This window comes from Myripristis murdjan, chromosome 3 (genome assembly GCF_902150065.1).
Source record: "Myripristis murdjan chromosome 3, fMyrMur1.1, whole genome shotgun sequence".
Taxonomy (NCBI): domain Eukaryota; kingdom Metazoa; phylum Chordata; class Actinopteri; order Holocentriformes; family Holocentridae; genus Myripristis; species Myripristis murdjan.
Genome location: NC_043982.1, coordinates 10,426,308 through 10,690,736, shown reverse-complemented (window position 1 = coordinate 10,690,736; position 264,429 = coordinate 10,426,308). Strand labels below are relative to the sequence as shown.

The 264,429-nt window shown below is 41.5% G+C and overlaps 13 protein-coding genes across 22 annotated transcripts; 6 read left to right on the top strand and 7 right to left on the bottom strand.

Annotated features, from left to right (window-relative positions):
- Window positions 1-5,048: 5,048 nt before the first annotated feature.
- LOC115380747 (uncharacterized) lies at window positions 5,049-8,804 on the bottom strand. The gene is made up of 10 exons (XM_030081954.1): window positions 8,618-8,804; window positions 8,288-8,472; window positions 7,979-8,194; window positions 7,123-7,224; window positions 6,840-7,053; window positions 6,253-6,386; window positions 5,912-6,151; window positions 5,638-5,799; window positions 5,349-5,438; window positions 5,049-5,204 (listed from the first exon to the last, which is right to left on the bottom strand). Exons 1-10 carry the CDS (start codon window positions 8,802-8,804, stop codon window positions 5,049-5,051), a joined length of 1,686 nt encoding a protein of 561 aa, XP_029937814.1.
- A 2,330-nt stretch (window positions 8,805-11,134) lies between these two features.
- Window positions 11,135-16,444, top strand: LOC115355684 (uncharacterized). Its single transcript, XM_030046535.1, has 7 exons — window positions 11,135-11,338; window positions 11,458-11,576; window positions 12,409-12,505; window positions 12,851-13,235; window positions 13,907-14,041; window positions 14,605-14,744; window positions 15,721-16,444. Exons 1-7 carry the CDS (start codon window positions 11,327-11,329, stop codon window positions 15,937-15,939), a joined length of 1,107 nt encoding a protein of 368 aa, XP_029902395.1. The 5' UTR covers window positions 11,135-11,326; the 3' UTR covers window positions 15,940-16,444.
- An 872-nt stretch (window positions 16,445-17,316) lies between these two features.
- On the bottom strand, window positions 17,317-27,431 carry ace2 (angiotensin I converting enzyme 2). Its single transcript, XM_030048292.1, has 18 exons — window positions 27,243-27,431; window positions 26,937-27,095; window positions 26,367-26,460; window positions 25,715-25,858; window positions 25,155-25,270; window positions 24,925-25,030; window positions 24,146-24,243; window positions 23,717-23,889; window positions 22,681-22,907; window positions 21,327-21,471; window positions 20,904-21,002; window positions 20,003-20,125; window positions 19,671-19,849; window positions 19,127-19,185; window positions 18,811-18,908; window positions 18,603-18,719; window positions 17,637-17,831; window positions 17,317-17,416 (listed from the first exon to the last, which is right to left on the bottom strand). Exons 1-18 carry the CDS (start codon window positions 27,429-27,431, stop codon window positions 17,317-17,319), a joined length of 2,421 nt encoding a protein of 806 aa, XP_029904152.1.
- A 46,180-nt stretch (window positions 27,432-73,611) lies between these two features.
- On the top strand, window positions 73,612-91,218 carry nhsb (Nance-Horan syndrome b (congenital cataracts and dental anomalies)). Its single transcript, XM_030048607.1, has 12 exons — window positions 73,612-73,675; window positions 78,495-78,647; window positions 78,749-78,885; window positions 80,012-80,059; window positions 80,847-80,891; window positions 81,040-81,084; window positions 81,945-82,137; window positions 82,258-82,389; window positions 82,582-82,734; window positions 83,117-86,308; window positions 86,593-86,734; window positions 86,831-91,218. The coding sequence occupies exons 1-12, from the start codon at window positions 73,627-73,629 to the stop codon at window positions 87,462-87,464; spliced, it is 4,923 nt and encodes a 1,640-aa protein (XP_029904467.1). The 5' UTR covers window positions 73,612-73,626; the 3' UTR covers window positions 87,465-91,218.
- A 2,349-nt stretch (window positions 91,219-93,567) lies between these two features.
- scml2 (Scm polycomb group protein like 2) lies at window positions 93,568-119,861 on the bottom strand. Of its 3 annotated transcripts, none has more exons than XM_030048611.1 (14): window positions 119,796-119,861; window positions 116,233-116,332; window positions 115,813-115,881; window positions 114,938-115,008; window positions 113,795-114,029; window positions 113,126-113,214; window positions 112,532-112,775; window positions 98,625-98,944; window positions 98,231-98,360; window positions 97,850-98,056; window positions 96,436-96,606; window positions 95,372-95,587; window positions 94,702-94,856; window positions 93,568-94,376 (listed from the first exon to the last, which is right to left on the bottom strand). In XM_030048611.1, the coding sequence occupies exons 2-14, from the start codon at window positions 116,252-116,254 to the stop codon at window positions 94,251-94,253; spliced, it is 2,055 nt and encodes a 684-aa protein (XP_029904471.1). In that variant the 5' UTR covers window positions 116,255-116,332; window positions 119,796-119,861; the 3' UTR covers window positions 93,568-94,250. The 3 variants fall into 3 exon arrangements, with proteins under 3 accessions (XP_029904471.1, XP_029904472.1, XP_029904473.1); XM_030048612.1 differs by having other exon boundaries at window positions 94,702-94,853; XM_030048613.1 differs by lacking the exons at window positions 115,813-115,881; window positions 116,233-116,332; window positions 119,796-119,861 and having other exon boundaries at window positions 113,795-114,024; window positions 114,938-114,958.
- Window positions 119,862-121,714: 1,853 nt separating this feature from the next.
- On the top strand, window positions 121,715-172,177 carry cdkl5 (cyclin dependent kinase like 5). Of its 3 annotated transcripts, XM_030048608.1 has the most exons (21): window positions 121,715-121,807; window positions 123,977-124,392; window positions 129,390-129,424; window positions 148,087-148,132; window positions 148,216-148,352; window positions 148,845-148,965; window positions 150,436-150,495; window positions 151,564-151,654; window positions 152,838-152,940; window positions 154,095-154,181; window positions 154,700-154,780; window positions 155,517-155,692; window positions 156,758-157,584; window positions 158,058-158,398; window positions 159,209-159,310; window positions 159,666-159,771; window positions 161,619-161,754; window positions 165,561-165,666; window positions 166,070-166,231; window positions 166,983-167,249; window positions 169,242-172,177. In XM_030048608.1, the coding sequence occupies exons 2-21, from the start codon at window positions 124,356-124,358 to the stop codon at window positions 169,644-169,646; spliced, it is 3,426 nt and encodes a 1,141-aa protein (XP_029904468.1). In that variant the 5' UTR covers window positions 121,715-121,807; window positions 123,977-124,355; the 3' UTR covers window positions 169,647-172,177. The 3 variants fall into 3 exon arrangements, with proteins under 3 accessions (XP_029904468.1, XP_029904469.1, XP_029904470.1); XM_030048609.1 differs by lacking the exon at window positions 166,070-166,231; XM_030048610.1 differs by lacking the exons at window positions 165,561-165,666; window positions 166,070-166,231 and having other exon boundaries at window positions 169,242-169,348.
- Window positions 172,178-172,263: 86 nt separating this feature from the next.
- rs1a (retinoschisin 1a) lies at window positions 172,264-179,390 on the bottom strand. 2 transcript variants are annotated; one of them, XM_030048615.1, is made up of 6 exons: window positions 179,257-179,390; window positions 178,696-178,721; window positions 178,100-178,238; window positions 175,575-175,716; window positions 174,357-174,552; window positions 172,264-173,397 (listed from the first exon to the last, which is right to left on the bottom strand). In XM_030048615.1, the coding sequence occupies exons 1-6, from the start codon at window positions 179,309-179,311 to the stop codon at window positions 173,245-173,247; spliced, it is 711 nt and encodes a 236-aa protein (XP_029904475.1). In that variant the 5' UTR covers window positions 179,312-179,390; the 3' UTR covers window positions 172,264-173,244. The 2 variants fall into 2 exon arrangements, with proteins under 2 accessions (XP_029904475.1, XP_029904476.1); XM_030048616.1 differs by having other exon boundaries at window positions 178,100-178,229.
- A 2,945-nt stretch (window positions 179,391-182,335) lies between these two features.
- ppef1 (protein phosphatase, EF-hand calcium binding domain 1) lies at window positions 182,336-195,867 on the top strand. Of its 3 annotated transcripts, none has more exons than XM_030076190.1 (19): window positions 182,336-182,520; window positions 183,214-183,354; window positions 184,842-184,874; window positions 185,281-185,408; window positions 185,550-185,610; window positions 186,999-187,162; window positions 187,297-187,411; window positions 187,937-187,983; window positions 188,275-188,441; window positions 188,588-188,624; window positions 188,830-188,979; window positions 191,254-191,405; window positions 191,526-191,757; window positions 191,852-192,037; window positions 192,149-192,291; window positions 192,435-192,541; window positions 193,950-194,113; window positions 194,464-194,548; window positions 194,650-195,867. In XM_030076190.1, exons 2-19 carry the CDS (start codon window positions 183,300-183,302, stop codon window positions 194,847-194,849), a joined length of 2,226 nt encoding a protein of 741 aa, XP_029932050.1. In that variant the 5' UTR covers window positions 182,336-182,520; window positions 183,214-183,299; the 3' UTR covers window positions 194,850-195,867. The 3 variants fall into 3 exon arrangements, with proteins under 3 accessions (XP_029932050.1, XP_029932041.1, XP_029932056.1); XM_030076181.1 differs by having other exon boundaries at window positions 185,550-185,622; XM_030076196.1 differs by lacking the exon at window positions 184,842-184,874.
- Window positions 195,868-207,834: 11,967 nt separating this feature from the next.
- On the bottom strand, window positions 207,835-226,820 carry phka2 (phosphorylase kinase, alpha 2 (liver)). Of its 2 annotated transcripts, XM_030048477.1 has the most exons (32): window positions 226,708-226,820; window positions 226,486-226,575; window positions 225,873-226,031; window positions 224,975-225,022; window positions 224,462-224,630; window positions 223,407-223,489; window positions 223,026-223,106; window positions 222,817-222,915; window positions 222,489-222,635; window positions 222,298-222,351; window positions 221,879-222,001; window positions 221,670-221,765; window positions 219,990-220,097; window positions 219,762-219,840; window positions 219,508-219,642; window positions 219,275-219,384; window positions 218,947-219,091; window positions 218,537-218,615; window positions 218,237-218,388; window positions 217,934-218,101; window positions 217,276-217,385; window positions 217,016-217,152; window positions 215,842-216,004; window positions 215,613-215,692; window positions 215,154-215,232; window positions 214,926-215,055; window positions 214,719-214,820; window positions 214,221-214,339; window positions 213,330-213,383; window positions 212,722-212,955; window positions 211,106-211,306; window positions 207,835-210,812 (listed from the first exon to the last, which is right to left on the bottom strand). In XM_030048477.1, the coding sequence occupies exons 2-32, from the start codon at window positions 226,561-226,563 to the stop codon at window positions 210,639-210,641; spliced, it is 3,696 nt and encodes a 1,231-aa protein (XP_029904337.1). In that variant the 5' UTR covers window positions 226,564-226,575; window positions 226,708-226,820; the 3' UTR covers window positions 207,835-210,638. The 2 variants fall into 2 exon arrangements, with proteins under 2 accessions (XP_029904337.1, XP_029904338.1); XM_030048478.1 differs by lacking the exons at window positions 207,835-210,812; window positions 211,106-211,306; window positions 212,722-212,955; window positions 213,330-213,383; window positions 226,708-226,820 and adding an exon at window positions 213,889-214,068 and having other exon boundaries at window positions 226,486-226,563.
- Window positions 226,821-227,905: 1,085 nt separating this feature from the next.
- Window positions 227,906-232,476, top strand: LOC115380110 (AP-1 complex subunit sigma-2-like). Its single transcript, XM_030081170.1, has 5 exons — window positions 227,906-228,067; window positions 228,654-228,832; window positions 229,719-229,827; window positions 230,008-230,145; window positions 231,168-232,476. The coding sequence occupies exons 2-5, from the start codon at window positions 228,654-228,656 to the stop codon at window positions 231,213-231,215; spliced, it is 474 nt and encodes a 157-aa protein (XP_029937030.1). The 5' UTR covers window positions 227,906-228,067; the 3' UTR covers window positions 231,216-232,476.
- Window positions 232,477-232,655: 179 nt separating this feature from the next.
- zrsr2 (zinc finger (CCCH type), RNA-binding motif and serine/arginine rich 2) lies at window positions 232,656-237,767 on the bottom strand. Of its 2 annotated transcripts, XM_030081158.1 has the most exons (12): window positions 237,470-237,767; window positions 237,193-237,272; window positions 237,035-237,098; window positions 236,777-236,885; window positions 236,583-236,669; window positions 236,030-236,068; window positions 235,184-235,314; window positions 234,832-235,045; window positions 234,369-234,424; window positions 234,152-234,261; window positions 233,572-233,956; window positions 232,656-233,535 (listed from the first exon to the last, which is right to left on the bottom strand). In XM_030081158.1, the coding sequence occupies exons 1-12, from the start codon at window positions 237,514-237,516 to the stop codon at window positions 233,016-233,018; spliced, it is 1,842 nt and encodes a 613-aa protein (XP_029937018.1). In that variant the 5' UTR covers window positions 237,517-237,767; the 3' UTR covers window positions 232,656-233,015. The 2 variants fall into 2 exon arrangements, with proteins under 2 accessions (XP_029937018.1, XP_029937010.1); XM_030081150.1 differs by having other exon boundaries at window positions 232,656-233,956.
- Window positions 237,768-239,248: 1,481 nt separating this feature from the next.
- On the bottom strand, window positions 239,249-244,401 carry LOC115356884 (transmembrane 6 superfamily member 1). The gene is made up of 10 exons (XM_030048170.1): window positions 244,310-244,401; window positions 244,107-244,210; window positions 243,906-244,007; window positions 243,717-243,816; window positions 243,327-243,409; window positions 242,970-243,088; window positions 242,318-242,422; window positions 242,123-242,215; window positions 241,890-242,009; window positions 239,249-239,437 (listed from the first exon to the last, which is right to left on the bottom strand). Exons 1-10 carry the CDS (start codon window positions 244,399-244,401, stop codon window positions 239,249-239,251), a joined length of 1,107 nt encoding a protein of 368 aa, XP_029904030.1.
- An 813-nt stretch (window positions 244,402-245,214) lies between these two features.
- LOC115357003 (BTB/POZ domain-containing protein 1) lies at window positions 245,215-251,234 on the top strand. The gene is given in 9 exon segments (XM_030048321.1): window positions 245,215-245,534; window positions 245,536-245,807; window positions 246,605-246,761; window positions 247,908-248,013; window positions 248,121-248,318; window positions 248,494-248,686; window positions 248,805-248,892; window positions 250,048-250,194; window positions 250,289-251,234. Coding segments are annotated over 9 exon segments (1,470 nt in total). The 5' UTR covers window positions 245,215-245,384; the 3' UTR covers window positions 250,448-251,234.
- The last annotated feature ends 13,195 nt before the right edge of the window (window positions 251,235-264,429 follow it).

Here is a 264,429-nt window from a genome sequence, read left to right as displayed (position 1 = left end):
AGGTCTGTTTTTTTTTCCAGCAGATGGCAGTGTCAGGCTGTCATATTCATTGGAGGCGGCCTAATAACTTTTGTTTTGCCTGACTGTATGTGATAAGAATTCATGACAAAACTCAAAAGACAACTCCCTTTGCTCCAAAGCACCCACGCACACACATGTGGTCATATTAGAAAGAGGAAGAGTCTGCTTGAGCCACAGATGACCAAGAGTTCATACTCGGCTTTTGTCTTTTCACAGGAATCCTCAGAATAATCTGTTGATCTCTCTGAACCCTTTCTGAGGAAATTTAAGTGGGGCTGCAGGAAAAGGGGAGGCTAATCTCTTTGTTGAAGAAAATTATTTCCAAAAGCCTATATGTATGTTTTAACATATAGGTCTACCTCAAATTCATGTCATTTCTCTAAAATATGGAAATTTCAACCTGTAACAAGTCAATTTGTGTACCAATCCTGTATCATAATTTCTTACAGTATAGTGGCATCTATTATTTTGTAATAGCAGGTGTCACTGTCTCTGCTCTGGGATTTCCTCATCTCAGGCCTCTGTACTCCAACCACAAAAACGAGCTGCAGTTCTTCCTGATTCATCTATCTACTTTTTTCCCCTAACATTTCTCTTAGTTTCTACAGTCTGAAACTCTCTCTGAATGACTCCTTGTTATTCACATATCTGCAGAATCACAGGGTCACAGGTTCAGGCTCCATTTCACTTGTAATGTTACAATATTAACATGACTAGACTGGCAGTCTGACTACCAGTCCAGTCTAAGCAGCATGGACTGATGAGGCCACCTGGATAAGGGGTGAAACGCCTTCTAGACATATTAGTCCAGTAATTTTAGGCCAAAATAGGCCAAAACCTATGACAAGTTGCAAGAGAAGCAAACTCAACTGATTTTGTATCCTCAGTTTGACCTGAGTGAGGGGAAAAAGTCCCAAGGAATCCCATTGGTGGAAAGTTTTGAAAATCACCTATATATGACCATATAATACCAAAAAACACTGTTTTTAACACACAGGGGAAAGGGGTTCAAATTTTACTTTCAGATATCACTATAAAAATTCACAAGTCGTTTACACACACAAACACAGGGAAAAAAGTCAATTACAAGTTCTTTGAATTATTCTGTTTACACATGCATATCACACATTATCTGATTTGATATGCGCTAATAAGGAATATAAGGAATAAATGCCAGAACAGATATTTAAACAGTGAATTAACCTTTTAATTATTTTAATTATTAAAAGGTTACTATATACAACTACAACTTGTAAATGACTTTTTTCTTGTCTTTGTGTGTGTAATCAACTTGTGAATTTTTATAGTGATATATGAAAGTAAAATTTTGAACCCCTTTCCCCTGTGTGTTAAAAACAGTGTTTTTTGGTATTATATGCTCATATATAGGTGATTTTCAAAACTTTCCACCAATGGGATTCCTTGGGACTTTTTTTCCCTCACTCAGGACAAACTGAGGATCCAAAATCAGTTGAGTTTGCTTCTCTTGCAATTTGTCCTAGGTTTTTTCATAAAATGACTGGACTATATAACAAAGTGCAGTTGACCTGATTCAGTTTCTTTTAGATGCCAATGACCTGGACGAATGAGAATATGCACAGACATTCTGGTACAAGTTAATCTTGGTTTCATCTGACCAAAGAACCTTGTTGCAGAATTGGGCAGGCCTTTTTAATTTTAATTTTAATTTTAATTTTAATTTTTTTTTTGTAGAGTCTGATCTAGCCTTCCTGTTCTTGCACCTTGTTGTATTCTCTCTGTATTTGTTTTCTCGCAAATGTCTCTTGACTGTAGATTTAGACAGTGATACACCTACCTCCTCCAGAGTGTTTTTGACTTCCCTAGACGTTGTGAATGGGTTTTTCTTTCACCAGGGAAATAATTATTTTGTCATCCACTTTAGATGTGGTCTGTGGTCTTTCAGGCTTTTTGGTGTTGCTGAGCTTACCAGTGCATTCCTTCTTATTCAGGATAGACCAAACCGTTGATTTGGCTACTCCTAAAGTTGTTGTCCTCTGTCTGATAGATTTTTTATGTTTTTTGAGCCTAATGATGGCCTCCTTCACCTGCATAGACACCTCTTTGGATCACATGTTGAGGTTTCTGATAAACAACTACCGAATGGAAAAAGCATACACTTGGAAATAATTCCAGACCTTTTATTTTCTTAACTTGTCAACGAGGGAAAAGGCCAAACCAGGCCATGAAACTGTTTTTTAGTCAAGTGTCCAATGACTTTTGAGTCTCTGAAAATGGGGTGGCAGTGTATAAAAGTGGCTGTGATTCCTACACGGTTAATGTCATGTTTTTGTTCAAGCCCTTAAATTAAAGCTGAAAGTCTGCACTTCAGTCGCCTCTTGATTACTTAATTTCAAATCCACTGTGGTGGTGTACAAGGGCAAAATTATGAATATTGTGTCACAAATATTCAAATTATTAATATTGTGTCACAAATACTTATGGACCTAACTGTAAATCATCCCGATGGCTGGGCAGTGGTGATGTTCCATAATCAATTACTCAGCAGGTGGGATGTTTCTGTTCATTTCGTTCATTCTGCTTGTCCATTGCTAAAATCTAATGAGCTCACTAGAAACTGAGCTCAGCAGGCCTCTGGATCATGTCTGAATGCAAATACTGTGCATGTTTACAATATTGATACACCACACATGTGGATGTAAATCACTTAACGTTGCCAATGGAAGCTTCCCTGAAGCCCCGGGTGATTTACAAGATGCATTTCCTGTCTTTGTTTGCTAGAATAAACTTGCCATTGAGTACTATAATGTCGGTGCTTACAATCTGAACCAGTGGGAGGAAGACTACTGTAAAATACCTGTCAGGTTTAAGTGTAGCTGCTCCCAAGGCAGCGGGGGTGATGATTCAGTTGAATGGATATGGATGTACACTGAAAACATGCTGAGGTTTACAGTCTGAGATCATGTCTGAGCTCTAAGAACAGCACAGCAAAGTGTCATGCAAATAGGTTGGGATGAATTATTAATGAGGAATAGGTGATGTTTTTGTATCCAAGGAGTAAAGTGGAAGAGAAACTAAAGAAGGGAGGGGAACAAAGTTGCGTTGATAACTAAGGAGATACTCAAGCTCATTTTCAACTAACAACCAGAATCTGGAGAGTGGTGCCAAGCTGAAACCAAAAAAAAAAAAGAAAGAAAGAAAGAAAAAAAAAGAAAGTAAGAAATTGTAAATTGTAAATTACAGAGAAACTGGCAGGTCCTGCCCTGCCAGCGCTGTAGTATTTAAAAGGAAAAGACATTTTTCCATATTGTATGAAAATGCCACATTCATATTCTGTAGCTGCTGGTTGCTGGTTGCTTTACTGAAACTACATTACACTCACGGATGAAATATTCAAAGCCAAGACAAATTGTTTTACGGCCGCAGCATTACATCAAATAGAAAATATCTAGATGTCTTGTGCATCATTTTATACACATTTCCCTTTAGCACAGCAGGGCATGTATGGTATGTTTGGAAACCTTGGGATCTCCAATAGAATTTAAAATAATGTTCTGTGGGTTTGAAGCACACATTGCAGCACACATTCATAACAACAAACCCACTGATGGGACCTCTAACAGTTTTCTTGGGGCCAGTCAACTCAAAAATGCTCTCAGTTGGAGATCTGATATTAAGACGGAGTTATGTTATGCCGTGTGACTTCCACACAATGGCAGTTGAGGTCAGATGTCCTGTGCATGAAAGTTGATTTAAAGAGATAGCCTTGCTTGTGACCGACTGATTTTGTACCCAGAAAACAGGCTAAAATCACTGATAACTTTAAGAAGATGTGGATGATCTGGACTGGACAAACCGATATCATCTGCATAAAGGTTAGCTTTAAAATCATGAAAAGTGTGATACCATTCTGATTAGGCCTAATAGCAGGCAAGGGACTCAAATGCTAAAGTAAAGATAACTGGTGAGGCTGGGCAGCCCTGTGTAATAATGATAAGCACAACAAACAGTAGGCTAGTAGCCTAAATGTGAAACCAAACATGATCAGTCAGCTTACAATACTAATGCAGTTGCATGGACATAATACAGTGTGATGCAATGTATTAAAGATGCGCTCAGTGGGCTATTTGTTAACATGATTAAAAACAATACATTGCACAATATAATATAGTAAGTAAATGTTATTTATTGTTAAGGAAGCATGATAAACAGACGTGATTTTCCACCATGGGTCCTGGTGATGGAGATGGGTCCCAGCACTGGTGGACGTGAGTCCAGAGCTCTGCAGCAGGACGCTATTGGAGGTAGATATCTTATTTAGATGACAGCGAATACTGTCAACGTGTAACTCAAGACCAGCTGAAGTGGAGGAGGGTGGGAATAACGATGCATTGAAAAGTTGCATGTTGTATTTAAAAATGTATGTAAATGTAGAGATTCCAGTAATAGTCAGGTGATGAAGCAGCTCTTGACATTAACAGCTGGTAAGAACTGATTGCACTTCTAGCATTATTGTCAAAGGTGTTTATTATTATTTGACTCTTACTGTCTTAAAGTAGCGTCTGGCAACATTTTAATGTAAAAATAGTCTAACTGTGCTGCAACACAGAGGAGCATCTCAGGTTTAGTCACTGTCTTAACAGCAGCAGGTGATTATCCCACCAAGAGAAAGCTGGGGTCTTCCTCAGTATGTGTGTGCATTCTTTTATCCACTTTAATGTGTTTGATTTTATAACAAGTGACAAAAGTTTGATTCCAAAGCAAACGGATGGAGGACAGAGGAATATCCAGAGGTGTGCTTGCCAGCTGAAGATATCAGACTGTAACTTGGCTGACAAAAATGAGGGAAAATGCCTCAGGCCTCACCAAAAGAAGAACACATCACATCCAAGCAGCCATTGACTGCATTTGCAGTAAATTTAAGTTTGGGTCTGATCAGCTGATGTATGTTATGTTACATTATTTCTGAATAATAAAGCCCTTCATACAAAAATGTAATCTCGAATGCCTAAGCCTTGTACAGTGAGTGGACAGGCTAAATGTCAGAGTCACAACCACATAAGGCCTTGCATCTGTTGAATGTATTCCTCGGTCTTAGATCTTTCTGGGGCTCCATTGGTCTGTTCTACCAGGTGCATGATGTCCTTGGCAATACGCATACTGGCTGCCTGTCCTCCAGCTAGGTTCACTGCATGAGGTCCAACCTGTACTTATGTTAATTGGAAAAAAAAAAAAACAAAAACAAATTTGTGAGGAGATTGTTGCAAATGATGAGTCCATAATTTGTGTTTGCCGGAGGACAGATTGTTAATAAAACATCCCATAAGACCAGTCCTGAATTGACCTACCTGAAGTGCAGTGTATTGCCCCATTAGATAGAGGGGGCAACCTGGTGCCCACTGCAAGCTTTCAGTGATGCAGGGCCAACCATCTATCACCTGTAAAGAGGGACAAGCAGGATTCATGTTGTGTATGTGGTGATATGTTCTTTCTCATGTTACTAAATGAAAATTTAAAAAAAAAAAAAAAAAAAAAAAAAAAGGTTGATTATGGCTTAATTTGAAAGCAATTTTATCATATTTCTGTTCACCCATTTCCATCCATCCATCCATCCAACCATTTTTGTCTTTAACTCACCTGAATAGGGAATTCCTTCATCACTCCAGTAAGCAAAGGGTCTTGGTTGACGTCCAGTTTGCAGCCGGTAGCCAGCCAGATCATATCCCCAGTCCAGTGCTCCCCATTGCTGAGGGACAAGCTCCAGGCCTGGCTCCTATAGCACCATCTGGCTTCACTTACCTGGATAGCCACAGGACAACCGGATCAGGACATCTCATCTCATCCCATCTCATCTCATTTCCTTCACTCTGCAATCTTCCACAATCCCTCTGAAATACACATTTACTATTACCTGACAGTAGGTCTTAATATCCACCTGACCATTCTGTATGAATGGCTGGAGATGGCTGTAGGCCTCTGGGGTGACGGCTCCTCCTTTCCTTGCCTGGCGAATCATTGCCAGACGTTTGTGGAGACTCCTTTCATTATAAAACTGTCGCAGGTAGGCTCGGCCATCCATCTTGATGCCGTGCTCCACATGGGAGTAGCGGCCCACCAGACTCTCCACATCGCCCACATCAAACTGTTTTAACTGCAGAGTAGAGTGATAGTATATGTGCTGGACACAGACAGGTAGAATTTAAATCCATTTCATTAGGGCTGGTACAGTCTATAAGCAGTATCACACTGAACCTGGAGGTGTTTCCTCATGACCCATGTCACATGGCTGGCACCTTGCTGCAGGGCAATGGAGATGACATGAGCGCTGGTCAGACCTCCACCAATGACCATGACTCTCTGTCCTGCCTCGCACACCGCACACAACCCTAGACACACATAAGCACTCTGTACATTAAAGTGGAGAAGGCATAGTAGAGGTCTTCTCTTTTTTTCGGGAATGAATGACTTATGAATGAATGGCTTATGACTAATGAATGAAATTATTCTGCATATTTGTGGACAGCAAAACAGCTTCTGAGATACAGCAATGCAATGAGACCTCAAACACAGGATGCATGCAGAGGCTGACCTATCTGCAGTTCAACAGCAGTGAAGTACATTTATGTTAAGGCTAGGGGTTTCAGAATGGGGGACAGCCCTGCTTGTGATGTATTAGTTCCATTTTTCTTTTACACAGCAAAGCATGCCAACTTAATTTCCCGGTCATGTCAAAAAATGGAGCCCTTCCCTACAAAGAATTTTTATAATGTTTTGATTCCCTAACCCCCCGAAGGTAGTGGACTTACTTTGTGTGGGAAAAGTCTCTCTCTGTTCTGGGCTGGATGTTTCCTGACATGTTTGCTGAGCGACGGGCAGGTAATGCATGAGGTGCACGGTGTGCTGCAAGCGATCCTCTGGGTAACTCTCTCCGATGCAGCTCACCCAGGAAGGGATGTTTGCCATCTGGGCACGGGTGGGACCTGTTGCCATAACAACCCGGTGGGCCTTTAGTGTGATGCCTTCCTGAAGTTGAACTTGGAAATATTTCACTCTCTTCCTCACCCCAACTTCATTTTTTTCAGTCTCTCTCATTGTCATATCCTCTTTTTCACCCTCGTTCACCGAAGCACTGACTTCTTCTCTGTCCTCCTCGTCATCAATCACAGGGGTGATGCGCTCAACTGTTCCCTTTACTAGCACTTTGTCCAGGCCATATCTCTCCACCTGTATGTCCAGATTCATTTTTTTTTATTATTATGATTCAAGTAACTGAATAAATGGCACAAAAATTCTGCTTGCAAGAATCCATACTTCAGCTGTCATATATTTACATATTTCTTGGCCAAGCACCATGCAGATTGTGTCCCAAGCCATGGTTAATATGTTAGACCCAGGGAAACAGTGGAGCATAAACTCACTTAATCTCAGTTTAAGTATGATTTTCTTTTTATTTGAAGAACAGGGTTTACTGATCATTTTCTAAGAAAAAAAAAAAGATTTAAAAAATATTAAGTTGTAAATGTATGAGAAAAAGACAACAGAATCACTATTCTAGGCTCTAAAAAATTATTCTGAAGAAAAAAATTTAGTTTTTGCCTTGTAAATTTGTGACTTTGTAATCACAGAATTTTCAAGTTTGTCATAGATTGGTGACTTTTTTCTTGATAATTTACATCTTTAATCTTGATTCTGAGTTTTTTTTTTCTCGTTTTGTTTTGTTTTGTTTTGTTCTGTTTTATTTTTGGCTTTGGACATTTCCTTTATTGAGTAACACTTCTTGAAGACATGGTTAGTCAGTGGCACCAGTGACAGCAAGACCACGGCACAAACAAAGTTAATACAAGTTAAAGCGCATACAGTGTTGTCAGTCAGCTTCATCAAATTGCTCAGTCAGTACAATCAGCGTCCACAGACATTATCCTGCCTCCGTATCATGTAGTATTCTCGTGCAGTCCACACACATAAACGGGTGTCCAACCTGCTCTTTAAAGAAATCCACACTTAATTTGGTTCCTGGCAGACTGAAGGATAAATTCTTCTTGAGCGCTGTGGCCACGTTCAGACGTCTCCTCTCTTTCTTGCCGAGCCGCATGTCATTGAAGAATGCGTTGTCATCCAAAATGTAGACCTGGTCTGGAAGACTGTGGAGCTCTGCCGTACGATCAGACTTGAGAACAAAGTCCTGTAATGCCTTCTGTCAGTGAAGACACACACATAGTTCCAGCTCGTAAAAACCGTTACTGTATAAAACTCCATTGTTATTATGATAGGGAAGCTGTGTGTTTACCTTGTTGAAAGGGTCTGTGTGTACGAGTGTGTGGGAGCGCAGATGAGGGATGTTGAGAGCGGTGAACTGGCTCTCCCACAGAGCGGTCCACTCTCCATAAGAATCCACAACTCTGAGGCTCAGAGGAGAGCGAAGGATCCCGTCAGAGACCATCAGAGGTGCCAGCTGCTCTTCCTGTGTTTGGCCTGCAAACATAATTCACAGGCCACACCCCATATTGCTGAACTATTGGAATGTCATTTATATCACATGCACACACAGGTGTATGACAGGTGATAGCGCTCACAGAGGAGCATCCATCTACTCTGCTGTCTTATTTTGCAAGTTTACCAGCTGCCCCCCTCCTTGTCTTCCTCTGGCTCCTGGAGCGCTTGGCCCTATTTGTGTCCAGGTTTGGCAGGAGCGGGTGGGTAAGGGAAAGGGTTGAGTCTGGGTTTGGATCAGGGTATGGGATGGATAGCAAACTGGCCAGGGTCAAGGCATGGGGGCCGCCTCCGATTATCAGCAGGTCAAACATCACCATCTGGAACACAATCATGCCGGCACGCACAAAAAATACACCACCGTTACACCAGAATCATTGAAAAGAAGCATGAAGAGGTATGCAGCATTTTCAAAGCCTGTTTTGACACAGTGAGTTTTATATGATGTCACTCTGATGTATATAGCCAATAGGGTACAAGGATCAGTGGATAGGAACAAAAAAGCTGGAGTTCTACAGTTTTGAAGTACAATATTTGATTCTTATTAATCTAATGAAACTAATAACAGCAGTGTCGGGTGAAATGAACTTTAAAAATGTACAAATGTGCACAAACATGCAAATAATCACTGCTGAAATGAAAATAAAACTCACCAGGAATATTTTGTATTTTCCTGAAGTAATGGCCTATGCTAATAAAATATTTTAGGTTGCATGATGATATGACAAGGTGCAATGTTTATTTTTGGGATAATTGTGACAAAAAAGCACTGGATAACCATGTTTGCAGTGAAGAATATGTTATAGCCTGTCACACATTGCGGCTGTATTTTACTGTTGTGAGGTTGTGTGGGGACTGTTAGTGATCAGCACTCACAGCAGAACCGATACACGGCAAATCAAATACACAGCAGAGCTCAGCAACATAACGTTTTAGCCATTAACAACTATCATTCAACAACCTCAGATTCTACAGTGACCCAAAAGTGTTTTAGGAGAGACACAAACAGATATCTGCAATACACTTCATTAAAGGTTGGCGCACCACAGTACCTGGTTGGAGGAGTTGGCACTGCCAACTTATGCCAGCTCTGTCTTGGAGGAAACGTGCGCCGTGTCTCAGGACTGAAGTGTGGGGCAGACCTGTAATTTTGCAACAAACAGTGGCGCGCCTGTCCTGAAACTCAATCCACCTCGACGTCTATAGATACAGCAGGACTCCATTGGCTCGCAAGGGAAAGCTGGAAATAACTTTAGTGTGTGTGTGTGTGTGTGTGTGTGTGTGTGTGTGTGTGTGTGTGTGTGTGTGTATTTGTGTGTGTGCTTAAATTTAGTAACACAACTCATCCCAGTATCAACACAGCAAAGGCTTTGGACTACCTAGCACATAGTATGTGTGCAGACATGCAGACAGTCATTATACATTATAATTACATCTCAGTACTAATAAGATGCCCAGAGTGCATTCACACCACTACACACCACTACTTACAGGAATATCCCAGCAGTTTGGACAAAATAACCTTTTCCCAGTGCACCCAAACCGCCAGATGTACCAAAGTGAAAATGGTATCGAACATCTTGTCTCGGTCTGAGTAAGACAGACAAAGGGAGTTTTGGCCAAAACATTGGAGTATTCCTTTAAGTCAGAGGTTTTCAAAGCGGGAGGTGGGCCTCCCCAGACCAGTTTCATGTTCAGAGACAAGGCTAAAATAAATGAATAAATAAATAAATAAATAAATAAATACATAAATACTATAAATCAAAAATCATGAAGAATTTCTAATGAACTGTTTAGTTATCAAAGGACACTGTGCTGTATGATAGCCTAAATATGTGCCATTTAGTTAAAGAGATAGTTCACAGAACATTTTACAAACCCAAAGTCCACCTGTTTTACATGTCTGTGTTCAGGTACGTCAGACAGCAACGTCCTGGTTTGTGAGCAAAGGTTCAGTGACACGATCATGTTTATGTCCTCTTTATTTAGTATGAGAGTTAATGTACAGGGATGTAGCCATACATACAGTACAAGTATCATTTATCATCACAGGATGACTGACTTACTGTCACTGAGGAAGTAATATTCTAATATTCATGCTGTAGTTCCTACGTCTGCATGAATAAACTATACAGTACCTCAGCTGCCACTTCCTCTTCCTTCTTTGCTCTGGCGTTATCATTCATGTATTTCAGGCTACTTAACTGGATGTTGTAGATACAGTGTCTTGGGCATTGTAATGGTGCTGGACACTTGAGTGAAAAAAAAAAATCAAACAAACGCTTAATCAATCAATCAATGATCAGAAGTCAGGTAGTGATATATTTTATGAGAGCAGGCATTTTACATGAGTTGTTTGTTATACAATATGTGGAAAGAGTGAGAGAGAGAGAATTACTTCATTTGCTTCTTCAAATTATAATACAGAAGTACATTACATCAACCTCCACAGTAATTCACAAATTAAAATGTTTTTCAGCCAGAGAATTCATACATTGTCCTCTCCCTTGTTTGTCCTTCTGTTACTTGGTCACAAGTTCTGTTTTTTTTTTTTTCCACACAAAACTAATTGTTGTGTCCTTTTTTTGTTTGTTTGTTTTTTTAAAATATATGATTTACAACTCTGATCCACTTCCTCTTTCTGACATCAGTTCCCAAACTGTCAGCCCCCCTCTGCCTCGCTGGCTCACAGTCACACTTCCCCTTCTGCCAATATAAAGTCCAGCTCTACGTAATGGTAAGCCTGACATGAGTCATGAGCTCAGTGGATGCTCTAACAGACTGACAGTGACCCTGTTCAATACCGTTATCAGCGAGAGGCACCGCCAGCATCACCATGGACATCACGGTGGGTGATCAAATCTCACTGTTTCCTAATTTTGAAAAAAATTGAAAGATTAAAATTTGTGGATAGAGCTGATGTGCTTTGTTAAGAGAAAGCCTGCTGATTTATTTTATCTTTCTCAGGATTCTCTGGTAAAAGGAGGAGTGTCGATCATACACCAGATCCACGAGGGAAAGCATCAGTATGAAGTGGACAGTGTCATCAAATTAAAAAAAGCAAATGCTGGGAAACCATTTGTCAGGTAGTGCCCAAACCAGTATATCAGTATGCACTGCCATACTGTCAGGCAGACTTTGTGTTTTTGCTAAAAATGGATGTTTTCTCCTCTGCAGTGATTGATTTGACACACTTCTCACACATTTGTCCAACTTAAAGTTCATGCTCTCAAAAACATCATTTTATTTTCAAAACAGGCCACAGATAAATGAAGAATTGTTCTCCTTTCAAACCACGTTTGATTTTCATGACAATCAAATACTCGCATCAAACTCGCATTTTTTATAAACTCTGTTTATAAGAAATGTTCAGATATATTCAAATTAGAATAATGATGATAAAACACGCTAATCTGAGAGCTCTACAGTCCTTTCCCATAACCTGATTTTATGGAATTTTATTCAAAAAATTTTAATGAAATAGTATGTTTTCCTTAAAGTAAGCAGCATGAATAACAGTCATAACATGCAATGTGTGTGATATCGAATAATACATGATATTTTATAATTTCACAGGATTTGCTGTGGTGATGTTTTAACTGGCATTTTATAAAATATGTTTGACCTTTTTGTCTGATATCTTTATATGTGTGGTACAGTCAGATGGGAGAAACACTGATGAGTCACAATTTCCCCCAAAGAAATGAGTTTACTGCTGTAACCAATCAGAGGGAGAGGGAGAGCGAGAACAGTACGACATATCGAAACATATCGCAGGTCTTCACTGATATCATGTGACCCTGGCACGACCCTGTCCTTATGGAAAGTTTGATTGGTTCACTGATTTATTCATTCGCCCCCCACAGTGGTTTTCTATCCCATCAGGAGGATGAGTGCAATGTTTTCTGTTTTTCATAGGAAAGGAGACAGACTGATGCAGATTAATGGCGTCACTCTTCAGGATATCATACCTGAGGAGCTTGCAGAAATGCTGGCCCAGGGTAATCCGATGTTGGTGAGTTCATCCACTTCCACTCGCCCCAGCGAAAAGGCAAAATACACCATTGGCTGGTTTTGGTGGCTACACATTATTAAAAATTGTGTATCTTGTACCATGCATACATTTGGCCAGTCACCCACATGAGTTAGAAAATAAAAGCTTACATGTTGGACACAAAAAATGCAAGGTACAATGCCAGTTACTATTTTTGCAGTGTTTTCCTCAGTGTTCTTCAGTGTTGTTGAGTAGATTTTTTCCAATAACAGAAACAAAAAAAACAGGAGCTGTCAGACAGAGACAGAGAGACAGTACCTGTAAAACTAACCACGTGTCTGTGTCCACATTTCCCCCCGTCTCCAGACAGTGCACCAGGCCACCAAGATTAAAGAGCAACATGCTGACCAGACCTGCCCTGATGAGGATGCTCTCTATCCCGTCTCCAAGGAGACCACCCTGCTCCGCTTTAGCCTGGAGATGAGGAGAGAGGAAGACTTGGGGGACGATGAGAGGAAGCCTACGGAGCAAGGATGGGAGGGCGGGGACAGAGACGACAAGGTTTGCCAAAGTGAAAACGGGGATGTGGGCCAGAAGGGGGATCTGCTCATCATTGCCATGATGAACACCAGCGTCACTGTGGTGAAGGGGAGAGCCTGCGATAATGGAAGCTCATGTCTTTGCTGTTCTGGGAAAGGATGCACCATTAACGAAGTCGTTATGGTGGCAGAATCCAGCGTGGTGACCCTCGGTAAATAAAAAAACATGGCTTTTTATTTCGCCTGTCATGTCCTGTTTCTCTTCTCTTCTCTTCTCTTCTCTTCTCTTCTCTTGTCTTCTCTTCTCTTCTCTTCTCTTCTGTCGGTATCAGTTTATTTCAGTAGTCAACACTCAACAGTGTATTACCAAAAATTATGTCAGCCTCTGTTCCTATAGGTCAGCTGACACGTAGGCAATTGAGCCATGAAGCATTTTCATCTGTAAAGACATGTTTGTGTCTGGCTGACGGTCAACGGTTGCTTTGTTGACTTGTTTATTATCACTAGAGATGCCTGTTATAGTGTACTCCTGGTTGCTTGAATTCACGTTACTCGTCAACGAGACAAATCTTTTTAACAGTCAACGACCAGTAACACATCAAAATCATGTGTTACCCTTCTTTTATATTCTGTCTGACCCCTAGCACACTGAAAGAAAAATAAATATGTAAAGATAGATAGATAGATAGATAGATAGATAGATAGACAGATATAGATATATAGATATAGATAGATAGATATATCTCACTGGCCAAAGTGCATGAATGGACAGAGATTTAAAGGATGTTACTGACTCTGCCTCTAAATATGAATCATATTTTATTCTTAGTTAAGCTCAATCATTTTGAACATTCTCTTTTTTCTCTTTTCGTTTCACTTTCAGTGCCAAGAGGAGGTGGCTGTAGCAGTTTCAAACAGGAAAAAAAGATGGCCAACATTTCACTGGAACATGCTGCCTCTAATAAATATATCAGAAGTTTCTGTACGCAGAACAGGCCCTACGTGTCCCCAAACCCAGGTCTGTCACATCACGCTACGCACAGCGGCAGCTGCCTGGCTCGACTTCTCCTCTTCAGCAATGTTTGTCATTTTCAGTCAACAACAAGCCAGTTTTTGATTTCAAATGTTATGTTTTTCTCAGCCAGGTCTTTCATTATAGCATTTTTAGTAATTGCTCGATCACACTTTATTTGGATTGTTAATAGTCAGCTTAGTATCAGCTTTGTGTCGGTTGAGTTTCACTGTTAAGTCGGTGTTACAGTTTAACTTTGTATCAACCTGTCCAATGTAAATCGCACCAATAGGAAATCAATTGACTTTTAACTTAGTATCAACTTTGTATCAGGGTTAGATTGATACTAAGTTGTTGCAAAGTTCATATTTAATCGTTACAAAGTTGAAAATTAACATTGGATCATCCAAATAATAGTGATACCCATTGTACAGTATTAAAACTCTACGTTTTTTTTTTTGTTTGTTTGTTTTGTTTTACAGGCTTTGTAGAAAACTCTGATTTACTGTAATGCGACAGTGGATTTTTGAGGACTCTTGTTCATGGCTTTTTATTTTCTGTGTTCTCAGAGAAGATCACCATCTACTCCTACAAGGCAGAAGTGACAGCAAGACAGGCCCAAGGAACTCCAGTGGCCCTGAACTTTTCTGACTCCAACTGCTTCCTGAAGTGCTGCAAGGACGGGGACAAGGTGCTTCTGAAAGTGGAGGTACGCACTTTTATTGTGGGAGTGATTGACCATACAGAAAAAGTTAGATTTAATGAAAATCTTGTTTCAGTGGTCCCACTTATGTTGTGTTTTGATGTTGTCTTACTTCTGTTATTCAACGGTTTCAACACTTTCAGTTCCAGTGTGGGCGCAGAGCCCACATGAAACAAGACTCACTGCTTTGTGATTAATCTTGAGCAGTCACAGTTCTTCAAAATCAATCAAGTCCAACCATCGTAACACTACTGATGACGTCTCAGAAAAAGGAAATGGGTTTTTTAAAAAAAATCCCCAGCTGCCGCTTGTGTCACATTGAAAAATGTGAAGTCACAGGCTTTACATGATGGGATTGCTGATAAACAAAACAAACAAACAAACAAACAAAATATCGAACAAGTGGGCTAATGGTTTTAGCAGCTGGACTTCTTATGCATGCATACTGTTACATCATTTGGTAAGTGAAAATAATGTACTTCCCAGGAGGTAAAAGTGAATAGATACTGATAAATACATTTTGTGAAAATAAAAAAAAGTTGCCAATTCTAGGGGGGAGGTTATTTTAAAGATGCGTTATGAAAAACTGCCCATGGTCGATTGAGGTGAAGATCCTTTTGACTCAACTGAAAAACAAAACAAACAAACAAACAACAACAAAAAAAAACATGAAAAACACACAATCACTCGGTGAGTCAGATGAGAATCATGTTGATCCAACCATCAACATTTTTTTTGTTGTTGTTTGTTTGTTTGTTTTGTTTTTGGCCGACTTGAGGCAGTTTTGCACCATAAGCCATTAAATAGGACCGCTTTATGATTTGGAGAATTAGCACACAATATAGATGAGTTATACTGGATTTCACTGTTAATTTGACAGTTTGGGGATTCAGGACCTCCCACCATAAATCGTTCCTCCATGATGTTTTCACCACCACCTTTAACGAATATCCATGTGTTTGTTGCTGAACGCTCGTTTTAGGCATGTGAAAAGCAGAAACTGAAGAAGATTTGTCAAAACGATGCGACGGGCCTTTCATTCATCTTCTACATGACGTCTACCAAGACCAAAGAGCGGAAGTTCGAGTCCGCCCTGTGCCTCGGCTGGTTCATCCACATTGTCAACTCTGACAAGCTGGAGATGGTAACCCCGAGCGGGCAGGCAGATGATCCATCCTTCTTCTTCATCATTCAGAAGTAATGGAGAATCACTCTGTCCAGGGAGGTTCCCATCCCCGGGCCAGTCGAGCCAAAGGGTCCAGTTTCCTAACTTTTGTCTGAATCTATCCTGTTTCCTCTTTGACACACATACAGTCTTTCCTTCAACTCAAAATGACAGTGCACTTATTTTACATTATGCTTTAATAATCCACTCTTAATGTTTTGAATATATATCAACATTTCAGTTTCTGTAAGGATTCGGATTAGGGATTAGGGCATTCTGCGATAGTGGAAAAAAAAAATACATTATGGGAAGCTCACCTGTTTGAGCACCATGCCATCTAGAGACACATGGAAAAGTTCTGTGTCAGTGCATTGTAGCTATATCTGCTATTGCAGAAGAGCGTAGATATGTATCATACAGCTATATCTAATTTAAATGGGTTTTTTTGTGCTTATGTTTTAGAATTAGAGATGTGATATCAGGATTGGCCTTACATTTTGTTACTTACACAATTCCTTTTTTAGCTTGCTTTTTCATTTTTGTGTGGGGATGTGACATTCATTTTTTTTTAAAATCTATAATAAAATAAAATTAAAATAAAAAACTTGCTTGAAATTATATGTATATATATATATATATATGTATATATATGTAGGGAGAACTGACAATCATGATATTTATTTAACATTTGGAGCGTACATGATTATAGGATGTTGTAAGTGCAAATAATTATAACTATAAAAAAAAACAAAAAACAATGGCACAAGCTACAAGTGAACTCACCGTGGTTATATAACATTTTATAAATAACACACAGACCTGTTGGAAAAGCCTCCTTATGACACAGCTAATACTTATCGACTCTTCATGAGTGCTGAGATATGTTTCTGTCTATGGTGCATGCGTGCACACGCACACGTGCACATGCCCGCACACACACACACACACACACACACACACAGACATTCACACACACATCTTTTATTATAAGTAGCAGTGATAAAAATAAAAAAAAAAGTGTTTCTGATCAGCTATTTCAATTTTAAGCACATTTTCCGGTCATACTGAAAATCCCTTCATATCTCTATTATACCAGCAGAAAAAAAGACACTGAATTCATTTGCATGCACTCTAAATCACATAACAGATACTGGTAGCAACATTGGAAAACTGCACTTTCCACAAGGACCCACTCATTATACAACATAACTTTCAATGAGGGTCACAACACTCAACAACATCCTCAAACGTTCACACTAACACACTGTGCACACATACATACATGTTTATTAAGAGGCTGCAGCACTGAAAGAAGAAAAGGCCTCATGGAAGGAAGAAAGTCCATTGAAGTATCAGCGCACTGGTAGATATCTGAGGACATCTTGCCTTTGTCCTTAAGGTGCAGTGATGGACTTAAAATCCAGTTTGTTCTTCCTCGTTAACAAAGGCATCATTGGTCACGCCCTCTGGCTGTGCATTATAGGGATTCTCCATGCTTGTCATCTGAGACTCCCTACAGACATAAGAAGTACAGAATATGACTCACATTCATGCAAAACAAACAAACAGACCTGTAAGAATCACTGGAGCTCTTTTTCAGTGAACGTGAGATTAACGAGGTCTGGAGCCAGGCTAAACAAGTGAGGCGACAGCTCACAGTCTGTGTATCAGTGTTAAGGTGCCCTCTTGTATGTGTCGCTATTTTTCAAAAATCTCTGAGGAAGCTAACTCACTTCTTGCGCATTCTGATGCCAGAGACGATGAGGTACACGCCCATGAGCACTACGACTCCCATGATCACGCCAAATAACACCAGCCACACGGGAACCGGCTGCTCCACAGGCGGGGCCAGTGTTGCAGGCATCCCTATGAACTCCAGCGTCTGGTCATCCAGCTGGAAGGCGTCGTTGATTCGACCACGAGATGACCTACGATTGATATCAAAATGTAGAGTTACAGAGCGTGAGCACACCAGTTTGCTGTGTCTGGGATTAATTGACAGAATGCACCTTTGTCCGCTGAAACCTTTCCTATGGCCAAATGAGATATACCCTCTGCTGGCTAATGCATTTCTGTGAGACTTGAATTGGAAAAGCAAAATTTGAGGGTTGTTTTTTTTTTTCAAAGGATGTTTTTTCCCTCTGCAATGGTTCATCTTTTCTCAGGCCAACCTAATTTTTTACTCATTTGGATTAAATTTGTGCTTTAAAATTGTAAAGCAGTCTTGATTTGTTAAGATAATCTCTTTTAACAAGAAGAAAGTCATTAGCCGGTGTTAACCACTTCATTTTTATCACCAATCTAAAACCACATTCCAAAATGCACTGAGGTCAGGCCACAGCCAACTGACTGTGGCTGAGTGAGGCTGGTTTAAAAAAAAAAAAAGTCCTCACTGGATGATGCTATATGGTCAGCTGCGTAAATAAAATGCCAGATACGATACTGTAGCGTGCTTTGAATAAAGGCCATCTCCAAACAGCATATAATATGTCATATTAGGGGCAATGTAAAGAGAAAAACAAATTGTTAATCATTAAAAAAAAGCTGTTGGGAAGGAGTATGGAGAAAAAAAAAGAAATTCTGCACAATAGCAATAGTAATATTGTGCTGTTGTTTATAACTACTATACTATACTATACCTGTTTTGGGATATATGCCACTGAAACACATTTGCGTGGTGAATGCAGCTCTGAGCTCACCGTATAGCGGCTTCCAGCTCTTCCTTCGGGATAAATAAAGACGGACTTGCCGGGTCTGTGACCATGATGTAGAAGGAGATCCTGGGAGTCTCATGGTAAGTGAGAACGTTCTCCGATCTGGAAAAGCAAACACAAATGAGCTCTCAAACTAATGTGAGGAGGGAAGAACGGAGCATTTTGGTTGTATTGGTGGTGAACTGATACTAACGTGAAGTGAACAGTCATGTTCTTTTGGCTGTAGTACTGCCGCATGGCATACGCAATGTTGGTCTTGAATAGGTACAGCTCGTTGGCACTCCAGGGATACTGAAACACATTTGATTTATTTAATATTTCCATATCACACAGAATGTGGTTTACTCAAAAGCTGTAAAATATGCAGTTGGGTAGAGTTAAGTCTTGGCATACTGCTTCACTGAAAACAATTACGGCATGGCACGGTTGATTGTGTTATATACATTTTTGTAAGACAAACTGAACCCATTAAAATAGTTATAATAGACCAGCAGCTCAATAATACTCACAGCTTCATCGCCCATGGCAGCCTTCAAACTAAGCCTCACTTTGATGGCATGATGTGAATCTGTAAAATAAATAAAACTGATAATTTAGTTATTTTTTTTCTTCTGTGATTTTTCAGATTTTCTATTGTGCTGATTACAAAAGTTTACATCACCGAAAAAAGAAAAAATACTGACTCAGTCGGTGCTTTTTGTAGTTCCTAAAAAACCATCAAGGAAACTTGTGACCTTCAGTGCCCTTCTGTATTGTGAAGTGACACTGCAAACTTTCCATTGTTAATACATGCTGATTTTCCAGGGACAGTTGTCTTTGACTTGACAAGGTGACCTTTGGAATATTGCTGATTCTACATTTTCACAGTGAAATTAGCCCTGAAATTTTTGGTGAGAAGGGGGAATTGAAACAAAGCTAAAGGAAGTGGATCACTGTGAGGCTATTACATCAGCATCTTACAAAACAGCAGGTGTGCGTAACAAAATAAAAAAAGGACAAAACAAAGCAGAATTGTAATCTGGGGTGTATCTGTGGTTGTACTTTTGAACTCACATGGGTCTACTGTTGTCTTCCAACCCACCGCCCTGTTGTTTTCCTTGTTGTTTGCCACCAGCCAATCATAAAGGTCTCTAAAATAGTCCAGCAGTGGGCCAGCATCCATTTTAACGTCATTGGACACCATTTCCAAAGCCCTGGTCCAGGATTTGGACCGTCCCAGCTCGAGCATTTTCCTAGAGGAAAATCAAACACCAGTGATGACAAGGTATCTTTTCTTTTGATTAAGCAGAAAGGATGGATTGTACACATACAAAATGCAAATCACCCAGATGCACAAAAAGCAGTAAAGTAGTCGTACTAAGCCATCAAAGGTGAGACAAACTCACCTCAGTTTGGTTCCTGCTTCCTTAGAGTTAGTGATGTCGCACTTGAACAAAGCGTCTGTATGGTTGGCTGCCTCGCAAAGGGCTTTTTGGAACTGGAACTGGTAGATGGTTCTTGTGAAATACCTGTTTCAGACACACACACACACTCACTCACTACAGGCTTCTTGCATCTTGCCTGACATGTCTCCTCAACTCACTGATTTCAGGATTTACAGGTCATGCAATTTCTGGAAGGTCACGGAATTGTGGATTTGGAAGTGCATTTTAGACAAGGAATGTCAGGTAGGTTAATACATTCTTGGGACAATAATACAAGTTATGGAATAAAAAAATAAAAATAAAAAGCATGTTTTTTTGTTTTTTTTTTAAATTTTATTTTCCACCAAAAGTTATATTTCTTTTCTGTAGCGGTCACATTATGTACGTGTCCCTCACAGAATAAAAAAAACACAATAACAAAATATGATGCTCAATGAAAAAAACATGACTACTACATTAATATAAGTCAAGGAAATTGAAAAAAAAAAAAAAAAACAGTAGATGGAGACCAGGAGAGTAAAACAGCGGTGTAAAGATGTGCAAAATAAATACTGAAAATTGTCATAATAAACAAAACATATACCCATGCGTATACTACATAAGTGTGTTGAAAAACACTCTAGGTGTTTTTAAGCTTGTTTTTTTTTTTTTTTTTTTTTTTTTTTTTAGTGTCCACTGGTCCTGTAGAACTCACACCTAGGCAATCAAGATCTAAGTGCTGCTGTTCTAGCGTAGAGCAACTGGCAAGATTTTCTGCCATGATCAACTGATGTGATAGAAAGTGATGGGAGAACGTCCAGTGGCATTTTGCTCCAATGGCATTATGAGTTATGCTTTATGAGGTGTACAGAGGGAGGGTTACCTGATGAAAGAGTAGTCTCCAGACACATGGAAGAGAGCTGGAGGGTCGCAGTAGGTCTCATCTCTTGGCACTGGCTCCACAACCCCGACCAGCTCCCTCCTGATGGAGTAAAAGAGAAATACTGGTCAACACTGACATCTAGAGGCGGATGCTGCAATCACAGGCCTGCAGCGAGGCAGCTGCTGAGGTCACTGCAGAAAAAAAAAATCCTGAATCACCTGATCACCTGCAGTATTTCTACTGTTGATGTCATGACCATGTTGGTTTAGATACTGGTTTTAGTAATAGCATTTGACTTCCAGCATATTTTTACACTGTGTTATCTGTGCCTGTGTTGTGTCCCGCATAGGAAAAAAGTCAGACACATCCAATTCACAATTCACAAATTTACAAATTCTTCATACTGGCTTGAGCTCAACTCACTTCATCTCCCACCAGCGCTCCATCCACTCGTCCTTGGTGATGTTTCCACTGAAGACTTGCCACCTCCACTCCTCCAGCATGTAGGTAAACGGCAGTGTAGCTACAATGGTGAGGGCCTGCTTCAGCAAGAAGTTGATTTCCGTTTCTACATTCAGGCAAGGAAAAAAAAACAAACACGCAGTGATCTTTAGATGTACATGACAGTGTGTAAAGAACAAATTAATGAAGCCTGTCTGAAAAAGGATATTAACAGAATTTAATGTGTTTTTGGAATTTTCATATCTCAAGATTTGTTTCTAAATGCCAGGTAAAAAGAAAGGATGAATGTTCAATAAGGCATGTTGCAGAGCAGCTTTATAAATGCAAGGCACTTTGTGGAAGATCAAAACAATGTTTTGAACTAGACATATGATAAGCAAATCAGGACACCTGTCTCAGATAACGTCTTCAAAATACAGAGTGCAGACAGGTGTATAATAGGTGCCAGAGGGGCAAAGGTTAGGCTGTCCTCTGTTATTATCTGAATATCTTGAAGTGTACAGGTGAATGCAGGTGTGCCAAGGTGCCATGGCATAGACTCTGCAAGTCTCTGAAACTCTACTGGAGGAATAGAGCACTGAGCATACAGAGGGAGATTATGCACATTTGAGAGTTCAGTGGTGCAAAAACCAAAGGGCACACATCTGTAATGATGTGGAAAAAAGTAATGTGGTCAGATGAGTCATCTGTCACCTTCACCATGGATAAGTGGGTGAGAGCAGGTGTGGCGTCCACCAAGAGGATGCTGCAGGCCTGAATGCTGGACCCCCACAGTGAGGGGCTCCACTAGCTCTATTATTCTGTTTCCACTTGTCCCCTCAGAGGGAAGGCTCACTACCAATCAATATAAAGTTATTCTGAGTGATCACCATCACCTTCATCATTCATCTTGATGAATGATGAAACATTCCTTTCCTGATGTGAGAGGTCTCTTCTAGGGTGACAGTGCCACCATCCACAGGGGACTGAATGGTTTGATGAGGATGAAAATGATAAATCTTCAATCTTCAGTCACCACATCTCAACCCAGCTGAACACCTACAGGAGATTTTGGACCAACGGCGCTCTCCAAAACCATCATCAAAACACCAAATGAGGGAATATCTGGTGGTGCTCCATCCATCCAGTAGAGTCCCAGAGACTTGGAGAATCTCTGACAAGGAGCATTGAAGCTGCTCTGGTGGCTCATGGTGAACCAACACCTTACTACTTTGTCACCTTAAATCTGTCTTCTGCGTATAAAAAAGCATCGCATGCCTATATAATGTGTTTTCCTGGATTTGATCATTTTCAAGTTTATCCACATCATCATTACCCTTATCATAAACAAAGCTGGGAGGTAGGAGTCCCAGGCCCTGCAGGTGTTTGGGTGTGGCCGCAGAGAGGGACATGATTTCTCCAACAGCCTCATGGAAACCCTCATTAGCTCCGTCCCTCAGGAGGTACGACAGGTTGCGGTAAGCCATCTGGTACTGGTTGTGACCCATCTCGTGGTGCACTGTCAGGAAGTCATCCATGTTGACCTTGGTGCACATTTTTATCCTGAGTACAGAGGAATTGCAAATGTTAGCAGTTATATTGAGTGATGCAGATATGGCATGATACCGTATCAGATTTACTGTGATAATAAAATTGACAACTAATAAACTGCTTTGATGACTTAGATAAAATGTACACTAAGGCCCAAGGTCAAAAGAAAAACAGTGCTGAGGTAAGTCAGGTAAAGGGCTTCACTATGAATCAAGTAGGGGCAATAAAGTGTCAGCAAACCTTTTCTAAGAAGCTGTAAAAATACAGATTACTGAAGCTTAATGAGAAACACAATGCTGCATGAGGGAATTTAGGGTGTGGGGGATCAAATCATTGGAGGATGCCATTAAAACTGTTGTGAGTGGTTTTAGGTTACGGTAAAATGCACATGTGTAAACTTTGTCAAATGAACATGGTGTAATAATTAATAACACACACACATATTTGTTATCTTTACATTTGTTATCTTTATGACTAAGAAAGAGTGACTCAGACTCTACTCAGCATCATTTTTGCAACAGGTTTTTTACAGCTTTCATGTACTAGAGTGAGAGTTCTGTTTTCCAGTCATAAAACAAAAAAAAACCCTCAGGGTATAAGGAAATATATAGCAATTTACTTTCGACATATCACTCTGTAGTCTTCCTGCTCTTATTTTATCAGTCAAAAAGTGTTCAGTCTGTAATTCCACATATGAGAGTTTTATTGATACCACTGCAAACCAATCAGATGCTGTTGGTGAGTAGAATCTGTCTATCACACAGATTCAGAGTTAATTTCTCAGGGAACTGAACGTGTATGTGTCTGTATGTTCACACAACCTGAAGTCCTCTCTGTTTCCCATGTCCCAGGCTGTAGGGTGACACACCACCTTGCGACCGTCCGTGGGCTTCACGAGCATGGAATTATTCCAGAAGTTATCAAACATCTTGTACAGGTCCACAGACATGAAGAATTTCTCGGCTTCTTTGAACAGTCGAATCTCATCCCAGCCCTGAGATCCAAGCAGAAGTTTGGCACTTCATTAATTTCCAAACAACGAGTGCCAATGTTTTGTGATTTAATTTGTTCTCAATCTAACTGCTTACAAATGAAAACGCACTTATCGTATGCTAACTGTACCTTACAGGTTTTTTTTTTTTTGTTTAATTAATTTATTTGATATTTGTATGTATGTTTGTTTCATTCGTTATGCCTTGTTTCAATGTGTATTCTGTATTAATAATGTGGTCGGCTCAACCAAAAAGTACCTGTTCAACCATAGTTTTGCTGACATCAATATCTGGCTTCAGAGGATAGGGGATTGACAGGGAGTACAGGTTGGTCCAGAATCTTCCCCACATGTCACCTGAGGAATAAACACAAATACTGAGATTCTTACTAACACTGTGCTTAAACAATATCAAGTATAAATGGTCAAGTAAAAGTAAGTGCAATCCTATTGAAAACGAGAAGAAAGGGTTGAAGTAAGTTTTCCTGATGGCTGGAACAATCACCACACCAAAACATAAAAAAAAAAATACTGGTCCATTTTGCATCAGCATCAGCAAACAAAGCTTGCCTTAAATTCACCTTAAGCTCATTTAAACAGGCGTTTTTTAGCCCCTTTTAAACAAAGTGGCAGTGAATTGACCCTGACAAAAGAGGGAGCCACACTCCACTTCTGAATCGGGCATTAAAACAGAGCGTTAACCTTCAGATCTCACCATTTCAAAGACACATTCTTCATACTTTGACAATAAAAATCAACAGTTGTTAGTGCTGTATTTTGATGTCTCAAGCGTTGCTTTGACTTGTGCTTCTCTGAAAATGCATCTGTAGTTTGTCTTTATATAGACTGCTGTTACGGACAAATCTGTGACTCTGATGAGATTAAGCCCTAATGTCGGGCAAGACACCCAAACAACAATCAAAAATCAAATAAGTAGAACAGTCATGGCAGTACAGCTGATATTTAGATACCGACGCCTCAGACAGGACAGTTCATCACAGTGTATTGTCCCAAACTAGTTCCCCCACATACACATACCCAGCAAGTGAGCTGGCAGAGGTCCTTGTGGATCAATGTGCCCCGGGTAAACCTCCATAAGCCTGGCCCTCACATAGGCGTGCAGCTCCTTGTACAGGGGTAGTATCTGCGAAGAGCAATGTGCTGCTATAACTAATCACTCTCTACAGTCAACAGCACTCTGATTATTTTCATATTAGACTGGGAAAATGGAAACAAATCCATTAAAATGAATGGTATGTTAGACATACTTGCTTGTATATGGAACGAACATCTTCCATCAGCTGATCTCTGGAGTACTTGTACAGAGGGTCCTCCTCGATGGTCTCGTAGTTATATCTCCAGTATGCTCCATAGTCACTGAAACCTGTGGGAGTGTGTGTGCACATGTGCAAGAGAGAGAGAGAGTTGAAGAGGTTAGAGGAAGAAATGTCTCTACCATTTTTTTGGTGGTTTGTTTTTGTTTAAGGGCTGTTTGTTGCAGAGAGTCATTTTGTTGTGGGTATATATACGCTGGTGTGACACTACTATCACATGGGTTATCAGTGTTGTGACAGAAGTGAATGCTGGGTTACAGTGGCAGCTAAACGCCTGCTGCAGCTCCCCGACAATCAGCTGTTTATCAGCTTGTGTCGTGAGGATCGGTCATGTATAATTACTACCTATCAGCTTTAAGCACTTCCTGTCAGACCGATGGAAAACTTTGCTTATCTCCATATATTGCCTCAATAGCTTTAGGGCTATGAGAGCAGAGGGCGATGTATGTCTTTGGAGACTCACACTGCATGTGGATGTGTCTGAGATTGATTACCGTTGAGCTTGGCCGCCTCATTCTTCAGATCGACGTAGTCTTCATACATCGGCCTCATCCTCTTCCCCACCTCTCTCCTCCAGCCCTCCCACACATGCAGGCGCTCCGCGTAGTTTCGGCTGTTGGCCATGATATGTTCAAGACCTGCACAGCACAACAGCACACACATATATCCCTAAGTGACCAAGGGCAAAGGTCTCGAGTAATGGTTTCTTCTAACCTTCAAAACTGAATGAATACGTTTTTAGGGATGTATACAATTTCTTATTAAGTTTCAAGGAAAACGTTTGTGTTCAAACAATTAAAATGGAAATGGTGCCTTAGAGATGAGGAGCAATCCATGGAAACTATTAGTCTTTATGTATGTCTTTTATAATATTTAATGTCTGCTGAACTAAAGAAGAGTTCAGGGCACTTTAGTTTAAAAAAAAAAAAAAAAACATGTTTTGAATAGAGAGTGTGCACCTAATCATTTCCATGGATTACAAAAACCTTGAGTACCCTAAAGTCCCCCCTCTATTCAAAGACTTTAATAGAAGCCATTTTCTTTATCATGATGATTGTGTTAATTACAAATGACTGTGTCTGACTTTGGCCCCGTGGTGGAAAGGCAGTCACGTTACCACAAGCATGACTGATTAACGGAGTGTACCTGGTTCCAAAGTCTGGCAGTTAAAGGGGTCGTCCATCAGACACACTGTCGCTGTGCTGTAGATTGTACTCATCTCACTCATAACCTTGCTCAACTAGAAGCAGATTAAAAAAAAATAAAAACACTAAGATGAGATGCTAACAAAGAGGATTACTGCACATATACATAATGCACATGCTTTTTTCTTTACAAATTTCTAATGCACATATTTTTCTTTTTTATTTCTTTTTTCTATTTCTTATTTCATTTATGCTTATAATATGTTCTTCTCTTGAGAATTTGCGCAACTGCAACTGACCCAATTTCCTCTCTGGGATCAATAAAGTACTTCTGATTCTGATTCTGATAACACTGTAATGTAATGCTTAATGACCACAGTGATAGACACTCATAAATTTGTAATTAAACTATAAATAAGCAACGGAAAATTTAACATGTAGAAGCAACAGACACCATCAAAAAGCACATCCTGAAGACATACCGTTATATAAGCATGTATTACCAGCTAACTGACAGTGAATGGATTATAGATTCTGGCAAATGAAATTCAGAGAGGAGCAACTGTCTTACATGTGCGGCTTTATCCTGGGACAGAGCTCCAGAGCCTTTGTCCTGGAGGGAGATGAGCTGCAGTTTGATTTCTGGATCGGTGATCTCCTCAATGGGGTAATTCCTGGACTCCTCTGACATCTTGTTGTAGAAGTCGCCCCAGATTCTCCCTTGTTCTGACTGTGGGAAAATGGGGAGCATAATGAAAACGGACTGATCACATTCTCCAAATCAGTAAGTTACACTGCGGTTCACCTCACAGGGATGCACATCGGCCTGCCTAAGTGCATGAAGGTGCGCCGCAGGAGGGTGATCTCCAACACTCACCACTTCGTCTGAGTTCTCCTTGGTGATGTTAGTGTTGTAGGCCCATGATGCCAGTGAGTACTGGTACATGAGTACAGTGGCCTCTTCGTCGAAGCGCTGCAGGAACACTTTGGCTCTGTTGTCCGTGTCTGTCTGAGCAGACACCCCACAGGCCACAGCCAACACCGCTACAAGTATCCAAGCGGACATCTTAGTGCTTCAGCTCCATTCACACACACAATGAGAGGAGAGGAAGGGCACTGTATGCTATTATACAGCGTTAACTCTGCACTGCCTTGGCCTTTGGACAGTGCCATAACGGAGGGCGTATCTGAGTTTTCATTCATAGATAGGATGTTTGAGGACAACAGTGTACATCACTGGACTATCTCTTCACACAGAAAAAAGTTCATATCATCATTTGATGCATTGTCAGCTGTGAAAGAGCTGCTTCTGTGTGCGTGTGTGTCAGTGTTATTATAGTTTTGCGTTTTTCATTAGTTTTTATTTTTATTTCATTTTGACTTCTATTTGATTTAAGTTCAGTTTAGTTTTAATTCATTTTTAAACCATGTTTGCTAGTTTATTTATTTATTTTTTTAAATGCTTAGTTTTAGTTTAGTTTTTATTAGTTTCGGTGTTAGTCTTTTTAATCTTTTTTTTTTTTGAAGATCGGGTATTTTTCACGGATGAGATTCAGAAAATGTATGTAATAAACTCAACAAGCATGTCTGCAGTGCAGACATGCTTGTTAATTAGTTGTTAATTAACAGCAAGATGCCTCCATTTTCCACGGATGACTATCACAAACTCCTTCAGAAAATTGCCGTGCTGGAAACTAAAATCCACCGATTAGAAGTGAACATTGAAGTGAATGGACTATGTGAGAACGACACCACCATACCATGGCAAAACGGCAGACAAGAGGATGCTAATATGCAGCTAATTAGCACCAACCAAGCTACCAAGAAACAGGAGGCCATTGTACCGGGTAAAAAATCTACAAGTGGGAGTCCTAACTACAACACTGTTGTTGCCAAGCCGAAAGATAAATCATTCCCCTGGAAGATTAGAGGACGCCGACGCCCTGAGATGTGTGGTGAAACCGTAAGGCCTCCCTTATCACCGGGACAAAACAATGCATCTGCCCCTGTTAGCAAGATACAGGACACAGAACACCAAAATATTTTGCTTTGCTGATGATATGGTAGCTGACCTTGCAGAGCGAATTCCAAACATGGTTGCTACTCATCCAACTGCAAAATCCATTATTTTGCATATGGGGGCTAACGACATCGTGAAACAGAAGTCTGAGGTACTGAAAAGAGACTTTATTGATCTCTTGAACAAAGTCAGTTCTCTGGATATCGAGGTATTTATCAGTGGCCCTATACCACCCGTCAGGGGAGGAGATGTGAGGTTCAGCAGACTGTGGTCACTGAGCCAATTCCTGTCAAGGACAAGTACCGTCCATTCAGTGAATTTCATTGACAATTTCAAACTCTTCTGGGAGCGCAGACTCCTTTTTAAGGCAGATGGACTCTGCCTTAACAAAACAGGAGTAAAAATGTTCACCTCAAACTTATTTTACTTTCTGCATCACCCATGTGTTTCCTCTATGAAGAACAAAATGCGAGAGGAGCCAGAACAACACCACCGCTAGGGAGAAATAACAGAGCAGCCAAGAATCACCAAAGGAGAGCTGTCTGGAGGAAAGGACGGACAGCCAAGCTCTGAGGAGGAGGCTTCATCTCCGGTCCTGCCCCCCCAAGAGGAGGGGCCCCCACCTCCCCCTCTAAGAGACCCCGCTCCTACACCACCCCAAACCCCACCCTGATCACCTCCCGCTCCAGCTATCTTTTCTTCCTCCTCCCCCCTCCTGGGGTTCTTGGACTAGATGAAACAGCTGCTCACTGCGGGAATCAAACTTACACTACGTCCAACTCACATCGTTTCAGCCCTGAATCCACCCAGGGGCACCAGAATCAGGGCGCCTGTCCGCGCCGTACCCAGCGCAGAGCGCGGCCCAATTCGTGTGCTATGTGAAAGCCCCTTAAATGGGAATGCGTTATTTTGCACTACTTACGGTAATTCTTCTTACTTGAATTTTATTTTGGAATTTGGAGTTTTTAAGTATTGTATTAAAAAAAGTTAAATAAATATTGAAATGTTAAGAAATTAATGTTTTTTCATTGATATACATAATATTGCATGTGTAAATTGCTATGTTAACCAAGTAATGGGAAAATAATCGTTAATCGAAAAAATAATTGTTTAGGTAATCGAAAAAGTAATCATTAGATTAATCCATTAATCGAAAAAATAATTGCTAGATTAATCATTTAAATAATAATCTGTGTGTTAATCGTTGGTGATCTAAACATTCATGTTGACAATGATACATCTCTCCACCAGGGCCTGCAATGAATTTGCTTCGTTCTTCACCGCCAAAATTCAGAAAATTAGACAGGCAATCAATGCCTCCATATCAGGTGCAGGACATGTGTTGTCCCTGTGTCCACCTAAAACCAGTTCAGACATCATGACACAATTTCATCCTATCAACCATAAAAATCTGGAGGACATTATACAACATTTAAAATCCTCCTTCTGCTGCCTTGATATTTTACCAACAGGCTTTTTCAAACTTGTATTTAACTGCATGGCCTCAGATTTTCTACAGATTGTCAACATGTCTCTTCTCTCAGGTGACTTCCCACAGACCCTGAAAACTGCAGTAATCAAACCACTCTTAAAAAAGAACAATCTAGACATATCACTTATGCAGTGCCGGCTTGACCTGTGTTGGCGCTCTAGACAAAATTACTCCCTTGCGCTCTTCCATGCCTAACCCTCAGTGCTGCGTTTGACATGGTCAACCAAATCATATTACTAGACCGACTGGAAAACTGTGTGGGACTTTCTGGCACAGCACATAACTGGTTTGAATCCTACCTAAAAGACAGGGACTATTTTGTGTCCATAGGCAATTATACATCTGAATGGACAAAAATGACATGTGGAGTTCCCCATGGCTCCATTCTGGGGCCCCTTCTGTTCAACATCTATATGCTCCCACTAGCTCAGATTATAGAAAACAACAAAATATGTTACCACAGTTATGCAGACAACACACAAATCTACATAACCATATCACCACGGGACTATAATCCCATATAAGTCCATTTCGCCGGACTTTCATCGCTACCAGGACATTCCGGAGGATGTAATTATACAAAGACAAAACAGAAGTAACTGTTTTTGGAGCCAAAGAAGAACGATTAAAAGTCAACGCTCAGCTTCAATCAGTAATGTTAAAAACCACAAACCAAGCCAGGAAGCTGGGCGTAATCGTGGACTCAGACCTCATTAAGACAATCACAAAGTCTGCTTATCATCACCTGAAAAATATATCAAGAATTAAAGGACTTATGTCAGGATCTGGAAAAACTAGTCCATGCATTTGTCTTCAGTAGACTGGACTACTGTAACAGTGTCTTTACAGGTATCCCTAAAAAATCCATCAGATAGCTGTAGCTGATTCAGAACGCTATTTCTTGAGTCCTCACCAAGACCAAAAAACCATATCATATTACTCCAGTTCTGAGGTCCTTACACTGGCTTCCTGTCTGTCAAAGAATTGATTTCAAAATACTGCTGTTGGTTTATAAAGCACTGGATGGTTTAGGGCCAAAATGCATTTCTGATCTGCTGCTATGTTATGAACCATCCAGACCTCTCAGGTCATCTGGGAGTCAAAACTAAACATGGAGAAGCAGCTTTTAGTTTTTATGCTCCTCATATCTAGAACAAACTCCCAGAAAACTGAAGTCTTTATGCTTTGGCTTCCTGTACCTGTAGTAAACAGGACAACACATAAAAACTTAGAATTAGTTATCTCCTCTATAAAAGTGCTATTGAGTGATTTCTTGTGATTGAGTAAAAGTTTCGTCATGTGACTTTAGGACTTTAGGGTGAGTAATGTCAAGGAAACAATAAACAGTAGAGTGAGACGAGCCCCCCACCTCCTTATCTGCAGACAATAGACTTCCAAGCACCAAGGAAACTGCAAGTCATGCTCTGTTAGGCCCCACAGGCTGATAAGACAAAGCCAAGATTATAATTGACATATAGCCCCAAAACCAAAAGATTATACAATGTTCTGTGTTTGCAGCAAATCATTAAATCAATCAGTTAATCAGTTCAGTCATCGATCAACTCATGGCTTAACCAGATCAGTTAGTAAATGAATCTGCTGCAACACCTTTAAAACATAACTTTTTCCAATTTTTTTTCCAACTTTTTAACTTTTTCCTCAGCACCCAAATGTCATTCAAAAAAAAAAAAAAAAAAAAAAAAAAAACAGATGGAGCAGGGAAAAAAGAAGAAAATAACACATTTTTCTGTTTTTTTTTTTTTCTTTGTCAGTTTCTTGATAATCAGGCGTAAGATGCCAAAGTTAAAGGAATGGACCACCAACCTACCAAATTTACCACTTTGTAGAATAATGCACATATTATGTCGTGAGTATGCAGGTGAAAATTATTACTTTTGAACTACTGAACTAAAAGTTATTATAATTTGCCTCATATAATGTGTCTGAGCTTGTGTACATTTTGTTTTAAATATTCGAGTCAATTTATAATTAGATACAAAAGAAACAGCCTGTGCCAAATATAATCCAACTTATTCTGTCTGTTGCGTTTTTACTGTGTGACTGTATCAGGATATGTTGTGTTGCATGATAACTACTTAACAGGCCAGCTCTTCAAGGTACAAAGGTGCAATATGTAAGATTTTTACTGTCTCATAAAATAACCATAACATATCTGTAGGAGGCTGTCATGACCTGGCTCGAGAACCATGACAGAGATACACAGATTCAAAACTTACAACATCAGCAGATTTATTAATGCAATACGCAAAACCAGAAACACACCAAAACTGTGGCATGTGTCAGTGAGTGCTGTCACTGATGTCAGTGGGTGAATAATGAAGTGAGTGAAAGGTGCTGTAAAGTGTGAAAGTAACACGCCGGCCAAAGCCAAGCAAACAGAAAAATGATGTGCGGGATATGGAGAGCTTGACGGGACAGGGGACAGCCAGCTCTTATTAACCACTCCTGGGAGACGGGCCAGGTGCTCCACACTGCACTAATTGATTCTCCGCCTACCAAGGAGCTGAAGGGAAACAGACACGTAGATTCATCCCATTCACTTACTTTATGCCTCCTCGTCTCCTCGCTCCTCCGGCTCATGACCTGGAAATCGATCTGTCTCCTCTATCATCAAGGATGTCTTAATTCACTAAACGTGCAGCGGGGCCGCGAGGAGCCAGGGGAGTGGAGGCTCCTGGAGGAGGCTTGAGCGAGGAAGCACAGGTGTATCCTCGCTGCCTCCTGTGCAGATGTCTGCCTATTTTTATCTCAGCCGGACAGCAGCCTGGAGGAGATCACTGAGCTGGTGTGCATCTGTCTATGTGTCTGTCTGTACCTAATCTCACCAACTACTGGGCCTATCAGCTATAATTTTCTCTGTGCAAATTTATGTCTGTATGATATGTCTGTATGAAAAATGTTTGTTTTCACCATGTCCACTCCCTGACTTCATTCACTCACAAATTTTTGAAATGTGGTTTCTGTCAATAGCCATATGACTTGCACTCCAGAACAGACTTGTGGCCCATAGGTTCCAGATAATGTTTTTAATAAACTGAAGCAGATACTGAGAGAGCAAGAAATAGCTACACTCGAGAGGCTTGGAGAGTTTTATGGTGTTTTCTATACTGTTCTATATTATACTTGAAATATATAATAATTTAATTTGTGTTTAAATAAAATTAGCTGCCAATCTCTCCCAACTTTTGCTCATATTGTCAGAAAAAGGGGAGATCCACCTGGCAGAGATCTGCTCTTTACTGAGTGCACTCCTCTAGTTATATACAGTATTTTTTTTTTGAATGAATGAATGAATGAATGAATGAATGAATGAATGAATGAATGAATGACATAGGCTGTAAAATCCCCACCTACTTTATATCTGGCATTTGGAATGGGATCACTTCATAAATGTGAATGAAGTCCATTTTCTTATGTCCTGATTGGTTGGCAGGTGGAGCATAACATTTCATACATGTCTTAATAACTGGTGTCAGATTTGATTGAATGTGCTTATTAAATTGGAATTGAATGAAAGAGAAAATACCAATGCCAAATACAAATGTGGTCACAAAATAGATTAGGTTCCAGTGTTAGAGCTGAAAACATTAAGGGCAAAGTCCCCTTTAAGGGTTTCTATGCACTGCCTCTGCTCAGAATGTGTATTTTCAACACATAAGTGGATCTAATTTATGTACTTCTCAGCACAATATATAATTATAAACAAGCTTAACATCATGACATGCTGCTGTCAACACATAATGTTGTGAAAATCAACACTGTTGTGTGTTGCCTCAAATTAAACACATGGATTTGTTAAAAATGATACATCAGTGGCACATAATTGTCCCACTAGGGAATATTTTAACCACGGTGCAGCAGTGTCCTCTTATGGAGATTGGTACTATAACATCATAAATTAATGAATAAATGAAAGAATGAATGAATGAAAGCATGAATGAAATTTAAAAAAAAAAATCTTTTTACTAATTTCTGGCTTCAATGATATTTTTTTTCAGCTCTTACATTTATTAAAGGCCTTAAGTGGCAACAGCAGCCATTGAACTGTCAATAACCTTTTTTTTTCTTGACTTGATTCTTGAATGTGCTCCCATACAGCACATTAAATGTCTCCACCACGTGGCCCTGAAACGTCTAATTCATGGTAAGAAAGTCTCACATTCATACTAGTGTGGATGGAGGGTGGAGATTATCAAGCTGCAGAAAAATGTTGAACAGGCATAAAGAATTTCACACCATGCTTTACAAGCAGCCAACAACAACCCACATTATTCTCTGTCCGTTGCAATTAACGCCCTTCATTTCCTTTGCAAATGATAACTGCAGGGTGCAGTTATCATGTTGGGTGGGCTGTCCAAATGGCATATTTTACAACTTGTGTGCTTCAGCGTGGCACTGAGTGGGGCCCATGATAGAAGCTACTGTCAGTCTGTGGTCCCTCAAATTTGCTGGCACAGCAAGTGTACCGCAGACATGTCTATAGCCTACAGACCAAGCCTGGAGGCCATAGCCTAATCACTGTGAATGAAACAGACAACAGCCAGGCTTAGCATCCTGGAACCTCACATTCAGCAAAAATGAACAAATGTCCAGAAAAATCAGTACAGTGGACTCGGGTTAGATAGAGGTTCTAGCAATAGTTTGCCTTTTCTGAATTGGCAAAATCTCCAAACTTATACTATATCAAACTTTGGCTGCAATGCATTCTGTTCTATTCTGTTCTAGTCTAGTTGATTCAGTCCATGTTCTTTAAACAAATAATAAACAACAGACTTGTGTGGTAACAGAATGAAAAGGATGCTACAATTGGAGATTTCAATCCACTGTATCTGTCATTCATGGTTCAAATTTTGCTGCACAAATGGCATTGGTTCAAATCAACACATTATTGGCAAAAATGCATAAAGCTCAGCATGGCTTACGATCCTATTATAACAGTATTATCCTATTAAAGGTGTTTGCATGCAATAACTTTGTTAGAACAGATGTTTGTTTGGTGAACAGGTAGATATCATGCACACACCGTGTCTGATTCTGAGATGGACTGAAACTTTGCAGCTGAAGTTCATGAGTTTGGCTGCACTGCTCATGCACCCAGCTGGAAGAGCAGCTAATAACCGAGTGGCTCCCAGGGTGAGGCTCCAGGGGGGCCTGAAGGTTTTCCAGGGTATCCCCTGCGAAATGGGGAACACTTCAGTTTTTGTGATTTCATGCAATTTTCCTCACCAGGAATGAGCACAATGAGAGAATGAATGAATAACAACAACAGCGATAAAAGAAATAATAGCAATATATAGTCCAGTTGCCACTTCTAGACAAATCATAATTCAATTAAATGCACGTCAGGTAGGATCGGCTCAGCCGGCTCCTTCCTGTCTATTCCCGATCCGGAAACATGCCTCCACATCTCCGCGTTTTGTCTCTGTCTTTCCTCTCAAACCTCTCAACCTGTACTCTGTTCCGAGGCCACAGAGCCAAGCTGCGTCAATACTGCTGAAAAAACCACATGTATTCCGGAACCGTAATTTTTTATTTTCAAAATAAACTGTTGGGAATGACGCCGGGTACTGGAGGTATGCGCTACCTTGTAGGAACAATCAGCATAAAAACTTAAAGCTGGGCATGTAGTGTAGTGTTTATGTTTCGTGACTGATTCCTCATTTTGCAGGCGTTTAAAAAAAAAACACCTTATCCTCCACATGGACATTTTTTCCCGGGTCATTTCATAAAAACGTTGCAGCGACCATGGAATTGTAATTTGAAATTTTTGAGCGGAAGTCCCTTTTCATTCTGTCTGCTTTGACACTGGAACGGAGGCAACCCATGATCCCAGACTCAACACGCATCCTCACGCCACTGACCTGGGCTTTGCTGTCTCCTGCATATGTGTGTGTGTGTGCGCGTGTCTGTGTGTGTGTGAGGGAGTGTGAGTGAGCCCAGAAACCAGCAGCAGGATGGAGGATCTCAAGGAGAAACTGGGAACTTTGGATTGACGCCCGGGGATAACGCGCCGTCGGCCTGAACCATCGGTTTCTCGTGGATATATATTTGGATGCTGTCTCTTTTCCCCCTTTTCCTTTTTCTAGGGAGTGGGAATTTACACTTGGCTTATTATTATTATTTGTGGCGTGCAAAATGCCATTCGCCAAAAGGATTGTGGAGCCGCAGCTTCTGTGCAGGCATCAGATCCCCAATGATGAAGGTCTGCTTTTCGAGGACCTGTGTGCCATCAGTAACGTGGTTCTGTCCCGGACCTTGCGACAGCTGTCCGACCTGGCCCGGCACGCCTGCTCCTTATTTCAGGAGCTGGAGAACGACATCATTAGCACCAACCAGCGGGTCTGGGTCCTCCAGAACAAAATAGGCCAGATACAGCAGACCGCCAGTGCCCTAGACCCTAAAAAGGAAGCAGTGCGTAAGTAGCCCACCACAAGAGAAGCCGCAAAAAAAAAAAAAGAAAAAAGAAAAAAAAAAGAAAGAAATCCTGGTGCTTTAACACCTGAGCAAATGTGCGATGTGATTTTTATTCATTCATTTGGGCCGTTCAAGTTTAGAAAGGCGCCCACCTCAGATTTATTTTTACCCCGCACGCACGCCCGCCGTGGACGCGGACGCGCTCGCATCGCTCCAGTCGGAACGTGTCACACGGATGCATTTGCACATTCCACCATTTAGTAGTCCAGAGTATATGGTGATTTATCAGCAACAGCGCGGGGATCTGGTAACCATTCACTCGTTTGGGTTAGGCTCGGATGTGTCCGTCGACGAGGGGAGGCAGGGAGCCACAGCGCGGAGGGGCGTGTGTTGCCGCTGCATTGGCTCAGCATCGCAGTCTCGTTACTGCGGGTAGCGCACACCTGAAGCGTCGGCGGTGTTTTGGGGGGGTACATAACCGCCTTAATTAGCCTCCATTCAGGCTTTCTGTATGAAATCGATGTGTGTCGAGTGTGTGACATAGGGCTGACATGCGTGTGCTGAGGCTTCCACAGCGAGGCGACTCCCCGTGCGCCAAACCCACCCTTCCACATCGGCACCAGCACAGCATCTATAATGAATCCAGATGTCCATATTGCAGGGTAAATATGAATTGATCATGACTAGATGTGCTGGTGTCGCGGAATTACACAGCATCCGTCCACTGTCATCGACTGGTGTTAATAGTGTGTGGATGGATCATGAGGAAAAACTGACTGGCATCAATAAACGAACATGCAATCCGGTGTAACAGTGTGTTCCGCACAACAGCAGCTACATGTTATTTATGTCCTACATTCACCTCAGTTCTTTAAATAAGTGTTCTGGTGTTCTGATGGTCTGCTCGGTAGTTTTAGCTCAAGCCTGTGCAATGGGAATTATGATATTCCTGTAGATTACTCATAATCTGGGACAATCTTAGAACATTGTATAGGGCCTCAAGGTACTGTAAGATTATCTAACTGTGAACTCCCTCTTTAGAATTGGTGCACACACGTACGCGTGCACACACACACACACACACACACACACACACACACACACACACACACAGACACACACAGACACACACACATGCACACACACAGCCCCCCCAAGCATATGTGTCAGAGTGATGCAGGCCTTGTCTGCATTACGTAAAACAGTCCTATTGCCTCATATTGCTCTGTTTACTCTTTTGGCTGTGAATCAGGATGAACAAGGCTGTGTTGTCCAAGACTACAGGGTCTTGGTGAAATAAATGGTGTGATTTTTGCATGGTCAGTCTAATTACCAGCAGAGAGTGAGAGACGTTTGAATAATTTCTACACTGGAGAGCCGTTTTCCGGAGCTGTGTTGGAGGGAACCAGCTTCTCATGAACGTGAGCACAGAGACTCATCCTTACAGGTTCAAATGGCTCATGGGTTTAATGTGGCGTGCATGATCAATTAAGGCTCAGCTGTTCATTTTCCCAGCTCCCTCAACCGTTCCTGTAGCATGGAATCGACCGTGTTCGGATTCGGTTTGGAGTTTGTGCGGTAAATCACGGTATTTCAAGTTAACATCTGGGATTTTTCATTCAGCTTCAATCATTTTTGCTCTTTTAATTTGGAATTACATTTTGGCCATCAGGTATTAAAATTAATGCATCATGGAGAACAAAAAAATGCATTTACGAAAGGTGCTTTGATTCATTTTTTAGGATTTGAGCTTGGGTGCATGGAGAGTTTGAGTCCCTAAACCAGTGCTCTTATTTTGATTCCCAGCTAGGTTTTACTATTTTTATTCAGCTTTGAAAGAGCCATTATCTTTCCGCCTGCACTCAAATGCCAGTAATAGCCCAAGGGAACTAAATATTGGGAGAGAGGAAGAGAGACAGAGACAGACAGACAGATACTGTATATTAGGGGTTAATCACAAGTGTCCTGACTAAGCATTGTAGAGTGTATCAACATTTGAGTGAGTCAGTATGGTACTAACCTGGGTTGATGTAGAATAACATGCACAGTCAATGCCTATTACACCAAAAAATGCATTGAACTGCAGCAAGTGAAGAAGCAAATCCCTGAATATTCTTTATTTGGAACAGTCAGCCGCACTAGTCCACGACATGAATGCACAGTGAAAATGATTATTTAGCTTACACACACACATACAAAATAAAAAATAAAATCTGTTGTGTAAATATTGCTATTTTTAGTCACCAATGACACCTTAAGTCATTATAGAGTTAGATAGGAAGCGTTAATTGTAGCCATGCAACCCCATAATTTGCTAAAGTGGTTTCAACAACTTGATTCAAGAATCTTCCTGCCAGCAGAGACTCAGAAATTATGTCTCCCGTGTCTCCAGTCAGTTTGCACGCCTTCACACTGACTACAACCTTCATTCTGAGTTGAGCACCACAGCTGTGCACAATTTGCTGCAGTTCAGTTCAAAGCTAGATCGTCCTGCAAGATCGTTTTTGATTCCAGGCTGGGTCCAGTGCACACATTACCATGTTGTCGGCCACAAAAACAGTCATCAAGTCCCAGTTAATAATATCAGAGACTCAATAGTTGAATAAAGTGTCAAAAATTGTTCATTTGTGCAGTGGAAACTTATAATCCAAGCTCCAGAGGCTACAAATCAAGCAGTCTAACTGCGGCGGGGATACCATTCATGAATAGTGCTGCTGCTCGAGTTGAGCTTTAACTGTCGGCCAAGGGGCTGACCAGCATCATCAATAATGTCGCTGGCCCTCCTCACCAAATGCCTCACAAAAATATCAGTGGGTTGTGCCAGTAACCTTAGTGGATATTTTATCTGCCTGCACGCTTCCTAGTCTGTTCTCACTGCCAAATCTGTCTACAAAGTAAAATGTGTGAGCAGACTCAGTAGAGCTGTGAGAAAACAAAACAAAACAAAGCTGTATGTCTAGATATGCAAGTTTTTGATTTTCTGTAGGAAAAACCACTGATGTTGCACCCCTATACAGATTATATCCATATTCACCTTAAAGCTTAGTGGAGAATTCATCACACAACAATACAAAGTCACCAAGTGCCTGGCCGTGGTCATTCTCCTTCACCCGCAAAAAACTATGATGGATAATGAAGGATAAGACTATGAAGGTGTTTTTTAAATAGATTTGGATAAAGGCAGTCAATGGCTGTGACAGTCACTGATTCCTTTGTTGGGACAGACACTTTTTTTTGCATAGGTATCATCAATAAATGCTAAATTAATAGTTAACTAAACGTAAGTTAACCATTATTTGACTATTAACAACAACACTTTGCTCTGCTCATATGCTCACCCTATAACACACACACCACTGACAAGCACATTATAACACAAATGTAGCATGTGTGAGATTGCACACACAGGTACAAAGTTACTAAGTACATTTACTCAAGCACACTACTTGAGTCCAGTTTTGAGCTGGCTCTTGACTTAAGTATTTCCATTTGTGGCACTTTTGTACTAAATTTCAGAGCAAAATACTACAGTTTTCACTACACCACATTTATCAGATGATAAAGTAATATCAATTATAGCATTACTAATAAGTATAAATTTGGGACTACAAATACTGCTGCTATCTTTGTTTTTAATCCAATAATGTCTGGTAATATTCAGTATCATAGTATTGAAGTACAGATTAATCTCGACTAAGGCAAACTGATTCACAAAAACTAGCCACAAGCTTGCAGATGTTAAAAAAGTTAGGCCTAAAAAGTTGTTCACTTTGTAAAATGACATACACTAATCGTTATAGAAGAGCAAACGTTACTATTTTTTTCTGTCCTAGTTAAGATCTTACCATGGAATATTGCCATTTTGAGACAGATTGAAGACAAGAGAGATAGAAAATAACAAACTACAAATAATATATAACACTCCCTAGCCTAGACAAATAGACAAATCAAAACTTAAAGTATAGTCATTAATTCATGAATGAATAATTTTTCACAGTTCGATTTTACACCCCTGATATTCATACATTAGTTTTCTGCATGGGCAGTCTAACCATCACACCAACCTCTAACCTTACAGAGGACCTTATCAAAGTGAATACTGCCAAAAGTCCTCGTTTTCCAATGTCCATATGAGGATAGTTAGCCAAGACAGAGGAACGAGAGCTCTCACACTCACACATACATTCACTAAACATGCACAGGATGTAGAGACACCTTGTGCCATCTGATTCTGACATGACAGCATTTATGGACTCCTTTTGCGTGGAAATGTTATCCTCCACATTTTGAATGGCCTCCCTCTATCTCAGAAACAAAGGCAGAGAGAGAGAGAGAGATAGAGAGAGAGAGAGAGAGAGAGAGGGAGAGAGAGACAAAAAGAGGGAGTATGGCCCGTGGCAGCAGGGGACTGCTTCGTCTCTCTAGTCTGCATAGTAACAGTAGAGAGAGGGATGCCTGCTTTAACCTTTCAGCTGAGTCGATCTGTCTGTCTCTCTCTCTCTCTCTCTCTCTCTCTCTCTCTCTCTCTTCCTACATACTACATTCTCTGGTACATCTCACACAAACTCTGGAGCTCAGATTGTTGAAACTGTGTTGTAGACAACACATTTGGGGAGAGAGAGAGAGAGAGAGAGAGAGAGAGAGAGAGAGAGAGAGACTATAACACCATATGAGCCCCAGTGGGCTGGAAATAGATCTCTCCATCTCTCTTGCAAGACAAACTCACAAAATACTGTGAAACGAGAAATGGAGACACATATTTAACAACTTCCTATTGACCAAGGGGCAGATTCTGGACTCTCTCTCTCTCTCTCTCTCTCTCTCTCTCTCTCTCTCTCTCTCTCTCTCTCTCTGTGTGTGTGTGTGTGTGTGTGTGTATGCTGGTGTGTGGTTCAGGAATCTGATTTCAGCCACATGAGGCAGATCAGGACACATCTTCTCTGTCTCGTCCGATGCACTGCTAACCACAGGCACAGACCGCACACACACCTCGCATCGCCACCATCAACTGCTTTCAAAACCTTTTTCAGTTGAATTTGTGGGATCATTCAGGTCGCTATGTGTCGTCACTCCACCTTCCTCTCAGTGTCTCCCCCTCCATCTTTGTGGGTCTGTGTCCATTCCTCCTCCACCCCCCATTTTTTTTTTTTTTTATCTCTCCCTCTTTCTCTCTGTCTCTATCTCCAGCCCTTTCCTCACTGCCCTACTTTCCCCATCATCATCAGCATGGAGAGACTTCTGCCTCTTGACAGCATATTTAATGTTTAATGCACTTTGATTTCCACCCAGACACTCACAGGCCTGAGAGGAGAGGAGAGGAGAGGAGAAGAGAGAGGAGAAAGGAATGAAGCTCAGGCAACAGAGACAGAGGAAGGCCCATGGCAGTGGGGCACTGCTGCTGCTGTGAGGAGAGGAAAGAATAAGAGGAGGGGGAAAATGAAAAAATGGTGAAAGACATAAGATAAGTACAGAGGAGAGCAAAAAAAGGGCACAAGAATATCAAAAAAGGGTGGGGGTGGCATAGAGGAGAGTGTAAGGGAGGACAACCTTAATTAAATTTGAATAATTTAAAAATTTTATCAACATTAAATTTGGTCAAGAGGACTCTGCCTTGTTAGTACCAGGTTGATGGTATCAATAGCCTTTCTCTCACACTGTTGGTTTTGCATGTGTGTGTGTGTGTGTGTGTGTGTGTGTGTGAGACAGAGATAGAGACAGGGAGATCTTGACCACAGTGACTAATTATTTTCACCCTATGTTTTAATCTCACTACTTTGAGATTACTACATTTGTCTGTGTTTAAATATGACATCCAAACAATTTAATAATTCACACCAAACAAAACATCTTTTAAAATCAGGGTCCCTGTGGAACCAGACCACTCCAAATGGGGGTCCGCAGCTCAGTCAAAGTCAACCTGGGGGTTCAAAACGTGGAAAAGCATATCCAGTGAGGTTGTCCACATCAGCCTATGGGCAGGTCATGAAAGGGGGATGTGACATCATAGCACAAGCAAGGGTGTGACCCCGCACCGCCACAGGTCAAGTTATACTGTACGCACACCAGGCGATGAATTAAGAGTGTCACCAGAGCTTCAGTCAAAGCTGCTCGACTCGCACAGGAAGTTATTCGGTTCCTGAATTCTGGAGAGATAAAAAAATAATAATAAAAAATACCATGTCACTGCACATTCTTTGCTGTCTTGCCCTGATTACATTCATTTTGGCTGAAGCGATTCAACTGCCCCCAGAAATGTCAGATACACAGTTAACAAGCCTTCAGATAAGCCTTCCCTTACCAGCAGGTGAACAGTAATTTGTATTCACACATACACACATTTGCACAAAAAGGCACATGCACATAAAAATACACACACATAGACAGCGGTGCACGCACACACACACACACACACACACACACACACACACACACACACACACACATCCGCTGAACTCTGCGAATCTCTCTCTCTCATGTTTTCATTTGATATTCCGCTTTAAGTGCCCCTTTCTCTGTTGCTGTTGCAGCGAGCAATGAAACATGCATGCAGAAGCACTTGGCCTGTACATCACAGCACTTGGCTGGCTGGCTGGCTGGAGATGATGCCTGGTCTGTGCAAGCCGGCCTCTGGCTTCTTCATGTTGTTGTCGCTCTACTGAGGCCGAAGAGTATTATCATCATTATTGTGCTCAATATTCTAATTAGAATGAATTATCACGATGATTTTGTCTAATTTCCAGGAGACAAAATTATTTTATTGTGCTTTTTTTCCCCCAGTGTAGTGTTTCACAAAGAAGCAGGTCTCATGCTGTTGTTGTAGTCCTTACTTACAAAGTTAAAACTAAAGTATCTCAAAATGGCACACAGTGATCCACTTTTAGGAACTGAAAGGACATTTTGATGTTCAGATTCAGACTGATCTTCCTCTCTAACACCGGACCGATCCATTTCCAGTTTCCACTTTGTGCTTTGAAAGGCTGCGATTGCTCACTTGTAATAGAAGTGCAAAAAAAGAAAAAAAGAAAAGAAAAATACAGTGGGAATTTCAGGGGAATCAAGGATACAACAAATACTTTGATGACATGATGATTGATCGTGTTGGAGTGGTGACCAATAGAAGACTGAATTACAGAATCAGGACAGATTACAAACCTCTGTTGTTCCCAATCAACATGGAGAGAGGCAACAATGGCCGCCATACTGCGTTGTTGTTTTGTTTCCTTGTAATGTAGCTCAGCGTGATGCTTCTCTCTGTGTGTGTGTGTGTGTTTGAGAGGGTGTAGGGGTATGCTTGTATTTGTGTGTCAGCCTCCTGTGGCATGCTAGAGTGAACTGTCCTGAACTGCTGTCATCTCTGTCTGGAGACGCCATCATCGTCGCCTCCCCCCCCAAATCTTTGGCAGACAGCTAGGGACCAAACAAATGCACACTCTCAGCACTCTCTCTGGGTCAGTGCTGCTGCTCTGTGTGTGCGTGTGTGTGTGTCCTCATGACCTTCAGAGTGGACATCCCTGTAATCTAGTGACTCAATCATGTGACATCATGTACAGTACTATAATCCCACGTGCACCAATAATTACTTTTTCTTCCCCTGTGCAGCTTTAACTAAGGCCCCTCTTCTTTCAAAGTGTAACTGTAAAAATACACAGTAACTCGCCACCAAATCATTGCAAAGCTGATAGTACTGAAAGACTGCAAATGACATTACAGTGAAAGCCTTTTCAAGACATGGAGTTAAGGTGTTGTGAATTTGTTTGTACTCCAAGAAATTAATTTGTCAGATCCCCCCTCCTCTGCCTCCCTCTATCTCTCTCTCTCTGTCCCTCACTCTCTCGCTCTCCCAGGGATTCAGGGATTTCCTCCCAGCATCAAAAGGAAAGTTCCATGCAGAGGCTCTCACAGACGGGTGTGTTTGTACTTCATGGGGGTGCTATTGGCAATGAGTAGTTATGTTACAGCAGACAGAGGAGGAAAAAAAGTGTGACATGTGGTGTCTTAGACATTGCTGCTTGAAGCACAGGGACTTGGGTTCTTGATATCAATGTAAAACACATCATTCCCCAGAGGGTCATGGCCGAGCAGCGTCCGAGATATCGAGCGTGAAGCGTATAGCCTTGTTAGCCTGTTAGTGGTGCAGACAGATCTCAGTATAAAGTTTCATAATGTCCCCCAAGGTGCATCAAAGTGGCCCCGCGGTATCTGAGATGTTGGTCTCAGATACTGCGGACGCTTTTTGTATTGTTAGTGGTGCCGTGGTGGGCCACACAGTTTTATTTTGTGGATGCTGGATTTTAGAGATTGCAGAAAAAGCACGCACATCCAGAAATGACCATATGATAAATGATGATAAATCCACTTGTTGGGAACATCTCACATAGTATAGCCTTTTTAAAAAATTCATAGATGCTGGATGTTAATCATTCATGATTAATCTGTTTTATCCAGCAGTGTCTGCAATATTGAGCAAGACGGTTATGGCTCTGTTGGCCTGGAGGTGGTGCTGTGCTGGGACTTGGCCAATCAGGTTTATATTGAAAATGCCAGTTCTCAGTTTCAAAATCAACCATTAACTCAAGTTTTGTCCAAAACAGTTAAGCAGATGCTGAGAAATTGGGCATAATAGCGGACAGAGGGATGGACAAACAAACGGACAGACTGCAGTCAGTAGTCCCTTCTCTAATCTTTCATGATGTGGTGAGAGAAAGGAGAAAAGAAACTACAGAGAAATGGAAGGATGTTAATTTGCTTCATTTAATCATAAAGCACAGTCTCCATTTCTATATGCTGGTTCTGCAGTATGATGCATGCTTAATCTTTTACCTGGCAGGCTTTGGAGATGTTGTTCTTCTTTGGTTCAGCGAGGCTGTTACTACTAGCTAGTATGACCAGACCTGACAGTAGTTTAGCCTGGCATTAGTCGATGACAAAAGTAGGATAAGAGGGCAGTTGTGTCAATAATGTTGTGACTGGGAGGTAGATGTTGGTTAAGAATATGGACAGCTGAGATTATGGGTATCGACTAAGGATTTAGGCTCACAGTATGGACAGCTGAGATGATTTTCAAGTTTGCTGAATGGACTTACAAACATGAGATGGGGACAGATGGGGTGAGCAAAGCTTTGGAAAGGTTTTCTACAGCTTGTTTTAAGGGCTGAGCGACTCTTAAGGAGTTTCTTGGAAGCAGATTTTCTCTGTAAGAACCTTAGCGTGCCATAAAGCAGGACCGACCTAATTGGACTAAGACTTTGTTCAGACTGCAGGCAAATCAGATTTGCTTCTCAAATCAGATCTTTAAAAAGAGAGACTGTTTTGCACTGTTATTTGCTAGTGATCAGATTGTATTGATGTTTCTGGTCATTCCAACCTATCTACATGGGTTGTTGTTGTAATGACGTGGCTGTCAGTAATTATACATGCTGGTGATGCAGCAGTCCAATGCAGAAGCATGAGAAATGGAGATCCATCACCTCGCTCTCCAAACAATGGTGCTGAAAAGTCAACTTTTGTTCTCTGTGTTGTCCTCCATGCCGCTGCTAGCAAAAGCATGGATTCTTCTCAGATGCTCTGATGCACCTGATCACTCTGGATTTTACATCATCGTTGTGTGTCGTGTTGAGAGGGACACAAAAGACAGCTTGGAATTATATTTGAGTGTCCAGAGTGTCCAGACTGTGACGAGTCTGGCTTCTTTGTGAAGCAAACCACCTCCAAATGTGGTTTGGATCTGATTTGCAAAAACAGCATTTCATGTGGGTTTTGGCTCTCCGGACTTTCCAAAATCAACCAGGATTCAATGTGGATATGCCAAAAACCAGATTTTGCCTGGAAGTGTGAACAAGGTCTAGCAATTCCTGCCTTGAAGACCATAAACGCACACACACACACACACACACACACACACACTCAAACACATTTACTTAGGTCAGTTTGGGGGACATCACATAGGCTTACATTCATTTCCTGGAAGCTTGCCTTAACCCAAATCATGACAATAACATACTGAACGCTAACCCTAACCATAACCTTATCCTAACCTTAACCACTAACTCAGCAGCCTTGTCCAAATGGGGACATGGGGGGACAAAAAATATTATCAATCCAAGATTGAGGAAATTAAAGGTAACAGCAACAAGTTATGGAGAACCCTTGGTGAAGTAATGGGTAAAGTTAAAGTCAACTCCATCAAAGATATTGCCAATTATTGTAAGGGTTTTCACAGGTAAAGTGGATACAATAAGAAATCAAATGTTGCCAGTGAATGGTAAGCTGTCTGAATCACTAATCAAAGAACATATGTATGCAAAAATGTGGATTTCGTTAATTGTAAATATAGAGGAAATGGAAAAGCTCTCCTATGTTACTTATTTACAAATGATCTCCCATGTCTATTAAAAAATGCACATATTGCCATATACGCTGATGATACCACACTGTATATATCTGCAGAAGACACTAAGGAGTTTAACGATATGCTTCAAGAAGAGTTGATTACTCACTACTAACTAAGATCATGATATTTGCTGATTAAAGAGGCCACACTATAGGGCGTCACACTTGAGGTAACACTTAAGTGTCAACTCACATTAATAATATGGTTGCCAAAATTTCCATTATCAGAAGGTGCTCTAATTTTTAACAGAAAAAAAATTAGCAAGTAATACAGTTTTTAGTTTTATCCTGCCCTTATTACTGTCCAGCAATCTGGTCTAGTGCTTCAAAACAAGCACTTAATAAGATGCAGCTAATTCAAAACAGAGCTGGATGCCTTGCTCTTCACTGCTCAATGAGGGACAAAGACAGACAGTGTGGAGGGGATGCCTGCCAGGCTGTAATGGATGAAGCTGGAAGAGAGACTGCCAGGCAGCCTGGTCCAGTATTTAAGAAACATTTGTGCCTTGAGAAAACCCACACTAAAAAACAGCAATCTTAGACATTACCATGACTTCAGACATGCCTTCATGGGACACTTCACATTGCCTTTACCTAAAACCAATGCATTAAACAAAAAAGTAAGTTATCGAGTTGTGTCAAACTGGAACAAACTACCTTTACATTTAACCGAGATTACTAGGAAGAGCAGTTTTAATAGTAGATTAAGAACAGCAATTCTTCAGAAAGTTTTAATTTAGGCTACATATGATATTCTGAATGTGTAGGTCAACTATATTTGTGGTCCTAACTTATGCAGCGTTTTGTTGTAGATAGGTAATATTGTGCAGATTTATATACTTACTATCTGTGAGGTTTAATTTTACTGTTGAAGTGATGTGAATGTGAAATAACTATTTGTTTTCTCTTAGTTTTATTTCATTTTATTTTTGTTGATACTGTAGATTGTCCATAATGTAATGTTTGAATGTCTTGTTTTTTGCATGGACCCCAGGAAGAATTGTTTTTACTGCAGGCATAACTAATGGGGATCCTAACATAAATAGACAAATACTTTTTTTTTTTTTTTTTTTTTTTTTTTTTTTTGGAGATATAAGATGCCAAATTGAGGGGTCTGCCCAACATGGAGTTTGAGCATTGCAAACAGGTATGAACCATGATTAAAACCTCTGTGTGCTTCAAGAATTTGTGCAAAAATCATAAGGGTCAACAAAGTAAATAACCTAGTCATTAATTGTCTATGCATCAGTGCCAGATTTAAAGCCCTATGGCATCACAAATCAAAGGGAGACCCTGGAGTTTCAGAGTTTAGCCTTAGGAAAGTGTGTGGGCATTCACATGTATTGAGTGAATTGTCCTGTGGCCCAGAGTGAATAACACAAGCCAATACCATGAGATTTGAACATCACTTGAGAAAAGTAAGCCATCATAGTGAAAATTCTGCAACAGGTTTATTTTTGTCACAGTTATCTAAAAATATATCATTGTATTTGAGAGGTCTACATAATTTCTGGTGTATTCACATGCTGCTCAGAAGCTCGGATGCTTCCAGATAATGTTGCATGATGAGTGTGATATAGATTTAATTTATTGCTCCATAAAATTTGTGATGGGCTAGTTAGCCTGCCTAACTTCTTTTTTACTTAGGGGAGTCAAGTAAATATTTGGTAAATATTCAGAAATCTACGATCATATGCCTACTCAGTGATAATACAAAGTATAGGTGCAGTAGAGTAAATGACTGAAACATGCAAGGACACTGTACATGCATACACACATATAGTCCTTTTAAAAAATCTTCTTTCCAAAATAAAACTGTAACAGCAAAAATTATGTTCATTAAAACAACAACAACTTGCTAATGGTTGAATTCCACGGGTGGCGTATAAAGGCGAGGTAAATTAATCCAATTTCACAGTGGACAAGTGAGAGGTGAGGACAGCCTAGCCAGTGCTGCACTAATTAGCTGTATATCTGTCACTATTGATTGTATCAGAGAATGTTATAGCCTACCAAAGCCTACCGCTTTTTCTGCACGTCACACACAAATACATATGTGTGTATATACACACAGCGACGTGATAGCTAACCGCTGCAGGCAACCACAGCTGTTATACAGGGGAGGAGAGGAGGAGAATATACCAGAGAAAAGGGCAGAAAGAGAAACCACTTAACTGCTCAGTAAAACAGGACAGAGGTGAGGAGAGATGGGGAGAGGAGTTGTATATTTAATGTTAAACATCACAACACTCCACCCATGTTACATGTAGATACAACACGTGCGGAAAATCTCGTAAAATAATTACAGTATCATGACAGCTTCCACTTCCATTCTATTATCTAGTAATTATCACCACACAGTTGAATAATTACAGTAGCAAGAAATTACAATTAACCGATTGTGTGACTTACCAGGGACTTCTCAGCACAATTATATATATGTGCGTGTGTGTGTGTGTGTGTGTGTGTGTGTGTGTGTGTGTGTGTGTGAGATTGAGCCATACCCAGCAGATTACTCCATTGAGGCCAAGTCCCTACAGATGACATGTGATAGCAGATTAATAGCCTACCATATTAAAGTCACAATCCCTATTATTTCCTCTTGTATCAGTGCCTAATACAATCTACCAGCTGACTTATGGCTAATCAGTGCTCCTCTGTGTCACATTCAGCATAATCTAAATAATTTAACCCGGATGAATTCATAAATATTTTCCCATTAAAGGAATGTTTAAATTTGGTATAATGTAATGTAAATGCACCTGCACCTGTATAGGTACTGGCTGCACTCACACCCCCAGATGTCTGTTGGCAGCTTTACTGTCCCACCTGGGAACCTGATTCCCAACAGAGTCTGATGGCTTCCCCTGCATGTCATTGGCTTTTCAAATTTCAAATTTGTCCAGTAAATGGGACATTATTCTTGGGCACTGGATTGTGTTGTCAACAAAGATTACATCCTTGATCGTACTCTCATCAGAGGTAAATATTCTTGGAAATTTAACATTTGCTTTCACCCCTGTTTTCCACCACCAAGAACTCAGTACTATGTCGGTGCTGGTACTAGTGTCCGTTTGAAGTTGGGTCAACTTGCAAACCCTCTAAGAAGTGTTTTGCTTTTGCACGGGCTAGAGTTAGCCAGAGAGCCACATCAGTATGTTGCTGTATGTGTTTCCGCTCTCCTGACAACACATAGTGGACACGTGTATTCACTGCTGCTGTGCTGGTGGAGTGAAGGATGTGATGGGCAAACAATCTTCATGTTTCTTCATGTCTTAATGTCTTCAAGTTAAATGAGAAATGCTGGTTACCAATTGTTAAAAAAAGAAAGAGTAAAAAATAGCAAAGTGGTTGAATACAAGGGAAATCTTCCTGACATGGTTGCAGCCCCTTTTGTAGAATCCACATCTCAAATGACTCAAAGTTAAAACCAGCAAAGAGTTGGTGCTGCTGTGGAACCAGTTTCCATGACCATGAGCCAGTTCTTTGGCTGTCCTGAAACTGGTTTGGTGGAAAACCCGTATGATTGAGCAAGTTAGAGATGCGAGTTAATACCCTACCCAGTCTACTGCAGGATTTCTCTCCTGAATGAAATAGATATTTCTGAATTAAAATTATTTCTTGATTTTCATAGATGTGCGCCATCTCCTAACAATGGTAATATTGCTACAAGAGCCTCCACTATTTTATTTCTCTGGTAGAAATGCTAGCAGACCAGCCCACAAAAAACAGATGCTGTACTTTTCAGGCAGAAAAACAGAATTTGACTGTAGCTGGTAAATAGAGACGGTCAGTGTCTTAACCAGCACCTCCTGTTTGGTGGAACAAGGGTTCCAGTTGCCACCGGTGACCCACAGACACTGAGAAAAACAGTGGTGATGTATAATTTTCTGTTAGTGTATTTAAAAAAATTTAAACAAAGCAAATTAGACTAAGCAGAGAGTAAATTTCTGTTAACTACATGTTGAGCCTTCCTGCTGCTGAGACGTGTCAACACTTCTATCCCTTTACTCTGCCCATGCCCGAAGTAAATAAAGACCTTGACAACCATGCTGATAACAGAGTTAGGCGCTGCTCAAATGGCTGATTACTGATACCTAGGCAGAGTTACATGGAGGTAAAGTAACCAAACTGATATGTGACTTTAAAGTGTTTGTGTATCTAAATGTGTAACAGAACTACAACATCAAAAGACTATCCATTCAAGAAGTCAGACTGAAAAGCCTCTAGACAATCTGTTTTGTAAGATTTAGTACACTGTAGAATCTCCTGAAAAAAAATATCAAGTTGCAAACGAAAATCTTGTACATGCTAATTAATATCTCACTTGCAATACTGAGGGAAAAAACTGTCAATAATCTGTCAGTGCAGTGTTTACAACTTCCCAGTGTGAGATTACAGGAACTAAATATCCAGGGCTGCGGAGAACAGACTTTTAATCCCTGCGTGTCGAAGTGAAGCTGCACCATATGGTTTGCAGTGGATCAGATGGAGTGATCCTGAGAATGATAGTCAAACCTTGTGCAGTGCATTCACACCATCTGTGGTTAATGATGGCACCAGAGTCATGGCCCTGATAACCCTGATCTCACCCAATCACATCATTCATAATCACAGAAATGTCATACGTACTGTATGTTCACTCTCAGTAGCAGAGTCATTTTGGTGCCAGTGCCGCTCATTTGGTGAGCATGTACTACCTGGCTCTGTGGCTTCGCAAAGTTGTGTGTATTGTTTAGTTACAGGAATTATACTTGAAGAGTTTTGGAGCTGCATATTTGTTCGCATATTTGTCTTGTTTTCTCAGGGTTAGTCAGTTCTCCTTGCGCCTCCTTTCTCTCCCTCTCTGTTGTTGGGAGTCCCCTGTTTCATAAGCTAAGATCTCACAAGGGGAGGCCAAGTGCTTTCGTCTCTGCACATACTGTAGGTACATGAAAGATTTCACCCACACACACACTCACACAAGCACATGCATACACATGCACACACAAACGCAGATATGACACACAGACAGCACTAAACATCCTAACACATATGCAAGTATACTCACACACACACACACACACACACACACACACACACATGCACACACACAAATCCGTGACCAACACTTGGACGTCCCACAGAAACTGTCCTTCCTCTCATCCTTAGGATGAAAGGAGAGATAATACATTATACATTTTCTCCTCTCTTCAACTCCTCATTATAGTACTGTCAGAGTCTCTGCCTAAAAACAGGCCATTTCTAATGAGATGGAGGCTTGCTACATAACCAAACTATTTTTATTCCAGTTTAATACTGAAATGATCTTTTGGGTCGTATTGTGGCTCATTTGTCTCCTCTCGTGCAGATGTCCATGATGTTCAGTGGTTTACTGCAGCTGCATGTTGTTTCAGTGCACATTTTCTATTAAGGATTTTGTTTCTGTAATTAGAGATTAATGTTTATCTATGTTTGCAGCAAACTGTGACTTTTTACCATCAGTAGTTATTATTTGTTCCACAGTACATTAGTGAAAATCAGTCGACACTGTAGGCAAACTCTATACACCAAATACATCTATGTCTATCTATACATCTGTATCAGTCTATCTATCTATAGAGATAGATAGATAGATAGTGACATTCACCCTTTTCATGAGCTACACTGATGAATCCTGTCATCCCTCACTGATCCCCGTCATTAACACAAAATTAACAAGATATAAAGAAATCAAGAGACAGATAAAGAGAAGATAAAGAGATAAAGAAAAACAGAAGGTTAGAGTTACAGAGGGATTTAAAAAAAAAAAAAATCTTTGAGAGCCATTTTAGATGTGAACTGTGCGAAGGGGTCTGCAGCCATATCAGGAACATATCCCTAGAAGTCTACCACTTTACTATTTTGACTTCTTCAGTTTTTAATAATTGGTTACAAGCATTTCTGATTTCTGATGCATTATAAAGATTACATGGCACCATTCCATGTAAACCAAAAGTGTGACTGATTTTTCATGGATGCTGACACAAAATGCATTCAGTGTGCACAAGTTTCAAAATCCATTAATGCAGTTTTCATTCAGCCACCACTAAAACTGTTTCTATCTAGACCACACCTGTGTACAGCAAAAGTCTACACACTTTGCAACATCAGTACTGTGCTCTACGTGATATATGAGATCAAAAGCTGCTGGTTACCATCACAGCTGGAAGCTTTGCATGTACAAACTCTTTTTACACACGTGTTGAGTGAATTTAGCATGTAAATGTTTCTGAACAACAGCAACAACAACAACAAAAAAATGCACATTATCTGTATGTATCGTGTACTATATCAGTCATCTTGGTCAGTGTGTGTATTATCTGACTAAATGTTGTACTCAGAAGGTGAAGTGCTGCTTTGGTTGACATATTATATTTTTGGACATGCCTTCATTCTTTTGATTGTTTGTGTTTGATTGCATTTTGTGCACAAAATTAACTTTTTGGAAACAGGCTCTCTGTGTTGGTATTTGTAATATGAGTCGTGGCCAGTTAGTTCATTTGTGTGAATGGACAAACTGGTTTTATGGTTTTATGGCTGGATCCCACTTAGCGGCAGCATATTGGGTATATGTTTGTAAGTGATATATAAACAAAGCTGCAGGTTCAAACCCTTTGGATAGATTTAGCCAGTAAATACCTTGCTTAACTCCACAGTAAGCAGCTAGATTAGATAGAATTGGCACTGATCTCATTATGTTGTGTTCTTGCGTTGGGGAGGCAGGAAGCAGGATTGAGAGCAGGCTTGAGCTAAGAACTTGTTAATGAGGTGGTAATGCTGTTGGTGAAGTACTGTATAGTTGCATAAACGCCAACTGTCCTGCCAGGATGAAAGGGGTTTTCTGTTAAACTTACTTTACACGTAGCATTTTCTTTAAGATTGACTACATGAGGCATATTAATGATGACTTTCTGTTGTGTTTCTGATAAAATAAGCAGGGTTTATGCCTCTGTATTTTTTTTTCTCTGGGTTGTATTGCACTTGTTATTGTATGTCCATCTCATCTGGAATAACCATGTTAGTGATTTTCTCCAACCACCCCAGGAAGAATAGTATATAAAACTGGCTTTGATGGATCAGAATTTCCAGGGACCTCTGTGTTTGATCTCATTTTATCCAAGAGTGCCATTTTAGCAATTTGAGCCACACCACAAAATTACTAATATTATTATTTTGTATATAAATGATTTGGTCTTCCTAGAAAGTACCATACACTTGATTTTAGCTTCAGTTAATAATCTATCAGCATCTTGTATTGCATTATGGGCTCCTGCTAAGAGCTGCTGAAGCCTTTGCAAGACCTTCGTCACACTGATGCCTCCTTGCTATCTTTAGCAAGCCATATAATAGGGTTGGACAATATATCGATATTATATCAATACTGTGATATGAGTCTAGATATCGCCTGGGATTTTGGATATTGTAATGTCATGATACGTCATATTTGTTGTCTTTTCAAGGTTTTAAAGGCTGCATTACAGAAAAGGGATGCAATTTTCTGAACATACTGTTGTAGCTGTTGTGTTATTAAGCATTATTACACGAGAGGGTGTGCTTGACCGTTATTATTGTCACGACAGTGATGCGGCCAGGAACGAGGCGCTTGCCTTTACCTGCTTGGTCTTCATACCCACATTACTATTGATTGTTTATTAGAAATCTCCTGTGTTTAGATATCCTATGAAAATAAAATAGCTATCCCTACAATATTGTCATAATATATTGGTGCTGATGCATTTTATCAAAGATATCATAATATTTTATTTTGTCCATATTGCACATCCTTAGCGAGCTATTAGCTGCAGCTAGAATTACAGTTTATTCTGATGTTCCTATTATTGCAGCATGGCTGCAACGACTGAATGGTAGCCATTTTAATGTACAAGAGAGACCCCTTTAACATTCTGTTCACCTCTTTTTAAAAAGCAATGCAACCCATCTGAAGAGCTCGCACACAGTACATTGTTGTTGTACTCTATGCACCACTCTTTCTTTAAGCTAGAAACCGGAGAACTAAACCTTGATCTTGTGATGTCACTGGGATGTAAGATGTGGCAAGGTCATTGTCATAGGACACACCTCTTCAAGCCAATCAGCAGGGAAAGTTGGCCAGTGTCACCTTGACCCATGGTAAACGTGCACACCAGTTTCTGCGATGTTACGTTGGGAAACTGTTTGTGTCTGTGCTAAGCCCTGGCACTGTCATGCCTTCTTAAGGCTGAGTGGACCTTTTCTTCTTTGGGCCACGACCAACCTCCCCACCACATAACATGATGTTCTGTGCATGTTTCTGGAAACCATAGCCTTTTTTGTGTCGGCCCGCCCCATTTGAATAATACTGTTGTCATAGGACAAGTCCCTTTGACTAGCCAGTATGAAGAGTTCGTATGGGCTGCCTTGACCAATTACCAGCCTCCTCCTGAGTTTTCAAAATATTATGTAGATGCACTACAGCCCTGTTTGTGCTAAGCCCTGCCATGACAATGTTGTGGTCAAGGGACACACCCTTTCAGTCAATCAGAGGGGAAGTTCAGGTCAGTGCTCCCATTGATCCACAACCAACCTCCCTGCTGGGCTTGTAATTTTGCTTTGATGCATTTGGAAACTACACATTTGCTTGTGCTAAGCCCCATCCATAGGCACACCCCCATAAGGCTGATTGGCTTGAAAAATTAATCAGCTCTCAAGTTTTGTGCAAATCCGTCAAGTACTTTTTGAGTTATCCTGTTGACAGACAGAAGGACAAATGAACAGATGGAAGGATAGACGTAATAGGGCAGTGACAGGTTTTGGGTGACTCCTTGCACCCCAATGAGGTTTAAATTCTGGTTCATGCCATTCCATCTTGGTTCATGTTTGCAGTGCAAGAATATTAACGTGATGCTGATGTGTCAACTCAGTTCAGAATCTTATGGCTTCACAAACATAATGGCCCATTCATGGTCTGTGGACCAGCCCCTGATCCCCTGAACCCCAACTTCTAACATTAGGAAAGAGGGGTGCAAGGTCACACACATTGACTGAAATTGCACTGTGAATTCTTCAAATGGGCTGCATTCCCCCTTAAGCTTGATGGGACTGCGACAGGTGAGTTATCGCAATATATAGGAAATGTCATCAATAACGTTTAAGCATTTAAAGAATTATCGCTATAGTCTCTGTCACTGGATTGACCCAAAAACAAACATTTTTAACCCTATATGGCCAGTATTTGTTTATTTGTTTGAATATTGGCCTGGAGTCTGTCTAGAACAGTGAATTAGATTTACGTTAGGTAACACCCAACCAAACTTTGCTCCTCAGCCTCCAGACTGTTCCATTGCATGACTTGGTAAGGTCTACATGGGTGCGTGCATGCACAAATTCATGTGTGCGTGTATTTATGTGGTTAGAGGTCATCTTAGTAATGAGTCTGTTTCATCAGTGAAACCAGACCAATCAGCGTCCATTGTCTTGTGCAATATACATGATGAGGATCACTTCACTCTTCAAAGCCCAGATCACAGCCTGGTCTTCATTAAAGGAAATGCAATCAGACAAGAGCAAACAAACAGCTACACGGACTGCATTTTTTTCCCATACAAAAACCAGCTTTGTCATTGCAAGGTTAAGTGTAGAAGCGTTTTTTTGTTTTTTTTTTACTCCAAGTAGATGAAGGAGCTTTGAAACACAGTGGAATTATCTTTCACATTGTATACACAGACAGAAGTAAAATAAATAAATTGAATAAAAACCAGAAATGGCATGGCAAAGGGGTATAGAGCCATGTATTCCTCTAATCCTTATATACTCTTCTCAACCTCCCCCAAAGGCCTTGATGACCTCAGTTACCCTTCTGCCTGATGTCCCATGCTTTCCTTCTGGACTCTTATTGGCTTAGTCAAACCATCTGCCTTTAACATTACTGATGAAATGTGACATGGAAACAGCATATTTGCACTCACCATTGCTTTCACACAGCTGAGGCATAATGTGTATCTTATAAGTGAGACAATAAGGAACAAAAAAGCTCTGTTCTTCGCCCTCACACCAGCCCTACTGATACTCCAACATTATAAATACTTCTAAAACGCACCCACACAAACACATTTTACCCCACTCAAATCAACTTGAACTCCCAGAGGATTAAATAAATCCCTGGTGGGGTTTAAAATCTGTGTTTGTATCTCCAGCCCATTCAGAGCTGTCAGAATCGTTCAGTGGATTCTCAAGGTGATTATCCATGCACCCATCCCCTGTCAGGCTCAGGCTGCTCACCTAAAGGGGCCACACACACACACACACACACACACACACACACACACACACACATGCACACACACACACACACACACACACCATTAGCCATTTTAAGGAATCAAGCCAAAACTTGCAAACATTATTTACGTGGACTAATACAGTATTGCATTGTTGATATTGATGGTCTAACTTTCTGGCCACTCTCCAACTTAAGCATTTGGTTTCCTACCCAAAAATCGTCGGACCAATCAGCTCCTTTTGATGGACTACTTTAGGTGATGACGGCATGATGAAATATCCTACACTGAACCGGGAAATAACACAGGGCATCAGTGTAGATTTTTCTTATGAAAGCACTGGAAATCATGTAAAAACAGCCAGCAATATCCTCACCAATATGCTTGCTCTCTATTGCTATAAATGGATGGTCACGTTGCATTTCATTCATCTGAAAAAAATGTTGAGCATTACAGGGTATGTGTCAGCGTTCGCCATGGTTGAAGTTCTGCTCGGACATTGGAATTTAAAGTAACGGAGCTTGTAAGATGAGTGTGACCGCCCAACAGTTACTGCAGATTGTTTGGCTCTGGTGTAGTGCCGTATGAAGTTCCTTTGATTGGACAGACAGCTAATGACTGACAGATGGTTGATCCAATCACCTGCTTTGAATTTTTGTGAAGGCCCATTCCCTTTTCCAAACAGATTGGATCCCTCAGTGCCCAGAATGTGTTTTGTGTAGTAAACAACGGTAACAAAATCAGAGTGTGGCTGTGCCAGGCCACCAGTAAAGCAACTCACTGATGAAACAAATTCATAGGCTTCATGTTTATGGTTAGGGTTGTGTTTATGAATGTGATTCTCCTGACTAGACTGTTGATTAGTGCTAGATGTCCCCTATGGTTTACTAGTGGTTAGGTAAATGTTGTCACTGGTGAGACAGATGTTGAAGACAGTCAGCTGGCAGTTGCAGGGGCTCAGCTGTGGACTATTGAAATAATGTGTGACAGTAACATATTGATAACACCCGAACAGATTGATTGGAGCTTCATGCCACATTCCTGAAATGTTTTTATAGGTGTAGGTATGTTGCCTGTGACAGACTTGGAACAGTGTGTTGGTTTATTAAGCAGAATATACCAAATATTTCATGAAAATTAATATTTTAAACTGAAAATAAAATGTGTTGGGCAGCTGTTTTCACACTGTATGCTGTTTGTTGTATCACCCCCTGTGCGAAGCAGCAGCTAGTGTGCTTATCACCTCACCTCTCTGGACTGCTGCTAGTTTACTAGCCTTACAGCTCAGCACAAAGGCTAACCCACCTCACCAGACCATAATTTTAATTTTAACTGACTGATCAACAAACATACATAGGTCTACATGTGACGATGTAGTCTGAAGACCCAATAGGCTGTAGGCTATTGCACTGGATTTGCAGAAGGGAATGTTTTGTTGTGGTAAAGAGTTGTGGTAAAATTTGACAATTTTTACTTCCAAGGATACACATTATTACATTCTTTACATTCACATTATTCACATAATGTGAATGTAAGGGTAGACCCAAAAGTTAAATAAGCTGGAGTATATGAATATGAATCAGTGAATGTCCTTGTGGTTGTGCGTTCATTGTGCATTCTTGTAATGTGGAGCTTCCCTCGGTTTTGAATTCCTTGGGTGCATGTTGTCTTGTTGTGATAGCTGAGATGCTGATTGGCTAATAGGCAGCGGTATTTGGTCAGATGAGGAGGTGGAGCAGAGACAATGCGATCATTACGGTTGGGTGGCCCCTGAGATGTGGCCGTGTCTGACAGAATAGTGCGCTAGAGACAGAGACTGAAGAAATGAGGGAAGAGACGAAGGACCGCAGGAGATGAGGGACGTGATGGGACCAGTGCTGTAGTTCATGACACTGGTCCTGGTCCTGAGACCCACGGCCCTAACCTCAGCCTTGGAACTCATTTGTCCGGGTCTTGTCTTGGTCTCAAGCACTGCTCGGAAATTCCTTAAATTTGTATTAATGAGGGGACATGGGACTGTTTTCATTTAAAAAAGAAAAAAAAACTACATTGAAGGAATATAGCACCCTGCGAACATAGGCCCAGAAACACTGACAAAAGATTATAAAAGGAAAATGTTCACAGGCAGTCGAATTTGCAAGCAAGAGGACCAGACCCCTATCTCTTTGAATGGGGTGTTGCCTACTGTATATCTGACTTTCTGCCATATGTATTGTCATTTGCTTCCCATATTTAGGGACACTGTCAAATTATATACAAGACTGAGTCATACATCTTCGATGTGGCAGCCTGAGTGATTACCATGTTAACTATAAAAAGTCACACCAAACCCTTAGTCAAGCTATAGAGGTGTTTTAAAAACATATGCATTTACATTTTTTCCTTTATTAACTCCACAGTGTGCAGCAATCTAACAATAGTCTTGTTTTAGCTTGTCTGGGCTTGCAGCCTTGTTTTCTGTTGGATTTCTCATAAATGCAGGTAAATTAAGCTTTACAGCTATGTAAACTCGGAAAGGGTGATTGGCTAAAAGTGCGTTTTATGTTGATGTGCCACCATTTATAGCATTTCAAAATTTCACATTGTAATCTAATGGAATGCTCAGTCTCATTTTATAATCTAACAGGGCACTGGGAACATCCACTTTCATTACAGCACAGTATGTTGGTGTCACTGGATATTTGAACCACAGGGTTAGTCTTGCCACAAATCCATAGCAGAAACCACTGGAAAAACATCAAGTTTCCACTTGCACACTCAAACGGGGACACAGGCAGGTAACAAAAGGATAATTTTACCTCTTATACTTTGCTTGCCAACCCAGGGAAGAGTAATCAATTGCTTTACTATGCTACTGCTCCTAAATAGTAACTAGTTATTTTACTTATTAACTCTTTCACCACATTAAAGAGAACTTGCATTTTGGTGATTTTGAGAATTTTGAGAAATTAACTGAAACATCATTACAGGCAAGAAAAACTTAATTTCACTTTATTGAGACAGCTGAGACTGAGACTGACGAACAAGTAACAAGAAATCTGTCTGAATCGAGACGTGTTGTGATGTGTTGCATGGTCTTCCTTTACCAGTGTTTGTGCTTCTAGAGTTGCTCTACTAAAGAAAACACATTGCAAGCTGTGCCAGTGGTATGAAATGGTATACACTTCTGGTAGAAATACACAATTTTTAGGTTTTAAATTCTGTATTTAGTGTGTATGTAGTGCTGCAGTATGGGACATGGGCTGCTGCATTATTTATTAGACAATGTACATCAAATTCCATGTACAACCCACAAATGGAATTTAGTAAGGGAAAATGCTGCAAAACTGTGACAAATCAGTAGTTAGGCCTGTCTTGACAGAGGAAACCTCAGTTGTCTGTCCAGCAGTCATATCTCCTACCAACTGCCTCTTCATACAATATCCTGATTAAGATTTTCTCCTAGAACCATTCTCTCTTTCAACATTGAAAGTGACAGTCAATTAAAAATACAGAACTTGATTCAATGAGCTCTCCACAGGATAGGCTTTACAAAAATTATGTACACAAAAGAACGCCCATGTAGATAGGCTGAGGATCCAGTGAGGTTGTAGTTTTTACTTTTTGGAGGATGTGAATGAAGCATTTAAAATAATAAATTATGAATTGATCCAACCAGGGAAAAAAAATTTACTTACTTTAAATGAATTGATAAGAAAGAGGTGTGTGGTCTTCCTTTTCCTCCTTGATTTTCGTAAATACACATCTCTCTGTTATCCATGTACCGGGCTTGTTTACTTCAGAATCAGTTACACAGTGGACAATTATAGGGATGCGTGAAAACTCCATGTCACTAGTTACTGTGGTGTTCCTAGAGGAGTACTCATGGATATAAAAATTTCTACAAGCCGATTATAAACTATATACAGTAAGACCTGTTCAGCTTTTAGAGATATCTATAAACAAGTAGAGAACTGTTTTTTTAATCTTAAGGTCTTATCTGTGAGGAAGAATTAGATGTTAGTTGTTTCATTCAAAATTGTAAATGGCATAAAGTTGCCCCCCTTTTAAAGATTTGTAAAAATCTTTTTAAAAAATCTAACCGTAACCCTATAATAAAAATGATAAAGTAAAAATAATAATCAAAAAAATAAATAGTGAAATAAAAACACATTATTTAACATATTTTGAAATATTTTTGCAGACCTTTGCCTTCATATATTTCAGTGACATCATTTAGTTTAGTCTGTGATTTATGTGTGTGTGTCCAACACACACGCAAGCCCTGCTGCAGAGGGGATCACAATAACCTAGATGTGGGTCTCCAGAATAATTTCCTCATATTTCTCCCCTTTATCCTGTCCCAGCATATCCTCTACAACAGAGAAAGAAAAAAATCAAATCAAGTCATACTCCACAGGTGGTCTATGCATAGTGATGACATTAAAACTACATGTACTGACACAGATTATCTACTATGAGACTTGCTGTGCAGTTTTTTATAAAGCCTCTGACACTCAGAGCAGGTGTCTGTGGTGAACACAACATAGGAGGCTTCTCTGTTTGAAGCAGAGAGCCTGCTCCTTGGAGCAACACCTGCGTAAAACCAAAAGAAATCCAACAGAGCACATTTCCACAGAGCCAGTGAAAACATGCAGGTAGACAGTAGACACCACAGCACTTAAGTATTGTATGCCACTGGAAATGTGTCCGTCTCCTGAAATAGTCAGTGGACACCGTGTCTCTGAAGGCAGTAACACACCAGAGACAGTGTTAACTATGTTTTATCTCCTTCCTGGAGTACCACTTCATTGAGGAAATCCAAAAGCATCCAGTTTGGCAACTGTAAAATATAGGTCAGGCAAGATAAAGCTTATTTCACAGGCAACACACTTACTACACTGTTGCCAGCACAATGGGACAACCAAGGCTTTTCGGGAATAAGGTGGCAGAAATATGAAATTGATGGTGAAAAAAATCAATAACACATTCCCTGATGTTTTCTATGATTTTTTTTCCTCTAGATAACAGGTTCCCATATCAATAGCACATACACACACACATACACATGCAGCCTGATTTATGGTTAGATTGCATTTTAGAAATTTCTGTCATCAGCTGTCTGCAAAGATATTGTAGTGTTAGTCACTGTCAGTACTATATATTATAATAACTGCTACAGCAAAATGTCCGTATACTATCATTGGTCTGCTTGATGTGGACTGCCTTTGGTTTTTGTCTTGTCTTGGTCTTGGCTTGGATGATCTAGGCCAGTGATTTCCAAACTGGAGTCTGGGCACCACCTGTGACCCCCTCCAGGACTCCCGGTGCTCACCAGACCTCAGTTTGGAAACCGCTGTAAAGGAGGGATGAATTAATGTCACATTTATGACAATCCCACATTTATGACATTTATTATGTGAAAGTATACACGCCATATGAGTATATAATTAGATGGATAAGACTGTTTTTGATCATAATATCAAGTGATCCTCATTTGACTATATGAGCACACTTTTGCTTATCTGCTTATTTGCTTTTTGCTTTTTTTTTTTTTTTTTTTTTTTAACTTGCACCCCAGCACCCCAAATTACTTTTTGTTGCCCCAAGGCAGTGGTGTGTGATAAGAGTACCAAAACACAGAGCAGTTATGTATTTCCATAACATTTATTTAATGAAAAAAGTAGAAACAATTCAATTTTCCATTAATACAGTTTCTCAGAGCATTTCTTATTTATGCCGTCCAGTATAAGCTGATTGGGCTCCTTTCTTCCACACAACAGTTTTGTGTCCGCTTCCTGTGAATACCAGTTCACAAATTTGAAAAAAACAAAAAAACAAAAAAACATTGATCATTTCAACGATTACATAAAATTACCTATTCAGCACTGTGCATGATATTTCTCTGAAAGGTAGTCCTAGCTGCAGACTTGAGAGAGGTCGTCCAGACTTGAGCTGAACAATTTAAAAATGTCTGTTTTTTGATGTGCTGTGTAACATCCGGTTGTAATTCCACCAAGTTAAAATATGTTAACTTTTAATGGAAGTGCCATCAACTGTTGCCGGCATAATCTACCACTGTCATGTGATTTTACAGTTATTCTGTTTGTTTCAGCTCATCAAGTTAAATTTATATACTTTATGATCAATGCATTTTCAGGCATGGACAGACACACACACACACACACACACACACACACACACACACAGGGCTACAGGGTGTGCCCAGCATCAGCTACAGTTCCCTGTATGCCTGCTCTGCTACTCTTCCTCCTGATGCCCTTATTGGTTCCTGCCCAATCCGGCTATCCAATCACATAAGGCAGAGTGAGTCTGTGCATAGACTTGCAAATAATCTGTGGTTTTACAATAACACCCCCCCCCACCCCCCCAACACGCACACACACGCAGACACATACATAGACACACACCCCAATCTATCAGTTTCTTGCTTCGTTCATATCCCATTCCATACTCTTATCCTCCAAAAAGTGATGAATATGACGTGGTGAATGTAAATCAGAACCTAACTGATCCCTCTTAGAGCTTGAGCTTCTACAAGTAGCTTATACATCTGATTCCAAAAAAAAAAAAAAATCTTCCCCTATGAAAATCCTTCCCCTATAGAAGATATTCGCACATTGTTCCATTTATGTGTAAAATTCACCTGTAAAAACTGTTGTTGTGTTCCTGAGCCCTGTCGTTTAGTAGAGTGGATGCTTATATAGTGGTTGTGAATTATTTAGCAGGGTGAATTATGGGGCTTGAGAGAGAGGAAGAGAGAGACAGACAGATAGAGAGACAAAATGAGAGAGAGAGAGAGAGAGAGAGAGAGAGAGAGGTCTGGACAAAAATAGGTCAACCTAGCAGCGGCAACCCAGGGAAGTATAAATGATTTTCTCTGTCTCTGAGGAGGAGTGTGTGTGTGTGTGTGTGTGTGTGTGTGAGGATGGGTGTTTTTCTATACTTGTGAGGACCAACTTTTGAGAAACTGCCGTTCTTGTGAGGGCAATTCAGGCTGTGAGGATGTTTTGGGTGGAAATATGGCTAATTTTGGCTTGTTGGTTAAGGTTAGGCTCAAGGTTTGAATCAGGGTTAGGTTACGGTTGAGGTTTTGATTAGGGTTAGACATAAATTGGTGCTGCTGGCAAATATGCAGCCCCCAGCAGGAGTAGTGCTAATTCATATCCCACAACAAAGCAATGTGAGAAGAGAGGTTCCGCCTGTAAGCAATGAAGTGGGAGCCAAATGTCAATACAAGAGCAGCTTTTGTCCAAAAGCTAAAAAAAAAAAAAAAAAAAAAAAAAAAAAAATTCTGGCAATGCCAGAATGCAGAAATAATTTGAGGCATGATTCAGTGTAGATTTTTGTCTGAAAAGTAACCAGTGTTTTAGCTCACAGATAAATGTGAGCAGTTTTCACTCTCACCAAGAAACTGAAACTGTAGCATAGTACAGTGTGTGGATGCAGGGAGCTGCAGTGTGCCTCTAACACAGCGATACAGGTGATGCTCACCCACAACTCACACCAACTCACCCACAACTTGAACTCTGGGACTTTTTTTTTGTCACAGGAGCACTACAGAATAAAACTTTTTTTGTCCTTTAGGCACCTCTTTATATTGTGCAGGTTAGTTCAAGGTTTTTCTTCTATTTAATTTTCATGCCAGATCATATGCATGAGGTTGGATATGTAAGGCATAGTGGTCACTGTCCTTTGCAAACCGCCTGTCTCCATGTTTTGGTGATTTTCATGTTTTTACTTAATTTGAGAATTTACCCTCACCTCTATGGGTTCAGAAAGTTATGCAACCCTTGGGTTTATTAAAGTTTGTCAGAATGAATTAGACAAAAGTGCCCAGCTGTCAAACTAAAAAGATGACTGTTTTTCATAGTTTCTGAAAATCTGATATTTTGGAGATGAGTGGTTTTCAATGGACAGCAACATGTATGAGAGAGAAGAGAGAGGGGTTTTGAAAAATAAACAGTTAAGATTTTTTTCAATTTGGCAGTATCAGTTAAGATTGATAGACAAGGCCTGCCCACAGAATCTTTATTTTGCTCTATTTACTGGAGGGTTTGCCTGTCACTGATACTTAAAAAGGCTGTTGCAGTTATCATCAGACTAAGACACTAAAGCCAATGTAATGCTGTGAATCAGTTTTGCAGCAATCTATACATTTGACCTTTCTGGAGATTCTGATGCTACATTAAATAATCTGAGAGTTCAACATTGGGCCATATCCCAAGCCAGCTGTGGCAGGACTGAGTCTTGTTATAACATATGACTTCTTTACAGGAGAGTTGATATTTTCACTAAAATATAAATATGCATCTTACTGGTACTGAGATATGACCTCTTATGCAAAATCCGTATTTTAACTGTCTCAGAGTTTAAAAATCCTCTGTCTTATCTGCTCCCTTATCAGTAATTTCTCCTGTGCAATTGGTATTGCAATAATAAGGGAAATCACTAAGGGCTTGTGTCCTTGTAGTGTTTCTCTCTGACCACCAGCATTGTTTCTTAATTGTCTCCAATCAGGAGAGAGCGCATGTGGCAGCATGCGGCGCTCTAGAGAAAGGCGCTGCATCCAGTGTCTTTTTTCAGAGCACTTTTTTGTGGTCACTCCGCTTCTAATTTAAAATCTCTGGACTCGTCAGAAATGTGCTGGTATTGTCACTGTCGCTCCTTTTCAGGGAACCAACTGTATCGTCACCCTGGGACTGACTCATCACCTAGGTGACAGTGTTAACTTTGTAACACCCAAGGAAATGGAGCAGAAGTTTGCACTGGGCAAATCAGCTCATCCTGAACTGTGTGATAGGTCAGACCGACGCTAAAGAAAAGCCCATTTGTGGCATCAGATCAGTCGGACCTGAGAGTGGTGATGTTGATATTTCAGTGTTGTTGACATAGATACAAAACCTGTGACGCACCTGTGAGTTTTCTTCTCTTACAAAACATGTCTTCTTTTGACTCATATTTACTCCTTGGAAACTCAGGATGTGCTGCTTCTGCACAATTTCTCACCGTTGTTCCACAAAACATCATCAACATGGAAGATTTTGACAAGAATTGACAAGGAGTTCATCACGGAAGCTTTGCCATTAATACAGTTTGTTATAGGTTACTAGGACGTCTGTAGCTATAAATGTCTCTACAGATTTACAGACATTTATTCAGACTGACTAGCATTAGCTTTAGAGTTTACTATTAGCATGTAAGTCATCTCGTTGTTAACTATGATCATTCCCAACAATTTGAACAAACACTTGAACACTCTCAAGTCGTCAAGTCGAGTTGTCAGATCAGACTTCTGATCTGTCATACAGGGTGTGAATGCAGTGTCATGCCATTGGTCCGATGGCCCATTATTCCAAAACCCAATAGTCAGAAAAAGTCCCATTGGACCAAAAACCAATAAGTCCAATGGCCCGTTACCCTGAAAACAAACGTCCATTGCCCTTAAGGCCCATTGCTCCAAAAACACAAACTCTTGAGTTGTTTGAGTTCAGTAACTGGCGGTGTTTCATATCCTGGTCGAGAAATGCATCCACTCCTGTTTACCCTAACCTTAATCTGAGGAAATCGCTGCCTAACCTTAACCAAATTTACACACTGGACATTTTTCAGAATATTGGGGGTTCAGAATAATGGTGGTTTGCTTTTAAGAAATAAGATAAGATAAGATATTCCTTAATTAGTCCCACAGTGAGGAAATTTCAAGCATTACAGCGGCAAAGTGGGATGATGGGGCGAGTTTCAGTCCAGTGGGACATTTTTGAACTATTGGGGTTTCGATATGGGGTTTCTTTGGACCAATGGGCAGTCCCCATGAATGCAGCATCACTTTACAATGCACTGTAACGAATTCGGCATCGAGACACCCAGGAGAGTGGCTGACTCCCTGGGCAGCTCACTACCTGCTGAATTAGAGTGCAGTTTGAGACAGAGCCCTGTATTCGTCTCATCAATGTACATTATCAGAAGCGTAAATCTCCCTAATATTTTATACAATCAGCATTTTCAGCCTAAGAGTTGATTCACTGGGGCTGCTTGATGCAGGTCTCTGTTTTCCTATTGGGTGTCTACTTTGTTCTTTTTTGCCCCATAATCCTGATTCTGCTACCGCAAACATGCTTACACTCTCAATAGAAATTCAAGATGAGTTCAGGAGAGGAGAAAGGATTTTTTGTTTCATCCTCTATTGATTTCTCTCTTGAGAAAAAAAAGACTTAGAATATATTCACTGGAATAAAAACATTAAAATGGCTGCAGAATGAATATCACGATCCACCAGTAGTTACCAAACAGCAGAGAATGTCACCATTGAGTACAGTAGCACCCCACCCTGTGTTTGACTGTGTGTGCTAAGGTGCACACATGCTTATCTGTTGTGTGTGTGTGTGTGTGTGTGTGTGTGTGTGTGTGTGAACCGGTGAAGAGTTGTGTCTATGTGTAGTCTGTGAGATAGAGAGAAAGAGAGAGAGAAAGAAAGAGAGAGAGAGAGGGAGACAGAGGAGAAGCATGACCTACATTTGGTAGAGCTCAGCGTATGAGCGTGAAACTGCCTAACATCACCCCAGAGCTCCTCAGCACAGAGCCACGCGATTGGCTGCTTTCAGCTCCAGCCTGACAACAGCATTGGCATCACCCAGGGGGAGGGGGAAGGGATGGAGAGAGAGAGAGAGGAAGTGAGAGAGAGAGAAAGAGAGAGAGAGGGAGAGAGAGAACATGGGGAGAAGGCACATACATTAAATCCAAAAGAGGAAAAGATGCAAATGGTTGATTGGATGCAAGGGAGATAGAGAAAACTGAAAGAGATCAGGGAGATTGTGAGAGAGAGGAAGAGGTAGGATGCCATGCTCCAATTAGGGACAGTGATGCTCAGGAAACTGTGTGTGTGTGTGTGTGTGGATGCTGAGTTTAGTGTTTCTGGTCATGTGAGCTGTCACAATAGAGTAGGGATTTGTAGCACAGCACCTCTAGAGCTGACACAAACACACACTTGCACACACACTCACTCATCTATGTCCCCCCCTCTCCCTCTCTCTCCCTCTCTTTCCCTCTCTCTCTCTCTCTCTCTCTGTCTCTCTCTCTGTCTCTCTCTCTCCTTCTCTCTCACTCTCACTCTCTCTCCCTGAGATCCCCAGGCAGAAAGCATTGTGGGAATCACACTTGCGCGGCTCTAACTCCTCACAGCTTTAATCTTTAAGTTGTTTCCATAGAAACGACTACGTTCACTCAGTAGATAACTGTCGGATGGCTTCTAAATCAAGACGTATAGGAGAACGTCCTCATCCGACATAAACCCTTAAATCAACACCTCCACAAAGAGAGGGACATCTTAGTCACTACAGATGAGCTGATCCATTAATTATAAATGGAGCATCAGTGTTGGTGATGTAAAGCACGTAGGAGCAAAAAGAAACCACGTTAATGCTATTTTGCCCAGAACCAGGATTGTCATATCCCTCCGCTACACTGCATCTTTTCCTGGCTCTGTGTTTCTGACAGAGTGCTCTAATGATGTTTTTGTAGCATAGACATGATGTTAAAGGGAAACCACAGTTTACTCTGTGATACTGAAACCAGGGCTACACATCACTGCAGCTAAAAATGCTCATGAGAGACATAGCGGATTATATTTAGAAGACATTGTATTTATTGAACTTGCGGCTCAGTTTGGGTTAATCCAGGCTGGAGAGGCAGACCAGACCCCCTTGTGGTCAAATATGTTGGTGGTGGCGAGGTTGCCTTAGATCTCTCTGCCTCTCTCTCTCTCTCTCTCTCTCTCTCTCTCTCTCTCTCTCTCTCTCTCTCTCTCTCTCTCTCTCTCTCTCTCTCTCTCTCTCTCATACACACATTCTAAGCTCAGAAAATATACTTATTTAACAAGATTATTTAAATTTAATTGGACTCGTTGGATGAAAAAAAATTGTTACCAAAATAATTCATACACACATATACTCAAACACACACACACACACACACACACACACACACAAACACACACACACACATACACACCCATGCACACTATGACCAGCGGTAGGAATCTTCTGCAGCACACGCACAGCAGGAGATCACCCCCCCCCCTCCCAGCATATGTGCCGGTTTCCATGGAGACACGCAGTTAAAAATAACATGGGCGATGGCTTGTCTTGTGCCATTCCACCAACATGGCTGAAGTGTTCACAAACACACACACGCGCACATACACACACACACACTCACACACACACACACACACACACACAGTGGCAGAATGTGCTGGATGAACTCAATGTGTTTGCCAAGCGGATGCAGAACAATATGAAAATGAACACACACAAGCACAAAGACACGCACGTACCCACACACCCCCGGCACCACTGTTGGCGTGGTGGCGGCGTTTATTTCCCACCCTCCTGCTGCTGATCTACGCTGAGGTGATCTGAGGTGTGTCGTGCTTCTGGGGGAGAGAAAACAGGGGAGACCCCTTTACAGATGCCTGCTGTAACGATGTGAACTAAACATGTTTGTCGGCTTTGCCGCGGCTCTGTCCTGTTACCTAAAACTGACAGAGGCTGAAGACTGAGCGGCCCACCGGAAGCCAAACCCAGAGAGGATAGAGCCACAGCATCAGTCCAAACCTGCTCACCACCCACTCAATGAATGCCATTTATCTGATGAGTGGTACACTGGTTGTAAAAGTTTAGAGAGAGAGGGAGAGAGAGGGAAACAGAGGGACAGAAAGAACCAAAGGATTTGTTTATTCCATTCTAGCCATTAGGGTGATTCACCAAAATCCGTGCTAAGTAACTTATGCAAGCGGATAAGTGTACAGCATGTGACTTGACAGACCTGAGGACCTCAGGTGACCTGTCTGGTACCTCAACTAAACCTGCACCCCATCTTTTAGTTTTATTTTTTTATGCGTTTATTTGTTGACCATTATCGCAGTTCTCATATGACTACTGGCAACTGTAGGGTCTTAGTTTTCATTTTCACTGAAAAAATATACGTGTGATGACGATGATGATAATGATGATATGATTTTTGCTGGAGTCTGTAGCAAAGGGACACATTTTCCTACTTCTGGAAAATCAGATTTGTAGGTCTGGCCATCTCTGTAGCATCAAAATACTGTATACTACTGTTTTGCCACACATTTTACCTGGATCAAAGAAATGCGGCTCCTGTGATTTGGATATTGCACTTGGCCATACTAAGATTTTGGCAATATTTAGAGTAAGTGTTCAGGTATAGTGTGTGGGTGGTTTGTGTCTACACTGATGAGAGCACCAGTATTTTTGCAAATTTATACATATGTCCATGCACCTGTGTGCAACAATGTCAATCTAATAACATACAGAAATTTATACAGTGGGAATAGAATAGAATAGAATAGAATAGAACAGAATAGAATAGAATAGAATATATGTGCTCTATTCCACACTATTTAGTAATGCTTGTTTTATGCTATATTATGTCTTTGTTTATATTACAATTGTAATTAATTATGTTTTTACTTTTTCTCCAGTTTACACTACACTGGAATGATGTTCTACTCTGATGTTTTCTTTATATTCACTTCCCTGATTATTGCCTCTTTAGGAACAATGCTGCAATATTGATGAGGACTGGGGTAACCCAGAATCCCCAGAAAAGGTTGAGTGAGGAGAGGAGGATCTGCAACAACATGAGTTGATAAAACATTGATCTCCTGCTGCTGTTTTTCTCAGCAATTATGTGTCCACTGACACAGAAACTTACTGGAGTTTTTTTTAGAGTTATTATGCTAATTTGTTAATGTGTTTCTGTCTGCTGCATGTGACATTGATGTGTAAAGCCAAATTAGATTTTGAATACTTCAAAACGTTTATGTGCACATTCGGTGAGGGCAACAGACAGAGCCACAATGGCAATAAATCATTGAGGTCAAAGTCTGCACCCAGCCAACCCCGTATATATACTTGATAGAGCCAAAGAGGAGAATGGGTCAGTGGTCTACTATAATACAGATACATAATGTAGTGCCTCCATGGCAAGAATTAAGACAGTGCTGCTTTATTCCATGAAACAATAGCCACTCCTTATGCTTTCCATTTTGGTGTTTACTATGCACAACTTAGTCAAAACATACAGAAAATCCATCCATAGCGTGGTGGTATTGTGAACATATGGCGGCATTCACAGACTGACGCTTGATTTCACTGAGGTGATTTTCACCACTGACATCTCAGATATCCACCGGCAGCTCTGCCAGCTGCACTGATTCTGTGTAGTGTTGCTGTTCCGCCACTAGGAGGCAGTATAGGAAAGCTTTCAGCGGCAGCTGCCCTATCAGGTAAACCATGTGAGGGGGAGCGAGGAAATAATCCCATGGACATTTAACCTGCTGTTACGCTGCTGATATTTTCCCTGGCTTGTCGGGCTCACAGTGATGTGTCAACGGCTAAAAATAAGACTTGAGCTGCAACCCTGCCAGGCATTACAGATGGGCCTCAACCTTTATAGAAATGGGTGCACCCTGAAGCCCGCTCTCACACACACACATACACACACACACACACACTCAGGCCTCGCACACCTGTTACAGCATGAATGTGGGATGGGTCATAGGGGCAGAGTGAGGGGATGAGGAGGAGGGAGGCTGAACAATAGTGCAGGTGTGCAGCTGGAGAAGGAGGAGGGGGTAAATAGCTACCTCCTGCAGTATGATTTATTCACATTGTGAGGAAGGAGGCTGGAAACAAATAGACTGAGACAAATATAGACCTAGATCTACATCAAGGCAGACAGGACAGTTGGGTGCAAGAGAGGAACACTGCAAAGTGTGAAGTCCAGATTCAGAAACAGAGACATCTCATACATGCTTCTTATCAAAACTGCTTGCTGTCTCTCTCTAGTTGCATTATTTACTCCCAGCAGTCCTTATTAGCCTGTGTACTTTAGTGTTCATCCATAAACAAGCTATATGTTGACTGTAGGAAGTGGAGTTGTTAAATGGGGAATGCCAGGTTCAGCTAAACATCACTGAAGTGGATATTGCAATAACAGTAGTAGTCAAATAAAAAAAAAAAGAAGAAGAAGAATCAGAAAAAAGTAAACAATAATGAGAAAATGAAAGACTATGCGAGCAGCAAACATCAAAGTAAAGCCTAAAAAGGGAAGTCAAGGACAAATAATAAAAGATCATTACATAAATGTGAGTTTTTATGAGGTGATTCAAAACATAATGCTGATTTAATGATTCAGCAGCTTAAGCTCCTCCGGCAGGATGAACCATTAAGACCCCATTCAAAGGTTGCAATCCTGTGGGGTTAAAAGGTTAAAAGGTCTGTGATCTATGTCTAATCTTTCATAGATTACTCCACTAATTGACTGACAAAAAGCTGCAGTGGCAACAGGATGCTCCGAAGCTCACAGCAGGTCTGTGTGGGGAAACTAAATCAGGCCAAACACTCTCCTGTCCTGGTGCTCAACGCTGCGAGTGGACCTATTCACATATGGGATATCCACAGTTTTGTGTTGATGTCGATCACTGCAGTGTGAGTGGTGTGTGCACACACGTGGAGGGCTGTATGTGTACAGATATTTTTGTGCGCCTGTGTCATTCATGGTGGGAGGCTGAAAGCTCCCACCGAGCTCTAGCAGACTGCCAGCTCCGGCAGCAGCTCTGCTCCAAGGTCAGCAAACTGCCAGAGCTCCAGATTACAGCAGATTACCAGACAGAGCTCTCTCTCGCTCTCTCTCTCTCTCTCTCTCTCTCTCTCTCTCTCTCTCTCTCTCTCTCTCTCTCTCTCTCTCTCTCTCTCTCTCATACTATGTATTCACCAAGAGCAAAGGGACTCCTCATAATCAGTGAAGACAAAGACTATATTTCCTCAAATAGGACACTCAATGGTATTAGGATTCCTTTTCGTTACTTTTTTGAGGCATAGTCTGCAATTATCGGTATTGGGCCATGCTTTTACACAAACACTGTCGCACACACACACACACACACACACACATACACATACACACACTTAGATCATCATTCCTCGGTGGCAGCAACAGAGGATTGAGCACGTGATACATATTCCCAGTATGTGGTGGATTAATACATTAATATGGCATGGCTGAGCTGCCCCCCACCACCGCCACCACACACCACCCATATTACTGCATCATAAAGAGATTACGGTTAGGGACAGGCCATGCCCAGGCGGGACCCTACCATCTGACAGCGGCTGACGGGGGTGAATCATAGGGACAGCCGAGGGTGCACAGAGAGGTGTTTAGGTTGCAGTGAAGTGTAGGTGGGTCGGCCCCTCGATATGATATTTGTAACTTTTGTCGCGGCCAAAGTACACTGCCCACGTGTCAGCGCGAGGGAAAGATTTATTTATTTCCAGTGGTGCGTTGGGCCGGGCGGAGGGAGCAGAGAGCAGAGACAGCAGGTGGGTGGGGAGGCGGTGGGGGCTGGAGGGGGAGGGTCTGTGTGTGCAGATGTTGCTAGTCTAGATGTTGTACAGGAATGTTTTAGAAAGGTCCCGGGTGTGCGTGTGCGAGGGAACAATGTAGTATTACTGGCATGGTAACAGACCGGTGGTGAGGAGCCTGCAAGACAGAGGAGAAAGGACAGAAAAAAGAAAAAAGAGAGGAAAACGGGGAGGGTGGCAGTGGACTGTGGCTGACCATGGCTTTGGCTTGTCTGGGTCTAGGCTGTGTCCCTGTGCGATCTAAAGGTACCGTCCATCACCTCTCTGCCCTTCTTCAAACTAGTCTCAGTATTTCACCAGGTTTACCTTTTCAGCATCATTTATTCTGTTAAATAACGTTTCACTTTGAATTATACTGTGCCAATGTGACGAAATAATCTAGCTGACATCAGTCTGGATCCTGAATCCAATATGGCTCTGTGTGCAGTACACTGGGATTGTACAGTGCTAGTCTGTAAATAGTGCATTTTCATTGAGATTATAGGGTTAGATTAATTTAATTTAACACTTTGCTCTAAAGTCACCGCATGTTGCAGAGTGGACCGTCATGGTTAAGTTGATTTAAGAACTATTGAAAAATGTGTTGGCAGTTGTGAGGACGATGATGATGATGATGATGATGATGTGGATGGTGAGTGTCATCATCATCATCATTGTCGTCATCATCATGAGTGGACTGATGTACTGTGGATGTGTTGTGTCAGTGGGACAATCCCAGACAAAGAGGGCTAATGGAAAAAAAACAAATAAACATTAAAGTGCAGGAGAAAGTTAATGTGATTGGTGCTGATTTGAACTATAGAATCACCAGAATTTGAGTGATTAAGCGTGTTGGTGTGTTGGACAATCTGTTGATTGATTGCTGTTAACTGCCTATATTGGCTCATCACAGATACCTTCCTTCATATTTTGGCTGATATGCAAAAAAAAAAAAAAAAAAAAAATGCAGTACATATTGCAATAAAAACAGTAAATACTAGTGTTATTATTACATAGTTTGTCCAACAGTCCAGCAGTCATGGATTGTGTTAACAAGTTTTCATTCAACTAAAATAATTAAGCCTCCAGTTTATATTTTTATTACAACCATTTTACTACCAAATTCCTTGTCACAAATATGATATTGTGTACAAAAATATATCAGCCAGTATAATGTTATTGGAAGTTTTTTCTCCTTCCCAATTATCAAAATCGGTATCAGTCCCAAAAATGCAGTATTTTCAGGGCTTTAGTTGGGAGAAGTTGTTCAGCCAGTAAGGAGATATCACATCAGTAGTATCAATAACAGTATTCCTGCAAACCATTAACTAAAGTTTGTAATTGCACTGGAAGACTGCCACTGATATTAATATGGAGAACTGGTGCTACTACTCCCGAATGAAGTGATGAGTGGTGTGTGTTCAGTCGTAGGTCTACACACACTGTGCAGTGTTTCCTCTACAGAACCGGCCAGCAAGTGTTTCTTATATAACAGCCTTCTGCTATGACAAGATCTCCAGCCAGCGCTGTAGTGAGTGTGCTGCCTGACCCAGATACTAACCCTAATACAGTCTCTATTAATGCCTTAGATACTCTCACATCTGGACCAGAGAGAGACCCAGCATGATAGAGCTATACCAGAAAGAGAGTGCACAAACAAGGCAGTGGCACGTCGGCAACCAGTGTGCTAATTGCAAATGTCAGCTCCCTCCATGGATGGTTTTTGCCCCCGTAGTGATTTTTAATGTTAACACAGATGACCGGTTATTGGTGTAGCAGTGTGTCTTCTGTGAAAAAGGGACAGCAGCTGCTGGGGGTTTTGGTCTGCTAAATTCTGATCTGGTTCATTATAGTGTTTTCTGTGGTGTGCTAATCGAACTTTCTCCCTTCTGCATCCTCCTCTCTCGCCTACCCCTCCTCTCTCCTCGTCTCCCCTCTCTTCTCCTCGATTCAATTGGTGCTGTTGGCATGCAAGTCCCGATGATGACACTGCAAGTTGCTGACACCGCACCTGCAGATTTGAGGATGAGAGGAAGGGAGATGGAGGAGAATAAAAAGGAGAGGAATGATGGGTGAGAGACAGAGACAGAGAGAGAGGGAGAGAGGGAGAGGAAGAGAGAGCAACAGAGAGAGAGAGGGAGAGAGAGAGCCTACATGAGCGTGTTCAGCCACACTCAGGTGCAGCCTCTGCCAGGCAGGACTGGATCTCCAGATCAGATGGGTCTTGGTTAGTCCTGCTGGTTATTAATGGGTAACTCCCAGCATAAGCTTCATTACAATCAAATGCAGAGGAGAAAGAGGAGGAGGATAGCAAGAGCAAGGCAGAAGTGCGACAATGCAGGTATGGAAACCGGGGTCTGTTTAGAAAGTGAAACTCTAAAAAAAAAAAAAAAAAAATGTTGAATGCAAGAATTTAAGCCATTTTTAAATGCTAGTTAAACCATCACTGGCTTTTTGCTTTTACCTTCTTCTGTGATTTTTTGCCTTCCTTGCAGCATCACTGTGTTTAAAATTTTTTCTGGGTATCATTTGTTGGCCTTTGTCCTGCTTTTGAATCACTTTTAATCTAGCACACCCTTGTCCATGTTTTGTGGAACCTTTTCAGCAGCAGGTAGTGAGAAAATAACTGGAAAGAGGGAACTATGGATGCATCCTGTACATCAGTCCAGTGTGGAAAACACATTTAATTGCTTATATGTTTTGTTTTTGTATGTAAAGATATGGTAAAGGTGTCACCCAGCTATAGACTGTTTAATAGCTATAGCATCATCTGCAGCTTGCCTGTTGTAGGTGTGTATACTGCGCTGCATTATTTGTTCATTTGTTTTCTTGGCTGTGCAGATATTCTGAAATATCTGTTAGCTGGTAGCTGCTCAGTAATAAAAGCTTTACTGCACACGTCACCTCCTCAGTTTGACAGGTGACAATCACCTCCATACATTTTGATCAGTGCATTGAGTCCTTTGTATGTTGTGAATGCACACAAAGCATTAAAGGAGATTTTGTTTAAATGTGACGTCTTATTTTGGATCTGTTGATTCACACGCCACACATACTGCAGTGCATGCAAGGCCATGATTCTCTTCTGGAATAATGGAATTTTGTTATCATGTATCAATTCAGTAAATGTGTTAGTTTGTTAATGTCATTACAATATTGTGATCTTAATGGTGATATATCCCTGTAATGTTGCAAGGTTGTGTTTTTGTCGCCTCAGAGAGGAGACAGGCTTGTAAAGGTTGTGTGTGTTTATGTGTGAATTGTTTGATCCTTTGTGGGGTTTTTTTTTTTTCGATGACGCATGGCAGAAAACAGCCTTGGAAAATGTTGCTGAGTAATTCGGTCCTGCACTGTGATGATGATGAAGATGTTGATAACGATGACACAATTAGATAGCAGCAGCAAGAGATTAAGAAGAAGGAATAAAGGCGGGGGAAGGCGAAGGAAGGGGTGCGAGGGAGGAAGATGAGGACGAACAGAGCGAGAGGCGGGGAGTAAAGCTACAGGAACAAATCCACTAATTTGACAGACTCACAGGAACTAGGTCAGCACCTTCTGCAGACTGTTTTCAAAGAAACACCCACCTTTGCTGTAACTTGGTTTCTCAAGCTCTCTCTTTCTTTTTTACCTCTATTAATGTAATTACCACTAACAAGCAGGACTTTTAAAAGAAGCGAGGCATGACACTTTGCTGATTTTGTGGATGTAACTAAAGACTAACTCTGTGTTGCTAACACAAGGAACAGCCAGAGGACCTCCAGTTGGAACCAAAGTAAATCAAACTTATTCATCAACAATGAGCAAAACTATTGACACCATTATTTCCAAATATCTATCCTTATAGCAGTACCTACAATCTGCACCTTCCAAATTTGATATAGGCTGTGTCCTCCTGCAGACTGGCCCGGTGGTGTGTAATCATGCTCTTTTCTGTGATGCATTCTGTAGTCTTTAGATATGTGATGGCTGGGGAGAGCACTCCAGAAAGGGACAAGCAGTATCTTCTCTTAGTTACTGCACCTCACAGTCTTTGGGGCAAAATGCTCTGATTGTGTACTTGAATACACAGTGGTTATGCTTTTTGTGCTTCTTTAACCCAATAGCTAAAAAGGGGCCAAGTGCTGATAATGTTAACTAACTGATTTAATTACAGACAAATTCTAGCCTCGTTGAGCAATGAAAGGTTGCCTGGATACTGATGTACAGTGTGGCTTTCAAGGACACAACTGCATTCTGAATTCTAAATGAACGGATGGGGTTTTGAGAGAGAGGGATAAGAGAGGGGAACACTTGCTGTCCCTCTCTCTTTCCGTCCCTGTCCCTCGCCCTGTGATTGTGATCTCTGGAGATTTAAAGCCAGAGTTTGTAGGTGCTCCACGACACGCAAACTATAGCTTTTGTGTTATTATTGTTTTGTAATAATAACTAGCAGCAGCAGCAGCAGCAAAGATGGAGGATTGAAGGAAATGTACTGTAGATGGCTGGTTTGTGCACAGCTGTAGAGAAGTGGGTTTAGCTGCCACCTGCTGGTGAGGCATGGCCTGTCTCTTTCACTCCTCAATGCAGAAAGACTGAGGAAAGTCATGTGCTCTTCATGTTAGATGTTTTTTTTTTTTTCATAATAGGTTTTAGAGGCTCATTTTTTTTTTTTTTTTTTTTTATGTTTTCCTTAATTTGTGTCCTTTATTAGTGTATTTTCATGTATTGGTTGGCTTTAGTCTCCCATGTTAGTTGGTGGTAAAAGTCAAAACCCGGCCTGGATCTCAGCTTATAGTTATTTCTCCTTGGTGTTGGTGGAATAGGCATTACTTGTGAAGTGGTGAGCCTTGTCTGTTGGCATAATATACAAATGTCCTATTACAGCATCTATAACAGCTATGATGTTTCCTTACCTTGTGTTTGGAGCTCACGGCCTAAAGCAGCCAGAAAATGGTCTTCTGTCCCCTTGAATGAATAATAGCACATACCCAAACACAAATAAAGCATTAATCTCCTGCACATGTGCAGACAAACTGTAATTTTTCCCATTTCTGTGGCTGCTTTATGAAATGTTAATGTTGCTCTGTCTCTCTCTCTCTCTCCTTAGCGGTGTCAAATCTGGACGTAGAGAGTAAGCTATCAGTTCACTATCAGGCTCCATGGCACCAGCAACACAACGTGTTTCACCCCTGTACTCGACCACCATGTGTGGAGGAGCTGCACCGACATGCCCAGCTCAGTCTCAGGGCCCTGCACCGAGGTGAGGGACACTGCTGCACAGCACACGTGCAACCAGTGATGTGCAAATCTGTGCACACATGTATGCGAGTGCTCATGTGTGGACTTCCTTGTGCTTCACAGACGAACAGCAGCGCCAGCGGTCCACCAGTCGGGAGCGGAACAGGGTGACCATCTCTATCTCAGTGGCGCCCCCTATGCCCACCTTCCCCTCACCGCACACCATCCGACGGCAACAGAGGAGTCGCTTGGCACGAGCGGTAAGGACAATGCAGCAGATGAAGTTTGTTCAGGACATGGTAGAGAAGGCACTTACTACTTAAAAATACATGTAAAAAACATACAATTGGACAGCATTATATTTGGATCCAGCACAAAAATGGGGGGCAATTTCTATACATGGGCGGCATAGTGGTACAGTGGTTAGCACTGTCGCCTCACAGTGAGAAGGTCCTGGGTTCGATTCCCACCCAAGGTCCTTTCTGTGTGGAGTTTGCATGTTCTCCCCGTGTCTGCGTGGGTTTCCTCCAACCGTCCAAAGACATGCAGGTCAGGTGAATTGGAGAAGCTAAATTGCCCCTAGGTATGACTGTGTGTGTGAATGTCAGTGTTTGTCTGTTTGCCCTGCGATGGACTGGCGACCTGTCCAGGGTGTTTCCTTGCCTTCGCCCTATGAGCGCTGGGATTGGCTCCAGCACCCCCTCGCGACCCTAGTGAGGATAAGCGGTTTAGAAGATGAATGAATGAATGAATTTCTATACATGAATATACCCACCTGAGACATATGGACCAGTTTATACAGTATGAGTGAGGTATGGACTAAAATGGAGATAAATAATGATTTCTTATGTAACATTTTTAACAAAATGTTGTACACTTGAGGCCAACCAATTACAAGAATCTGTCTTGCACCACTGTTTTAAAGTGTCATCAAAGTGATAGAACTGCAAATACTGATTGGTGAATACTAATGAACGACCTGTGTAGGGTCTCATGCTAATGTTTGAGAAAGCCTGAAATATTTGTTTATTTTTTTCTCTCATGTAGGTAATTGCAGTGACTGCAGTCATTGTTTTCACAAATTTCTATGTAGTTACCCTAAGTCACACACTTTACCTGTCATGTTCACTATATAATGGTTCAAACCACTGCAGTAACAAATTCCACACCAGATTTTCTACTCCACAGCAAAGATGCTATAATTTAGTGAAAACAGCAAAGCGGCTGCTGGCTGTCCAACATTTTATAAAGATGCTCTAATTTAGCTGGAATTTTAAAGCTGTGTGTTTTATTTCATTTAATTTGTGATTACTGTCTGCCTTCATACCTGTCAGAGCTGTGGTGCAATAAATTGACACAGTGTTTCATTTTGATGTTGCCATGCAGCAAGAGAGAGCAGAGAGAGAGCGAGAGTTAGACTATCAACCCAGGAAGGTAATAGCCCTTGGTTTATCTGTGTGGTCATTGTGTGTTGTTGCTTAACCCTTTGAAACCTGAGCAGATTCATTTGATTTGATTTGATTTTTTCAAAAACATGAGAAAACTCAAAAACAAGAAATTTAGGCTACAAGAAATGACCAAAAATTAGAAAAAAAAGAAAAGGAAAAAATATGGAAAGAAAAAAAAGCAAGGAAATGACTGGAAATTAAGTAATATTTAAGTAACACAATTTTGAATATTTAACTTGAATAATTATCAATGAATTTTTGTTTTATTTGTTTTATTTCTTATGTTGCCCTCTTCTTCTTCTTCTTCTTCTTCTTCTTCTTCTTCTTCTTCTCCTCCTCCTCCTCCTCCTCCTCCTCTTTCTTCTTCTTCTATTACTATTATTATTATTGGTGGTAGTAGTAGTAGTAATAGTAGTAGTACTAGTAGTAGTATTTGCAATTTTCAGGTAATGTCATGCTAAGTTTGTCTTCAGCATTTTTTTCCCATGTTTTTGAAAGAAATCAAGCCAGTTTGCTCGGGTCTTAAAGGGTTAATATCTTGAGTTCCACTGGCAGTACCATATATCCCCTTTTATACTTTTATATTCATTTGTGCACAGTCTCCTATGTCCCCAATGTTGTGTGTCTGCCATTCATTGTAGCACTTCCCTGCTAGATTAAATCCCATTGTGAACATAATTTCAATGGCGCCATCACTTAGATATACACACAGGTTTTTTCAACCCCATTCCACTCTGATGACCTTTCTCTCTTCCTTTCTGAACCTCCTGAAGGAGAGGACCATGAGAGAAACGGAAATCCAAACCATGCAGAGAAAAGTAAGCAAATGCATAAATTGGTGAATGGTAATTGCAGTCATTCTGTATTCATCGCTGAAAGACTTCATGTACTGTGTGTGTGTGTGTGTGTGTGTGTGTGTGTGTGTGTGTGTGTGTGTGTGTGTGTGTGTCTTTCTCGCTGCCAAAGGAGAGACCAGGAAGAGAAGCAGACATTCAGACCATCCAAAGAAAGGTAATGGAGATGCATGAGGATGCATTGGTTCTCATTCCATACATCCTGAAACTCCCACAATATACTTTCATATACATGCACATGCTTGGATGGTTAATTATACACTTGACAGTTATGATCAGAAATTTTAAATTGATAATTTTCCTAAAGCAATTGTCAAGAGACAGAGTAAATAAGCATGAGGAAACGCAAATGTTTTGGGACATAAGGTGATGAACAAGACGAGGCATCTACCATGTGATTTCATTCAAGAGGAAAGCTTTCCTGATTAAATAAAAATTAGAAATTATGAATGGCTACTCCAAGTGTCATCTTAGACTATTTCTATTACAATATTACATTGCCTGTTTCTTTCATCTTTCTTTCTTTCTTTCTTTCCTTCTTTTTTGCCTTTCCTTTGATCTTTCATTTGCAACAATTTCATCTTTTGGATCCCTCATTGATCACAATGCCATTGCTTTTTTTTGTACTTTGTGTTCATAGTTTGAGTGCTTTCACTCACCTCCCTCTATTGAAGGTTGCATCTTCATTCCATGGATTAGAAAGGTATCTGTCTGTAAATATTTGTGTTGTTTTCACTCTCTGTTTAACCCTGTTTGTGCTCTTGTCACATTAGTTATTCTGCATTTACTTCTTTCTAGCTTCAAACTATTTTTTGTAGTGGTTTTGTCAGTACATATTCCTAGATCATTAGATAGTGTCTCTGACATGCTGTACATCAGCTTTGAAAATAATTTCTTATTCAGGGACAGTTTTTTAAACTGTCCCCTGAATGGCCTGTTGTATTAGAACTGCTGGCTTGATACAGTACAACAGATATTAACACTACTCCTGTCTGTCTGCTTGTGTGTCTCTGTCAGGCTACCTCGACGGGGGAAGGTGAAGGAGGTGAGGTCTTAGGAGGCCACAGAGCCAAGGCCCCCGCCCCTAATGCCCCCTCCACCACGGACAAGCAGACAAACTGGTCCAAGGAGCGTGTTCCAGCATCAGATCAAAGAGCAACGGCAGACTCTCATGCCATCTCCTCCTGCATCATCCCAATCAATGTCACGGGTACTGGGGAACACACAAAGTAGCACCCAATTATTAGCTTCCACCATATCTGTCTCAGAGCAGGGAGTGTTTACACTTACTTTTAAATGGCTCTACCTTTTTGTGCTGTTTTTTTTGCAGGTGTTGGTTTTGACAGGGAAGCAAGTGCTCGTTGCTCTCTTGTCCATTCCCAGTCGGTTCTCCAGAGGAGAAGGAAACTGAGAAGGAGGAAGACTATCACTGGTATTCCCAAGCGAGTCCAACAAGACATGGGTATGTTACACACCCATTCCTGAAGTCTTTTGTGGTACATAAGCCATACTTATCTTATCTTAATAGCTCAGTTCCAAAAAAAAATGTCAAATTAACAACAAAATTCATTCATTCAAATAATTTCCTTGATAAAATTGTGCTTTTTTTCATCCTTATCTTTCTATTCATCATGCTGTGTCTCTTTCCATGCAGACTCAGATGAGTCACCTGTGGCAAGAGAGCGCACAGTGATTGTTCATGCCAACCCCCACCAACTGTCTCTGTGTCAGGAAGAACTCTCACTCAGTGGTCGCCTCCATCACACTCGCGACTCTGGCTGCCAGACAGATGATTTCCTTATAGCATGTAAGTATGTCACAATGGAAAACCATATTTTGTTGTTTATTACAGCCCTCAGTATCTCAGGTTCATGCTGTGGGCTCATGAGTTCACTATAGTTATTCCAACATAGAGTGAATGACAAAAGTTGCTATTTTGCAGTCATAGATTTGAGTACCCATTTCTTCTTGTGAAGTGTGAGTGGAATATTTTATCATGTTTAGTCTTCCAGTAGTATCAAATGAGTATGCTCTCAGTCTAAGACTGCCTCCATCAAACTGTGCAGTGAAACGGCAGAGTAACTTTCTAAGTGTTCCTTGTAATAGAAAGACGTGAGATTTGGAGAGACAATAATGATTGTGCCTCTGTCTCTTCTGTGTTTGTCTCTTCTCTGTCTGTTTCTCTCCAGGTACAGCTGCTCCCTCCAGAAGGCGCATCAGAGCTCAGCGTGGCCACCAGGGAATACCTGCCTCACTCTCACATTCAACAGGCAACATTTCGTCTCTGGGTGACCAGTCAGACTCTACATACACAAGTACCACAGCCAATGGTGGACGCTTGCGATCTCGTAGCCTACCACGCGAGGGTGGACGCCTAGTGGACAGTGATGAGGATGACGATGACAATTATGATGATGATGATGAGGACGAGGAGTTATCACCATATGAAGCAGAGGACTTTATTCCAGCTGGCCCGAGCCCAAGGATGATGATGATGATGATGAAGGATGAAGAGGAGAGCACTGATGACCAGGCAGCTCCTGAGCCATTGCAGCTCGGTAGCCTAAAGAGGTTGCAGCGATCTGGAGAGAGAGACAGAGGGGGAGGAGGAGGAGGGAGCCCTGAGCATGGTTGGATGGAGAGAGGTCGCTCTCGCTTGCCACGCAAGGCTGACATGGGCAGCTGCGAGATCTCCTCCAGTTCAGATACTTTCAGCAGCCCCATTCACTCTGTATCTACCACAGGGGTCCTGGGCAGCCATGTAGACCACAAAGAAGACCACCAATCATCCAGCGGGAACTGGAGTGGTTCCAGCTCTACCTGTCCCTCTCAGACCTCTGAAACCATTCCCCCTCCTTCTTCTCCACCACTAACAGGCTCATCACACTGTGACTCAGAGCTGTCACTCAACACTGTGCCCAATGCCATTGATGAGGGATTTACCCTGGACCCGTCCTACCACTCTGACCTCAGACCCCAAGGCCAGGGTCATAGGTCAAGCTCCTTCACATCCTCGGCTACAGACCAGCTAGATGATGCAGGAGTTAGTACAGCCAGTGAGGGAGAGTGGGCTTACCCCGCAGACCAAGATCAGACTGATCCAGACCAAGACCCCGACCAGACACAGAGCCAGAGTCAGAGCCATGGCTTAGCCCAGGACTACAGCCCCAAACAAAGTGTAGAAGACCAAACATGCTTCACTGACAACAAGACCAGCAACACTGATAAAGAGCCTGGCTCGCATTACCCATCTGACACAGAGGGCTTCTACTCCTCTTCTGTACATTTTGGGGAATGCAATCAGAGTTACAGAGGATACATGCACAACTATGCAGACCCAGGGCCTGACTGTGGCCAATCCAACACTGTGGAAGCACCACTAGCTCATGGAGTTTACATCCAGCCCCAGGCTGAATTTAGAGCAGGCACTATGACCCTGGGGAGGCCCTGCCGTCCGCTGAGGAAACCAAAAGTCAAACCTCCGCCACCCAAACGGAGCTCATCGCTGAAGGAGACCAGTAGTAGTGTAGATGTAGGAACAGATGCGCAGGTAGATCAGGATCAACCAAAGACAGTTAGCGAACAAGAACTCACCTTGTCTTCCAGAGATATGAAGCTGGATCTGGAGCTAGAGCTTGAAGGCCCTCCAGAGCCATTAGAGACATCTTGCCTAGTGGCAGAGCCTCGGGGAGCCTGGGGAATAGGCTTGGGAGAACCAGTGGACATAGTAGAGCCCATGTCCTTCAGCTCTACAGACACACACTCATTCAAAGATGAAGGTGCTGTGCAATCTGACTATGCAGACCTTTGGCTTCACAACAATGAACTGAAGTCCAATAATGGTGAGTACACATCCATGTCCAACTCAAGCACCGCCACAGGCACCACTGTCATGGAGTGTATCAAATCACCAGACAGCTCCTCCTCCTCCTCAGACACCCAAACCCAAGCCCCTGCCCAGGCCTCAGAGACCAGGCCAGCAAGCCCGCCTCTACCCCCCGGAGATGGAGATTTCAAACTGGCCTCACCTGAGAAACTGGCTGGCCTGGCCTCCCCCTCCAGTGGTTATTCCAGCCAGTCAGAGACACCAACATCAACCTTCCCCGCATCTTCAGCAGCATTCTTCCCAGGACCTCTGTCTCCCACAAGTGGCAAGAGAAAGCCCAAAGTGCCCGAGAGGAAGTCCTCTCTGTCTTCACTGCAGCACTTCCCCAGAGATGGAGCTTCCAATTCCTCTACTTATAAGAGAGACCCAGACTTCCCCCCTCCACCCTCTCAGCTTGATCTAAATGTTCTTCATGGTGCCCATGCTAGACACACGCTATCCTACCGCACACACCACATACACACGTTACACCACAGCAAACACAGAGTTGCAACTGCTATAGCTGCTGGAGCCAAGTCTTCAGTCCCAGAGGCATCAAACATCAACCCTCTGAGCTCTAACCCTATTCCTTTGATTCCCAGCTCCAATCTTTTGGCCATCACCCCATCTGCTTTGCGTTCAGTGCAACTACGTTCAGTCAGCCAGTCTACAAACAGTTCTGCCACTACAGACCAGGAAACTGCGAGTGCAACCGAGACTGCTACAAGACCCAAATGTACTCCTAGTGGTGCTACACTAGCTCCTCCGCCAATCAATACCAGGCCCCTCCCTCCTCGCAGACCACCTCCCCAGAGACCTCAAGCTCAGGATCACACGTCATCCCCTGAACACTCCCACCCACCTCCTCCTGGCCGCCACCCTGATGGGCCTCCACCTTATGAAAGCCTGCGACTCAGACAGGATCGCTATGGACCTGGAACCTTCTGGGCTATGACAGCCTTTAGAACCCGTGTGGAGCCACTGTCAAACCTCCCCGATGACAGCTCACCCTTGCATCGGCCTGTGCCCCGTGCTCCGCATCCATCACCTGTGGATCTGCACACACATATCCAATCACACACAGAGTTTAGAGGGCTCACACATTCAGCTCATGCTCACCCTGAGCTTAGGGTGCTGGGGGAACGCACATTCTCTCTGGATGATGATGATGATGAAGATGAGGAGGAAGAGGAAGAAGAGCAAGTCAAAGAGCCACCAAGGGCTGCATATTCAAGAGGAGGCCTGCGACCAGACCACCCTCCACCCCCAGCGTATGAGTTCGCAGGGGGATCCCACTCAGACTCAGGGCCCTGGGCTAGTCCAGTCAAAGTGCCTGGTACCACAGTGGAGACATCGCATCCTTACCTAATCAGCGATGCACGAGAAGTAGGACAAGAAGAGGAGGAAGAAGAGGAGGAAGTGACATCAGGTGCTACCAGAAGTGCCCATCAGCAACAGCCACAGGAGAGCAAAGATGACTCCACCACTCCTGATACTGAAGATTACTTCAGTAAAGGTAAGCCTTTAAACTTGATTCATTTAACATTATTATTTAACAGCACACAATAAATTGGCGAAGGCCTGTTCTGATTACATTGCTTTTAAGATTACTGACTAAAAACATGGCACTATGCTGTACTTCATTTACAGTAATTCATGATTTGTAGATGCGAGGTACAATGATTTAAGGAGATTCACAGTAATCTAGATTTCATTTCAATACAACACATCCGCAACAACAGCATGGTTGGTTCAGGGGTTGTATAGTAAATGATCAGACAACCAGATGACATGTGATAGGGATGTTATCTGCTGCAGAGTCCACACCCAGTGACAATTCGCTCTCCCCTCTGATGGATGACACCAAAGTGGATGATGACATTATTTTCACATCGCCCAATAAGACGCGGACAACTGAGGATTTGTTTGCCATGATACACAGGTACTGTGTACTGTTTGTCCTCTAGTCTTTCGATATGTCTGTCTCCTTGTCTTTGTGTCTTTCTAAAGCTGAATTATATTATGATGTCTTAATCAGATCCAAGAGAAAGGTCCTGGGCCGTAAAGATTCAGGAGACTTGAACGTGAAGTCTCGTCTGTGCCCTACAGCACCAGTGACACCTGGCAGTGTCTCCACCAACATTATCCCACCTGCCCCTCCTCTGAACATCCCGGCCACCCTGGCCACTGCTGCTGGGTCTCAACGTGCCCCTGTTCCCATCTACCGCAGCGCCAAGAAGTCCAGCACATCCAATGAGGAGTTCAAACTCCTGTTGCTGAAGAAGGGTAGCCGGTCTGACTCCAGCTACCGCATGTCAGCTACTGAGATTCTTAAGAGCCCTATTACTCCCAAGTCCCCTGGGGATCCCCTCCAGGAGGGGCCCATTAGGCAAGCTGAGGAGCCCCCGTCCCCTCTTCAAGAGCCCCCAATCTCTGGCCTGGAGCCAATCCAGATTCCAGGCCTCTTTCCCAGAGCCAACTCTGAGAGTTTCACCCCCAAAACTCTCCCCATGTCAGCTGCCTCACGTCAGGGCCGTTCCCGGATCCCACCTGTTGCCAACAGCAGTCGCTACAGTACACGTAGCCGCCTCTATACAGCCCCCATGCAAGCCATCTCTGAAGGTGAGACAGAGAATTCGGATGGGAGCCCTCATGATGACAGATCATCCTAAAACCCACCTGATCAGAGATGTCCTCTAAAATTCAAATGGCCCCTAGCCACTACTACTTTTATAACCATGGATAGGCGTGATATGAAGGCAGATATCTTATTACTCATCAGAGGCTGAGAGACAGTAAAATATGACTATTGCTTATATCCCCCAGTGTTTGGATCTACTATTCTTTTAGGGTGTTGAACATGGTGTTGTGAGCTACAGAATCATAAAGCGATGATTCTGAAACCTTGAGGAAATACCTATATACTGTATGATCAAAAGAATAGCTCTCTGTTAGTTAAGAGAGCAGGACTGAAGACCTATTTTGATTGAACTGTCTTTTTTATATATCTCTCAAATGTTTGGTAAATATGACAAGGAAAGAAATTTTGTGGAGTATGGACAACCTGCGTGTGCATGTAGGAGCAAATGGAACATCCATTGATATTTCTACTTCTTGTGTTCTGAATGGTGTGGGTGTGTGTGCATCATTGAGAAACTGCTTTGTTACAAAGAGTTTAATAATCTCTCAACTTTTGGTGCCCAAAGCAGTAGTCAGACTTCCTAGAGTCCATCGTCAATATTCCTGCAAACAAACAAGGATTGTTTGGTTGTGGATGTTGTTACCATGCAGGGCAATCTCTGACACACCACCAAGTTAAATTCTATAACTCCATCTGCACACCTGTATTGGTTTAGAGAGTATATTACATAGAGCCAATCATATATTTCTTCACGTAAATTATATCCAAAAAGTAACATGATGCATGTATTTTTGTAAAACAGCACCTCAGAACAGGATGATAAAGTTTCACCATGTTGCATGATCCATTACGGAAATATCCCCTGGACCCTGATTTCTGTCAACATTTTCGTGGTTATTTTGGATTATAAAAAGAATGAATCTTTCACTGTGAAAGGTTTTAATGACATCTATACCACAGAGCCAGTGATCTCAATTGATTTGTTTTGAATATCGAGAGCAGGAGCAAAGACTTGTCTCTAGATGAGGCACATTTGTCAAAGACACAGGCTAATTTTGGACAATCGCACAAGGCCTTTCTCTAGCAGAGATGGTTGTGAGCAGGGCAGTTAGCCGCCCCCAGAAATGTATATGGACCTGGGCCGTGCTCCAATAGATTTCAATCACATACTTTTTTCAAACCCATCCTTGAAATGAGACACTAATCTATTTAAATTGGTCAAAGCTGCTCCATCTGCTGACCAACTGTGCCATACTGACTTTTTAGGGGAATATGTGCATTTCAAGTCAGTTTTTTCACCATACTATTGAGCGAATACAGCAACAATGCTTTAGAAGGTCCTCAATCAGTTTGACTGGAGGTTAATTTGGAACGGTTTCCAAAAACCAACTTCTCTTTTGCACTTCATCGTGATTCTTCAAGAATATTCCTTGAAAAGAAAATATATCTTATAATGAAATTGCATATGTATATTTGTACTGAATATATAGTCATATCTATATAATAAAGTGACAAGCAGAAGTTTTATAGGGAATCAAACCCATGAGTGTAGCAAAGAACAGGTCTCACTGATGACGTTACATGTGAATCTCAAATACAGTCTACACTGTTCTCCTCTCCTTGTTGCCTCTCCTTCATTTGCACTGACCCAGTAGCATTAGACAGGTGAAAGCTCAACCCAGCGGCTGGTGTAAACCATTTGCTTTACCCTCCTAACTTCATATCATACAACCTGAAAGAGAGGAGGCAAGAGGAGGAAAGGACTGGATACCACCAATATTTAAACATAAGCAATGCATCCATTGTTGCAGCCCTTTCTATCTTATACTAGAGTACGGGGTATCGCTTTTCTCATCCTTCCAGTAAATGTCATGTGTGTAGAATATCCAGCGGTGGCAAATTGTCATCAAAGGAAAGTATGAACTCTCACCTGCCTAGCAAAGTAACCACAGCACATACACATCTTGCATTCAGAGACCGTACTTCAATAGAAACCATTCACTGTATTCTGTGAATACCTCAGCAAGCATATTACTGTTTAATTGTAAATGCTATGTATAGATAGATAGATAGACAGATAGATAGATAGATAGATAGATAGATAGATAGATAGATAGATAGAAAACAAAACCACAACTGTTTGATACTCAGCGAATCTGAATTGCAGAACTGACACTGTGTAAGGTGGGAGAGAGTAAAAAGCTGTGAACTGATTATTACAATTTTACATTCATCATGCCCATATTGCTGAAGCGCACTTGTTCCTGTTCATTGTTTTATTTGTTGTATTTTCTATCGCATGCAATAAGTAAACAAAAAAAGACAAAAAAACGAAACAAAAAAAGAAGAAAAGAAGAGGACACCACCATATCATTATTTTTTATCTGAGGGATGTCTCCGTACCACGAGAAAAGATATTGTATTTTCAGTTCAAACGTCAAGTTCAATAGTGTGTTCTATAGATGTACAAACTGTCTGGCTAATTCTGTTCTGTATAGTCGTGTTCACAAACAGGGGTTTATCTTGTACTGTATATCTACTCACTGACTGGACAATCATATGAAGCGTTTTAAGAAACTGTAAAGAAAATGATATAGAATCTGTTGGGAACAAGAAACTGAACCCTTGGTGCTGGGTCCAAGTCTTACTGGAGCTGTGGAAGCTGGAGTGAGAAAATATTTTCCAGGAGAAACTGCTGATTGACTATAAAGTACATATCTGGACAAATCTCTTTTTAATTTCAATGGAATTACATGTATGTACAATGGAGGGGGAAAAAACGATATGACAAGGATATCCATTAGTTAGAGCTGGTGGGGAAAGCTGTCTTGACTTTTGTCTCGACTTTTGACTCACTGCAGAATTTTCCGAGTCTCACAGAACATTGAATATTGCTGAAAATTAATCAGTAAGATGGATATTAATAATTAATGCAATGTGACTCTGTGAATTGCCATTTCAAACTTTCAAAGCAAAAGCACTCCAAGTACTGAGGATTTGTTTAGTGTGATTTTTCCGTACTGTACCTGGCCTTGTTGCTATGGGGATATTTGAAGACTGTTTCCTTTATTTCCAGATGCAGTGGATAAATGGTTGAATTCAATTTGATCAAGAAAAGACAAACTGCGGGGGTTGCCATGTAGACTCTAGTTCAGCATCTGTTTATTCTCCTCAAACCTCAGTTCTCAGCAGCCTGTTGGGAATACAACAAACCAAGGATCTATAAGATTTATAGGTTCTTTGCCCCAACCTGTTTTCAAGTGTCTGCACGCAACTTCGCCCTATAGTGAAGTGTGAGAAGAAAAAAAAACAAAAAACAAAAAAACATAGGATTTACTTTTTTTCCAAAGGTGTACAGTATGGAATATCACTAAACAGACATTAGAATATGTGAAAGAAGAGAGAAAAAAAAAATCCAAAAGTTGAAGACACAGTGTATCTGTCTGTTTAAAAAGAAGCTCCATGTTTAAATCTAGCTAGGACTTAACAGATTTGAATCACTTTTGTATTTTTGTATAAACCTGTAAATAAGTTTTTAAAGAAAAAAAGTTGCAAATTCTTTCTTTTGTAAAAAACAAAAAAAGACAATGTTTTTTCAAAGTTTACATGATTAATTCCAAGCCTTTGTATATTTTTGAGCTGTGCAACACCTTCAGTCTTGTATTTATTTTTTGGGGGTAACAACATTGTGAAGATTCCATTATTCTATATCTTATTCATTTTAACAGCTCATCAGGCTGCTTAGTAACTGTGCATAGAAAAAGCCAATAAATGTGATTGCGTTGAAATGGAAGCCCTGGTCTGTGACTGCTCATTTCTCTTTGATTAAAACAAATTGCAAGGAGAGATCTGTCCACCAGGGGGCGATATTTTGCTGCTGTGTTTTCTCAGCCTCAAATGATTTCAGTTCATGGCACAAGTCAGATGCATTTTTAAACTATTATCATTTTCATTTATTTATTCACATATTTAGTATTAGTAGTATCATAGTAGTAGTAGTATTTAGTATTAGCAGGATTTTTTAAAACTAAATTCTACCTGAACAGGGCCAATCAAATATCAAAAACACATTTAGAGCCATTTATCAAAAGGGATCCCATCAACCACTTTCCTCTTCAGTCTTGTTATTATCTGGGGCATCCTGAGGCCACATTTTTGATATTTGCCATTTCAAGCAGGTAGCTTTCCCAATTTCAGGAAATGGTCTTCAATCGTACTGCCATGTTAAGAGAGCACTTATCTTAAACACTTACCAGTTTGCATTTTAACCAGTTCCTGCCAGTAAACTGGGTGTGTATCCACCAGCAGGGTCCAGATCCTCACTGCAACATCTCAAAGTCTCATCCTGATCTCTGGCCCTGAGGTTAAAGATTCTCATGAATTCACATACATTCTTTCACAAAGCTCCGAAAAATAAATTACAGAGTGGGAAAAACAAAATCAAAATAAATTATGATGTAGGCCGGTGGCAGGCACCATGATGTGACTGTGGCTTGCTTCTTATTGAGGAAACAACACATTTCATTCATGATGCAGACAAAAGAAGGCCTTGGGAGACCATCTCACCCGTCTGGTGAGGTATTTGAACTGCCTGATCCTCTGAACAATGATTCCTATTGGGCTGTCACTCTGCCTAAGTAAGACATCTATGATCCTTTGACACACCCCGCCACCCCCCACCCCACCACCACCCCCTACCCCCCACATACACACATACACACACAAACACTTCAAAGCTGTCTCTCAGCAAAATGACTACCACCCTAACCCTAATCTGTAGTGCTATTGTACACGTTTGCCATTTGAAGGAAGTTTTTTAGTGGTTTCCACATTGCCGCTGCATGACTGTTGCTGTTGTGTTGTATTTTGTTGTGTTTGTATGTGTGTGTCTGTGTGTGTGTGTGTTCTCTGTTACTCAAGTCCAAGCCTTTTATCTTTTCTCCATTTTTTTGGTCTCCCCTTTCTCCCACAGTTTGCCATCAAGAGGCATTTTGCATCATGACTGGCCGTCATTGTGAATAAGGACTGTTTCTTAATTGTTCTCGAAATAAAACAAAATGCCCAAAGCTGCCACGGTGGCGTTCAAACACTAAGATGATGTAAACAAATGTTTAATTGTGTGAATGCATATCAAACATATTTAACAAACATCTTTCTTGAACTTACAGTAGAAAGTCTCTCATATATATACACACACGTACTGCTATGGAGCGATAGATGACGAGGCATAAAAAATATACATAGTCGGTAAATGTGCAGTCAGTCTAGATTGTAGCAATGACCACAAAATGCTAATGATGTAAAACATCTTCTAAAAAAACAAAGCCCACTAAAACCTGAGATTCACATTAAAGCAAGACGTTTTCAAGTATCGACTTCTTACAACTACGGGAGAGCAGTGGTGTGGAAATGCAGCTACAAAAGAAAGGATTTGGTTTGAAAATGGTTCTGAAATGTTCAGAAATTGAGTACTTCTGCCATTGAAAAGGAGATAAATACTTGGGGACTAGAACATGTGAATAATTACTCTGACACATCGTTGTTCTGTAGGTAGTTAATTTGATGGTGCACACAAAACTGTTTCAGGCAGAAAAAAATTAGATTACATTTACGCTTGATACAGGTTGATACACTTTGTTACAGTACAAAATGATATCAAAAAACAACCCTTTTGGCTTGATTATATACAAAACAGCTCCTCCATTATGTCATCTTTCAGGAGCACTTTAACTTTCTGTACAGCAATGTAACTCGATGATGCATTTTGTTTTAATGACAACACTTACAGTATTCCAGTCGTTTGGAGTATGTGTGCGCGTGCATGTGCATGTATGTGTGTTTTATATTGAGACTGTCAGAGCATAATACATACAATCATATAGCCAAGTCAGCGCTCAGCTTCTTAATCTTAACCTTGAATGTCTTGCAGAAGGAGAAACAGACAGTTAGACGAGAAACATTTCTCTCAGATAAGTGATTTCATACATCTGCAGCATGTGCTGCAGGATCAGAACAGAAGAAAGGTTTTGTTCCAAAAGAACACATCCACTTCGACAAAACTGATTCTTATTATTACTAAATCATGTTATGTCCTTCAGCAACAAAATAGTGACACGTTTGAGGATATAATTAAGTTGTTGTTGTTTTTTTGTAAATATAAATATTCACAGATTAATTTTGGCGAGCTGTCCAAAACGGATACATCACATTTTGGAATGAAACCCTTCAGTCCCTCTCTCTATTCGTTTATAGGCACTCAGATTGCCCTGTATCTATTAGCAATGACGCTCATATGACTTCATACATTCACCTGCTTGCTTGTACAAATGAGATTCAGACGACAGGCTGTGAGAGAAGCGATCAGTAAGAAAGGTTGTGTTATTGCATTGTTAAAAACGACGCAGCGAGCGGTCCACTGCCGATACCTGAACTAACCCTCCAAAACTTGATTGCAGAGTGTCCATCCCGAAACTCTGACAGGCAACCATTGACCCCTAAAGTGTGTATGTGTGTGTGTGTGTGTGTGTGTGTGTGTGCAGAGATTAGGCGGGAAATTAAAAAGTGGATAACAAAATCCGACTGTATTTGCAAGAGTAGTATTCATTTATGTGCATACCTACACTCACATCAGCTAACCATAATAATCTGTCTAATGCCACCTTCTAGGATGCATATGCTGGATTCATGTCTGCCTAAAAATATAAACTATTCTGCAAACTTAAAAAGTGAGTTAAAGTGGGTATACGCTGCAATACATCCCTGTTAAGTCTGTGTGTATGTGTGTGTGTGTGTCACTGAGGAAGAGTGCCTTCATCGCCTATTGTTTGGTCTGCTTCAGCTTCTCGATGTGGTGACAGAGTTTGAGCGCCGGGCCCAGCTTCAGCCCCATGTACTTCATGATGACATCACTCCGCAGCAGCATCAGAGCCTTGCCATCAATCTCCTGCGGGGAGAGAGAGGAGCATGCAGTCAGCAGGGGAGCACAACACAAACACTTCCTGTCAGAATACTTCAATCAAAATGCTTTTGACTTGATTAAGGCTTTGATTGGTGGGAAAATCCAGGCTGATTTGTGATGAGCAGCGACGACGCAGAGGAACAGCGCGGGGGCAGTTTATCTAACCAAAGCACTTATAATATACAGCACGGGGACTGAAAATGTATTGTACACCATGGATCAATACTCTGCCGGTTCAAGTTCAGGGCAGTTTGGCCTTTTTAAGAAAGATGGCGATTGATTTGCGAGGGGAAAAAAGAAAAATACTCACATGTTTCCTGAACAGTTCGACATGTGGGCCGAGGGTTTGGGGGTCAGCCTCTTGCACAAACCGGATGACATCATCAACCGACCAGGAAGAGGCGTCGTGGCCCGAGCCCTCCTTGTCCTGTGTAACATGATCTGGGCCTGTTGTTGAGCTAGCTGCTACAGATCATGAAGGGGGAGAGGGGAGGGGATCAAATCAGGCTTCATTTACACAGCACATGTTTACTCACAGGTTTGTTTCAGCATCAGACATTAACAAATTTTCATGAGCTTTGATGGTTCATAAAATACCAGCAAAATTACAAATTAAAGGAAAAATGTGCCTTTTGGTGGGGGGGCATTTTACTCATTTCATTTGTTGAATTGAAAATATTCACAAACGAAAACAATCATTGTCCCCCATGGGTAACAACAGGTGATTTGTGCAAGCTTATAGCCACAAATATCAATATCAAGATATTTATTTTATGATATAAAATAAACCAAGTGTTCGTGACACATGTTGAATGTTTGTCATTATGCAGTGCAGATGTAGTGTCTCATAGCTAGATAAAACTGCTCCCCAAAAGGACTAAATTGCATCAGATCAAGGGGTATAGGGGTGATGGTAACTTTTTACCCATTTGTGTATGTGTGTATGGATGTGCATGTTTATGGATTTCATGTGACCTCACCCTCCACTCGTCTGTGTGTGCGCACTGGGCCATGTTCAGAGGGGTTCGAGTTGACTCGTCTTAAGGGCGGCGGTGTGTGTGTTTGTCTGGGGTAGTATGGCCGCTCTGTCTGCGGCGCTCGGTAGTCTGATGTGGTGCGGTGGGAGCGCGTGCTGGGAGCCGCATCCTTTGTGGAATCGTCATTCGGCAGGCCGTTCTCAGTGTGGGTCAGCGGTTCTGGTTAAATGGAAATAGAAAACAGAAAGGCTCAGAGGAAGACTTAGTCAACAGGAAACAATCTGCAGCGTTGCACTCTTATTTCTTTTCTGTTTTTTTTTTCATGGACAGTTTTACTTTTGCTGTTCTGTCTGGTAGGCCTTTACTGGGGAAAAAAGTCCTCTGGTGCACAAGAAGTGCTTTGTTTTAGGTTACTGGCAACACAATAGTGATTTGTATTTAACAAAATTTAAAAAAAAAAAAAAAAAAAAAAGTTGCTTAAATGAGCATCGACAGCCACAGCCCTAGAGAAATCTAACTTTGAGTGATCTTTAGGAAGTGCAGTGCAGAAACAGCAGAGCAAAGCTGTTGCCAAAATTAAAGCAAAACTACACTGCAGATTACCACATTAAGTCAATAAAATATGCAACGGCTGGAAAGTTATTTTTGTTGCCACCCTTAAGGATCAACTTACAATGTGTTTGTTAATCAAAGGAGCATAATTTAATCAGGCACACACCACACATATACACACATGTGAATGCACAGCCACGCCAAGAAACAGGAAGTCACCTCAGACTGCTGTCAGTTCAGCAGACAGACATAGAGCTGTCAGTGGTTACGGTGACAAATATAGTCTCCAACTCCATCTAGTCTACTCCAAAAAGACAGAATCACATATTTTTCCACTTATCATTTTAACTCTGAAAATAAGCCACCATTTAGTGTAGTTGTATTTATTTATGATCATAAGAAGTGGGCCCAAAACTAAACCCTCACTTTCTTTTTCTTTTTTTTTCTGTTTTGCCCAAAACATCCTTCCTTCACAATCATTTCTCTCAACGCAGACGTCTGTCGGGAGTCGTTACCTGACTTGGTCCTGTTGTAGAGGCGTGTGTTGCTGTAGGGGCTGAAGGGCTGGGAGCTGAACAGACTGTCGCTCTGGAGATGTTGGCACATGGTCTCCAGGAAGCGCAGCACAGAGGAGGCACTGGAGGCAGAGGGCAGCTTCACATAGCGGATCCCGTGCTCCGACCGCACTGGAGGTCACAGAAACACACACTTATTCTCTGTACACACACACACACCCACGTACACAAATATACACCTTGTGCCTTCACAATAGAGCTTGAGACTTACTGTGAGTCGGGTTTGGACAGGATAGAAATTTCAATTATATGCACAAGGCTGGGTCAGATTTTTAGCCTTGGGTTCCAGATTTGATGTTTTTCCTACTTGTTTTAAAATTGTAGTGGAAATTGCATATAAGCTGTATTATGGATTGATGAAAAAATGTTAAAGTGGCATTTAGACTTGATTTTGGGATTGATTTGACTGATAATAGCCTATCATTAAATTTAGATTCATAAGGTTCATAAGGAGCCTAAAGATACATTTTTACAATATATATAATGGATTTTACTGAGGCTCTGGCTGATGGTGGTCGGTTTCAGACAGAATTTTTTTCAGCGTCTTGTCAGGGTCAGGTTTAGCATTTTGTTTGCGTTCACAGGTTGGGTCGGGGTACTGACAAAAATGCTCATCCACAGTCAGGTTGGGTTCAAGATATTAGACCCAATCCAAGCTCTAATACACAACACAACAGAAACAGCAGATGGTTTAGGGTCAGCACCCTCCCTTTATAAGCACAAAACCCTGTAATTTAGCCCCCCTTGACACCCCCAGCCCCACTCCCCCAACCCTAGCCAAGCTTGCAGAAATTTTCCTCTTTTTCGTTATATCTACCGCCCCACGCCACCCCACCCACCCCTACACACACACACACACACACACACCACACCCACCCTTTCTCAGTCCAGCCCCCCAGGGAGACCCTATCCCAGCATCCCAAACCAGGTTAGACGCACATGTCACTTCTCATTACAGACACAGTGCTCACATCAGCTGCTGCTGCCATGGGCACTGTCTTTTATTATTTCTTTCTTTTCTTTCTCTAATTCCACACACACACACACACACACACACATACACACACAGGGCCTCAGCGACATTCATGCCCCATGAGTGTGTGCTTAAACCAATTTCACCTGGCTGATTGCCTATCCAGGCTAGCCCCTTCCATTTGGTGTTAGGAATACATTAGAATATATCTAGCACTGACTTTACAAAAACACAGGAGGTCTACCTTCCACTAGAGCTCACTGAGAGATCCTGCAGCCTGGCTAAAGATGAACGGGCGCAGTGTTTATGGGAACCGTTTACCGTTTTGCTTATGCTTACAGTGCTTCAGACGGAACAATGTGCGGCAGCGTACACACTTACCTCTGATGACCTCTCCGCCTGTGTGGGCTTGGCTCTGTAGGAACGACAGCAGCACCGAGGGCTGGTAGGTGCAGTCCACACAGGCCTGGACCGCCTGCTGAAGCACCGCGTTGACCGGAGCTGGGCCAAAGTGGTCCGGAAGCTGCTGCACGAGTTTGCGGTCGAGGTGAGGACCATAGTCACCGTGCTTGTTCACGTACACACACACTGGGATCATGCAACAAAAGGCAAACAATGAACAACGAACAAAAGAAAGCAATTTATCCGACACACTGAAATATCTTTTTCAATGACTGTTAAACGGATAACCTCTGTGCATGTGGAAGCGTGTGTACACATTCAACATTTGGAATGAATTGAATCAAGTGTTATCAAATTTACCTGTGCAAACTACATTTGGGCTGTTGCTATGGCTGTTGTCAGCAGAGGCTTGGCTGAAGCTCAGTCTGGTCTCTGGGGGTGCCGCTGTAACTGATGATGTCCCCAGGGACTGCACCACCCGGGGCTTCCTCTGGAGCACAGAACAAACATACCCTCTCCCATCAGCTCTCTTTAATCTACATATGCTCTTAGTTAATGATTTATTAGAGCCGCTCGTCAACTTTTTCCTGCCTTCACATGCAAATAAACTGCGCTACCTGAACAGCAGAAACAGCAACTTCTAAAGCACAGCTGCTCTCATCCTTTCTTCAGTGCATTCTTGCATAAAAATCCACTAAAACACCTCTTCCCACCAACTGCAGCACAGCAGCTGACAACTCGAGTGACATCTCACCTTGCTACCAGGCTTGGGCCCTCTCTTCTTGTGTGGTCTGGGGGTCAGCTGAGTTGCAGAGCTAGTTCTGGCAGGGCTCTGAGATGCCCCATTTACTGCCGCCGCCGCCGCTGCAGCCTCAGCTGCTGCCTTCAGCAAGGCAATGGTCTGGGATTTAGGCCGCCGACCTCGGACCCCCTTACGGACAGGGAGGGGCGGCAAGGGGTTGGGCAGGCGGTATGAGGTCTGCATGGAGGACGAAGGGGTGGAGGAGGAGCGTCGTGTGGGGAGGGACGCTGAGCTGGAGGAGACAGGGGCGAGGAGCGCACCAGGAAGAGTAACTGGAAAAACAGAATATGAGAGAGGGAGAGAGAGAGAGAGAGAGAGAGAGAGAGAGAGAGAGAACCACATTCAAGATTGCAATAAAGATGGCCCTGAAGAAGGATAATCAGAGAGGATAATACAATGATGTAAGTATGGGCGCTGATAGTGAAATACAGATAAAAAACTAATCCAAATCCAAATCAGGAGCACAAAATATCATCTTGCAAACACCCCCCTCTTCACACACACACACACACACACACACAAAATCAAGATCATCAATATTTAACAAAATCCAGAAACCTGTCAGCACCCCATGCAAAGGGATATCCAAAGACATGTGTAGAGAACCAACTTCACTGTAGCTACCTTCATATGCTTAAGCCAAATCATGGTTTGCATTACTGGAAATGTCACATTTGAATGCACCCTGAAGGCAGGATTCGTGATGACTGTCTAATCTAACCTCAAATGAGAACGGCAAGGCTGAAGAATGTAAGGACAAAGACAGAGAAAGGGAATAATGAATAATTGTATCGCCCTGCATATGAGATGGGTTTTCAGGTTTTTTTTGGTATCTTCTCTGAGATTGACAGCTCTTTTGTATTTAGCCCCTCCCCGAACTGACAAGAGTCAGAAGTCCCTGTGTGGCTGCTGGCTTGGACGGCCTGGATGTCAGATCTTCCCCCAGCACATGAACACAGCACAACAGATAAAGGGATAATCATAATAGCGGAAATCCCAGGTTGAATTGTTCACCAAAATCTAATCAACTGATCATCGAACCAAATTCCAAAACCTAAACAACACTCTTTGCTTTTTGAGATACCTTGCAAACAAGCACACAAACAGACAGCCAAGGGCGATAAACATAGCCTCCTTTAAACTTAGTTAGTCAATGTATGTTAATGGGCCGTTCACTCCTGCTTCTCCATGCCAGCAAACAATGCCTTTTCGCTCAGGAAAGCGATATTTGCAATTCAGAAACAACAGTCATGCCCATCAATCGAGGTGCTAAAATAGAGAGAAAGTGAGAGGAGCGGCATTGTTAGGAAGGAACACAAAAGCAGTGGCACCACCATCCGCTTCTGTCTTCATTTGCCTGACCGTGACTCTGTGATATGATCACATAATCATCACCGTGCATGTGTGTGTGTGCATGTGAGAGAGAGAGAAGGAAAGAAAGAGTGAGAGAGGGAGGGGGGGGGAGAGATAACCATCTCCTATTTCAATACAACCTATTGGTTGGTGAAAGCAGGAGAGTGCATGTGGAAGCTCTCAAGGGGCTGAGGCTTTCATTAGAGCCTCCTTGACTGAAGCGATATGGAAAGACTATGGAAGGCTTACCGTACTCTCTGAGGGCTAGCCAGGGCACCCTGAAAGCTGCTTAATTGGGAAATGAGTGAAAGTGGGAGTAGAATAGAACAGTGTTTTGTTTCAAAGGGTGAAGGCTCACTCTGTCACCAGGGCCGGCCGCACAATACATGCTCACAGGAAAGCGGCAGGAGCAACATGCAGTCACCCAGTGGCACACTTTATTCAGACTGAGCTAGAACCCGTGAGTCCCACAAAGGCGGATGTGAAATATGTGGGGTACCAATCGGTATCAGCAGATTTTAATTCTCTCAAGGACATCTATGTTGGTGGCCCTCTGTGATCCTTCTGTGAAATTGCCTGTGGGCCATCAAAGCAACACATACTCTAAAGCTCCATACTACTGGCTGATGCCATATTCTACCATCTTTCAGCAAAAAATTTATCTTTGAATTAACAAATACTAAATCACATCTCTTTCTGCACTGTTACTCGGGAAGCCTAATGAGGGCGATCTTTTATGAAAATGTAATACATGTACATAAAGGAGATTTCTATGCATGCCATATACTGTATTAAGTACCCATATACAAAACATACCCCAGTGTTTTTATACATGATATATATGTATATAGATTTAGATATATAGATATAGATATATATAGGATGATATATGTTATGACAACATTTCTCTGGTATAGGGCATATGTGTTCATACATTACATTTCCAAATGTATGTGAGACGTGGGCTATTGTCTATAGAATCATTCTGCATCAGTTTAGTGTGTGATACTAGTAATAGAAAACTAGTTAGCCATGGCAATTATGCCTGCCCCAAAAAACCTAAGCAAGGCATCCCTAGCATTTAAACTGTGTGACAAAACAGAGGCATATGGTACTGATCATGACTATATAATTCCAGCTCGACCCATTGACCTGTGTAAGCCACGGCCCGGGGGAACATGTGTGTGCGTGTGCATGAGGGTGTGTGTGTGTGTGTGTGTGTCTGTTGGTGTGTGCGTTTGTGCATGAGAATGGGGTCGCTGAGAAGTGTGTCTGCTGTCTGGGGGGTGTGGGGGGAAGGGCTTAGCAGGGGTACCCCTCATCTAATTACACCCCCTCACCCAACCCAACCTCACATGCCAAGCAGGCTCACCACAAACACCCCATGCAACCGTACGTACATATGGTCTGAGGAAGCAGGGCCGTTCTTTTGCAGTGAATCTGAAGCACATGGCAAGGAGCTCGCTTACAACCCAAAGACCCAGGTGTGTGTGAGCGTGTGATTGTATGTGTAGCTGACAGAAAAAGAAGAAACTTCAACAAATGAATGGCACCCAGTGTAAACAATGCAGTGTTTTAGTGTACCAGTTTTTCACCATGGGAACGTATTGTTAGCCCACATTACACTTTGTCAATGCGTTAGAGCAGTATCACGAACTATGTGAACGGCCAGCTTTGGATCAATTATCGAACTTCATGTATGGCAGAAATGGGTACAAATTCATTTAAGAGCCTGAAATCCACAAATCTTTGCCTGGGCCTTCAATAAACAAATTTCTGACGCTATAAACTAAAAAAAAAAAAAAAAAAAAAAAAACACATGATCAAAAACACATGGTGCTCAGAGCTTAATTATGGCTGACAAATACTGTTTCATTGTTAGACTTGGAGTCATTCTGTCTAGAAATCTACACTTTCATAGCGTGAGTAAAAATGGCTGCTAATGAATTTTCAAATACTAACCATTCCAAAATGTAATCTAGGTGCTTATTAAGCAATGACCTAAACAAAGAAAAGAAAACAGTATGAACTAATCGTGTTAATTATTCACACCCAGCTGGGAGGCTGCTATTTTTACCACTGAACACCAAGCAGTCACTCAAAAACCAAATTCAACTTCACTAAATTCAGTTCCCTTTTATACGTCACCGAGGCTATAACACAACAGTTATCATAAGTTTACGGTAATTTACCTTAACTTCATCAGTGTCGAAAAACATAATTTGAGTAAATATCGACTCCAATCAAATAGTCTTCTCCCAGAGGGCAACAGAATTGAATACCTGTCCGGTTCACTTCCTGAACAGAGTGGATCATTAACAAAAATGCAGCGTTTAACTTGAATGTGCTGTATATATACTGATGCCTCTATTTCCTTATCTGCAATCAGAAGTTTCACTGAGAAAAAAAAAAAAGAAACTGCTGCATGTGAAAGAGGCACGCATGCATACAGGCGGTACTAGAAAAAGTTAATTTTTTTTTTTTTTTTTAGAAACATCAACATGACTACACTTAAAACAAGTTCTTGCACATTCTTTAAATGATAATTATGTGTTATGTTACAGGTAAAAGAAAACATGTGAAAGAAGTCAGTTTGTTCAAAAGAGTAAAGACTAGAAAAGATACAATTTGGCAAAAGATAAAAGCAAATGCGTACAACTCACCAGAAAATCCCCACCAAGAAAGCAGAGATTAGTTGATGGTGGTTTTGATAGTAGTTGCTCCAACAGCAGCAGCAGTAATAGTGGTAGTAGTAGTAGTAGTAGTAGTAGTAATGTCTGTAACAATAACAGTCACTCAGCACAGTTGCTTCCTGGTTCTCTCTGTGAAACAACTCTTGTTTTCCTGAGTCTTGATGTCTTTTTTCCTCTCTCCCTCTGATATTTTTTCCCCTCTCTCTAATACACTCTTGTTACCTGTGGTGTTTTGTCCATTTACTGTGTTTCTATCTGCTATATTAATTCTCTCTCTCCCCTCTCTCTTTCTCCCGGCAGTAGTCCACAACAAAGCCCACGCTGCTGCTGCTGCTGCTGCTGGTTGAAGCCGCTGCAGAGCTTCCCTCCCAATGAATGAGCGAGAGGGAGTATGTGTGTGTGTGTGTGTGTGTGTGTGTGTATGGAGAGGAGGGGGGGGATTTGCATAGGGGCTGAGGAGGGGGAGGAGTGAGCCGGGGATAGAGGGAAGAAGAGAGGGTCTGGGTAGTTGGCTGGGGGGGCTTTATTCATGTTATCTGTAGGCCGTATCGACAGTCTACATCAGTCACCTGCTTCTCAGCGAGGCTTGGGGGAGGGGGGGGTTAACGGTGGGGCACTGCAGAGGGTGTGGGGGCTGGGGAAGGAGGGTAGGGGGTGGGTGGGGTAAAAGGTTAAACTGGATCGGAGGGGGGGGGGGGGGGGGACTCCTGGAGTTAGAGTGCAAACCAGTTTACACATGGACATTAGCGAGCTCTCCCTCTGACATACATACACACTAGCATGCACACAAACTCAAACAACCCAGGAGGAGGACCCCCTCCACACACACACACACACACACACCCGTCTACCCCCACCCCCCGTGTAACCCTAGCCTATTCAGACACTCCCAGATGAAAGATGGCAAGGTCTAGCATCAGGAAACAGTGGCATAGTCGGATATGACCCCGGCTCTAGTCTGCCTCAGGAACAATGTGGAAAGCAGCAGCTCAGCCCTTCTTAGAGCGAGTATTGGAAAAGTCCCTCTCTCTGCTGTGAGTGAGACAAAGACATCTTAATCTGCTCCCAGAAGGAGAAATAAGGTTGCTCATGTTGCAGTTCCGAGAAAAAGAAGGTCTTTGATTCTGGTGCGTGCGGCATGGTGTTTCTTAATGAGATATTGCTTATGAATACATTATTATTTGATACAGTTCTTGCATTCATAATGCATTTTTAAATCTATTCTTGCCAGACCCCCAAGGGAGACTTTGATTTATTGTGTCTGTGAGTGCCAAACCTCAAAGATGTTTGAAGGTTGAAAAAAAAAAAAAAAGGTTAACAGATAGTTAGTTATAGAAGTTATAGACAGCTATAAACATACAGACTTGGATATTGTAGGATAAAATGCACTGTTAGCAAAATTTTTACATTTGTGTCTTGTAAAACATATTTGTCAATTTTTTATACTTCAATAGACAACTTTGTCAAACTGGCTTGTTAACCATCATTGTTGCTTTCTATATTATTGTTTATTACTTAATAAATTAATCGCTTGTCTGCCAAGTAGTGTCTGTCCCAAAAGTGGAAAAAAATGTTGCACATGTGTTGAATGTGATAGTTATTTGCTTTAAATAGACAAAAATAAGTGCAGCGTGTGCATACTAAAGTAAATACATACAGTATTCTTACTGCATTCTAACCCATTTTACTACCAATGACCAAACACTAAAATAAGTGTTTAAATGTTACCTCTAATGCCAATGCCCTGCTGGGCCTGCTGGTGGCGCTAGAGGGAATATTCCAAGTGCTACAGCAGCCAATACCACTGTTTCAGTATTCCTGCCTGCTGGTGGTGCTACAGGAAAGGTCATGGAGCCACAAAAATTGACCAGTATCGTCATCTAGCCGGCACAATTGTTGTAGCCAGATTTCAGGGAAATGCAATGCATTCGTTTTTGAGATATTAGTGTGCAAGATTGACATTTGGCCTGCAGGTGGCGCTACAGGAAAGGTCATAGAGTAACCAAAACTGACAGCTTTCATCCTTCGGGCAACATGAATGTTGTCACCAAATTTCATGTCGATCCACCAAATAGATTTGAACATATGCCCCTCTGAACCAACCACTGAGCACCCAACAAACTGAAAGATAAGTCTGAAAAAAATGACTGGAAAAAAAAAAAAACGCCAAAAGCTGTAAAATCTAATGAAAAAGCTCTTTGATAAACACCAGCTACTGTGCCAGCTGTACACATACGAAAATATCTACACTAAATATGACACTCCATCTTGGCGAGATACTGTAAAATTTTTAATTATAGCGTTTCTCAGTGGCTTCTTACAAATATATTTAGCAGGGTCATCGCAGGACGGTCTCCATGAAAGGTAATTGGACATTTTACAGATTTAGCAGCAACAACAGAGTCTTTCTTTCTCTCTCTCCCTCTCTAATACTTGTTTTCTCATGATATACAGCTAATTATCAGCTCATTAACACTCCAACCATGCCACCCCTTATTCACCTATGCACGCACACACACACACACATGCACACACAGCCAGTTAGTGCTAGTTGTTTGGCAGTCTGAGATACCCTGTGTTTAATTCAACATTTTTTTTCCCCAAAACTGCACACATAAAGACTGCTGCTGAATCTGAATCTCTCTGCATGGTCCCACTGAGCTCTCAGCAAGGTATTTCGGCACCAGGATCAGAAGCAGATGTGAGGACATAACATCATGACAGCTCCTCTCACCCACGAGGATTAAACTAATTCCTGTGCTCCTGGAGCAGATCCGGCTGCATTCTGCTTGTATGGATACATAAAAACACCGGACAGAGGCTGTGATGTCAACCGCCTCACTGCCCGAGGAATGAGGACGTGTTTGGGACCTTCTGACAGACATGTAACTACTGTCATCCATCAAGAAAGTAGAGCAGACCCAAACCAGCGCACACATACACACAGCAACACACAGCAACACACACCTCTCCCATTAATCAAGTTTGTGGCCCTGGGTTATTTAAAGCCACATGCTTCCTGACCAGTGAATACCAACAACAGGGTAAAGGGCAGTAATTTGCTGGATTAGTCCTGATGTAATGCATGTACAAAAAATATGAGCATGATTGATATTTACTACAGCTGCTAAACCTGGTTTAAAAAAAAAAAAAAAAAAAAAAAAACAGACACATTTTAAATTGAACAGGCTCACTCCAGGGACATTTTTTTTCACAATGGTTGATGGAAAATGTCTAAATGTCAAGAAAAAACTAAACAGCTAAACCTTAGACACTCAATTCCTGCTTATTAGTAAATCACATAGGCACATACCTGTGTAATGGGCGGATGTAATTACCATATAATTAGGTGCTGACTGATAATCAGGAACAGTATTTCCCTTAAAAATGAATTATGTCAATCTAAACTGGGGATGCTTCAGTATGGCAAAATTCATAATCCTGATTATTTTGGTCAGTACTGAGATCCCGATTATTCAAGACAATTATTGACTTTGGAAACATCATGCATTTATTGATTATTTTGTCTTTTTAACAGTGGGTTTCCTTTAATTGTAAATATAAACATGGCACTGGTGGAGAGTGAATTTGGGCTTTTAAGGAGGGACAAAAGCACACCGCTGCAAAGGAAAAGGGGTGCGCTGGATTTACAACATAAGACAATCAACATTGCGAAATGGAATGCGGCACAATAATTGTTATCTCGATTATCTTGTTTTCATAATTATTAGAGGCCAAAATTGTAATTGCAAATAAAATTCGATTAATTGCCCAGCCCTAATCTAAGCTCTTTCTGCAGCTCTTTCCACAGACAAACACAGGGAAAGTGTTCCCAAAATGGGGTCCAGGACCATTCAGGGAAAACGTACATATATATATATATATATATATATATATATATACACTATATTACCAAAAGTATTCGCTCACCCATTCAAATGATCAGAATCAGGTGTCCTAATCACTTGGCCTGGCCACAGGTGTATAAAATCAAGCACTCAGGCATGCAGACTGTGAAACAAGACATTTGTGAAAGAATGGGCCGCTCTCAGGAGCTCAGTGAATTCCAGCGTGGAACTGTCATAGGATGCCACCTGTGCAACAAATCCAGTCGTGAAATTTCCTTGCTCCTAAATATTCCACAGTCAACTGTCAGCTCTATTATAACAAAATGGAAGCGTTTGGGAACAACAGCAACTCAGCCACGAAGTGGTAGGCCACGTAAAGTGACGAAGAGGGGTCAGCGGATGCTGAAGCGCATAGTGCAAAGAGGTCGCCGACTTTCTGCACAGTCAATTGCTACAGAGCTACAAACTTCATGTGACCTTCAGATTAGCCCAAGTACAGTACGCAGAGAGCTTCATGGAATGGGTTTCCATGGCCGAGCAGCTGCAGCCAAGCCACACATCACCAAGTGCAATGCAAAGCGTCGGATGCAATGGTGTAAAGCACGCCGCCACTGGCCTCTAGAGCAGTGGAGACGCGTTCTCTGGAGTGATGAATCACGCTTTTCCATCTGGCAATCTGATGGACGAGTCTGGGTTTGGAGGTTGCCAGGAGAACGGTACATTTCAGACTGCATTGTGCCGACTGTGAAATTTGGTGGAGGAGGAATTATGGTGTGGGGTTGTTTTTCAGGAGCTGGGCTTGGCCCCTTAGTTCCAGTGAAAGGAACTTTGAATGCTTCAGGATACCAAAACATTTTGGACAATTCCATGCTCCCAACCTTGTGGGAACAGTTTGGAGCGGGCCCCTTCCTCTTCCAACATGACTGTGCACCAGTGCACAAAGCAAGGTCCATAAAGACATGGATGACAGAGTCTGGTGTGGATGAACTTGACTGGCCTGCACAGAGTCCTGACCTGAACCCGATAGAACACCTTTGGGATGAATTAGAGCGGAGACTGAGAGCCAGGCCTTCTCGACCAACATCAGTGTGTGACCTCACCAATGCGCTTTTGGAAGAATGGTCAAAAATTCCTATAAACACTCTCCTCAACCTTGTGGACAGTCTTCCCAGAAGAGTTGAAGCTGTAATAGCTGCAAAAGGTGGACCGACATCATATTGAACTCTATGGGTTAGGAATGGGATGGCACTTCAGTTCATAGTATGAGTAAAGGCAGGTGAGCGAATACTTTTGGTAATATAGTGTATATATATATATATATATATATATAGAGAGAGAGAGAGAGAGAGAGAGAGAGAGAGAGAGCTACACACACAGAAGGGATGGGCATCATGCTCTTATTATCTCGGGGGTCTCAGCACAGTCTACATGTTTGGGGATCCTTGAAAAGTGCTTTTTCAAACCACTGATGTGAAAGAGGTAAAATAGGAGATGCCTGAATTTACTGCCATATCTTTTATGGTGAACTGAAATAGAAATTCCTGAAATGGAAACGCAATAAAAATCCCCAATGAAAATCAGTGCGCCATATGTGTCTTGGATATGAACAAATATAAAGAGTGAAAGCAGTCAAAAACTTCCATTAAATTCTCCTATCTTTAAGGGCAGGAGCAGACGGGATATCGCTGTTGTCCTCGCATTCAGTGCAGTAAAGCAGGTGAGGCGCGGTCCTCTCCATTAAGAAACATGTCTTTATCACCGGCACATAGTGTGTATCACAATACAGCTATTATTGCTTATTACTGGAACATCATGACCCATGCCCATTTTTCAGGTAATACTTGGGTCTAAGGCATGTACAGCAAATTAATGAAATTCTACTGACATACATTTTGGACATTTTTGACACTCTTTGTGTGACAAAATACTTCTGCTCTTGTGTTTGGGAGAGTCTAACATAATATATAACAAGTTTTTTTAATTAGTCAGTGTCAACTGTGTGAAAGGCTGCACTTTTTCTTGTATTTTCTGGTTTGGTAAATGTAACCTTTCCTCTAGTACACACACACACACACACACATACACACACACACATCTGCAGAAAAGGCTGAGATGGACTTGGGTTATAGGCTTGGTGGTTTTCATAAAGAGTAAGTGTTAAAATGTAAATTATATACAACTGTACTGAAGTGATTGTGGAGCAAGCACCAAATTTTATGGCTGAATCTACATGGTTCTCATCATCACACCCATGCCTGGGACTCCTTGAGCGCGAAAGGTTAAAAAGGTTAAATGCGTATTAAATTCCTATATTGGATAATAGAGGAGACGATGTGCTTAAATATTTTCATCATCATCTTTCATAAAAGTTTATTGAGGCTGCAATCCCACATCTACGTCTGTTCGTAAGATGAGCCACTAAACAGAAAAAAAAAAAATGCAATAAAGTAGATCACGTTTACTGATTGTGGGGGCAGTATGATTGATTCTGTCATAACACCATGTAGCCACGCTCGTTGGTTGTAGGTTTATTACATCTATTCAGAAATTACTCAGCAACTACAGATCATTAGTGAGTGCTATCAGTCTGGTTTCACATCTTCTGCTGCTCTACTCTCCGGAAGGTCAAACTGAGGTTTAGTTTCACAAAATTAGCCGTCCTTTAGGCGTTAATCAAGAGCATTCAGCTATAAATAATAACTTCATTTATTTCAAGAGACTGTGAAGTAAGAGCAATCGGCTATAGTTCAGCAAAAAGCGACTGCTCAGATCGCAAGTTCCCTGCCGCTTGGGAAGACATCTGTGGTGAGCCACTTCCTCCAAACTACTGAGCAGTAAAAGTCAGCGCCTGCCTCAGCAATTGGACTAAACTGTCAGCCACCAAAGGAAAATGCAGCCCACTTGACCTGGACCAGTACTCTGCTCTCTCTTTCTGTCACATTCCTGTATGCAGCATTGGAGTGTGGGTGCGGTTTAGCAGGCAGGGGACTGAGGCGAGTCCGACATATCAGCACGATCTGCTGCTCATCAACCAGAGCAGCTGTAACGTCACACGTGGCACACTTTGACTGATTAGCATACAGACAAGGAAATACAGCAACGTGCAAATAGTGAAATAAATTATTACCTTATCATTACCTTAGAAGCACTCTCTGCTTTGAATATTTTCCATTTTAAAAATCTTCTTGTTTGTTTGTTTGTTTTTTGTGAAACTAATTGTTCTGCTGTCTGGACCAGAACTCCCTGGAAGACAAAATCTTGCATTTGAATGGGACATCCCTGGCTAAATAAAGGATAAATAAAGTAAAATAAATGTGGAGGGAAAGAAATAAAGGAATGAATGTGAGAATAGAAAAAATAATTTAATTGAATAAAAAAATGTAAATAAAAAAATCTGAAATGAATACACAAACAAATACACAGGAGAATAAATTAACTGATAATGAACATATCGGTGAATAAATATATATATATATATATATATATATATATATATGGAAATAAATATTCTGAGAAATAAATACAGAAAATATATACATTTAATAATTGTCTGAGACTTTTGAAAATAATTGTTTGCTTTAACAGGTAGAGATTTATTTACCTGTTAATTTGATATATTTAATTACTAATTTATTAATTTACTCATTATTTATTCATTTTTAGTAACGGCAGATTTTGTTCAGAGTTAAGAGGGATTGATTGGCATGCTCTCCAAAATCAGGAATTCACTATTTAAAACTTGTATATAAATGTATGAATAACTACATAAAGATATATATAAAAAAGTGCTACCTTACTTTAGTTATCATTAAACAGGGAAAACAATAGGTTTTTCTGGGTATAGAGATTAGAAACAAAAAAAAAATCACACACACAAAAAACCCCTCTCTATTAAACAACAGCTATATACAGTTTTACTCATGTTAATTAAGATTAGCGTATAATGTAAATGTCAAAATAATCAAAGCATCGTAAAATCTTTGAAATAGGTTAATTTACGTGAGTGACCTACATGTGAATGTGCACGTGCATTATTCCTCAGACTGTGGATAATTAATTAAGGATGCATTATTAATCTGACCAAGAGATGAGGTTTGAAAACTGTGTGGCTGCTTTTAAATTAATACGCAATAACTGGTTACAGCTTCCTCTTAACAAATAGTTATTTTGATTAGAAATCAAAAGGCACCCATGTGTCAACTCATTTGAAAGATTCATGTTAGACTCTTAAAACTGTCAAAATTTAAAACATCACTGCATCACTTCCATTTTATTGGTATTATTCTGGGCTGCTTTCATATGAATGTAAGGACACAAAATGTATTTTCAATAGTGAAACCTGAATTATTGTTTTCCAAACAAGGCCAACAACCCAAATACATTTAACAATAGGTCAACTCTTACATATTTTATTTCGTCTGTATGAAAACTTCTTTTTGGATCAAATTCCTTTGAACTTGCAAGAAAACAAAACAGGACCAATATAAGTGGGCTTCTGTTGACATCAGACACAGTTTCAAACTAAATGGTCTAACTGGAACTGTTCAAAGACACATGGCACTATTCCCTTTAACACAACAATGCCTTTGCGGAGTAGCTGCACACTAAAACCTATTATTTTTAAATCTGAAAGTTGTTGCATTTGGCCATACTTTAGTGAAACACAACAAACCAGTTCCTGGGCTTTCACAACTAAATTAGTGTCTTTGTGGAAAATCACAGACTGTGGCTCTGCCTGCCTTTGCTCCAACTGCCAAACTGCATTGTCACATCTTTCAAAAGGACAAACTGGAGCCAAGAACAAACCCAAACTGAGGATAGCATCAAACCATCCTAAAAAAAAACAGCCTGTGGTTATGTAAAGCAGCAGATTAATATATAAGGAAAAAGATCAGAAATGAAAGAACTCCTCTTCAGAAAGTGAAATCTATTCAAACACGCCAAGCAAATCTTCAGGGGAATTATGTGGACTGAATGCAGAGGTCAGCGCTGCAGGTCACAACCCCACCAACTAAAGCAGCCAACACACCAGAGAGCAGAGAAAGAGCCACACAAGAAGGCAAAGGAAAAAAAAAATCAATCATTCCTGAGCTGATGTGTTTGTTCTGGGCTCTGTGAGTTTTGTTTTTACCTCTTAAAGTACACTGCATAGTGCAATGTGACAACACTCAATTCTGAAAGTGTGTATTCTTATCAATCACTTTTATTCACCATACTCGCAAGACAGACACCATCCTGGAAGAATTATACTGAGCACTATGCCAAACACAACTCAGCCTGCAGCCTGCAGACGTGAAGCCTACGCATCAGAGTTTGTGCTTTTGCTGCTCTCTAGTGGACAAAAGCAGTCAGTGTGCATTAATTGTTTAAGAAGATTAAAAAAAAAAAAACCTGCCCACAATGGATGCCAAAGCTCATCAGTCAGCAACAGGAAGAACAAAATAGGTGTGTGTAGGTGCCAGTGCTTCAGTGCACAAAGGCCATTACCCACCTCTGAAGCCAGGCACTGACAGTAAAGGTGCCAAGGAAATGAACCTCAATCTAAAACAAGAAGCACTCAAACCGCCTAACAACCCCACCATTAACACCATGACATACAGTATCACATACAAACACACAGGCTAATGAGGCCATTCATTAAGCTAATTAATGATTTAATTACCAAATAACTCTAGGTCAGCATACTCCTCTTCATGTAAGACATGTTATTGAGTAGCTGTCGCAGTTTCAAGAAAACCTGTTTTTCCCTGTTAATGTGCACATCTATGCAGCAAGGTGCTCCAAAATCTATCATGCACTGGTCTTACACTATTATTGCATTCAAAAGAATCACACACACCATCATGACATAAGTAAGAAAAAACAGTCTGCATATATTGCTATGGCATCTGTCCAAATAAATTACAAACTACAAACTATCTGTGATAACGTGAAGGAAAAAAAAAAAATCCAGAGCAGCACTTACAGAAGTTCCCAGGCGGCTGTAAGCTGTGTTTGGTCAGGGCACACCAGCCCACGGGGAAGATGTCCCTCGCGTCGTAGGAGCACCAGTAGTCGAAGGCGCCCCTCCAGCCGTCAAACATGACAAAGATCTCCTGACCTCTGACCTCTCCGACCGTGGCCGGACAGATCAGGTAGGGGTTCTTCCTGTCTACCGCCTCCAGCTTCATACCAGGCTGGAAGTAGTTCTTAGAGGGGCGGGCCGGTTCCTGCACACACACACACACACAAACACATGCACAGCCTCTCAGTTTGGGTGTCAAACGATAAAAATGCAAACGTTCCTGCGTTCCTAGCATGAGAGTAACGCACTTCCAACATGATGGGGCTAAAAACAGCCTGCAAAAGCTGCAATAAAAGATACGCCCCCACACACATTTTATTTATTTAATTCTTCAGTGTTTTTTTTTTTTTTTTTTTTTTTGTAAATTAACTTAAGAGGAAACACTGAAAACTTGGATTTTTGGGGGGAATATTAGTAGTTAAATTGAAAGATACTGAATATTGGCACAAAATATCAGCAGTCAGCAGCTAGTATATGTGAAATACATGTCAGTACCTTCTTAAAGGCAGAGGCAGGGGCCATCTCTGCTCCACTCAGCGTCCTCAAGAGGAACATGGGCCATGAGGAGGCGTTCATCCTGAAACCTGGTCAGATGGGCAAAACGACACCTCAAACGTCTGCTGACTGTGAATAATGTGTTATGATGGGTCAGTGACAAATGTGGAAAAATGTAATGTCAATTAGCCAAAATGTCCCTTCATAATTATTCCATAAATGTAGCAGTTGATACATAAATATTACATTATCAAATATTCTTACAAGGCAAATTTTCACAGAGTAATATTAAATGAATTCATCACTGCACCACAAGTTAGTCGTGCAGACGCTCTCACTTATTCATATTTAAAACTTTCAAACAAACTAGTTAATTACCAGAGTGTCAGAGTGAATGAAATACTGGGCAATATGAACATTCTCAATGAAATTCTATATCATTTACTTACTATTGCAAATTAACTAATAAATGCATCTATCGTATTTTGAGAAAGATAGCTGTTTGGTGCACCCTGCTTTCTGCTATGTACTGACACATTTCATTTGTCCAAAAAAAAAAAAAAAAATTCAAATCAAAGGAAAGAAAATGCATTTTAAGAGATGTTCCACTGAAATGGAAAGCGCTGCAAAAATAGATGAATATCCAAACGCTTCAAAGGCCTCACGTACCTAACGGGGGCTGCAGCATGTCTCCGTTCCTCTCGCAGGTTCCTATTGGCTGGATGTCTGACGAGTCCACCAGTCGCCAGAAGTCATTGGTATTGTCGCTGCCGTCCAGACGCAGGCGAAGACGAGTGCCCATCATGCCCATCACCGTGGCGATGCACACAGAGTTGGAGTTGCGGGGGTCACGCGCCTCAAGTTTCATACCAGCTTTGAAGTCATTGGAGGGGGGAACCCTGGCCTGCAGAGGGTCAGACAAACACGCCTTCATTCATTATCACGCAGTACTATGTATTTTATTGATTGATTATGATTGAATGTTTGGTATTACTTGATGTTAAAGGGGCCCTATTATAGGACTTAAACTTTCCTGTATTGATACAGACATATATGATCAGAAACGGCGAATGCAGACATTGTTAAAATTCAGCTTTGACTAAGAGGTTGGATCTTCAGCTTTTGCATTTTCATACTGCATTTTTTTAACGGGCATATAAAAAGTAACAGTGCCTTCGAGAGCATGTTGAAAGCTCGTATATCTAATAAAGCAACATGAGCTTCAGACTTGATTGGTGTTCAAGAGCTCTAGTCAGAAATATTGGCTAAGCAGAGCATCTTGAAAGCATCAAACATGGCTGGATTTTGGAAGTTTTTTTTTTTTCAGTGTGTGTGTACAATTAGATACACCAGATATCGAATTAGACCAGAGAAAGCAACTATTATTGCCATAATAGAACATCACAACTCAAGTACCCTCAAAATTTCCAAATTTCCCACTTGTACAACAGCGACATTGAGGGTGTCATCCATGTGCTACTAACTCGAAAATATAAATGAGTACAGAGCTTGCAAAATACACTTGAATCACAGCTGGATTTTCAACAGGAAGCTTCAACAAACCCCTGAAACACCTCAGCAGGTTTAACTCATGTGAATTAGAGGAACTGGTGTTATTTATCAATCAATGTCCAGTTTTGAAATGCTTCTGACTGTGAGGATTTCAACTTGATAAACAACATATATTTGCAAAATGAAGGACATTCTTCATACACTGAGCCACTGTAGAGTTGAAAAAAATCAGGAAACTAAACAGTCATGAAAGCTGAATTACATGGGACCAGTGATAATTGTGACTTAATGCTCTGATACCTGTCTGAAGCAGTTTGGCGAGGCTGCGATGGAGGAGGTTTCCTTCAGGTACTCCTCCCAACTGAATGGCTCTGGAAACACGGAGGAAAAGATGAAATTATGAAAACACTAGTAACTGTAGCATACACACAATAACATCACTTAAACAAACACTGGCCAAATTTGTCTCAAGTAAAAAAAAAAAAAAAAAAAAAAAAATCTGACTTTAGTCCTAAGACAAAAAGAAAATTATTCAGTCAAAAAATACTTGCTTAACTTTCTTCTTTTTTTGCTTTTAGAGAGAAAAAAACATACAAAATAAATGACATTCTTGAAAGTAAAGCTCTCAAATGAGTTCCTAATTATTATTATTATTATTTTTACCATAGCTTCAAAATACTGTAAATTAGCACATTAGCTATGTAAACAGTTTGATCTGATAGACCTTTTGTCACACAGCAGTGGTATCTAAACCTTTTCTCATAGTCTAAGATGCTTATTTAAACCATAAATACCCTCAATAATTGCTCTAAATGGTTTATTAAATTAGAGAGCTATGGGATGCAGCTAGGGGGGAGGGAATCATACTTTTATATTTGTTGGCATTGTGGTTTCTAGTTAGGTCATGTTGGACAAGTTTTTAGGTGAGGATCCAAGCAAGGTTAGAAAAAAAATCCTAAAACAATATTGCACTAAAAAGTAGCCCAAACTGCTTCCTCACATTTCCTCTCAGGCAACCTCTTAAGCTCTTTTGTAAATCTGCCTTTGGCGTTACTGAATAGATTCCTGATCACCATGCTCACATTAAGACAGAACTGGCTGGAGGAAAAGATATTTACTCCAAAACTTGTAAAATATGCTATTAATGAAAGGATTCAGAAAGACAAGGAACGAACCATTCGATTTGTCGAGAGCGGAGCCTGCTGTGATGCTGCTTCGTCTCTCCTTCTTCTCCTCTTTTTGATCTGAAATCAAAGGTGATTCAACCACGCGTCAGCATTTGAGAGCTTCCAATATACAGAATGTAATTAATATGAGAATAAAGCCTTTTTTTTAATTTGTGCCTTTGGTCTGTGCACATGCCAATAATTAACAGATCTGCTTAATAGATCTGCATCTGAACCAAACCAACTCTAATTCTCTGCTGAGAAACTCCAGTGATGGACCGTGTTTCTTGTCAGATGTGCACTGTTGCTCTGACTGAGATGAACAAATTAAAGCCAAAAATCAGTTTGAGGGCTTTATAGTAGCATACATGATAAAGCAAAATACCAACAACCAGTCCAGTGACGGCTCACTAAACCTCTGAGACGTACCTCTGTGCGGTGTTCTACCCATGATGCCTCTGGGGAGTGTGCTGCTCCAGATTAGCTGAAGTCAGATAGGCAGGGGCCTTGCCAGTTCCCTCCACATAAACTGCAGAGCACACACACACACACACATACACACACACACACACACACACACACACACACACACACACACACACACACACACACACAGGTCATAAAGTCCAACCACAATATCCAGGCTACCAGAATTTTTAAAAAGTAAAATAAAATTTAAAAAAAACAAACAAAAAAAAAAAAAACACACAAACAAACAATTTCAAATCTCGAGATGGTAATTTATCAATCTATTAGAGATACAAGAAAGTTTTTAAATTTATTTCTTCTGAATTTTTGACCAATGAGATGATCATTATCTCCAGCCATTATATTTTATGTAAAATTGCATGCATGCTCATTACTTTTGTGGGGGGTTTTGTTGTTCTTTTTTTTCTTTTTCTTTTTTTTTTGTGTACACGTAAGTGTGTTTTGTTGAATTCTCTTTTAATAGTAGTTCACTCAATAACTCTAACTCGTGAAAGCTACTTTGGTAATCATATCATCATAATCTTGCAACATAATCAAAAATTCTAGTATCCTTGTTTTAGTTATTATAATTAGGATCATTTTAATTATTTAATTACAATATGCCCTCACTAATTAAAACATCATACTTCAAAAACTTAGCTCTTGTAATGAATGCATTACATCCCTGTAATATCCCTACATTATTCTCCTGTGCAAACATTTAATAGGCCTGTTGTGCATAGTTACCAAAACTGTGATATTTATAAAACATCACACCGCAACTGCTGCAAATGCAAGGAACTCTAGATAAATTGATCAACCAAACAGCACGTGTAATGTTGTCTGACATGTTTGACAATGTTATTTTACAAGCTGCTCTGACAAAAGAATGTGAATTAGAGAAGCTGTACCTTTGTTTGCCAGTTTTGTCTTGCTTATTTTGAACAGGATCTAACTAATGATGCACCAATACGACTTAATTGTTAAAAGTACTGTTCAATACAGGTCAGTATTAAAACAGAATTATAATACAGCTATTACCACACTTTTTTCAGTGGAAATCTGGAGGAATAATCCACTTCAGCTTTACAATCACATGGATTTCCTGCAAAGTCCTTACATGGTGCAAACAAACAAACAAACAAAACAAAACAAAAAACAGGTAATTAAGCTCAAGGTACAAAAGATTCAAACTTAAGTGATGAAGTCCAAATGAAATCCAAAAATTGTGAGGTTAAAATCACTCCAGAAGCCAGACGGTGTTTCCTTTCCCCAGTTCAAAATATTTGACCGTTGGCAGCGTATTGTGGCTGTCCCTCCCTCTGGAGACCCTTCTGTCTTAGCTGTGAATCCCATTGAGCCGGGAGCCATAAAGATTCCAAGCTGCCATAAAATGCCATTAAGACGTGTGGATGTGGGGAAGGCTGCTGGCTAACATGAAAAGGATTCCAGCTCCGCTCCTCGCCCATCTCCACACCGGCTCTGTGTTTGCTCTGCTCTGTCTGCCTCCTTCAAGAGGGTCGCACAAAACCCCCCAGCAGACCAGGAAGCACTTTAATTTTAACAACCCCCATTTCCACAGAGGTAAGCGCTCATCTGGGATTAGAGCAATGTTCACAAAACCCTCCTAATGAGAAGATCTGAAAACTGACCCGAGAACGTGTTTCAAGACGAGTTAATGCAACTAGTGCTTGATAAGAGCTGTCAAAATGTTAAGTGTAGCTTTTTTCTAAATTGGAAAACAAATGATCAAGTCATACAACAAAAACAATGTATTCAGTCAGTGTGTTTTGTTTTTGCGTTCAAGTGCATTATAAAGCATTTTTGCATTAAAAACATTAAAAATTAGACTTTATAGTGACATAAAGCTGGTTATTTCTGTGCAGTTTCATACATTTAGAAGCACCACATGCAATAACATCAATCATGCAGGAAAGAACTAAAGTTATTACACTTTATAACATGATGCACAGAACATTACAATCCTAACTTAAACAACATATTTAACCCAAACTTTAACATGTAATTTGCACCTGTAATAAGTTAACATATTTTCTATTTACATGCAAATAATGTAGACTTTTTGGTTTGTGGTGGAATGAGGAAGTTGCTCATTTCAAGTCTGCTAGTCCTGCTTTTCAAGAATACATTCTATTCATATGCATGATCTGCAAAATGCCCCTTAATGGAAAATGGTTGTGCATCACAGTTTTGAAAAAGACACTAATTAATAACAAGCAGAAATAGTCCTTATTATTGACAAATGATGAGGTTATTGGCCCTATCTGAGAAGGCACAGCATTAGAATAACATAATCACAACTTAGTTTCATTCATCTGTCAGATCAGTGATCAAGCGAGTAGAAAGATCTAAGTAAAGGAAACTACTCTTGTAGACAAAAATCAACTCCATTCCCAAATGATCGTTTTCTTCAGTTTACATCACATCCTCATGACTGACATCAGTTTGACACTGGTGACTATGAGCTAGGCCTGAACTGTACCGCACATTTGCACCGTAACGATTTCATGCCCGCCTACAAAGGTGGGTAAAGTGAGTTTAGGTGAGTTTACGCTAAACCACATCCGCGTGTTGAACTGAAGGGGAATTTTCCCTTTTTACTCGAACCAAGAAACAAGCATTTGAGGCGATTCTCTTAAATCGCTTTTACCCAAACTGAGAAACGGTCGCCTTTCGGTCACCCTCCGTGTGCATGTGTGTGTGTGTGTGTGTGTGTGTGTGTGTGTGTGTGTGTGTTTGGGAGGATGATGTGTAGACTGGAGAATAAAGATCATATTACTGAGGGGTGTGAGCCGCTGCGCTGTTTAGTAGTGGGCGTCACCTACACGGGATGGGTGACACAGAATGGCTTCAGATTAATTTAGCACCCTAAGCAGCAAGTTGGCCGTCATCCCCGAGATGTTTAGCCCATGATCCAAGTCCCAACAGCACATTAAGTAGTTCGTCGTTGGAAATAAGCCTGTTTTACTTGCCATGTGCATGATTTAGGCTGGTGGGAGGAGGAGGACGAGGGGGAGGAGGGGGGTGTAACGCGGGGAGGGGGTGGGGGGGTCAGGGGTGTGAAGAGGCAAAACAATTAATACCGTAAAATTAAATTTGAAGAAAAGTGTGTGACGCATTTTCCATTTGGGGTTATGATCACATTTTGTGGGCGGGACGGCGTTCATTATAACCCGGCGCTACATTGCAACAACGGACGTGCTAGTCAGCTGGGATCACGCCAAAAGCTTTTCCTCCGCTGTCGCTAAAATGCTCCGGAGGAATTCAGTGGCTTAAAAACGCGGTGCGAAATCCGCAGAGTTCAATGGTTTCTACTGTAACGATACGCACCAGGCTCTACGTCTGCGAGAAATAACGTTACTGTATACACATGCTCTTTTTGTCATTGCGTTTACAATATCGACAAGGCCGATCGCTTTCGCGTACACCCCGTGAAACAAACCAGAGTGAAACCTCTAACTTGTAATCCATTAAAGTAAGGATGAAACGCGAGCCGTACCCACCGTTTGGACAAGGTATTTTGATGAGAGATTCCTCACTTTCTATCAGATGCGAGCCGCCATGTTCGCTGCACCTCCGCGCATGTCCACCACGCAGAGCTGTAATTCATATTTTTCCACTGGAGGTCAAAAAAAGAGAGAGAATTATTAATTGGCCGTCTTATTAGGTTGCAAATGTTTTGTGTTGCTCCTTGATAATAAACTGCACGACATATGGAAACGAAAATACTTGCATATATGCGCTCGGCTTGTGATACAGCGGGGAAGATGACAATGAAAGAGCTTGAGAAATACCTGCAGGCACTGAACGGTGAAATGTCAGCTGTGAGTGGCTGACAGGAAAGTTGAACACAGAGAGGAGGGGGAAATACTATATTTTTCTTCAAATGTTCAATATAATCGTTAATTGGTCTCAGGATGGCCCAACAAGCTTGTTTAATTTGCACCTTGCATTGGGTAGTGCAAGTGTGTGTGTGTGTGTGTGTGTGTGTGTGTGTGTGTGTGTGTGTGTGTGTGTGTGTGTGTGCGCGTGCGTGCGTGCGTGCGTGCGTGCGTGTGTGTGTGTGTGTGTGTGTGAGGGAGAGGGGGGGCGCATAATGAAGAGAGATGAATGGATGGACAGGAATAAGGTGAACCTGTGCGCCAGCATGGTTCTGCCTCTCCGCTATATTGAGCCATTATTGATTGATTGAGTGTTAAGATTATATAAAAGGTTAACAGTAAATAGTCCTGTGCTCTCAGGCGGGGAAAGGGGCAACATGGAAAAAAGCATGCATGCTCGGCAAACCCTCCCAGGAATAACCGCAGATTCAAAATGAGATATATTTTTAAAAGAATATCTTGAGTAGAATATGTGTGGAAATGTGGGCCTGGTGTGAACCTGTTTACACTGGTAAATTGTGGCGTTCACACCTGGGCTCAAGTCGAACCAAAGACAGATTTCTTTTCACTTCCTCTCTCATTTTATGTAGACTAAAGCAACAAATGTGGTAACAAATCTGAGCGAGAAATCTCTCCCTTTTTTGGCAACAGCTGCCGTTGACACCAACTGTTGCATAATAACTAAGCTTCTGTATAAACTATCGATAGTTATCACCGACTAGTTAGAGTTTCAGAGTTAAATGTAAAATAATGTCAATCTGGCTGACTGACAATAAAGTAGCTAAGTCATGAAAAAGTGATATTTATTTATTTATTTATTTATTTGTGCGTGTGTGTTTTCATAATTTTTCAATATTATTCAAAAAAAAAAAAAAAAAAAAAGATGTACCATCATTGAGACCTGCCCTTGGTGTGTGTCGGTCGGTCCAGTTCACCTCCGTGGGTTACCTGACAGTGAACCTGTTCCACACAGAGGCGGAGCTTTGGCCTCCTCAGGTGGATGTAGTTTTCCTCAACATTGACTTAGCTTTAGCACAGCTATCGTTTTATAAAACAGGTGGACCGCGTGAATCCAGGTGAAAGGGGTTGATTCATCACCATTTCTGTTTTTCAATTTAATTCTATTCAGTAATGAGGGAGTGGAAGAATGGAAGCTAGCTAGAGCAGGATTTTAGTGATCCAGCTAACATTGAGCAAAAAGGGATGCAGCTCAAAATAAGGACAGGTCTAACATTTTATGAACTGAGTATTTATTTGCAGTGGGTACCGCAAATGTGTCAAACCACGGAGGCCTAACTATAATTATACACAGGAGCCCATTTGCATAGCAAACTTGTTCGCATTTCATCTTCTCAAAGAGCATAGCCTACTACATAAAGGCACTGCTGGAACGCACAGAGTGATCCGCCTCCTGGACCAGTCTCGATTTACTGCGAGGCGATTGGCTGACAGAAGGACGTCTTCGATCCTATTGGCCAAAAGGGACGTCACTCAAAGAAATGACGCTTTTGCTGCTATAACCAGCTGATGCTGAGGCTATGAACACGGAGCCTCTGAAGAACTGTTGATGGCACACGGATACCTCGCCATCGGCGTATGCCTGCAGATTCGGTTTCATTTACATCAAGAAATGAGTGAGTAGGATATTTGATCGTGTCACGACGCAGACCCCAGCCTTTTTTCCCCTACGCTGGCTTTATTGCTGCACATGATATTTCTCCGTCTCCCACATCATCATTTTCCACGGGCATGATGATGTTCCGTGCTTTACAGATTCAGGTTTCTCACCTAGTAGGCGGCACATTACATCGGCAGGTAAAAGGGGCTCATTCATTGCATGGTGGATGGGCTGCGATGGTTCCCCTTTTTTGCCTGCGTGAAAATCATTCTACAGGCATTTTTATGGGCTAACGCTATTTGTGGAGCTTGTTGTGCAACGCTGTCGTGAACGTGGCCCGTGTACTACGTTATAATACATGCACTGGTTACTGTGTAGGCTGAGAAACGCGTGGACAGCGGCAGAATGGTGGTGCGCTCCGCAACGCAGCGATGAGAGACGCAGTTTCGGTGCAGGGCGCATCATTGCTGCTCTCTCTCTCTCTCTCTCTCTCTCTCTCTCTCTCTCTCTCTCTCTCTCTCTCTCTCTCACGCGCGCGCACGCATGGTAACCAGGCTTCAAGACATGCACATATGTCATTAAATGAATTCACATTCTCCCAGTGTGAAGACGCACCAAAAGTCATTCTGTCTCTCATGATTAGGCGTGCAGGCAACCAGAGACGTTTGTCATGCTTCTGTCCATTCTGTCAATATGTCATTTCATTCCCACCTTATTTCCTATAGCCGTCTGACTAATGGCTGCAAGGAGAAACAATAGCTTATCAGTAAAACGAATTCGTGTCCTGTTCTGACATGATAGATAGGCTACAGCATAAATATTGCATGCATTCCTCATCAGTGTAAAGCTCTTTTGGCTTTGCTTTAGTCAAAAGAACATTGGTGAAATCCTTAATCCATATCTGTGATGATTCAGTGTTGAATCTGGTGTACTGCCATTAGCCTATCCATGTCCTTTCATTGATCACATATTCTCTAACCCAATTTAGATTAAACTAGTTAAATGCTGCCAATGCAGGCATTAATGCTAACTTCTGTTCCACAATATGATTCAACAAATCTGTAATTTGTGTCATAACTTTATTATTATTATTATTATTATTATTATTATTATTATTATTAGAACATCTTTAACTGAATGTATATGCTGTGCCCAAGCAGATCTTTATTTAGGCTGTCTATTTGCATTTATTTAGAGACGATATATTGGTCAAAAAAGGAATCTAATCCCTTCCCAAAAGCAGCAGCATATCCTCAAATGACTAGCTATGGTCCTGGCATCCACCAGATCACTTCCCCTGTAAAGACTTGTAGGCTGTGGTCCTGTGGAGTGTAAGCTGCATAGGAAAACACCCACACAAGCACATGAGCCAAATCAACAATAAAACTGTTCTGTGTAAAAACCTCTGAAAAGTACAAAAAAGTATTTTAAAAGTAGAGAAATCAAGTGTTACACAGGGAAAGTTGGATCACCATTAAGAACACCATTAGAAACTGCACTGTTTTGCTTTGATGGCTCCGCTCCAGCCGCATTTACTGTACAAAGAGGCTCTGATAATGTTGGTCACATGACACGGCGAGATCTAAGCCTTTTGCAAATGATCATTCTGAGTCATTTTTTTTCTTTTCAGGACAGCATGATTCAGCTTTAAGCATTTGCAAATGTTGAATGAATGTGGAGGAAAGGAATGTGTTCTCAGACACTGGAAAACAAGGAAAGGAACCTTTAATCAAAATATGGATTCCTTTTTAGCCAACAGGAAGAACCGGTGACTGTGACAAGCATTTGTTATCAATTAGCCCAAAATATTTTAATGGCTCAGTTATGATTAATTATACAGTGGACACAAATCAACAGCAGTACAAAACACAATTGTTTAGATATTAAATTTGGATACGTACACAGCAGAAATGAATTGATAATGTGGCCAGTCATTATATATTAAAAATAGATAGCGCATGGAAGTCATGCTTAAGCCATGTATGATTTAAAGCTGTCCTGAAGGAAATGTTGACTTACTGTACATTACCATGTCCTAGTTAGCTGCCATCTGTGCCAGGAACACCATCAGCACGCTGCTGCCTATGCAAGGAATGATGGGAAGTGGGACCTTTGAGTGACCCTCCCTCCCTCGGCATTTATTACTTTAACGTTTTGCATCTCTGTTTTGTCTCTGGTCTTGCAGGTATGACTCTGTGGAGGTTTGGATAGGAGTGTGAGAAGGACAGCAACAAGAAACAGTGTAAGAACAAAGGAGTAAGGTGGAGAAAGGAGTTGGGGGGGCACTGAACAGAGAGCAGAAAACTGGGTCAAAAGTATAACAAAAAGAAGAAAGAAGCAGATGTGTAGAAAGGTAAAACTGACAAAGTGGTAGCGTGAGAAAGAAAGTAGAAGAGGAATGAAGATGGGGTGCAGTCAGATGCCTGCCAGACCTCTCCTGGACTCTACACTTCACTTTGTCAACCATCGGTCAAAGCAGGGATCTCCTGTCTAAGCCTTGCTTCCTGCCTGGTCCAAGCAGCTAATTTCACCTGCTGGAAGAGTGCCTCCCCCTCGGTAATGTGATGAATAAGTTTGAAGTCCTTGGCATTGTGGGAGAAGGTGGGTGGCTTTACACAGCATTTTTTTTTTTTTTTAACTGCATGTTTTGGAATGTGAGGAGGACAATACCTACCAGATGTATTGCTGCTGTCTTGCGAAAACCTGACACTTGAGCCTTGGTGAATCTCATGTTTTAACTTCAGTTGAAGGATTTCATATTCTTGTGCAGGCTTTGGTCTGATGAAACCTTATCAAAACCTGTTGGAAGATCAAGCATACATGGTGGTCAGCTGAAAACATGGCTTTTGCCCAGAAAGATGGGCATTTTGGCCTGGCAAGGTTTTCACCAGACAGCTGTGATGTACTATGCATGCACTTCTCAAATCTTTGATGTGTTTGAATCTAATTCTCTGGGCTGTATTGTGTCAGGCAGTTCAGGAACAATAGAAGGTTATGGGTTTTCAGAAATAGCTCTCTGCACTGTACATGACAGCTACAAACTTTTGTGGCTAACAACGGGGTGGCAAGTTTTTCAACTTTTTTAGCCACTCATGACTATTCTAGCAATCCAAGCCTCTTTTAGTAATCCAAATCCAACTCATAGTACTCACATGTTAGTTGATCCTAAGGTGCAAAATGTTCTTCTGGACAGTCCCTTCACCACAGGAGTTTAATGAAGGTTAAACCCTGTTGCTGTGTCCTTCAGCCCAGTACCTTTCATCAGTTTTCCCAGCATCTCAAATTGCATATGTTTGTGTGTGTGTGTGTGTGTGTGTGTGTGTGTATTGATAGATGTGTCGGGATGGGTGGGTGTGCACCACTAAACAGCAAAAGGCAAGTCAGCCTTTTCTCTTTGATGGCTGGTCACAAAATGAAATAAATGAAGATGAAACTTAAAGCCTAGCTAAAAATGATGTCGAAGTCCTCCAAATGCAGGCCACTGACCCATTTTCAACCCAGCCATTTTTTTCCAGTCAGACAAACATCATTTGTAGCTGATTCCAGCCAGTTGAAGTGACATGCAGCCTCGGCTTCATTTTAATGTAAGAAGACAGTCAGAGAAACTGAGTGTTTATTCTACTGATGATAATTCACACTAAGTGTGATCTACATCAATGCTTGTCATTGTTCATTAATCAAAAGTTGGAGACACACAGTCAGAACTACAGTAAGATTTGAGAAGTTTGAAAGCCACTGGAGCATCACTTTTTTTCACGTGTTTGTGGCTTAATTTCAAATCCCATTGAAAACAACACAGCTTGGTGGTTTTCATGTAGATTTTGCTCTTGTATAAGTCATTCGGCAGCTGAATTTGAATCAAAAACACTGAAACAGGTGCTGTAACTGGGAGTGGTAACTGATTGTGGAGACTGAATGGCAGATATTCCCAGCCCTCTGCTCCTCTTCACATGCATGAACATGATTTTGGTGGGAAGCATTTAAAGCAGTCTGGAAGGATCAAAACAGAAATTTTAAAATATTAAACTCAACCAGTGCAACTGTGGTTGATTGGAAACGGTTTTATAGCTGAAGCCTTGACATCTTCAAGTTCGAATAAAATGGTATTTTGAGGGCATCTTTCCTCCTTTATTTGATGCATTTCCTGTTGAAAGAGGATATTAGCGTGGGACATAACGGGGAGGCATCATTCATGGTGTGAGCCAATGAGATTTCCATGAGAGAGAGAGAGAGAGAGAGAGAGAGAGAGAGAGAGAGAGAAAAGCAGTTTTAGCAAAGAGGAACAATTTAGCTGCTGCCTATAGTGGACCTCATGTACAAAGCTATTCATACTGTTGGCATAATACAGTTACTTTCTATAAATTCAATAAGCTCAAAATTTTAGATATATGCAGTATCATGTATTGTTATTATGACAAGAAAATTCATCCCTTTCATACATGACACAGAGGACAGTTTTGCACCAAAATGTGTACTAATTTGAACATTCAGACACCATGTGTACTGAGGTGCTCTTATTGTTTCCAAAAATTCTGACGGATGTAGTACTTGAATGAACCATTTTGCTTCCCGTCTCTGGTTTTAGCCTCTTTGATAGGAGCCGCAAAAGAGTGAGATTGTTAAATAAAATATATGATGGCATTATTTTGTTGAATTTTATGTTTTATGCAGCATGTGTAGGTGATCTTCATCAACATGTGAAGTCGGAAAAAAGTCGGAAAAACATCACATGACCAACTGATATTTACTACGCGTTTATGTTTGGGTTGTAATCATATGTCCTCTGGGACCGATGACATTGTCAACCAAAAGATGCAAACAGTGAATTCCATTAAATTATTTAGGTCACTGTTGCTTTCTTATTGATCATAGGACCAGTTACCTTTAGAGTGATTTAGGCCGACATGTATTATGATCGAAAAAAAGCAGATATGGATATTATGGTAACACTTTACAATAAGAATACAACAATTAACGTTAGTTAATGCCGTAATAAACATTAAGTAACAGGTAATAAACATTAAGTAACAGTTAACCGTTAACCAATGTGTCTAAGAATCATGTACTAATGCTGTTCATGCTAATGTATTAATTTATATGTTATTTAAGGGTTATTGTAGATATTATTAACATTAGTAAATGCCATAATAATCATTAACTAACAGTTAATTAACCATTACAGCATTAACTAACATTAACTAACGTTAATTGTTGTACTCTTATTGTAAAGTGTTACCGATATTATTTACCATTGACCTGGTGCATTGCTCTCAAGTTGTTCACGTGTCGAGGCGATATATGTCACAGCTCACAAACTCAGTCATCACTGAACTTGCCAAAGTTTACCACAATTTGTTTGCAAATTTCCAGTGGCAAACGCAAAAAATTTCCGACTGTTCAAGCTGATGAGGTCCTCTCATGTGTGCCATTATTTATGCCCTACTGGTACTCAACTAACTATTAAAGATACAACGTTTTCCAGGAAATAAACTTAATTATGTAAAAATACAAGCAAATTGAAATGAATGATTTTCTTTAAATTCATGTAATTAATTCAAATATGAATGAGGAACTTAGAACATGTGGAGCTCGGTATGGGATCTACGGGGACGCTTTATATCTGTCCATATATATATATATATACACTATATTACCAAAAGTATTCGCTCACCTGCCTTTACTCATACTATGAACTGAAGTGCCATCCCATTCCTAACCCATAGAGTTCAATATGATGTCGGTCCACCTTTTGCAGCTATTACAGCTTCAACTCTTCTGGGAAGACTGTCCACAAGGTTGAGGAGAGTGTTTATAGGAATTTTTGACCATTCTTCCAAAAGCGCATTGGTGAGGTCACACACTGATGTTGGTCGAGAAGGCCTGGCTCTCAGTCTCCGCTCTAATTCATCCCAAAGGTGTTCTATCGGGTTCAGGTCAGGACTCTGTGCAGGCCAGTCAAGTTCATCCACACCAGACTCTGTCATCCATGTCTTTATGGACCTTGCTTTGTGCACTGGTGCACAGTCATGTTGGAAGAGGAAGGGGCCCGCTCCAAACTGTTCCCACAAGGTTGGGAGCATGGAATTGTCCAAAATGTTTTGGTATCCTGAAGCATTCAAAGTTCCTTTCACTGGAACTAAGGGGCCAAGCCCAGCTCCTGAAAAACAACCCCACACCATAATTCCTCCTCCACCAAATTTCACAGTCGGCACAATGCAGTCTGAAATGTACCGTTCTCCTGGCAACCTCCAAACCCAGACTCGTCCATCAGATTGCCAGATGGAAAAGCGTGATTCATCACTCCAGAGAACGCGTCTCCACTGCTCTAGAGGCCAGTGGCGGCGTGCTTTACACCATTGCATCCGACGCTTTGCATTGCACTTGGTGATGTGTGGCTTGGCTGCAGCTGCTCGGCCATGGAAACCCATTCCATGAAGCTCTCTGCGTACTATACTTGGGCTAATCTGAAGGTCACATGAAGTTTGTAGCTCTGTAGCAATTGACTGTGCAGAAAGTCGGCGACCTCTTTGCACTATGCGCTTCAGCATCCGCTGACCCCTCTCCATCACTTTACGTGGCCTACCACTTCGTGGCTGAGTTGCTGTTGTTCCCAAACGCTTCCATTTTGTTATAATAGAGCTGACAGTTGACTGTGGAATATTTAGGAGCGAGGAAATTTCACGACTGGATTTGTTGCACAGGTGGCATCCTATGACAGTTCCACGCTGGAATTCACTAATGATGGCCACTCGTTTTTCTTTAGTTAGCTGATTGGTTCTTGCCATAATATGAATTTTAACAGTTGTCCAATAGGGCTGTCGGCTGTGTAGTAACCTGACTTCTGCACAACACAACTGATGGTCCCAACCCCATTGATAAAGCAAGAAATTCCACTAATTAACCCTGATAAGGCACACCTGTGAAGTGAAAACCATTTCAGGTGACTACCTCTTGAAGCTCATCGAGAGAATGCCAAGAGTGTGCAAAGCAGTAATCAGAGCAAAGGGTGGCTATTTTGAAGAAACTAGAATATAAAACATGTTTTCAGTTATTTCACCTTTTTTTGTTAAGCACATAACTCCACGTGTTCATTCATAGTTTTGATTCCTTCTGTGAGAATCTACAATGTAAATAGTCATGAAAATAAAGAAAACGCATTGAATGAGAAGGTGTGTCCAAACCTTTGGCCTGTACTGTATATATATATATATATATATATATATATATATATGTGTGTGTGTGTGTGTGTGTGTGTGTGTGTGTGTGTGTGTGTGTGTGTGTGTGTGTGTGACAGGAAGCAAAATGGTTCATTCAAGTGCTACATCCGTCAGCATTTTTGGAAACAATAAGAGCACCTCATTGGTAGTACTTAATTGGGATGAACATATTTTTTCTTCCACCCATGCATTCCAACAGATAGATATGTGTGTATAGTTGGTCATATGTGTATCCATAATAGTGTGGTTTTTAGCTTCTGCACTGGTAACTCATGTCTTTTACTTCAGAGGGACAAAACATGCTGTCAATGTTGAGACTTCACCTCTAATGTCTTCATTTATCTCTTACTTTCATTTATCTCTTTCTCCGTCTGGGTTCAGGAGCTTATGGAGTGGTGCTTAAGTGCAGGCATAAGGTAAGCAAACATTTCCTCTTTCTATTGCCATTGTTTTAATTAATTTACTAGAACTGTGCTGATGGCTTGCAATATTGTGGTATGGATACACAGGTTTACATTCGTGGAGAGGAGAAATTGAGTCAAGGAGGAAACAAACAAGTAAATAGAAACTGAAGCAACGCGGGACAGAATTAAATAAATAAAATTAATTAGGATTTTAAATAGTTACCTCCCTAACATGCACACCAGTGTGTAGTTGATATGTTATAAAAAGCTCTGATGGCAAAGTGATTTGTTAACAACAGCCACTTGGAGACACAGTTGAAGTTCAGATTGTAACTACATAGATTCCTCACTGCCATTCATTTAAACTGACTGGCAACAGCAACACAAATAGTGCCTCAGTAATAGTAAAATATAGGTCCAGTGAATGATGGTTAATTGTCCCAATAACGTCGCAGAAATTGGTTGAATAACACAAAAGCAGAAGAGCAGATGCACATGGTGGTAGCTGAGTTAGAGTCTTTATCTGGAGGAAAGACACGTTTAAGAGGATATAAACTTAAACAAAACAAACGCATTTATAATAACTCAGTGAAATTACTCTTGAAATGATGATTAAAGATTCTATCAAATAAACTTCTAATATTACCGAAAATATTAGCATAATAGAAACAACTAAATAAGAGTAAAATGGCTTACCAAAAGTGTTCCGGTGAAGCTAAAAGAGAGAGTTAGCATTGTTCGGCGTTTAAATATGGAGGGAACAGGTGAACATTATCAGGTTAATCGTTGTAGCCATAAAAATGCTCCCACTTTGCCACAGCAACACGGAGGATTTTGTCAAGCATGGAGTCCTTCATGTAAGCCTCACCAGTAATAACACAGTCTTTAGGAATTTCTCTACATTTTATACACATTTATTCAGTTCATAGATACAGCGGGCTACTAGCGTCTGCTGTTAGCCTGTCGGTTGGAGTCGTTAGCTCTCAAATTGTCATGACAAGTTGTAGTGTCCGATGTCCATAATGGCGGGAACACGGTATAAAAACCAGTTAGCAAAAAGGAACCAGCGAGACATCCGTCAGAGAGGGAAAAGCAGTTTTAGCAAAGAGGATTCAGGGGTAAGTAAGAAGTGTAACTCGGCTCAAAATGAATAAATGTCCTCGGGAAGCTAGCTGTGACCATAGTGGACATCATGTACGAAGCTAATGTTAGCTGAGACCCTGTAGCCTTGAAAGGAGAGCCAAAAGAAACCATGGTTCTTCAGAGCAAAAGGGATACTATATATTTTTTAACATTTATATACATTTGTTCATTCGTTAAGTATACACAAAAGCTGCAGACAAATGTTTCTGTCAGCCATTATCCATGTTAACTAACTGGCTTGTCACAGAAAATAAAAGGATAGGCGGCTGGTTTCTTTGTTGCTTGTGTGTTAAATTTAGTTACTGAACTTCCCCCTAGGCCAGCGTGGTTTATTGATGTCATATGTGCTTGAATCTTGATATTGTTCAAGTGACTGGTGTCTAATGTGGCCTTTAAACTTTTAAGTGCGTGTGCTGCCGATGAGTCAACAAGTAGTGCCGGCCACAGACACGTGACAGCTCATTACGCTCAAGCCCCTGTCTTCCTAACCGTGTGTTTATCTCGCTGTAAAGGAGCTAAGTGACTACATGCACGAAATCTGTATTTTTTTTTTTTGTGAGCTTTTGTCATAACAAAAGAGGTTAGGTTTTTAAAGCATGCGTACCACATACACAAGGTGTGGTCATTGTTGCAGCGTCCCAGGTTCGATTGCAGCCCAGACTCTGCCCTGTCTAATAAAGCAGAAATGATGAAAAAGCAATATTTTAAAAATACTTATTTAATACCTAAATTATTTAATCTTAAATTGCATCTTATTTTGACTATATTCATGAATATTAGATGAATGAATATGAATTAGAATTGTTAAGACCAAAATTCTCAAATTTGTGTAAATATACATGTATACATGTAAATATACATGTATTTCTACATGTATTTATTTGTTTTTTTTTTTTGTTTGTTTGTTTTGTCTATTATTGTTATTATTTTGTTTTGTTTTGGTTTGGTTTGGTTTTGTGTTTTGTGTTTTTTTTTTCAACCTTCTGAACAAAACTGTCGCAGTAAAAAGTTGAGCTTCTAAATGCATTCATCTGGCAATCCAGTAGCTGTTTCAAAGCATTGATAGTAACTTACTGGAGAGAGACTGGAAGAGTGGATGACATGCAGCAAATGGCCTGAGGTCTGATTAGATATGAGATATGATTTATCCACATTTCATTTACGTCTGTCCACATCAGTGTGTCTTCTTTAGATGGATAGAAGTCCAGCTGCATTGCAGCATGTAAAATACAGACAACAGCGTGTTGACCCAACAAAAATTACCTGTCTGATGTTATGGCCAAATAATTTTTTGGTACATGGACTGGAGGCATCTCAGCCTTGGCTTGCTTGCTCTGTGAGGAAAGCTTAATGAATTAATGAATTTCCAACCACCTAACCTCTCCTAAAAAAACTCGCTTTTTTTTTTTTTTTTTAATCCAAGACTTATATTTCAAATATATGTGATACACTGTGTATTTTGCCCAAAACATTGGAGTACTCCTGTAGCCTTTAAACGCACTTTGACTCCAGGCCCAGGTAACAGTGATATCAGTCTCCACTGCAGCATCACCTGCAGCAGCTGACCTGACATCGCAAAAGCACAACGTGTTCAAAGCAGAGTGTCCCTGTTTTAGAGGCTGAGACCCAGAACTGGTAGACAGAGCAGTCACAGCAGTTTGTTTTGGAGTATCTGGGGCTTTCCATCCCCTCCACCATTTATATTTTTAAGATGAGATTGTCTCATGGAGGATTTTTCCTGCTTGGCTGTCTTAATGGCTGTCTGATGGCTGGTGAATTGACAAGGCCAGAATGAGTTGGCGAGTGTAGGTGTCGGAGTCTCATATTTCTCTCCTCATTTATTGGCTTCATTTTAGGCATGTTGCTCTGTGTTGTGTTGTGTGGAGTGGAGATGTCTTGCAAAACTGGAACCAGTGCATTTGGAAAGGTACAAAAACCTTACTTTCCATCTTCAAGTTAGATCTCCTCAAGAACTTTACGTGTACATATCCAACGTTTATTTGGTGAAAGGTCCTGAATTAACGCTCAGCATGTTTGGGTAGCACATTTTTAAATTCACCAACATTATTTTTGTCCTATAGGATGAATTTAGCTCCAACTTGATCCTGGCTTGATGAGAGAGGAATGGGGTTAAGGGCAGATTACTACAACTATTATTAGCACCTGTACTAGAGGCCTCATTCTCATTAATAGAGTGACAATGGTGACGTTAACGAAGGCTTTAATCTATCTGAGTGGGAACATCAAGTACCATAGAGGTGAGCCACCGACAGTCACGTTGTCCTTTGCAGAATTCGCTTTAGGCTTTGGCCCAACAGTGCACCGAACAAACAACTTGATCCATATTGTAGTGGACAAAAATGACAAATAGTAATGATTTGGCAGAATGGTTCAATTCATTCATAAGTAACTGACTTTTTTTTTTTTTAATGTAACCCATATTAATTTCTTAGTGTGGTGTGGTGCCTGCTTGTTTTTGTCGCAAGTTGCTCCTGTGCAGGTTACTAATGAACATTTTTTACAAAATTTCCACATTTCCGCTCCCTGTGTTTGAGCTGAGATGTGATAGTTGAGTGGCCAAACAAACAGTAGGATAGAACGGAAACAAACGTATATTTCATCTGTTTAAATTACTTTTAAGTGCAGGACGTTACTTTTAAAAGTAGCTTGTTTACGGTACAGTGTTAGAAAATTAACACATTGGGCTTTAGCGTTACTAAATACAGAATCGCTTTACAATGCCTTTTGTATGTTGATTATTCTTATCTATTAGTGGAAATACTTACAGATGTTAAAGCTGTCCCTATCTCTGTCATTAGTGTTTGCTGTCTGAGCCAAACTGCACCAACAAAAGAATGACAGGATAAATGATAATGTAAAGACTTGATTCTTTGAAAAAGTAACTAAGTGAATGATCAGTTGCATTAAAAAATGAATGCATGCAATGAATGCAACGCAAGTTAACAGCTACTAGAGAAAGTGATCAAGCAACATGTTTCTTTTTACCGCATTAGTCCCCAACACTGTTAATCACCAGCACTTTATTGTAACTTGATTGTCTTTGCCACTGCACCTGTTATTGTGAGAGAAATTAAAAAAAAGTAAAACTATTGGTGCAGAAAAACGAGCAAGAATTTTTTCATCTACTTTTTTCTCGTCAAAAAGCATTTGCTTCCAGTGTTTGCCAGTAGCAGAATTACCATTGCCTCCAAGCTCTACAAGCTCCACTGAAGCAAAATGTTTGCCACACAGCTGGCGCCTCTCTGGCTGCTGTGCAAACGTAAGCTCAAGGACAATTAGTATATCACAAGTAGTGATAATGATGATAATAATGACAATAATCATGGAGATCATGAGAAGCATCACAAACACAATCAGTGACACCATTCTATTCTGAGCCAGGAGAGATCAGCTCAGGTGTTTTTTTCACTGCACAACATTTGCATTGCAGCACCAGACCTTGCCTGTGTGCTTTGCTTGGCCCCAGCTTGAAGGTCACGCATAAAAAGGATGGATTGTAAAAGGGTTAGGAAAAAGGGCGCCTTGTGCTTTCCTTTGTCCAGGAAATCTTAGCTAGTTCCAGAAAAAGTTGCTCTATGTAGTGAGGCTGGACTCATAGGAGCAGATGTGGCTTCTAAGACCTTTGTCAACACACCATGAGTCAACTCACTAAAAAGGAGAGAATCTCGTGTTCAGTAACAATGCCAAAAATGTGGCAGCACTGAGCAAGACTATGGAAAAAAAAACATAGCAAAAATGAAGTTTTAACTGAATGAAATGGAAACTGTTTGAGGAACCTGTTTGAAGATTATAAGTGAGTTGATAACAGCTCTGTTTGTCCCATTAAGCCCAAAGTTGTGACAGGCAACTTTGTGTTTATCCTGTATTAGTATCACAAAATTGTTATCTTTCTTTAGTTTTGATGCTTCAGGTGAACTGTGGCATCTTTGCTGAGTGATGCATCAAACCTGTGGCACTATCTTGTAATGACACTGCCTGTCATCAGAATTAAAAATAGCATTTTCTGCCATTTCTGCTAAATTAGTAATGCGGGATTACATCCAGAATCATTGCTTTAGCTTAGAAAGTCATTTAGTCATAAGTAAAGAAAAGATTTGACTATGCAGAAAATGGTGAACTGAGCAGATTTTTTTGGGTGTCTCTGCCCTGGGGCTCAAACAAGAGGTCTGACTTAATCATCAGTGTAGTCAACACTATTATCAAATTACATTCTTAGCAATGATGTCTCCCTCTGTTTAAGAAATTATTTTCACCGATTTCCGGCACAGCAAGACGTTTACACAGAGAAGGCCTACACAGTATCTCCCCACTCCTCCCTGATGAACCGTCACTTGATGGTGTCCCAGCTGGTGGATCCACCAGTGTTGATTCTAAACCTCAGCTAATCTCACATACAATTCGCTTCACTCCACTAAACTAAGGCAAACTGAGCCAAACGGAGTGAGGCTGGACTCTGCAGTCTGTTAACACATAAACCCCTGAAAGGGCCATGTGGACAGGAGCAGATTATCAGACAGTGTTGATTAGCAGCTGAATTACTTGAGAATTTGTCAGCACTCATCATCAGAGAGCTCTTAAGTATGAAAACCAGTGGCCTTAAATTTAATTAACTATGGTGTCATTGCAGGACAGTATACCGTAGCAAAGTATTAGTGTATGGTAGTAGAAAAGTATGTTTTTTTATGATGGGTGGTAACAGAAATAATGAGAAAAGTAATATTATCCTGGTATATTTTAATTGTTTAATTAAATATCCCTTAATGTTTCATTTACATCAATTCATTACAGTCTAAAAATACAAAACATTTTAGCACCAGTTTCTTAACTATCATTTATTTATTAGCATGGTTTAAACTGGGATAACCTCTATTATGACTTGCACAGATGTAAGTGCACTCAGCATGGCTACAGCAGCAGGTGAAGGAACCTGTTTCTTTTTGTGCAGCTTTTCCCAGAAGTGACCAGAATTTGTTTTCCATTTCAGTGCAAGTTCCAGTCTGTGTGACGTGAATACTCCAAACCATTGAGAATAAAATACCAAACTGACACTCGGCATTCATGACTTCAGATTTGCTTGTTTTGAGCTACAGAAATCAAAATGTTGTGTAAAGAGTAGAGTTGTTGCTTTGTGTGCAGCATGCCTTATTTTAGACCTGTTGTATGTCCTTCTAATACACACTGATTTACAGACATTTTTGGGAAAAAAAATTCACACTGGGTGGGAGGGAAGAGCGAGCGAGAGCAGTGCACAAGCTACAGAATGAAGAGAGACCAAAAGAAACAGAAATATTTAATGGTGTTGCTATTCCGACATATTTTTCAGAGAACATTTTCATCCAGAAAGAGAATAATTCTTGAAATGTGAAGCAGTGTTTGGGCAAAATATGTTACTGTCAATGGCTTCTATAATGGAAACAAGATTTCTTTTCAAAGTTCATTTTTGTTCCCCACACTCAATTTTTAGTGAAATTTGAGGTGAATATGAAAACACATTTCAAGGTTGGCAATTATGTCAAATATTTTTTGTTCTTGTTAGCAAACAGACATGCCTGCATGTCACGGCGAAGTCTTTGTAGCACCTTTAACCCACCAAAAGGAAAATTAAACTAAACTGGGGTTTGAACAGATGGAACCAGTATGAATACAAGTTTGAGAGCTGCTGAATTTCCTCTCCAAATGTTGTCATCGTATGTGCTTGTGTGTGTGTGTGTCCTTGGGGCTCAACCTGTGTTTTCGCTTGTCCTGTTACATCTGTGCATTTTTCTCCTATTTTAGGCCCTTGATTTCTTCGCTAATGTCCCTGGAGCCCGATGTTCTCTCAGCCATATATTACATGAAAAATTAAAAAGGGCCTTAAATTATATAGAGTGAAGGAAAATCTAAATATGCAAGTGCTTGCATTCTGCAACTGTGAGCATCTCCATTAAGTTGACATGCTGAGTAGAACGCGATTCTGACATGAAGTTGCAACCCAGTGGAGACAGAACACAACTTTGAGCTAAATGAGGGTGAAGACGGCTCACAAAGCAGAGTGTGTCTGAATGTGGCTCCCACTTTGTTGTCACATTTCTCCACTCTCCCCATCCAGCCATGTATGTTTCAACCCGGATGGAGGAAAATGGAGTTTGCTGATGAATATTTCATCCCACTGTACTGTGGTCAGTGCAGGTCACATTTAACTTAATTTTATGTACTGTCTTTCGTATGGGGGAGAATCCTAAAACTAGTAAGGGTTAAGCCGAGAAGCTTCAATAACATAAGAAATGCCTATATTTTAATAAATATGTTCTAATATAACCTTTGGCTGAGCTTAGGTATTTAAAATATATTTTATGTGTCGATGTACACACAGACACATTGTGCCTGCTCTGTGTTGAGTTATTTTCCAGAATTTGTCCTGGGACAGAGGAATGCCTCATCACCTCATGTGTGCATGTTTGCACAGTTAGCCATGGCTATGTACACTTGTGCGGATCACTAAGCTATCTAAACACAGCGCTTTGTCGCTGCAAGGTCAGTGTACGGCATTGATTCCTTTGTGTCCAGGAGCTGAAAGTATACTGGTGTGTGCTGTAGCTACCAGGCTTTCTTTTCAAGTAGTCATAATGCGCGTAATGGGCAACGATAAGCAAATAGTCATGTGCCGAATTTTGTATTTCATTTCAAGGTTTACATGTAACGATTGCTGAGTCATACAAATACACTGAATGGAGTTTTGTTGATGCATGACAAGAGATGAGGCTTTCAGATGACTGCTCAATGAAAACAATCAATCATACTGTAGCTAGCCACAACAGTGGCTCTTTATAGTTGCCAGGCCTCTACAAAGTATTGATATTTTGTATGTTATTTGGAGGTTTGTAGTACTGTACATCCTGCAGGCTGATGGGCAGCTCAAGTCACCATCCAGTCTGAAAATTTCAAAATCAAAGCCCATCCTGGAAGCTTTGAACCTCACCACACAACTGTAGCTGATGCCCTTGTGCTTACAACCCACAGATCCCTTGACAAATTGACAAAATAGCCTTGCTTATCAGTGTCGCTCAGAACACTTTGAACATTCATTTCAATGGAAAGCAAAGGAAATCCTGACACAGAGAAAATTCTGGATGGGTCAGCAGCCATGAATTTTTGTTGCATGATGCTCAACCTTTCATACGTAAACTGTAGCATGCAGGTGCAGGCCTCGCGACTTAGCACAGGCAGTTTATGCTCCATCTATAACATGTTTGTGCTCGGCAAATGTGGGTCAGCAATTATTTCCTTTCTATCTGTCTCAGAATCAGAATCAGTGGAACAGTGGATACAGTGAATTTAAGATAACTGACTTGTTTAAAATTAGTAAATTAAAATTACATAAACATCTAAACAGTAATCAGCATTATCATTAACATTATACTACTTCTTTTACCATTATAAGAATATGAAATTGGCTTAAAATTAGGAGTGGATAATTTCATTTTTTAAAAGAACAAGAAAAAATTGATATTAATACTTGTCAAACAAATATTTTAACCATTTAACTAATTCACCAAGCAGTTATGTTTGTCCTGTATATACCAGTGGAATCATTTGTTTTTTCTCACAACCAAAATTTGAACATTTCTAGGTTAGCGTAAAAGCGGTATTTATATGCACCACCTGCTTAATGGAATATTTTAATATCCCTGGTATTGCCGAAATGTTGGTGTACATGTTCAGTCATGACTCACTGAGCAGTGGATTTAACTGGCATATAGACACGATGACACATATAGACAAAAAGCACAGACTCACCCACGTAACCTGAGACCCCTAACAATATGATCAGGTCTGAATTTTGTCACACTTCATGGAAGTGGTTGGTGTGATTTACCCTGACTTCACATGCAGACATGTCAGAAAACAAATGTGTTTTGAACTTTCTCATGAATGCCGCTCCAAGTCACGAGGGAAAGCTGGAGAATTTTTTGTACCAGACTACCAAATTATGATACTATGAGGACCTTTGAGGACTTTTGACCTTCTCACCATGGTGGGAAATCAAGTCTTCAATCAAGACACTCAGAATGTGAAGTAAACAACTTTATACCAGCACCTTTATTACATGTTTATAGTAGGCACTAGTCAAAATTCAATTACAGATATCTTCAATGACCAAATGTAATTATGACTAGTCAGAGTTGCCGGGCATGATGTTACAGCAAGCCCTTTTAACTTCTAATAGCTAACTTTTATTATCTGGAGTTAACATTACAGATATCAAGAACATCATTTGGACTAGTCGTGATTACATTGTGACTAGTCAGAATTTCCTTCAAGATATCTATAATGTCATTCTGACCAGTCAAAATGGCAGTGGGAGCGATGCATAATTCATTTCTTCCTGCTCAAAAACAATATTTCAGATATCCTCAATGTCATTCTTCCTAGGACAAATGACATCACATTTGCCATTCATGTGTACAGGCTTTCACAATACAGATATATAACTTGTTGGTATCCGCAATATGAATTATGGATGTCAACAACTGAATTAAGACTGGTAATAATTCCACTTTAAGATAGCTACAATACTATTCTGACTAAAAAAAAATTAATTTGAGATTTGTAAAATGGACAGTGTAGATATCTTGAATTTATTGGAATGAAAGATATCCTGTACTGGAATTAAGACTAGTCAGAATTAAACTGTAGAATTGTACTAGTCATAATTCAGTTCAGTAGTTCAGCACAAAGTTGCCCTCTGCTGACCTTTTGCCTGACCCCAAGCCTAACCATGGCAATGAGAATTGAGAGGTGTTGTGGACTAATTACAGCCAATGTCCATACCAAATATTGAAAGAATTCATCAATAAATGTAGCCTCAGGGGCATTCATGTGAAAATCTTCATCCAGGGGATACAATTAGAGTTTTGACAAGTCAAAATAATTACAGATATTTTAACAGCAGGGGAGAGTCTCTCTCCTAGCTAGCTGGCTGCCTGTCGTAGGTTAACTGGCAACCTGGAAATGTAAATATGGCAGCACTGCCCACCCTCAAACAAATGTTCATTATGATTTCTTTGCTTGTACTGCTAACACTGGTGCAGAGACCACTCTACAAGCCTTGGACTAGGCGGGATCATTCTCTTTGAGAAGGTCCTCCACTGAAAAATAATAACCCCTGTGGCGGTTATTATTTTTGAATAGAAGACTGCCTCATCTTACTTGTTAGCCAAAATCACATAATCATTTTCAAGACGTCCATGTTTGTGTTGCATTTGTCTGCCTGTTTTTCTCAGAAAAGAACATGAGACCGGAGGAGCTGACGTGGAAGTCCTGCATTTTGAAGTCTCCCACTAGCATGTGAAAAGACAAATCGCCTTCTCGCACACCCATAACCAGTGACAACAAAAGACCGTGACTGTGAACAACTATGACTACACCTGACTATGCATTAAGATGAAAAGCAATAATCATAAGATAGTTTAAAGCCTGTTGTTGCTGAAATATTTATCACGTATCCCTTGCAGATTTCCATTTTCCAGTGCATTTTAAAAAGGAAAAAGCAGCTTGGCTGCATCTCACTTCACAGCAATCAGAGCTTCCTCATTCTTCATTTACGATTTGGCGAGAAAGAGAGGGCAATCCCGCATGGGTGTGAATTGGAGACAAACCTTTTTTTTTTTTTTTTTTTTTGCACCCATGAGACCATCCTCTAAATCATTAAATCTCAGAAAACCAGGTGACAAACTGGCCTCTCTACCTATAACTAAATAAGAAAATGTTTTGATAAGCCAAAGGCTTCAAACACCCTGTGATCACATGAAAAAAGGTGCTCGGTGCTCTTTTGAGGAAACAGACCCAACCTGTCACACGACTTGGTGAGCTGTGAATTTCACTGGTATGTAGCCATTCTTTATTAGGATCCCCATTAGCTGACACCATAGCAACTGCTAGTCTTTCTGGGGTCCACACAACCTACACCTACAGACATGATGTCCTAAAAACACACAAGCAAGCACACACACACACACACACACACACACACACATACACACACACACTCACTCACACACACACACACACACACACACACACACACACACACACACAGCATGAGACCTTGCAGAATAGAATGAGTCATGGATTTTGTTCACACCTCAGGGAATTGGGTGGTGTGAGATAGTCTTCTCACAAACATCTCACAGGTCTCTCAGGAATATGTGAGACCATACAGGTGCATGGCCCAGGCCTATATTCAGCCAACAAAGGAGTCCAAGTGTGGATTTTGCTCCAGCAGGAAAATAAGCAACAACCACAAGCTACAACTCCACTTTAGATGTCACTGTATGAAGTATTGTGCCTAGAGTAGCATCAGAAACAAACGTCTAAATGAAGTGTCAAGGTTTGTTTGAACAGGATTGGTCAAAAATCCTCTACAGCCTCTCGTTTCCTGTAATATCCTCACTTCCTCCAAAATGCACTACACACCATCCAAAAATTTGGCAAGCATTGTATTGAATCTCCAGTTTAAACACCTTAACGATCCATTTTGTCCCTAAATGTCCCTACCTTTTCCTGAGTGGTACATATTCAAAAGGAGAATAAGAATCTTTAACCCTCCTATAATGTTTGGGGCCATTCAATGTTTAAAGTCTCTAAATAAATGATTAACATATATATATATATATTTTTTTTGCTTCATATTTAATGACTTTTTCTAATGTTATGGGTATTACCGGGTAAACATGAAATTCACATGATGATATGTTTTCAATGTCCTGTACACACTTTGTACACATTGGTTATAAATAACAAGAAATAATATAAAGCCATTAAAACACCAAAAATATATATTGCTTTACAATTTTAGGTCAATCAGTGAGATTTTATGGTGATTTGCATATTTTTCCATAGTCGCGTAATAGGAATACTGGTTGTGTAAGTGGGGGTGGAGGGAGTTTTGTTTTATTTAAGGGCTGTTCAGGCAGTCAACAAAGAAACATATAGTACCTGACACATAAACTTTGGTAACAATTTTAATTATAATAATTTTGTGGAGGTTTAAAATGCTGGGGTCAAATTGACCCCAAACATAAAAGATGTAAATTTGAACGTAACAGGAGGGCTAAAGTAAGATAAGAGGATGCAGCAAAAAGGATAGTGCCATTGTTTTGAATGTTTCTTGACAAAATGCAAGAATATGCTAAGAAACAAGTGTAATGTCACTTTACCAACATCCATATTTAAAAAAGGAGCAGAATAAAAGGACTTTTTTTTTTTTTTTTTTTATCCTGTAGTCTCCTCTGTACACCCTCCCCTACCTGGCCATCATGAAATGTTCGCACTTTTTTCATCCAGCTGGTGTTCAGTTTCAGGAGTGTGAATCTGTCTATAATTATGTAACCTGATAGTGTGTGACAGCTCCAGTAGGCTCCAAAAATGTTCGTTTCTCATCTCTCACACCTCACGGGAAAACTCTTTATGTCTGTGCAAAAGCAAGTTAGTTGCATAATATTACATGATAAAATGCTTAGAATAATAATATAAAATAACGGCGCTGATGTGAGCATTGTCCTCTTGTTGTTATCCACAACAGATATCTTTTTTTCTGATGATTTTTTAGGCATTTCTGCTTTATGTAGTGGACCAGAGAGACAGGGTGGATGACATGTAGCAAAGCTCTCAGGCCAGAATCGAACCTGTGCCTCTGCAGCTAAGATGTCAGAGGTGAATGTCACAGTGTGTGCTGAACCTGGTGAGCCACCACGGCCCCACGGCACATCTCTTATCACAAGCACAATGCATTCATAACCTTCACAAGCTTAGTTCTAATTGTGCATGGTGTTGTATTCATCAGATACTTTTCTTCTCAGTCTTAATTTGCTTCTGACATTGTTTTACACATATCAGATCAGACAGCAGACTGAGCTTGTGCTATATTGCAAACTGAACGCATAAAGGACTTCAAAATAAAATATCACAACATCTGTGACTGGATACCTTTATATGAGTATTGTGACTATATTTTACGTGTTTGGTGCTTTTATAAGGTCTTTACAAAGAAAGTACATTTACATATATGTATTTAAAAAAAAAAAAAAAAACAACGATTAGTAGTATGGATATGATGACCAAGCAGGTTGAGATAAATAACAGAACAGCCATAGCAGTCTAATAAGTTCAGTAAATTGCATCCGTTCAGTGTAATGCAGCCTTTAAAACCAAGAAACAGCAGCACTTACATGATATTATGATCTTCAAAATGCCAGGTGATATCTAGTCTCATATCATGAGATTCATAATATCTCCATAATATTGCCCAGCCCTCTACAGGACTTTAAAGGTGAAGTGCATAAGTATAGCCACTGGCCGTGAATGGCTCTACTCTTGGCACATTCAATAAACTTATGTTACCCCCAATTATTCACTCGGTGAACTGCGACTATTAGGAGAGATGTCCTTGAATATTCCACCGTCTCTTCTCTTGTTCGTTTGTGTCCTCCCATCTGTTCTCTACCCTGCACCCAAAGTCAAAGAAAAACTTGAAGGTGGAAGGGGAAATCTATGCAATCACTCTTGGGCTTTAATATAATGCAAAGTAAAGCAAGATCTTTCTGAAGTCCAAGCACTCCTGCAGCATTAACATACATGCAGTTAGCAGCAAAATAGCATTCATTCGATTCAAAACGCCATCGCAATAAGTGACTAGTCTGCGATTGGTCACTCTGCCTCTAAAGCGAAGCATGTTACATCATTAAAGTTTAAGTCTCTTATCAAATAATGATTTCATGCTTGGAAGTGCTTTCTACAGTCTGCTGCTGAAACAATGTTAATAATTCAACAGCACACAACTCAAGGGTAAATGATGATTACTATAGGCACAGTAATCTTACGGTCAAGTTTTCCATGCAAAGCAGTTTTTTAAGCATAGGGCCCTTATTATTCAGTTTCCATGACTGTTTTTGAAGTTGCTATTTTTCAGAATAATAATCTTTCAAAATGCGTATAGTGTAATTTAAAGGGTATTTACTTGGCGAATTTGAAGACTAAGGTAGAATAGTAACAATGCTGGGAAATAGCAACTCCTTTGAATCAAATGACAAGTCACAGGATGATTGAAAGCTCGAAAAGTTAAATTGCACTACATCAAGCAGTCTAAGCTGCTGTAGAGGCACAGGACGAGACCTGCCTGAAACATAAAGGACTCCGAGTCAAGACAATTTGGTGACCGTCTTAAGTTAACAGAGCTCTGGCTAAGGTCAGGCTTTTCATTTTAAAGTTGCACTCAACATATTTGGAACATCTTGACCTGTGTACTAAACCCCTTTTTGTTGCGTCCTAGACAAGCACTCTGTCCGTCATTGTTTTTTCTGTGTGTAATCAGCCCCAGGCCAAAGCACGGTAGCGAAACATTTTCATATTGCATGGCACAATTAAACTATGATCAGTAAACACTGCTACAGTAGTGTTTTGAATTCCTCATTGTTGCTTATCAGTCTCCTTCTGATTTTGCTGGGCTGTGAATGTGGGTTTTAGTGGATCTACAGGGATGTCATGCAAACTGAAATTACAGAGTCTGATTTCTCAGGGTGTCGATGATGAATTCTACTGTCACTAATAATGGCATTTCATTTTCTTGCTGCTGATTGACGTCGCAGAGAATCAACATGTGACATGCGTGTTACTTATGTAACAGTAACTATTTGTTTCAGTTCCACATGTAGAGCCAGAGACTCAGACCATGGCAATAAAAGCTTTTTAGCTTTGCTGGAAGAGAGCAGTTATTTTTACTGTTCTCGGCTGAAAGCAGGGCAGAAGAGAAAAGGGTGGCAGAGAGAGAGAGAGAGAGAGAGAGAAGCAGTATGTGAGTGTGAGTGTGTGTGCATGTGGTGGAGAGGGGGAGACAGGGAGAGAGAGAGAGATGTATTGAGTAGAGACTGTGTTGATGCTAAATGGGTCACCCTGCTTGGAGTCCAAAGGAGAACTGTATGGATGAGAAAACCATAGGGAGACTAGGCTGCCTCCTCTGAGTGCTGGGTTTAAACCCGACAAGGTGACTCAGTGGAGACTCCAGCTGTGCAAGGAAGCAATCGAATGCCTTCAAACTTTTTTTTTTTTTTTCCATTACCGCACCGACAACTAACTTTGTACGCCTGTATGAATTGTATATACATTGCATTACATGTTTGATGGTAAATTTAATTAGTCTTGCAACCGTGTGCCAGCATTTGTGCAGTGTTCTGCCACTTTATGTAATGTACTAAGAAGTGTTGTATTAGCGTATGTGGGTGTGTGTATGGGGGCTTATGTGTTATCTAGAATTTGTGCATTGGGAGTGACAACAGCAACGACCTACACGCTAGCCAGTGTTTCCTCTTGCCTGCATCTCTCATCTCTTTGCTTCACTGAATGAGCTCGCTGTTTGCTAATGACTCCACACAGGCAAACTTCAGAGGTTTTCTTTCAGGTGCTGGAAAATGATGAATTAGCATCACTTCAAAGTTGTAGTCCGGGGAGGTCTGTGTTGTTTATTTGAATCGTTCTTTGCGGACAAATGGTCATTGGTGTGTTGTTTATGCCCTGCACTTCACTTTAATCAGTGTCATGCATGCTGTGACTTCTGTGGACCTCCTGGTGTTGCCTTGGATTTTCTGTTGAGTTTGAGTTTCTGTAGGTGGTGCTCTTTTCTTTGTCTGTTCGCCCTCGCTGACTGTTGTTGCTCGTGCCCAGAACTACCCAGTTCTTCTTCTGCTTATTCCAAACAAAATTCTGCTGCTGGAAATGCAAAACACAGATGATTTTTTCCCTGAAACAGACTCTGTTTGAAGGAACAAATATCAATATAATAGTTTTCAATAATTGGGTATAGGTTGACACTGTATTGTTGTATATCAGTCAGGAGTAGCAAAACAGATTTTTTTTTTAAGTAAACCATGATTTTTTGATTAATCTTTTTTATGCTGCAGTTGACATAAACAGTAATGTCATAACTTCACAATATATGCAGTTTTCCATCCAAATTACCCAGGTTAAGTAGTCCCAAGGCAGGAGACAGCATTTCCACTATGGTCTAAAGACCCACAAACATGAGACATTAGGCCATCGGTTTTTACAGCCGTGGCTATTTAAACTATTTTAACACCCACTTGGTGAAAGATTACTGATACTTTTTACAGTTTTTTTCTATTGCAAGCAGCTCTGCTTTCCCCTGCCTGCAGGCGCAAATACAGAGGAGGAAAATGAAACTAAGAGCGTGGTTCCCCACAGTTAATCATCTGTTGAGTGTTTGATGGTTATTATTGTGTTGTGCTTAAGAATGGAACTGATGTGGAACAATCAGAAAAAAAATTCTCTAATTCACTGGCTTTCTCATGCACAACCTACCCCCAAGTAGGGGCTTTTTTGGGTGTAAAAATATGGAACTGCATTTAGACCCTGGTCCCTGCAGCCAAAACGTACACAACTCCTCAAAAGGTTCCTAGTCCCAGGGGAAAGTTCCTGTGGTCAAAATGGGCTCTATTTGTAAGTGATCCATTTAGAGCAAAGATTCATCATCCCCAAACTCTGACACTTGTTGCATCTGTCAGTCAGTCGCAGGAAGAGCCTGAGGACTTTCCAATAGAAAAATGAAAATGCCAGTCTGTACCCATTTGTGGCTTTCATGTGGCTTTCATCAGCAGAATATCAGGAAGTGTGAGGCTATTTTTAGCTTCACTGGCTTTTTCACAGGCTCAAAAGTTAAATCAGTGGAGGTCAGAGAACTTTGAGAGGACAGGAGGTTGAATGCACCACATATGCACGATGTAAGCGTTACACTAAACAAAAACCTGCACATTTGTATTTGCTCCCTTTAAGCTTTAAGTGTCACATGTTTAGGTGTTAATAAATTCATAGACCTTGAGAACAGTTTGCCGATGTGGACTCTATGTACTCACTCCAATTTGAGGTCGGGATGTGGAAGGTTTTATCCTGTTTTATACTCAGCAAGCAATATCACCCCTAATTAGCTCATTCAGGCATGCTTCCCCTCCATGGAAAGCCCTACTTTTAAGATTAAACATTGTTAGTGTTATGATTCCACCAAATGTATCTTACAAATATTATGTGAACAACTAAACTAATTAAAAATACACCACTGCATTATTATATGTAAGCTGTGGATCCTGTGAAGCAGCATTTTAGAGTGCGACATCTTGCCTGTGTGTTGCGGGGTAGCTTGTATAACTGAGACCTCCTGTACCAGTCCAGTGGCACGCAGCCCCTCACAGTGTGGTCCTTGTTGACAGTGAGACTGATTCTGTTGTCTGACCCCTCTGTCTGTGAACAAAAGAACAATAGCCCTGCAGAGGAACATGAGACTAGCCAAAGACAGTGGGGGTCTGGCCTGTATGTTGTAATCCCCTCTGGGCCCCTGTGTTGACCCACCACAGTGCGGAAGCTCAGGGTCCAACATGAAGACTCTTCAATGATGTCAATGCATGTGTAGATCCCTTTTCTTCCATTTCTGCTAGTCCTTGGATGATCTTGGATTAACTGGACGTCATCAGTAGTGGATGTTAACTTGAGATTTGATCATTTTTATCTTCGTGTTTGGAGTCGTCCTCGTTAAGAAAATGGTCATACCGTTGCTAAAAAACCCACTTGCGAAACAGACCCCATTAATCTCACCGGGAGCATCTTCCTGTCACTGGGGAAAGTGTTGTGTTCCTGCTATATGCGGTGAACTTAAAGGGATACTCAACAGTCCTAAGCTAGCTTGTAACCGTATACCTTCAGGCTTGGGTTACCGTTGAAATCCACCAGGAGAACGTCCTACAGATTCTCGTGTTGACATGTGCTTTTAAATGCCTGATGTTAAAATAGTTACACTGCACCCTGGCTTGATAACTGCTAAGTTTTCACACTACGTTGACAAACTGTTAAACTATTGTTTCACTATTGTTTCTTGAGTAAATCCTTACATTATATTTATAATGTCATTAAACTCGAGTATTGAAGCTGCAAGGGCAAGACAGCCTTTTGAAATACAGCAATGGCAAACCTGCAAATCTGCAACCCCACCCTGTCAATCAGGCAACCTGCAAGTAGCTGAGGGAAACTTAGATCCATATTAACTATGCCGAGGATGCGCTGTTTTGTTTTGTTTTTTTCTCTCTCTCTCTCTCTCTTTTTTTGTGTGTGTGTGCCCTGTGGTAAAAGAATTGGAATGAGAGCACTGGCATGGTTCTTGTCTTGGCACTGCTGGTAACTTGGGCACAAATCCACATTTTTTTCATGTTTAGAGTGGGCAGGAAAATGCATTTCAATATTCTCACTCTCTTGTTCTCACTTTCTTCCTTTTACCTTTCTTTCTACAAATGCTTTCTATTTCTCCCTGGTATTCTGACTGCCTGTCTCTCTGCCTCTGTATCTGCCTGTCTGTCTATGTATCTTTCTGTCTATGTATAAGACATATTAGAATCTATCCAGATCATTTAGGATGCAGCATGAGCACAGATTTTTTTGTGTTCATTTCTCTAACCCAGGGTATTTTACCTTCACAGGAAACCAATGAACTGGTGGCCATAAAGAAGTTCAAAGACAGTGAAGGTGAGTAGGGGCGCACGTGCGCGAGGGAAGAAGGGGCAAGGAGCAGGCAGTAGTGTCATCGCTGTGTCTCTCCTTGCCCACAGAAAATGAGGAGGTCAAGGAGACCACTCTTCGGGAGCTGAAGATGCTTCGGACGCTGAAGCAGGACAACATCGTGGAGCTGAAGGAGGCTTTCCGTAGGAGGGGGAAACTCTACCTCGTCTTCGAATACGTGGAGAGGGTCAGCTAAATGGCATTAGTATTATTTATTTCAATGTGTCTGCATGTTTGAGTGAATGTCTGTGCATGTGTGTGTGCGGATCACTACATACATACTCGTTCATTACATACTTCTGTTATGCCATCTAAGTTTCATGATGCTAGGCTTGTTCAGCTACGCATAAAAAGCATCACCATGGCAACGTATGAACTCTGGTCTTGGTGAATAATGGTATTCCCCACTGTGTTGCCAAGGTATCCAGCCAAGTGTTTATTTCATGACAGGTTTTATTTTCATACTGTGCTCTATTCATTTTAGTGAGGTGGCCCTTAGTGGCATTGCCTCACATTCCCCTGTCATGCTGCACATGAGGAAGAGGGAGAGGAATCCCCGTTGTATGAATTTTCAAGGAAATGCACTTAGGAAAAAAGAAAGGTCAATACCGTGCAAATTTTCAGCTGATTATTGCATGCTCAACGTTTAACACACTAAATTGTTGCTTGTGTTTTTCAGAACATGCTGGAGCTGTTAGAGGAACTGCCTAATGGTGCACCACCTGATAAAGTACGCAGCTACATCTACCAGCTGATCAAAGCCATCCACTGGTGTCACAAGAACGAGATAGTGCACAGAGGTGAAGAGTCTCACTCTCTACATTTGAATCTACACACTGAACAGGAACCTGCTTGCAAAACATTTTTTAACTGAGTCACGGCAGTGTGATTGCAACACATTTTATTTAAGTCGCTAATATACTTTTTCCTGTATAATAAATGAAATGAAATGAAATACACTGAAATATACCCTTGCCATTTGGTCCAGTACGGAATCATTTTTGCCTGGGTTCATGCCTTAAAATTATCCCAAAACAAGGGAATGAAACCTGCCAGTGATTCAGTTGAAACGATATCTGTTTCCTCCTTCCTAGCCTCCTACATCCTTGATAACTACTGTAACTAGGACCTTTGCTTATAATGCAAGGGAAGTCGAAACTGGGAAGTTTCTGGCTTCTTACTTGCCACGTCAGAGCGTTCAGTGGACTGAGGTTTGAACAACATGGACGTCTTGGCATCAGCACTGGAGCTGACATTAAATATGACATTTTTACACATGACTGACCGCAAATAATTGCATAACATCACAACATGAAGCTATATGAAATGGAAACATTATCCAGGGCACGCTGACTTACCATGCAATTTTATCATGAGCCTACAGAATGCACAAATCTTCCAATTATCAGGCTTGCTGTATTTTTTTAAACTAATGCATGGACTTGTAAGTCTGCCCTTTGATTCTTCTCAAGACTTCTTCCTTTTTTCCCTGTTTCATCTAGTGCATCTATGGGTTTTTTTAGGGAGTGTTTTTCTTGCCTGCTATGGGGGTTCAAGCCAGGGGGCGTCACCCTGTTTTGTTTGTTATAAAGTTGTGGGCCTGTAACACCCTTTGAAATTGTGTATAATGATTTTGAGCTCTAAATAATACTTGAATGCAAATTTGTTTGTAAGAGTGAATACTTGACTCAGTTATTGGTTATAATGCATATTTGCGCACTGTGAGTATGTCCCTCCCCTGAAATTCACATAAGCACACATTCTTACCTGATACTGAGCAGTCCCGCCTATTATGTTTCTGACTTAAGCAGTATAAAACCCTCGTGAATTTTATTCTCTTCAGCATGAAATTTTGTGACTTTGCCTACAGTTGCCAGCTCGTTCCAAAAGTGAAACATTGTCCCAATAGATATTTTTATAAAGTGTCTGCACCATTTGGATCCATGGTCGGTTAAAAAACTGAGATGCATGAACTGTGATATGAATTTTTGTTCACAAGGATCGAACACTCAAACACACACGTAGACACAACCACACACACACACACGCACACACACACCTGTTTGATCAAGGGTTTGAACCAGCAGCCCTCTGATTAAAAAACAACAAATTCTAATCACCCACACCCTGTGTCACTGAGAAAGATTAGCAGTTAAGTCATGTTTTATGTTGCGTTCAATTACAACGATATGGGGCATGATGGGATAATGAGATTTATACAAGCCTGTTTACAGCCTTGATGAGGATCTGCTGCCTGTGTTTCTCCCCAGACATCAAGCCCGAGAATCTCCTTATCAGCTCTGAGGATGTTCTCAAACTCTGTGACTTTGGTAAGTCTTTGATCTTCTCCTATTCTTCATCAGCCGTGTCATCACATTCGGCTCAGAGAGACTCTTTGACACTTTGGGAGATTTTTATGTAGGTAGAAGCACACATGTGCTGCATATGTTTCTTGCCAATTAAAGGTATTTCCTCGACAAATAAAGGTAGTTGTTTTATGGGCTGAATCAGCTTTTAATGGTAATATAGCAGACATCCTATATGCAGGATTTACCCATTTTTATGGTGCTGTCAAATTAGCTGTGATTGCTGCAGTCTGTGCTTTCAGTTTTGCTTTCTGGGCTCAGTTCCCTGTGAAAAATCCCACCATTAATTTGTCACCTGGTAAGTCATGCATCAGGAGCAGAAGGAAGGGAAAAAAATAAATTGTGCCAAAGGAAAGCAGCCCACGGAGAATAGAAAAAGTACTACTCTTGGTTGTTATCACAATTATAATGACAGAAAGTGTATATTGTGAAAGTTTCACCTTGGTTATCTAGCGCCTGATTCATGAGGTGTTTTTTTTTTTTTTCTTTTTTTCTCCAGAGGTCAACCACTGCTGCAGCCTCCCCAAAGACACACCTAAAATGTGATAATGTATAGTTGCATAGTTTTACTAAAATATTACTGGGTGTTTTTTCTACATTTTGGATGAGTTTTGAATTGCCTTCACAAAATCACACGGTCAATTAGCTTTGCATAATTGGCTAATGTAACCCTACTGAGTCAGCTGGGGTGAGATTTGTTTGTTATTCACTGTTGGAGCTGGCATTCTGTTTATTGTGATTTTTTCATGCTTAAAATGGACTTACTGTATACCAGTTATTTAAGACACAGTTTGAGCTATCTGTCCCGCAGAAGTGACTTGAGTAACAACTAATTAGAATCGGCTCAAATGGGATGATGACCATATGGAAAAGTACTGTCCAACCTCTAAGTGTTGATTATATATCCCTTTCACTCTGCCAGGGTTTCTTTATTGTAAATTATCTGTAAATGTAACCCAAAGGAAGGATGCAGTGTACTGGCAATGGGTGATTTATTAATTGTTAATTAATTTCCGTGTTACTCTGACTCAGGTTTTGCTCGTAACCTGTCTGAAGGGACAGATGCCAACTACACTGAGTATGTGGCCACAAGGTGGTACCGCTCGCCTGAGCTGCTGCTGGGGTGAGTGACTGTGCCTGTGTGTGTATGTGTGTGTGTGTGTGTATGTGTGAGAGAGAGTGTGTAGGGGGGTGATTGTTGGTCTTTTTTTAACCTTCTCGGAGCACCAGATGGCTGGAGTTTACAGCGTTAGGGCAACTCAGGTAGTGTGAGTTTTATAGAGTATGTAAAGTATAGCATCTGCATAATATCAATATACTAGACTTCAAAAGTATAATAGCCTAAATTTTCTCACACATTATATTATACTATATGGCAAAAACCAACCATCTAGTAAGTGCTAAGAATTATGCTGTTTCTATCAAGGCATGATGCTTGTGCATGCGTGTGTGTCTGTGTGTGTGTGTGTGTGTGTGTGTTTGTATGTATGCATGTATGTGGGTGGGTGCTCCATAAAGCAGTGTGTGTGTCACTTGCCTGCTCATCTTCTTCATTCTCTTTGACTTAATTCTGGATCATCATCTGCAGCCTGGTTTTACTCCGTCCCTGCAAAGACAGAAGCAGTTCACCTACTACAGGATTAGGATATGGAACCGACATGTGTTTTTATCAAACATAACATACGTCACTATGCGCCCTTTCCTGAGCGTGCATGAAATTCTATTTTCCTGGGCTAGATGAAGCTAAGATTCAGAGGTACACTTGTTTTTTTTTTTTTTTTTTGCTGCAATGAATGTCCATTCTAGCTTGGAGACAGCTGAGCGTCATCTAGCCTCACTGCTGTAGCCTGATTTAGTAAATGCCCTGGAACATTTATTGAGACGGTGTTTGAATGCCGCCCACTCAAATACTCGCTCCCTCCAACATCACCACTCTTGTGCTTCTCTCTCTCCCCGCTTCTCACCAGATTCCTCAGTTCCATTCCCTTAGAAATGACCAGTGTCTTTATCATCATCTCCGCTGGAAGCATCCATCACTGACACTCTCTAGCACTCCACCATTATCATCATCATCACCATCACCATCACCATCTCCCCCGCCATTCTCACAATCACAATCATCGTCTCCCCGTCAGTGGACGGCTGCATTTCACTCCTGTCATCCTCGTCCTTGTTTTCATCATCTCTATTATCACCCCTGTCATCAATGCCGGCTAATCAGCGAAGTTGTCATTCCCTGTCGCTAAATCAACTCTCTCTCTCTCTCTCTCTCTCACTCTCTCTCTCCCTCCCTTTCTCCATTTCAGGGCTCCCTATGGCAAAGCGGTGGACATGTGGTCAGTGGGGTGTATCCTCGGGGAGCTGAGTGACGGCCAGCCCTTGTTTCCTGGAGAAAGTGAGATAGATCAGGTTGGTTAGCGCCAAGCCACCGTGAGGCTTTATGCGCCTCTCTTTTATCCATTTTCAAGGTGAAATTTGTGGAAATAATCTGCACTAGGGGGCACTCTTGTGGCTTAGTGGGCTCTCAGTGTTGTGCATTCAATTTGGGCTCCTGACCTTTTGCTGCATGTTATTGCCTCTTCCTAATATTTCTTCATTGCACGCTATCAAACAAAGCAGTAATGGCCTAAAATCAAAAAAATTTAGCGCTCTGCAGCACCACAAGATGTGTGATGGAAATAAATAAGCTAAGAGGCGATAATGCCACGTGTAAGGAGATCTATATGAAACACACAAAAGCTAAATATCTACATACATATTGTTGCTATCAGATGAAAACTTTCCAAATCCAAATGATCAAAAGTAGATGTTTTTTAGGTTAATCACCATACAGTTTTGAGTTCATTCAGTGGGTTTTGAAACAGTTTCAAAAGCGCATCAGCTGTAGAGTCTCCTCCACTCATACAGGAGCATGTAATTTTTCAAATTCAAACAAGGGCTGAACAATGAATCAAAGTATTATTGAAAGTGAAATATCTAAATGGCAAGATGTTTGATAAAGGTAAATATATGACAAAATAAATAGTGCTAAGGAGATCCCCTGGCTTACAAATCATATTCTTCAGACATTAAAAAAAAACAAACAAAAAAAAAAACGTTTGTTTGGTACAGACCCCAGCAAAAATCACATCATCATTTTAAGTTTTTCTGTAAAAATGAAATTTATAATGCAAAAATATCATTCCCAATGAAATCTGTCAAAATAATTGCAGGATGATTTTTTTTTTTTTTTTTTAGCCAAACATTCAGTTCAAACATAGAAATCAACAAAATGGAGTTTCACATAACAATAGTATTATCTGTGTTTATTTGTACAGCCCATGTCAGGAAGCTCGTTACTATAATAACGAACATTCATGAATTTTATAAATGGTGTTCATGTAATATAAATAAATATTTATATTATTGTATATGTGTGTGTGTGTGTGTGTATGTGATTCTGTGTTCATATGTACAGAAGCAGGCTTACTTTGCTGTGAATTGCCTGTTACCCACATTGTATACTCTAAACGCTCTGCCACGCACTATTAATTACCATACTAACCGTTTAATATTCTCTCTAGCTCTTCACCATTCAGAAGGTGCTGGGGCCACTCCCTGCAGAACAGATGAAGCTCTTCTACAACAACCCTCGCTTTCATGGCATCAGGGTAGGGAACCCTCATTTATCTTTTCTGTAGTTGCCTCTGCTCCTCTCCCCCTCTCTCTTTTTACATGTTTTGCTTCATTCTCCCTTTCTCTCTCTCTTTCTCTCTCTCTCTCTCTCTCACACACACTCGCTCTCTCTCTCTCTATTTCTCGCTCTCTCGCTCCCTCCCTCCCTCCTGGTGCCTAGTGGCAGTGTTCCCAGCACCATGACTGAGTGGATTGCTATGACTCATGAGATAGGTTGGTGTTCAGTTTAGCAGCAAGAGAAAATGTCCTAGAAGGCTGATCAAGACTGTGTGTGTTTGTTTGATAGTTTAATGTGATCCAGTGATAGATTTGCATGTGATGTGAAGTGATTAGTTAGTTCTTGCTGGCAGGCAGGTAACACCTCTGTACATTGAAAATCTCAGTAGTAATTCTCACTGCACAACCTGAAATCAATACCACTGTGATCCAAGTGTGTGTGTGTGTGTGTGTGTGTGTGTGTGTGTGTGTGTGTGTGTGTGTGTGTGTGTGTCAGTTTCCCTCAGTTACTCACCCGCAGACTTTGGAGAGGAGGTACCTGGGAATACTAAGTGGTTTGATGTTGGACCTGATGAAGGTGAGATAATTTATACTCATAATGCTCAAACGCTGACCTTATATATCCACTGGAATATATTGACATGATAATCCATCGTTAAGCTTGGTTCATATTTCTCACGAACACGGATATAAACCGGTGCGCAAGCTGTGTTTGTGAGTCTCTGGCATTTATGCTTCTCACGTTGCTCTCTCTCTTGCTTCCTTCAAAAGTAAACAGCTCTTGGACGACCTGGTGGCTCACCTTTTAGATTGTGTACCATGTAATACTAAAGCTGAGCCGCAGTGGCCTAAGTTTGAATCCAGCCCAGTCCCCTCTCTTTGCCCTGTCCTTCCTGTCTCTTTCCACTGTGTGTGTCTAATAAACCAGAAATGCCCAAAAATAAATTAAAAAAGAAAAGTAAACAGCTCCTTAGTAGAAGTCCTCCACTTCTTTCCTGTCTCCCCGCCCACATCTCTCCCGCCTCTCCACTCAGCCAATCATTGCAGGAAGAGTGCGGCCATTGCGGCCGCCTATTCACAGTGTGTCAGTTTTCATCTGGTTCATTCACCCCCCTCACGATAGGTTACCACACCTGGCCAAGCAGCTCCATATTGACTATGCGCCCCTGCTCGTGTCCATGGGAAGCATGAACCAACCTTTAATTTCTCTCTTCATCTCCTTAAACCTTGTCAACAGCTGATACGTAAAATATGTACAACACCAGTGAAAAATGTCCCTTCCTCACATTATATGCATGTGCTTTGCCTGTCAGAACCTGTTGCTGCTAACGCCCACGGAGCGCTATCTGACGGAGCAGAGTTTGAACCATCCAGCCTTCCAGCCACTGAGGCAGGCGGAGAGAGAGAGGCCTCCCCCTGCCTCTCCCAACCCACCGCGCTCCTCCAAGAGGAAGGCACACCACCATGGAGAGAACACAGTTCCTACCAGGTCAGGCTATTGTCTCTAGTTTCTCACATGAAGCCTCAGCTACTATCTGTTGTGACCATTTTGAATCCCACCTCGCTAAACATTAGGACCTTGACTCACCACCAATATGCATAGAGCATATGTTGAAGCTCAGAAAGAAACAAATTAGGGAGTCATGTTATTCACGAACCAGGCATGTTGACTGAGTGAGTGGAGAGAGTAATAGAGTTCGCAGACACATAATCTCTATAAACAGACTATATACACATGTATAGAGTCTGTAAGCGAAGGACAAGATTTTGGTATTTGAAGCGTTCTGGTTCCCACTTCCATTTTCATTGTATTCTGAAGGTTTTCATGAAGGTTAACTTTCCATGTGGGGAGTGAAACAGGTGGAACGCATTGGCAGAAATGTCGTCTGGCCCGAAAGCACTGACAAAAACTATTGACGTTTGTGTATTGTGTGAAGTAGCGTTTGACTTGTGTAATAAAAGAAACAGAAACTGAAGCAGTTTCTGGCTTGTTTCCAGCTAAACCTGAAAAACTGACTAACCTCCAGAGGCTAAATCGTCATCAGATAATAGCCAATAAGTTCCAAGATTGGCAGACACATACATGTATTGGACTAGCTGTGTGACACAGGAATTGTTGCCTCAGACAAGTAAATGAGAGGGCATTTCATCCATGAACATCTCTGTTCCAGCTTTGAGAGGCTAGAGTCATTTTGAGTATTGTCTGAATAGTTATTTGAACATAGTAGAGTAGTTGGAAGGCATTAAACCCTGCCAGCTCCTTATATTAGTCTAACAGAGTAGCTGTTTACTGTTCTCTCAAGAAAATGAGAAGCAATTGTTTGTGATTTGCCTGTGCAGTGCAATATTGACTGGATCAGAGTGCTAGGTTTAATTCAGTCAAACACAAGATGGTGTGAGTGAAAATAACTGATGATACCATGAGGTTGGAGCACAGAAAATACATGTAGCCTCAGGTGATATGTGGGTTGTTTTTGTTGTTAAGCGTTATAGATATGGCCCAGTATAACAACTTCATCTGTCCCTCTCTGTCTACGTCCTACTTACCCTCCAGGAGTCACAGTAAGAGCTCAAGCCACCGTCGCTCCAACAGCAAAGAATGTTCTAGCCTCCCCCGCCATGGGGATCTCCATCATCTAGGCAATGAGAGTTTCCTCAATGGCAACAAACCAACCCCTTCCAGCTTAAGCCCGACCCTCCACCCCAAGGGCCAGTACATGTCCCAGACCCTCAATCGCTCTGCCTCATCCAGTAAAGACCTGGCCAACAACAACCTGCCACACCTCCTCAGTCCCAAAGAAGCCAAAGGGAAGACAGAGTTTGATTTCAATTTGGGGCCCTCATCCAAGCTGCCAGAGCAAGGACCTGGAGCCAAGTATGGCCACAGCAAACCCAGCTCCTCTCGCTCTCAGCAGCAGCAGGCCAGTCGCCACCCCTTCCTCGAAGGCAAGACCAATACACTGCAGTCTGGAGCAGAGAAACAACACAGCCGACATGCCCACAGTATGGCAGACTCAGCTCATGGATCCATGTCCTCCTCCTCTAAGAGTTCAGCCTCTTATCTCAGCCTGTCCAAGAGCCACAGCGCCCTGAGCGATGCCAAGTCGGTAGGGAACCTTAGCGATGGCCGGCTCCATCCAGATGACCCAAACTCCAGCTCAACAGCAGGGGTTGGGCCTGGAGCCCGCTTCTTCCCTGCCAGCTGTTTAGACCTCAATGCTCCTTCAGGTCCACCGGGGCCACCTGGCAGCCCCTCTGCAAGACACAGTGATCGCTCTGGGCATAGTCCTGCCTCTCGCAGCAGCGGCAATGTCCGTATGGAGAGCAGCACACTTGACTCTTCCTCAAGACACAAATCAAGACATAAATCTATGGCGCCGGGTAGGTTGATGGGTCAGATGTGTGATCAGTTACTTTAAATGTTGTGGAGTACAGTCAATTCTGAGGCTGATTTATAGGGTGCCTTTCTGTTTAAAGGTGTGCTATATAAAATGAAATGAGGTCCCTTAGACTCAACTGACAAAAAATGTGTATTAAACATGAAATTTCATGGTTGAGTCTACATGATTGTTATCACTGAACCAATGACCAGGACCCATTAGACTCAACTGACAAAAAAATATGGAATAAGCAGAACATCGAAGGTACAATTTACATGGCACTCAACGTCGTCCTGACTTAATTCCCCTTTTTTTTTCTTTCACTTGAGTTAAATTGTCCCTATCTCAGCCAGCCTTCAATTTTGCATAGTGCACCTTTAATGTAAGGAAACAAATTACAGTTTGCATAACATGTAGTGGAGACAGCAAGAGTTCAGTGGGTAAATGTTGGATTTCTTCTCCTCTCCTCTGCAGAAGAGGCCAAAGCTCCAGAGCTCTTAGACCCAGGAGGAGTGGGGATGCCCTCCACTCACACCCTGCCATCCCCTCATGAATCTTACCACTACGGCCTGGGTTATACCTCTCCCTTCTCCTCTCAGCAGCGGCCTCACCGCCACTCCATGTATGTGAGGAGGGAGCGCCACCGGCCCCACGGTGCAGAAGGTGGGCTGGGGGGGCTTCCTCCACCAGGGCAGGGGGTGCCAACACGTGCCAGTAGCCTGCAGCTCCTCTCCCCCCAGCTCCAGCACCGGACCACCCTCACTGGACACTCTGTCAGCTCTTCTAGAGAAGACTGCACGGACGACATGACGAGGGTTAGTGGCAGACGCTCTGTGTGTGTATTGGTAGTTAAAGGAAAAATCCACTCTAAAATACTGTAAAACAGCCAGTGATGATGTACCTTGCATTTCTCGGTCCATTTTGTTGTGATCAATTTTTTTTATTCCCATGGGTGACTGGCCAAACATAGACGATTTAAGGTCACATCAAGAAATTTCCAATATAGCTACAATGGACGTTGAAAATTGAATTTTTTGAGGACTAGCTAAAACATGTAGACCCAGCATTTTGCACTGAATTTCCACAATCACATGGAGAGAAATCCATCGTAGAAGTGAAAGTGATACAGTACCAATCTCTCCACTGACAGTAACCTCAATAGACTAGAATACACAATGCATCCACAAAGTGTGTTTTGAGTTAGGAGTACAACTCAGCTGGACTTTGATATTGCTCTCACCGCGGCTGCTGTGCTCTGCATCTCTGGGAGAGGCGACAGGTCATTCGAAGAAGAGGTTGAAGGAAAGGAAGTACACCAATAAAGTAAATCACACTCAAAATAACTCCTGGAATGCCCTGAACAGCACAGATTTTTTATATGTAAAAGTGTAACAATGGATTTTTCCTTTGGTGGTTGTGCATATGTGCATGTGCGTGTGTATGTGTGTGTCAGAAAGAGAGAGAGAGAGAGAGAGAGAGAGAGAGAGAGGGTGTTTGTGTACATGTGCAGTTGCGTTAGTTGATGTGTGTGTGCAGAGACGGTCACTGTCTTACATTATCATTGCCTGTGCTCCGTGCTGCTACTCCAGTCTGCTTTTACCTGCACCTGTCCGTCTTTTCAACAGAGTGAGCAGTCCCCTAAGGACATGAACCACCCTTGTGCCCCCATCAAAGACTCTACGAGGGACAACACTGCTGCTTTTCATGCACAGCGCTCTAAAAACGAGGTCCGCCTCCCTAACTCCCTACCTCCAACCAGCTCACTAAATACATACTGTAGCTCTGCTGACTGCTCGTCTCCATAGCTTTCTCTGTTGCCTATGTTGTCGCTGGTATAAATGTAGCCTCACTAAAAAATTTCAAGATCGTCCTGAATGTTTTGTGATGTGAGCCAGTAAAGAACGTGGCAGCTAATATTAGGGTGAAGGGTGAATCACTGGTCATGAGATAAACTGAGATTATCAGTCACATGAATGAAATATTGAGGGACTTGGTATTGCTCTGTGTCCGTGTGTCCATTTGCGGTCGTGGTTGTTTTTGTGTGTGCGTGTTGTGCATGTGCTTGTGTGTTGTGGTTCCCAGGTGGGTATGTATCACGACCCCCATGTTGAGGACGGAAGCTCGTCCAAGGAGAACCGTATGATCTTCAGTGAGTCCATGCCTCGGAGAGTAGGCAGCTTCTATCGAGGTAAGGAGCATAAGTCCCCAAAGCCAGTCAAAAGGGCTCTGCATACAGTATACTAACTGATGGATGACTGACTTGAGGGGAAATTCTCCTTAAAATCAAGCATAGCATGATCATTTTTTTTGCCCTTCTTCTTTCCTCATAATTGGGCAATGGCTTCAGAAGGAGTCTACATCAAAGTTTTGATCAGCGTTTTTACTCATTAAAGGCTTTTGAATTTAATTTGTAAATCCAGTCTGTTTATTTAACTGCTGTTACAAAAACAACTACTTGTAATGATGCTTGCATTTCAGTGCAAATTTTGTTGTTTGGTGGTGTAATTCTCTAATTATTGTTTATAACAACAATTGGGTTCTATAGCAGAAATACTTGAGCTAGAACAGTGGTTTTTGGTGAAGCGACACCTGAACCCAGAGTACTGTGGGATTTCTTTCCTAGCTGCATTCACTTGGTGTCACAGGTGTAAAACATTGCCCAGTTAGATTGGTAGCATGAAAATCAGCAGAGCTCTGGACGCGCAGGGCCTTTGTTCTGCGACCTGAACAAAGTGTACGTGTGAAGACAATGGGTATTATTTTCATAGCACAGTGCAAGGCACCTTTATGGAAATAGGACCCCATAGTGTTGTGAGGTTTTATCAACGCACACTGGGACACACTCGGCAAAAGGAAGACATTTCCAATTGTCGCAGCAGTAAATATTTAAAATGTCTTTATGCCTCAAGAATGACATAAAAAGGATTCATTTTCTAAATAGTTATGTGAATTAAAGGCTTAATTAGTAAATCAGGCATTAAAACAAAATCATAAATAAATACAATAATAATCCCTTACAAAGAAATACTTTCTTTCCCTGCTATGATTAATGTGGGGTACACATTAATCATAGCACATACTCCATGCCTCTATGAAGCAGCAATAGGGCAAGGGACTCATTAAGTGTGGATTAAGTGCACCTGCTTTTGGGCATTTCAGACACAGGATGGGTCTTCCACACTTGCTTGGCAGTGTGTGAACACTCTCACTCAAGACCACAGGTGTGGGTATTGGGTCAAAGCCTACGTTCTGAGTAAGGACCATGGCTGTGAAGATAGGCGTGCACCAGTATCCATCTGGTTGACTAGGTGTCTGTATTTATTTTCCCATACTCCCACCTTAACTGAAAACAGTTTGTTTACGCCCATTCTCTCGGGGTTGTTGAAAGTCATTTTGGGAAATGTAGGTAATGACCAGTTGAGGCATCATTGCCAACACTTATAATTGTCCTGGGAGACTCTAGATTTTATCTCAAACCCATTTTGATCGAAATTTAAAATCTTCCCATTTACTACGCTCACCGTATTATGTGAAGCAGTAACACAGTGAATCTCAGCCTTATACTATCACTGCTATTTTCGAATGTTCAATAAAATACACCAAAAATGCAGTATCCATGGTTACGCTATTGGTGTCTTCACTGAAAGCACTGCCTTTGTTTTGGCTGTGAGCCAATGAGAGAGTCTCACATTCAGACAAATATATGATTTTATTTAGGCCAAACAGCATCATGTTCAGGGTCTTGGGAAACAGATAGCAGGATGAGATTCAGATGGGTCTTTATGTACATTAGGAAAAAAAACAACTGTTATTTGTTTAGTGTCCGCTCCCATTACCATACTATGCATGTGCCCCCAGCACCTGCATAGTATGGTAGTATTATAATTCAACTGGTTATAGTCATTTCTTGTTTTTTTTTTCACTATTATGAAGGGCCTAAATGTCGACAGCTCATTTTTCTCTAAAATAGGATGCAGAGTCTTCATTTCTCCAAGTTTTCATCCTTTTCTCTCTCTCTTCCCGTTTTCTCTCCAGTCCCCTCCCCCAGGCCAGATAACTCCTCCTCTTTCCATGATGGTGTCGGGCAGGGTCGAGGGCCAGTTGTACCAGTGGTACCAGGAGACCCTGTTGTCATGGCCAACCACGCCAAGCGCCAGACCGCTTTTGACTGGTGAGAATTTGTTTGCTGAACTGGCGTGTTGTTGCAGGGGCTTTTTCAGTGTGACATCGGTGCAGTGCAATAATAGATACCCACCACATCTAACCCAAAGCATGTATATGTGTATGGGCTTGCATGTAAATACAACTGAGGCTGAGAAAAGGTTATATAAAGGTTGAATCTGTATACTTGCTTGACTTTTATCATGACACAGCGTTTGGAGCTCTGCCTGGTACAGTCACATTCTCCCACTTTGACCACTAGACTTCCACATTATAGCAAAAAGGGCCTTAATAGTCAAATGTTTGTGGTCATACTTTTTCCTTGCCCATAATTTCCTTGCCAAAATTCTGTTTCTTAAACCTTCATGCTATGTGACATATTTAACAGACATGTATAAATAAAGTGTGTCAAAACACAAATTCCTCTGGTTAATTAGCTGTCACAACATTTTTTTAAAAAAAAATTTTAAGTGCTGACTGTCACCACATTGACCACACTGACATTTCAAAGGGTGTATTCACATATTGTTCTTTTTAAAGGAAAGAAACGTGGTTCTTTTTAAATGAACAAAAAAGCTAAAACCAAAAAAAGAACCAAACTGAGCTCATTTGGCATGTTATAATAATAAAAAATAATAATAAAACTTTATTTGTATAGCACCTTTCATACAAGAATTGCAGCTCAAAGTGCTTCACAATAAAAAGAAGAACATTTGAAAACCTTGAAATAAAACATTAAAAACAGCACAGGGTGGAATTAAAAAGAAAAGGCTAAAAACGAGAACTTTGAAATAAAACAAAAGATGCAAATAAAACAATAAAAGACAACAGTGTGGAATAAAATAGGAGCTAGTTAAAGGCTAGAGTGAAAAGGTAGGTTTTTAGTCTTCTTTTAAAGATGTCTAGTGAGCTGGCTTCCCTGATGTCTGAAGGTAGTGTGTTCCAAAGTTTGGAGGCGTAAGTAATAAAGGCGGCATCCCCGATTTTCTTTCGACTGTTGTAGGGAACCAATAAGCCAGCAGCAGACGATCGCAGTGCTCTTTGGGGTGCATAGCCAATAAGGGAGTTGGCAATGTAGCTCGGTCCTAGCCCATGAAGTGCTTTGTATACATGTAAGAGAACCTTAAAGTCAACTCTAGGGGCCCTATCTTGCGCCAGACTCCCTAAACCCGCTATTTGCGGATTTAGGATTTAGGAAGAGGCGTTCCCCCGTAAAAGTTGCTATCTTGTGCACCTCCCGCTATCCGTAAAACACCTGCACTACCCGCTATATTATGCATAGGCGTGTTTTCGGCGTTACGCCAGTTAAACCAATCAGTGTGCCAGGTGCCATTGCCTTTAAGGGCAGGATGCGCTATCCTAAATCCTAAATCCTAAACCCACGATGGAGAGAGGGAGGTAGAGGGCTTCTACTGAGGCTAAAGCAAGTTGGCTTTATATATATACATATTATATATTATATTATAGGCGAGTTAATTCGGGAGGTGGAGCCACATGTGTCCAAGTGGACGTGTCACAAGGTTGTACTGATTGAATAAAATCCCCGGGCCACACCACACACACACACAAGAGGCAGAGGTGGAACTATGTGTAAACTAATTTATTGACAAGGTAGATTGGGCAAATAAAATATTAAAAATAAAAATATAGCACAGCTGCTGGCTTATGATAAAACGTGCTGGCGTAAGTGTCCAATTAAAACAGTCTTTCCTCTAAACAGTCTATATGAGTAATATACTCAGTCCATTCCGGCGACGTCCCGGTATCAGTCCGACCGTGTGCGTGGCGAGGCTCCGTCGGGGCGCGCATTGAAGCCGCCTGGGCGCGCTCTCATAACAGCCCAGATAGCAACTTTATATAACAGCAAGATAGCAACTTTAGGGATAGCGCATGAAACACGCCCACGGACACACCTCCAGGCGCAAATGACGGCATAACGGATAGCGGGTAGCGGGTGGCGCAAGATACCGTTTAGGGATAGCGGAAGTTCCTAAATCCGCAATTTGCGGGTAGCGGGTGGCACAAGATAGGGCCCTAAATGTTACAGGGAGCCAGTGTAGGGCAGCTAAGACCGGACTAACATGCTCTCTCTTCCTGGTTCTGGTTAAAAAGCGAGCAGCAGAATTTTGGATGAGCTGAAGTCTGTTAGTGGTTTTCTTTGGAAGGCCAGTAAAAAGTACATTACAGTATTCAAGTCTGCTTGAGATAAAAGCATGTATCAGTTATGTATTAGTTTTTCAGCATCTTTTTGATTTATAAATGGTCGCACGTAAGCGCTGTTTATAAGGTGGAAGAATGATGTCTTCGTCACCTTGTTAATGTGGGACTTGAAACTAAGATCTGGATCCAATACAATGCCAAGACTTGTAACCTCAGATTTAATCCTGGGAGCCAGTTTCCCCAAGATAACACAAAGATATCACATATGCACATAAGAGGCTTGAGAAGCTGAAACAAACCAAGTGAGAAAACACTCAAATATTACTTTGCTCTGTTGTTGTGGAGACATGGGGTATTATTTTCTTGAGCTGGACGTATATGGACAATTTTTTTTTGTTTGTTTCTTTGTTTCTTTATTGTGCAATCAAACAGAACAGATTTGCAATCAAAAATAGATGTGAGAGGAAAGCTATCTAAATGTTGAAACTGAATGTTTTATTGCAAGTAAAATAAATTTGTGTCAGTCAAAAATCAAAAACTTTTGTTTGCAAATCCAGAAGTTTTTTTTGACAGCTTGGCAGCATCCACAGTGATAATGTAATTGTGTTGTAGCCGATCTGATCCACACTCCTGTCCAGAAGGTGGTGGTGATTCTGTCACATTATAACTGTGGATGTTGCCACGCTGCTGCTCTGATCGACACTGGCTAGTAGAGATGTGTCTCATATCCTCAGCATCATCCTGCCCACAAGATTCAGCTCAACAGCAAGCAAAACTTGTGGAATTGCAAACAACATTTTTGGCTTTGCAAACAACACTTTGGAGATTTTCAACAAAATTTTGGCTTTGTAAACAAAACTTGGATTTGCAAACAAAACTTTGATTTGCAAAGAAAAGGTGTGATTCACATTTTAATCACAAATGTATTTTACTTGCAATAAAACATTTTGTTATTGCAGTGTCAATAGTTCTGCTCTCAAAGCTATTTTTTGACTGGAAATCTTTTCTGTTTGATTGCGTAATAAACATAAAAAATAAATAAATAAAACACTCCACAGCAGTACCACAGTGTTGACAGTTTCAATACAAGATGTTTTGTGTATACTGTCATGATAACCCAATGTGACTTTATTCATATATTTGATTTAAAAAAAAAAAAAAAAAAAAAAAAAAAAGCCTATATTTCCACCCTTGTGTTTATTCATGGCACTGAATCCACTTGTCTCACCCAAACTAGACTGTGCTACTTGTGAACTCTCTGGATTCATGTCATTCAGCTAAAAAACTGTGTTTATTTGGCACTTGAGCAACTGAGCAAATGCTCAGTAGCCTCCTATTTATTTGAGTTACAGTGTTTAGTAATTCAAGATGCAGAAAAAGGGTTGTGAAGTGTTTCTATGCAGCTTTAAAGCTTGAACTTGAGCATCATCCAAACACCAGTTATAGTCTTTCACTACACCATTGGTGTTATTTCGGCACCAATAAACAGGTGTGTTGTGTCACACTTTCTTTTAATTCCCATATATACAGTACTATGTTTTTTACTCCTTACTTTGTCCAATACATCTGTGCCCTCAACATATGAGACTCACTTTAGAAGAATTAATCATCTTAAAATCACAAACATGAGTTATATAAAATTCAATTGCTACACAGGACTGCCGCAGAAGCCATGGTTATGAGTCCTCCAGAGCCCACCAAAGAGAAGGAAAAACAAGGCTTCTTCAGAGCCATTAAAAAGAAGAAGAAGAAGACGCAAATAGTAAGATTCTGCTAGTAGTCACATGTCATGTCATCTAACGCAGAAAAAATGCCATCTTGGTTGATGTGTTGGAGCTGCTTGGTATGTCTCACCATGTAGTATCTGATACTTGAAAAATAATACATTTGGCATTTTCTCAATTCTGTATCTTTGAACATCAATTTGAGAATATTACATGTACTTAACACTGTAGAGATCTAACTGTGCTACCTATTTGAACTAAACCTAATAGATTTTTTTTTTTTTTTTACAATCAACTATTCATGTGATTAATGATTGATATCTATATTTGTTGTGAGGTGGTATGTCTACTAATAGCTGGGGATAAGGTACACCAGTTGTCTTCCGTTTGGGGTGAGAGATTTGTGTTGAGAGTGTTGGCTGTGCGTCTTCTGTTCCACAGACCGACATGGAAGATGGGAGGAACCCCAGCATCAGGAAAAGCCTTTTCCCCCTCTTTAGCTCTAAGAATAGCTTAAAGCACAACTCAGCTGTCAAAGTCCTACCTGTAGTCGCCTCGCCTATGGTACAACACCAGCCTACCGCGCCCTACCCTGCCTCACCAGTAATCTAACCTCAACACTACCACTGCATGTTAACTCTCACACTGCACTCACCAGGGTTTCCTGGTTTGAAATCCTCTCAAGCACTCTGTGATGGACTGATTGAGCTTTCCTGACTCAGTAGAGGAATAAAGATGACAAATTGAAAGGATTTCAAATGTGTATCGAGTCCGATACTGCACGGTGTATGTGCATCCATATTGTCTTGCTGTACCGTTTGCCTAATGCAATCACATTGCATCCACATTTCACCGTCGGATATTACTGTACTGTGTTTGCTCATGCACAGACTGAGGTTCATCTTGTTTTCAGATAGAACAGTTTTGAATAAATAAAATAACACCATGTATGACTACAATCTCACTGACATTCATTCCTACACACTTATATTCATGTATGTGTACATAAATATACATGTACAAACTCATAGATACACTCATTTACTGTATAATCTATATTATAGTTTGAAAACACACAAGAGGCCAAATATTGGGAGTATTTTATTTATTTATTTATTTATTTTTTGTATGATGTCTTCACTAATTGCCATCACCACCTTGTGTTTTGTCCGGTGCTGCCAGAGGAGTGCATGAGAAGCCTCAACGGGATTTGGGATGTCAGAGTTATGACTGCTCGTTCATATTTGTGTTGTAAATGATTATGGGGTAACAGGATTATGTGTAGTGAATATATCCACAATGAGGACGTTGACTTGCTAATCATGCGCCTGCATTTCTTTATCTGAAATGGTAGGTTCCTGGTAACGGGCAAGAGCACCTGTCCCTGCAGAGGAGCTCCAAATCATCTTCTCACCACAGCAGCCGTCGAAAAAACCGTGAGCGCTCCCGAGACAGAGACCGGGAGCGGGAACAGAGCCGGGACAGAGATCGAGACAGAGAGAGAGAGAGAGAACGGGAGAGAGAAAGAGAGAGAGAAAGGGAGAGAGAGAGGGACAGAGGGAGGGAGAGAGAGAGAGTCAGTGACTGGCCACCTGAGAAACCAGTTGACTCACACTCTCAGGTGTGTATGTACTGGAGATTTGAGTTTGCATTTGTTTCACAATTGCAGCCTAAATGCATTAAAGGCATGTTCTGTATCAGGCACCTGGGAACGTTTTCCTGTTCTGAACCCCCAAGTTGACTTCAATCGAGCACGGTCCCCCATGTGAAGTGATTTTGCCCTACGAATATAGTCACAGCAGTGAGACTAAAACATAACACTGAAATAATCATTCACACAAATTCTAATTAATTAAATTACAGTGAAATCAAACGGTTTCTCTTTTTGAGGACCTCGTGAAAGCCCCACAAGGACCTGTGAGGATCCCTAGAATCCACTGCAGTTCAAAGCCACTGCTCTGCTTCACTGTCTGGATGAAAGCTTTCTACTGCCGCTGGTCAGAAAAGAAAGCTGTTTTGCACGTGTTATGTTCATGCATATGTAAATGATATGCAAATCATATTATTTTGCATGAATAATATCATTTGTAGGTGAGGCTTTGCAAATTAGTACTACACCTGATTCACAAACATTTAACAACTCTAACTCCAAACTATTGTAGTGCATGTAAGATCTTTTGAACAGTAGTTCAATGACTTTCCAGATTTTAGCCTTTCAAAAAGGCAAGTAAGGCAAGCAAGAGAATGATTTTCATCCTTGAATATCAAATCAGACCAGAGAATTATTCATTCATCCATTTATTTTATAATCCATCCTCACTTATTCTTATTTAGGGTCAAAAGTAGGGTGGGGGAGATTCCCAGCATGCACTGGGCAGAACTAAATGAAACAATCAGGAGCGGTCGTCGGTACATCACAAGGCTAGAATTACTATTGTATTTTTATTTAAGCATTTTTTCCACACTTGTTTACTGTATTATGTTGCCTCATTTTGTCAATACCAATAAATAAATCCTTGGAAAAAGATCAGAGAACACTAGAATTATCAAGGGCACTTTACGCCACAAGGTTGCCAGCCATGGTAAATTAGTTTTAAAGCTGAAGCAAGCAATTTGTGCTTGCAATTGATAATGAAGGGGCTATTCACTTGCTCTTTGTGAGGGCTTGTTTTGGCCACAATTTAATTTGCATAAATGTGTTACTGAATAATACAAAAATTCTGAACTGTTAGCTTAAGCAACTGAGGCACCAACAGGAACAAATTGCCTTTGCACTGCAGTTTCATACCCCTTTTCCACCACACGAACTGGCCCTAAAACACAGGGACCCCTTTGGAGCAACCAGGAACCCTTACCCCTGTTTTTCACTGGAGAAACCAGTCCATCTTTTTGCCCCAAAGGTTGAGTTCCTGGGCCCCAAAATGGTCTCTGCAGGTAGTATTCACTGAATTCCTGGGGACAGTCAGGTTGGAGTTTAGGAGCATAACATCCCCGACTGACGCAAGCGGCATAAAATATCACCCTTGCCATTATTAAAAACAGCTGCGAGCATCCATAAACAAAAGATTATGATAATTCAGCTAGTGATTGAGGGAGAATCATCTCCATTTGTGAGTGCACGTCATGTCCCAGTTAATATCAATTATTGAAAAGTAGTCTCCTCTTTTTAGTCTTGCTTTTCTTGCATCCTTAATCTCATTTTCAGCCTCTTTGTGTCTCCTCTCCAAAACCAAATGTCATGAACATTAGATGGCCCGCTGTCTTACCTTGCTGCCACAGGTTTGATTACTATCCAGGTCTTTTTCTTGTCGTATCCCGCACCCAGTTCCATCTCTCTACAGGCCCTATCAAAATAAAATGAAGCGCCTGTTTTTCTGTTGTCAGCCGATAGGTTAGGTTCACTACAGCAATGCAAGCACTTCAGAGCCAAGGGTACTCACTTTGCCCTCAGAACCCTTTTTAAGAGCAACTCTTTTGGCCCTGGAACTTTTTGGTGGAAAAGGGTCATTAGTGAGTTTCTTTTGAGCTGCAACAGTTGTCAGAGTCTTGACTTTAGCCGCTTCATCTCTGCCTGCATGTCTATCTACCAACGTACTGATCTTTCTCCTTCCAGAGCCAACCACTGAAGTCACTTCGCAGACTCCTGCACCTCTCCCCCTCTTCCTCTAACCAAGCTCAGCCTCCTCCTCCTCCTCCAGACCTGCGCTTCCAAGCCACACTCCCTAACCCCCAACAGCCCACCTCCAAAGCGGGCTACCCTGAAGGCAGGGCGCACACAGACAGCAGGGGACACTCTGGGGTGAGCAGCTCCACCCAGGCCAAGAGTCGCAAGCCCAGCTACCCCATCCCAGGACAGATCGAGTCAAGCTGGCATGTGTCTGCCTTACAGCGGGTAGAGGGGGGGCAGTATACCCCTGAACAGCTGGGCATCAAACCTGGGCAGAACGGACCCACCTTCACCCGCGCCTCCCGCACCAGGATGCCAAACCTCAACGACCTGAAGGAGACCGCGCTGTAAGACCCCGAACCACACCACCTCCAACATGGCATCCATGATCGTACAAGCTGTCGTACAAGTTTACATTACAAACCTATTTCACTGGATCAGACATGCAGCTCTGAGAAGTCGTCATCCAGAAACACAATTTTCTGTTGATGCTTATGTCTCTGAAATCAACAACTTTGCTGAAGACTAGACGCTGAGGGGACAAGACACTCACCAGTTACAGTGTCTTTTAGGGATCAGTGACAGGGCAGAGGTAGTTCCCCCCTTGGGATGCCAGTATTGTGTCAGTTTTGTGTGATTCTCTCTCTACTGGCTGTTAAGGTTAGAGCATCAGAAAGTAAGATGATCTTTTGTGCCAACAAGAAATGGCCCTCTGTCTGCAGCAGCAGAGAGACACTGCCCATCTGGCCTCTTTGCTGCCATCTTCTGCTTACAGGACACTACTACAACACATCAGACACCACTGCCACAGAGGTGGCCAATAAAGTCATATGTTTTTCAAGCTCTGATATTTGATAAGAACAAAAAAAACTAATAATTTATATCAACATTATTTATTAAATATTTATTTGTTTTAAATTCAAGGATATAAGCTATAAATGACACAGTATGTAGGCTATATGGGAATATTAAAAAGGTATAATAGAATTATTGTGTAATTGCAAGAGCTTTAGTTTCGACACAAAAAGAAATGCATAGATATTTATGTGTTGATAATACAATATGTCACAAGGATATCTAATGGTGAATGTCTTTTTTGCTCACCACAATTTAATATGTTATTTATAACAGAATTTCATGTTATTTTATGTTGATTTTCCATTTTGTGAAGAACTATTGAAAAATATTCATTCCCTGAAGTGGAAAATATCTCATTCTGCTGACATACTTGACACCTGCTGCAACAGGTGCAACAGTCATAACATCAGTGTTGAGGGTTTGGTGACAAGTCAGGTTATTTGTCATTTAAAGCTGATAGTAGAAAAGGCAGCGTGCTCACTGACTGCTCATTCTACAGCATGCTAGCTGCATGTGCACATAAAGGCCAGTCTACTCATGTCCCACTCATTGGCTAACCCTTTGAAAGTAAACCCCATGTTTCAATCTCATGCTGTTGTCTTTTGTCAGCTGCAACAGCTCTCCAGCTCCCAGCTGCCGTGGCGGCTCAGTTTTGTCTATCAGCCTTAACAGCAAGTCGTGGGCATCATGACTGTGCCCTCTGCGCCGCACAGCCCTGATGAAAAGTTGCCCATACCCTCTCTAATTTAAATTTGAGTGACCCAGCTACAACATTTAGCCGATCAAGACAGTAGGAGAGTATGGCGCAATATGCATACTTCACCTACAACCTTTAAGATCTTAACATGTTTACATTTCTGTATGCGTTTTAAAAGCTTGTGTTAGTCAATGTTTTTGTAAATGCATTTTGTAAATCTGAATTTAGTTCCAACCCTTTCCTCTTGACATTACATCTTTTTTTTTTATTATTTCATTTAATTTGTGCAACACCAATAATCATGATCAGGGATGAATTTTATTAACTAGCTTGTTGATAATTGCATTTATTTGTTGTCTGCTGATCTGTGGATGATAAAAAAAACTGAATTGTGTAGAACAAAAAGCTATTTGTGGCCTAATTAAAAGATTCAGTGCAGTTTTCCTTCCATTCTTCCCATTTGTCCTTCACGCCTTCCTCTTCTCTGTGACACTGACCACTCTAAGCAAAGAAGCAAAGCTTTTCCTTAACAAGTGCAGCCAAATAGATCAGTAATATCATGGAAGGAGGGAACGAAGGAAAGAAGAAAGGCGGGACACATTTGGTTAAAATTCAAACTAATCCATGGAATAGGGAAAATTTGGTTTCAGCCTGATGTTTTGTTCCTCATCTGTCACACTGATGAAAAGGCATAAAAACAAGTAAACAAATTAATTGCTTGGCTGATTGAAAGCAATAATGTTTGGACTGGCCAAATACTAGCCGGATCAGTGGCTGCTTCAATTGGAACCAAAAATAACAGAGGAAAGGATTTTCAACAGGGAACTGTGATTAAAGCAAGGTGATTGTCCACATTCAGTATAATGGCATTGTTGTGCAATATTTTTTTTATTTTGATTTGTCCTTGAACATGACCTTGGACAGCTAAAACTGTCACAACATGTATTATGGAAAACCTTGATTGAATGATTGAGTGATTGTAAATGACTGCTGTGGTGGGTCTGTGTGTGTCATCAGAGCGAGGCAACGGAGTGATGACAAAGCTCGCCTTGCCAGTGACCTGAAGCCTTACGTTAACTGACTCAACACTTCATATGGAAACGGAGGCTTCGACCCAGCACGTCACATACAGTAACTGAGATGGAAAGATGAATCTTTGTTTGCAGACACGAATGTTTTTCCTAAAGAATTCGTTTTGTTTCTTTTTTCCTTTTTTTTCATTAAGCTGTTCTCCACTTCTTACAGGGTGTAAATAGTGATGTATCTAAACTGACCATTCTACCTTAAAATTATAAAGTATCATAATAAAAGCCAACTGTACATTTTTCAACTGCTCATGCGGTTATTTCATTGGTAACACACACACACACAGTGCGCAGATGGAAACAACACAATCCACAATGAAAGCAAATACATGATACGAGTATTTCTTTAATCAAGGAAACAGTTTGCAGATACAATGAAGTATGCCTTTCCAGAGTAAAACTCTGAAATACAAATTTATAGCACCATGGGAAATTGAATTAACTACAGTATGTTACGAAACACATCAGGAATTAACCACAATAATAAAAAAAACACATCCAAAAATTAACACATTATCCTTTGTTAGTCAATTTTGCTTGTATCGCACTGAACATCCACTCTGAGCTCAGCGACATCACTCTAGCCATTGTAAGTAGAAAGCTAGGAGACAATACAACATATGATATCAGTAAACAAACAAAGTACTTTTGCCTGAGTTTAAAAATGGTGATTGTTCACAAATAGAAAAAAAATCACTGGGGAAAAAAAAGTAAAATCACTGGGCCATAATTAAGGTCAGTAAGGAAGAGAGACTGACTGAGATTTAGAAAAGTAAATTCCCTGTTGACCACTAAACACCAGACGAAGTGGTCAACGGTTAGGAAACATGTAACAAAAAAAAAGAGGCCTTTAGAAGGGCATGTCCCAAATCAAATCTGTGGAAACAATCTCCATTACACTGTTTCCTCTCCATGGCTCTTTGAATTTATGTCACTTGATTGCAAATGCAACAATCTGCTGAAAACTCATCTGATTTTAAAACTGCAGTGTGAGACTGGTTTAACAGAACTAACAGGAGTGTGCGTGCTAATGAGCTCGTGAAAGAGCATACACACCCATTTTACAAGACAAAGAAATCTGGTTTATTGCCATCAGACTAGTCAAATGTGTTTCATTTGTTGTATATTTAATCAGAATTGGAAGTGGTTTTACCAAATATCAGTTTTTATTCATGTAGGCTGGGGCCACACACAGATTTAGACAAATCTGCTGATCTAATCACTGACCACACACTTTTATGTTGGGGCTTTAAGTACAGACTCAGGTGGAGATGTGCGGCGAGGCCTCGGGGAAGCAGGAGCGAAAATTTCAATTGCATCTGTTCATGCAGAGCAGCAGCTCCATGCGCAGAGCGATGCGCGTGTGCCATCCGAGTGGGAGGATGCGGATGTAGCGTGCCACGATGGGCGGGCGCAGGAGGTTCTGCACGGAGGAGGAGCGGTCCGAGTTACCATAGAAGACCTGGGGAGAGAAACGAGGGAGCAGGGTCAGGATATCATTCAGATAGGACTGACATCCATCTGACCGATTGTCAGGTTTGAATAGCAAGATGAAGAAGAAGCACAAAGCAACTGTATCCATGTCATTCATCACAATTGGTTGACAGTGACCTTTAATTGTGGTTTCATTAGAATCTGACTACTGGTGTCACTTGAGATATCGCCTAAATGGACTCAGCACACTCACACAGTCTCACCGAGCCCCTCAATTTCATCATGTAGGCGACAACATTGTGAGGCTTTATTGATCCCTACTGGAAAAATCTTGTTTTGCTCGCTTCCTCTAGGTATAGGGAGGTCAGAGTGCAGGGTTGGGATTCAGTGTCTTTCTAAAGAGCATTTCAATAGGAAAGACGCGTACAGACAGAGGCCAGGTCTCTTTCACCATTAAACCCACCAGCAGCCCCTGGTTTGGACATTTTACATGTGTGGAGTGTGGATGGATGCAGCACAACAACAAATTGTGCCAGCTACACGGATATGCTAAAAGAAATAATCATAATGAATCGCTCTGACGTTAGCCTGAACTGATAGGAGAGACTGAAGAATCAAATCATGACTCTAAAGTAAAAAGACTAACATTGTGTGGCAGTTTTTTTTTTTTTTTTTAAACAAATCATGTTTAAGAAATTCTGTTGTCTGTTTTTTTTTCACATTTCAGAGGAAAAAGAATAGCTCAACATTGTTTTATGTGTTTATTCAAATGTGAATGTAAACTTTTGGCTGTAAGTGCTTAGAATTGTTGACTCCAATTGTGGTTTACAAACTCAAATCTAAACTAAGAGAAATCGTTCTTGAATGGAATTGCCAACTAGTGAATTGTTAATCAAATTGAATTTCTGTCTAGCCTAATGTTGACATCCCATCATGTGATTGTATCTTTCCCACACTGTATTCTAGCCACGGCTGAAACACACTGACCCTGTTGTTTCCAGTCTGGTCTTTGTAGTAGATCCAGTTGAGTTTGTCTTCAGAGCGGTACTGAATGCTGTACTTGGTGATCCATTCTTCAGCGTCACAGCGACCTTGGGTCAGGATCCCTGAAACCACCATCACCTCCCTCAGGTCAATCTGCACCCACTGGGTGTTGTCCTGGAACTTGGACAGCCAAGCACACCTGTGGGGACACACACACACACACACACACACACACACACACACACTGATCAGGCTGTATACTGCATATAGGCTGCAGGCGGGTTCACCACACATGTGCACTTGAAGAGTATGACAGCTGGACTCAGGGTTAGGGTTAGGGTTAGGGTTAGGGTTAGCAACAACAGCTAACACTGCAACACTGTCAGCAAAAAGGCAGTGGTTTTGATCCTCATCAGGCTATCCATTTTTATACTTTTTGCAGCCGGTCTTACTTATATTCACAAATATGTTACTGTTACTGAATAAACATATTGTTTTTACCATGCTTACAACCCTGCACCTTAACATAGTGAGAGATGGGTTAGAGTCTCTTTGAACACTCTTTTTTTTTTTTTTTTTTTTTTACAGTGTTACTCGTCACAGATGGTGAGTGCCTGGTCAATTGTTTATTAGGGTCTTTCCCCAGGGCTGAACATTCAGCCATTTCTTGGATCAGAAAGATAGCGTGCGGTAAAAATTAAGGCAGAAAGGTTTCAGCTGTCCCTGTCAGGGATTAACCATGCAAATATATAACTGCAATGTTCTGTAATATCACTTCAGGTTTGCTATTTAACCTTTGCTATTAACCCCTTTACCTCATAAAAAAGAAAAATACCAGAAAATTATCAGAATAAATTACAAACAATTAGTAAAACATTACTAGAAAATTAGCACACACAAAAGTAAAAATAAATAAATAATAAATAATAAAAGTCTTGCTCTTGAACATTTGATCCTCCACACTTTTGAAGTGATGGCTACATGCCTGGCGGAGTGGTCCCGGTTGGAAAATGGAAAATGCAATCAAAAAGTCCAAAAAGAAAACAAAATCCACAGTCTCTCATGTGCAAAAAGTAAAAAGCCTTCATTAAAGTTGCTGCTCTGTGGCAAGATTAAAAATTAAACATGCGGTGGCACACAGGCCTTCCTCCATGTGCTTATCTCCCAGTGTAAAAGAGAGTGGGTTTGTCTCTGTTCTGTAACGTGTTGGCTGGTACCTACCCAAAGCCCTGGCTGTTGAGCCGGGCCTTGCTGGGGAGCCAGGAGGAGAACCAGCCGGTGTACTGCTCCTGGTTGGAGCAGGTGATCTGGTCCGGACTCACAGATCCGGCCTCGAAGCCCAGCGGCTTGTGGTACGGACACTCTGCAGAGCGAGTTAACAGAGAATTATAAGCCAGATTTCCCAGTGAAGGAGGTTTTAATTTTAATCTCTTTTGTCATGTCATTTTCATGTCATTGTTTTTCACTCAAGGACTTCCTGGATTAGCGGTGGCTGCATGGATTTCAAGGGCACCACCCCGATCGAGGGGGAACACAAACATGTCTGTCCGCAGCTTAGCAGTAATGTGTTACAATGAAATGTGAGGCAAATGAACAACATTAAGCCTCTCTGGATCGTTAAGTCTCCATGCCTCTATCCATTCCTCTGTCAAATCAAGCCCTCCGCTTTGCTCCACCTCCCCCTCGCCTCCCCCATTCAACACCACCCCCCTCCCCCCACCAAAAACCCCCACCATTACCAGACCCAGTGTGACCCATATCCCATCCTAAAAGCCTCCAGTTTAATTCTCCACAGTGAGAGATCAGTGATGTCCATTAGGGCGGCAGGCAGACAGATGGCCATGTTCTGCTCACCACAGCTTTAGCTCTGTGTTGCTCCCATCTTTTGATCTATCAATTTGCCCTCTCACTTCCATTGTAATGCTGTGGACTTAACCCTGCAAACACTATGAATATACAAATATATCTCTCTACACGCCCCAGTGAGTCAACATGAGAGAGCTGCACATGCAAGGCTAGGTCTTTCTTTTTAAAGTCTACACCGAGGCACCGTAGCACTGTCAAGTGTGTATGAGGAAAAGTGTGGTTCAATACAAGTAGCTGCTGCTCTTTTGTTTACTATTGGCCTAAGCCTATCTGACACAGGGTCATATCCTGTCTAATCCCGGTATTACAACGCGTAATGCAGCAGCGCCTGTGTGAGTCAGGCGATAAGTGTTTACATAACAGTAACGTGAGTGACTCCGTATGCTTTCCTCATGTACTTTTTTCTTCCCTGTCTCAGCAGACCACAATGAAGTTTATTTTAGGAGATAGTGAAAGAGAAACCAAGAGGCGAGATGCACAGGGATCTGAGGCAGGGCAGGGAGTCGATCCCAGCAGGTCCCTGTCCTCCCATCCACTGGTTTCTGTGACTGTGCGACATACAAGGCCTATTCCAAGCCCTGTAATCCAAGCATCAGGTTCTGAGAATACGATTAGCTGCTGAACTACTTTCTCCTCTCTCCGTCACTGCTTACCACGTGTGGCACCGATTGATTAGCCAACTCACTGCCCCAAGGCTCCAAACCTGCAGTAGGTGGAATGATGCTCTGTCAATGAAAGTCATCGCAGGGGATTTACTCCGGCTGGATCTTTCACCAAAGCCCTCGTTCAGCTTTTCTTCAACTAAAAACTAATCCACAGTTTTGTCTTTCTCCCGTCCTCCATCAACTTTGTCTGTCTTCCTTCTGAAGGTTGACCCCACTCACCTTTACACCTCACTCGTTTGTTTCCCATTTTGCCAGCTCTGAGCCAACTTCTTTGGTATCCTCAGCAACACATTCTCTGAGGGCATTAAATGGAGCATGTCCGCTCTGTGGTACCAGATCTGGAGTCTGTTCAATCTATACACTCATGCATGTGCATGCACACACACACAAACACTGACACACATGTATAGAGTTGACCTTTTTCTCTCTCTTGTATCCCACGTCTCTGCTGCACACACACACACACACACACACACACACACACACACACACACATATACAGATTCTCCCTCCATCTGTGGTCTGTAATGAGTTTCCCGCAGGTTACAGACAGACATGTTTTGTCCTTGCCCTCATCCACACTTTCAGTCACCTGCAGCTCTTGTGCATTAACCAATCAAGACAGAGCACTTCACACACCAAGAAAACTATTACCGCACTGGAATAGTTTGATCATCTACTCTTCAAAAATCACCCTGTTAGTAAGTTAAACTGTGGCCTCACTGTCAATTAGTAAATAAAATCTGTGTATTGTAAAGTGCACATCTGACGTGAAATATCATTCCTTCAGAAAACCAAAATGCCACCATGAAACATATAAGCCATATTTGTATCTAAATAATGATGAAAACCTAAAGCTGTGACGTCAGTCATGTTTTCTTCTCTTGTGAGTTGAGCTATTTGAAAGAAAATGTGTCTTTGTCATTCTGACACTGAAGGCTGACAAATGTGCTTCCTATATATCACTCATTGGACATTTGTTTGAAAGTACTTTACAGGTAATCAACCTAGCAACAAAACACATTGATCTCAACAGAAGGTAACTTTGCAATATATATTATGTACACTACAAGGCTAATAGAGAGTCTTATCTACAGAATTCATTGTGCGTAAATGAATGGGTGTATTTTGGTACTTCACATGCAAGCAAATCTTAAACTGGCAGAAAATATGGGAAGTGAATATAGAGCTATGCAGCCCATGCATGGTTCTCACCTGGCATGCAGTCCACACCTCGCACCATGGGAGAGCCGGCTGGAGACACGATGGAGGAAAACTCAGTCGGGGATTCTCCTTGGCAGTCACACTTACAAGCCCTGCTGGTCCATGCCTCAGACACACCCGCCTCATTCACCCACGCAGGCACACACACAGATTTGATGTTAAATAGATACAATGCTACTATAGGAAATGCAACTAATCCTATTATTTAAAAAATGTAGCTGATTTACCACAAGCAAAAAAGGGAGTTATTGTGAAAATGATTATTAATGATCACAAAGGCAAAGACGCTGTCTGAACTGTCCATCGTCCAGTCACAGCAAATGTTCCAGTGGTGACAAATGCTGTTTTTTTTTTTTTTTTTTTTTTTTTTTTTTGGTGATACTATAATTACTTGGAGATGACAGGTGTTAACTGGGGAGCTGTTGGTCTGTTCACACAGCTCTGTGGCAGCTGCTCAAAACTATCAAAAGTGTCAAATTAACTCTGATGGATGTGGACTGGCATAAAGACTGACATGGTGTTCATTTTTACTTTCTCAGTTAAATCAACAAAGGTGACTTGACTGTGTTGATAAGGTTTCTACCTACCTCTTGAGCACGAACGCTGGTCAACACTGTGCAGACAGATGGGCGGGCGGACAGAAACACAGATTGCCAGGAAAGCACAGAGAAAGGAATAGATTTATACACTTTTAGGATTCAGTAGTCTCCCATCAAGGCAAACAAAATGTGCACATCTACCTGTTGGTGTAACCGCATTCAAATTAAACAACAGATTGAACTCAGCACAGAGACATACAAAGAGATTCAAGTATTAAGGCACCCAACAAAAACTTGGATGATAATCAAAGGGATTACGGAGGGAAACCTTTCTGACAAATCAGTCAAATCCTCTGTGACTCATCATCACTACTGAGATCACAGAGAAGCAAAAGCATCGTTGTTTTACTTCCGTCCGACAACCAGTCCAATCTGAGGTGATTTATGTAACATACTGTACACCAGCCAGTGGAACCTAACTCCACCATACATTTCTGATCCTACTTTTTTTGAGAAAAAAAAAATCCATAGGTAAGAAATTAACTACAACCACAGACAACAGGTTCACCAAGACAAGCATCAGAGTGCAGAGACAGATTGATCGCCTACCGTTTGCTCCCAGCAGCAGGGCCAGCAGGAAACACTGGCGCACGTTAACGGCCATCTTCCAACCTGCCTCAACCCCAACTAGACTGATTGTAGAGCAAGCAACCAAGCCAGCAGAATAGAAAGGCTGGATTACAATAATCCACAGGACACTAATGGCCTTACCTAATACCATCCTTAACTCACAAAGCCCCTCCTACAGCTGTTCACCCACCACCACCATGCATTCTGCTGCCAGGTTGTAGAAATCACTGAGCACTACAAGGAGAGCCACAAAGCCTGCAAACAGAGACACGCAAGAGCCAAGATGGTCGGTTATGTGATAGGATCAGGCGTGTGTGGTGTTGGGGGGTTGAGTGGAATGAGTATGAATGGGTGTGTATGTCTGTGGAAGAGAGAGAGAGACAGAGAGAGAAAGGGAGAGAGAGAGAGACAGAGGGTGGTGGCTTATGCTGGGCCTTGTCACCCATATGATTGACCAGAAGGTGTTGTGGGATGCAAGACTCTCCCCCTCAGGCTGCTGCCTTTGCGTTGTTCCTTTTCAAGAGGAACCATTCATGGAAATGTGAGGAAGAAGAGATTCAATTCACTTTACAATTCACAAGTTGGCAATTCACTTTAAGAATGATTTTTCTCTTTTCTTTTCTTTTTTCTTTTTCTTTTTCTTTTCTTTTTTTTGAATTTAACAACAGAATTCAATTTGAGGTTGTAAATCAGCAATGAATCCATTCAGTACATTTAACCAAAAATTTACATCCAGTAAATAAACACGTGCAGTGCTGTAAAATGTTTTCCTTTCTTCTGCAATGTGCAAAAGACGAGAATTATTTAAACATTATTTATTCTAAGGGAGGAAATAGACATTGACGTTACTTGCATTTGCAATTCACATTGTTTTGCTAGATTTGCCACATTTATTTATTTATTTATTTATTTATTTATTTATTTTTCAAGGATCGTGACAATTCACAGCATTTCATATTAATTTAGGCCAAAGTTAGGGTGACTCTGTTTCCTTTGGCAGATTGAGGCAGCAGCACCAGCAGAATTTATAATCCACGCATTAATACAATTATATCAAAAAAATAAAGAAATGTGTTATAGCCATAAAGCACAGGCAGTGTTCCCTCTCAATCACTGAGCATGTAGGGGATGAAATGATGCACTGGGATCTGTTTTGCCTTTAAAGATGATAATGAGTAAAACAGAGAAAGTTTTTTTTTTTTTTTTTTTTTTTTAAACTAGATCAGGGAAAACACAATCCTTAGACACTGAATTTCATCACCTACTGCAAAATAGTTATAGACATAGTCATGTTCCCTCAAATATAGACTATAAGATTTACTTTTTTCTTCAGAATTGTAGATGGAGGGCTGGTCAAACTAAAAGTCAGCTGAGGATACTCAGGTGAAAGTAATCAAGCCAAATTGCACAGAGCTGTTTTTTTCCTCTCTCTCTCCTTCATAAAAGGCTGCTGTCACTTTCACAGCTTGTCTTTTAATCTGTCTTTTACAAGAGTGATACAGTAAAATGAAGGCTCCTGTCAAAGCTGCAAGCAAGCTGCATCAACAACCAAAGAAGAGGACGAGGGCTTATTCCACCTTCATCTACAAAGCCCAAAAAGAGGTCAGAACATCAGTGTTACTTGAGAAAAGTGTGGCTTAAATGTTGGTATGCACACACTGGGGTTAGTCCTGTCCTGTCCTCTCTGTCTCCTGCTCTTTATTCCACCTACAAATTGTCAAGAGTCCAGTTACAAAGTAGTTCACCAACTGTCAGGAGTCAGCTGTCCCATCCCACCTTCATTGCATTTTTTAAAATTACTATTATTCAGACTTTCACAAGCATTTAACCCTTTGAAACCTTTGCAAGTTCACTTTATTTCTTTCAAAAACATGGAAAAAGTGATGAGCAAATTAACAAAAAAAAAACTAGTTAAAAATCACAACAAAATTAGTTAAGAAATTCACAAAATCATCAGGAAAAAAATTCCTGGAAAATGGTAATAAAAAAAAAAAAAAAAAAAAAAACAACAAGGAAAACTCCACCCCTGTCACTGATGATAGCTATACCCCTGTGTGCATAGACCCCCCTATAAATCTGGTGAGGTATCTGTTTTGCAGGTCAGTCAAGCTGGGATGGGGGACAGAGTCTTCCTGGACAGCCGGTGTGGCTATCCACAGCGTGTCTGGCTCAGACTGGTGGGACTGGAGGCGTCCCGGCTGTCCAAGACCAACAGACCAAGAGTCATCACTCAGCGAGAGATCAATGCTGCCGCCACACTTGTAAAGCAGAGGACTTGCACCAGAGTTGCTGCATAAAAAAAATGCACTTGGGCCAACCATGAACTGAACAAATTTTATCAAGAGTGATATCTCATTAAAGATTACATTTTAATGTACTATCTGTTGCCTTTTATCATTGGCGATGCCAAGTCAGAACTAATCAGCTGGGTGGATTTGATGAGTCCATGTCACCAAACTGTGGGCTCAGGAACTGAATTTGTCCTGTGACCTGATAAACATCATTAATGCCATTTTTAAGACCAAATCTCTGAGGGTATATTGCACAGCAAGTATCCCAGAGCTGATTAGAGTTATTTGTTTCTTGCCATGGGTTGTCTAGTGCTGATCATTAAGTTGTTTGTCCACTTAGACTGCAGATTATGAAGTGGATATATATTTTTAATAATTTACTGTAGTGCAAAGACACTAAGTCAGTGTAGTTTTGAATAAAACCTGAAGGTTAGTCAGTAGTCCAAATTTGGACAAAACTGACAATCGTTTGACCTATGAAGACTTCAACAATATGGCATGGAAGATGGTGAGTTTTTGGATAAATGTTTTTGGATGAAGGGGGTTTTAACTGCGTATTAGTCCTTGGGGCAGCTTGGGTGTGGGGTGCTGTGGCTGAAACCTACCCAAAGAGTCAGTCAGCAGAAAGCACTGCAGGAAAGGTAGCTCTCCTGACACCCTCATCCAGACTGGTGCGCTTATTTCCATTGGTGCGCGCTGCTCACCTGACGCCTCCTCCTACTGGCGGCTCTGTGCGCTCCGACATCCTCTGACGGGCTGTTAGCAACAAGAGATGCTGCTGAAGCTGCGAGACGCGCTTTATGCCATGAACTCTCCAAGCATGCCCTGAAAGGTCATTTATATCTACATGAACATGCAGCTCAGTTTTCATCCGGATTTTTGACAGGTTTACGAGCAGCGCATGGCTGGTGGGTTCCCTTCGTCATCTGCGGATCGTGCGGACAAGCGGCAGGTAGGCACCATCAAAACAAGTGGGGATGCTGCTGCCTGTCGCCTGAGACTTGAAGCAAATCCGACTGACTGCTGGATGTGCAGCGTGAAGGTTCATGCTGTTAATATGGTGTGTTTTTTTTAACGGAGGCAAGTGTCGATCAATAGGGGCCACTAGTATTCAAGTGTTCTGGCATTACAGCGCAATCACTTAGTTACTGCAGCAACTAATTTTAATTTCTTGTGTCTAATTAGCTGGAAAGTCCATATTACCCCAGATTTAGTCACACACTCTTCTCTAAGGTTTGTAGAAACTTATTCTCACATTTTTGAGTGTGAATTTGCACTTCCATTTTACAATTTCACTGGACTGAATGTCTACTGCACTTAACATGATTAGTTGGCAGGGAGGGCAGTTATGTGCATCACCTTCTAATTAAAGTGCGTTGTGGTGGATTTAGCCCACAGCAGGTGTTTCACAGCCCCTCTGAATAGTCTGCTGTTTGAAATACTACTAATCTGACCCAGGTGTTTGTTTGTTTGTTTGTTTGTTTGTTTGTTTGTTTGTTTGTTTGTTTGTTTTTTTACCTGAAGAAGTAGCTATAATGAAGACAGCAGAGATTAATTCTTTATCTGCTGCATCCCAAGAGCTGGAGACTTTCATGTTATCATGTTAGCTGGTGCTTACATCAGCATGTCCTCCTCTGTTTTGCAGATCTCATTGCAGCAGTTACATGACCCACTACCGCCAGCTTGTGAAACACTGACTCACGTGATGGCTGGCTTTACCTGCTGGTGATCATGGGCTGTGGCACCTCCATCACCACAGAGGCACAAGGGAAGAGACTGGAGACAGGTAAACGAGTGTGGCACGTTTATTGTGTGCAACCAATCCATGGCTGTCCGTGAAAGGAGAGTTTTTTTTTTTTTGTCAAGTCAGCTTTTTTTGTACAGCACATTTAAACCAAATACTAAACTCAACTCAAACTCAACTAAATAGTAAAATTTACTTCAATGAAACCCACAGAATTATTACATTCATGTGAGGGTCTGTCGAGGAGGCTGCACAGACTGACAGGCAAAATGCTTTTATCCAGTAGATTTTTTAGCTTGAGCACTGCATATTAAAAACGTTTTTTTCCGTATTTCCCGTTCAGTTGACTTGGACACTGTGCAAAAGTCTTATAATGACAGGGAGAATACTAGTTATTCTGTCAGCATGTCTGAGTGTATTGGTCCACAGCAAATCTTGCATACTACTGGGCCTGTCAGCCTTATATTTTTTGTGCGCAGTTATGAGTGTATGGTCAAGGACCTCTCGTGGTTGTGATGATTCAAAATATTTGGAAATACCTCTTTAATAACTCTTCATCTGTTTTTTTTATCCGCTCTGCTCTGTCTGTGCTTGTAAGTTTGGACATGAAGACCCTTTACACTCTGTGAAAAAAGTGTGAAAAAATAATGCAGTCAAATTAGAAGTGTCATGTTTGTGTACCTGGTGCACTGGTAGACAAGCTGACTAAGCACAAAGACCCCATACTAATGCACTACTACTGTATTTAATCCAAAAGCTCTTGAATACGTTTTTTTTGTTTTGTTTTGTTTTGTTTGTTTGTTTGTTTGTTTGTTTTAACAAGAACTACCCTAATAAACACAACCAATTTCATTTAAAGCCTTAAAAAATGGTACCCATGTTGTGTATTCCTCAGTCCACATTAAACACTAAAGGTGACTGTCCTTTTGCCAAAAATGTACATAAACTTTGGAACTTTGTTTCCAATCTATGTTTTCTTTAAAATCACAACTTAAAACTTTACATTTTCAGACTAGTTTTTGCCTCATAACTGGTTGGTTGTCTATTTAGGATTAATCACTGTATCCACTTTTATATTTGTTTAAGTTCTGTATCCGTCTTCACCTAACTGTGAAGTGCTCAATTTGAAAAGAAAATACATAACTAATTATCAATGTTATTATTTTCACCATATCACATTGTGTTCTAATATTCGGAGGCTAATCAATTTTTGCAGTGCTGTACACTTTCGCCACTTGTTGCGCGCGTCTCTTAACTTCACCACCCCCTCATCAGGTGAAATCATCAAGGTGTTTGACAGATGGTGCTTTTTCTTTGCTCCACTTCCCTCTTCTCTCATCTCTTTTTAATGAGTGATGTTTCCTCTTAAAGCTCTATTAATTTGCTCAGATTTTCCAGACCCTGTGTTCCTCCTGTTCTCCCCTGTGTCTTGTTACCCCCCTCCCCCTTTCTCTTTCTGTCTGCTGCTGTACACATGATTTTATTCAATTACCCCTTTCTTATGCTGAATTGTAGTTTTCTTCACACAGATGAAGCAGCCAAGAACCCCAGCCCAGCTCTGAGTAAGGCCCTGCTCATGACTAAAGATTAATCTGTGCCATGCATAATGTATATGCGGTTGTATGTGTGCATATTTATCAATTTTATGCATGAAGCTTAGTCTGTTAGTCTCACAGTAGAGCTTGGCCACCCTCAAACAACAGCACAAGCAGCCAGCAGTGATTGGTCTGAGCAGGTGTAGCAAGACACTGTGTCATATTTGAGCACTGGCATGCCCTGTGAGTGAATAAAATATAGTGAGAGCTGAAGTGAGGTAGTGAGATTTTGTTTTTGCCTGTCTGTGTTGCATGTTATGCACACACACATATTCATATATGTGTGTACAAGTCGTGCAAAGGCAGATTCCCTGTCTTGTCTTACCTTTTGAATAAAGAGTGAAAAATTGACACTGTGGGGTCTTTTTCCTAGCTATGAAGGCGGCCATTTTGATCCAGGGGTGGTACCGGCGGTACGTGGCCCGTCTTGAGATGAGACGCAGATACACATGGAACATCTTCCAGTCCATTGAATACGCGGGGGAGCAGGACCAGCTGCAGGTAACTCTCACCACAAGCATTTTTTTTTAATCTGCTTAAAAGATCAAGATACCTGTATTGGCTCGTCTACATCAGCATCTCAGTGCTTAGTGAAATTGAAATGGTCTGCATGATGTAACCGGGTGTTACTTCACTTCTCAGCTCTCCAGTTTCTTCAGTTTCATGCTGGACAACTTCACTCAGCTGAATGGCAACGGGCCAGGTGAGAAGACCAGTAAGATCTCATCTATTCATAACACATACAGAATAGCTTCGATAAACCCTGATTTTGTTTCCAAAGAAGACTCTGCTTTTATCGTTGTGAAAATGTGTAAGGCAGAGTTTTGGTTTGACTTTGGAAGCATGGCATGCTTTGTATTTGAATCTGACAGATGAGTGATTGCTTGCATGTATATTTTCCTGTAAGTTGTATAATGGCATATGGCGTCTACACATTATGTATGAATGCATCATCTCTTAGGTTTTTTCCATGCTCTGAGATTTGTCTTAATAACTTTAAAGCTTTCACTCATGGCTGCTCTTTGTATTTCCAGACTGACTGGCTGTCTCTTGTATCTTTAGGCTCCCTCACTGGCATGGCTTTATTTATGAGGTGACTTATGACTTTATGAAATCTGTTTTACCACAGATACCTGGCCAAGGAAGGTGGCAGTAGACATGATGATAATATCAACCAGTTCCGTGATTGTTGCTTAATGTTGTAACAGTTGTATCGGTTCTGCATGTCTGTTTGCCTATTAGTACATTGGTTTTATTAGTCATGCCCCTGTATTTTGGTCTAGAAAACCCATTGCGTATACCCTGTTGCTTAGCAACTACTGTGGATGTGGAGGCCAATGTGTTGGTGTATTGCACTGACACAGCTGTGGTTGAAGTGTGTATTGACCCACTCATTCAGCTAAAACGCAGTTCTATTGACAAGGTAATCCTTTGGCCAGTCCTGTTACTCAAAATCTACAACCCCCCACCCCCCTCATGAATTTGACATCATGGGGTTGAAATAAAAAAAGGCATGCCATGTGCACATGGGTTTTATATGTGTGTGGTTGTGAATGAAAAGAGATTTTAAAAAAGAGAACTGAGAGCAGATTCCTAAAAGAGGTGGGACTGTAGGAAGAGGTCCCTTCATGCCCTGTTTGTCTGCATAAATTAGAGGCCATTGGCTGGCATTAGCATACTGAAGTGGATTTCTAATATGGTGAGGTGAGGTCACACACAGATGGATGTCATATCATAAATGACTGATTACAAGGTACTAAAAGTCAGAGGCTTTGCATTGCAGAAATGTTGGAACGATCAGTTTTAGTTCAGTCAACCAAATCTTAATTTTTTTCACTAAAGAATGTAGTTCACCCATTTCACACAGTACACAAAACTTGATTTTCTTTTGCTGCTCTGGACCTCTAGATCAGTTTGTTTCAGTCAAATTAAGAGTGAAATGAAATGCAAATCCCAGTAGGGACTATTTGTTTTTTGTTTTTTTTTAACCCACTGCTCCGGGCTTAAAATCTGTTCATTTTCTCTCACCGAGCAGAGCAACACTCGAGTTCAGAAATGTTTACAGACCCTTCACACTGTGTGGTGTTGCAGACTTGATTTCCCAGCTGCTGGACCCTGTGGTCGTCCCCTGGTTAGAGAGGGAGACCTGCTACGACCTGATCCCTGTGCCAGAGTCCTACACCGGCCCGCGGCTGTCTTTCCCTCTCTCCGTCTCCCATACTAATGCTCTCCTCAGTGCCTTTAAGGAGCAGCAGGTAGTAGGGCTTTATATCATGCATGTGTTTCATATGAATGTCACAGATTTGGATTGGGGTTTTTAGTCTCTTTGTGTCATATCAGATATTAGAAGTTATTATAGGGCTCTCTCAGACTGAGTTTGTTCCCCCAGTCTCTCCATGCCAGGTATGTGCTGCAGCTGCTGTATGAGACCAAGAAGCTCCTCAAACAAATGCCCAACATCGTTCACCTGTCAACATCCTATACCAAGGAAATCACTATATGTGGTAGGTGCCTGCTGCTTCACCTTCACTTGTCATATGCATAATAAAAAGATAATAAGGATGGGATGTCGCGGTGCCATACTGCAGTCAGCCTGTTGCCATGTGGTGTTTTGCAGTATCCAAGCATGTGAGGCAGCATACGGCGGGGCACTGTTGCCGGATATTAAATGAGTTTATGTCTTTAATGTTTTTTTAAATACAATTGGCCGTATCTTGAGGGGAGCGTTCTAAGAATGGAGATCTTGTTTATTTGCACACTGATCAGGTACTTGACTTGTACTCCACGGCTGTTCCCTCCTCCCCCTGCTGATTCGCATCTCATTAGACTCAAGAATACTTGTGACCCAGCCAAAAACACACACCCTTTTGTCGAGGTGGAACAATTCGCTGTTTTGTTTTCGTGCCATCAAGCGATTTGATGCATTCAATTCAGAGGCTGGCCAATTAAGACAGGGTTAAGTGATTAATTATTACTAGAAGTGATATTGTAAACATTTTTGTCCCTTCTTGTGATTTTTCTTGGTGCAGGTGATCTGCACGGGCAGCTTGATGACTTACTTCTCATATTTTATAAGGTAAAGTTTTTTTTTGGTGTCAATAAAGCTGCTCTTATTCAGTCAGGCTTTAAATACAGGTACTGTGCTGCTGCATGAAGATGGATCTGTTTTATTTCCAGGTATTCCCAGTGGATTTTAGTGCATACCTTTTGCGTGTATTTCTCAAACGCAATTTGTATACACAATAAAGATTCATGCAAGAAAACAGTTATAGTATAAAACATAGACTGCCCAAATGCAGGCTTCTCTAAAATCAGATTAAAGATTCTGACATTTTTGTTGCCTTTATGTCGCATCACTGATGCTCAGAATGGCCTTCCGTCTGCGGACACACCATATGTGTTTAACGGGGACTTTGTGGACCGGGGAAAAAAGTCGATCGAGGTGGTCATCCTCCTGTTTGCCTACCTTTTGCTGTACCCTGACTACATGCATCTGAATCGAGGAAACCATGAAGACCACATCATGAATCTCAGGTGGGTAGTTTGCAGAGCGAATAGGGAACAAAATGTTCATTCATAAATAAAGGCACATATCAGTTAAAGAGCGACCCACAAAGACTAGAGTGGAAGAGTAAAAACTAAAATCTCACCGTGATATTAACATGTTTTCATTTTTTCAGATACGGGTTCACAAAAGAAGTCATGCAGAAGTACAAGGTACAGAATGTGGTGCTGAATGCTCTAGATGATTACAATGCTTTTTGGTGGACAGAGCTCCATCATGCATCCTGTAGCTGTAGCTTGTAGCTGCTGCCACCTTGTGGTCATGTTACTGACCGCTTCCCTGACTGTCAGCCAGTAGGCTATTTCTGACTGAGTGGTCCATGATTGTGAAAATTTATGTCTACATTGCTGTGTGCAGACCCATGGCCGTGAGATTCTGCAGCTGGTCCAGGACGTGTTCAGCCTCCTGCCTGTCGCGACGGTGATAGACAGCAAGGTCCTGATTGTTCATGGAGGGATATCAGACCAGACTGACCTTGACTTCCTCAGCACCATAGACAGACACAAGGTTAGAGGATAGCAAACAACCTCCTTTTCTAACATGTGATAAAAAAAATCCACCATAAAACACTTAAAAATAAGCTATGGATGGGGTGCATTTTTAAATTCTGGGCTCATTTTGTTGGTGTGATTTTGTTATTCCTGTAAATATCTGGCCAAACATAGATGGCAAGACATAAGACATTTCAACAGAAAATATTTCAGCTTTCTAAAATGTCAAAGGTAAATGACAGTTCTTGGTGTCAGTCCGTCAGAATCAAAGAGCAAAGGCCTCTTTCTAGAGTCACCATTTTGCACTAAGATTCAACAGTCATACAGGGAGAAATCTATCCTAAAAGAGGAGGAGACTCTCATTTCTCTACAAACAGTAGCCTCAGTAGTCCAGAATGCAGTGCAGCCACATGGCATCTTGTGTAAGAGGCATGACTTGTTGGAAAAAGCGCATACCTGTTCTCTGGGGTTTGTGGAAAAACATAGGAAATCATTAACTGAAGTGCAAGTCAGTTGAAATTGTTGAATTTAGAGCATTTCTTTGAGCTTATAACCTGTTTTCAGTTTTTAGTCAGATGACTGCTGAGCACATCTGTGCCTGGTCCAAAGGTTGTCAGTGCAGACTAGTCTAAGCCTGTCTGTTGCAGAAATATTAAGACTGACTTCATTTGAGGTAGGAAAGTTAGACACCTCATCACCTGGGGCTAAACCTGAGGTGAGAGCTTTGTTGCTATGGCAACGGTGTGCCAGAACGTAATTTAGAAAACACAAAGACAGATATATTTTAGGTATACAGTATACAGGTGTATTCAGGTATATATACAGGTGTATTATATGTTATAATTTCTACAGCATATATTCATATATAATTTAATAATTTATGTGGTGTTTCATTAACTGACACACATTTACTATAGTTGATATTATGTACAATATGGAGTTGTTTGTTTAAATTTTAGTGCTTCATTCTCCAAAATAATTTTGCTTCCTCAAATAAAGACTAATAATAACATGAAAAATTGTGTGGAAACTGTAAATCACATGTTAATATTGCAGCATTACAAGTGAACTGGAGCGTGAACCTGTGGCCCTGCAGTTACAGGACAAAAGCCATGTGACTCCTGAAGTTTCCTGGAGCAAAACACTGAACCTCTGCTAAACTACAGAAATCTGTCTGTCAGCAGCAGCAGCAGCAGCAGCCAGCTGTGCAACAACTCCAGACTCCAGGCTAGCTACAGTTCATTCGTCTCGCTTGACAGTAAATAACAGCATCAGCAAAATGCCTTAAACAGGCCCACATGTTTTATTTACAAAGATGTCTGGGAAAAAAATAAACAAAAAAATCTTTTCTGTGTTTCATCACTTTTAAAATTCAAAGTGATTTCCTGTGTGAACTGTGAATTAGCAAAGTCATCATTTATTTTTGACACACCTCAGCAGTGAAAACACCTGCGGGTTTGTCTCAAAATTTTCATATCCTTGGACCATTTTAAATCAGTGTTCAGTGGTGCTTTATGAAAGCACCACTGTTTTTGCTCACCCTTTTCTCCTTTTTATGGTAATTTCTCAATTAAGAATGCTAAACATTGTCTGATTCCAGCCTCACTATAATATCTCTAAGATACTAAGATGGTCTTTCATTTTTTCTGTTTTTCAAAATGAGTTTTGATGCCACCGCTAACTCGATCTGCAAAAAAAAAAAAAAAAAAAGCCGATTGGAGAGTTTTTCTAGTTGAGAGGTTTAAATGTTGACAGATCACTCTTCATAATCCTGGTGATTTGCTGCCTAATGTTACACGTCATAGGGGTATGCAGGAAAAACACTACATTACACCCAGAGATGTTGAAAAAAATTGAAATTTGGTATGGAAAAAAAGTATTCAGGAGCTGGTCTTGAAGTCAGGATATTGGTGCAGGTAGAGAAATTTTTTTAGGATACCCAGCTCTAATCCGTCTCCATGCAGAGTTTGGACTCCTGCCATCAGGGAGGAGGTGCACTCTCTCTGGGTGGGCCAAATCAAACATATCTGAGATCATTGTTGCCTCAGCTGTTGGGGTCTTAAACAAGCTGTAGGCCCGGTTTTTATTGCACACACACTCCAACAAAGACTGATGGACTCTTAGTGCTTTTAGAGCCCATTGCAGGTTTTATCATGATGACATCCACTGTATGTTTTTCATCGTGCCTCCCTCAGCTGCACACTTACACCTCGGCTACACTGAACACAGACAAACACTGTTGTTCTCGCTTCAGTGATGCCCTCTTTCCCTCCCTCCCTCCCTCCTCCAGGTTAAATCTGCTCTGAGGTTGCCCAGGCACAGTCTGGAGCAGCTGGATATCAGCAGATCCTGCAGACAGACCAAAAGAATGAGATCAACAGACAGCCCTCGGCCAGGCAGCTGTCACAGCCACAGCAAGAGCCAAACGACGCCCGCTCACAGGTCTGACAACAGCCGATTGTGTCATACAGCTACAACTCCAACTACAACTTGTATAATGTCAGTGTACAATGAAAGTCGTTGTTAAGAGGCACAGATCTCCTCCTCTACTGTTTCTCACAGAAAGCGGCGCTGTGGGCTGAGCCGGCAAGACAGCGCCTCCTCTTCCTCCTCCTCCTCGTCTTCCTCTTCCTCTCTCTGCTCCCTTCAAACTCCATCCTGCCTCTCACCTCGCCCGTGCCCGACTTCTCCCAGTGTGCCTTACTCTAATGATGTCCCACAAGTGCCCTTCCTGGACTCCCTGTCCTCCATCTCCCCTCCTTCGCCCCCTCAACATGAACGGGAATGGAAACAGGTCAGAGGAAAGGAGATTAACATCATCTAACTCTGCGTTTTCTTCTTCTTGTTGAGTACTTTGCCCCTGTATTCTCTTCTCTTCCCCATTGCAGATAGTGGATATTTTGTGGAGTGACCCTAAATCCCAGGAGGGCTGTAGTCCCAACACATTCAGAGGAGGAGGTTGCTACTTCGGCCCCGATGTCACCCAAAGACTGTTGCTCCAGCACGGGCTGCAGCTGCTCATCCGCTCCCATGAGTGCAAACAGGAGGGCTATGAGCTCTGTCATGGTGGACAGGTAGACCAGCTGCTCTAGCTGGTGGAGGAACTTTATCAAATTGCTATGACTCTGCTGACAGGCTTTACTGACATCCAGAAAGATAAATCTGTGTTTGTGTGTGTGCAAAAGGTGATCACCATCTTCTCAGCCTCAAATTATTACGAGGAGGGTAGCAACCGTGGCGCCTACATCAAACTGGGCAGAGAGCTGGTTCCCCGCTTCTACCAGTACCAGGTCAGCCACACCACCCGCAAGCTCACCTTAACACAGAGGTAGGTGACTGGTGTGTTTACTCTGTGTGTGAACTGGCATACATTAAAAGCAGCTGGGTGCATTTATCTGTGCAGTAGAGCTCAGTAAAGGTCTGGGTTGTGTATGTGTGTGTGTGTGTGTGTGTGTGTGTGTGTGTGTCCAGAGTACGAGCAGCTGAGGGCTCTGCTCTCAGGGCTCTGCAGGAGAAGCTGTTTGCCCATCGGTCCGAGCTGATGACAGGCTTCCAGCAGTATGACCAGGACAACACTGGTGAGCCATACTAACCCTCATTGTTTTTTGTGTCATTTAAATATGCATTTGTCCATGTGAGTTTTTGTTTGTGTGAATGCATATCCTTATTAGGGATATCCGAATTTTGGCAGTTGACACCAGTAACAATGAAATGTCACAGTTGTCAGTACCTGAATGGATACCACAGGACAAAACAGAAATCCAAATCAGCATACACTCTTTATTTATGAACTTTGTGCTAGCATTAACAAATAAACAGAAACTACTAGTGCATCAAATGTTTAAAATATAGGCTACATTGGAGAGGACTAGGTTACAAGAGCAAAGAGCTCAAGTGGCTCATGGCAGGCAAGACAAACCTCAAAAATACCCCACAGATGAAATAGGAGAAAAATGGAACAAATCTTGAAAAGGACCCCAGAGAGAGGTATTCTGTTCTGGGCCAGACCCGGTGGGCCAGTGATCAAGATCAGTGCTGTAAAATTACATAAGAAAATGCACTAGCAGACATAGTAAAGAACAAGCACCAGGGAGCAATGACTGGCCACAAAGCTGTTGCAGGAGCCAGGACGAGGGGGGTGGGGAGGTGGGGGGGTGTCACACCTGGGAGGAAGATGGATTCATTCACACAGGGTGTTCACACACAAACATATGAGACACACACACAAAAGATGAGGAGGGCAAAGGAAAACATTAGGGAGGCAACTAAGACTGAATAAAGCTAAGTGGTAATTAACAGCCAATGGCTGTGGAAGGTGCAGGAGGTGCAGGGGGAGCAGGACCATGGACACAGAGCCAGACCACTGACCTGAAGATGGAAGACACATCCACACAGCAAAACACACCAGCCACTCACACAGACAGAAGACAAAGCAACCCAACAAAACATTTCAGTGGGAGGAACTGTACGAAATATCCTGCTGAGACAGTAAACACAACGGTGTGATTATGTGCTCTCATTTTGATATTACAGTCCTGCAAGTATGACTCCAACTTAAAATGTGTCAAGCATTTCAGCATACAGGCTGAGAATGAGAATCCTCACTTACAGAGCTAGGTGTCAAGTCGTGTGGATACTATTTCAGGCAGACAACTCACATTTGAAATGTTTATTACGGCATCAGATCTTAGAGTTTGGCATCTAGGCTCTGAGCTCATCACTCCCCGCACTTGTGTTTGCATATAGATATAATGGGTGTGATGAGTAAATATGAGTAAATATGTTACCTCCTAGTCAAAGCCTACAGGTGGATGCTGGGGTGGTGCAGGGGCTGAAAAGCAAACAGCGATCCAGAATAGCAGTGGCACTGGCATGTCAGAGGGCGGGGTGGGAAATTTAGCAGCTTAAATAGATTGTTGTTATTGTCTTGATAGCTAATGATCAGTCCCTGCAGTAGTCTCCAAACACTATTCTGCATGTGTTCAGGCTGTGTGTCGGTCAGTGAATGGGCTCAGGTGCTGGAGTCTGTGCTGAGGCTGGACCTGCCGTGGAGGACACTGCGCCCACACCTGGCACGCCTGGCAGCAGATGGCAGTGTGGAGTACCAGTCCTGCTTCCAGGACATGGGCCCCGGCATTCCACTGCCACAGGTCAGAATAACAATAACAATAACATCAACAACAACAATAATACATTTAATCAATGCATGAGTTTAATGTGCCTTTCTTGAAATCCAAGGACACATTGGGGCAGGGAAGCATCACCACAGCATAATCAAAACATAGCCACAAGGAAGAGAGATCAAAGCAAAGTATACATATATAATACTTAGTAGAAAATAGGTTATGAGATGGAATTGATTGGTCTCAGTTGGAGACAGGTCCTCATAGACACTGTGGTCTAGTAACAGTATAGTCTAGTGACTGACCTCTGACCCTGCTGCCTTTTAACTCTCTCTCTCTCTCTCTCTCTCTCTCTCTCTCTTGTTTTCTCCTCCTAGGTCACTCCTAACCTGGCTGAAACTCTGTTCAGATACAGGACGGACCTTGAGATAATATTCAACATTATAGACAAAGACCATTCAGGTAAAGATGTACTGCTTTGGACAGCTGGTGTCAGTCATCTGAAATGTATTCCTCACAACTGAGTGTGTGTTTTTGTGCACGTGTATCGGTTGTACTTGCAGGTCTGATCTCCACCGAGGAGTTTCGTCACACCTGGCGTCTTTTCAGTGCCCACTTAGGAGTCGACATCGACAATAGAGCCATCGACGACCTGGCCCGCAGTATCGACTTCAACAAGGACGGCAGTATAGACTTCACTGAGTTCCTAGAGGCCTTCAGAGTGGTGCATAAACTAGACAACAAGGATCAGCACCATGGCTGACAGATGGGACAAATGGCGAGAATGTGAAGAGAAGAGAAGTTAATTCTGGAAGTCCTGCATCACGAATTGGTGGAGAAATTAATGCTGAAATGGAAGTAGGAAAGAAGGGTTGAGATAAGATGATTGAAGAAGAGTATTTCTAGAACTATTAAGGAAAAAATCCACCCTAAATACTTTAAGGAGCACAAAGCAAACCCAGCAAAGTTTCTTTATTGTTTTTTCTCACGTCACTGTTTGAGTCTCAATACTGCCCTCACCAGGTCTGTAAAGCCAATCACACTCATTTGATGGTGGCATTGTTAATTGTCAGTTCTCATTTTCAAAGAGATGGAATCAACAGAAAGTTACTCATAATGGTAGAAAATGTAATACTGCGCTTTCAATCTGGTTGGTCGAGATCCACGTCTTATTTACTATGACATCACAAGAGGCTGAGCATTAAAAAAGGTAGCCACAACGTTATTTCAGCACTTAATTTGAGATAAAAAAGAATATTGTTGCTTCAAAATTGTAACTGTTGAATAAAATCAACAATTGTGCTCATTATTAATACCTTTACATGAGAAAATCTAAGTAAGGAATAGGTCTTTTGAGTTTATTGGAAATGATTTAGTCTCTCTAATTAGGCACCTGGAGCAGACAATATATATTTATTTTATTTTATTTTATTGATTATAGCTTGAGACTTTTGGTTCATCACAAATGGTTTTGTGCATTGTCCAGCTAGTGAGAAAATGAGTCTATACTAACAGCAACTGTTAAAGGACCATATCAGTGATTCCACACATTTTTCATGGTGTCTACTAAATGTATGTACATCACATTCCTGCTAATCTTTTCCCAAAGCACGCAGTAGTATTTTAGAACTCCCACATCATCTTTCCTATGTTTTATCCAACCGCTGGTTTCCGTTAATTCCACTAGGATATGAAAATGAACTTTCAGAGACTTCAAACTTTCTTCACACCAGTACTCCATCACTATAATAAAGTCGTCCACATTAGTTTCCCTAAAAGCAGCAGCACTGTTGTGTGTCTCAGGTGCAAGGTTCAAAGGGCACTCGTGGGGAGCAGGAACTGCGCACTGGTCTCACACTGAGATATGTTACTCCATAGGTCAAGACCTTTCAAACGATGTCTTCATTGTTGTTCTGTGACAAAGTTTGATTTTCATCGTGCTCCAAGCCAAGGCTGTCTCAGGTGTACATCTGCAGACCTCTTTTAGGGCCAAGCTTGATAAAATCAGTCAAACTTCTTTAAGGGGGTATTTAATGGCCAAAGTGTCACTGGCGGTTCTGGGGAGGGGCCAGCAGGGGCCAGTGCCCCCGTAACACTGAGTCTGGACCCCGCTGTTATTTCCTATTACTGACAAAGAAATGAGACAAATGAACTGGAGGGAAAACTGGTTCACTGCAGCCACAAAGAATAGAAGACATGTTACTTTTTATTTTTTTTTATTTATACATTAATTCTTTTTTTTTTTTTTTTTTATCGTTGGGCAACAGGTACAGTAGCCCTAAATGGATCTTGAATTGGAGCATTTTAAATTAAAAGCTGAAACTGAAAAAACAAAATTGGAAAGGACAAGACACACAAGACACACACAGACACACAGACACACACACACACACACAGACACACACACACACACACACACACACAAACACACACACCCCAGGTCCCGTCCCCGTATCAAGGAGCAGGCACAGGCGGTATGGTTATAACGGCAACGACCGCAGTCTTCATGTCGGTGACCCTGACCAGAAGCCACGGAGCAGCTCTTGGCACATCATGGTGGCGCAGTCTGGACAACAGCACGGTCCTTGCGACCAGATGTTCAGCAGGCCAATGGACCGTCTCCATGACAACCGTGATGCAGGCATTGGCTCCTCCTAGCAGAAGAGAGCGCCTGCATCCGTCAGCATCACCAGTCTGTGGACCCTCATAGTCCAGTAATTTTAGGCCAAAATTGGGGTCAACCTCGGACAAATTGCAAGAGAAGCAAATTGCAAGAGTTTTTTCTCTTGCAGTTTGTCCTAGGTTTTTTCCTAAAATGACTGGACTAATAGTCTCTGCGCAGGCTGCACCGACCACCGGAGACCGGCCTGAGGGGCGCACCTGCTGTGCAGCTAGCAGAGCCAGCTGGAGAGCCCGCCTGGGAAAGGCGAGACTCGCTTGGTCTTTGCTCAGTCTGAGAGCAGATCCAGCAGATGTGGACACCCCCCGCTGAACTTGGAGAGCGGACACACACTGCCGAGCGGCCAGCCCTATACAGGCGAGCCTAACCTGGTCTCAGACCAGCCGAAGACCAACTCCAGGAGGTGTGACACTCACCTGCTGCCGAGCCGGCTTTTTATGCTCTCTGCTGCTCCGGCCAGTGACGTCACCAGTCAACCAGATGATGACGACGCAAGCGCAGCATAGACAACACCTGGGACAGTGCTCAGTACTTTACAGTCACCTGCACAGATACTTGTTTGTGACGGACGGCATGACGTCACAATGGCTACAGCTCTACATTCTGCATTGTTGATTGTTTTTTGTTTGTGTCCACGGACACTGAGTATGCAGGTAACACATCCGCTCAGTTATGCTTGAAAATTTCAAAACAGGCTATGGTGCTAGAGTTTGAAATTTGGTCTCAACCTCAGATGATGCTGAAATGACGATGAAATAGTCTATGTGTGCGATTAAGATTAACATTGTTATGAGGTGATCCAGAATAAAATTGGAGACAAACAACTGTAACTGTAGAGTGTATGGACCTTTTGTTTTGCCACTTGTGCTCCTTGCTTGAGTTTGTAATGTTTCCAATGATGAGCAGTGTGTTTCCTGTCATTGTGTGTATTGTTGTTGAGCCGTGCTTTGTTCTAGCACCTCCAGCAGGCCAAAATGTTGTAGCAGCTGTAGTGGTGGTTGAAAGTTTCTCTTGGTTTGTTTTTATCAGGCGGTAACTGGAACCAAGTTCCATAATCTGAATGCAGCTCTGTTTACACAAAGGCGTTCATCATGAAAGGCACGCATGCACAGCGTGCACGTATGTGGCGCTGGTTGCTACGCGACTGAAATAGACGCTAGGAAGTAGTTTTCCGTTCTGGTGCAATTTTTCTCTGGTGGACAGCACAGCAGCTTCGGATGCACCGTGTAAAGAGGCAAATACATTTTTTAACTTATGAATAAGCTGAACTAATGCTTCTTAATAAATTATGTTACATGAATGAAGGCTGTATTTTTTTCTCATTTCTTGTGATTTCACCTGTTACCTGTTGTGTGTGTAACTTCACATGGAATTTTATAATAAATGTATGACTATACTGCATTGTCTTTGCAACAGTAGTGCATATCTAATGATGTAAATCATCTAGATTTCTAAAAAAAAAAAAAAAAAAAAAAACGCAGACCAGTGCCTCTTGCGCTCCGTGATCACAATGAATGGCTGAGCCAGCCGCGGTCTGTGCCGTGCACGTGCTATGTGAAAGCCACTTTAGAGCGTTGCACCACTGGAAACGGCGGTCAGTTTTGTTGATCTACGGTGAAAACAGCGAGCTCGAAAAGTCAACCACCTGACGAGAAGCAGTCAGAAGCAAGAAGCGACTAACAATATTTTATTGTTACAAGGTAACAATAAGCTTTTAGAGTGTAAATATGATGATGATTTATTGATGAAGATGATAAGAAAACAGTGGTGTAATGAAGATGTGATGATGATGATGTTGATGAAACTGCTTGATAAAGATTTCAGAAGCAGGAGTTTGTACTAAGTGAGGAGTTTGTCTGTACTAAGGTTACACTGAAAAATAGGATGTCTCCACTATTTCTGTCTCTTATACTTGTGTCTCAAATGTGATATTTTGAACCATTCAATTTGGTTACAATGGGTAATCACTAGTTTTATGGGGGAAAAAATCAGATATAATTTTGAGTCTTTGTCTTTTTTGCCCCAGGTTGAATGTGCCCCTCTGACAAAACCCCTGGCCCCAGTCAGGCCCCTTCAGTAAAATTGGTCTAGAACCGCCACTGCATCATATACATTAACTGAATGAAGATTTTGGAAATAAAATGCACATTTCCCGCTAGAAATGTTATCAAAACGCATTTGAATGCATAAGCTCTCTTAAAATATTGCATTTTCCACTGAGAATAAAAGGAATGTCCGCCATTTATTTTGTTTTCACAGTAAGACCAGCCTGCAGCGCATAGGTCACGTGATCACAACTTTCTGGTTCACAATTGCGTGGGGAATATACGAATTATAGTGCAATATTTTTCGTAGGAATTTGTACGAACTTTGAATGAGAACAGCCTGTATATATAAAAGCAAATTCTCTCTATTTTCTGCATTTTGGCACACACATGCCTATATGTATCAAATGGTGGAGGAAAAGAAGGATAAACACATCGGTTGTTTTGTAAGACCCCAAACTGTGGTCCAAGCTGATCGTCATTCTTTATTGGTTGATGTGAAGTGTCATATTCGGTATCCATATCAGAATTGAAAAATTTGTATTAGTAAATCCCTAAATGTGTGTCAGCTCTCTAGTATTACAGGTGTTATTGGCAGGAATTTAGCATTCAGAGAAAACAGAAACACATCCCTGTCCTCACATGGCAGATCTCCACTAATGTGAGTGATATAGATGCTTTATGCAAAACAAGAATAAAGTGGCTTGTCAGAATGGATTGCCTCACATGGTGATAATTGCTGTAAATTTTTGTCTACATTTTTACTGTTTGTGTGTATGTGCATGTGTGCTCGTTCAGGCTGGTATCCCGCCGACTATAATTACACAACTGTGAGAGCAGTTAAACAGGCCCGGGCATCCTGTCAGCCGGAGTAAATAATGGGGTCAGAATTTACTGAAGGCTTCCACACACTCACGCAACACGCAAACACATACGCAAAAACACACACAAAACACACCCACACATAACTAGCAGCTGCCAGAGGCTGCAAAAAGTGAAAGAAGAGAGAGAGAGATAAATGGAGGTGTGGAGACTAATAATCAACTTAACTGGTACATTCTCTGTTGTGGTCCCTGAATGTTGCCTCATTTTTAGGTACTGAGCTCCTTTTCTTAACTCATATATACATATATATCACAAGGAGGGAGAGCAATTCTCCTGACATGCTCCTGTCCATCTGTCAGAAAGTTTTGGTTCTCTGCAGCGCATGAATATAGACCCTCTTACCCCTCCTTCCTCCCTTCCTTCCTCCCCTCTGCCCATCCTGCAGGAATCCCAAGCCACAACAGCCCTCTTTATCTTGAGTGTCTCATAAACCACCCACTTTCACTCTCCAAGTATTCCCCTTTTTTTTTTTTTAGCCAACCCTCCTACCCTGCACTCCTCCCTCAGCTTCTCCTTTCGCCTCCAAATCCCCTCCCTTCGCCTCCAAACCTTATGAGACATATCCCAGGTCTGTAGCTCCTGCAGCATTGTCATCCTGTGTGCACTTCTGTTTCTCCATGGGAGCTCAGACTGGGCTCCTGGTGGCACTCGCCGCTCTGCTCAGCACCCAAACTCCAGGTACCTGCTGCAAGTTCATCTCAATTTACTGCCTCTGCCAGTTGTACTCACCCTTTGCCTGGTTTCAGGCAAGCACAGGGACAAGTATTCATTGCAGAATCTTCTCTCTCAACAGTGTTTGGAGCTGAGAGCTGCAGCGCTTTGAGACACCTGGAGAACGGGCGCACGTTCTTCCGTTACGGCGGCCTGCTTGTGATCTTCCGCTGTCACCCAGGATACAAGCTCCATGGATACCAAACTAACAGCTGTGTTTCTGGGCACTGGACCCGGGAACCTCCAGTCTGTGTTGGTGAGTCCTAAAAGGAGCTTGATTTGTACCAACTAGGTCAATTTTTTAGTGCAAGATTACATTTTTCTTCAATTTTCAGCAGATGAAATACACAAGTGATAATTATGCTCAATTTTTCCACAACATTTCTCATTATAAATGTCATGTTTCCTGTTGTTTCAGCCTCTGGTTGCAAGAACCCGGGGCCATTGTTTCATGGGGAAACCAGTGTGAGTGAAGATGGCTCCTGGGCGATGTTCAGCTGTAATAGTGGTTTCAGGCTCCATGGGCCCTCCAAGCTGTACTGTAAGGGTCGAATCTGGAATAGCACCAAACCTGTTTGCAAAGGTGAACATGCAAAACACTTTGATTCTTAATGGAGCAATTTACCCAAAATAAAAAAAAAGAGCAATTCGCAGTTACCTCTAGTGCAATCTCTGCATCCAGATTTGGCATAGTCTACCCTGGCAGCCCAATACAATCGGACTGGAAAGGTATTGTTTTGTGGAGCTTAAAATATCAAAAACATGAATGTGAAAAACTCAGCAGCAACAGCTTTTTCCAGCAACAACAACATGTATGCCTGGCATAATCCACAGCGTGTGGATGCAAAGAGTTTTTTGGGGGGAACTATTTCCTGCTGAAGAATGTTGACAAACTATATCTTTCTGCCTCTAATTCACTCTTTTATTATTTTTGTATTTCAGGTGAATTGCTCCTTTAAATTTGATCCTGTGAAATGTCGATGTAGTCATCCATCATTCAAGACAACAGTGCATAAAAATAAAATAAACTGTCCAAAATATTGCATTATATTGAGGTTTTTTCATCTTTTTATTTTTTTCTTCCTCCTAGAGTTTGACATGATGAGCTCTGTTTCACACGGAGTCGAGCAGAAACCAAATCCACAGCAGAACCTCCAGGCTCCCTTGGCTGTGAAGAACCAGCAACAATCCCACTACTACGACACCTTCGCTCATACTCCCTCCAAGCAAGCGCACCTCAAATTTGGCTTGTTGCCTAGCATGTTGTCAGAAAGCTCAAACATTGCGGGGGTCAAAGTGACTCGTCAAAAAGTTCATCTGGAGCAGCTTGTTCAAAATCCTAATACGAAAATCCTCCTCAAAGAGGGGATCCAAACCCTTAATCATGACGCCCAGTTCCAGAAGGGCATTGAGGCCCCTGTAACGAAATCTAGCAAAGAGAAGGAGGCGTCTGAGAGATGGACCAGCAGAAGAAGCTCAGTGGCGATGACTTCACTTGAGGATGAAGAAGACAGACTAGCACGAACCTCCCAAATGCCTCTGACGCCTGTTACACAGTTTACCACTGGATCGCATCTTTCTGTCTCATCTACAGCATTACTGTCAGGAACAGAGGTATCATCATCGTCATCGTCATCGCTTTCAAGGACTCAAACTCCAGCTGCCACTCTTGTCACAAATATTGCTATCAAACATACTCCAGCAGCAAAAATTTTAGTTTTGCAGCCGACCCAAGCCACCTCATCAGCTCTACCTGTGTCTGGTCGTGACAAAGTGCTGGAGTTTGGAGGCCAAGGAGTCATGCAGAGTCATGCAGATCACCCTGAAATAGTAAGGGGTTCTCCTGCACCTGCTGATAAGAAGCCCTCGGCTGCAACTGTGTCTCAGTATCATGTGTTGTCTGAGGGCCCGAGACAGGGCGGTTCAGTCCAGAGACAACAGCCTGCATCTGAGGATGAAGAGGAGCTGACAGTGACCTCCTCACGACATCCTGGTCAGAGTGTGACAGAGCTGCCAGAGATCACCAGACATCAGAGGACTCATCAACAAGCTTTTACTTCACCACACACTTTGTCTCCTGCTGCTTATTCCAGCTCTGTCTCATTTTTCCCCTCCGCTTCATCACCTCTCCTCACCTCCTCTGCTGCCTCCTCATCCTCACAGATATCCCTTTCCACCTACACTGCTTCAAGTCACGGCTCCACCCAGGTCGACACAGAAGCGCCGCTGTCTGATGTCACTCCTCCTTCACACACCTTAACCCCCACTGAGCAAAGGCCCGACTGGACAGAACGCCACAGCTTCATGACGAACGTCACTGTCAAACCACCCTCGCTGTCTTTGACCTTCAACAGACGACCTGTGTGCCCGTACCCACCCGTACCCGCCCATGGGACCTTCTACTTCCGTAACGTAGAGAGCCCGGGTCCCAGGGAGTACAGACATTACATACAGTACGCCTGCTACCCTGGTTACACGCTGGCGCATGGAGACGTGCACAGCTTCTGCCAGCAGGGGGGCAAATGGAGCGGAGTCACACCTGTTTGTCTGGGTAGGTTATACTGCTGCTTCATTATGTGAATTCTTACCGTGCAGTAGTTGAGCTCAGTGACAAGGAAGGTGGAGGATTGGGCTCTGATGTAGGAGATGGGGAACATTAGAGTCAGGGGAATAAATAGAATCTCAGAATAAAATATAAGCCGTCGACAAACTGCATTATTAAGTGTAAAAACATTTTTTTTTAATAAATATTGGCCTTCAAAAACTCATGTTGGCCAAATCCTAGTAAAGACAGGATGAAACTTTGAGTAATCTCTGTGGTAAAATTAGGTCATATGCAACCTCCAGTTTCATAAAAGAATATTAAGGTGCAAATAATGTGCAGAATGTATATATCATCCACTGCCATGTTGCCCTTCAGTACTATTACAATGAAGGTCAAGTGTGCCTGTTGGTGCTTGCAGTGATTACTTTAGTCCTGCTGCAGCTGTTTGTTTTTAAGTGGTTGCGTTACAATTTATGTCTGACTCCTCTTACCAGTTAAAGTGCCATCGTAAAACAAACAAAAAAAAAAAATCAATTTAGCCTTTCTATGCAAAATGAGGGCAGCGTTGTTGTGGGCTCTGTGTTGTGTCATGAAGTTACATCCAGTTTGTGTTTCAGTCAAACAAAGTGGTTCACCTTCATGTGGCCTTTCTGCTTTAAACATCAGTTACCTCACTGATGTCAGTGCAGCTGCTAAACACATCCCCTCACACTGACGTGACAGAGCCAAACATGGCTCTGAAGGGGACCAGTGAGTTCAGTTCTCGAGCCGCTGATGTTGGTTGAGACTGATGTTTCCCCAATTCTGTGATTTTCTCTCATAAATAATTCAGAACAACCTTGAAATCCATCTTTGGCCAGACTAGGGACAAGTTTATTGTAAACACTCAAAACAGTTTCACTCATTCTGACTGCATGGATCTATCTTCCATAATTTTTGCTCTGGCTTGTGTGTGTGTGTATGTGTGTGTTTGTGTGTGCGCCCCAGAGCTGACACCATGTTCAGTCAACAACGGAGGCTGTTCCCAGCTCTGCTCCAGCTCCCACAACCACAGCCAGAGCTACAATCAGACTCAGTGCCACTGCAGACCTGGCTTCACCCTGCTGGATGACAGGCGAACCTGTAGAGGTGAGCATGTCATGCTTTTGTTTTGTTTTTTTCTTATCTTTCCTTAAAGCTGTCAGATTCTCTTAAGACTGTGACATTCCTCCCGAGTCCATAGGGATCATGCTAATAACAAAGCACTGTGCATCGAGGCATGTTACAGCACAACAGGGAACCTCCTTCAAATGTTTTATGTTTTTGATGTTTCACGGCTCACTGACAAGTGTAAGTGAGCTGTGAAATTTATGGCAGCATTACATGCTTGCGCCCCTTAGAAGGATGAAACTTACCATGGTGTGCTTGCAGTCTTCCTGTTATGGACAACCTGTCATTTGTGACATCAGTACACGGTGTGCGCATGGTGTGTTATTTATGTGCAGTGTCATCAGTGTGCAGACAAACTGTCGAGTCCTGTCAGCTGCTGTCATCTGCTGCTGCAGACATCACGGATAACTGATTATAGTTTAGTTTTAGCCCACGAGTTCCACTGCAATGAAATAACACTTGCAAGCATTCCTCTCTGACAGCCAGAGTTTGCACAGGGAAAATAAAAAGCTATTTTGATCATCCTTCCAGCATGCAGTGTTCCTTCTGGGCTAAACTCTGCTCACACTCTGCTTCATTTCTGAGTCAGAATATAGGGTGAATTTGCAGGCGTATGCAGACAAGCATCAGATTGGGAACCCGTCCTCTCCTGGATGGCAGGCCTGGACAGCCTGACCAATTCTGGATTTTTTGGGCCGATGCCGATACTGATATTTTTTTTAAAAAAATCCAATATTGATATGTTGACGATTATATACATACACACATTTTTTCCCCCCAATGATCCCTAAAATGTGGTTATCAAACACCTGTGACAATGACATGTAATGGAGACAAGATATTTTACAGTTTAACAATACAAACCCTTATTGTCCAAAATGACATCAGTGCAATGATGTCAAACCAACTTCACTGAGAATGTAATAGTTATAAATAATTAAAGAAAAAAAAAACTAAACTAAGAAAAATGACCAAATATTCGTAAATAATAATCATTATGCTAAATTACCCAAGGCATCTAGTTCTGCATTATGCAGGCCCAATAAGTTTTCATATTGGTGCATATGACAACACATACACTGATTCCGAATATCTGTGATAGGCCAATATCGGCTGATAATATTAGCTTACCAATATATCGGTCGGGCTCTACAGGCCACACAAGGGTTGCTAGGACAGATGATGTACATCCTGAGCTGTTTTCCACACATCCTCGCTTCCTGCCTCTTCCACGACCGGACAGAAAGGAAGAAAAGGAAGTCACAAAACATCTGCTTTATGGTTAGCTCATTACAGACCCAGACAGCAGGCAAGCATGGAGAAGCTTCAACAGGCTTTCAGTTTGCAGCTTGATTCAGAGCCGTAGAGAATATGACCGCCTTTCATCTGTTGCTGCTGTCTTTCATCGCGCAGTGTGGTGTTTATTTCATGTTTGTGTTTGGTTGACTGTGCATGTGTGCTTGAGTGTGTGCGTCGCCTATTGGATGCTCATCCACCCAAATCAATGCATACACAAATATAGTATGTATACTGCTGGTTTTTTTTGTATGTTTACACATACTGTAATTGTTTATTATTTATTCAGAGGTTGCTCTTATTTTAAATTGAGTTATAAAAATACTAGTGTGTGTGTGTGTGTGTGTGTGTGTGTAGATGCAGATGAGTGTGTGGAGGTGCAGCACCGGTGTCAGCAGAGATGCATCAACACGTTTGGCTCCTTTAAGTGCGGCTGTAATGACGGCTATCAGCTGGCTCATGACCAGACTTCCTGTACAGGTGTGTGTTACAGTGTGTGTATATCTAAACACATATGACACCTGTACTGTATGCCTGTTTACATCATTTATCTGTTTGTGAGTTGCTGCTCTCCTCCCTCCCTCCAGATGTGGATGAGTGCCTGCTGCCTGTGGCTGTAACAGGCTGCATGTTCGGCTGCGTTAACACTCCTGGAAGCTTCCACTGCCAGTGTCCCGCTGGCTACAGCCTTCAGTCTGCAGACGGACACTGCCAAGGTTAGCAGCCACTCACTAAATGTCATCGTAAACCCACTCCTCCTTTGTTGCAGCTTTGGATCCAGAGAACCATGTATCCCCAAAACACTCAAAGTTTAGCACAGCATAAAGTTTTATCACCGAATATCTCAATCAAGAACAAAGTCCTGTGTTATTTGTTTTCAAGATTCTGTTTTCAGGATTCTGCTCAGGATAAGAATAATGTACTTCACCTTACACTGAATGAATAAGTTGTTTGTTTTTTAACAGCTGTCCCATATGACAGGACAGAACAACACATCAACATCAAATATCTGTCAGTCATGATACCAAATGGCAGCTGTACCTTTGCCCCTTTGCCTTCACACAGTTAACACACACAAGATGGAAATATTCTTAACTTTTGTGTATTTGTGGTTCTCTAAAAGCACCTCTTGTAAATGTAAACATGAACCTCCCTTTTTGTCCTTGCTGGTGTAGATATAGACGAGTGTGCTGTTAATCAGGGTCTAGGGCCATGCATGGAGCAGTGCCACAACTTCCCAGGATCCTATCGCTGCTCCTGCATGTTTGGGCGCACTTTGGCCGGAGACGGATGGAGCTGCATCGCCCAGTGTCCTCCTGGGTACAGGAGACAAGCAGCACCGACGACCGAGAGTTCAACCACACAGGGCCACAGGGAGGAGTGTGTAGGTAGGAGAAATATTATACATTACATCCCCAAAGAAGTCTTTCAACTTGACTTTAGTATGAGTCTTCTCCTTCTGCACTTTTCGCCCTTCACCTCATTAAAACAAAACAAAAACATTGAGGCGACGTGTTGTGCCAACACACAGATATAAATGAGTGCCAGGAGGAGACGCTGGAACACCACAGGTGTGAGTGGCAGTGTGTCAACTTGCCGGGCTCCCATCGCTGCATCTGCCCCAAGGGATACACACTCGACACAGACGGACGACGCTGCAAGGGTCAGTGGACACACATACACACACACACACACACACACCCATGTCCTTACTATAACACATGCTCCTACACTCTGTACCACACATTTTTATGTACCACCACGATAGTACATGATGCAGAATATTATGTTTTTGTGGTATCTGTGTGTGTGTGTGGATCCTTGTGAACACACTAACTATGCTTTGAGTTCACATTAATAAATGTCTGTTATGTGATGACAAGCACCTTGACACATTTAATTACTGCGCTATCTTAATTAATGACCGAATGAGCATAACTCATTAGGTTTAATATGTTATAGCGATTATGGCAGGACATCAGGCGCCTCAAGTGCTTCCTGTTTTTTTTTTTTTTAATTTGATGTTTCATGCCCCATATTGAAGGTACACGGTGATTCTCTCCCTTTTAGACATTAATGAGTGCAGTCGGAAGAACGGAGGCTGCTCTCACCTGTGTATGAACCATAAAGGGGGATATAAGTGTGCCTGCCCCGCCTCGCACCGCCTCTCCGCCTACAGCTGGAAGAAATGTGTACCCAGGAAACACTGAGCACCGCTCAATAACCTGGAATAACCTCAGTCAGACCTGACCAAAGTTTTTCCCTCCACCAGCCTTCTCCTAATAAATACAGGTTTATGCAGCCCTGTGTGTCCTGGGTAAGTCTCATAACCCCAAGAACCTTCAAAATAAATGGGTTTTCATTTGGAAACTACCAAATGATGAAAAAAGAACCTGGTGATTTTAGTAATGATGATTTTATTATACTTATATGACTGCATAATTTAAGTAGTTCAAAAATATGTTAATAAACACAATGTAAATAAACAGAATGAGAATTAAAGGGCAATTGCAATATCTCTCAATAATTAATATATAATCTGTATTTTATATTTTCTTGTATATGTATACTATATTCTGTTCTGGTATGAAATAAATGAAATGATATTTTTTAAACCTCAAGCAATAAATGTCAACAATCTGCACTTGTCTCGTTCACATGCCATTTTTCTTTCTAAAATGAAGTATCCGTGAAACTTTCTCTCTCTGACAAAGGCTGTGTGTAACAACACCATTCTCAAACGTAAGCCTTTTTGCAACATACACTTCACCTCCGTGGGACCATACTTTACAACCATACACACACACACACACATCATGCATATATAAAGCTCTAGTTTGTACTGGAGTCTTAAAGGAAAAATCCACCATCAAATACCTCTACACTGTTAGATCACCAGTTTTTGATGCACTGTGTGTTCCATATGTTTTATTTATTTAGTTATGAGTTTTGTGTGTGCGCATCCACTTTTCCTAAACCTGCCTCATCTACCTCTGCTTCAGTTAGTGAAATTTTCTCTTCTACTTCTTCTACACTGAATTCCTCCCTGTATGTACCACAACCTGAGGTTTACCGTTGATGTTTTAGATTGCTGAAATAATTTCTGATATCAAACATTTTACGGTAGCTACACTGGAAATATGTGGATGTGATGTTACACTGATGTTTGTCCACATTTGGCCAGTTATCTGCTGTAGTAAAAAAAATAAAAAAAAAAACAAATGGGACTAAAAATATGAGACACACAGCCAAAAGCTGTATTTTCCCACAGTATTTGTTATTTGGATTTTTCCTTTAAAGATTTTTCCAGAGGTTATGCGATTTCTTACATTATTAGTACCTCATGGCATGAGTATTAGCAAACCAAACAACTTGACGCTCTTCAGTCCTGAAGGAATAGCTTAAGAAAGACAGAAGTTAAATACTGTGAGGTACAGGCCAAATGTCAGCTTGTACCCAAATCAGTGGTAAAACCTTCGTAAATGCTTGCATTGTCACATTCACATGAGGACAGATGGATGAATTAGATATTGGACATTTTCATACATTGGACAATAGAGTACAGACAACAAACAAGCAACAGAAAAATCACATTATCGCCAGCCTCCTTGCATTCAAAGAAAATAGGATTCTCATCTCCACACAGGTTAATTAATATGAATATACAAATAGAGCAATTAAGTTTTAACGACAACACTTGACAACACTGAATTACACTATAAGTGGCATATCCACACTCAGAGAATCGGTAACAGCTCAAGTAACTTCCAACAATATTCTCACACATACAAGACTGCGAGCACACAGATATATTGTCTTGATAAATATTCATGCCAAGATTCCATTTACATGATATCAGTGGCGGAGCCGAGGGGGGGCTCGGGCTGGCCACGGCCACCATACGCTGAAGCCTGGCCACCCCAAGCACCACATCACAGATTTTTAAAAATTTTTTCCTGTGTGGAACCATATTTCTACACTGCCGCAGCACCCCTGGCTGGAAATATCTTGATATGACATTACATCGTCCCAATTTAGCGAGTAAAAATACACTGCCAAAAGACAAAATGGGACTAAAAACATGGGGTTCACAGTCACTGGTTGTATTTGTTTGTTCTTTGAGTGTATTTTTTCTTTAAAAATTTTTCTAGAGGGTACACAAAATAATACATTATCTTATCTTATCTTAGCTAACTCGGCATCAGTATTAACTGGACACTACTATTAAACACACTGTACCTGTTTGCGGATGAGGTCATTAGCTGACATTTCACCGGTGGCAGGGCAGTCACTGTTTAACATAGCTTGAAGACAGCTGTGTCAGGTGAAAGTAGAGACCTTGAGGAATACATAGGTGCCAAGCATGTAATGCTAGCTTGTCGAGAAAGGGAGTATGTTTTGCTGCTTAAATGGACAATTTTATAAATCTACCATTCCTGATCAGAACAAGGACACTTTTCGTGATTGTTTGCTCTACTCTGTCCTTGATAGTATGCTGAGTAAGTCTGTAAATATTCAATCTGAAGAGTGGTCCCTTTCAGAGGGTTAGATTATTGATGCATTAACCTGTAAAAACAAATTTAATGTTGTTGGTGATGTTTCAGGTTAATGCCATATCTAACTTATACACTGTAGGGGCATCTTAAATCCCTAAAATGCATTATTGTTGGCAAGGTTTGACAAATAATGTACTGTATGTTATACATGGTGTAATTCCAATTTAAAAAGTGTGCTAATTTCAGGTGTGTCAGAGAATGCTTTATCTATTGAAGAGAAAAAATTGTTGTTGCCATTATGATTCCTAATGGTGCGGCCTACATTGCTGCGCGATGCAGAAAAAAACACTGATCAAGACACTGATTTCTGTGCCACTCCAATGTAAAAACTGTTCCAAATCTGGCCACCTCGATGAAAACTGTCTGGCTCCGCCACTGCATGATATGCATGTTAGTTACTGGCTGTAAACATACTGAGCAGCATGTTGGAAGTAATAAATAGGTTCACAGTCCTGGGTCACAAAAATTAAATTAGAGGTTTGCAATCAGCTGCAAAGGCTATGGTGTAATATGTCAGAGCTACAGCATTCATTAATGATATAATACTGAGAAGTTCATCAGACAAAGCACCATATGAATTATATGAGCTGATAATAGGAAGCTTTGCTGCCTTGGGTCAGTAGATCCTTCAGCTCTAGGTTTCTCTCAAGATGTGAAAAGCAGTGAGACCTGCTAGCCTGGATCTTCACTGCATCAGGCAGCTGGAACTCGGCAGGAAGTCTTGGACATAAGTGACCACAGCCTTGGACAGATAGGTCATGGTCCCGTAGCTGCCACTAGGGGCGCTATCGTAGAAGAAGTTGCAGATACCGGTGGCTGGGTCCTTCTCGAGGAAATAGTCGCTGGCACTGTGGGATTTCTGGGGAGTTAGAGGTGAAAGAACGTGATTGAACTGTACATGAAGTGCCACTCCCTGATTAATGCTTAAAACACACAGATTAAAAAAAGATTCAAAAGACATAAGAAAATGTACATGTATACAGCGTGCAATACATGTGTACAATGAAATATACATATATGTATGTGCAGGTGCAAAGTGAAAGGTGGCAGAATCTGTGGTACAGTGGACCTCACAGTTGGGCTCCGTGCTCTGACAGACATTTAAAGTAAAATGTTACACCAACAGCAGTGAAATCCAGGATGTGGTAGTACCTGGTCACCGAGGAACAGGTCATTGGCCATGTGTAGGATGCGGTCGACATGGATGATGCCACCGATGTTGTCCACTTCCAAATCAGCAACCAGGCCCAGAACCATGACAGTCTCCACCAGCAGCTGCCGGTACTCTGGCTGAGGGACGTGGTTCAGGACCGACTCCACTTGCACCGCAAACTTGATCTCTCCCTCCGTCATCTACAGAGCCCAAACACGAGTAACTACACATTCATAGCCATTAGGGATGGGCGGATCAATACTCAAATCTCGATTCAGATGTTTCCTTTTGAGAACTGATAAAAAATCATTAAAATAAATAAATGCTGCATGTAGCAATTGTCTTGGAAAGAGAATCTCAATCTGTGGTTCAGGAACCCCCAGGGGTCCTTGAGAGGGTTCTGGTGAGCCACAGCAAAATGAGTAGGGTTAATCTCACTATAATTTTTTTTCACTAGAAACTGCTCCAGTGACAAGATGAATAACAATTATTCACAGCATAGTTTTCACTATCAGACATAGATTGGTGCACAATCACAACAAAAATCTTCCTGTAGGACAAAAATGTAACAAACTGATGGTCCCTGGTCTAACATGTGGTCTGTTTGAGAACCCCTAGCCAAAGATAGGATCTACTTTTCCTTCCGCCCTGTCCCTCGGTTACTTGCACACACAGGCACGCTGAGGGACGTGCAGTTACAGAAACAAGGAGTGAGTAGAATGAAGGAGGGTACTAGTGTTGCTCTGCTTTAGACAGAAAGCAAAGCATTGTTTGGAGTTATTTCACTCAACTGAACAATATAAATTTCCCTTTTTTGTTGACACAATGTGAATAATAACTGCAGAACAGCATAATAATATAACTGAACATGTTGAGCAACTGAAAATATAAAGAAGTGCAACAATTGAGTTTATTTGATATTAACTCAAAGACCATATCAATATTTTTCACCACAGAAATCATCATCATCTCTTCTTGCTTACAAACTTTACTACATCATTTTGTGGCACAGGAGGTGCCTACTCTGATTGGCCCAAACTGCTTGAACTTATTCAACATAAATTGGTGACTGACTTTTGCAATATGAAGATCTAGCTGACCAAAGTGCAGTGATAATGTTCTACATGGTCTGTGTATGTTTAATTTCACTATACAACCTGTTGTATAGTGAATGATGACAAATAAACAATGACAAATAAACTTATAATGACAAATAAACTTCCTTGTATCCTTGTATCCTTGTACCCTTGTATCCTGCACATCAATCATTCCTACTTTTTTAGGTGTGCGAATACATTTTCCCACCATATTAGAAATCACAAAAATTTCCTGCATTATGTATAAGAGCAGACTTTTACACATAATGGTACTGATATCGGGTTACTATTATTACTTATTGAGTCAAAAAGAAAATGACTGGTCGCCCATCCCTCATACAAATGTAGACATGGTTTAAATCTATCTTCAAATGAAAGGTCACAAGCTATTTTCATCTACCTCATCTGACTGTCAGGAGTTTCCGCAGTAAAAAAAAAGAAGAAGAAGAAGAAGAAGAAGAAGAAATAAATACAGATGCCACTCAGTTCTAGATTTCATTGAGCCTGGAGGCGTATACCTCTCGGGTGGTGGAGGAGGGCAGGACATATCCATCGATGGACAGACCGTGGCACTTCTGGAGGATCTTCCAGACCTTCTGGTAGAAACCCCTCGGCACTCTGTTGATAGCTCCATCCAGCCTGCGCCTCCTCAGCCACTGGCCCTGCTTCTCCTCCCACTGCAGCTGCCCGTCGCCTGGACCCGGACCCACCGGGGACAGGATCCCGCTGGGGGTGGACGGGCTGCTACAGCGCTGTGGATGCAGGACAACGCGGTACTGGGTAACGTCACAAAAATGTCACTTTCTCTCTCTCTCTCCCTCCCACATACACACATATGAGAAAAGACTTTTCGAACACTGATATACCATCCATGCAATAAACATGTAAGCATGTCATCATGCCATATATAGTGCAGCACACAATGCAAAATAGTTAAGCAGACACATTAAGTGAGATGTCTTAATTAGGTCAACATGGAATTTTAAATATGAAATCTGAATGGAAAATGCCTTCAGGATGACTTTGTATCTATATCTATCAGCACCTATATTCTAACTACAACAACTCTAAGGAGGACAAGGCAAGTTAATTTGAGGCAGATGTGCTGTTGAGTGAAATGGATTACCGTAGAGCGGGGAGAAGTGACATTGCTACTCATGGAAAGACCACCGCCAAAGATCTACAGATGAACATGGATGACAGATGACAGGAATCACACTTCGATTAATGACTTGGGCTCGTGACGGCATCTCACTCTCACACTGGACTCCTGGTGATACCACAGATTCTGAGAAATGTTTGGTTTACGGTGAAATGATCAATTCCAATGGTACAACAAATACCTGGAGTGAAAGATTTATTTGAAAGCAAATAATTGTTTGACATGACTGATCACAAGGAAGACCATTCCAAAACACAAATGGCACCACTCCATGCTGAAATGATACAAGAGCAGCATTAAACGAGCTGTGAAAAGGATGGATTATGGAAAGCGGCTTAAGGAGGCGCTGGATTCAGGTCACAAGTTAGACCATGAATTTGTGAAAATAAGAATGACGTGAATCTGTACCTCTAATTTTTTTTTATTTTCTATGAAAGCCACCTTTGGCATGTGAACATTTTTGAACTGAGGTGCTTGCAGGAGTAGCAAAGCATTTTCTCCTGTCGGAGTGAGAACAGTGATGAAGTGGGATTAATCCCAGCCATGGACAACCCTGTGGTCAGAAGAACGCTGAGAGCCAGCATGTGGTTCATGATTATGATTTAGCGAGCAGCTTTGCTGTTTAGGGGTTAGAAATGAGACAGCCACATGCCTATCGGCGTTATCAAACCCAACCCACACTCAGAGGCCGAGAATCATCCAGCTGCAATCAGAAACCAGGACAGTGTTACTCTGAGGCAGACATTTTACAGGTACATAGCTGGATAAATCATGTCATTAACAGTAAAACATGCCACAACATATTATACCGATTCAGTTTCTGATTATGTATTTGTTTCATTTTTAGTTTGGCACCTGCTTGATCTCGCTCTTGAGCTTGCGGATCCCTGTGCGCTCAGTCTTGGTGGCTCCAGTGTGACCTAGTTCATGGATGGAGATGGCAGGGCTGGTGGCTGTCGACTGGATAGGCCGCACTGATGCAAAGACAAAAACACAAAGTATTCAAACACTTAATACTAGCACAGACCTCTTTTCCCTAGCCTTGGGTAGAAAAAAATCAAATGGCAAATATGAAGTTGGTAAATGATGGAAAATGAGAGCTAAATCACATCAAACCGTCATCCTTTTCACAACCATCACCCTTTGTGACTGGATGTTTGACAGCAGTGGTTAAGTTCCTATGGGTAGCATTTCATGTTAAAGACTTAAAGTCTATGGGAGTTGTCAGCCTAGCTCCATCAAAGTGAGAAAATAAACCTTACAGCAACTTTGAAGCTGTCTTTCACCTCGCTAGGCTTCACACACAGACTGTATGTACTGTGTACATGCTGAGAGAAAGAGGCAGACACTCACTGCTCCTCTCCACTCCAAACTCCTTGCCGCTGAGGATGTGATGCAGCAAGTTCTTCATGTCAAACGGACTCAAGCTCATCAGGCTTTCAGACGCTTCCTCACCTACAAAGGTATTGCACACATTTCTGTTCTCATACGGTAGTTCTTGTATGTTGATGTGTATGTGTGTATGTGTTTGTGTGTGTGTGAGTGTGTGTGCTTTCCTACCAGAGCAGTGCAGGCTGCGAGCCAGCTCCGTGGCCATTACTTGCATGATGAGTCCTATCCTGAGTCTGAGCATATCTCCAAACAGAGCGGGCTGGGAGCGGACATACATGGCTAGATAGACCATGATTTCCTGTATGACCAACACACACACACACATATACAGTTCATACTGATTGGCACCTTAATAAATATCCCACAGCAATCGTGTAGTTTAACTCAGAGTTTTACCTGAGTGAGCACAGCTATGCTGATGTCCTGACCGCTGGCTTCATAGATTAGAGAGTTCAGCTCCTCAGGAGGAAGTGGACTGGACGCAGACACAAGGGAGGGAGAGTTTACTCTTTAGTAACCACCTCAGATCAGCCTAAGCCGAAAGCACCCCAGTGGGTCACCTTATCAAAGCAGAGTCCTTACTGCAGCAGCCCAGGTTTGATTCTGAGCTGAACCCTTTGCTGCATGTCATCCCCTCTCTCTTCCCTGCCTTTTCTCTCTCTCTCTTCTATCACTATGAAATAAAGCCGAAAAATAAGCCTAAACTGTGAGTGAAATCAAGTGAAGTCAAATTTTATTTGCATGGCCTCTTTCACAGTGCATCAGAGTGCTTTTACTTCTTTAGTTTTTAGTTTTGACAAATTCTCCACAGATACACCCATTTTCTTGACAATAATTGAATATGAAATAACTTACGCTGTGATAACTCTCTCTCTGGGTTCAGGAGGTAGACCCACTGTCAGCTGTTTATGATGGGAAATCAGATCTGTGCAGGCCTGCGGAACAGACACATTTAGATGGAGTTGTTAAAAAATAAAAATATTAATTATATGATGCTTTACTGTAGGGAAGTTCTCTTATGCCTGTAGATTGTAAAGACAATGTGACATGACCATGACGTGTGTCAACAACAGGCCAAACTGACCTCGGCCAGGACCTCCACCCTCTTGTGCAGTATTCCAGAGATGTATCTGATGAGTCCCCACTCCTTACAGGCTCCGGCCTGCACATACAGCTCCTCCAGCAGGGAGCGCACACTCGCCCCGCCCTGGCCCGGACCTGACACCTCCACCAGCCAATCAGCTCCTCTGCTCAGCAGTCGACAGCAACAGCATGGTCAATTACAGCAATTTATTTAACCCTTTGACTCTCAGGAGCCAGTGGGATGGGTTTTGGGGTAATTTTCTTCAAATTTGTAAAAATTCTCCAGTAATTTCATTGTTTATATATATTATTAGAATAATTCTAATTATAATTATTAACAACTTCTTGTACTTTTGCCAACTATTTTATTGCAAATTTTCTGGTAATGTTTTCCTAATTTTCTGATTAGAATTTTACTACTTTTTTGTTCATTTTCAGGTCATTTTATGGAAATTTGATCATTGTGTTTTTTCCCACGTTTTTGAAAAAAAAAAAAAAAAAAATCAAGTACTCACATTACAAAGGGTTAAATCACAAACAATTACAACTACATTGTTTACTTATCAGTGTGGAAAGATGGTCAATTTGAGAGACACACACACACAGAGAGAGAGAGAGAGAGAGAGAGAGAGAGAGAGAGAGAGAGAGAGAGTACGATTGTCTTGTCCCTATGTCCACATGGTTTTGCAGTCTGGAGTACACCTTTACACACCACCATGAAAGTGTGAAAGACTGTCTCCAAATGCAGGTGCACTTGGTCCAAACTAAATGAATCCTTGCCCTGATGCCGCTTTAGAGTATCTTTGAGGGCAAGTGTATCCCATAACTTATCAGGAGTTTGGATGCCAAAAGGAATGAGTGGCAATTAAGACAACAGGCAGGAAACATTTCTGTGTAAGTAAAAGTGATATTGGGTTATTGTAGCCTCTATTATCTATTATTTATCCTACTATAAATCCAGCAGATGTGATCTAACTACATTATTTGCCTATTTATTTATGCTTGTAGTGGCTTCCCTGTTGTTTAAATGTTTAGATCATCAACTGGACATTTAATTCACTGGCCACCTTCTGGAAATGTAAGTGGCCACTTGGCTGAGTACAAAACCTCAAGGGTGGGTATCGGGAATGAACCACTCTGTGAGTGTGTGTGTGTGTGTGTGTGTGTGTGCATACTTCATGATGTAAAGAATGTAGAGGATGTCGGCCTGGTCCTGCAGAGTGGGACACTCTCTCAGCTGTCGCACCAGTCCGGCAAAGTCCGTGTTGCCCTGGGAGTCCCGAGGCAGGTGCAGATCAGCAGCACCGTGCACCTTGTAAGGAAAGTGCGGCTTAAACAATCAGGCATCAGAGAAAAGAAGCACCACAGTGGAAATTATAAGAGAAACAAAACAATTTTGTCCAGACTGAAACAAGACTGTTTCTACGGTGCCAACCTTGTGTTGCTTTGGCTGGGAGCTGTGCTGAACATGGGGGACGTCAAGTAGATTGAGAGATTTGCGGTGTTTGCTCATGGCAGGAGTTACAGGTAGATACATGGATGATGCTGAAACGCACACACACATACACACACACACACACACTCTGACTTTAATCTGTTGCTCATTGCACTGTAGACTTATACTGTGATGTCAGGTGTTGTAATTTACTTTTTTGCTGTACCTACTTGTTTTACCATAGTATCTATTGTTGTGTTGTATCACACATCATCGCTTTTCATATTGCTAAAAAATTATACCTCGTTTCTTTTTTTCCCAAACTTTTTTGAGATTTTTCTCATTTTTCGCTTACCACCACTACTACTAACCGATAGGGATCTTTGCAAGCATGATCCTGTGACAGGTGATTCACAAATGCATTGCTGGACAGCTTCTGTGTAGTTGAGTGATTTGGGGCTTTTTTGTTCAGTGGCTCAGTGACTGTTTTAACATTATAACATAGGTAGTCAAAATCTTGATTTTACGATTCAGTTGTTTTTGCATCAATTCAAGCTACATCACAAATAGCTGTGCTCTGTGTTTAAGGATTGTTTTCTTTTCATTGCAGACAACACACACCAACCACCTAGATCAGATTACATTCCCAGCAACTCACAGGACAGGTTGAGGCCCTTAACCTGGGCCATGAGAGACAGGATGTCTCTGGTGGTGTGTTCAGCACTGAAGACGTGGTGCTGCCCTCTTTGGATGGGAGGGAGATGGCACTTGGAGGTGCTGTGGAGCAGCTTGTTGAGGTACTGGTCGATCATGCCTTCTGAGCCACCTGGCGAGGGGAGATGAGCCATACATGATGATTTTAATACAAGCACTTCATTAATTACACTTGCACGTAACTGACTAAGCGTGACTGCTGCCCTTGAGAGGGATGCAAAGACTTCCTTCATCATCAGTGTGCTACCTGGATGCCTGTAGTTAGCCTCCTCTTCATATTCCTCATCTTCTTCTTCTTCCTCATCCTGCAGTAAGTCATCATCATTCTCCTCGTCTAGGAAACTGAGCTGAGTGTGGAAGGAGGTGGTCTGGAAACTGGAGAGATCTGACATCTGCACCCTGCAATGACACGCACGCACACACACACACACACACGTGCAAGAGTAACAGCATAAATTGTATAAAATGATTATCCAAATATTTGTTGAAGAAAAACACTACTTGCACTATGACATCAGATGTGTAGTAATTACAGAGGGAGACGGACCTGGCTCCTGCAAAGTAGCCGTCTTGTAGCTTCCTCAAGGTTGCTAGGATACATGGATCAATTCCGTCACCATCTTCAACTGTGCATAAAGTAAAAAATCACAGTGAGCGCCGGTGATATCATTCGATGAACGAAAAATAAAGAAACATGCATACAAGAGTGTAGGCCACATGTGTAGAAACCACACTGAGAGAAGTTATCGCTGCAAAGTCCGACTGCAGTACAGCACTTGCAGAGATTAAACTCATAATTTTCAGACAATTCAGGAGTACATTTTTATAATATCTCCATTATCCATTATTCATTCCCTAGCAAGTGAGAATAATTCTGCATTTCGCTGGACTGAAAAATGCCCACCATATGATACTAAGCCAGTTCATTTTCTATGTTGCACCTGTCTGAAGCCTTACCCAGCATGCTGTGGGTGATGGGGAACGTGAGCGTGGGCCGTCCAGTCATTCTCCAGCATGAGGAGAGATACGCCAGTTCTGTACGCAGCATCTCCACAATCATCTGGTTGTCCAGCGCCAGGTAGAAATGGTGCTGATCCAGAAACTGGACAGAGGGCGTGAAAAAAAGAAAAGACGCAGGAAGAAAATAAGACAGACTGAGAGAAGATGATGTTAAACAGCCCATGAGAATATTCAAATTCTTTTATTTCATGTCTTTTGCTTTGGCATATCATTGTCACCGTGAAATGATGTGACTCGGTGAACACGTGAGTGGTCTGAATTTTACCTGAGGGGTGAACGTGTAGGAGCGGTTTCTGATCTCATAGAACTTGGATGTTCCCAGAACTCCGATGTGTCTGTACGGCCGCCCACTCAGATTCAGTTTCTTACAGTTCCCTGTGGCAACGAGGCAAGAGGATGTTAGTCTCTCCTGCACACACACACACACACACACACACACACGCACACGTACACAAATAAACACACACACTAAAGGAAAGAGTGTTCACTGCTTGGTACCCAGTCTGACATAAATGTGGCTGAGGATGCGAGCGGGCAAGACCCTGATGGGCAGCACATCCGACACCGTCTGGACCTCGATGCCGTGGTCGCTCAGGAACTCCTGGATCTCTTGCGACTCTGCTAGAACACAAACTGGACAAACACACACAGCAGGACATGATATCCTAGTATATTCCTAGTATTTGTGGGAATTCAAACTGCTAACCAGCCTCTAGGCGACACCGTTCCACTTAGTAATGGCTGACACGAACCTTGTACCACAACATCAGGCTTAAAGTTTGTGGAGAATCTCCTGTTGAGTGGATCTATTTCTCCTGGTGCCAGGAAACCCTTACAAGAGAGAGAGACAGAGGGGATAACAGAGGGAAATTCTCAAAGTGGCTTTACTGAGTGTCTGTGTTTGGAAAAGAAATGATAGGGCGTAATGGATGCATGCTGATGGGAGACCAGCGGTGTGTAAAGCCCCTGTCATCAGCTACCTCGGCCAAAAGGCAGCCCAAGATGTAGAGCGACTGTCCCCACATGTGAGGCAGCTGCCCCAGGGCCACTCTGTCCACCGTGTGAGGGTTGCCGTACTCCTCCTCCACCTGCAAGAGAAAAAACACCATCACTCTCAATTGCTTTAATGAGATACAGGGGTAACACTTTAGCAGGCTGCAAATTTCATGGTAAGTAGGTGATAATTGGCAAGTGATGTATTTGAAATTTCCTCTAAAATTATCCCCAAATTTCATCAACATTTACCTAAAATTGATTGAAAACTGTAACCATTACTTTTACTGTGTCACCAGTCTCATTCTGAACATTGCAAATGATGCTGCAAGCCAAATTTATGATTTTATTTGATGGTTTGAAGTTGCATTCAAGTTGCACATGCAAAGGCAAGCTGAAGATTTCATGGTATTGCAGAACTTCCATGACCAGCAGCAGCCCTGGTTTCATTTTTATGATCTAATGGATTTGAAATATTCCTCTAGAATGAGTTTGGTGACACAGTAAAGGTAACAGTTTAGGTTTGATGCATCAAATACCTTGCTACTTATCACCTACTTACCATGAAATTGGCAGCCCACTAAAATGAAATGTTACCAATACAAAGTCGCATTAGAAAGAATAAACATGCATTTTAAATCTAAATTATTGATTAAATCTGATATTGATTCATTCTCATCCTTACCTTTTAAGAGCAACCTAGGCAAATGTGCAATCAATATAACCTTCTTAAATGTGTTTTATTTTGTTTTATTTGACCTTTCTTTAACCAAGATACTACTACTACTATTGAAATGAATATATGAATAAATAAATACATAATATTAATAGGGACTCTAGTTAAAAGAGCAGAGATATTTAAGCATGACTTCCCCTGACATCCCACGTTTTCTTGCAATTTGTAAAACATAAAAACTTTCCACTGAAAAACATATGGCTAGTCTTGCCTGCATTTGTAGTTTTCACACTGGGTGAATGAACCCTGCAAAGGTCAAAGGTTACCACAAGATTTAAAAAAACAAATGCTGAAGATATCAGAGGAGCTGCATGGCAGACCCATGGATAGCTCTGCAGATACTGAAAGTGAACAGAAATTGAAGTGTCACAGTGAAGTATCACAACTACAGGCAGCTGGCAGTACTGATTATGAGCTTTGGTTTTACGTAAGCAGAATACAGCAGGTAGATGTTACATAAGTCAGCTTAGCTCACCGTTTTTTGTCTGCTCATCTAAGTATTAAAGGACTCCAGCTTGATATGAAAGAAGAAGAATGGCAGTCTGATTTTGCTACCAAAACCTCTCATCTGCTAAACCTTTGTTGCTTTTTTGCCCTTCATTTCAGAGCAGACGGATGAAAACTCCTTCCCTTCAGCAGAATATAATAATAAAAAAAAAAAGAACAGAGTGAGATTGCACCTTTATGCAACTCAAAAAAAAGGGAATAGCAGAACAAAAAAAAAAAAAAACTGTTAGAAAAATGAGTCATTTAAAAAGATGAGGGCTAGTCTTTTCAAATGAATGATGTTCCATCAAGTTTTGTGTTTGGAGTGACACCACTCATGTGTCTTTCATGGAGTTGTCTGAAGTTGATTTGTAGGTTTTGACAGAGCACACAACCAGGAGCAGAAAGGTGCACCTGCTCCGCTGTTCTTATGAGATTCGGATACCTTCTCATGCGGCACAGCATAGAGCTCAGGCACCAGTCGGATGCCGTTCTTTCCTCTAATGAGAATGCCCTCCAGCGCCTCACGGTACTCCTGCACCTGTACAGAACACATTTATTTACTGTGCCTATTTTTACATTTTCAGCATTTTCACTTGTGGCTAGAACAGAGTCCAGGCCTTCACAGATGGGCGACACACTTGGTCCTATTACCTGCTCTTGGTCTCCAGTGAAAATGCCATCCAGAATGAGGTATGTCCAGAACACAGGCCACTCACATTCAATATTCTCAAACAGCTTAAGCTCGGCGGGGTCGTAGTGTAGACGAGACGGGTCCTGCCAGACACACACCCAGAAACAAACTAAACAAAAACCATTTATGATAGGAAAGAATCAAAGCAGGAGATATGCAGCATCTGAAAGGCAGTGAACAACCTTGGCACAGTTATAATTTTATCCTTCAGGTGTGGAATGCCTATCTGCTGCATCGAGCATCACATTACAGAACATTATCCACGCTGATTCAGTGACACTTCACAACACCCTCATCCCTGTTTCATTCTCTCTACAGCAATTATATGACTAAACCGTTCAAAACACCATTTAAACTCCCATCATGCAGAGCACCTTACCTCTCTGGGACAACGATACCCATCTCTGATAAAGCGGCAGCATCCATAGCGACCCTGAAAGTACACAGAAGACTGAAATGTTATAGTGCTCTTTGGTCTACAATAGAATAGAATAGAATAGAATAGAATAGAATAGGGGTGTTTCACATCAGATAAGGCCCAAATTTGCCTTTCTCTTGCTCCAACAATACCTGCAGTTTGTTTATGATCTGAGACTTGGTGACGGCCACCAGGTCAGCATCCTCAACAGCGAAGGCAGGGAAGGAGATGACGGACAGAAGACCAGCGTCAATCTCCTTTGAGGTTGAAGCCCTCGGCAGCATGGAGCACAGGATGGACTAAGGAGAAAAAACAGAAAAATGGAGAAGACAAGAGGCTGGCAGAGAGAGAGCAAGTTAGGGATGGACTGATTTATTTAAAAAAACATGTTGGTACATCCCTTTTGTACAGTAAATGGAAGTTGTGCAAACGCTGTATTAGACTCTTTTCCAACAGCAGCCTGTCAAAGGTCAGCAGTACCTGGCAGTGTTCCACTTCATCAGGTAAAACATGGATGACTGACTTTGGCCCTCCATGGGCGCCAAAAAGATCCAGCTCATCTATGGCCTCCAAAGCTGCCTGCAAGTCCACCACACACACACAAAAACATAATATGTACACTTACATCTTTTGGGTCTTTAACTTCCAGTAAAATATAGATTCTGGCAAATATTGCTGAGTGTAATCACCTTCGCCATGCCTACAGAGCTGCCATTGAGCTCAGGGATGCCTTGGTTGGTCTTGTCACCTCGCTCCCACATCCCATAATCCTACAGAAACAAAAGGTCATGACAGCACCACTCAACAGTCTGCCAACTCGTCTTTTCCTCTGCCAGTTTTCATTTAAGCATGTTCTCTCCACTTGCTGTCTTACTCCCAACAGCTTTCCCTCACTTCCTTTTCCCTGTCATCACTGTTCCTCTGCTTCCATCGTGCTGGCCTGTCTTTCTCCCCACACCCCCCGTTGCTCTCTGCATCAAACCAAACTTGTTATCCTAGTCTTCATTCCACTCTTTGTCTTCTACATCTCCACTAGCACTCCCTCCCTAACCTCTGAAAGCACCACTTACCGCCACTTTGTAGGCAGCCTCTATGTAGAAGACCAAGTTCTGGATGAAGGCTACCTCATCCAGGTTGGAGATGATGCGAAGACCTGGATGCAAATTCAAGCAACCACTTCAAGTTCAAGTTCATGATCATTTACTGCAAATATCGAAGCACTGCTAAAGCTCCAGGGGGGATTGTGCAGCTTTTGGGAGAGAGTTTGTTTCTGTGCTCTTGTGTCAAATGGTAACTAACAGAATTAGGATACATTGGATAATGGCACTGCAAAAATGTTTCAATCTATTTTGTGAGTTATTGGAGAAAGTAATATTGTCTGCTGGGCTTTCTTCACTGGAGTGCTGGGAACTGGGAAGGCTCCAGCTTTTGAGTAGCAAAAATCCACAAAAACAGATTTCAAACTCAGAATTCCTTGTCGGAAACTCAGGGCTTTCTCAGAGCTCTGATTTATCCAAAATAAACATGGTGACGTTTGTAGTGAATGATGACTGTAGTAAAGGAAATCATGTTTAAAGTCTTTACGTAGACTTTCATGTCCCTGTTTGTGTAAACATGCATTAGATGAAAAAATACAGTAGAACATTGTTAACTGGAGGTTTAATGTGTTCTGTCGGTTCATGATAAAATTGCATGGTAAGTCAGTGCACCCTGGATAAATGTTTCCATTTCATATAACCTAACATTGTAATGTTATGTAATTATTTACAGTCAGTCAGAGGCAAAATCAGTATCAACTTCACTGGCCAAGTCTGCTTATGTATAACAAGCAATTTGACTCTGGTTTAGATAAGCACGCTTTGAGTATGTATATATGAAAATATCATATTTAATGCCAGTTACAGTAGTGATATCAACTGGGTGCTATTTTCCTCCAAACTCATCCACTCAGACACTCTGAGGTGGGAAGAATACTTCACATCAGACATCATGCTGTTGCCTATGCAGCGTCCAGCTACCTCTTCTACCTCGTCATGCCTCCTCAGCATCACAAATGAGGTCCATAATTACAGTGTCATCAGCATACATATCACATAACATCAATTTACATGCACATTCAACCTACCTGAAGCTGTCATTTGTGCCAGCACCAGCAGGTAAATGGAGGTGGCATCCACCTGCAGATGCCCCCACTGGTCATCCCCCACCACTGTGGCACATGTGGGAGTGTGGTATTTGGCATGCAGGCAATCTTTTGTACTCTGCGTGCGTTTGAAATTCTCCACCTTGTCCACCTGCATACACACAGATATGTATATGCACACCAACGCATACCAACGCATACAAGCCTTACTGAAAGCATGTTCAAGTGGCCCAGTGTTGTTTTGTGATTTGGGTCGTATGGGACACAGTTATGGCAGAATTACAAAGGAAACAGAATCCTTTCGGAGTTATTAAATCGTTAAAGAAGGTTTTTAAACTACAAAAAAAGGCTGCTGACAATTTGAATGTTATCCTATCCACTGAAATTTATTGTGAGATAAAGTGGCTTGGAAGAACAAGAACAATATTTTAAGAAAGAAAACATTAATCTTATCAAAACTATATAATTCTCAATGAGTGCAGGAGTGTATCTCACCTGTCTCATCATGCACTGAAGAAGTCCCTGCATCAGTTTCACCACACTCTGCCAAGAAACAGTGGCAGTTACATCAGGATCACAGAGATCAATCGAGCACTCTGCTGCTAATGGACCAAAATGACTTGTATTTCAAATCCAGTGGACTTTCAGTGATTCTGTTAGACGTCACAGACAGGAGAAAATGCTCCAAGACAGTCTCTGTAGCAGTTTTTATTAGCCATTTGTGCTACTTTTCCCAGTCTCTGTCTCACTGCATTGCTTGCAGTTTACGTGCATATTGCATATTGCAATTGCATATCAAGACGATATGCAATTCAAACTGCAGTGAAAGGTGCCTGTTTAATGTGTACTTTTAGTAGGGCTGGGCAGTAATACAATATTATCAATTGTCCTCTTTCAGCAGAATTATAATGATAAAATACAGACTGTGTTACCCATGGGACACAGATCTCTTGTCTAATAATAAAAACAAAATAAATAACATCTCACAAAATGAGATCTGAAACAAAATTAGGACACATTATTGTCATAATTGAAAATCCTAAGTTTTATCATACTTTATATGTTACTGTACAGTTCAATGTGATGAACCTCAATTTGATTATTCAGCATGTGATTTTGAAAAATCAACAAATATCTAAATACTTTCCACAGTATTAATTTGGCCCATATCACCCAGCATCACTTTGAAAACAACAAGTGCATACTACATGCTGGATGTCTAATCAGTTCACATAGGAATAATGATTAGTACAGTATCACTGGCTCCTCTGGTCGCTCACCGAAGATCAGCTGGGCCTCACACTAATCTGAAATATTTAACCCAACACAGAGCGTAGAACAAACACAGTGGCCGGTGTACATTATTGATCCTCCGTCTCTGTCACAAACACACCTGCTCCAGCTCATAGGCCTTGGCCTTGTCTTCGTCCCGGTCTGCATTCTTGCGGTAGGCCATGCCAAGCCCCCACACAGAGAGGACACTGTAAACATTATCTCTGACCCAGGCATCCCTCTGCTGGGTGCTGGCCGGCAGGAGCCCTGTCACTGGGTTCTGTAACACACACACACACACACACACACACACACACAAGCACATGTATGGGAACATTTTTCTGTTAACTATCTGCCATCAGGGTTACAGATTTAAATTTAGCTGTTGACACTGTGCCTCCATGTTAACTCAAGTGTTGACTAGATAAGCTGCATAGTTTCCCAGGCCTCAGCCGGGGCCGGGGAGTTGAACTTTGCTCAAGCCTTGTTTATTTCAATGCAGCAAAAACATGGTTGAAGCTGAACCCCAATAGGACACATAACATCTGCATGTAAAATGCATTTCAATGGTTAAACTAAACATCACACCAAAGTGAATACAGTATACAGCCACCATGCAATTCCAACATCCCTTTAGATCTAACTTACAGCTGCACATTATTGACCAGTTTCTCATGTGAGCTGTCACTCCAGTCGTCAGTCATACAGCAGGAATCTGAGTAATGTGAGCTCACCTGGAGGCATAAGATAGTCTCTTGGACCAGCCTTGCATAGCCATCCAGCCTCACTCCTGAGTTACTGCGACTTCTCATCCTCACTAATCACTGCACAAAACACAGTTTGGAGCAAGTTGACAGCATTATAACACTGATTATCCTTGTGTGCAAAATCTGATTTGAAATGTTAAAAAAGCTGCCCATTTCCGTGCTTTAAGTGTAAGCAGTGAGTGATCCTACCAGTGGTCCATCCTCGATCTGACACAGTGACTGGCAGCGACTGGACGCCGGGGTCTGCAGCTGCTGCTCTGCTAAGCTCGTTAGCCGAGTAGCATCCAGCTGTTATGGCACTGCAGTCACAGTCTGGATACCTCAGCGATGGCAAGGCGATACTCTGGTCAATTTGCTCTGTACGCACGATCAGCACTGGTAGAAGGTCACGTATGCGATTTCTCTGTGATCGATTAGCGAGGTGAACGCTGGGTTTACTTTAAGCAACGGGACATACATCCTGGTGGGGAAATAAATAAACTGTCCTGTTGTTTCATCAATGACCTGCAGGGGCCGCCAAATGACCTCACTCCAGGCTGTGCGGTTTTCTTGAGAGACCAGATTATTTTCAAACAGTAGTGCATTTTTAAAGTATGCAAATGTATACCAATGTATAATATTTCCCAAACAAAATCTGATTTATCCATTTTTATTGTGATAGTTAAAAAATTGCAATAAAACAGCCGTGGTGCCTTCAGCGGCTGGGGGACATTTATTATCTGTTGGTACTTAATGTCAAATAGTGCAGTGTAAAGATGCACGCAATTTTCCGCGCGGCTGAATGACAGCAGTGAAGTCCTATTTTTAGTCACACACACACACACACGCGCGCGACCATAAATCGGACTGTTAACGAGGGCAGTGTTAAAATGCAGAGCTGATAACAAGCCGCGGATTCCCGAGAGATTCCCCGGAGGAGAGGAGAGGAGAGGAGAGGAGAGGAGAGGATTTTAGGATACTATGTAAATACCACAGTAAAGTGGTACAGCTGCTGATAAAAAAAAAAAAAAAAAAAAAAAAAAAAAAAAACTATGTGGAGCCTGCCACTTGGTTTCGGTTCCTTCAAGTCACCTGTTAATGCCACCAATCACAGCAAAGGAAAAACCACAGTTATTTTTCGCGATAAGGTGAACTGCAAAGTGTGTAAGCGGCTGCGATGGTAAGACAGTGACACTTTCTCCACACATTCACACTGAACTTGTTTACTACGTGGTATCAGATGTAGCCCGGAGTGAGGCGCCTCTGCATGCTGTTCACATACAGGAACCCAACGCTGCGTGCTGGGAATAACGTAACGAATAACGGGATCTCTAGACCAATCAAACGCCGCGGCCGAGCTTTTTCAACCAATGGCAGCGCCGCTAGCTGCATCGCTGCCTCACCATCACCCATCACCACCATCAGTCAGACTTGCTAGCTAGCTTAGCGGCTAGCGGGACAAGTACACAACAACACAGAGCTCCTCGTTCACTTTCCTGGAAACGTTTCTGTGTTGAATTCATCAAAGTTGCCAGTCGCCCAAGTGTCTGAGTCGAAGGTCGGGACGAAGGTGAGATGTGTGTTTACTTGTCGACTGTGGCTGGCTAAGCGTCGCAGGAGGGGGCGCAAATGACAAATCCAAAACATGTTCAGAGGCAAGCCCCGTTTGATGTGTTGAGTAGCGCTATGTGATGAGTTGGCTTGGCTAATGTCGCCTAGCTACTTGATTTGAACAAACCCATGATCAAACTTTGTATGGCCTAACACCTCGTGAATACTTGGATATCATTTATCTCACTTAAAGTTAGTTTGATAACAAAAATAAATCGTTTTAAACCCGAAAATCTTGCTCATCTGTGCTATGCTAGGCTTATTTCCCCCAGTCTCATTCTGCTTGAGGGATTGGATGAAGTTTGTATCATATAAAATCAATGTTGGCCACAAGGATCATAACGGTGATCACTGACATTGCCCTGCCCTCCAGCCATGCCTCCTCTTAGCAATCCACTCTCAATTTTTTTATTCTTCCTTGTGGCATTTTTCAGTAAGTTCTGTGTTTTTCTTTGTCCATGTCCTCCTCTCCATACATGCACTCCTTCACTTTTCACTGCGTCTCTCCATCCTGTTCTGATCAATCTCCTCTGTCCTTCCCTCAGATGCAGTTCATGCTGTTGTTCAGCCGGCAGGGAAAGCTGCGGTTGCAGAAGTGGTATGTGCCTCTGTCTGACAAGGAGAGGAAGAAGATCTCCAGAGATCTGGTGCAGACCATACTGGCCAGGAAGCCCAAGATGTGCAGCTTTCTGGAGTGGAGAGACCTTAAGATTGTCTACAAGAGGTCAGTGAGTGGCACCGATGCGACGCCTGGCTGTAGGCCCCTCAGATTCTCTCACTTCCCGATGGCATCTGTGCTTTCTTCCCCTTTTACACACATTAATGTATGCATGCGTGCACATGTACATACACATGCATCTGAAATGCATTATTCTCTTTCAAAAAGCAATTTTACAACAGGACTTTGTAGTGAAGTTGCCAGTCAACTTAAGTTTGAATCCTTGCCATTTTAACTTTGGTTTGCATGCATTTCGTTGTGAAAGTAAAGCTTTCACCGTATCCTCCAGATATTTTCCAGTTGCACATAACTTTAATTAATTATTTCATTTTTCTGAACACAACGGCAGGCTCATTTTAAGTCACTATCAGTCCATTCAAACCAAGGCCACTAGTGTGGCTGCCAGAGCTGCTGAATAGCTGCTTATCATGAGTCACTGGGTTTTCACAGCAGTGGATTCTTTGTGGAAAAAAATGACTTTATTCCACCAGACTTTATAAAAACAATGTATATAGCAATCTTAAAAGATGAGTGTTACTGTGTGATAAGTGTTGATTCATCTTTGTGTTTTATTTCGGGTTAGGGCTGGTTTGATTGATTTGTCTATGGGTTTTTTAGTATTATTATTATTATTGTTGTTGTCAGTAGCAGCAGTAGTAGTAGTAGTAGCAGTAATAGTAGTAGTAGTAGGCCTGAGTGGGAATTAGTAGATGCTCCAGATTTTTTTCTCCTATCAGCTGCTTCATACCCATATGCCAGCACATTTCCAGAAATAAGCAATTGCTAGGTTATCACGTCTTCCTAATATGCATCTCTTGCATGTCTGAATGTGTATCTGTTGTCCTAATATTATCCCATATATTGCTTTGTTTTTCTTTGCATCAAACTGTAGATATGCCAGCCTGTATTTCTGCTGTGCCGTAGAGGATCAGGATAATGAGCTGATCACCCTCGAGATCATCCACAGATATGTGGAGCTGCTGGACAAATACTTTGGCAGTGTGAGTCTCTTAACCTTGCACACACTTCCCCTGCTAGTCTTTGAGTGACATCCTACTCATATCATATGCACTGTTTCTGAGTGGGAGCGTTGTTTTTCTATGTGCATGCACATATTTCCTGGAAGGGTGTGTGGGTCTCTGTGTGTGTGTGCATCTAATTGCTGTGGTGTGGCTTCACAGGTGTGTGAACTGGATATTATCTTCAACTTCGAGAAGGCCTACTTTATCCTGGACGAGTTCCTGCTGGGAGGAGAAGCCCAGGAAACGTCCAAGAAGAACGTGCTGAAGGCCATCGAGCAGGCTGACCTGCTGCAGGAAGTAAGCACCATCTTTTTTGTCGCTTCGGTTGTTTTTCATTTTATTCGGTTTTATTCAGTCCATTTCGTTTTATTCCTTGTGTCATTCAGCCATGATGGAGGTTCTAAATCAGACAGGGAGATCAAAAATGATCCCTCCCTTTTATGTATTGTTTTGTCCACTCTTTCATCTGCTGTATCCTCTCCTCACCCCTGTATTAGAGCCTGACTGAAACTGGATGTTTGGGGCTGATACTGATACTTATACTTTGCTGTAAAAATGTGTGATAATTTGACTGATGTTTTTTAAATTGCATTTATAGCAACAAATCCTGAAATTTGGTAATTAGATAATTGTAATGAAGGTAGGTACTGGAGGAAAGCTTGATATTTTCCACTTGAACAATAAATGACTTCTCAACACAATTTGCACCACCATCTGCTCAGCTATGATAATGCACAAGTATTACTGGAGTCTGCTGGGCAAGCTATTTAAACACTAACACTTTTTTTTTTTTTTTTTTTTGCTGCATCTTTACATATATGCCGATACTGCTGTATCTGTGATGAGCCAGTATCTACCAGCCGACATGTCATTCGGGCTGTACTCTGTATATTAAAACCTCCAGTGCTGCAGTGCTCAGTCAATACGTATCCCTCCCCTGTGCCCAACCCTTTGGTGGGATGCCAGAGAAAGTGCTGTCCATTCTAAGTGGCATACAGTACATGTTTGCATCGCTGTCTAGCTATAGTCAGCAGGCACAAATCGACTCAGCGTTCAGTGATATATTTTTAGCAAAGCTCCCTAGCAGTTTTGTTACTACATGTGGCAGACATTTCAAGCCTGTGAAAGGTAAACTCGCTGGAAAGGTGTCCTGTCCCCCGTCACGCATTTAGTAACTTGCAATTATGCTTCATCTATTATTAAGCGGAATTCAGAGCGGTACTGTGCCCTACAAAACATGACTCATGCACGCGCTACCCTGTCACTGTACAAAGTATGCCATCTTATGTGCATTTGTTTTCTCTGCTCCTCGTCTGCAGGAGGCCGAGGCTCCACGGAGTGTTCTAGAAGAGATCGGGCTGACATAAATCTGCCCCGGCCCCATCACACCCCGCGTCGCCCATTTTCCCCAGACGTAAATCTCACCCCCTCCATGTCTTTGTCCCATCCTCTCCTTTTCCCGTCGTAGTGTTTGTATGTGTGTAATCAAAATCTATGTACTGTACTATTCTGTAACGTCATTCAATGTTGTGCCAATTGTGGTGTTAGTGTCTCTCCTACGTACCAGATTGCTGTGTTCTGCAGTACCATTACTACACTCCCACCAACTCTGGAAACTCCACGGAGTACAATGTAGCGAGGACATCAACATGAAAACTGCAGTATCATGTTTAGGATCACCCATCGTCATGCTCACTGACTGCAGAGCCGTGTGCGGTTTAGTTTACAAGACAGACACACAACGAAAGTCTTATCTGGAGTATTTCTGATTTCACGAGTCCATAAATGTGCTGTCATGCGAATCACTGACATCAGTGTAACCAGTTTATAGATGGACACGTCTGACATGCCAAACAAATTCAGTTACTCATGCAGTTTTATTTTTCTACATGTTCATTTATCCACAAATCGATCAAGAGTTTTGTATTTCCTTTTGAAGTCAAATTCTTTGCCTTTGCTAAACATGAGTTGTTTCTAGATGACCACACTGTCAATGTTGTTAAAATGTCATTTAGTAGGGTTTTTTTTTTTTTCTGTGCACACTTTTTCAACACTTTGGTTGAACATTTAATTCAATTTGTACGGCCTTTGGAGATAAATTTAAGTCTTAGGTCAGGATTATTATATGACAAATAAGGTGAACCTAATAAAAGAAACACTATTTTATTATTATAGTTTAGGCTAATTCTTAAAACTAACATATGACCAAAGAACACTGTGTTTACCTTATCAATGGTGTCTATGGAGGACTCACTTGGCAAAAAGGGATTAAGAGCTACTAATCTCAACTGATTTCTCTTGGAGCTAATATGTATCACAGGATGGTAACCCCCCCTCCAAAAAAAAGGAATTTTTCTTTTGCCACGATAGTTTGGTAAATATTTCAGACTCCATTCCAAAATGTCTTTGGGGATGGGAACACAAGTTCTATAGATTAACAGGAAGGACTGCACATATCAGAGTACATCAAGGATAATAAATACTCATAATTGCCAGCTTGTTCATGCATTGGATGCAGCAGACTCACACCAACAAGCTTTGATTAGACGCTCATCCCAAGTTGTCTAGTTAAGTGACAGATGCTGGCAGTGATATTTTCATTTGAAAAGGTTCCACAAAGCCAAAAAAGGTGTTCCATAACCACTCATTTAAAGGCAGTCATCCAACTGTCATGTTCATCTTTCATTTGTGCAAAAGAAATCGCTGATTTTTGTATTAAACACTGCCAACACATTTGCCAACATTTTTCTGATACTTGATTGAAGGTTATTAACAATAAATGTACCCAGAAAACCAGGCTGTTATTCCTTGTTTTATACCATTTTTACTTGGTCACAATGAATGCAGTTTTACCACCACAGCTCCATTTGATTGTATTCAGAAATTAAACATCATCCGTTTCTGAGAATGTGAAACATTTACATTTGTACAAGAGGGTGATCTTGCATTTCCTACTGAAAACCAAATTGCAAAATCCAAATTTGTGATGTATCATTTGGAACTGAACTGTAACTGTCATAGCTGCAACTTGCTATGATGTAACATGTTAAATTAATTGTGCATATGCGCTGCTACAAAGTATTGATGCCACCATTTCCAACCAGTTCATTTGGGTTCTCGGGGTGAGAACTTCTCTCCTCTCACTGGGATTCACACCCGAGTCACCTTCAGCACTCTGGATCAAGCTTTGATTCAATTGTCTCTACACTGGGACTTGTTGCAGAGACGTTCTTGTCCCCCGTCTCTTCCTCCTTCTCTGACTCTCCAGATGAAATCGTCCCTTCAGGCGAGTAGCTTTTCCTCTTGTGTTTCTTCTTGCTCTTTTTCTTGCTCTTTTTGGAGTGTTTGTGGTGGCGATGCGTGTGGGTGTCATCGTTAGATGTTTTGTCTTTGCTATCTGTTTTCTTGGGGCTCCGATTTTTGTTCCTTTCTCTACTTTGCCTCTTTCTTTCCCTCTCTCCACTTCTGCTCCTTGACCGGTCTCTGTCTACTCCAGGATGAGTCTCTGTCTTTGCGTCTTTATCGCTACTTCTGCTCCGAGGCCTGTCATTCTCTTTGCTTCTGCTCCTACACTTGTCATGCTCTCTTTCTTTATCTTTACTTCTATTATGAAGCCTATCTTGCTCCCTGTCTCTGCTTCGACTCCTTGACCTGTCTCGCATTCGATCTCTACTTCGACTCCTTGACCTGTCTCGCATTCGATCTCTACTTCGACTCCTTGACCTGTCTCGCTCACTGTCTTTGTCTCTACTCCTGCTCCGATACCTATCTTTCCTCCAGCCAGTGGGTCTGGATCTGGACGACCTGCAGTCTCCCCTGTGGTATTGGGAGGCCCTCCTTTCTCGACTCCTCTCCCTGCTCCTGCTGCGGCTCCTCCGGTCGCTCCTGCGGTCGCGGGATCTCTCTGATCTCAGGGGGCTTCTGCTGCTTTTCCGTAGCCTCCATGATCGCTCTGAGTGCCACCCTGCCTTGTGAGGCCCCCTGCCGTCCCGGTCTGGTGACAAGTGCAGGTCCCGGTCAGCCTCCCAGAACTCATTTCCAGGGTTACGAAATACATGCAGGAAGTTGCAGTGCTTCCCTTTGGGACATTTTTGTCTGTCAAACAATCCTGAGAGAGAACAAATACACAGAAGCAAAAAGATACTGAATTCACAAAAATAATGAGCACATGTAAGAGTGATACTGCGTGTCCTCTATTATGTCTTGCCTTGCCCTAGCCTGTGAAACTTGGTTGTCAAGTAATCTCGGCAGTAAACAGTACTTGGCAAATAAGTTGGGATTTCAGATGAATGAGTGAACTCACCACATATAGCATTCTTCCATCGTGTAATGGGGCAGAGCTCACAATGAAGCTGCCGGCCAGCGTACCACCTCCCGTTGAACCTGACAAAGGCGTCTCTACACTGTTCCTCCCTTCACACACAACAGAGGACACATGACACAAAATTAAGAGCTTTATCAAAACCTTTAAACATGGCACAGTTTTAATATTTTTAAAAAGCAGATGTGTGTAGGCTTACGTATCAAACTGGACATAAACATTTCCTCTTAAGTGCTGTTCAAAGTTGCAGCTGACCTAAGAACAAGAAAGAAAAAAAAAAAAAGATTTAAAAATGGCTGCTATTTTTCTGGTAATTTTTTTGGAACATTTTGCCCAGTGAAGATCTAGCACTAAAATGTCACAAATAAATGTATCATTGCAAGTTGAGACAATGGGAGTCTATTTGATATACAGCAAACTGTAAAAATCCACATAGAGGAGAATAGGGGTGAAATGATCAGGCTTCATATTACAAATAAAATTTTATACTTTTAATGTTTCCTTTGATCTTCTAACAGTGAAACCATACAATCAAACCAAAGGATCGGTAATTATCAGCCCAAAATTCCACATATCCACACCTGAATGGAAATTTCTCTCAATCCAAATAAAAGTTTCCCAAAACACAACAATCCTAATCCTATTCTTCCTGATCCGTTTACCTTGAACTGCACCACTTTGCCAACACTCTTGAACTCTGGCAGGACATCGTGGTAGAAATCCAGGAAATACTCCTGCAGCTCTTCTTCGCTGTGCTCCAAACACGCATCTGTGTCATAATCGTCCCGGTGACACTGCTCCATACCAAACGTCACAAACATCCCGCGGATCATCAGGGTGGAGCTGCTGCTGGGGTGAACATGCCTACGGGAGCATCTGGATGCACAAGGTTGGCGGGGAAAGAACATACGAAGCGACGGTTGAGTATTTCATTTCCATCCACTTATTCATCAGATTATTAAAATGTCTGCATTTCATGTGACCGACACTTCAAAAAGGAAAAACACAAAGCACCTGTCTCCAAATCTGCACGCTCCAGTCTTGAGGAAGAAGGGACAGTTTGCGACATCCCGCTCCGTTCCATAGTTCTCCGAGCTCTCCGTCACAGGAGCCTCAGGATTCATCCATGGACCTCCATTATCTAGCTGCAAGTGACAACATACAGCGACAAAATGCTGCTTGACGGTTCACCAGCAAGAGGCAACAGGCAAATTTTCAATTTCACTCACTGCTGCACATTGGCACAGCTCATCTTACATGATCATTCTGTGGTTACACAGATACTGTCAATGCACAAAGGCCCTGAGCCCTGCACCCCTTACTGCTGCTGGTAATTTAGGTGATGCAGGGTTTTAGGCTTGCCCTTACTGCTGCAAGCACTGCAAGTCTCTCTGAATCAGACTGTAAGCTGAACGCCTATGATGGAAATATGTGGTTTATTTTAACCACAGTGTCAATATGATCAATGGATGGGGAAGTGTTTGCACAGGAAACACTATTTTCAGAGCAATCAGTGACCCATGATCAATAATATGAAGGCTTTCCAGGTTGTTATCCTGCACATGCACTGCTCCTTTTGTATGCTCTCTTGACTTACTGACTGCTGTTGAAATTATATGCAATTTAATATGAGTGCCGTCTGATATGACTTTATACTTCCATCCATTTAGGAAAAAACAACCTGGATCTGCAGTGGATTTTCTTCAAAAATGTCTTTGGACGTTGAATTAGATGCATTTCAATGGGACACTAAATGTTTCCTCACTCATCGCTGCCTATGAATAATATTTAATCTTACAAAAGGCAAAAAGGTCAACATAAAGCAGGTGTCTGTGCAATGACACTGGCGCATGTTAATACCTGATTCTCAGCTTGGTCCAACATTTTCTGAACAGCCTCCTACAAATGGTGTAAAGACATGGCGGGTGAAAATGTGTAGCGGTCAACACAGCATATCTGTCACTGCATGTTAAGATCACATTCACCAGTGCTTAAGGACACAAAAAAGGTTTGTGCTGCAACAGGTTAATCACAATATGTCTGGCCTCTTGGGAAGTCTTTTCAGAGGCAGTTTTCACACAGAGCCATGGGTAAAAGATACATCCTCGTCCTGAGAGGTGAAGGAGCTGGTAAAGGTGTTTCTCTTTGTGTGTATCTTAGTTAAGGAACAGGATGACTGTTTGTGCCACTCCGTCAAGGAAACATTTAAAAGAATTATGTATAAGGAAAGAAATACTCAATGGGTAAAAATATATATATATAAACATCACACAGAGAAATCGGATCTTAAATCTTCATTTTGGACGCTAATAATTACTAAAATCAAGACTGGTGATAAATTTAAGGGGCCACTCATTGGGCAAAGTGGAAGAGGATATATTCTGTGTTTCTATCCTCCTTGGGCCTGTTTCACCTCTCTGTCTTGCTTCTCCCGCCGCCTCTGGTCTTTTTCCTCCTGTTCTCTCTTCTGCTGCGCGTCCCATTCCTCCTTTATCCTCCGCTGTTAACACAACAGCAGCAATGAAAGCATGCTGTAGATCACAAAATATGTCTCATAGCCTAGATAACCTTGAATGTGCAGTGAATGGCTGTTTCGTCTGATGTTACCTCCTCCTCTTCCTTTCTCCTCCTCGCGGCTTCCTCCCTTTCAGACTTGACCTTGAACTCCTCCTGAGCCAGCCTCTCTCTCTCCAACCACTCTTCATGCAGCCGCTGCCTGAGGAGACAAAACAAGACTGCACATGACACAGCTATTCACATCACCAGTGCAGAGTCCATCATGATATTAATCTAATAAAAAGCATCCCTGTATGTTAGCAGATATTTTAATGTCCAGTAGTTCTTAGCAGGTGTTTTGAGTTCTACCTTTCCTTCTCAGCGTCATCATCATCTTCCTCCTCAGATGTGTGATCTGATCCATCTTGCAAACCTGAGGATGTGCAATAGACCGTGAGGGGCTGCACAGCAGTGATTGTTACTGTGTGACAGATGACAGGCATTAAGGCATCAAGTTGACTCCATACCACACTCTCTGGCTTGGGCTAAGGCTTGGCGTTTCCGTCTCCTCCGTTCCTTCTTCAACAGAGCCCTGCGCTGCTTCTGACTGCAGATTGGCAAATGACAAGCAAAACGATGATGATGAAATATATTGTTATGGGGCTGTAGCACCGTGACGTTAGCTAACATTAAGCCCTGTAGACACACACTCTCGTCGTCCAGCAAATAAACCCAAAGAAGGCTTGCATGAGATAAACATGACCGGCAGACAATAAAAAACTAAGAAATTAAGAGACCACTCACGTTAAAGCTGGAGCACACGCCGCTGCAGGAGTGGATGTTGTCATCATAGCGAGCTAGCTAACAACAAAAACCTTGCCTCTTAGCTAGCGTTAGCTTGCGGTGTGTTTAACCACGCAGTGGAAGAGACGCTTTCACTTTGGATTTAGGTACTGTTTATCTAAAACATCCTGGTGTTCGGTGCGTTGTTTCTTAGGGAGTCTGTTCATAAATGCTCTAGCTAAAGTAATTAATTCACTAAGTAGTATCTCCTGTTAGCTACCACTGGATTTTTTCATGAGCAGAGGGAAAGTTGGCTTAAACACTTCCGGTTCGACGTACAGCGTCACCTACGAGGAGGAGACTTTATTTTCCTAGGATGGCGAAGGCACGACGTAATCGACTTAAATTGATTCGCCACCGTTTCCCCTTAGTATGACAAATTTATGCTAAACCTAACTTGGACCTTAACCGAACCTTATTCATTAAGCCCAGTGATCACTCAAAATGGAAAGAGAAGTAACCTCGCCATCCTAGGAAAAATATAAGAGGGGGAGTGAGGATGGTACAAAACAGGAGAATATTTTTGAGTAAAAGAATGCATGATTGAACAAAATAAACAATAAATGAGCTATAGATGCTTGGATGCTAAAAATGGACAGCTATGCTTTATTGAAATATTTAATATTGGGATTAATGTTTTATTCCAGTGTTCATATAGGTGGACATATTTCCAGTAAAACTCTAATCATTTCATAAGAAAGCTTTATTGGGCTGGACTTTCCTGTACAAAGACAGTTCTATCATTGCACAAGAGTTTCATCGCTGTTTCAACGCTGAATTAACATCAATTGTTTTATACCTATCATTTACCCTAGGTAATGACTTGCTTTTTCATATCAAGGTATAATTCAATAATATTGACATTATCTCAAGTTTTTGCTCATCAGATTGTACCTGTGTATACTGTGAATATCATTAATTCTGATTTGAGATAGAAATCCAACTGAAACAAAAAACTTATGAATAAAAAAATCTATTACGTGTGTCAGCAGCCAATTCTAAGTGGATTTTTCCAGAACTTTATTGGAATAATCCCATCACTGACTTTTTTTTTTTTTTTTTTTTTTTTTTTTTTTTTTTAAATTTCATTAGAATAATTCTTTAGGTTATAGCAGGCTATTATAATATATGAATGTGAATATTTTATGCACATAGTCTACATTTATATATAATAGCATATTTGAATCTTGTGTCTTGAATCTTGGTTTTGTTTTGTTTTTATGCCGAACCAATGCCAAACCAAACAGGCCAGAAAACATACTATCAACTAAATATATCATATATATGTGAGAAAAGAAAAAAGTTAAAAAAAAAAAAAAAAAAAAAAAAAAAAAAAAAATACACGGATGACGTAACAATAGTTGCACGTCTTTTCCCTTTTTAATGCCTTAAGCAAAAACACAGTGAGAGCTACAGAAGTTATGAAGGGCTTTACACCATGACATCCACAGTACGGATGAGGCAGATGCGGCTCGTATTTAACCATCATGGCTGCACGGCTCTTCTCCTCAGTGTGCCGTTGAGTCTAAGAGAAATACAGTTAAAATAGTAAACAATCCCAGCGTGTTTCCATCATAATCATGACCTAGCTCTGCACAAGCAGAGCTAGGTCATGATTACAGGCTTGTGCTTGTTTACTTGTTCTGTCTTTCTCTCTCTCTCTCTCTCTCTCTCTCTCTCTCCCTCTCTCTCTCTCTCTCTCTCTCTCACACACACACACACACACACACACAGTTCAGCTCATTCACTCTTGTCAGGTGTGGGTCGGAGGAAGAAGGCCGGTCTGGCGGCACAGCGGTAGCACAGGGCCTGCGGCACCAGAGCGTACAGGACGTTGACCAGCAGGAAGACAGGTTGGCTCTCAGCGGGCACCCTGTAGGAGAACGGTGTCCGAGTGTGAAGAGACGCACCGATATGAGAGAACTGGGCCTGTGACGTGAACAGGAGAGGAAAACACACAGCAAGCAGGAGGTGAAAAACAAGAAAAAAAAAAGACTTCAATCAGTGTTTAAGCTTCTCAGCGCTGCTGATGTGATGCGTTCAGTGAAAATTACATCAAAGGACAAGCAGGCAGATTTTAAAGGACAGACCCCGCATCTGATACTTTTACATTGTTTGTATGATCAGTTGGTGATGATCAATCCAGTAATTATTTTGTGATCAAGTGTTGCAATGTACTTTTTTTGTATGGGTGTGCCAACTTCTTCTTCTTCCTCTTCTTTTTTTAATAGAAACCATTGTGCATAAGACTGTTACAAAGAGTAGCAAGGCAAAGACAGGACAGAGGGAAAAAGGAGCTTAGTGTGGCATCAGTAATACAATTTCCCAACATTAAATACTGCAAAATATTGTTTCAAAAACGTTTCCCCCCATTTTTATGGACATTTTAACCAGTTTAAGACTTTGCTATAGTTAGTAAATCATAAATAAATAAAAAGCATGAATGAATATGATATTTGCCCGGTATTACAATTCCATTCACTAGATCAGATACAGGGTGTGCCAACTTTTAATTTTACTACATTTCCCAGAATGACTTTCTTCCCATGTCAAAAATGCAGCATGTCTTGTAGCTGCATTGTTATTTAGGTTTTGCTATTCTGGTCTATTGAGGCTCCTGGCAGTGGAGAAATTGGTACCTCATCCTTTTCTGTCTTAGGGTGGATTTTTTTTTTTCCTCTAATGGTTTGGTGAAGGATAAAGCAAAGATCACCTCTCAGCATCACCTCTCATCCCTAAAATATCACAAACATTTCTCAATCTGACAGAGTCCCACACTAGTTATCTTTCACATGGAGAGTCACTGAGAAAAGATGCACGACCTGTCTCATAGCAACCATAGCTGCTGGAGCATCAGCTGGTCTATTTATAGCTTGACCAGACAGCTGACATTTAAGTGAATACCACCAATACCACCATTCCTACTGGTCTGAAGTCAGCTACTGCCTTTGTACCCCCGGTGAGTGACATGTCAGCCTGCAGCTCCAACACAAAAGCCGCTGTGTATTGTTGACATCGGATTGGTGGCCAAGCTGTTCCCACCGCTCTTTAGAGTTTCCATCTTTAGATGACAACAGGTAGTGTGTGTGTGCTGCTGCCTGAAACCAGATCTGCTCACACAGAACCACTGCTGCTTCAACTGCACTGCACAACATCCTGAACAAAGAGACAAAGCTGCAGGCGCTACGCAGAAGTGAGGGCTACAGGATTACAGAACAGAAAGTGTCATGTGGGCGTTTTGAATGCGAGGCCAGACAGAACTTACAAAACCCAGTGTAGTGAGGCAGCCTACTTCTGTGTCAGCCTTGATTATTTTATTTTCACTTAGTCATTTGCATTTTGAACATTGTTTGCTTATCACTTTTAACATGCACGTACATCTGATACATTTTGGTTTTGAGGGGTACATCAAAACAGTACACACACAGCATCGCAGGCTCGCCTCTCTGATACTCCACCCTCAGAGGAATAATGATGACTTATCCTCTGCAGAGTCACTATCACCCACAGTCTCAGCGTGACGCCAGAATCTGTTGTATTTATATATTACAAGTTATGCACGGTGGAAATTCATGACTCACTGTGAAATGGCATCAAATAAAGAAACGGTCTGTGTTTGATTTTAAAGTTTAAATGTGAAGAATCCCTGCAGAAAAAGCACTATATATTAGAAACTGGCAACACTTTATGATAGTTATTTTACAGTTAACAAACAATGAAATAATGATTATTAATAATGTTTACTTATTATACAATAGACTATTTACTAACACTTTCACAAATTGTAACATTTTATATACTTAATTGAGTATAGGTTAATAATTACCTCATGATTTGTAAACCTTTATGTTTGTTAAATATCTACCAACATTACATAGACTGATGGAGCAGATATTTTACAGCACTTTGTTAATAGGTAATAATCAGTTGGCAAACCATCTGTAAACAGTACTTATAAAGCTTCAACTGATGATTATAATACCTTATTAAATGGTGAAGCTTAATTAAAAATATTCAACACTATGGAGACCATCCAAGTAATATTTAAAGATGAATTATACAGCATTAATTAACAATTTATGAAGTATTAATAACATCTGTTGCAACTTTGTACAATAGTCTACAAATCAATTATTACCCATTAGCAAATATTTAATAAAAAAAAATGTATTATGTGTGCAACAGGAAATTGTTAATAGGTAGTTTACTATGTGATACGTAAACATTATCAACTATCACTTCAGTGTTTATTAACAGTAAAATAACTATTAGCTAAACTAAACTATTAACTAAATTTACCATTTAGTAATGATGGTTATTATATAGTGTTACCAAGCAATAAAGGCTTTGAGATGACAAACTTCTTTGTCTCACGACTTGCCTGTGCCAGCGCCCCCGAGTGCACAAGGGTCAGATCTGGCATCCACTCGCATCCCGGGACCAGCAGCCCGTAAAGAGCAATGATGTAGTACGGCACAGAGTACAGCATGCTCACCAGCATCTGACAAGCAATACAATAACAAACAATAACAGCATGGTTTGATGTGTCCAAGACTCTAATGCCATTAAAGGTGTAGTTCAACTGTGAGGGCACAAGTACGGTCTCTCAGTTACCTGTATTTTAGGATAGGCCGAGGGGTCCTTCAGGTAAGGCTCATACTGCTGTGTGTACTCTTGACACCATTTGCTGGAACAGTCTAGGACAACCTGCATCAAACGCAAGCTGAATTAAATGCAAAGGCACTTTGCATATAACAACATTTCAATTTCTGTGTGTGCTTGCTGGGTAAAGCTCTTAGTAATCCATACCAGGCCCCTAAAAATACAAAAAGCCATCGCAGGGATGAGGTAGATGATGAACATTAAGTCCAGAGGTCTGTGCACCAAACTTTTCCTCTGGTCCTCCTGAATGCCCTGATGGGAGCAAAGGGGGCAAAAAAACATGTTAAGATTTTCAAATTATGATGTTTCATCCGCACTCTTCTCACTAACTTACATTTTTCATCACAGTTGTTCACAAATTTGCAAAGATTAAATTTTTGGGTTGATGCAGTATGGCTAATGTTACTGCTGAGATAGTGAGGTACTTACGTGATTTTATTTAAACTGGTAAATTAATTTTAATGCTCATGCTGTTGTGTGGAGAGGTCACTGGGAATTAATGCTACTGGCAATTAATGCCATTCTTAATAGTTGTGAATTCAAATTTTGACATGCTGGTGTTTATTTATTTACTAATTCATTCGTCTATTCATTGGCCTTTTGGAGGTCAGCAAGGTGATAAGGACAGATTTCACAACAGTTGCTTGCATGAAAGTCAAACTCCACTCCTCACTGAACCTGTTTTGCACACTTCAGATTTCATTATAGTGAGCAGCTCGTTAAAAGCATTGCATGCAGACTTTCACCACTCCTCTTTAGCACCTGTTAGCTTTGATCCTCACGAATTGGTGGTTCTTACCAACAGCTGGACATCCCGTGTAGAGGGCTGGCTGAAGACGCGGAAGCAGGCCCACACAGACACCGAGATATACAGCATATGGAAGAGGAAGAGAGGGCCGACATGGATCCCATATTTCCCTGGGAAAAGGACAGCACAGCACAATATCTCTTTGTAATGCTTTACATGATGCAAGTGAAATTTAGTGTCTGATGCAGCATCAAGCAGCCAACTTGAAAAACAATGAAGTTTGGATGACTTGATTTTTTTTTTTTTTTTTTTTTTTTTTTTTTTTATGGGAACTGTGCATGAGCGACAGGGGCTTACATTCCCAGCAGTAGCCATCTAAATGTATCCCATTATTTTTAGTGTACTTACCCACAACATTCCCAAGAATGTAGACTATGACACGTGTGAGAAAGGATCCTACCCAGTAGAGTCCAATGGCTCTGTAACTGTCCCTGCAAACCACATCACACGGCCATTGCACAAGAAATGAAAACATATTTACAAAGAGTCATATGATTCATAGATAGATAGATACTAAACTTTAAATGAATGTATCCATACACTAATAAAAGATTGTCACTCTTCTAAAAGATTCATTTACAGAAACTGAGTTTATAATACCATAGACAGAATAATGCTGAATACAGGGAACAAGGGAAAGATACAAAGCTAATGCTGTCTGATTGCACTAATAAATGGTGCTGACTGTGTGCTTAAGAGGAACAATGTGCCAGTTGAGCACAGATATGGCGTACCTACCCCCATGTAATCGCAGCAATCATGAGCAGATACATGAGATAGTGCACACAGCCATCCCAGTAGGCAATCATGTGGCCGTGGGCTGTATTAATATGAGGATCTGCCTGAAGCACAAAGAGACTTAATCAGTTAGACAGAATGTGTGGAGCCACATGGGCCACTTGCAAACAGAGGACTCCAAGCAAACACTTGCCTCTTTGAGGTAGAAGGTCACGAAGCCATCAATGATGCTGTCCTGCTCCAGCCCAATGATCAGATTCACCACACTCAGGAAGGCATGCACTCCATACACTACAGAGGGGCACAGACTTGATTTATTCAAACTGGGTGATAAAATATAAGTTCAAAGATAGATGGATAGATAAACAGACAGATATGGATAACTCATACCATAGAAAAGCGGGTCTTCTGGAGCCTTCCTCTTGAACAGAAGGCGTGCCGAAATTGCCAGGATAAGTAGAGTTGTGCACCCAGCTGACAGGACTGCTTCAGCACTGATGACAAGAAACTATCTCTCATTTTTTTATACATCAGAATATTTTCAAATGCAAAACAATGCACTTAACACCTGAAAAGCATGTATCCACGCTCACCTGTTGCTGTAAATAAGGGAGTTGAAAAAATAGGAGATGGGTATGGACATGAGCGACAGGACAAACACCCCTGTCCCGGCAGACGCGTTCATGGCAGACCCCGCTGGAGCAAATCTTCTTTCTGAGGACTGGAGGAACTAGGAAGGGCTCGCTCAGCCACAAAACTGTGCCATGTCCAGTCTACAAGTCACATTCAGAGGATGATAAATAATGAGAGTGTGTTTCCATCGTAATCACTTCACATACTCTAAACTCCTGCTGAATGCACGCTCCGTGTTTCTGCGTCCGACGCTCTCTCTCAACAGATATGCCACACTCATGCATACACGCGCGCACAGACACGCACACACGCCCGCATGCCACCCCCCGCCACACACACACACACACACACACACACACACACACACACACACACACACACACAAAGTACTTTATTTTAACTGCTGCAAAAGCTAGTCTTTGCCAGATTATGATTGTTTGATTAACAACAAGTACAACAACAACAATAATAGTAATATCATCTTTATTTATATAACACTTATCTAAACAATGCAGAGTACGTAACATAAAATACAACACTGCAGGAAATAAATATTGATCAGACCCATACAAAAATAAGGTAAAAGTGACATCAAAACAGGATAAAAGCAACAATAAAATAATGATAAAAACAAGGCTAAATAGAAGAAAATGTCTAGAAGAGGGAACTTAAAAAACATAAGGAATTTCTTGGCCGTTATTGTTTAAAATATATAATGTTGTTTGTGTTTTTTCAATACAATAGGGTGGTAAATGTAGTAGCAGGGCCCCTGCTTGCTTAATTACAGTAAGTTGAACATGAAGAGACTGCCCACTAGCGGTGAATTGTAAAACTTCAAGAAAGCGACACAGGAAGATGTAAACCGCGGAAGTGTGCGTCATTTCTGGAGAGACGAGGCGAGCCTGAGCTAGCAACAAGCAAGCATCAAAATAACAACGATGAAACCACGTAAAAGACCGTAAGTACTGCACGGTCGGTGTAAGTGCGTGTTTCCTCGTCGGTCACAGGTGAACGCAGAGCAGCGGGAAGTGCGCCATGGCGACTGGCGGCGGCGGATTGGCGTCAAACGTTGCAGGGAAGGTAGCAGCATCCAATGTGGCTCAGTCCGGAGCGGGCAGGACGGCCGCCGCGGCGCTCTCCGGTGTGCCAGTCTCCGCTCCTGCGCCGTCCATCTCCCCCCCCGGTCATGGGCCTCCACCGGGAGCCCATGTACAACTGGCAGGCCACGAAGAGCTCCCTGAAGGAGCGCTTCGCCTTCCTGTTCAACAACGAGCTGCTCAGCGACGTCAGGTTCATAGTCGGAAAGGGCCGGCAGGCTCAGAGGATACCGGCCCACAAATTCGTCCTGGCCGCGGGCAGCGCTGTTTTCGATGCCATGTTCAACGGGGGGATGGCCACTACCTCGGCCGAAATAGAGCTGCCTGATGTGGAGCCAGCAGCTTTTCTCGCCCTGCTCAGGTAAAACTGACTATTACCATGTAACACACTGTCCAGCAGCTTTCACCTCCAGTCCATGTGGCTGTTTGTTGCAGCCACACAGGGCCTTGATGTAATTCACAGGTATTACATTAGGTATATTAGGTAGGTATGGTACTGAAAAAAGCTTGGATGAACTGCTGTAGGACTTTCAGAGTAGACATAACCCAATCACCATCAAGTAAACAACCACTTAGAGCTGGCCACTATATCAACATTTTGTAAACATGATGCAAGACTATACATTGTTTTGGATTGTGAATATTGCAATATCAAGATATGGAAGAAGTGAAATCTTTTCCTGGTTTTAATGGGTACATTACAGTAAATGGATGAACTTTATGAGCTTATTAGACTGTTATAGCCGTTCTGTTATTTGCCTCTACCTGCTTGGTCCTTACATCCACGTTACTAATGATTATTTCTCAAAAACCTCATGATGCAAATATTTTGGAAAAGCACCCACAGCCATTCTTGCAGTATTGACACAATATTGGTATCGTGGTATTCAGTTAAAAATATTGTGATATTTGTTTTTGCCTGTATAGCCCTGCCCTACAAACGCCTTTGCCTAATAAGCCATCCTGCCTAACCCAGTGTTACTTGACACCACTGTAATGCAGACTATAAATTTAGGTGACGTGTTAAGATTTATGCTGGCCAGAATTAGTGGCGGAACGTTTTTAAACTATTCCACAAATAAATAAAAAAAAAAAGTTATTTCCCCAGTGCAAGCTTTTCTGTCTAACATGGTACACCTGTCCCTCTCATCGGTGCAGGTTCCTGTACTCTGACGAGGTCCACATCGGCCCGGAGACTGTGATGACAACTCTGTACACAGCTAAGAAGTATGCAGTCCCTGCTCTGGAGGGCCACTGTGTGGAGTTCCTCACCAAGCACCTCAGAGCCGATAATGCATTCATGCTCCTCACCCAGGTAATCTTTCACAGTCTTTCCCACGGCACACTTGCGCCGAGGGTTTCTTATCTGCCTTTGAACAGAGCTTAAACTTATCTGGTTTTGCCACTTTAAGAAATAAGGGACCAGAATCAGATATAAGTAAAGTGGAATAATTATCTGTATTTGTACTTATTTTTTTTATTTTATTCATGGGGATGGGAGCACATTTTATGGGAAGGGAGGTTTGGAGCCTGTTATTGAACAATTAAATAATACGTTTATATTTCATATTGGCAAGTAAACATTCAGTTTGTAAGACACGTCCCACACTTTTTTCCTAATTGGAAACTGGCAGACTGAAGAGGATGGTGTCGTTTTCCCCACTCTGTCTCCAAACAGTCTATCTTTCCGTGGCTGTTGAGTTATTTATGATATTTTCTGTCTTACTTTCTGTTAATGCAGTGGTTTGTGTGGCTTTGGCATTTTCTCTTAATCCTGGCTGCTTGGTGCCGGCTCCCTCAACTGTTTCAAACCACTCCATTTTTCTTACCCAGAAAGCTCTGGAAAGAATGCCCTGTCATCATCATATGCTCCTACAAATTGCCTGCAAGGGAGAGGACATGCATTCACATAGGAATATTTGAAAACTCGTTAAAAAATGTGAACAGGATGGAATAATGAATAAATAAATATTTATTCATTTTTGCCCCAAGCCCTGTTTGTCCCTCTTACACACAGTAACTGAAACCAAGTGGTGTAGGTATACTACTATATTATTAAGAATCTATAGTTATTATTATTTAATATGTAAGAATCGAGTTAGTTTTTGTTCTCTTACTATTCGCTTTCCTCCAATCATCATTTGGGTTTATTAGACAAAGCATTTGGAAAGTATCAAGACAGTGAACACTCATGATGGCTCACAGCTGAAACTTGCTTGTAATAAATGCAAATGAGTGTAATAAATGTCCTATGTGAATATGAATCAAGGCCATGCACCCAAAAACTCTTGTTTAAGCTGCAGATTGTGCATGCATCTTCTAATCTCTCAGACAGTACCTGTTTATATAAAAGTACTTTTCTTCACAGTTTGTAGAACAGTTTAAATTGTCCCTGCAGCGTGCACAGACGTTGACCTGAGGGCGTCTCACTAATGTGGATGATGTTGTGCTCTCATTGCAGGCCAGGCTATTTGATGAACCTCAGCTCGCCAGTCTCTGTCTGGACACCATAGACAAGAGCACAGCTGATGCTATAAACGCAGAGGGCTTCACAGACATTGACCTAGGTATGTAGAGTGGCAGTGTGAGACTTTTCAAGTCCTGCTATCGTGTTTGAATCTGGACTTACCAACATTCTGTGTGTGTGTGTGTGTGTGTGTGTGTGTGTGCATAGACACCTTATGCGCAGTGTTAGAAAGAGACACACTTGGCATCAGGGAGAACCGGCTGTTTGGGGCGGTGGTGCGCTGGGCAGATGCTGAGTGTTACAGACAGCAGCTTCCCCTGACCTCAGAGAACAAACAGAAGGTTCTGGGGAAAGCCCTGTCACTCATCCGCTTCCCACTCATGACTGTTGAGGAGTTTGCTGCAGGTAAACTTATCACATAAATCTTTAATTTTTGTTTTCTGTAATATCATCAAGCACCCAATTCCATGCATTCATTAATGTATGTTTTTAACAATGCCTGTTTTTTTTGTTTTGTGCCTTATGTGTCCCACAAACTCAAACCACAGAAACCAGTTTGATATTCTTTCTTGTGCAACAGGGCCTGCCCAGTCTGGAATATTGTTCGATCGGGAGGTGGTAAATCTGTTTTTACACTTTACAGTAAACCCCAAACCACGGGTAGACTACATTGACAGACCCCGCTGCTGCCTCAGGGGGAAGGAATGCAGCATTAATAGGTTCCAGCAGGTTGAGAGTCGATGGGGGTACAGTGGTACCAGCGACAGAATCAGGTGAGACAAGTGTATGACGCCTAGCTCACTAAACATTGTTCAAAAGAGAAAGTGGAATCAAGGTTAACAGAACTGAATTCACACTGTATTCTCTCTTTCTCTTTCTCTTTCTTTTCAGATTCAATGTTAATAGAAGAATATCAATAGTGGGGTTTGGCTTGTATGGTTCAATACATGGACCCACTGACTACCAGGTCAACATACAGGTAAACACTGGCAGGGAGGCATACTGATGTTAGAGGAACAATCCGCCATCAGATACTCATATGCTGTCAACTATCATCAGTCTGTGTTTTTTGGGTGTTCCAACCTGCTTTACTTCATTCTTCCTTAGTTTCCTACATTTCCCATAATGCCCCAGAGAGGGTGTGACATTTACCGCCTTTACATGCACTTTAGTAATCGAGTTATTCACCAGGAATGGGCTGCTATCTGACTTCTCAAATGCCATGTAAACAAGACAGGCAGTTTCTATAAGAGATGTTTTATTGATTAAGAGAAATGGTGTTGAGACGGCTAGATTTTATCTGGAGAAACCCGATTATTGTACCATGCAAACTCGTACTCAAATTTCTGAACGGCTTTTTAGGTGTACACATGTGCAGGAAAGGATGGCAGAACAGGGAACTGACAAGATAAACACAAACACACACTGTACAATGCCTGGGAGAAAATAATAATACATACAGCTTAAAATACAGCCCACAGCCAATAGTATGCATATTCAATATGGCAAATACTAATGTAATATTAAACCTATGATAAATGGGGTGAAAAAAAAATAATACAAGATACCATTCCATTTTATTAAAGCCGAATCAACACAATGCACCTCCTTAACGCAGTGTAGTAAAATGTAAATGTCATAACAACATATGAAAATGACCTCTCCCACATATAGTTGGAAAGATAAGAAGTGATAGTTTTAGCAAAGGGGACAAGAGGGTGAGACGTTTACCCATCATGAAAAAACAAGAGTTTGCCCTTTCCTTGAAACATGACATGTTTTACAGCAGGATAGCATTTTGCTTTTTTCAGGATGTTGCAGGTGGAGAAATTGGCAGTTTCTTCTTTTAGGGTGGTTGTCTCCCTGTGTGATTGTTCAGTGTCAATGTAAAATCATGGGTCTAGAAGGAAGACCTAGCTCTTTAATGTTGAAGGGATGAAACCATGACTTTGACTGTTGCCAGGAATCTGAAGCAATAAGAAATAGACACAACCAAATTAGCCCAGAAATGCAGTGTACACTCTCAATAGCTATTTTTTTTTTTTTTTAGCTGGTTAAAGAGTTTTCAAGGTGGATGTTTCCTTTTTTAAAGGTGTTTACACAGCATTCAGTCAAAAATGTTCTCATTTTGTAGATCATTGAGAGCGACAAAAGCCTTACACTGGGGCAGAACGACACAGGATTCAGTTGCGACGGCACAGCAAACACCTTCAGAGTGATGTTTAAGGAGCCTGTGGAAATCCTACCCAATATCAGCTACACTGCTTGTGCCACTTTAAAGGTCAGTCTCGCTGTTCGTATCTACAATACATTCTCCATTACTTGTTCAAACTCCTACATTGACCAAGTGCATGCCTTTTCCTTTTTCCACTCAGGGCCCTGACTCTCATTACGGCACCAAAGGGCTGAAGAAAGTGACGCAGGAATCAGCAACAGGGACCAAGACTACATTTTTGTTCTTCAGTTCGCCTGGAAATAACAATGGTACATCAGTGGAGGACGGGCAGATACCAGAGATCATCTACTACACCTAGACTCGAACATTTTGTCAAGCAGGTACACTGAACCAGAGTGACCTCAGACTGCTGGGAAGACTGGATGCTGGAGAGATTGTGCCTCATGTTTATGTGGAGTAAAGAATGTGTGTGTGTGTGTGTGTGTGTGTGTGTGTGTGTGTGTGTGTGTGTGTGTGTGTGCGCGCACTTGCATCTGTGCATGTCTGCCTATACATTGATGTGCAGACATGGTTTTGATTGAGTTTGGAGTGGGAATCTGGTAGAGACTGGCTGGAGTTTTAGGGAAATCAGTTTGTCTAGTTTGAAAAAGCTTTTTGGGCATAAACGTATCATTGGTTGTAAATTACCCAAATACTGGTGCTCTGTCTGTTGGCAGCCAGTGCAAGAGTCTAGTTTCCATGTTTGTAATCGTAGACACTACCACTCGCTGGTTGATGCCATTTCGTCCTGTCATTTTGTCCCATTTTTGCTGATGTGGTTAATACCAAACCTGTATACTTCTACCATCTTTTATTGTGCACTACTTTATCATTTATTCAGCAGGTGTCTTCAAAGTATTTTGTTTTGTTTTGTTTTGTTTTTTCTCTCCAATGTAATGATGATGAGGATTAATGTGTGCATCAATGTGTTTGCCAGTGGTACATGCTGTAATTTATGATACCATGTTGTTTGCTTAGCACTTCATTAAAAAGTAAGAAAAAAAAAACGTTCCAGGACTTTTATGCCGAAATGAAAGAGAATTTCTATTTTTAGGTTTTGTTTTTGTTTTTGTTTTTGTTTTTTTGGCAATAAAATGTGTCCGAGACAAATGTGAAATCAGTTCCTTGCATGCACTCCAGATGAAGCTGCACTTGGGTAAATAACATGTAATGCATAATTCATATACTTCTTCTTTCTGTCACTAGAGGATGCCACATGCCCCTCTTACACCCAGCTACAAAAGAGATGAATTGGGAGTGGGGATAAAGAGATGATCAGCTTTCAGCAATAAATTGTTGCCATGACTGTCATTGTATTTTAGCAAATTGCTCAGTGTGAGCATCGACTAGTCATCAGCTACTATTTCATTATTCCCTGCAGCTGTGTTATTCATAATAGTCTGAGAATTTCACAACCACTCTGGCGTTAAAAAAGCCCTCAACATTGCAGTATCTCCAAGCTCTAGCTGCTGCATGTCTGAAATACGTAAAAACTGCATTTTTAGACTTTTAAAGTGCTTAAATGAACTACAAAAGGGAATTACATGACATTTCATGTTCAAATAGCTGCACAATAATTAACATGTAACAATACAGCACATTGCAATTTTAGATGCCATCATAACATAATAATAGAGATGATGAAACAATTCAGAGCATCTGCTGTAGTTACAAATCCAACTGTTGATGAAATTGTGTATCTACAGTAAAATGTTTTGTTCCTTAAGTCATCCAGACCGTAACTACCGATAAATAACTGCAATACCCAGCTTTTAATCATTATCATTTTACCTGTGGTTGTATAGGCCTACATTGTGATATTATGATGAATAATGCTGCATTGATTCTTGCTGGTTGTGTAAAATTCTCACTGGCATAAAAGCAGCATAGTAAAGCTTGTACTATGTTTGCTGAAGGCTAACAGCTACAGCAAAGAAGATGAAGTGCATGCTCTTAATTGCATAATCTGCACATTCATAGGGAGAAGGCAGTGAGAAGGCCACTTTAAATCGTTATGAGTGGGCTTTGAGGAGGAGATGATCCACTGAGGCTGCCAGGTGAGTCACCAGGACCTGAGAGCTTCTCCTGCCGACGGCCCACTCGTACAGACTTTACAACAGAAAGAACTAAGAAAATCAGTTTTTGGAAGGTTTCGCCGCCCACCGATACTAAACGCTCAGAACTAGGTAGACAAATAGACTCCAGCACAAGCACACGCAGTCTTTTGTTCTCACCTGTGTCCTGTGAAAAAAAAAAGTCCTCAGATGATACAAGCTCTTAAGGGATTATATAAAGGTAAGCTCTGTGAAAGCTTCTTCTAGTGTGTATGCATGGAGCAATGGAGGGAGGACTCCCCTGACGTTTCTGAGACATTAAAGAGGCAAATAGGAAGGTTATAGGGAATAAGTCAAGTATGTGGATGGTCTCTCACAGCCGTTAGATTCATAAATCCTTGACAGTTATTTGCGAGTCAGTTTACCAGTGTGTGTGTGTTTGTGTGTGTGTGTGTGTGTACATGCATGTGTGGGTGGGTAGAAGCAGTGGAATGGACTGTCTTCTTCAGTTCCACCTACTTTAAAAAAGGATGTGTGCGTCTGCTGTCTGACAGTTTATGTGACATAGGACTGTGTAGGATTGAAGTGTTAATGCGCTGGAGGAAGAGCTGGATCGCCGCGGGCAAAAGAGAGAAAGGTCTCTCCCTTCTCCCCGTTTAAGAACAGCTCTCTGACTGTGTTTCTATATGGAGCAGCTTCTTTGTTTGAGCAGTTACTAAGCTTGATATTAGATGTCAAAAAGCAATTTAAATGTTATGGGCTGCCTTCCCAGACAGAGAATAAATTAAGCAAAGAGTACGTTATGTCTCATTCTAAATAAGTTAATTATAGTCTAAAAATTGGATTTCTGAACCACTACATATGTTTTAGTTGCCTCTAGTCAGTGGGGTTCACAACTGCAAGACCAAAATAGACTATGGTGCATGGGGGAGAACAAATGGGGAGCACTGCATTGGAATGTAGGGTAAAAAAAAACACACCACACACACACACCTACCTTGAATTAGATCACTCAGGTGCTTTTCAGAATGGGCAGTGACTAAAGAGATACACAAAACTCTAAAAATGAGAGAATGAAGGAAAAATATCCGAGACACTCTGATGGTAAGTGAATAAAAAGTCTTTATTAAAGCATGACTTGACTAGTCGGGGGAAAAAAAGAAAAAAAAAAATCAGAAAAAAGTTTGAAACAAATTAATAAATAAAAATGAAGGAGGAGAAACAAGAAAAAATGTATATATAATGAAAAAGTAGGAAAGAATAGAATTAAGAAAAGGTGTACTTATTTAAGAGTAAGCATGAAAGATAATGTCCTTTAAGCAATCTTAATGTAAATCAAACAAACCCAATGAAAAACAACATGAAAAAGTCAAAAAAGGAAGCAAAAAATAAAGGTGACTTTTTAGAATGATGCAGCCAATATGAGTTAAGAAGCAGAAAAAACACATACCATTACTCATGACTTTGGCTCATGACTCATGACTAAGGATTAAGTCATGGCTGTAATTGTCATGAATTAAGCACAAGGATTAGAAATCTAATGCATGTACATTAGGGATGGGAATCACCAGAGGCTCCGCGATCCAATATTATCATGATACATAAGTCACGATACAACAGTATTGTGATTTTAAACATTTTGCAATACGCTGAGTATTGGAACAATATGTATTGCGATATATTGCCATTTATTACCTTTTTTCAACTGCAAATTACATCTCCATTGGAAAATTTTGTCTACATCTGTTTTATCTAATAAGATCAAGCTTTCATTCTGTTCATCTCACTTCAGGCATTTTTATTGCAGCAAAGTGGAACTGTCAAGCAGACAGACTGACCAAGTCTGTCATAAAAACCTGTCATAAATGTTGCGATACAATATCGATACTTAGTGTCTGTGTATCAACAGAATATTGCCACACAAAATATCATGATACTATGCTGTGTTGCTTTTTTCCCCCCACCCCTCATGTACACTACAGGCCAAAAGTTTGGACACACCTTCTCATTCAATGCGTTTTCTTTATTTTCATGACTATTTACATTGTAGATTCTAACTGAAGGAATCAAAACTATGAATGAACACATGTTATGTACTTAACAAAAAAAGGTGAAATAACTGAAAACATGTTTTATATTCTAGTTTCTTCAAAATAGCCACCCTTTGCTCTGATTACTGCTTTGCACACTCTTGGCATTCTGTCGATGAGCTTCAAGAGGTAGTCACCTGAAATGGTTTTCACTTCACAGGTGTGCCTTATCAGGGTTAATTAGTGGAATTTCTTGCTTTATCAATGGGGTTGGGACCATCAGTTGTGTTGTGCAGAAGTCAGGTTACTACACAGTCGACAGCCCTATTGGACAACTGTTAAAATTCATATTATGGCAAGAACCAATCAGCTAACTAAAGAAAAACGAGTGGCCATCATTACTTTAAGAAATGAAGGTCAGTCAGTCCGGAAAATTGCAAAAACTTTAAATGTGTCCCCAAGTGGAGTCGCAAAAACCATCAAGCGCTACAATGAAACTGGCACACATGAGGACCGACCTAGGAAAGGAAGACCAAGAGTCACCTCTGCTTCTGAGGACAAGTTCATCCGAGTCACCAGCCTCAGAAATCACAAGTTAACAGCAGCTCAGATCAGAGACCAGATAAATGCCACACAGAGTTCTAGCAGCAGACCCATCTCTAGAACAACTGTTAAGAGGAGACTGAGCGAATCAGGCCTTCATGGTCAAATAGCTGCTAGGAAACCACTGCTAAGGAGAGGCAACAAGCAGAAGAGATTTGTTTGGGCCAAGAAACACAAGAAATGGACATTAGACCAGTGGAAATCTGTGCTTTGGTCTGATAAGTCCAAATTTGAGATCTTTGGTTCCAACCGGTGAATGGATGGATTCCACGTGCCTGGTTCCCACTGTGAAGCATGGAGGAGCAGGTGTGATGGTGTGGGGGTGTTTTGCTGGTGACACTGTTGGGGATTTATTCAAAATTGAAGGCACACTGAACCAGCATGGCTACCACAGCATCCTGCAGCGACATGCCATCCCAGCCGGTTTGCATTTAGTTGGACGATCTTTTATTTTTCAACAGGACAATGACCCCAAACACACCTCCAGGCTGTGTAAGGGCTATTTGACCAAGAAGGAGAGTGATGGAGTGCTGCGGCAGATGACCTGGCCTCCACAGTCACCGGACCTGAACCCAATCGAGATGGTTTGGGGTGAGCTGGACCGCAGAGTGTAGGCAAAGGGGCCAACAAGTGCTAATCACCTCTGGGAACTCCTTCAAGACTGTTGGAAAACCATTTCAGGTGACTACCTCTTGAAGCTCATCGAGAGAATGCCAAGAGTGTGCAAAGCAGTAATCAGAGCAAAGGGTGGCTATTTTGAAGAAACTAGAATATAAAACATGTTTTCAGTTATTTCACCTTTTTTTGTTAAGTACATAACTCCACATGTGTTCATTCATAGTTTTGATTCCTTCAGTGAGAATCTACAATGTAAATAGTCATGAAAATAAAGAAAACGCATTGAATGAGAAGGTGTGTCCAAACTTTTGGCCTGTACTGTACATTATACCCTAGAATATGAAATGTTACATAATGAGAATAGACTCTCACTATCATGTTACAGAATACACACAAAATAAAAACTTATTCATATCACATATATTTTGCAAAAAAATAAAAAATAAAAAAATAAATAAAAAATAAAAAAATACATTGAAGGAGGTAAATCCACCTCTTCATTGAGGCCATAGGAAACAGCAGCTGAGAGTTTGTGTCCAAAAGATTTCCATCTGTGATCACACCTTGTGCTGCTCAGGATTACCTTGATGGCCTGTATGTTTGGGCTCAGACTGGCCAACTGAATTGTTTGGCCATAGGGTTACTGTTATTGGTCCTGATAGCATTTTTATGTTCAGCCAGTTTGGCGCCGGAAACGGGGGGTGGGGGGGGCCCTCGTCCCACATTATTTTTAAGCACAATCAGAGGTCCCTATATTGCAACACTTACGGTAACTCATACATTAGGTAAAATACAGAGAGGGGCCATAGAGAGAAACATACAGCCGACAGCAGACACTCACAAATTATATCTGGTTCACACTCAAACATTTCTAGAACACGGCGTAGTAAAACATAGCATGGTGTGTTTTATTTTCTCTAAATGGCTCCTCCGCGGCTCCTTAGTACATAAACATAAAACAAGAGAAGAAGAATATTTACATTTTTAATCCAATCAAAGAGGACGTCACACAATTCAAATACATACAGTGCACTGTACATCAGCCAATAAAACTGTTTCATTGCTGTGTGTTGTTGTGAATTGACTCCTTGTATCTGCAAAGATGTCCGAACCGGTGAATAAGAAAACAAAATACTGCCAAACAAAATTGAACTTCATGAAGAATGTCGGGAATCCCGACAGGCCCTGAACCCCCCACAAGGTCTCGCGATGCTGTTGTCACCGGCGCGCGGTGCTTTTGGCTAGCAGCGAAGGTGAAGATTTCTCATGAAAAGACTTTCTAACTTGATATTTGAGGAAAAACCTAATATTAACTGGGAAACCAACACCTGACCTCAAGGATTTAATCCAAAGGAAGGGACAAAAAATGTGAGGACTTTTCAAACGGAATAGTACAAAAAGAAAGAGCGGGTTGTGTGGATGCTGTCAAGCTAGCAGGTTGTTGCTTTCCGAGTCTCCTTTGCTCGGCGGGTCGCGGCAGCGTCTGGCTGAGAGAGGCTCACTGGGACCTGCGCAGCCTGCAGAGGCGAAAAGGTAAAAGCTAACAGGGAGATTTAAAAGTCTCTCTCTCTCTCTCTCTCTCTCTCTCTCTCTCTCTCTCTCTCTCTCTCTCTCTCTCTCTCTCTCTCTCTCTCTCTTTCTCTCTCTCTCTCTCTCATAAAGTCTTCCTATGTTGTGCTCGTATGTGAGTGACGGTCAGTAGCTTTGTAGGCTTTTCAGACTTAGTTTTGCTTGGAGGTTGGTGTATGATCCGAGCGGGCGATGTTTATAATGCATTATAAAACGGGTGCTTCCTATCCTTAAATGTGATTGGCTGAGCCGCGTCCCATGCCGTTGTAAAATCAGTGTAACCCACTGGTAGACCGCAGCACAAAATATCCCTGCGCCAGTGTAAACGGACATAGCGTTGCCTAGCAACCAACTACTCTGCGCTCAACTTCCTCGTTTGGTTACATTTGTTTCAAGACTTTTGTAAACAAAATGTCAGACTTTGTGGTGAATTTTGATTTGCTGGGTGGCCTGAGCCTGGATGAGTGGTTGGAGGAGATGCTTGGTGTCTGTTAAAGGATGCTGAATTCACCACCAGCAACAATGTTTTCGCCGGTGTGGTAAAGAAACTCCGCCGAGAAGGACGTGACAAATCTTCCCACCACCAAGCCATAACCGAGGCAGACTGCCAGAAGATGAAGCACTTTCAGGCACGAAGTTCAGACACACCTTGGGGGCTTGTCTGTAAAGTCTGGTTTGACGTGCAGCTTCATATGGGACGCAGGGCGAACGAGGGCAACCGCAAATTAAAGCCCGACTCCTTCAGCATTCGCCACGACGAAAATGGCCTTAAATATGTCACGCTGTCTTTCAAGGAATGCACAAAAAATCACAAAGATGATACCGGAAAAAACATAGAAAGCCTGCGGGGATTCATATATGAGCAGCCGGGTAACCCACTGTGTTCGGTGGCCTCCCTGCTGCCTCCTGATCCACCTGCCTTTTATCTCCACCCAAAGCGGACAGTGTGACAGCGCCGATGTATGGTAAATTAACAGCATACTTTTATTATTATTGTTATTGTTACAACCGACGTTAGGCATAGCCTACGTCTGCGCAAAAACACACCTGTCACGCCACCGTCCCTGCAAAGAGGAGTCCAAATATAATTAACACTATTTTAACAATTGCACTATTAATGGAAATATCCAATTCAACATTAACGAGCCCAAATAGCCTTATGTGACATGATGATGGCGCTAGATGAAAAAGCCATCTTAGCGTCTGTGTTGCTTGGCAACCATTCTGTCCATTCTATCTTGCTTGGTGGAAGAATCTCAATTTTATTCTCAGTTTTATTGTTGCATTATTGCGAATAAATTATTGATTTTATTTTATTGTGTGTTTATTTTATGGGCTATATGTAGGGTAACCGTTTTATAAAACCAATAAGCCCCATGAAGCCGTGAGTTACAGTGATTTTATAACGGCAGAGGGGCTTTGTAAAATCACTGTAACCCACGGCTTCTCGGGGCTTATTGCTTAATTCTTGTTGCTCTTATAGACTGCACTGGAGCTGGAAGTCCTGTGTTGTTGAGATTCAGCTGATTTCTTGTTGTGATCTTGTCTTTGGGAGCTCCTGTGCGGTAAATCCTGCAGAAATGCAGGTGAATGTTTGTCTCAGATAGTTAATTGGCAGTAATTGTGTGAGCGCTATAATCCGCCGATGTCAATAACAGCTTGATTGACTTTGCAGTGGTTTTAATATTGAGTTCTACTTAATATATATTTTTGTATGCATGCTCTATGTGATTTAAGCTCTGGCTGATCCTGCCTACCCAGCCACGGACCTCACTCGCGGTAATTCATATACATTGAATCGACAAGTCCAAAGCATTAATTTTAAAGACACCTCAATCTTGGTGATGGATTTGGGGCATGTGTGTCTGAGTTAACGGGAATGAGCCAAACTTCTTTTTATTTTTTATACCGTAAGTGTCGCAATATAGGGGCATGGATGAGGTGCACGGAATAGAGGCACCCCCCCCCCCCCCCCCAACCCGCAGGTTGTGTTGCAGTTTGCAAAGGTGGTTTTCAGCTCTGTGGCTGAATATGCCCTGAGAGGAATCGGTCCTGATGATATTCTCACAATGGCTACATTCACACAGCAGAAAGCGAAAATGACCCAATCCTGATTTTTCCTTACATCTGATCATGTTTTTGCCCTGACTGCTCACATTCATCTCTGTATGTGACCTGCACCTGACATCAATGTGGATAGATCTGACCCAGCATGCGCACAGTTGTAACATGCATGCTGCTGAGCAACAAAAAATGTCCATCATCAGAGTGAATAAAATGCTATGGCAACAGTGGAGCAGTCTGTCAGCTGTTCAGGCAAGAAAGGGCAAGAGAGCAAAAAAAAGGGCTTTGTCTGGAGCATCTTGCCATATATGTATACACTGGTAACCTCCTGCCTACCTGTCGTTCCTACTATTATCCTCCATGTTTTGTTTTGTCCACCACTGCTGTCAATCAGTGAATAATGACACTCTGGCAGTGATGTGAGTGTGATCAGTGGAAAAAAAAACCAAAAAAAAAACCACATGAATCTGAGTGCCAACACTGCCGTAAGATCAGCGGGAATCAGAAACATATCTGATTTCACACCACATCAAAATTGAATTGAAAATGTCACAATTAGTATGTTTTCTGTTCACACTGGCATAAAACAACAGATCTGTGTCACATTTGAGCAGAAAATCAGATTAAGGCAACTTATCACTGTAGCCAGTGATTGCAGGAGCCACACCTGTGTGTACTGTTGGCTTTGGGAAACTGTGACGTGGGTTTTTACGGGAGGAAGGGGGCTCCTCACCCACTGGTCTCTGGGAGAGGAAGCCCTCCTGAAAGACAATGCAGGATGCTCTGGAAATACCTCAGGTAGGGCAGAGTAACTCAGTAAAATTTCCCGTTTTTTTCTGATGACTCTGTTTGTGTCACAGGCCATAGTGCATAGTAACATATATTTTGGGGTCGTTCCTGCTGCATGAGGTTTCCTCAAAACACTCAGATGGACTCAGATATACATGCATGTTGTGTCGTTCTAGGAAAACTGGAGGACATTACAAAACCACTCTCAAAAACTCAACTAGAAACTCAGAATTAATCACCATCAAGTAATCTGCCCTTACACTAAATGATTTGATTATTCCTAGGGAAACAGCTTCTGATTCAGATTAATTAAAATCCTGAAGTGCACTTAGCTTCTTCGGCCTCCTATGGACTTAAGTGGTTATCACTGCTGCGGCCTGTTCTGCTGAATTGTTAATGACCAACAACATTAAATGGAAGTTAATTTAAGCCTTGATTTAGGCCTGCTGTAGCGTTCTGTATACGGGCTGGTTAATGTAAACCAGAATGGACGATTCTAAATGAAATTTCCGGAAGCCAGTTTGAGTTCGGATCTATAATGCTTAATCCATTCAATGTAAAGCTTTTCCTGGTTATGTTAGGCCTTTGCCTGGTGTGATTATCTCTCACCAGCTGCTATAACTGGTCATGTGTATAAATATTCTGTACACGTAGCTAACATAACACATCCTCTGTGGCTGTTTTGTTCTCCGAATAATGAAGATATTCATTATATGCATTGACAGAAGGGTGACAGACGTCTTTGCCAGTGTGTGTGTGTGTGAGAGAGAGAGAGAGGGAGAGAGAGGAGTGTGTCTCAAATTGTCCAGCTGGTGGGAGTTATGCAAGCTGTATTCTAATGATGTAAGACTGTTGAGTAATTAATTACCACATATAGGACTCTGTGGTGAGCATCACTCACCCCAGGGCCACTGAATCACTGGGCGCTGAACATGTGCTTTGTTCACATCATTGGAAACTGCTAATTTGCGACTTCTCTCACATTATAGTAAAAATAGAGGAAAGAGAGGAGGATTCTACCTCTCTTTTGTCGGCTCCAAAGCCCAATGTGAGCAGACGTTCGCTTTGTTTGCTGCCAGTGGAAGATAAATGGCACAACATGATGATAGTGATGGTGCTGATGGCAGTGATTATGAAGTTATGCCCTGGAAAGGAAAGCTATTACTTAGCTTAGTTGAAATCCAAAATGCTTTTACACCTTAAACATTCGGGGTCATTACTTTCAAAGGGACTATTTGTTCTGTTGATTGCACGGCTGTGCTCGCGCCCTTTGAATGAGGCCAGTGTTGCTTTCATTATTATTCAGCAATGTAAATCTTAAGCAGAGGATTGATTGGTGACATACTCTGCAGGGTGTTGATATGCTTGTCACACTTAAGTCTAATTGCAGCCTTCTTGGCAGAGCTGTGGAGAGCTGGAAGACAGTTTGATGAGTAGAAACAGAAATTACAGGAAATGGGGCATTTTTTGGATAATAAAGCCAAACCAAAATTTATTTATACAGCACATTTTCTAAAAATCAAATGAGAAAAAAGAGAACCACTTCACAGTCAAACAAAATAGAACATTAAAAAGAAGAAGAAAAAAGACAGTAAAACATAAAACATCAACACCTGTAAAACTCATCATATTTAAGCATAGGAATGACCTATCGCTAAACCCTCTATGCCTACACAGTTCCCTTATATACTCACTATACATTTTTTCAATGCCACATACCTATATGTGGTATGCATCACTCCTGCTCTCTCTGTCATACATTTATACACAAAGAGACACAGAGAGAGAGGGAGAGAGAGGGAGAGAGAGAGAGAGAGAGAGACTGCCCACTGTAAAAGAAATGCTTGTGTATTCTCTCTCTCGTCAGTAACACTGATGACATGTTAGCCCTTGCCTGGGGCAGAGCATCGTCTCGGATGATATAAATAGCTGAGGATAGACTGAACAGCAGATGTAAACACATATAAAACTGCACAACTCACACACACACACACACACACACACACACACACACACACAACTAGTAGAGGGGACAATCTTGCATGGCTTCCACTTCTCAGCAGATGGCTCAGTTGATGGCAGCCCAGTATTCATTCAGCTTCTCAGTACTGGGAATTCACCAGGACTGTTTGATAAAACAAGTGGAAGACTACTGCTTACCTTTCTGTGTGTGGGAGTGCTCCTGAGCCTATGCCTGTGTGTCCCTGTGGAGACACCATCAGACATAATCAGACTAACAAGCTTGCCTTGGGAACTGAGTCCACATAGGCAATACGTGGCCAACCTGAGTGGCTGCATTATTAACATACAGAGCATCATATAGACCATCAAGCCTGATCTGCAACTGTAATTATAAAGTCTCTCAGTGTGGCATGTGTATGTGTGTCTGCTTGTATTATGTGGCTGCATTTGCACGTGTGTGTCCATGTGACACGGGTGTGATTGTATATAGATTTGTACATCCTTTATGAAGCATAGCTGTCGCACTCCTCCATTCACACACATCACACGCTACGTGAACACGCGCCGCTGTCTGCTGGAGGCATGCTGGCCCGGTCCAACCTTAGCCCCTGCACTCTCCAACACCAGATGTAGGTCGCAGAGAGCTGCAGGGGTTAGCGTGATGCGGTGTCTTTCTATGCGTTTGTTGGTAGTGGGGTAGGGGGTGGGGTTGTGGCATTATGTGTGCACATGCGTACGTGTGTATGCACTTAGATGTTAGAGATAAGTGATGATTGTGGGGGATGAGTTCATCATCAAGGACATGCCCAGCAGCACACAGTCTCCATTGCTGTCACATTGCATTGTCACAAACACGCAGCATGAGGCCTGACAGCCCAGCAGACCAGACTGAGGCTACTCACACAAGTCCCTCACCACTGCTCTCTCGCTCATGTTTTCTTTCTCTCGCTCCCTCTCAGCCTCACTATGCATTCATGGATTATTAATTAAATGTAATCACAACTGGATTTGGCTATGGGGAGCATTCTCCCCATCTCCTAGAAGCTGTTCTGTGGTGAATATTTGGACTGCTTAAACAAAAAAGTGGCACAATAATGCTGAATATGAAATCTACTCACCCAGAATCTAACCCTCACATTATTATACTTGCATGCTTAACGAACAACATAATTGCAGTGAATGAGTAACACATACTTGGGACTGTTGCTGCACTCAGGGGTGCAGCAACATGTTGACCATTGTGCCTCCTATGTGGACTTCACATAGTTAATGTAAACCAGAATGGCTTACAAAAGTTTTCAGGTGGATTTCATTGGGTCTTTCTGTAAAGAAAGAGAGAGCTCGTCTCCCCTCAATTGAAACCAAAATGTTGTCTCCTAAATAACCCTTTGTCATTTCTGTTCAGCCCTAAAGAATGTCATCTCCCTCCAGATGCAGAAATTGCTGTCCTCACCAAGCATCGCATTGAAAAAAGGAAAGTTATGCTGACCTTCAATTGTAATGTTCTGTGTCATCTGCAGCGCTGTTGTTTTCGAATGCCCTCGAGAAATTTATTTTCATTTTTTTTTTTTTACCAATAAACCTCTCTGTCACTTTTTTCTCCGTCCCTCTTTCCTTCTCTGGCCTGTTAAGCCCATGCCTACTGTGAAGATCCAGCAATCTAGGCTGAAGTTTCCTTAATCTAAACTGATTACAGTGGTGAAGGCAGCCTTCCCCACTGTGTGCCAGTTTCAGAGCAGCCTACACACATTCTCCCTAACCTCGTCATCATCACAGCTGATTGCACTGCTGAAGCCCAAATGAACTGTTAACCCTCTCTGCACCAGGGCCATAAAACAAATCAACAACACTCAATGTTTCTACTTTTGCATCAGAGCAGAGGGCCATTACATCCAAGTTTATCATTAGCTGATAAATTCCTCTGTGAATGGTTTGAGCTCCATTATGGCTGACTTCTTTAGGAAATGAGCTACATTGCCAATGATGCATGCAGCAATAATGTATTAATGAGGCGCATCAATATTTCAGTCTCTGTTCACAATGTCAACTATTGGTCTTTGGCTCCTTCTGATCCAACAACTGTGAACACTGTTTTCTACGTGGGGCAGATATTCGGTCATCTGGCTGAATACTCAATTTAAATGCCATTAAAGGCTGAAACTGATTTTGTAATGCAACTTAAACTAATTCTTAATTACTGAATAAATTTGTCTGATTCTGACAATATTCTGACACAAGAATAAGAACTTATTTCAGGGGAAATAAGACGATCTACATTTTACTTTACATTTCAGTAAGACTTAACCTCTTCTGCTCGGCCAGTCCCATCAGCGGGTTCGTTCCATCGGTTCTGTACAGACCCATGGAACTTTATTTGACATTCTGGTAGAGATTGTGGGGTTTCCAAAGACACCAAGTATGTCCTGCAGATTTACAGCAAAATGTGCGTCAAGACATTTAGATATAGTATTTAATGGTGCAGCCACAAAAATGTCTTAGGTTTGAATATTTCACTTAGTGTTATGTCTCTTCAATGAAGTGCTGCAGCCAGCAGATAAAGAAAAAGTATGCTTTCCATATTGTGTTGTTAATATGAACTTTACTAACTTTGA

What these genes read in the sequence shown, in the direction of transcription:
- zrsr2 (XM_030081150.1), bottom strand. Translation starts at nt 237,516, where the DNA reads ATGATGACAACATCCACTCCTGCAGCGGCGTGTGCTCCAGCTTTAAC. An exon ending in GCGTGTGCTCCAGCTTTAAC is followed by an intron (nt 237,273 to 237,469) that starts GTGAGTGGTCTC and finishes GCCAATCTGCAG; the next exon opens with TCAGAAGCAGCGCAGGGCTC. An exon ending in GCGTGCAGATTTGGAGACAG is followed by an intron (nt 235,046 to 235,183) that starts GTGCTTTGTGTT and finishes TTGTGCATCCAG; the next exon opens with ATGCTCCCGTAGGCATGTTC.
- LOC115356884 (XM_030048170.1), bottom strand. Translation starts at nt 244,401, where the DNA reads ATGAACGCGTCTGCCGGGACAGGGGTGTTTGTCCTGTCGCTCATGTCC. An exon ending in CATTCTTGGGAATGTTGTGG is followed by an intron (nt 243,089 to 243,326) that starts GTAAGTACACTA and finishes TCCTTTTCCCAG; the next exon opens with GGAAATATGGGATCCATGTC. An exon ending in TTTGTATTTTTAGGGGCCTG is followed by an intron (nt 242,216 to 242,317) that starts GTATGGATTACT and finishes CGTTTGATGCAG; the next exon opens with GTTGTCCTAGACTGTTCCAG.
- cdkl5 (XM_030048608.1), top strand. Translation starts at nt 124,356, where the DNA reads ATGAATAAGTTTGAAGTCCTTGGCATTGTGGGAGAAG. An exon ending in GAACGAGATAGTGCACAGAG is followed by an intron (nt 148,966 to 150,435) that starts GTGAAGAGTCTC and finishes GTTTCTCCCCAG; the next exon opens with ACATCAAGCCCGAGAATCTC. An exon ending in GAGAACACAGTTCCTACCAG is followed by an intron (nt 155,693 to 156,757) that starts GTCAGGCTATTG and finishes CTTACCCTCCAG; the next exon opens with GAGTCACAGTAAGAGCTCAA.
- LOC115380110 (XM_030081170.1), top strand. Translation starts at nt 228,654, where the DNA reads ATGCAGTTCATGCTGTTGTTCAGCCGGCAGGGAAAGCTGCGGTTGCAG. An exon ending in CTTAAGATTGTCTACAAGAG is followed by an intron (nt 228,833 to 229,718) that starts GTCAGTGAGTGG and finishes ATCAAACTGTAG; the next exon opens with ATATGCCAGCCTGTATTTCT. An exon ending in AGGCTGACCTGCTGCAGGAA is followed by an intron (nt 230,146 to 231,167) that starts GTAAGCACCATC and finishes CCTCGTCTGCAG; the next exon opens with GAGGCCGAGGCTCCACGGAG.
- ppef1 (XM_030076181.1), top strand. Translation starts at nt 183,300, where the DNA reads ATGGGCTGTGGCACCTCCATCACCACAGAGGCACAAGGGAAGAGACTG. An exon ending in CGGGCCAGGTGAGAAGACCA is followed by an intron (nt 185,623 to 186,998) that starts GTAAGATCTCAT and finishes GTGGTGTTGCAG; the next exon opens with ACTTGATTTCCCAGCTGCTG. An exon ending in GTGCCTTTAAGGAGCAGCAG is followed by an intron (nt 187,163 to 187,296) that starts GTAGTAGGGCTT and finishes TTGTTCCCCCAG; the next exon opens with TCTCTCCATGCCAGGTATGT.
- ace2 (XM_030048292.1), bottom strand. Translation starts at nt 27,431, where the DNA reads ATGTCCGCTTGGATACTTGTAGCGGTGTTGGCTGTGGCCTGTGGGGTG. An exon ending in CAGCTTTGTTTATGATAAGG is followed by an intron (nt 21,472 to 22,680) that starts GTAATGATGATG and finishes GCCTGAATGTAG; the next exon opens with AAACGGAAATCAACTTCTTG. An exon ending in CTGCCATGGGCGATGAAGCT is followed by an intron (nt 18,909 to 19,126) that starts GTGAGTATTATT and finishes AATGTGTTTCAG; the next exon opens with TATCCCTGGAGTGCCAACGA.
- LOC115380747 (XM_030081954.1), bottom strand. Translation starts at nt 8,804, where the DNA reads ATGTTTGACCTGCTGATAATCGGAGGCGGCCCCCATGCCTTGACCCTG. An exon ending in GAGAAGAAGTCAGTGCTTCG is followed by an intron (nt 7,054 to 7,122) that starts GTGAACGAGGGT and finishes GGGGTGAGGAAG; the next exon opens with AGAGTGAAATATTTCCAAGT. An exon ending in TGAAGGAATTCCCTATTCAG is followed by an intron (nt 5,439 to 5,637) that starts GTGAGTTAAAGA and finishes CCCTCTTTACAG; the next exon opens with GTGATAGATGGTTGGCCCTG.
- nhsb (XM_030048607.1), top strand. Translation starts at nt 73,627, where the DNA reads ATGGCTTTGGCTTGTCTGGGTCTAGGCTGTGTCCCTGTGCGATCTAAA. An exon ending in TCCAAACCATGCAGAGAAAA is followed by an intron (nt 80,892 to 81,039) that starts GTAAGCAAATGC and finishes TCGCTGCCAAAG; the next exon opens with GAGAGACCAGGAAGAGAAGC. An exon ending in GCGAGTCCAACAAGACATGG is followed by an intron (nt 82,390 to 82,581) that starts GTATGTTACACA and finishes CTTTCCATGCAG; the next exon opens with ACTCAGATGAGTCACCTGTG.
- phka2 (XM_030048477.1), bottom strand. Translation starts at nt 226,563, where the DNA reads ATGAGAAGTCGCAGTAACTCAGGAGTGAGGCTGGATGGCTATGCAAGG. An exon ending in TCACTGGAGACCAAGAGCAG is followed by an intron (nt 221,766 to 221,878) that starts GTAATAGGACCA and finishes TGTTCTGTACAG; the next exon opens with GTGCAGGAGTACCGTGAGGC. An exon ending in CCACATTTATGTCAGACTGG is followed by an intron (nt 219,385 to 219,507) that starts GTACCAAGCAGT and finishes TCGTTGCCACAG; the next exon opens with GGAACTGTAAGAAACTGAAT.
- scml2 (XM_030048611.1), bottom strand. Translation starts at nt 116,254, where the DNA reads ATGGGTAGAACACCGCACAGAG. An exon ending in CGCCAAACTGCTTCAGACAG is followed by an intron (nt 114,030 to 114,937) that starts GTATCAGAGCAT and finishes GACCCTCTGCAG; the next exon opens with GCCAGGGTTCCCCCCTCCAA. An exon ending in CACACACAGACGAGTGGAGG is followed by an intron (nt 94,857 to 95,371) that starts GTGAGGTCACAT and finishes CATGATCTGTAG; the next exon opens with CAGCTAGCTCAACAACAGGC.
- LOC115355684 (XM_030046535.1), top strand. An exon ending in CCCAGGGTAATCCGATGTTG is followed by an intron (nt 12,506 to 12,850) that starts GTGAGTTCATCC and finishes CCCCGTCTCCAG; the next exon opens with ACAGTGCACCAGGCCACCAA. An exon ending in AGGTGCTTCTGAAAGTGGAG is followed by an intron (nt 14,745 to 15,720) that starts GTACGCACTTTT and finishes CGCTCGTTTTAG; the next exon opens with GCATGTGAAAAGCAGAAACT.
- rs1a (XM_030048615.1), bottom strand. Translation starts at nt 179,311, where the DNA reads ATGGCCGTTAACGTGCGCCAGTGTTTCCTGCTGGCCCTGCTGCTGGGA. An exon ending in CTCAACAGCCAGGGCTTTGG is followed by an intron (nt 174,553 to 175,574) that starts GTAGGTACCAGC and finishes GTGTCCCCACAG; the next exon opens with GTGTGCTTGGCTGTCCAAGT. An exon ending in ACCAGACTGGAAACAACAGG is followed by an intron (nt 173,398 to 174,356) that starts GTCAGTGTGTTT and finishes TTCTCTCCCCAG; the next exon opens with GTCTTCTATGGTAACTCGGA.